At 47.3% G+C, this 280,479-nt stretch overlaps 11 protein-coding genes and 1 long non-coding RNA gene across 27 annotated transcripts in view; 6 read left to right on the top strand and 6 right to left on the bottom strand.

Moving 5' to 3' along the window:
• Positions 1-2,092, bottom strand: part of LOC133275417 (uncharacterized) — a 4,028-nt gene extending 1,936 nt beyond the window's left edge. For 2 of the 3 annotated variants that reach the window (XR_009745511.1, XR_009745509.1), the window contains exons 1-2: positions 1,783-2,092; positions 1-46 (exon numbers count right to left, since the gene is read on the bottom strand). The exon at positions 1-46 is cut by the window's left edge and continues 80 nt beyond it. This is a non-coding gene — a long non-coding RNA (uncharacterized LOC133275417). Of the gene's footprint in view, positions 47-1,431; positions 1,584-1,782 lie in introns of those variants that run through there. The other variant, XR_009745510.1, reaches the window with a different exon arrangement.
• A 30,087-nt stretch (positions 2,093-32,179) lies between these two features.
• CRYGS (crystallin gamma S) lies at positions 32,180-35,041 on the bottom strand. Its single transcript, XM_061465229.1, has 2 exons — positions 34,349-35,041; positions 32,180-32,471 (listed from the first exon to the last, which is right to left on the bottom strand). The coding sequence occupies exons 1-2, from the start codon at positions 34,655-34,657 to the stop codon at positions 32,199-32,201; spliced, it is 582 nt and encodes a 193-aa protein (XP_061321213.1). The 5' UTR covers positions 34,658-35,041; the 3' UTR covers positions 32,180-32,198.
• A 3,885-nt stretch (positions 35,042-38,926) lies between these two features.
• On the bottom strand, positions 38,927-47,586 carry TBCCD1 (TBCC domain containing 1). Of its 5 annotated transcripts, none has more exons than XM_061465227.1 (7): positions 47,175-47,586; positions 46,943-47,092; positions 44,975-45,341; positions 43,816-44,002; positions 43,168-43,665; positions 40,816-40,979; positions 38,927-39,475 (listed from the first exon to the last, which is right to left on the bottom strand). In XM_061465227.1, exons 1-6 carry the CDS (start codon positions 47,511-47,513, stop codon positions 40,850-40,852), a joined length of 1,671 nt encoding a protein of 556 aa, XP_061321211.1. In that variant the 5' UTR covers positions 47,514-47,586; the 3' UTR covers positions 38,927-39,475; positions 40,816-40,849. The 5 variants fall into 5 exon arrangements, 4 of the variants coding, with proteins under 4 accessions (XP_061321211.1, XP_061321210.1, XP_061321209.1 ...); XM_061465226.1 differs by lacking the exon at positions 38,927-39,475 and adding an exon at positions 39,486-40,369; XM_061465225.1 differs by lacking the exon at positions 38,927-39,475 and adding an exon at positions 39,486-40,366.
• A 394-nt stretch (positions 47,587-47,980) lies between these two features.
• On the top strand, positions 47,981-61,300 carry DNAJB11 (DnaJ heat shock protein family (Hsp40) member B11). The gene is made up of 10 exons (XM_061465224.1): positions 47,981-48,184; positions 48,313-48,469; positions 51,493-51,590; positions 53,125-53,257; positions 54,203-54,345; positions 54,850-54,932; positions 55,530-55,587; positions 56,156-56,267; positions 56,662-56,821; positions 60,906-61,300. Exons 1-10 carry the CDS (start codon positions 48,117-48,119, stop codon positions 60,968-60,970), a joined length of 1,077 nt encoding a protein of 358 aa, XP_061321208.1. The 5' UTR covers positions 47,981-48,116; the 3' UTR covers positions 60,971-61,300.
• A 6,479-nt stretch (positions 61,301-67,779) lies between these two features.
• PROCR (protein C receptor) lies at positions 67,780-69,794 on the bottom strand. The gene is given in 5 exon segments (XM_061465223.1): positions 67,780-67,936; positions 68,013-68,279; positions 69,104-69,340; positions 69,459-69,572; positions 69,575-69,794. Coding segments are annotated over 5 exon segments (828 nt in total). The 5' UTR covers positions 69,672-69,794; the 3' UTR covers positions 67,780-67,823.
• A 626-nt stretch (positions 69,795-70,420) lies between these two features.
• On the top strand, positions 70,421-76,995 carry PFKL (phosphofructokinase, liver type). Its single transcript, XM_061465218.1, has 22 exons — positions 70,421-70,557; positions 71,063-71,136; positions 71,231-71,308; positions 71,393-71,582; positions 71,889-72,054; positions 72,136-72,180; positions 72,256-72,364; positions 72,685-72,780; positions 72,860-72,952; positions 73,295-73,420; positions 73,529-73,593; positions 73,771-73,834; positions 73,922-74,068; positions 74,178-74,248; positions 74,326-74,413; positions 74,560-74,712; positions 74,865-75,029; positions 75,230-75,291; positions 75,567-75,678; positions 75,753-75,852; positions 75,962-76,067; positions 76,174-76,995. Exons 1-22 carry the CDS (start codon positions 70,473-70,475, stop codon positions 76,319-76,321), a joined length of 2,343 nt encoding a protein of 780 aa, XP_061321202.1. The 5' UTR covers positions 70,421-70,472; the 3' UTR covers positions 76,322-76,995.
• A 2,738-nt stretch (positions 76,996-79,733) lies between these two features.
• CFAP410 (cilia and flagella associated protein 410) lies at positions 79,734-200,494 on the bottom strand. 2 transcript variants are annotated; one of them, XM_061465221.1, is made up of 8 exons: positions 200,421-200,494; positions 85,182-85,262; positions 84,928-84,946; positions 84,184-84,230; positions 83,175-83,404; positions 82,382-82,553; positions 81,917-82,010; positions 79,734-80,808 (listed from the first exon to the last, which is right to left on the bottom strand). In XM_061465221.1, the coding sequence occupies exons 1-8, from the start codon at positions 200,492-200,494 to the stop codon at positions 80,683-80,685; spliced, it is 843 nt and encodes a 280-aa protein (XP_061321205.1). In that variant the 3' UTR covers positions 79,734-80,682. The 2 variants fall into 2 exon arrangements, with proteins under 2 accessions (XP_061321205.1, XP_061321206.1); XM_061465222.1 differs by lacking the exon at positions 200,421-200,494 and having other exon boundaries at positions 85,182-85,323.
• TRA2B (transformer 2 beta homolog) lies at positions 89,379-109,144 on the top strand. 3 transcript variants are annotated; one of them, XM_061465215.1, is made up of 10 exons: positions 89,456-89,592; positions 95,162-95,439; positions 95,708-95,841; positions 99,822-99,984; positions 100,775-100,963; positions 102,206-102,321; positions 103,201-103,284; positions 107,004-107,063; positions 107,795-107,868; positions 108,736-109,144. In XM_061465215.1, the coding sequence occupies exons 4-10, from the start codon at positions 99,952-99,954 to the stop codon at positions 108,744-108,746; spliced, it is 567 nt and encodes a 188-aa protein (XP_061321199.1). In that variant the 5' UTR covers positions 89,456-89,592; positions 95,162-95,439; positions 95,708-95,841; positions 99,822-99,951; the 3' UTR covers positions 108,747-109,144. The 3 variants fall into 3 exon arrangements, with proteins under 3 accessions (XP_061321201.1, XP_061321199.1, XP_061321200.1); XM_061465216.1 differs by lacking the exon at positions 89,456-89,592 and adding an exon at positions 90,956-92,699; XM_061465217.1 differs by lacking the exon at positions 95,162-95,439 and having other exon boundaries at positions 89,379-89,592.
• On the top strand, positions 116,971-140,174 carry IGF2BP2 (insulin like growth factor 2 mRNA binding protein 2). Of its 4 annotated transcripts, XM_061465214.1 has the most exons (18): positions 116,971-117,307; positions 117,860-117,920; positions 126,229-126,277; positions 126,626-126,677; positions 127,203-127,266; positions 129,574-129,646; positions 129,779-129,846; positions 133,726-133,860; positions 134,302-134,424; positions 134,620-134,755; positions 134,950-135,078; positions 135,938-135,961; positions 136,967-137,035; positions 137,173-137,289; positions 137,503-137,577; positions 137,801-137,932; positions 138,199-138,312; positions 138,945-140,174. In XM_061465214.1, the coding sequence occupies exons 1-18, from the start codon at positions 117,118-117,120 to the stop codon at positions 139,044-139,046; spliced, it is 1,713 nt and encodes a 570-aa protein (XP_061321198.1). In that variant the 5' UTR covers positions 116,971-117,117; the 3' UTR covers positions 139,047-140,174. The 4 variants fall into 4 exon arrangements, with proteins under 4 accessions (XP_061321198.1, XP_061321196.1, XP_061321195.1 ...); XM_061465212.1 differs by having other exon boundaries at positions 129,574-129,846; positions 135,941-135,961; XM_061465211.1 differs by having other exon boundaries at positions 129,574-129,846.
• Positions 143,008-158,901, bottom strand: SENP2 (SUMO specific peptidase 2). The gene is made up of 17 exons (XM_061465209.1): positions 158,731-158,901; positions 156,426-156,481; positions 155,737-155,870; positions 154,788-154,860; positions 153,601-153,679; positions 152,925-153,069; positions 151,900-152,003; positions 151,018-151,115; positions 149,756-149,813; positions 149,215-149,278; positions 148,222-148,368; positions 147,206-147,337; positions 146,836-147,039; positions 146,649-146,728; positions 145,087-145,171; positions 144,311-144,406; positions 143,008-143,736 (listed from the first exon to the last, which is right to left on the bottom strand). Exons 1-17 carry the CDS (start codon positions 158,835-158,837, stop codon positions 143,674-143,676), a joined length of 1,725 nt encoding a protein of 574 aa, XP_061321193.1. The 5' UTR covers positions 158,838-158,901; the 3' UTR covers positions 143,008-143,673.
• AMOTL2 (angiomotin like 2) lies at positions 160,668-178,528 on the top strand. 3 transcript variants are annotated; one of them, XM_061465208.1, is made up of 10 exons: positions 160,668-161,024; positions 171,843-172,666; positions 174,092-174,326; positions 174,850-174,994; positions 175,140-175,232; positions 176,403-176,698; positions 176,797-177,089; positions 177,213-177,424; positions 177,581-177,733; positions 178,439-178,528. In XM_061465208.1, exons 2-10 carry the CDS (start codon positions 171,933-171,935, stop codon positions 178,495-178,497), a joined length of 2,220 nt encoding a protein of 739 aa, XP_061321192.1. In that variant the 5' UTR covers positions 160,668-161,024; positions 171,843-171,932; the 3' UTR covers positions 178,498-178,528. The 3 variants fall into 3 exon arrangements, with proteins under 3 accessions (XP_061321192.1, XP_061321190.1, XP_061321191.1); XM_061465206.1 differs by having other exon boundaries at positions 160,669-161,024; positions 177,578-177,733; XM_061465207.1 differs by lacking the exon at positions 160,668-161,024 and adding an exon at positions 171,256-171,361 and having other exon boundaries at positions 177,578-177,733.
• On the top strand, positions 200,493-258,988 carry RYK (receptor like tyrosine kinase). 2 transcript variants are annotated; one of them, XM_061465220.1, is made up of 15 exons: positions 200,493-200,793; positions 215,445-215,566; positions 216,294-216,393; positions 217,564-217,698; positions 219,474-219,530; positions 220,122-220,266; positions 223,463-223,563; positions 225,810-225,935; positions 228,829-228,915; positions 250,640-250,709; positions 253,041-253,173; positions 254,618-254,727; positions 256,238-256,397; positions 257,022-257,158; positions 257,964-258,988. In XM_061465220.1, the coding sequence occupies exons 1-15, from the start codon at positions 200,493-200,495 to the stop codon at positions 258,073-258,075; spliced, it is 1,896 nt and encodes a 631-aa protein (XP_061321204.1). In that variant the 3' UTR covers positions 258,076-258,988. The 2 variants fall into 2 exon arrangements, with proteins under 2 accessions (XP_061321204.1, XP_061321203.1); XM_061465219.1 differs by having other exon boundaries at positions 223,463-223,564; positions 225,802-225,935.
• Positions 258,989-280,479: the final 21,491 nt, after the last annotated feature.

The raw sequence follows: 280,479 nt of genomic DNA, 5'->3' as shown, positions 1-280,479 counted from the left end.
ACTGTAATCCAGGTTTCTTGCCATCCTATTCCCAGTTTGCATGATGCTGTGGTATGCAAATCAAACAAAAATGGCCCTGATTTCCAGGCACACTTTAAATTCAGTATCTCAGAAGCACTGCAATTAGGCTTAATGAAAGTTATGTTACTTTGATTAAATACAAGCTGAGGGCTGAAAGAGTGCTTCCTGAGCTTTATAGGGCTGCAAGCAATGAATTGTGTTGCCACCTAATTATTCTGTCTTACTGGAATCTCCAAAACAGAATGCAAGGCGTATCTTTCACAGTGCTGGGGGAGGAGGACCCTAGCCTTTATAAGCTCTATCACAGCTCTGTGATTGCAAGGAAGATAGAGGGACCCAGGTCCAATCCCACTTCTGCCCATGCCGTCAAGCACATGCATACCTCTGCCTGGTCTGCCAGGCCCTCAGCATATACACCGTAAAGCCACCAAGTCCTGCATCTAACTTCCCTGGGAAATGTACAGACTGCATAAATTGAGCCAAAAAGCTCCCCCAACAGGACAAATTTGTCTCCATGTGTGATGGAGTCCAGTGAGATGTCTGTACCATGCCACCAGCTTCCTGAAAGGGAACAATAAACATCTACTGCTAGACCAAGGAGGTTTAGCAGCATATTCTCTCTTCTCTAATCTATATAGATTATTATATTACTTCTTACAGGGTTTTAGCCTTCTCCTTCAGCTCAAAGCAAGAGTAAGTTTGCTTGAACTTGGAAGGCTTGAGGAGTCCATCACTTGCTCTCGCTCTTGGTGGGCTCAAAGCAGCTCCCAGCTCCTGCCCAGGGGCCAGCAGCTCTTTTATGGGTTAATTACATCTGTGAATAGTGTCTCACTCTGGAAAGGACAGTGGAATAAACCTCTCTCAAAGCCCTAACTCAAAGATGGGGAAGGGTGAGCATCCCCACACACTGATATTACACCTTCAGCTCAAGTAGGAGCTCTCTTGCGAAAGAGGAATCATACAATCCCAGACTGGTTTGTGTTGAAAGGGACCTTAAAGCTCATCCAGTTCCAACCCCCTGTCACGGGCAGGGACAACTTTCACTAGACCAGATTGCTCCAAGCCCTGTCCAACCTGGCCTTGAACACTGCCAGGGATGGGGCAGCCACAGCTTCTCTGGGCAATCTGTTCCAAAACCTCAAAAGAAATGCCACTTCCTCCTACTGAGCTTCTCTTCTCAGGAAGCTGCATAGGAGGAAAAGCCACACCGTTATTACTCCCATAACCAGTTATGGTTACCAACATAGTTTTCTGTACCCACTCACAGTCCAAACCCATCTGCTTCAGATCCTGGGGAGAACATTTCATTGTGGGAAGGACCATGTTCAGCATGGCAAGAAAAGCCTCCTAAGGAAACTGCTTGGAATAAAAGACACTGGAGAACAGGTTCCAGGCACAACCCAGGCTCACTCTGTGACTTTGTGCAAGTCATTCAATTCTTCTGTGTCCACACCAAAGAACCTGGTGCTATCTGTAAATACAGTCCTGGGGTACATAAGAGCTGGAGTCTTTTCTGCATGCTTACAGCCCTTAGAACAATGCAGACTGACTCTGTTGTTCCTGTCATCTGAAAAACAACTTATCCTGGTCATGGAAGATGATAGAAACAGTTCTTCAAAAGGGGATTCAAAGGCTGAATCATCCTGAATTAACCAGTCATTTATTTTAACGCAGATGCAGTTACTTATTTTTCCATGCAAGAAATCTACTGCATGTTGCCGAGTTCCAACCTTAGCTTTTAAGGTACATCAGAGTTTTTACCTGTCCATGGGGAATGTGTCTCCAGGCACGAGTATCCAGCTTAAAGCTTGCCTAAAGCCCAGCAAGAGAGGTTTCTCAGCATCCTGCTTAGGAAGGTTTCAGCCCTTCAGTAAAGATGAGTACTCTTCCCATCTTATTTATTCAGACTCGGGAGCAAGGAGAGGGAAGAAGGGGATTGGTTTGGGGTTTTAACAGCCTGTAATACCTTACACATGTCCTTTCCAGATTCAAGTATGTGGGAGTCTTTATTAATCTACTGCCAATCGTTCAATCCTCAGAATGCCAAATCAAAACAATGACACAAAATGCCACCCTAAAATAACACTATACTATTCTGAATTGCCAAGTGCAAGGGTGAAAAGTGTGAAGTGATCCAGAGCTAGGTGTCAAGCTCTGCCACAATAGAATTCAAAATAATTGTGCTGTTGTTTGACAGGTAGTAAAATTCATGGTGGTCCATTAAATCAATGGCAATATCATGTGGGACACTGCAGATAAAAAAAAAAAAAAAAAGCTGGAGAGTTCACAAAGGGAAGCCATTGGCAAGAAACCCTTTGGAGCTCCTAATAGGTTTGATTTGTTGCAGGAAAGGCGGGTACCTGCAAGACAGAATAGAGGGGAATATAAGAAGAGAGAAACAGAAGAAGGAAAGCAAAATAAATGTGAAAGAGGAGACAAGTGAGGGGAAAATGTGAATGAAAGAATTGTAAAGAACATACTAACAGGTTGCTATTGTATACATATGCCTCGGTCTTACCACCTTTCACACCTCATTGCACTGGTGCTCATTTTGTCACACAGCCAAGAATTCCTTACTTATAGATGTGGTCTTGTGGATGTAGTCTTCCCTGGCTGTCAGGAAAAGACCTATTGATAAAGTTCAGAAAGTGAAATCTGTGTTCGCTCTCTTAAGCAGGATTTATCCCAAAAGCAGGAAACCCCTTTAATTTTATAAAAAGAACTTGCCTCAAAGCAAGTCAGGCTGAGGCACAATGAGTATACAAGCGGCACTGGAAGAGTATGACTTCCCACAGTTGGGTGTATTATCTTTTCCTGTCTGGAAATCAAGTTTTAAATCCAGATAAGGAGCCCAGGGTGCTTGGTGTTCATACTCTCAGGACCAGTCAAGGATTTCAGCCCACTTGCATCATACATATTTTAAAATGCAATGGGTGCATCTTTCACCTAGGAATTCCAGTGGGCCTAGAATCTGGTAAATAATTTTGCATTAAATCACAGTGTCTTCATGAAATTATCCTTAGAGGTTTCAGGGAAACAGGTATGCCAAAAGTGTTTGTGAAGATGAGCACAGGCTTGTGTCTGAATACGTTACAACAAAATGAGTGGGAGACGAGCCAGGAGATGCCTGTGCTGTCAATAAGAGTCACAGAGGTTCACCTCCCATGTATAGCAATAGGAGCTCCGCCTTCTTAAGACACCCTGAGCCTGTGCCATAGCAGCGGTTGAACTGGAGAGAACCTTTCAGAAAGCCAAAGCCATTTAGTTGTGAATTAAAAGGCAAGCAGTCATGATGGATTCACTGCTCTTCATGAGAGACTGTTCCAGTAGTTAATTGCTCTCACTGTCAGCATCTTATTTTCCTTTGGAATTTATCACACTTATGTCCAATCAAATGCTCATGTCTATCAACATTCTGCTATAAGAGTTTGGTGAGAAGTGATGAGTCTATTAGAGGAAAGATCCCTTCAGTACCAGATGCAGGTGTTGACATTGAGATACCTACAGTCAAATCACCCTCTAAAGCTTTCTTTGGGTAGCCTGAATAATGCACATCTGTGTGTAGATATTTGCTGAACCCCAGCTTTTTTGGTGCATTTGTGCTCCCCACTCAGTGTGTGAAGACCAGAACTGAATATTGCCTTTCATAACAATCTTCCGAGCTCCATTAGCAGAGTTAATCTCTTACTTGCTTCAAATGACTATGCCAGTTTGTGCCCCAGTACAACAAAAGGAAAGACAGACGCTTGTTTACACCACCATAAAAATCTCTTCAAATTCACTGCTTCCCAGGATATATCTAAATGATTAGCTCAGTGCTTCCCAAGTCTTTTGTTCAAATATTTGCCATGCAGGAACAAGTTTATCTTTGTCTTGTCAAATAAAACTTACAGCTTTTTAGCCTTCGCTCAAGCTCTCCCCAAAGCTGAAACACTTGTTTCAGTAAAGTTTTCAACATTTCAAAATTCCAATTCTGCCTCAGAACAAGCTCCATCCTTGTTGGGTTAAATCCTTAATGTAAAATGCTTTCTCAGTGGTTTTTAGCTAATATATTAAGAACAGTTGGTATTTTATTTTGTCCTTAAACCCTGAAATTCTGCTGGGTTTTTTTGCAGCTTAACTGAAAAACCCTAATACAGTTACAGAAAGCTGCTTGGTTTTCCTTCTCAATTTAACACATACCTGCAGAACAGAAACCCACGCAATCATACCTGCTTATTAAAGCCTCTTCATTCCAAGGGTAACCACACGTTTTAGTCTTAGAGTTCATCCACTTAACACAAATTGGGCCAGCTGTTGGGGCAGCCATAACTTCTCTGGGCAACCTGTTCCAATGTCTCACTACACTCATAGTGAAGAATTCCCTACAGATGAACCTTAAACCCTTTTAAAGTTATAACTAGCTCACCTCCAAGAAGATCTCAACCCAGCAGATACTTTGTCCTTCCACACACCTCCCACCTATATGCTTGAAACATCAGAAATCCTATCAAATCCCCACTCCGCTTCTGCCCAAGGGCTGTCAAGATTGGATGGCTCACATAAATCTGAGTTAAATTTTTCATCTCTCCTGTCTCATTTTGAAGTACCTATCTCAAATTCCTTCAGCTGAGGTTCCTTGTTTTCCTCACTTTACAGGCCTGCAAAGCTCACTATAAGAAAAGTTATTTAACACTTAACATTACTCCCAAATTGAGATATTTCTAATAAATACACTTGGAATACATTACCCAGCTTCTTCAAAAATACCTGTCTGCTCCAATTTCTTTTAGTCATTAATGGAAACAAAAATTTAGAGTTTCTAACTTGTCAAAAAGTAAGTTCAGAAGCATTTTCAGAAAAGAGTTTTTCTCCTACAGTTGTTCAATCAGGACAAACAAGAAAAGACAGATGAATAGAAAAAGGATGTTAAGTATTTTAGGATTGATAAGCAGATGTAGAATGCATAGCTTTTTATACTCTTAAAATCAGTGGAATAACCCACCTGGCAAAGTAGAAGGCATACAGAAACATGTATGGATCAAGGCATTAAAGACAACAAAACATGAACCAAACAGCTGTAGAAGTTGAGTATGTGAAGAGCCACTTGGCAGTTACATACTGGGAGTATGCTGTGCCACCCCTGAACTAAAGCAGAAATGTAACTGTTCAAAGAATTTTGAAGAGACTTAACACTCTGGATTATAAAGTACATCCACTTTTGCCTTTAAAGACAACATTTTCAGGCATGCTTAATTATATCATGTTTAAAAGTCAGCAACACTTGAAGTTACATTCTACAACAAAGAAATTAGGAATTTAGCAAATGAATGTGTGTGCTGTCCTTTGGATCCCACTGCAGAGAATTACTTTGGCTTTAAACACTGCTGTTGTCAGCTGAGAATCTGTCATTTCCTAGTGGTGTCCTTTAGCCACCTATAAAATACAATTCATACAATAAACCCAGGTATTGCAGTGGTAATTAAAATCCAAAAGCAATTAGCCTTTTGTTTATTTCACTTGGGAATCTGACCAAAACCTAAATGAGAACACAAAAAAGGGGGGGGGAGTGTGGTGGAAAGAAAGCTCTCCAGCTTAGGCATGGTCCCAGATGTCTGAACGATGTCCTAATTAAGCTGTACTACAACATCAGGCAGTCCACATATATATGTATATATGTATGCTTGTGTGTGTGCAGTCTTTATTATGGACTGTACAGTCCTGTGTCCTGGGTTCAGCAGTAGCAGTCATGTTTCTCCTTCATGGTAGCTGCTGCAGTGCTGTGTTTTGAGTTCCAGCCTGGGAACAGTGTTGGTGATACCGATGTTTTCAGTTGTTGCTAAATGATGTTTACCCGGGGGGGGGGGGGGCCTCGATTGCTCTCAGCCCGGCACCACTCACTGGGAGTGAGTGAACAAGCTCTCTGGCTAGGGTTTAAACCACGACAGTTCTTTTTGGTGGCCAATGTGGGGCACGAGGGGTTGAGATAAGAACAGATCTGACCGGATTAATAGTCACTCGTCACAATGCTGATTTATTGGCTCTCAAGGTTGTTCCTCTTGATCTCACAGTTTCAGTATATCGTACTTTACTTCCATCCGGTATTTGCTGTATTAGTGTTTTTCAAGTGTGGGGCTTGGGCTAAGGTTTTTGTCTCATTGTACTTTATGGTAATGACTTGTAATACAATAGAATCCTTGATCATGAAACTGATCTGGCTTATGTTCCCAGTGTGGTCACCACCTTTATACTTTGGGAGGTATATAATAGAAGTGCTTAGCAATTACACATCTTTTTTCTCTTTCTCAGGTGGTCAACCTGTGAAGGAGACATCCTTTTACCCTCCCAGTCCTCCCCCCAGACCATTTACATTTGAGAGTTTTGAAGTTTTTGAATGGCCTTTTAATGCTGTTGAGACTTGTTTGCTGATGGTGATGGGAATCACCATGCTAGCACGCATACAGTGTGTGTTTTGCCCACGACTGATTTCAAGAGTTAAGCAGAGTCAGGTTTGGGTCTTGTCTGGGGTCAAACGACAATGTAGGAGGACCAAGAGATGAAATGGTTCATAAACTTCAAGAGTTCAAAGACAATCTCACCCCTTCCACCATCTCAGCTGTGGAAAAACTATCCCAGGACCTCATACAATTGAGGGACGATCTATCTGATTTATCCAGCTCCTCACGTGTACCAACACACGTCTCAGCTATTAACAAAAGGCATCCTATTTTTTGAGAGAGGAGATACAGGAGGTATACGCCACGGGGTACTCTATGGTTTTACCTGTGGGATCACAGAGAAGACATGACAAAGTGGGATGGAAAACTACTTCAGCTTTGGAGGAACGGGTGAGTGAATTGAAGAGGGGAGCAAGGGCCAAGACTGATCATCCCATGAGAGCTACGGCTTCAGTCTCTGGTGAGCAGTTTCCCAGATGGAGTGCAAGAGCTGATTTTACTCCAGCTTCTGTGATAACGAAGAAGAGCCCCTTTCACCACGACTTAAGTGTCCAATGCTGTGATGACCATTAGAGGGGCCCTGCCTCCAGCCAGGTGGAGGTAGGGGACAATCGGATTTACTGGACTGTGTGGATCAGATGGCCTGGCACATCAGTCCCACAGAAGTATAAGGCTCTAGTAGATACCGGTGCACAGTGTACCCTGATGCCATCAAGCTGTCAAGGGGTGGAACCCATCTATATTTCTGGAGTGACAGGAGAATCCCAAGAGTTGACTGTGCTGGAGGCTGAAATCAGCCTGACTGGGAGGGAATGGCAAAAGCACCCTATTGTGACTGGTCCAGAGGCTCCATGCATCCTCGGCATAGACTACCTCAAGAGAGGGTACTTCAAAGACCCAAAAGGGTACCGGTGGGCTTTTGGTATTGCTGCTTTGGAGACTGAGGAAATTGAGCAGCTGTCCACCTTGCCTGATCTCTCAGAAGATCCCTCTGCTGTGGAGTTGCTGAAGGTCGAAGAACAACAAGTGCCAATCGCGACCACAACAGTGCACCGGCGGCAATATCGCACCAACCGAGACTCCCTGATTCCCATCCATCAGCTGATCCGTAGACTGGAGAGTCAGGGAGTGATCAGCAGGACCCGCTCACCCTTTAATAGCCCCATATGGCCAGTGCGAAAGTCTAATGGAGAATGGAGACTAACAGTAGACTATCGTGGCCTGAATGAAGTCACACCACCATTGAGTGCTGCCGTACCGGACATGCTAGAACTTCAGGATGAGCTAGAGTCATAGGCAGCCAAGTGGTATGCCACGATTGATATTGCCAATGCATTTTTCTCAATTCCTTTGGCAGCAGAGTGCAGGCCACAGTTTGCTTTTACTTGGAGGGGCGTCCAGTTCACTTGGAACCGACTGCCCCAGGGGTGGAAACACAGCCCTACCATTTGCCATAGACTGATCCAGACTGCATTGGAACAGGGGCAAGCTCCAGAACACCTGCAATACATTGATGACATTATTGTGTGGGGCGATACAGCGGAAGGAGTCTTTGAGAAAGGGAGGAAAATAATCCAAATCCTGCTGAAAGCCAGTTTTGCCATAAAACGGAGTAAGGTCAAGCCTGCACAGGAGATTCAATTTTGGGGAATAAAATGGCAAGATGGACGTAGACAGATCCCCACAGATGTGATCAACAAGATAACAGCAATGTCTCCACCAACTAATAAGAATGCAAGCTTTCTTGGGTGCTGTGGGGTTCTGGAGAATGCACATCCCAAATTATAGTTCGATTGTAAGCCCTCTCTATCATGTGACCCAGAAGAAGAATGATTTTAAATGGGGCCCTGAGCAGCAACAAGCCTTTGAGCAAATTAAACGCGAGATAGTTCATGCAGTAGCCCTTGGACCTGTCCGGACCGGGCCAGATGTAAAAAATGTGCTGTACACTGCAGCTGGGGAGAACGGTCCTACCTGGAGCCTCTGGCAGAAAGCTCCAGGGGAGACTCAAGGTTGACCCCTGGGCTTTTGGAGTCGGGGATACAAAGGATGTGAGGCCAGCTATACCCCAACTGAGAAAGAGATACTGACAGCCTATGAAGGGGTCCCAGCTGCTTCGGAAGTGATTGGCACTGAAGCACAGCTCCTCCTGGCACCCCGGTTGCCCGTGCTGGGCTGGATGTTCAAAGGCAGGGTCTCCTCTACACATCATGCAACTGATGCTACATGGAGTAAATGGGCTGCACTAATTACACAATGAACTCGAATAGGAAATCTCAGTCGTCCAGGCATTCTAGAAGTCATCATGGACCGGCCAGAGGGCAAAGATTTCAGAATGTCACCAGAGGAGGAGGCGGTGCGTGCTGAAGAGGCCCCACCATATAATGAACTGTTAGAAAGTGAAAAGCAGTATGCCTTGTTTACTGATGGGTCCTGCCGTATTGTGGGAAAGCATCGGAGATGGAAGGCAGCTGTATGGAGTCCTGGACGACAAGTTGCAGAAACTGCTGACGGAGAGGGTGGATCGAGTCAGTTTGCCGAGGTGAAAGCCATCCAGCTGGCCCTGGACATTGCTGAACGAGAAAAGTGGCCAGTACTTTACCTCTATACTGACTCATGGATGGTGGCAAATGCCCTGTGGGGGTGGTTGAAGCAATGGAAGCAGAGCAACTGGCAAAGCAGAGGTAAACCCATCTGGGCTGCTGCACTGTGGAAAGATATTGCTGCCAGGGTGCAGAACCTGGTGGTGAAGGTACGTCATGTTGATGCCCATGTACCCAAGAGTCGGGCCACTGAGGAACAGCAGAACAGCCAACAAGTGGATAAAGCAGCTAAGATTGAAGTGGCTCAGATGGACTTAGATTGGCAACGTAAAGGTGAATTATTTTTGGCCCGGTGGGCCCATGACACTTCAGGCCATCAGGGCAGAGATGCAACATACAGATGGGCCCGTGATTGAGGGGTGGACTTAACAATGGACACTATTGCCCAGGTTATTCATGAGTGTGAAATTGAGTGTGCTGCAATTAAACAAGCCAAGCGGTTAAAGCCTCCTTGGTATGGAGGACGATGGTTGAAGTATAAATATGGGGAGGCCTGGCAGATTGACTATATCACACTGCTACCAACCCGCCAAGGCAAGCGCCATGTGCTTACCATGGTGGAAGCAACCACCGGGTGGCTGGAAACATACGCTGTGCCCCATGCCACTGCCCGGAACACTATCCTGGGCCTTGAGAAACAGATTTTGTGGCAACCCGGCACCCCAAAGAGAATTGAGTCAGACAATGGGACTCATTTCCGGAATAACCTTATAGATATTTGGGCCAAAGAGCATGGCATTGAGTGGGTATATCACATCCCCTACCATGCACCAGCCTCTGCGAAAATCGAACGGTACAATGGGCTGTTAAAAACTACACTGAGAGCAATGGGTGGGGGAATTTTCAAGCATTGGGATACACACTTACCAAAGGCCACCTGGTTGGTCAACACCAGAGGATCTGCCAACAGGGCTGGCCCAGCCCAGTCAGAACTTTTACATATTGTAGAGGGGGACAAAGTTCCCGTGGTGCATATGAAGAATTTGCTGGGGAAGACAGTCTGGGTTGTTCCTGCTTCAGGTAAAGGCAAACCCACTCGTGGGATTGCTTTTGCTCAGGGACCTGGATATACTTGGTGGGTAATGCGGGAAGATGGGGAAGTCCGATGTATACCTCAAGGGGATTTGATTTTAGGGGAAAACAGCCAGTGAACTCAATTGTATGCTGTTGCCTGCTGTGTAATACTTTGATAGCCCATCAACTAGATGTCTCCAGGTCACCAGCGACTAGCCCTGACTTCCCTCCAACCATCATCCCAACAGAGAATGAACTTTGATAGAACCGGATGAGTTCTGCAGTAAAGGAACGACCAGCATCAGCAGGCAACGATCCAATACTGCACACAGCCTTTCCTGCCCTGAAAGATTGTTACAAGAGGTGGAACCTGACATCATGGACCAAATGGACTCAGCAGCATTATAGGGATTGGTCCATGCACTAAGAAAATGACCTTTTTCTCTTGGTCTGTGTGTATATGGATGTATGTATGTGGGAGATCTGAGCATGACGTGAATGGTATGGAATGTGGGGTGGATAATGTCCTGGGTTCAGCAGTAGCAGTCATGTTTCTCCTTCTTGGTAGCTGATGCAGTGCTGTGTTTTGACTTCCAGCCTGGGAACAGTGCTGGTGATACCGATGTTTTCGGTTGTTGCCGAGTGATGTTTACCCTGACCAAGGACTTTGTGAGCCTCATGCTCTGCCAGGGAGAGGGGAAGCCAGGAGGAAGCAGAGACGGGGCGCCTGACCCAGGCTAGCCAAGGAGGTATTCCATACCACAGCACGTCATGCCCAGGGTGGGGGGTAACTGGGAGTTACCCGGAAGGACGCCGGCTTCTGGGTGGGACTCGTTTCTTGGCCGGTGGTATTGTATTCTCTCCCCTTGTTATTTTCTCTTATCATTGTTGTTGTTGGTGGTAGCGGTGGTGATTTGTGTTGTACATTGGTTGCTGGACTGTTCTTGTCTCAGCCCGTGGGAGTTCCACTCTTTCGATCCTCCTCCCCGTTCCTGCAGGAGCGGGGAAGGGGAGAGCCCCGGTGATGGGGGGGGGGGGCCTCAATTGCTGTCAGCCCAGCACGACTCACTGGGAGTGAGTGAACAAGTTGCCTGACTGGGCTTAAACCACGACAGGGTTTAAAGCCTCAGCAGTTCATTTCCAAGACCTGAGCACTTGAGGGGGTGTGGGATAAAAAACACCCACGCAACCCACCTAAAACTTTACTAGAAGTGACCTGCAAATGAGTGGCTTCTTCTGTGAGGATGCAAAACATCCAGAAGCCACCTTAAAGGGGGATCCTTGTAAGATCTCTGCATAGGGGTGTTTAGGCTAGAGGCAGGCAATCAGGCTCAGCAGAATGAGGTGAAGATGTGTCTGAGGTTGAGTGGTGAATTGTACACAACCTCCAACACTTGTGGGCCAAACATGAATCTGCTGAAAAGCTTCTTGTTTGCCAAGATTTGTCCCTCCTCACCCACACAGGGAGAGGCTGCAAATCAATTCTCCAGGCTCTCAGAGGTGACCCCATCAATGAAGTTTCCATTTACTCCAGTGTTTTAGAGTCTACAAGCACAGACTTTTGGTTTCACCCTTCTGGAGCCTTTTAAAGGTGGGACTGACTAGGTTCTCGGCACAAGTTAGAAACACCCAGGACTAGGTTCTGGACCTGGGTGCAGTACCCAAATGGGAATGCAACATAAGAAGGGCTGTTTTCTAAGAGCAGAACTGCAGCTTTGGAGAAGTACAGGTCTGGGAGCAGAAAAAGGGGAAATTAATTATTTCTGAAGGACACCAGGCCCAGAAAACCCCTCTGGAAATGCTGCACTCAGACACCAGCTAAATAATACCTTGATGATATCAGCTGCTTGACTACAGTCTAGTGTTCAGTAAAGTCACATGCAGGAATATTCTTATGCATAAAAATAACTCCCAACCTCTTCCTTGTGCATTATTAATATCAACCCCCCAGATTTGCATAACTGCATAGTCTACATGTGTGTATCTAGAAATTGACCTGCAAATGTCTCTAGGAAAATGGAAGGATCACTCTTTGCTGTCAGTTGTGCTGCAAATCTGAGCTACAAGCATGGAGAGAGAAGTAGAATCTAATTGTAGCAGTGCAAAAGGTGAAGGAAACTGGATTCTTAGACCTAATAGAAGTGTTCAGAGTTTATATTTGTTTTTAGATATATTTGTTTAGAGATAAATTGCACTTAATAAATTACATTCCTCAGTAGAAGGAACACATTCAGCTTTACACCAGTATTTCAGGACTTAGGCAGATGTTAAGGAAAGAAAGCACCAGCAATAAACCAGTTCTCCCACAGGAAGGGTGGAAAGTGCTCTCTTGTTCCTGTTATAGTCAAAATGCAAAGGAAGAGAGATGTTAGGAACTGTTAGATGTGGTTAGCACACCCCTGTCCTAAGTTATCACCGACAGCCCTTCTTAAAGGGGGTACCTCCCCAGGCAGCAGATTGGATATGTGTTACTTGGGTGCTTGGATCTGCCTGAAAAACATGACAGCATATATCAAAGCCCAGTGCCGTGTGCTATACCTGAGATACTGTCAAATATTCTGTTTGGGTGCTGCTTTGCAGAGCAGACACTGCTGACAAAACCACAATGTGTTGCCAGCTCCAGCAGGTATCCAAACCAACTACTGTGTTTCAGAGGGAAAAAATTAGTGTGGCTTTTCTAGGAGAGTTTGGTCTTTTCAGATGCTTTCCAAGAAGTCTTTTGCAGACCAAATAAGCTCATTTGCCTGATATTTTTAGATTTCCTTCAGCTACAATTCCCACTTCCAGCCATTCTCCCCTCTCTGAGAGTACTAAAGGAGCCTTCCAGATGCTCATAACTTGTGTTGAAACCAATCAGTTCTTTGTCCTGTTTGATATTATTCTTGACATGACTGCTTTCACAAACCTTTGTTTCACTGTCTTCTTCCATAGTTGCCCTTGTACAGAGAGGGTTTGAGCTCTGAGCAGGACATCCATGTAGACACCTGAAGTCCCTTCCAACCTGAATTGTTTTATGACTGGTATAAAATGTGTCTCTGTCATCATGTTTCATCATCCAATAAGAAAAAAAATAAAGGCAGCCCCCTCTGCAAGGTTGGATGCTCTGTTTTCCCTGCCTCTTCTAGATTATGAGCCCACTTTTCTAATGCTGAGAGTATTTCAAGGCATGGGGGAATCAACCAGCAACAGTAAAAACATACATGGTGAAGATCCCCACTGCCCAGCTAGCTGTGAGCCTCTACAAAGGCTAAGCCCTATCCAGGGGTTTATGCAGAGCCTTTGTGCTGCATTATAGGTTGCACTGAACCTCCAGAAGGATGTCTTCAGAGGGTAAATGCACTGCAAGGTTCATGCTTCAGAGATCTCACAGCACTACCTGCAGGCTTTCCATCCAGTTCTTCACTTTCTCGCCCTGTAACACGGCAACAAATAAGCATCACCTTTCACTGCCCGCTAAAGAGTTAATCAAGATCACCAGAATATAACATGTGAGCAAAGAAAACAGCCAAACAGGGAAGATCCTGGACCATTAATGCAGTTTTTCCTTCCACCTCCAAAACATCCATTTTACTCTTCTCTTTGATGGAAGAACTGGCTCAAGCAGAGAAAGGGATAAAATAAACCCAAATAAGGAAAAAGAAAAAAAAAAAAAAAAGAGAAAATAAAAATAAATCCATAACAAACTCCTTTCAAATACTCACCCTTCAAAAGGATAAAATGATTTCAATTTTGGTCTGTCTCGTTCACTTCCCTCCCTCCCCCCTCCCTCCCTAGGTGCATATACATGCCTGTATATTTAGAGAGCTGTTTCTTTTAGCATTATTATTTAGTTAATATGAATTACAGGCCTCAAGCTGCCTCCCCTCTAAACCCAAAATGAAGCTCTTATTTTTTTTCCTCCCTCTCTCCTTTTTTTTCCCCTCTCCCCTCTTCTTTCCCCCTTACCAACACGATTTACATTCTCAATGTAATGTATTAAAAAGTTGACAGGGCCGAAAGGATTCACATGATGTCGGCTAAGAAACCCAATTTCCATGATGAATTGCCCGGAGCCCCTGAATCACAAACCATTTTTTCCGCTGCTCAGAAGTTGATTTTTTTTTTTTTTTTTTTTTAAATCTTCTTAAAGCTTCTCTCCTAATCTTCGGCTGGAAGAGATGGGTGAAAGGATTTTTTTTTCTAAACTAAGGAAAGTATTAGCATCTTGGTTGTTGTGCATCAAATTTGAAAATGCAAGGTTAGTAATATTTCAAATCGGCTACGGTCCAAGCCACTTGATAAGTGTGCTTGCTGGCTCTCCCCCCAGCCTTGCTAAGTTTCCGTTGGCAGGAGTACAGCACCACTGCAGTGATTGCGTGTGCAAGCGTGCGCACCCGTGTGTGCTCTGTGTGTGCAGGTAGGGCGGTGGGAAAGGAGTTTCAGCCCCTCCACCACCTTTAGCTCTTTGTCTGGTCTTTCTTTCCATAGTGGATGATTTCCAGCAGAGGAGACCCATCCATCCCCATTCAGTGCTTACATGATATGAGACAAGGCAAATGAAGAAACAGTCAAATGTAAAGATTAATACCTACAAGTACATTTCCCCTCCATAAATCACAGAATGGTTTGGGTTGAAGGGGACTTTAGAGATCATACACTTCTAACCCCTTGCCCTGGGCAGGGACACCTTCCACTAAACCAGGTTGCTCAAAGCCCTGTCCAACCTGGCCTTGAACACTGCCATCGGGAGTTGGAACTAGACCCCCAAACAACCACTGAGCAATTCCTTGGGTACTGGGATAGCATCCCCATGCTGAAATAGTGTATCCTGAAGGCACACTGTCACGTATATTTGTTTTTATATGAACTCCTTGCCTCCACAGAGTTCCTGGAAACAAAACCAACCAAACCTGCAGAGAGGAAATAAGTCATTTTGCCCACCCTGAGAGATGTAGCCATTCCTAATATCAAGGCATTTAATGCGATATCCCTCCCTGCTCCTTTTCCATCCTGCAGATGAAAAACAGGCGATCGGACGGGCTGCTCTGTGAAAGGAAGAACAGCTTCTTCCCCCTGTGCTGTTGCTTCCAAACCATAGCATTCCTATCTCCACTTGTAGAGTACCCCTACAGCTTATCCATGAAGGAGGAAAACACTGGCACTCAGTGGATAGAGAAGTGCTATAACCAACTGCCCAAATACTTGAGCCTCTCTGGAAATGGCTCACACCATAAGTGATGCAAACCCCAAGAACATGAAGTAGCACAAACATTGAGGACTCCCAGCAGCCTGTTCTGCATACAAAGAGTGGAGTCAGAGACAGGGTTAGCATAGCAAGGCATTTCCTGGGAATGTATTACATTTTTCCACTTCATGTTCCAAGACAAAAGGTATTTGCAGCTCTGGAAGACTTGGGTACTACTGGCCCCTAGTAGAAACCATCCACTCATGCTGTACTTGCTTAGCATTTGGCTCAAACAGGGCAGTAGCTTAAGAAAGGCAGCCCAGGAATTCATCCCAGAAGACCAGCACACCCATAGGATGATCATCCAGCATTAACAGAGAAAGCAGCTTAAATATACACTGTGCAAAGAAACACATCTTTCTGTCTGTTGTGAATCTGTTTCCTTGCTAGAGTCAGCTGATGTCTCTTGGATTGGAGGAGTCCCCAGCCTCCTCTACCTCTGGGAATACAAAGCTGTTGTAAATCTGCTCCTGCAGTGGCATGTCTCACCTTAGCCGACCACAGCTCTTCATGCTTGCCACCTTCTGTGTTCTCCATCTCTTTTAGCTATTACCCTAGCTGCCTAAAGGCAGGTAATCAATTGTATCCATCATTTTGCATATGAATTTATCGCACCAGGAGAAAAAATAAAACAACAAAAGCCCCTCTGCTCTGCCAAAAAATAATCTGCCTCAAATGCCAGGTTTTTCTTGCTGGAAGTGGTTCTGTTATGGTATATTACCGCAGAGATGCTGGAGGGAGTGAGTCTCTCATGACCTTGGCAGAGCAACTGCAAGAGCCTCCATTACCTCTCTGTCATGATGAGTCTTTCTCAGCACAGATTGCAGCAACCTGTTCTACTTTTATTCATAAAACCCCTCCCTGGTCACATCCAAGGACCAGCTCTGGGACAAAACTTGAAGTTCAGGAGGTCACCGTCAATGCACAGAAACCTGAGGCTACCATTTATTTGCTACAGGTATTGGAAACAGATTTGTATCTAGGGGACACGAGAGAGGCCATGGTGAACTAAACACCTCTGGGATTCATCTGCAGTTGGGGGGAAAGGACTGGAATCAATGACCTTGGAGACCTCTGCTCATTGAGTGGGACTTACTAGTTGAGTAGCTAAAGAGGAAATACCCAGCCATTCCTAGCTGAAACCTGTGCTGATAGCATCACCTTAGAAACCTCAGGTTCCTTACTAGTTGTTCTCCCAATTGCCCTGTGGATTTACACTCAAAAGCATTCTTCTCTCTTCAAATACTCTTAATTAGAAAAAAAACATCTTTCTCCCAAATTCAGCCTCTACACTGCAGGATTGCAGCACTTATTTCTACCCTTCAGTACCCAAAAGCCTGCTCTGATTCCTAAAGCATGTTGACAAAACTCTGGACTGAGGCATCCTTATACATTAAGCAAAACCCAGTTTTCCTTGCTAGAATGTTTGTTAGTCTCATCTCATGCAGAGATGTAGGATCTGTGCCTAACAGTTGACTCAACCTCTTTCCCTAGTGCTAACATTACTTCCATCAGGGGAGGTGATCCTGAGGATTACAGCCCAAATATAAGTCTGATGATACTTTCTTCCAGGTACAGCAGCTGCTTTTAATGCACAGCTCTCCAGGTGTTAGGTGCTAAACTCGCAAGCATCTTGAGCAATTCCAGAGCTTACAGGTTTAGGGAAAAGCACAGGACTTCAGCAAGTGGGCTTAGGAGCTGATCAAGCTGAGCTCTGTTCCTGCAATCACATCACCAGATTTTGCTTCCCTGGATTTAGCACCAGGAACATCTACATGAAGCAGCAGCAGGAGGGGGCCAACCACAAAGGGGCTGCTAGGAACTAATCCAGTCTACTCAGAGGGCTGAAGCCCCACTCCTGTGCCCTGAGCTCTCAATCCATGCACATTTCTGCCTTTCAGGCTGAGAGAGACCCCAAATCCCACTGCTCCCCCCTGCTACAGATCATATACCCAGCAACTATACACCCACCACACCAGGTACAGACAAGGCTGAGGCACACCTGAAGGAGCTGGGTACAAATCAGACCAAGATGATGCAGAAAGGCTGAGATTGAGAGGACCCACAGGAGAGAAGATGAGAAACATCACCTGTAATTGCTGAAAGCCTGACATGACAGACTCCATACACTGAAGGCATTTTGTTGTGGGACATGAGATATGTATAATTTAAGTTTTCCCATGTACTCCAAGGGCTTGATCAAACTATAATATTTAACAGGCAGAAAAGCCCTGGTTCAAAAGAAAACACCAAACCCCATTTTACAGCAGTTAGAGAGTTACAGAAGTGTTTTCCTTAGACTCACCATGCACTGATAGCTTTCAGTGAGGTTGTTCTTTCCAGCCCACAGCTGAAAATATCACCCCAACAATCAGGTAGATAAATGCAAGCTACAAGCACCCTTACAAGCTGTAAACTTTTCAGGACTTCTTGTCCTCCATATCTGAAACAATTATTAGGTGATTTTCATGATTTGCCTGCTCTGTACTCACCACATACATGGAAACTCCCCCAAACCAGCACATCATTCCCTTCGTATTCTCAGACAACAGCTGAGAACTCAGATGATCCATGCTCCCCATTGGCATCATGTTTTTCTGATTACAATGGAATGACTATTACCCACAACATTGAACAAGTCTTAGCACATCTTTGGTCACTGCCGAATTTTTGGGAAAGCACCTTAGAACATGCTTTGACCTCTCAATACAGAGCAGGTTTAATGAGGGGGGTAAGGAAATGTCACCAGAAGCATTAGCTTTTGTGTGATGGAACATGGAAGCACAAGTGCAGCTATGTCCACAAGAGAAGCCATGTCTCTCCCTGTTAGATGTCCAACTTGGAGGTTGCTTCTCACCCAAGCTTCCCATCTAGTAGCTTTCAGAGTGTGAATCATTACCTTCATCATGCATAAACTTCAAAATAGTATGCCCTTCTTCACTGAATTAAACCCAGGTTCCTCAGCAGCAAGCTGTACACGTCAGGGTAGCCACAATCAGGTTGTATCTAGTACTACACGGCAGGCAGAAGAAATGCTGTGCAAGGTGGGATGAGCTGGGAGCCAAGGGTGACCCCAGCACAGGCAGTGCCCTCACTCACCAAGGCAGAGTCCCTCAGCACAACCAAGCCAGGCAACAGGGTCTGTCAACAACTGAAGGATGCACCAGGACCTAGGACCACCCCAAGCAATCCCCTCAGAAGATGAGGCAGAAACAACATAAATACAACATACATTCAAAACCTACCAGGAGAGAGGCAAAACTGGAGACAAGCACACCTAACAGCATGGTCCAAACCACGAGCAACTGCCCAAGCCTGGGCTTAAATATTGCGCCTGAGCTTTGGGCAGCAGGTTGTGTACAGCATGGTCCTAGGTGAGCCTGCTTAGGGAAATCAAGGTGTATTAGTACCCCCAGGACGCAGCTCTTTGTAATACCAGGGCTGTGACCCCTTCTTAACAGCTTCTAAATCTAACAAAATATACAGAGAGCATCGAAAACACTGTATTTTCCATAAAAACATGCCTGGGCACTGATAAATTAGAAGACCACTCGACTCCTTCAAAGTGTGACACAGAGATCCCTTTCCCATCCTACGATCCCTTCTCAGCCTGTTGCCTTCCTTCCCATTGCAGGAAGGAAAGTCCATGGAGGATGCTTTCTGGGCTGCTGGAGGAGTTCCAGGTGGCATTCACTGTACCTCACGTCCACGCTGGTTCTTGCTGGGCATTGCTCCGGATGGGTGCTCAAGGATCGCAGGCAGCTGCTGGTGACTGCAAAGACAGCAGCAGCCTCCAGCGGTGAGCTGGCAAACAGCACCAGTATGGCTGTGCCCTTGGAGTGCCACCACAAGCACCAGTGTCCCAAAGCAAACAGCAACGTGGCCCTATGTCTGGCGTCACTTGGCAAACACCATTGTGGTTTCATGTTCCATGTCTCACAGTGAACTCCCATGGCAAGCATCAATGCGGCCTCACTTCCCGTGTCCCACGGTGAACACCGGTGTTGTTTCAAGCCTGACATCCCACGGCAAAAGCCACTGTGGCTTCACATCCAAAATCCCATGGCAAACATATGCAGGGCTTGGCATGCAGTGTCCTCATGTGGTTTGTCAGTGCTATCCCCCTCATCAGATCTAGGCCCATCAGATCTCAGCCCACAGGGATTCACAGCTGGTCCAAAACCAGAAGGACATAAATGACACCCTTTTCACCAAAAAGGCAGTTTTTTGACACAACAGCATGATCACGCTTGCCTTTTTGTGAGCAGAAACAAGCCTTTTCCCTTTTTGTTCAGAAATGGTACAGACACATGGGGCAGGCCCTTGTCCTTGTTGCATGGACATGTGATGTTGTGACAATGTCATCCCAGCAGCCAGGCCATGTGAAAGGGTGCATCTCTTTCACTGCTCTTCGCCCTGGTGCAGTTGTACAATGGCACCATCCTTGGCCAAGTGTGGCTAAACATATGGATGCAGGATCCTCAGTTCTCCTTGGTGGCTAATCCTCATTCTCCCCCAGAAGGATGGCCTTCAGTCTTCATTGTCACCATGCCAACTGAGACCCTAAGTGATCTTCATGACAGAGCTTTGCCCTGGATCCCCATGCCCTCGCCCTTTCCCAGCATCTCACCCCATTGCATTGCCTGGTTGTCTTTTCTGAGCTGCTGCACAGGGAACATCTTGCAGAGGAGGAGCCCACCCAGGTGCCTGGAGAAGCTGCAGAATAGGAGTGGATGAGCTTGTTTTCTTGTTGTCTGCTTTTCCTTAGTCCTTTGAAATAATCACAAACACAGCAATTATTGCAAAGATAAAATAGCAAGGATTAGGAAATCCTCACAGGCAAAGCTCTCCATCAATTAACTAAATCAATCCTTGCTTTAAAATATAATCCACAACAAGAAGACAGAGCAAGAGAGAATAAAAAAAAAACAAAACAGAGGCACAAGGAATAAATATGTTTTGTGGGAGAAAAGGGTGGCAAGGAGAGAGGGGAGATTAATTTTGGGTGGTTGTACGTAATGTACAAGCGCTGAAAATATCTCAGCAAGAAGCAAGCTAAGACATACTGCTGAGGTTTTAAAATGAAGCTCAGGGACTTAAGGGGTGTCATGAGTTTGGAGGTACGCACACACAAAAAAAATGCCTGGATCAAGATTTTTGGAAGTAGTGCATAAAATTGGGTTCCTCAGTTCACATTGAGGGACATATAACTGGAGAACCATGAAGTCCATTCCCCCACAGCATGGACAATGCTGGTGTTTAATCCTCTTCATCACTCATGGATCTCAGCATAAAATGAGCTCCTCTGCAGGAAGGGGTCAGTCTGGGGGATGCTGTACTCAGTGTGCTGGTAGGGAGACTCCTCCACAGCCTCCTCACTTTGCCATCAGAAACTGCTTACTGGCAGTCAGCCTCAGTTTCTCCCAGTTCAAACCCATTTCTTCCAGTATCAGTATCACACTGCAACTGAGCTAACTGCCAAGCACTTCAGTGCCATCTATTTCAGGAGTAAAGTAAGCAGCCTGCTTCCCAGCAGCCTAAGTTTCCTGCAGCAACCACAAATGAGGCTGAGAACTAGATTGATCTATTAATTACTATTTCAGTTATAGTCATGCTTAGTGAATCTAGCCAGGGATCAAACCTCAACATCAGGGGGAGATGCCAGTGAGAAGACAACAACCAGACTCATGTCCTTGTGGGGCAACCCAAAACCAACATATACATGAAGGACACAGGAGTGGGAGGCACTGATGAGCATCACACAAACAAGGCTTTGGAGGGATGTCCATGAAAAGCTCTATACTCCTGTGACGACTGGGTTTGCCCCCATAAAGTGGGAGCCAATATGTTGATGTGCCACGCATCCTTAGCACTGGGCTGGTGCCTTAAATAAGGATAACTAGCCTATGTTTGATGAGGCAGATTTGGGTTTAGGACTCAGATGAGCTCTCTCATTTCTCTTCTTCATTCTCTATCGGGCACTACACTGCACAAGGCAAGTGGGCTTTCTCCCTGTGATCGCGTACAGCACCAAGCACAAAAACCAGCCATGCTGGAAGAGTCGAGAGAGCCCTGGGCTTGCTAGGCAGATAGAGCTGCATCTCAAACCTCTTTCTCTTGGGTGCTTTGTCTTCCTTTTGAAACTCAGAGCTTTTCAGCTGCGGCAGAGAGAAACCATAGGAGACAATCAGAAAGGTTAATCAAAAGTTGAAAATGTTCTTAAATGACAGCCCTGGCTTGAAATGCGAGCCTTGTGTTTGTTTCTCTTTGTAGCTTGACTTAAATATCCCTGCTAATTTTTTGGATATTGCTGTAGTGTACAGAAGAATTGCTGATGACACATTTTCCTAACACACGCATTACACAAAAGGAGATTATATTTTAGCCTCTTTCAGAGACTATAAAATCAGATTCATCCTAATGAAACAGCAAATAAAAAGGGGTTTCCCTTTTCTTTCTCAATCTCTTGGCATTTTTCCTCCTGTGGTTTTATTCTTCTCCTCCCCCCTCCTCTTTTCTTACGTTATCTGTGTTTCTTGCTCATTTCAACTTGATGACATGTTGCTGGGACAACTAAGTCTCGTAACCTTCTTAACTTTGCCATTGTTACAGCCTGGAGTGTATTTAAGAGGAGTATTTTAATTTCTTTTCGAATGCACAGCGCCTGCCCCATAGAAAGATATTAGAAATGGAAACGGGGGGGGAGGGAGGCTTTTCTTCTATAAATGTATGCTATTCAAATCACCTCTTTTTTTATTTCCTTTAAACCCATCATTTGTATGCTGTAGGTCGCTACTTTAAAACCCAGCTCGCTGTTGCTGAAAGGATCACCCGTATAATGATGTCATCCATATTCAGCTGAAATCTCAGCTCCGCTGAAGCCCAGCGCTTTTCTCCTCTCCCCCTGGAAGCCCAGCTGCAAGCTCCCGGCTGGTCCACATGCACCCAAAATTTCCCTGTGGGAATGAGCAGGCATAGCTAGGGATCACAGAAGAAGGGATTGTGCATCAGGTGCATGGAAAGACACCGTGGCACATAGTTCATAGTGGAGCAAGCAATAAAAACCCCTGGTTTGGAGGCACTTCTTCTCTGACTGTGATGGAAGGTCCTTCCTTGGGGTCACCACACAGAGGGGAAATGCTTTCTCTCTCCAAGACCAAAGGACTGGGTCTGACCTGGCTTTCCCAGCCCTTACAGCCAAGGAGAGCCAGGTTTTACAGCACAGTGTGATATCCCACTGTTGCAAGCTAGGTGCCTCCATGCCCACTCCAGTATGACTCTGTTAAAAACCTAATTACAATTACATGTTGTGCACCCAGTCTCTTCGATGTCAGCTTGATGTCTCCCTGACACACTTATTGTACCTGTATCAATGCTCTTTTAACAACTAATTGATCTTTTATTAACATATAATAACTTACTTATTAAATATAAATTAAAGACTTAATTGAGACACTTAATCTAGAGTGACTCAGTATATCACCCTCATAAGCATAATGTATAATTTAATTAACTGACAGAGCTGATAATAGCATGTCATCTGTCACCATTTCTCCTGACCTGGGAGCTGGTTGCAACCCAAGGGTTTAGCCATGGGTCCAAACCCCGGACTGGTACTCTGGGGTTTGGGTTTTGCTGTTCAATACGCGAGGCACAGACATCTGCAGCCTGATCCTCACTCCTACCAAAATGCACCTAGGATCACAAATATTAACATTTTATCTCCTTAGAAGGAGAAGGCTGAATGTGCACCAGGTGCCAATGGGGAAGGACAGCTCAGCCCCTATTGGGGTTGTTGGTGTAGGACAGCCACCACATCCTTGAGCTGCTTTTCCCCTCCCTCTAAGCAGATACTTCGGGGGGGGGGGCAGCTCCTCCAAAAGTGAGGTGCAGACAGCATCCTTCAAGTGGAGAGATGGCCAGTGCCCTGCATTCCTGGGCACATAAGGGGACAACAGGGTTTTATTTCCCCACCGGGCAATATTCCTTCTGCTCCAGCTAAAATTTGGGCCCATGCACCGTTTTTCACAGGCAGGCACACATATTCCGCACCCCTCCACCCCCACCGCCGTCTCCCAGCAATAGAGAATTTCATTTTAAAAACTGAAAGATTTAATTTAAAAATACAAAATGGCAAAGGGAGGGTTTTTAAATAAAAAAATAAAGGTAAAGAGATGATGGTTGGAACAAAATGTTCTAGAAGAAAGCTGTTCCCTTGGGGTTTCTTTTCTTTAAGCTTTGCATATTACAATTTGAAATTTTTGTAAAGAGATCCCCATTTTATATTCACACTGGTAGCCTGAATTTAAATATCTCTCTCACCTGAGATTAATACAGGCTTCACCCTGAATTACTTCCCAGCTCTGAAGTACAGCTCTGGAGAGCTCAACTCTCCACAAATTCACTTCTCTTTTAGAGGCATAAAAGCTTATGAAATATATGAAATATTAAAATAGCATGTGTGCTGGGGCAGGGAAGGGGGAAGGGAAGGCTGGGTCAGTGAGGTGGGGCTCCTTTGATATGAAAACACACTTTTCCTCAAATGAAACCAAGGATTTGTTAGCACAGGACAAGAGAACCACTTAAACATTAAAAGCAAGGATTTTAGCCCAAAAGATGTTGCTATTTATTTATTTATTTGTAATTGTTAAGTCCTGCAAAGGGAGCAGGATGCAATCCATGTCTTGTGCAACAGAAAACATTTCCATAAAGCACTAGAAGAGATAAGTTTCTCTGGAACAAAACAAAGTATTCCCTGCAAATGAGATTATAAACAAAGTTGTAAACACCAGCTCTTTATTATTCTACTTGATGGGGAAAACCACTTTGTTTTAGATGCTGAGGACCCATTAGCTAATTGCCATAGAAATCCAGCATTTGAAATAATTATTTAACCCTTATGGAGCTGCCAGGCTGGTGCAAGAGGGCAGCAGGTGCAGGAGAGATGCTGGTGCAACAGCAGGGTGGGCAGCAGGGAACCCGGGGTGCTTGCATGGACCACCGTAGCCCAGGGTTACTGCATCCCACTCCTTAGCAGAGGGGATCCTTCAAATGTATGGCTTCATTAAAAACATTCCTTAAGGGATCATCAGCACATAAAACCACACCAATTTCCTCCTTCTTAGCTTCTGTAGTCTCTATGTCTTGCAGGACAGTCGCTGCAGCTGTAGCCCAAAAAACACCTGAGTTCACAAGCACTTCTGGGTCAAACCCAGAAGGGACGCAGTGGTGCACACAGTGGGTAGCAGACAGGCAGCCCACTGCTGCACATCTGCAGTGACCATCAAGCCCAGGAAACAGGTGGCCCATCTCCATCCTGGGACATGCCACATGCTCCTGGATGTTCCCAAGTGTCGTAGTTTAAACCCAGTCAGGCAACTCGTTCACTCACTCCCCCCCTTCTTTCCCTCCCCCTACTCCCAGAGGGACAGAGAGGAGAATCGAAAAGAATGCAACTCCCACGGGTTGAGATAAGAACAGTTTAGTAACTAAGGTATAACACAAATCGCTGCTGCTATCACCAATAATAATAATGATAAAGGAAATAACAAGGGAAGAGAATACAACACCTCAGCACTAGCCGACCGATAACTCACCCCCCCAAGCCCGACCAAGCTCCGACTCATACCTCCTCCAACCCTGCAGTCTCCCAGCCCTTCCGGCTAACTCCCAGTTACATCCTGGGCATGACGTGCTGTGGTACGGAATACCCCTTTGGTCAGTTTGGGTCAGGTGTCCTGTCTCTGCTTCCTCCCGGCTTCCCCTCCTCCCTGGCAGAGCATGAGGCTCACAAAGTCCTTGCCCAAACCAAAACATCATTGTTATCAGCTCTGTTCCCAAGCCGAAAGTCAAAACACTGCACTGCACCAGCTACCTAGGAGGAGAAAAATGACTGCTACTGCTGAACCCAGGACACCAAGGCATGTGTCGCAGCTACTGGAGTCAACTGGACAGGCATATGTTGGGATGTGTTGTGATACCAACATAAGGCTCAATCATGGTGTTTTCTCTTTGCAGCAGCCTTTTTCTGTTTGTAGACTATGGAATGTATGCTGTTCGCTTGGAAAGGTGCTCACTGCTGCAACACAGGGACTTGTGTGCAGCCGCTCCATTCTGCTGCCTGCAATAAATGTCTTCGCTAGCGCTGCTCGTCTGAATTGAATATAGTTTATTTCATTTTAAAAGTCTTCTTTTTTCTTTTTTTTTTTTTCATTTCAGGAAAATGAATGTTAGAGCCAGATAAGAAACTATAGTCTGCTTTCAAGAAGGTTACAAGAAAACTGCATCTTGCATTACTAATCCTTTATCTTTCATGTTAACAAAAAGATTAGTGACATATTTTTGAATGAAAGAAAATAAAATAGCACACGCATCTAAAGAACTGTGTAACTTTCATGCAACACACAAATCGGTTGTTAAACGTGAAAAAAAAAAAGGAGAATGAAGGGAAAATTCATAATACATTTTCCTTTGTAAAGTGAGCAAACCAACTTTCTATAATAACAGAAACTAGTAAAGGACTAGAAGATGCTTCTTTCATAAATGGAGAACGACGTTACTTTTACCAGAGGCAGAATTCCTATGGCAGAGGAGGAAATCTCCCTGCCTGGGTTTTCCATGGGGGGGCTCAGGAGGTGCTAGCCCCAGGGTAGCCATCCTGCTCCCATAGGGGCTGCAGAGCTACATCCCCCCACCCTTCCAGCTTCAATAAAGCTGGTGGTCTGCCAAAAATCAGATGCAGAGTGAACATGGCCCATCTCTGGGATACAGAGTTGTCATGTAGGACCTGGACAGTGCCTCCCTAACCATTGTGCATTGTTCTGTCCCCCCTGCACCACATCATAGAATTAGCTAGGCTGGAAAAGACCTGTAAGATCATCAAGTCCAACCTTTACCCCAGAAATCCACGGGGGATGAGCTTTTCTAGTGCTTCTCTCCCCAGACCTCCCTGGAAATGCTAGTCCTGATCAGCCCTGCTTTTCCAGGAGAAAATATCCCCCTGCCTTGGCACACAGTGGTTCATTAGGAAACCCATAATTGAATTCCCTGACCATTCAGTTCTAAAACCCCTTTGATCGAGAATTAGTTAATTACATTGGGCCCAGTATATTCCTTGTCACAAATTTTGCCCATGTCCCCCAGATATGTGATTGCAGGCTCCGCTCACATTGTGTCCTTTGAAATGCATTTATGAGCCTTTGAAGCTCTCCCCCCTTAATGACGCATTGTTCGTTAATAAGTTGCCTGTAACATTTCCCCATTAGGAAATAGCTGCCTGCGACTCACTTTGGCTTCAATGAGTAATAATAATCCAAATGTAATTGATAATGTTGGAGAACAAATGGGGAGAGGCACTACCTGGAGAATTGGCTCGAGCAGGGTGGATGGAGAGAGCGGTCCCTGCCTCCCTCCCACTGCCGACCTTCCCATGCTCGCCCTGCCAGAAATCCATTTGACTTTGAGACAGGGGCTGGATCAAAACTCCCGGCAGCAGATAAGAGCCAGGGAGATCACAGGTAGGGAGCCCTGGCGCAGGCAGCCGTCTCTGCCTCCAGCCAGGGGAGCGGGAGGAGCGCACCGGGCTTCTGGGGAAAGGTGAGAGGAGATAAGGAACATCCGGAAGAGAAGGCAGATGGAGAGATAACGCACATGATGGGGAGATTGTGCCTTGCTTGACTCAGCAAGGAGGGGTTTAATGAGGCAGATCATGGGGGCTCTGCAGAGCAAAGGTGGTGGACCCCCTTCATCCTTCTGCTTTGGGGCTGGAGCCTGTTGTGCCTTCTCCAAGTAGCAGCATCAAAACAAAAGGACTCCCCAAAAAACTTCTTTTTCCCCAAGGCTTTGCCCCAGCCCCACATTTCAGCAGTAGCACCGTGATGTAGGGCTTTGTCCAAATAACGTCTCCAGCTACTTGCTGGGGTGTCTTGCCCCCTGAACACCCTGCATCCAGGCAAGGCAATGCTCCCCAGCACACACAGCTCTCTGTGTGTCCACATGGATCTTGCCCTTCCTTTTCTAATAATTGCTTTATTTTTTCCGAAAATGAAAAAGACCAGGTCTCATCCTTGCACCTAGGTGGGAATACTGCCAGAAAAGATTTCGTTCTGGTGTTTGTGCAGATGTCTTGTCCTGGCTGGGAGGACATCTGTGGGATCACACTCCTGACATAAAAGCCTTTCCTTGCTTGCCTTTGTAATTCCAAGCAGTTTGGGACAAACAAAAAATGGGCAGAAAGGGACACTGCAGGCAGAGGTCAGTGCCCAAAATCTCCAGACACATATAGCTATGGTAGAATCTGATGTCTACGTCAAGAGACCAGAGCATCCAGAAAGAGACTCAGAAACTGAGCTCAGCTCAGTCACACAAATTGACCATGTGGAATATAATCAGTGCTGGGAAAGAAGCTGTGGCTGCCCCATCCCTGGCAGTGTTCAGGCTCAGGCTGGACAGGGCTTGGAGCAACCTGGTCTAGTGGAAGGTGTCCCTGCCCATGGCAGGGGGTTGGAACTGGATGAGCTTTAAGGTCCGCTCCAGCCGGAAACAGTCTGTGATTCTATCATCTCTCATAGCTTTTCCTTCCAGCACCGTTCACTGGAGATGCTCCACCATGCCTGTCCTGGCAGCACTTTTCACATAAAAACTGACCTAAAATTAAAAAAAAGTTTAAACAAAAAGGTTAAATACCTTTCTTCTCCATCCAAACACAAAGCAATTCCTTAAGGACTTAAGGAAAGAATTGTTTTGCTTTAACTCCTGCCAAAATATCTTTGAATTGCTCTGTTTTGCTGTGACCTCATTCTCAAGCACCCCTCAAATGCAGCTCCCACTGCACATCACTGTCTGCACATCACTCTGCCTGTACATCGCTCTCCTCGCGAAAACTGCTCCTCTTGCATATCACTTGGAAGGTCTCGTCTCTTCCATTTGCTTCTATTGCCCTCTGCTGGGCACTGTCAAAGGGAAGGCTGATGCCCTGGACAGTGCCTCCTCCTCGCCTCCCTTTGCAGTTTTGGGAGAGCTGCAGAGCCCCAGGTTGGTGTGACAGAGCTTCCCCGCGATCCCTTGTCACTACTCGCGTGTCCCAGAGAGGCCCACAGATGTGGGACATGGCCAACCCAGTGAACGGCCAGCACATCTGGCCAAGAGGTCACCCGTGACAGTGGGCAGAAACCAGAGGGGTCTGGAGGACATGCATATGTCATGTGTGACACGTGTGAGATAGAGTAGTTTGGCTCTGCTATTGCACCTGGCTGTGCACAGCTTGAAAGCTCTGCGCATCCAAAGCTGGGCCAGGCTTTACCCCAAATCTCAAAGCAGAATGGACAGAGAGAGGCAGTCTTGAGTATCACTTCCTGAAACCTTTTGCTCTGTGCAACCTTTGCATTTCAGCTGCTGTGAGCAGGGGATGTCTATGGTGGTTTACACATTAAACAGAGGCAAAGAGGTTGTCTGGAAGGGCCACACTTGCAAAACTACTGTATGTGCTAGTGAAGTAGTGAAGACCTTCGAACACCACCCAGGTATTGGCAGCTCAGAAAAGGAACAAATTGGTGATATTCAGAGGAATATTCTTCATTTCCAAGCATACCATTTCTGCCCTTTGGCAAAAAGCTCCCCCCTCCCCCCCCAGCGTTTTAGAAGCTTTTGCATTTCATCAGGCTGAATTCAAGGTGGAGAAAAGGAGGGAAGAAAGTGGGGACAATTTTCCTTCAAGAACTGCAGCAGAGAGGTGCTGCCGGGACAGATTGAGGCTCTCCCTTGTGGTGCAGGGAACAGCATGGGGCTGTACCCAGAGCTGGAGGGAAGGGATAGGTCTGGGAGACGGAGAGAGACTTCATACAGGGCAGCCTGGGGTCTAGCTTCAAGGGGGGCTGCCTTTCCTCCTTCTAAGAGGTACCACCTCCCACCATTCCCCAATCTTTCCATCTTCCCCTTCCCAGCAGCTGGAGAAAAAGTCTCAAAGAGTGGCACAGGGAGGAAAACAGATAAAATTAGCAGTGGGTCTTTGGGCACCAAGGGGCTGGAAATTATAGAATAGGTGAGGTTGGAAGGGCCTTCAAAGCTCACCTAGGCCAGCCCCCCTGCTATAAGCAGGGACATCTTCATCTAAATCAGGTTGCTCAGAACCACATCCAGCCTGGCCTTGAGTGTCTCCAGGGATGTGCATCCACCCCTTCTCTGACAACCTGTGCCAGTGTTTTACCACCCTCATTGCAATGAAGGTGTCTTTAAGATTTCACAGCCAGCACCTATCAGGCTGAGGATGGGAGTTCTCCACTTCCAGAAGTCCTCACACAGCCACCAGATTACGGATGACAGAGGAGAGGAACGCCTCGTACCAATTAATTCCCAAATTGTAATTAACATCTGGGGCAGCTCGGTGTGATCCCTAGCTGCTAATGAAGCATAGCACTGCTTTAATTCCTGCTATGCCGCACCATCTTCTTATTAAATCCAGGAGCAGTTTCCATCACATTTCCCTTAAAGGGAAAAAGGGGAAGAGAGAGAAATGGAGCAGGATTTGTCTCAATGAAATATGATAGATTAGCGTTTGTTGGATAAAGAAAGTAGGAATGGGGGGAGGGCACAAGATGTGAAATTTTGTAGGTGCATACGGTATATTCTCTCTTGCAATGACCTCCTTACACCCCATCCATCAGCCTGGGGTTGGCTTATTCTAACTAGCAGAGTCTTTTCTCGTGTCTAACAGGCCCATCAGACACAATCTGCATGCCAATTACTGGAGCAGACCCCCTGATACTGAGGAATGGAAATTAGCTGTCAAGCAAGAAACGGCATCAGCAGGCTGGGTTTGGATTGCCTGTGCTCCCCGCTCACATCCATATGCAGTCTGCTCTGTGTGCAGCCGTGACGAGGGAGCCCCCGAAGGAAAAAGTAATCTAGAATAATAATAAAATAAGAAAAAATAATAATAATGAAAACCCCACCACCAAACTATCATATTTTATTGTTATTCGTGTTGGTTGCCATCGTCCAGGGCACAATGCAAAATTCACCAGAGGGCAAGAGCCCGACGGAGGAGGAAGGCGGGGGGAAAGAGTTGGGATAATTGTGTTTTTACAGTGGGCAGATCAAGTGAGGTAAGGGAAGGATGCAGGGAGGAAATGTTGGCGTAAAGGGCTCTGGGGTGGATGTACACCAGCAGCCACAGGGCTGCAGCACCTCAAACCTGTCCACTGCAGCCCCAGCACCTGTTGCAGGGGGGGACAAATCCCACCACAGGATGGGGAAGCACAGCATTCAGACAGACATACCCCAAAATCAGGTTGGAAATGCACTGGCCAGAGCATGCCTACCTGCGGAAGATTTTCCTTCCCAAACAGGGGTGGCAACAGGCTCCCCATAGAAATTGGTGGCCAAGGCCATGCTCAAGCTGGTGCTTTGCATGGGCAGGAGCCAGCAGCTCTTGGAGAGCTGTGCCAGGAGCCAGGGGAAAAAGGGGAGCTGGAGCTGATGCTGGCAGGGCTGTTTGGTCCTGGAGAAATAATGCACCAAAGGCACAACTGTAATGTCAAATCGCCTGCATCCTGCTGACCCATGATGGAGAGGTGATAGAGGAGAAAGGCAAGGTGGGACAGAAGCTGGTCACAAGGATGCATCACCCCTTGCAGCAAAGGGCTGAAACAGGGCAGGGAGCTAAAGCCGGAGCATGAACTGCAGGGTCACAGCAGGAGGAGGAAGGCAACTTTCTGCAGCCCACCTTTGTGCTGGTGGAAGCCCCTCTCAGCAGCCTCTTCCCATTCCCTGCCTGCAGCTGCGTTCTCAGGGGTCACGGCACCACAACTTGACAAGCATCACTTAACCTGCTTCCCTGCTCCATAATAACCTCATACATCAACCGCAAAGAAACCACGGAGTATGGCTAGAAGGGCTCTACTTCTATGTCCAGCGTCATTATCCCAAGGTCCCTTGGTTTGATATGCAAACAGGCTGCAGGTCCCCAGGGTACCCAGGAGGAGAGTACCCTACACAGCAGATATCGGTTATTCCTGCCCATAGCATGGACCCAGCCTGACATCTAACAGCACTGGGCAAATTCATGCTCCAGCTGGCAGCAAACTGGGCTGACTGTGAGCTCTCTGCATGTCTCAAGTGCCCAGGGACCAATTCCCACCCTTCCAGATGATTCAGCAGCAACACCCCATCCCAGGGCAGCTTTCAGCAGCACTCACTTTATCTGTCCCCTCACAACCTCTTCTTCCTCTTCCAGCTGCCCATCTTGATGCAGTGCTTTACCCCCTTTTAAGCAGCTGGATCCCTTGTCTCACACCTATGACACTCTGGCTTGCTTCCTGAGGATCTGGATGCTGCATCCGGCCCAGCATCCCCCATCGAGACTGCAGCCATCTCCCTTCTTCCTGCTCTGGGATCCCTGTCTCTCACACCTCCACTTTCCTCAGAGTCCCATTGCCCCATGCTTCTCCAGCAACAGGAAATCTGCTGCCTGCTCAGCTTCCCTGGGGAGGTCTCATTGCATCTGGCATGGATGTAAACCTCATCCCTTCTCCCCAGTCATCAGCAGCCCCTTCTCCCAAGCCACCACAGAGCAGCAGAGCAGCAAGCAGGGATTCCACAGGATCATGACAGCCTGAAACTGCCACAGCCAGCACCAAAACCTGAAGTGGTCCAGCTGCTTCACTGGCCTGGCCAAATGCTGGAGCCCAAGCTCCAACTTTGAGATTGTTTTTCCTTAGGGAGGAGCAGTGGGATGGAGGGGATGGGGCCAGACTGGAGGAAAGAGATGACAGCATAGACAGTTGTGCTTTGCTTAGAGAAGGCTCAGGCCCATGCCACCTCCCCTGAGGCAGGATAACTCACACACAGACCAGGCCAGGCTGAGCTGAGCAACTTAGTTGGTTTATTGAGTGAATGGGGTCCTCACTGGGCAATGCTGCGGAAGGACTGGACAGTGGGGCCGGCCGCTCCCCACTCCACAGGCTTGCGGTACTCCCCCTTGGGCAGCAGGTACTGCCTGCCCCGGTAGTTGGGGTGCTCATAGAAAACCCAGACGCCCTCCAGCACTCTGCAGGCATGGACCTCACGCATGTGCCACTCCTCCAAGACTGAAGGGCAGTCTTCGGTGGTTTCAAACATCTGCCCACCAAAATCTCCCTTCTCAAATACCTGGATGTGGCCCCGGCCTCCACTTGGCTAGAGGAAAAGGAGAGAAAATGGCAGAGAGCTGGAGAGGGGCACCCGTACATCTCTGACAGATGACAGAACCTCGCTCCAGCAGATGAGAGCAGAGCTGAGGCACGATTAGACTCAGACCAGGTACAAACCACTCCCCCAGCACACCAGGACAGGGTTAAACAGCCCCCCAGAAGCACAGTGGGGAGTCAGTCGGGATAACTCTTGCGTGGGCATCACATGCAAAGACACAAAAGCACCGAGCAGAGCAGTTTCAGCTCAAACCCCCACCACAGCCCCACTTTGGCAGGGAGGAAGGCGGCAGGGAAGGATAAGGCCAAGTCAGCAAGCGCTAGGCTCTCCACCCCAGGCAGCCTGCCTATCCTGCTGCTGGTCTGACCCTTCAGCCACTCCACGTGAGCATCAGGAGAGCCGGACCCCCTGCAGTCCCCGCTCCTCCAGGCAACGAGGAGTTTAATGAGCTGGTGACCCCGGCTGAGTTGTATTACAGGCGAACACAGCGTGGGTATTTTCCACTGTGATTTGAAGCGCTGCGTTGCCTGAAGGCACTGCAGGTTTAATCTTCAGCTGCCTGGACACCGCCTATCCTCCACTTCCCCCCATCCACTCAAGTCTGCTCTCATTGCCAGCCCCAGCCGAGCTCTGCAGGGTCTCCTCACTGCCACTGGGATGCTCTGACTCAACACCTGCAATGAGCAGGTCCCCATGCACCATCCCCAGGCTCAGGAGGGGAAGCCTGGCACCAGGTGGACATGCAGGATAAGGCCTCTGCATTCCATCCTGATGGGTGTTTTGGTTCCATCTTTTATTGCCAGACCTGTGTTCTGAACTGGCTGGAAACTCTTCCTGCCCTGTGCAAAGGGATTTAGACCTAGCTCAAACCCAGAAAAGACTTCAGGCATAAAAGCAAAACCCCTTCTCAGCTGCGAGACCTGCTCCATGCTGACTTGCTACTCAAGACACCAATGCACAGATCACCAATGTCTGCCCTGCTGCTGGCAAAACCACAGCGGCAGCACTCAACAGTCTCAACCCCAATTCACGCTCCATCTACGCTCCCATCCCTGCCAGTTTTAAAGTGTGCTTCTCTCTATAGGCTTCCCAAAGGGATCATTCCCTCTGTTCCTTTCTCCCCGCCAGTGCTTCCACAGAGTGTAAACACTGTGGGATGGATAAACCCATATTTATCCCGTCTCCTGCTGGTGGAAGGACATGTGCTGACAGAGGCTGCAGAAGCATCTTCTCATCCCCAGTTAGGAGGGGATGGGCACAGTTACTGCAGCAGGGAGATATGCATTGCCCTGTGCTCTCCTAATACCAGGTGACACAGGGCTGCTCCAAGCATGCCTATGGAGGACTTCAGGCACTCCCAATTCCAGTCACTCCAGGTCTGCTACTGGGCCCATTATCCCCATGCCCAGAGGGGCTTCCTGGTACTGAGAGTTGGTTCCCTGTATTAGAAGGGAGCCCTGGCTTGCTGCAGGGGCAAATAAACTGCCCCTCATTCCAAGTGCTCCTGCAAAATCTGCATCCCACTGTTACAAGCCTTGTATCCACCATCTTTCTTCAGGGAGAAAACAAGAGGCAAACCTTGGAGTGACCTGCCTGGACACTGAAGTCCCTAGAGGAACACACAGATAAAACTATGCTGCTGTTCCTATGGAAACTCACCTACAAAGCACTCCAAGGCATCTGTTTTTTCCCCACTGTAGCCAAGAGTTCTTCACTCCACCAAACACCTTGCTATTCCCAGAGAAGGACTGCAGGAAAAAGCCCCCTATAGCCATCCTCCCCAAGGGAGCACCCACAAACATACTGAAACCTTTTAATTATAGGTGTGCAAATTAAGATGTCCCTTGAGAAGAAGTCACACTTACTATCTGAATGGCTTTGCAGGAGCCAAGGCGGTCGTTCAGGCCCATCCAGTGCTGGTAATGAGGATACTCCCCTTGTGTCAGAACATACATGTTCCCAGAAAAGTTGGGCCTCTCATAGGCCACCCAGGCACCTCCATCCACACGGATGGAGTTGCAGCGGCTCAGGTAGGTGTGAAAATCAGGGCAGTCACCGTCACACTCATAGCTACGGCCTAGGAAATTCTTGTCTTCATAGAAGGTGACCTGAAACACAAGCAGAGGAAGGAAGGCAGGGAGGTTCCTTGTCCCCCAGCACATGCTTGCAGCCATATTCTAGCCACATCATGACATGAAATGTCTGAAAACAAAGCCCTCAAGATGTTAAAAGGTCATGGAGCCCAAGCATTGAGCAGGATGAACTCCATCCCATCTAACCCTGGCAGCAGATTCACCAGTGTGGTCCCAATGACTTCAGTCTGCCACCAATGTCTTACCCTTCCCTGCATCTAATTCTGTTCCAGTCCAACCCAAAACTCCCTTGGTGAAGCCCCAGACAGCAGCAAAACACTATTAATACATTTCTATCCCACCTTGTCTAGTTCAGTAGTTACTAAATTATGGCCAAGGGAGCCAACTAGCAGATGGACTGTGTAACCTGTCCCCATGTCTCTCCCTCCTGAGTAAGCTCTTCCCATCTTCAGTGTGATAGAGAGTTGGGAGATCACTGTCTTTCCATGAAATGAATAAAAGTTGTAAAAGGTGTGCACTAAAATGTCCAACCCCTCTGTGCCCACACTAACTATGTTGCTTGGCCCTTGCCAGCCACAGCCCTGCTGCTGCTTTACAAATCCTGCTTCTGGATCTTTGTCCCTAGAGGTGTCCCCTGAAAGATCTACCAGCATGAGCCCAGAAGCAACACTGAAAGCCCTGCCCATGGAAGCTTGGCAGCCACTCATCGTCAGTAATCCTCTTCTTGAAGCCAGTGGTCGAGGAAGCTACAGCATCTTCCCCTGTTCAGCCTCACTCCCCAAGCTCTGCAGTCCCACCGCTGTTCATGCAGTGAGGCTCCAGCAGGGTTAATGATGAACTCTGCCCAACATCTGTAAGACCACAGGTCTGGTCTCCATGCAGGCAGTACTCTGCCTGGGCAGAGGGATGCCTCCTCCAGTAGTTGGCAGTGGGAAAGGAATGGGTCTCCATCACCTCTGGTCCTGGTTCTGCATAAGCTGCCTTGATTTTGTGGCTGACATCCAGCAGAACTAGCTCCTATCACAGCAGCTGTGCATGAAGTTGGTTAAGTTGGCCTTTAGTTTTGTAACAGAAAAGCTCATTTGATGTTTCTTCTCCACCTAGCCTGACACAGTACTGAACTTCATTGTTTCCCTGTACTTATAAAGCCACAAAGTGAAAAAAATCCAAGAGAACATTAAGAGTATGGCCATTCCCACAGCACAGTGACCAAACAAGTGGTGTTTGTTTTATTCCTAGATCATTTATAGGAAGAGTTAAGGACAGGGCTCCTGCCCACCCAATTCTCCACCACAGCCCTTTGCACACACACCTCAGTTCATTCAAGACCCTCACACCTGGCGCTCCTCAGTTTTCCCCCAGCAGCTCAGTCTCAAGCAGACCCGACTGACGTTTCTCACCCGCAGCATAATGACAGGTGAATTAGAGATTTCAATTCCAGATTCGTCAGCTCATTTCAGTCGCATCTTCCTCCAACACAAATCACCTTCCTATAGGAAAGCCATCAAGTTTCTCTGCTTACAGTGCTAACCTGTTAACCACTCACTGCCCAAACTTGCTTTTTGGGGCTTACCTGGCAGATAACAGATTTGCCATAACACATCTTCCTTACAGGGCTGTAAAACTCTTACTCCTTTGGCCTCCTCATAGCAGTTACCATATTTCTTCCCAATAGTGGCTCTGTTAGAAGAAAGCTCATAAACAGTAACTACCAGTGCCCTCTAAGTAAGCAGCATGGAGGCAGCAACTCCCTTTCTAGGGCACACTGCTTGCTCAGGTTGTGAGAAACGGTGTTTAATTATTTCCTTTGCCCTCTTCTTCTTCCTGGGACGTGCTAGATAAGAGCATGGCATAGAGAAAAGAGGAGGTTCACACTCTTTCACTGACTTAAGTCTCCTTGGACATTTTGTTGCACCACATAATTAATTCCCTGTAGCACACTCAACAGGGACATGGCTTTTAGCAGGGGTAAAGGCAGGATGTGTTTGGGTCTCTTCAAGCAGACAGGAGACTCCAGCATGAATCAGTTCCAGTTCCCCAATACCTTCTTTATGCACAGGTACATAAAGACTGTACCACTGCAATCTGACAACCAGCAGATTAGAAGCAAGCAGCACATCCATCTTCAGTTTCTAAAGACTGCTCATAAATGGCCAAATCACTTTGAGCCAAGATCATAGATGAAAGGAGCAGGGAAGCAGAGACTGATCCCAGATCTTCCGTAGACATCAGACAATGCCTACACACCACTCCGCTTCTGAGCCTTCTGCTACCTTAGGTCTTACAGTCCCAGCACTGTGGAGGAATTTACCGAAGGAATGTCATGCGACAGCAACTCATAAAATGGAAAGATGTACATCTGACCACAGCCTCTTAACTGATGTTTAATATTTGACAGGAGGAACTGGCCACTAGCTAAAGTTCTTGCCCTCCTTTCCCAGCTGTTTATTCCTGCCTAGTCCCAACCTTGCAACAAGGTCTGTGTGACCAAACAGCTTAGCTCGGCTAACATCAAGGCTGAAGAACACAGCATTAGAGCTGGATCGCCATCTGATGCACACCCTTGAAGCTGAACTTTCTGATGCATCTCCTTCTCCACTTTAAAGTCACCTCTGATTCTACCAAAACAAGGCCAGTTGCATCTCTCTGGGAATGTTACTGGTTTCAGTGCTGTGGTCATCATACAGGCATCTTTCTGTCACAGCACACCTTTTGCTCCACCACGGGAGGGGAAAATGGAGGGTACCCGACACGGACTCAGGTCATCCCAAGGAAGCCTTCCACAAGACTCTGCTCTGCAAACGCAGCTCATCAGGTTTGCTGCTGGCAGAGCAGCCTCCACCACTAATGTGCAAGGCATTAGGCCTTGGTGCATCTTTAAGTATGCTCTCACCAGTCACCATGTTCAACTCCATCCTCTCACAGAGCCACACCTAGAGGAGACAGCCAAGATCTGGGAAAAGACTAGCAAGGGCCCTTAGCCATGATAACAAATAGGCTGCAAATAAACTTACCTTGGTTTCAGCTCCGGACATTTTCTGTTCCAGGCAAGCTCCCTAGTGCTAGAGGAATGTCAGAAGCTGTTACAAACAGCCAGGATCCGAGGCACCCTTTTTATAACGGGTTTGTTTTAAACGAGACAGCTGCTTTGTCATGAGAATAGGATCCAAAAATTGAGTCAGTAATTCTGAGGCTATAGCCGATTTCCAGAAAGGCAAGCAGGATTATGGAATAAAGGAAGGCTTTGCCATCCTCCCTTTGTTACCATTTGCTGAATCAGAACACCAAAACTCTGCCAAACACACTCAAAAACATGCAGCCCCCCGCCAAGTCCTGGAGGATGGGGTGCAATTTGGCTGCTCTCTCCCTTTTAAGCATGTTAAGCAAGAAGGCATTCTGTCAGTTCCAAAAGGCCCACCTCTGCCTGTGAGGAGGAAACCCAATATTCAGAGAACATCTAGCCACACCCCACCAAAGGGTCAAATAGTAAGGAACTTGCCCAAATTTCTGACCATATCTGCTGATGTCACAAATTCAACTCAGAGCTCCTACACCACTACCTGAGGCTTGAGCAGAAGAGTTTTCCTTTCAGCCCACTGAGCAGAGGGGTCAGAGATTGCTGGCTTACATACACCCGCCAGCACGATATGAAAAAACACCTCTGCAGCTATTCACAGCACTAGCCCAAAGGCTTAGTGAAACAAAGGGAAATGAATTCGGCACAGCAGCGCCTGCAGCACACAGACCCCATTTCAAATCTGTCAGGACAAACAGTCTGGCAGCAGCAGCTCTGCATGCCATCCCATGTACATCGCTGCAGCAGCCTAACAGACAGCCTGAAACAGATGTGCTCAGCAGTATCTCACCCTCTCCCTCTTTAGGGGTCTTGAATCGCCCAGTGCTGTTGCTTACAGCTCTTACTGCTCAAACGCTGTGAGAACACTTCACATATCAATTAAAAAGAAAGTAAAATCTGCCTTATGAAGATCAGTGTTCAACCACAATCCAGGTCCTATCGAATGACAACTCAACAGCTGCCTTTGGTCATCCAATGCCTCTGCCTATTTTGCCTTCCTTATTTAGGTGCTCAGCTACAAGCACATCTTCCCAGGACTGGTTCCACCGGCCCCTGAGAACAGTACTCATTCAAGCTGATACTCTCTAGAAGAAATACTAAAGGTAGGAAACAGTATTTGTATCAAAATGTTGTGCTAGGGCAGCCTTCAAAACATTCAATTCCATGGCTGTTAATAAATTGGCACTTTTCTCCCTACTGACCGGTTCACATTTCACAAGGGAGTAAAGATGCTGTGTCTGACACTCATTGTACAGGTAAAAGTAGGACATATATCAAGCTTATTTAAGAACTCTGTTTTATTGACATTTATCAAAAACATGCAAACATACAAAGAAGTGAATTCCATAAAATCACACTGCTTAAGTGCCATCTCTGTATTTAAAAAAATCCATCTAAATTTAAATCAATTTGATTAAAAAAATCAGTTGAATTTCATTCACAACAAAATCAAACATTTCTTTTTCACATTCACAAAAAAAGTGCAGCTGGCTTGTACCATAAAAAGATGCAGGTGACGCCAAGGGCCCTGCATCCAGTTTTGCACCAGGGAGGGCTGCTTTGCTGAATACTTGCACACCATGGACACTAGCCACAATGACAGCCTCCTCACTCAAGGAGGCATACTTCTTCATCCTCTAGCAACATACTTTTTCAGTTACCAACAGAATAGCTGCAGCACATTCCTGGGAAAGTGGCAGCAATCAGAAATCCTAAACCAGACAGACAGTCCAATCCACACCAATGGTGGGTGTCAGATCCACGTCAAGTGAGTTCAAGCAAGACGGCCACAAAGCCTTAACGAGAACTGTTTTTCTAGAGCTCTGTAACAAAATAAGAGGAGAAAATTTTACTACAGCACCAACAGTGAATAAGCAACTTAGAGAATAAAGAAAAGGGGAAAAAAAACAAACCAAAGTTTCTAATGGCTTTGTTGCCGATTTGGGACTTTCTAAACAAAGACACGGAGTCTAGTTCAGAAAGGAGACATTGTTTACTCTCTGCACAGTGCTCAGAAGTCTCCACAAATCAAGCACCCCCAGGATCGTAACTTTAAGCTATTTATATATTTTGACAATGTAATCAGTGTCCTTTGTTTGAGAGTTACACAATCAATTAGTATTCCACCCTTTACTTATTGGTTAAAAGTCCCTCTTGCCTCTCATGCTAAACAGGCACTATGTTCAGTTAAGCTAACAGTGTCTTGTAATCAGTGGTGGCCCCTCAGCATAGGAAAAACTGAGCATGGTGCCAGATAAAAAGTGAGAGAGAACTTCTTCCAAGTTAAAAGATCTCCCCTATATTTGCCCTGATGGGCCAATATGCATCCCAAACCAATTCTTAGGAATATAACAATAATCCAAACTCCACATGCTCCAGTCACCACCGTAATCATGCACGGGAATACCTTCAGGTGCCTTTTACTCCTCTGATACGTATCTTTTCTGATACAAGTTGCTCAGGGGGTGAAATCAAAACAGAAATAATAGTAACAATATCTTGTATAGGACATCGCTCAAGAACTCACCACAACCAGGGGTTCGCCAGGAAAGTCCCCGGATAATCACACCGGTGTGTGCTGGAGTTCATCTGGCGAATCCCTCTGGCTGCGATGATTCCCCAAGCAAGGTCCAGTCCAAATAGTGTCCCATCTGGGCCACCAAAAACTTGTGGAAAAGCATGATAAAGGCTTGTCTCTGGCTCCTAAACCACTTCTGCTTGCGAAGAAAAAGACACTACAATGTAAGAATTATTTGAGTCTCACTCGGCTCTCTTAAGCAAAAGGTGAGACAGGTAAGTACAGATATTAATGCACAGAGCCTCTTTGAAAGAGCAGGTTCAAATCAGGTTGGTTTTTGGTTTTTTCTTTTACATCAGATTACGTACAATATGCCTGTCTGCCTTTACAGATGCACACAGCATCTTTTTCTCCAACAAAGCAAACAGAACACCTGCACAGAACAATGGATGTGCTGAGTACACAATGAACAGATTCAAACTGAAAAGAGGTTTTGACTGCAAAATAAGAACTAAAACCAAACACAAGGCTATTGGGAGAATAGTCTACTGAACAGCCTCCTCTTTCTTCTACCTCTGCCTAACCTGTATACACAACCATGGGACAACTCTTGAGAAGAATCAAGAGAAACAGGCTTCTACTCACCCTTCCATTCCTTTTGCTGCACAGGAATGGGATGCTATCCTGCTGCCTGCTTGGAGCCTACTGCAGGAGGGACAAGGCTATCCAGCTGCTGACGGTTCCCTGTCTGAACCAGCCATTCATAAAACTTGGTTTCTACCAGTATCTGGAACTGTTTCCTCTGATCCCTGAAACCAAAAGATCAGCAGGGAAGTATGTAAAGCTGTCACTTATTTATAGCATTATACTTTTAACTGCACCTTCACTACCAAAACAAGCCTCCCTATGTATCAGCTAAGAGCTGGACTTGGTTCCTGAACTGTCTTTATCGGAAGAAAAGGTTTTTACCAAGTGAGCACGACTGCAATGAACCCCAAAGGCAGAACTTGGTGGCGGCAGAAACCACGCAAATCTCCCCATCCCACTAGCACAGTAAACTTGCTCCACAGGGCTGCTGAGGAGGAGCCCATTCCTAATTTGATGTGCTGATCCCATCCTCTAGTGTGAAAAGCAGCACATAAGCCCTATTCATTTTTGTGCCACTCAGCTTCAGAGAGGCTCAGTGTGCCCAGACCCTTTTTTCAAGTTATAGGCTCTTCTTTATACTATCACTTCCATTTGAGATGGTCCCCAGAAAGCAGGGTTCTACGACAGCAACTAACCTAAATTCCTCCCCAGTGAATGTGAACACAAAGGCAGTCACTGCTTTCTTCCCTTATGGCTTTATTTTCTCCAAGTGCTTTTTATATACCTTGATCTGCTACTGACCCTGAAAGACTTTCTGCCCGATATGCTCAGGAAATGAATAAACAGGATTTTATGCTTTTGCAAGTTGTTCCTCAAGCTGTCTTATTGGTCCTGTCTTACGGGGGGTTTACTTTCAGCCTGGCAGGATTTACATTCTTTTTCTGCCCCACTTTCCTCATTCAGACAACTTCAACTTCTTGAAAGAAGTCTTCTTATTTCTAACATTCTCTTTCACCTCCCCGCTCAAGCATGGCAGCTTTTTTCTTTCTACAAGTTTGATACCCTGCTTGCTCTAAGCCTCCTAGTTGTCTCCCAAGTTGTTTCCCTGCCTGTAGGAGACAGACATTTTACACCATCAGCTGCCCAGTTTCTCTTCTTAGGAAGCTTCTAAACTTGCCACAGTTCTCCCCCCTTTTATGAAATAAGCCACTCCAACTAGAGAGTGGCTTGTTTCCTGTGACTGCTGTAGAAGAGGTTAAATCTAACCATAAAGTCTAAAGTTGTAACTTTTCTCTCTGCTGACCTTGAAGACTCAGGGCTGAAAGTCCAGAGTCACTTCTGTCATCACTATTGGGTCACCACTGCTCAGCCACCCTGAACCTGCAGCAAAATCCTGACCCAGAATCCTTTCTCTCTCCATCTAGAGCTCTTTCAAACTGCATGCTCCTCCACACTCAGCATGGAGGCACCTGGATTGCAGAGAGGATCAAGAGAAGCACGGGGAGCTCCTCCAAAACGATGAACCATCAATTGGGCTAGAACTCCTCAGCCTGGTATGATGGGAAGTATTGACAGTTTGACCCAAGAGGAGGTTTTCACATTCCGAGTTCCCTACAGGATAAACCCCTCCAAAATCACTGCTTATCAGCACCCAGTCACATACCTGTTACAAGTCATTGACTGAGCACAGAACAGAAAGAAAATCTATACAGCTTAAGTCCAGCTTAGGGAACTAAACTTGTTCTCATCTTTTCAAGTCTTTACAATTGAATATCTGGGTTTCTAACCCCATTCTGTATTTGCAATGGAAGACAGGTACTTCAGGTTTGCAGTTCACAAAAAAACATAAAAGCAGCTAAACTGAAGTCAGCAGAGATTCTGCAGCCTTGTCCAATCTGGCTGGCTGCAGAAGAAAGCATGCTGACAAAGAAGCAAGAACTTTGTCAGAACTCCACAACAGGTACTGAGAAAGCAAAAGCACATGAGGTGGGCTAGGCCAGGTCTAGCTAGTACAGTAAAAGCTGGGCAGAGGATGTGATGCGATCTGATAGAGGACTTTAAAAGCTACTGTCCATGAGGTGATCTACTGTAATGATTCACATGCACATTCTCAGCTCACCTCAGCAACAGATGGGACAGTAATTTAAAGCTTCAGCCTTCTTGTAATGGTTGGACTAAGATCCAATCAGCTGCAGGCCAATAATTAGTCAAGCTGTTGTTCAGGGTATGCACCTAGATGTCACCCACAGCAGCATGCAACACTGGAAGCAGAACAGAGACAGTGCCCAGCATGAGATCATTTGTAAACTCTTACTACTGCCAGGATGGCTCCCTCATGTCAGCCCTCAACAGTATCTGGGCATGCTTTTCATTGAATCTCACATACTCCCATTTGGATGCAGCACTCACTTGGTCAGGCCTGCCTCCTTCACAGTTTTCTGCCATATCTGCACGTTCTGCTCCCGCTGACTCAGCGCCTTCTGATACGCATGGGGAAGCCCACCTGGCGTCTCCGTGGTGTCTCCTTCCATCTCAAAAGGAATCACGAAGGTGTAGAAGTCCGAAGGTGGCAGGAGGCGGAAAACACTCTTGTCACTGCTCTCTTTGCACACCAGCATGGGACTGTCCCAGTAGTTTGGCAGAGTGGCCAAGCCCACCTGAGCCATGTGGTCTTCAAGCATCGGATAGTGGGTGTGGAAAGGGGCAAAGCTGACTGCTCGGTTCCCCGAGAGGATGAGAGGCTGGGTAGGTGTGAGAGCGTAAAAAGTACAGCCAGCAGTGGAAGAAAGGGACAAACGATGGCAAACCACGATGACCTTGATGCTGTCACAGCTGTGGACGTGCACAGATGCCTGCACAGGGCCGAGGACAAAAGTGCTATTCCGGCACTTCTCAATGGTCACAGACCTGCAAAAGAACAAGACGGAGAGGACACAGTGAGCAGGAAAGAGCAAACCCAGGACTTTTTCACTGCTTAGTCCATCTAACAAGAATGTAGCACTTGAACAAACTTGCTGAAAAGACATCTAACTGTGTCTCAGGAGAACAAAAACTCACCGGAGGGGAGAGAGGAGGTAAATGAAGGACTCATTGCAGCGATGAATTCTTACATGAGCCCCTACCAGGGTGTCCGAGCTCTTGGCCAGCGTCTGCTTGTACACTTGACTCATTATCACCATGGGAAACACCTCAGGCACCACACAAGTATTGCAGGCAATCTTTGCTCTTCTGGTTGTTCCTTCAACTGCAAAATAAAGTTCTCCAGTGCATTTAATTGTGGCTTTTTTTTTTTTTTTTAAGCCCAAAAAGGCTACACGAGATTCCTACAGAGAGACAGACATGATGGCTCACTGTCCACATTACCCAGCAATCGCTCAAGAAAATAATCAGCCCAAAACTTGCAGGATAGTACCATCAGACTCCACACTTCATGCACCAGTCACACCATCCACCGACGCCTACCAGGCAGCTCAGCAGCACAAAGCAGTCTGAAGCTCCAGAAGTCAGGGCACATTGAAAAATCAAAACCATTTCAAGATTATCGAGGGGTGGCCAATGCCTCCCACAAGCTACAGGAAGCCCTGACCTGGGCATCTCCAACTCCAGAAGTCTTTTCCCAAACACGAGACTTTGCTTGGCAGGAAGATCCTTATGGCAAGTTTTATGTTGAAAGCAGGAACTGTATGTTTTAAGACAGTGAAATGCTCCCTCTACAGTCCTTGAGCAATCTCACTGCCCCACCTAACACATGTCACTCTTACAATTGTGGAGTCAGAGAAACAAAACATTCATTTGAATTTTTTTCTTCCCAAGGTAGAAGGTGCCTTGGCTCCACTGCCATGTCCTTGCAGGCAAGGGGCTGCTATTCAAGCCAAGGAAACCCAGACCAGTTCTCAGCTTTGCCACAAACACATCACATTATCTCTGTGCCCAGCTGTACTTAAATAATAAGCATACTAATCCTGATCTCACTCAGAGGGGCCTTTGACAATAAGATCATTAATGTTTGCTCACAAAAGTGATTCAAAGATGAGAAAAACATACACAGATGTCATGCAGCACTCTCTCATCTCCCAGACTTGCCCCTAAGCTGCCACCTTCCCCACGTCCACAGGAAAAGGAGGCAAGCCCTCACAAAACTGCCAGATCCCCAGTCAGCAAGAGGAGCTGAGACTTAAAAGCTATGTCTAAAGATAAAGACAAGGCCTGTAGGTACCTTGCTGTGCCCATGCGAGTTTCTTCCCAGACTTGAGGCAGGCAGTCATTCCAAAAGGGTTTGTTGTCAGGCAAGACCGCAGCCAGCTCTCTAGCTTGGGGAAAGAGAAGGCTCTAGAGATCTTTGAGTAGCCATTCTGCCCAGGACAGGACTGCCAGACGGCAAGCTCGTGCAGTGGATGGACCGTCCTGGATTTGTTCACAGTTCCTTCAATAAGGAAGCTGAGGGCACAGACAGCTTCATAGGACACCAGGCTGCTCTGGGTTGAATGGGAGGAGGCACTGAGCTGCTCAGGCTCCAACAGCAGTTCAAGCATCTCCAAGAGGTGGCTCTGCACAAAGGCACGGTGGTCCTGATCGTTCCAGATCTCAGTGAGCAGAAAGAGACATAAGGAGAAGGTGAGTTCTCACAAAGCTGACATTACATACCCTTCCTTACACTTGTTCTAAAAGAGAAAGTGAAGTCAAACATGGTGGTCTCTCCTGCTCACTGTTTCTGCTGCCTTGCTCTTCTAAACTCAGAAAGCAACCTCCCCCAGAAAGGGAAAAATAATATTCTACTCCAGGTAGCAAATATTTAATTCTAGAAAGCAGAAAAACTCTCCCACAATCCTTCCTGCACAAATTCAGCCAGCTCATGGCTGGTAATTGAAGGTAGGAAATAAATCAACAACTGACAGTCAAGGTCTTGAAAATGTTCTACTGGAAAATCACTGCATCTGTCCCAGACCTTCAGCTATGATTCACTGCCACCTTCTGAGGCGCTGTGGGGAAAAAAGCAGAGGGTCATCTCTTTACAGCAAGAGGACCAATAAACCAAACTACCTCTGAAAGGATCATCAGTTTAAATTCTAAAGGGCTCCAAACAAAAAAAAACAAGGCAGAATTATGGCAGATCTTACTAAAGACAACTGTGGCTTGCCTGCAAACTGCAGAACAAGCAACACATGCTGCAATCACACACTGTCCTCACCATCACATCTTATCCAGGAGTTTCGATCCTTGCTCTGGGACAGAGACCCTCTGGCACCAGACAAGCCCCACTACACCACTGAAAAAGGCTGAAGCTGGGAAATCTCTCTCAGTCACACAAAGTAACACCAGTGGAGCCAACCCCAGTCCTGTTGGGACCAAAACCTCTGTGTAGGTTACAGTGTCAGCCAAGTCTCTCCTCCTTCCTGTCCCAAGTTCTATGAAATGGCAACAGCTAAAGGAAAACATCAGCTTTCAAATAACACTGGATGCTCCACAGCAACCCAACTCACAGCCCTGTGTCAGGTCCCCTCATTTCTTTTCCCATTTGTTAAATCTTTCAGTATAAAGTCACCCAATTCCTGCTTTTAATTCCTGCAGTTTCCCCCAAGCTGTACTTCACTAGCTCATATAGCTCCCAGCATTGCAGTCATGACAGAAATCCACCACAATTTGCAACTACACTTTATGACACTGCCCACCTACAATTCACTCTAAAATCAGAGCTACACCAAACACATCCAACTTGATTCTCTTCTTTCAACACCTGATAGTATTTTAAAAGGAGACATTAGCAATTCTGTGCATTTGATCAACAGCTGATCAACCAGCTCCCGTCTGAAATACACTGTGAGGGACCACCTTGGGATCCTAATACTTCACAGTGGATCACAGGACCTCCAACCCAAGAAAAGCTTCCCATTTCACCAAAGGGGCAGTTGCTTCTTAAAAGGAGAATTCCCATGATTTTGGGAGTACTTTCACAGCTCAGATTCAATTTACCAGCAATTCTGCAGGTAAAGCTGCAGAGAATACACCAGCTCCTTTCCATTTAAGATTGTGTGAAGCATGTCCAACCTGACCCTAGCTCAGACTTCACCACAGGCAGAGTCGCACCCTCCCAAACATAAACCATCCACTTTCAACTCACCTCAAGGCAGGACCGTGCAGCTCCTCACACGGCCACACAAGGAGACTGTCCTACAGCTACAATTACCTTGCTCTCGCTGGCTGATTTTCCAGTCAGGCTGGGAGACTTGGTCCGGGGGCTGGGCCACTCCTCCCCGATCAGAGACCTCCGCAGAGACATCTTGCTTACCTGCTGGATGTACAGGAAGAGCAGGAACTGCAGCGTGTCCACCGACAGCTAGACAAGAGAGGAGAAAAAAGAGGCGTTAGGATGGGCTGGGCTCTCCCCACGCCTGCCCTGCTCGGGTTGGGACTCCTGCCTTGCTCCGCTCCTGTTCCAGCTCCTCGGCGCTGGCACAGGTTGCCTCGGCCTCTGCCCACTCAAGGCTGCGCGGCGGGTCGGGCCGGAGAACGCTGTGGAAGAGCTCGAAGTAGAGCCAGGCTAGGCCGCGGTCCAGCTGCAGCTTCCCGCAGGCGATGTGCCGCCAGCGGGGCCACGACAGCCGCGGGAAGCAGCCCTCGGCCGCCCGCGCTCGGGCGTAGGCCGCCATCTTCCGGAGATAGTGCGGGCCGAGGCGGGCGGGCGGCGGAGTGGGCAGGACCCCCACCACGAATGGCTCCGTCTTCACCCACAGCCGCACGGCCGCTGCCGCCTCCATGATGACCGGTACCGCTCGCTTCCGGTGCCCGCGCAGAGCGGCGGCGGCCCGGACCAACGAGACAGAGCTTTCTTCACCCCCTGGTAGACTCCGCTCGGGCCGCGCCGAGCAGCCCAGCCCAGCCCAGCCCAGCCCAGCCCAGCCCAGCCCAGCCCAGCCCCGCCCCGCCCCGCCCCGCCCCGTCCTGTCGGAACCAGCTCCAATTGGCTTTCCAAGCCTTCGCGGCGGCAGAGACTTAACACTGCTTCCTCTGATTGGCTGCCGCACCGCGAAACCCTACTTCCGTGCGGCTTGGTGCGGCGATAGGGCAGGGTGAGGAGTGACGACATGGGCCACGATTGGACCGAGGGGCTCAGAGCTAACGTCCTGGTAGACGATAGGTCAGCGGCGTCGAGCCGGTGGTGAAGTGTGCGCAGCCGATTGGCCACCGGCACGCAGCGCGCGGGGCCACGCCGTGATCTTATTGGCCAGTGGATGTAGCTGGGCCCCGCTTCGCGTCTGCTGGTGTCTGTGCCGGGGCGGGCGGCCGCGGACCCGCCTGTGAAGCGCCGCGCTCTCTCCCCGCCTTTCCCCCGGGCAAGGCGGGCCCGGCCGCGCCGCGCCATGGCCCTGGGCTGGCTCGGCCGTCTCTGCCTGCTGCTGCTCTGCCTCTGCGGAGAGGCCGCCGCAGGGTGAGTGTGCCGGGCCTGTGTCCCCTCCGCCGCGTCTTTGTGCTGGGCCGGCCCCCTTCTCCCTCCCTCCGGCTCAGCGGCCGCTTCGCTGACGGGACCTCAGTCTCTTCCTTTCCTTCTCCCCGCAGGAGGGACTTCTACAAGATCCTAGGGGTGTCCCGCGGCGCCTCCATCAAGGACATCAAGAAGGCGTACCGGAAACTAGCGCTGCAGCTCCATCCCGACAGGAACCCCGATGACCCCCGGGCGCAGGAGAAGTTCCAGGACCTGGGGGCTGCCTATGAGGTGAGGCCGGGACCTGCGGGTTACCCCTGCCCTGCGCCTGTCAGTGGGCATTACTACCTGCAGTGTAGGGCAGGTGTAGTGAGGGTTGGTGTAGCTGCAGGGGCAGATGAGGGGTGAAGCTGTGCACCCTGTTATAAGTAGGTCAGGGAATCTGAAGTCCTCCCATGCTGTGAAGGGTAGATGGGGGTTTGTGTTGGATGGGCTTTAAACAACCTCATCTAGTGGAAGGTGTCCCTGCCTGTGGCAGGGGGCTGTAACTGGATGAGCTTTAAGGTCTCTTCCAACCCATTCTATGATTCTGTGAGCACGAAGCTGAGATTGGCCAACAAGTAGTTTTGTGAAGCTTTATCGTATAGCTTTCAGAGGAACAGTAAAGGAGCCCTTCTAATAAGGTGCAGGTGCAATCCATTGTTCCACTGTTACTATATTAAATTTCAGGCATTGTACCAAATACAAAACAGAGATGGAGAGGCTGCCAGGTTGATTACAGAGTTCCTTCTGTCAAAGGACAGCAGAAGACCTTAGCTTACTTAGCCAGAGGAAAGTGAGGGCAGCAACCTAAATTCTCTGGTATTTATTAATAGCTCTTTGAGGAGGGAATATAGCTGATGCAACCCTGAGTATTGGCACAGGAGCAAATATGTGCATGTTTGTGAGTAAGGCTGAGCTGATAGGAGATAAAAGAGCAGAAAGAAAACACATCTAACTTTACTTTTGTATCAGACCTGAACCTCTTTTTAGTTCAGAGTTACGTATTTAAACAAATTGGCTGAACTATCACAAGGAAGCCAGCGAACATAAGGAATTTTTCTGTGGACAGAAGTGTTTATTACCTGTCACTTGCAGCATCTGGAGATTGATGAATGTGTTTTACTTCAAAGCTGTGAGCTCAGTGTCACTGCTGAGTTGGGATCTTGTCACATTGACAGTATGCATAGGAAGCATTTCCCTACCTCTTCCCTGAGTCCCAGGTTATTTCTTTGCCATAGTAACAGTTGAGAGTACTCCTTCTATTAAAAGCAAATGATTGTAAAATCAAATCAGCAGGGGATGTGGTGGCAGAAGGAGCTGAATATTGATTATGAGCAGTGACTGAGCCTGTTTTCCCCTAACCATGGTGTTATTGAAGCACAACAGCGTCCTTGTTCAACATCAAGTGTGGAGCATAGACATATAGAATGCAACATGCTCTCACTGGATGCTGGTAAAATTAAACTAGGAAACCTCCCTTCAAAGTCTTCAGCTGGAGGCTGATGCATAAGAATGTTGAAATCCAGTATTGACATAAGTGTGCTTTTAAAATAGGTTTGGAAGGAGTAACGTTTTGATGTCCTGCAAGGTCTTTGTTTCTTTGTTTAGCAAGTACAGCTTGCACATCCTTTTGCTAAAGTGGCTGCTAAATTCAGGGTGTTGATTTGATTGTTTCGGGCAAAAGGGAGGTAGAATTATGTGTATGTTGTAACCTAAATGAAGGTGCTTTGTGCCATAACGCAGCAGCCTCTGTAGTAGTACTGCTCTTCAGGGTTTGGCTGGCTGCCTATCTATAGCAAAGTCTTCAAAGAAAATGTGGAGAAAGTAGGTTAATTCAACTGCTTGGTCTCTCATTTTAATAATAGCTTAGGTGATTTCCACCCTGCAGCTGTGTGGTGTGTGCACAGTTGTTTCAGTAAGAAAGAAGAGGGAACTGAGACTACCCTACTTCAGCAGGCATATAAGGAAGCTGGAGAGGGACTTTTCACAAGGGTATGTGGTGACTGGACAAGGGGGAATGGCTTTAACCTGACAGAGGGGAAATGCTCTTCACTATGAGGGTGGTGAGGCCCTGCCACAGGCTGCCCGGAGAAGCTGTATCTGCCCTATCAAGGCCAGGTTGGATTGGGCTTGAAGCAACCTGCTGTACTGGAAGGTGTCACTGCCTGTGGCAGGGGGCTGGAACTTCAAGGACCCTTCCAACCCAAGCCAGTCTGTGATTAGTCTCAGGATGGCTTGAGGGTGGTTGGTTTTTTTTTTCCCCTTAAAGCTTGTCCACTATAATTGCTTTGCTGTCAAGGCAACCAAATGTAACAACCAAGGAGTCTTGAAAATGTGTTCTTAGACTTGTGTTCTCCAACAACTTTGGAAATGTGTGGTTTAATACAAAATAGGACAAAGGGAGAATTTAACTCATCTACTAGATGATGCTAGTAAAGTAATTTGGGTTTTTTTCTGTGTTGTTAGCATTTGCCATCAGTTACAATTTCAGGCTGGTTTTCATCATTTAGCCAGCTTCTCCACCTGTTCAGTTGCTTCTCAATTTGTTTTCACTCCTCCTAGCCTTTTGACCTTCCTAACTGTAGTCAACAGGTGAAGAAGGCAAAGGAAAACTAAATCTGACTGGAAACTTCTGGATCTCTGCAGGAGAAAAGAGCAAAGATCAGTGTTCAGGAATTAAAATTGTAGTCCTGAAAGTTGTATGTGTTGGGATGTGTTATTTTGCCTCAGTACTGAAGTTACTTCTAACTTCTGTGGCCCTTCTGAATGAGGGCCAGCATTCAAGCTGGTGCAGTTACTGTATTTGGCAGGTTCAGCTTGGTGGACAAACTTGCCATCACTGCCGTGAAATAGTGGCTGGAGAAATACATATTCTGCATGCTTGAAGAACAAACTGAGAAACAGGGGTGGCATGCTTTATGGGTTTGGGTTTTGGTTTTTTTTTTTCAGTTTGCTGCTTTGCAGGAACTTATTTGAGTTATTCCTTCTGATTCTTTCTTTAATTTGTAAGAAAACTCAGTGTTACTTTAATTTTCTGTGTTACTTCTTCTGATTGAATAAAAAAACTTATTTTTTATGGGTTTAACTGATAAATGTTTAGCTTTTCTAGTCCAGTGCAGCAAGCAAGTTCTAGCCAGTACTTCTGTAATGTAAAGCATTGCTGCTTGTCCCCCAGTGAAGAGCACGGCTGAGGTGCTTCCTCTCAGAGCCTTATTCAAGTAACTCAGCTCAGCTGTGGGTGAATGTCTTGTCTGCTTTCATGTCGTTGCCAGGTGCTGTCAGATGAGGAGAAGAGGAAGCAGTATGATGCATATGGTGAGGAGGGATTGAAGGATGGGCACCAGAGCTCTCATGGAGACATATTCTCACAGTAAGGAGATTTTGCCACTTCAGGCTGTTTTACTGTTGGGGCTTTAATTTTGTGATGCTTGTGCGCACATCTGACGTGGGCAAATTCTGCGTTAAGGTCTTTCACCCAGTCTGGTGGCACTGATCTGAATCAACAGTTGAGAATTTGAGGAAATATATTTACAGTGGATATCCCATGTGCAGTTTTCAGTTATCTGTCATGCATCAGTCCTCGCTTCAGAATCAGTGAGTGGGAACCAATAGTGTCTTGATGTTTAACCTGTTGTCACAGATCACATATGCACTTTGGGTCACTTTTTTCTTCTGCAAAGTAATGCTGTATTGAGTTAGAGTAAGTTTTAGAGCAACTGTAGAATTTGGATCAGTAAAATCTGAAGGCACTTGCATGTTACTGAGGCAGAACCTGATTTTCTGTTTAAGGCCCTGTCATGGTTTAAAACCAGTCAGACAGCTCGTTCACTCACTCCCCCCCTTCTTGCCCTCCCCATACTCCCAGAGGGACGGAGAGGAGAATCAAAAAGAATGCAACTCCCATGGGTTGAGATAAGAACAGGTATAACACAAGTCACTACTGCTGCCATCAATAATAATAATGATAAAGGAAATAAGGGAAGAGAATACAACACCTCACCATCCGCTGACTGATAACTCACCTAACCAAGCACTGACCGATACCTCGTCCAACCCAGCAGTCCTAGCCCTTCCGGGTAACCCTCAGTTACATCCTGGGCATGACGTGCTGTGGTATGGAATACCTCTTTGTTCAGTTTGGCTCAGGTGTCCTGTCTCTGCTTCCTCCCAGCTTCCCCTCCTCCCTGGCAGAGCATGAGGCTCAGAAAGTCCTTGGTCAGGCTAATACATCATTGTTACCAGCTCTGTTCCCAGACTGAAAGTCAAAACACAGCGCTGCACCAGCTACTAAGAAGGAGAAAAAATGACTGCTACTGCTGAACCCAGGACTGGCCTCTTTGGTTCTGCTAGACACACAGTTACTAGAACAACTCTTGAAGTTGCTCATCTCGGGTAATCCCTCTGGGTGAGATCTCACACCATCTTCTGGTCTGTTTTGAGGAAAAATACAGAGACTTGCTAGGAAGTTTTTTCTCATCCCTGCCCCTTGTCCTTAAACTACTGAAAAACAACCTGCTAGCATTGACCTGAAATGCCAGAGGTGACATAATACTCGGAGGTTGTGCCTTATGGTGATGGTTTCAGTGTAATGTGGAGAGAACTTCCCTTAGGCAGTGGTCAGATTTTGAAGTGTTGTTCAATTCCTGCTCCAAAGTTGATTTTCTTTAGTACAGAAATATCTTCCAACATGACAACTTTGTTTGAAGGCATTAGTTTGTGTTCTGTAGGAGCAAAGAAAGGTATCTGGATTTACTGTGGTGCTTTGCACTGTGAGAAGGCTGTTCACTAGTGGACTAGAAGCATTTGCCAAGCACCATGTTGCTGCTGCCTTGGATGGCTCTCTCTTTCAGAGCCTTGTTTGATGAGAATTTCTTCCTGAACTAATTGATGTGCTTTTACTGCAGCTTCTTTGGGGACTTTGGATTCATGTTTGGAGGTAACCCTCGCCAACAAGACAGGAATATTCCCCGAGGAAGTGACATAATCGTGGACCTGGAGGTTACACTTGAGGAGGTGTATTCGGGAAACTTCGTAGAAGTAAGTTTGGTTGCCTGTTGGTCTGTCCAGTGTGTTCTCAGGTTTGAGATGTCTGGCCTGGCCACCACTCAGAATGATATCACATCCCAAAGAACAGAACTTAAATAGGTGCTCAGTTTCTCAGTATTTTGCAGTGACAGTGAAGGATGTTATGATGCTGTTTGCTAGTAGTTAACTGAAGAAACAACACACTCATCTTTGCCATCTGCCATTCTCTATAAAATAATGCTCCTTAAGATAACAGCTTATTTATTTGCTGCTAGTGACCATCTGTAGCTTGTTTGTATTTCAGTAGCCCAGTTGGAAAAAGTGTAAGTGGTTTTTCTGTAGAATTTATTGATATTTGAGGGTCCATTCATAAGCCTTAAATTCATGTCATAATTCTTGCAGAACGATGTTGAGGATTTTTCATAGTCTCTCTATGTGGCCAAACATGTCACTGCAAATTGCTGGGTTATGTGCTAGGTGAATATATGGTGGCCCTTTAATTTTTTGGTATTTGTTTTAAGCAAGCTACGTTTTTGGTGCTGACAATCCCTGCTGCTTTGCATGTTAGAATATGTGATGCTTAAGTTTGAGTTTCTGGGTAAATGGGGAACTCCGAATAATTTTGCCCATTGGTTACAATCACCACCTTGTCCTGCACAAAGTGTGAGGTTTTTCATTCTAGCTTTACCTTTTCTATTTAGAAAGGTGTGCAGGAAAAAGAAATGGGAATAGTGGTGTCCTAGAGAGGTTTTTCTGGTATTTAATGTGTGATCAGCAAGAAGCACAAGATGAAAGCTGTTGTCAGAATGTTTTACTGAGGCCACTTGGCAAGTGGATTGTAGAGGCAGCACACGAAACCAAATTATTTTCAGGGTATTTGAGAAATCCAGATGCTTGTGGAGACCTAGGGGTGTTGCTGGCCTGTGTGCTGTATTGACCTCTTCCTCTTTCTTGCAGGTTGTCAGGAACAAGCCAGTGGCAAGACAGGCACCTGGCAAACGGAAATGCAATTGCCGGCAGGAGATGAGGACCACCCAGTTGGGTCCTGGACGTTTCCAAATGACTCAAGAAGTCGTTTGTGATGAATGTCCAAATGTCAAGTGAGTTGTATGCTCTTTAATGATATATGGGTGTTTATTCAAAACCTACCACTAGAGGGAGGAAGGCGCCTGTACTACCAGTAAGATCCGGGGTGAAAAACTTAACACAGGTTTCTCATTTCCAAGGAGCCAATCCTTACTCTTAGAGTCGAGCTGGCAATCTCTATTAGAAGTAAAACTCCCCAGTTTGCTCCTTCAGCCTCTTTTTCCTTGAACAATCAGTAATACTACAGTGGGAGTTCCACAACTAAATATTAATAAACAAAGTGAGAGAAGCCCAGAGTTTCCAGCTGGGAACAGCTGGACATAGAATACTGGCATAATTGCACATCCAGTTGCTGTCCTGTGCATTTAGTGGCTTAACCTTGCCTTCTCTGGTAGGTGTCAGCACACAAGAAAGGCAACACTCACCCTCCAGTTCTAGATGTGTTACCCCAGTAACATAAGTAGGTGCTGCTACCTAGTGTTGGAAACTTAGTGCCTGGCTGCTCTTCCCCTTTGCAGGCTTGTGAATGAGGAGCGAACGCTGGAAGTGGAGATAGAGCCAGGTGTGAGGGATGGTATGGAGTATCCCTTCATTGGTGAAGGTATGTATTTGGGTACTGCCCTGCTGCTCAGCTTTGTCTTGCTCCTTTCCTGTCATGCAAAGCTGGTCTGTGTGGCAGTCAAAGTGTCCAAGCCCTGCTTTTCATAAATGATCAGTACATGTGGTTTTAAGTGCTGCGTCTTCTGTGTGCTGCTGAAATCCAGGAGCATATTCTCTGATAAGTATGGAGAACACTCCAAGTTCTACTCCCTTTGCTGGTACTGAAGGTGTGCACAAAAAGAAAATAAAGCAATATCTACATTTGATGTTTTGGATAACTTCTGAGTAGAAGCATCTGTGCTGGGCTTGAGTATGTGAGGGAATGTCTCTGCCCAAGGAGGCAAGTCCTTCAACAAGTGAAGGACATCGTTAGCATGCAGGCAAGTCTTGCAGAGCAGTATGAGCTCATTGCGGCAATACTCAAAAGTCCTCAGCTGTTTAATAGCACATCTGTCTAAGCAGGGTTTTAGTCATGTAAAGATCAACTACTTGTTTTTTCTCCTAACATGTGAGCTGAAAATCTCTTGTGTTTAATATACTACTTGTTTCTTCAGTTGTTACTAACTAGCTCCTTTAAACAGAGCTTTTCCCTTCACAGGTGAGCCCCATGTGGATGGGGAGCCAGGTGATTTACGCTTCCGAATAAAAGTCCTTAAGTAAGTAACTGGCCTAGCTAGTCTGCTTTTTCTGGTTACTATAAAAGGAAGCTTGCAAGCAATTTTCTGGCCAGCATTGCCTGCTTGGCTAGTATGTATCTTGCCCTTCAGCAGAGTTGGTGCAGCCAGGGGTTTGTTACTCAGGGCTGTGCAGGATGTTCAACCCTGCTGATGCTGAAGTAGCTGGATTCACCATTGGTAAGATGCTGTTATAATTCCACTTTTATTTGGCTTGAATGCTGGCGTGCATTAGTGGCTCCTGTGTGAATCACATGAAAAATCTCATTTTTCCATAAACATACTATCTCCCTATTGTAAGGAAATGCACTTCTAAGATTGTTGTGTGAGTCACAGCTTCTTGACACGCCTTGCCACTCATTGCCCTAGAAATAGAAAAGTTATTTGGTAGTACATAGCACACACAGGAAAATGAAGCTAAATTTAATTCCTTTTTCACTTCCTCTCTGATTTGTGAGTTCTCCAAACTCATAAACAGAGGGGAAGAAGCTAGAGGACCTGTTTTCCCTATTTGGAAGAAGAAAAGTTCCAATGTTTTTTATTTCCACAGGCACCCAGTCTTTGAAAGAAGAGGAGATGACCTGTATACAAATGTGACAATCTCGCTGGTCGAGGCACTTACAGGCTTTGAAATGGATATCGCCCACTTGGATGGACACAAGGTGAGGCAACAGTTTGTGTTCTTGCTTTGTATTAAAAAAGTTTAACTGCAGGTCTTCTGTGCTGGGGGTTATCTTGCTCAGGGGGTGTGAACTGCTGGTTGTGTACAGAATCCCCTTGGCTAATGCCTTCCAGACAAATTTCCGTGGAGTCATAACAGGCTCTGCAAGGGCTGCACAGTGTGGTGCTCTGGTCCTGGCTGTCACAGCAGTTACTTCATCTGCTGTCTTCAGTGGTGTTAGTTCTGACACTAACACCACCTGGACCCATTGCGTATCACTGACTTTGGCAAAGAATCAGTATCATTGGAAGCTTTCCAGTGGGATGGAAAGGGCATTGATGTATTGGAATGCACACAGAACAGTAGTAATGTCCTGAAATTTCTTTTGTCTCTAGGTTCACATTGCTCGGGATAAAATTACGAAATCTGGGGCCAAACTGTGGAAGAAAGGAGAAGGTCTTCCAAATTTTGATAACAATAATATCAAAGGCTCACTAATAATAACGTTTGATGTGGAGTTCCCCAAAGAGCAGCTGACAAATGAGCAGCGGGAAGGTGCGTGTTTTCAAGCCTTGCCATGGCAGCAGGCTGCACAGACCTCTAGCCAAAGCTGATAAGACATTGGCACAACAGAATCAGGGCCTGCAGTGGTCAGGAGGGGCTCTCCTTTCCCTGTGCCCCTTGTACAACATAACACAGTTGGCCAGTGCCCTGTGATTAACTTCTCTTTCCCTTTGAAGCCAAGTGAACTTGGCTGCTGCAGTTGTAGGGAGCCAGATTAAGTTGGGATGTGCTACTGCTGGTATGTAGCACTTGGCAAATTTGCAGGTTCTTTGTTTTGTAGCTGGCCATCTGTCTGAACTGAAAGACTTACTGGGCTTAGCTTCTGCCTGCTTTGCTTCTGCTGGAATGGGATCACAGGCAGTTTTCAAGGCCCTGCTTCTGCTTTCTTAGGGGCAAGACTTGTGAAAATCCCTCTGCTGTCAAGGGTAAAGAGTCATACAGCATCAGAAGGATTGTTCCTCTCTACATTTCCTTCTACCCTAAGTGCTTTGTGGCTGTCTAGGAAAGACGGATGCAATAGAGATCTGCTTCTCAGCTTTAGTACTCAAATGAAAACTTGATGACCCATGTAGAAATCCCAAGATTGTCAAGGGATAAATATTGTACTCCTAGCTGGAAATTCCTGTTTGTTTCAGCAGCTTCTGTGGTAGGTTCACAAGGTTTCAGAGTAGGCATCAAGGGCCTTGTCTTCTGCTATAGAACAAAGAAGTTCCTGGAATATACCAGTACAGCTCTTTAGAAAACCTTAACCTCAAAACTTCTTCCTGCTGGCCAGGGCTATCATACTTTCTCCATTTTAAGTTACCTTTTTAGTGGATTCTGGCAGCTGTCCTGGTGGAGTGAGGTGTATGGGCAGCTTTCCTGTACACTTCAAGTGTGTAGAGGGAAGCCAGTCCCGGTGGGGGGGGGGGGGTTCAGCCCTGTGACATTTACTGTTGCATTGGCCATACTGTGCTAGCTACCACTTGGAGCCCAGTTGGTAGCTCCAGGGCTGACTGATGTTCTGTGACTCTGCAGCTGTTTGTCGCAGACTTCTGCAGTGAGGACCTTGCCTGTGGGCTGTGTTTTGAGTTCACTTGTTTTGTGTTTTGACCCCTGTGCTTTCCCGCTTTTGCTTCAAGCGTGTTGTGCCCAGTGAGGACTGCAGAGCACAGTGACCACATCAGTGTGGTCTCATTCCAGGATCTGCTGCCCTTCTGGAAGCTTTGTAAGGCAATGACACCTCTCAAACAGACCTGAGGTTATTCCAGCTGTTGCTCTTGGCAGTTTAGAAGAGGCAAGGAGCAGTCACAGAAGCCTCTGTCTTTGTCAAAATTGCTCACAGACCTTTACTGGTATCCTGGCATCAGAGACATGATGGTACTGGCATGAGGGTGTTCAGGCATGGGCCCTTTGCACATTTCACTCCCTCCTAAAGCAGTTCTATGCTCCCCAGGGGAAGGTGACTGGGTAGGCAGTCAGATGCATTTCTGAGTGCTAGAATATCTCCAAACATCCAGTGATTTAAAGAGTTTTGTGAGGGCGTACATCTATTCATGTTGTATGGCAGCAGTTCAGTGTACACATTCAAAGGAAGACTGTAAGCTTCAGGATTCAAAACATCCCTTTTTTTCTTATTGTTGGCAGTGGTCCTAATTTCTTATCTCATAACCATATGCACAGCTCCTGGGGCAGTCAGAAGATAACTCTTGACTTGGAGAGCACCACTCTGGTTAGCCTAAGCTTTAGAGTCAGAGAAATAATATGCTTTCTTTCCTGCCAGTGTGACATCAGGGAATTTATTGCCTATTGCTCAGAGGTCACTTTCTCTCTTTGACATTTCTCATTCATCTTTACTGATGCTTGTTTATAGTCTGTTTTGGAGCTTTGGATTCCATGCTTTAACTCTGGAGTGCCCAGAGAGCACCAGCAGGCTCAGCAAGTGTCCAGGTTGTGTTGTAACCTGTAACCTGTTGGTGTCAGAATAATCTCAAGGTTGTCTCTAGTAAAAAAATGCCTGAGGTGCTGTAGCTCCTGGCTGAACATCAGGTACACGTTGACATATCCTGTGCAATAAGGGGGGTATCCTTCAGGCCAGCAGGCAGCTGCCTAGAGCTAGCTAGCAGGAAATGAGGTATGGGAATGGTCCTTCAGGGTTACTGGAGCACACCTTTCCCCAGCTATGGCTTTCCTTCCAAAGAGCTACATATCCAGTTGGCACTTCCTCTTGCCCATTAGCCAGGAAGTGACTTGGAGCCTCCTTTAGCTGTGGAGGGGAAGTGAACTTGTGTTGCACTCCCCTGGAGAATGACCTACCCTTAATGATTAGGGGCTCCTGTATAGGGGCTTGCTTTGCCCCACTGTTAGGGATATTTCTGAGCGTAGAAGAGTGTTCAGGATTCTCTGGCTGTCAAGCAAGAAGCATGAATAACTCTTGCCTGGCAGAGAGCCATCTCTTTTCCAGTTACTACTTCCAGAATAGTTTTCCAGTATTTTAACAGCTACTGTGACCTTTCTGCATGAAATCACTGGTCTTAAAGAACAGTAGTATCTATAGCCAGAATGATTGAAGGGTAGACAAGCAGGACAAGGTTTGCAGGGAAACGTAATATCTTTTAGCTGGATATGTTGATGGACTGGACCAAAAAACCCCTAACCTTTCAGGAATGTCACAAATTGATTCGTTTAATTGCCGATATTCCCTCCCCATGCCTGAGGACCTCACTTCAAGTTAACAACTATAACAGTATTTTCTAGGCAGCCTGATCTGACCTGTTGTACAAACCTGTACATTGTGATGCCAAGACTGGCTTCACTGCAGCAGCAGATTTAGGTCATTTGAGGCAGGACTGCAGTCCCATCTACTGTCATGTTGAGGTACAGGCCAGCTGCTTGTGTGGTTTGTTCTGGGAACATCCAGCAGCAGAATTATAGCAGTTTAACTTAATTTTTTTATTATTATTTGGAAGTTACCCATGGTGCGGGGAGTTTTCTCCTTTGTTTTGAGTCCTGACAGCACTTCCTCAGGCTCAGTGGTTTCTGGTGCTGGTCAGAGCAGAGATGCTGCCATGCCCTGAGGGATGCTGTGGCCAGGGCAGTGGGAGTCCTGGCAGTGTGTGTCGGGGCTGACTTTAATCAGAGGGGTCTCCCTCTTTATCTCTGGAAAAAACAGTGTAATACATCTGCTTCCTCTGTTTTGTGTGGACTTGTCCTTTCAGTAGCACTGCCAGTCTTTCCCTGAATATGCTGACCCCAGTAGATGAGCTAGTATCGTTTTAACGGCTGAGTCACTTATCCTGTTCTGCTGAAAATTTAATACTAACAGGACCTCAGAGCAGTCAGCTCCTTGAAGTGTTTTATGAATGTGGAAGGTGGTATTTGAAAAGTCATCTAAAATCCTTTTGAAACAGTGGGTTTCAAAAACCCTTAAGATTTTCAGGCCTTCAATAGGATCCTTAATCCCATAGATAAGTTTGCTTCTCTTTGTTGCCTTTAAGGATTGCTTCTAGTGGACAGTAGTGTCCCCAGGCACCACATACCAGTGTGAAAACCTGTTTTCTAGTTACTCCTGTGGATTTCTATAGCTGGCAAGTCCAGGACTCAAACATAGCCCTCCTGAGCTTGCTGCTAGCAGGTTTCTCTTGGGTGGCAGAGGGAGCCTTGGGAGGTAAGCTACATTAATTAGACATTGGAAGTACTTAGCAGGTTGTTTTTTGTTGCAGTTGTACTTTAAGATGACAGAATTGTTGTCAACTTCAACAGCAAAGCAGCACTGCAAGTAAGGTTTATCCCTTACAGAGCTGTGAGGAGCTTGAGTTTGTAGGAAAGGAGGTTTTGTCCCTGGAACCACTGGTCTTGTGTGGTCCTGAGAGTGCATGAAAGCCCTGTTACAACATCGCTAACCTTGGTCCTGTTTCTTCTGGTGGGGATGCTGAAGGAGTGGGAGTAAAGCTGTCACACTGCTGGGTTTGGGAGGATTTTTCTTATTTTTTTGGGTTGTTTTGTGATTCTCTGAGCCAGATGTGTAAATGCAGCGGGAACAGGAAATGCAGAGTCCTGTTTGTGCTGTGCAGTAATGCCTTCCTTTCTTTTGCAGGTCTCAAACAGTTGCTGAAACAAGGATCGGTGCAGAAGGTGTACAATGGATTGCAGGGATATTGATGTGTGAAAAAATGGGACTTACCTGACAACAGAAAGTCAAATTTGTTTGCAGTCTTTTCTCCTGCCCACTGTAGAATGGAAAAGAGGGAGGGTGGGACAATTGTTGAGGTATATATAATTCTTTTTCTTTGTCAATGGTGGAAGTGCTCAGATGAGTTGGGAGAAATGCTACCCTTTTCAGGATATAACTGGTGCTGCCTATCATGTTCCATGTCCTGGAACAGCAGAGACTCCTTGAGCAGAGGATTAAAAAAAAAGGTGGAGAAAGGAGTTTTAAATTCCACACAGATTGGAATTTCTGGTTTTTAAATATATTTTGATGTGACTTTTCTTGACCATCTCAACATATTTTCATAGCTTCTCCTGCTTTTTATGTCCTTTGTGTCAGTCTTTTTGGAGTTTGTTTTTTTTAATCCCAGCCCTTCATCCCCTTCCCCTCTGAGCCCAGAGTACGGAGTTTGTTCAGAGTCTGTGTTTCTGGGGCAGGAGTACAGGTGCTGGTGGGAGTGGACTGGCAAGAGAGGCTTCAGGGGCTATGTTAAGCCGCCCATACAGCTGGGAAAGCAGGGGAAGAGTCTCTTGCTCCTGTGGACTCTTAACTACCGAGTAGTCCTCTTGTCCCAGAAGCTAATGCTTGATTTTTGAATCTGAAGTCACAACAGCTAAGCAAAGACTCCTCAAGACTTCCACAGAAAATAATGAGAATGGCTCCTCATGGCCTTGGCTCTTCCTTGTTGCTCCCAAGTGTAACCATCAGCTTGTCTGGAAAAGTTCACTTACCTCCTGCAGTCTGTCCTCTGTGAGGACAGATGAAGCCAACAGCACAGAAATAAAGATGTTTTGAGTTGGAATGGCAAAATCTACCTGGTTTTATGTATTTCAGCCCTGGAACAGCTAACAGGGAATGGTCTTTTCAATGATCTAAGCTGTGAGCTGCTGTAAAGGGTGAAACTACAGCTGGTAATACCAGCAAAAGCTTTGTAGCTGCTTTATTTGAACTAGTTGAGAGTCTGGTAACCCAGTGGGAAGGTTCCTGTGCTGCTCTGGTTTCTGTCATGAAGACTCTGCTTATGTATCCTGATCAGAAGATGCTCATCTCTGCAAGTTCTTCAGGGTTGGTAGATAAACAATTTCTCAGAGATGCCTGTGTCAGGCAGACTTCTGCTTTACTGACAGGGATGTAGGCAGCAAGAGAAATGAGTTGGTGTAACACAGCATTCTGCTGCTTCCCTCTGAGCTCTTAGTAACTATAAAGTGAGATCCTTACAGCCTTGTACCTTGTGCCGTGCCTGGGATTTGGATGAGATCTGGGGTTTTTCTATATGGAGGTGTTTGCTGGGAGCAGCAGCAGCAGGACACTTGAGGTAGGTTGTTTTGTGGTGTTTGGTTTTCTTCATTGTGGACTTTAAGTAGCTCCTACATGAGCTTGGGAAGGGGGAGAGCAGCTCTGGCCCAGCCCTTGTGTGTGCCCTTGGTCTAGCAATGTCCCACCCAACCCTTCAGCGGGAGCTGACGCAAAGGAAGCAGCAACACCAGGAAGGTTTCCTGTTGGATGCTCTGTACATCTGCCTTGGCAGAGCAAAGTGGGGGCTTCGGGGTCAGCTGAGAGGGGGACAAGACAAACCTGGGATGCCAAGCCTTTGTTCTCAATGCTTGTCTTCCTCCAAATCTGTAAGTGTGAGCTTTAATCCCAGCTGAGGCTGAGTATCAGCCCACTTGATGACAGCCTCTTTGCCGGTGTGTGTAGGCAGCTCTGTCTGCACTTCCCTCCTTAGATTTGATTTCTAAGAAACCTCAGAGTTCAAAGAAAATCTCCATCAATATCCCTTTGCATGGGGCTGTTCCGTGTTGTTTCGGCCCCTCAAGGGTCTGTTTGATTGCCTTGCTGTTCCACTGGTGCACAGTCATGCTGCCAGTGCCCACCTGTAGCAGTAAAGCCAAAAGCTGGGATTTAACACCAAAGCCTCAACTTTCCAGGAGAAGGTGGTGTAACCTTTCCTACCTGCACCCCTAGCAGCAGGCAGTGCATTTATTTCAGGCATGAGTACTTGTTCCTGCTGCTGTTTTTCCTGCTAATTCTTTTCCTTCCTTTGGTTGTTTTAGTTTTCATTGTGGGTCTGCACTCCTGTGAGAGCTAGTGCTGTGCAGAACAAAAACAGTAACTGCAAAGCCCCGGCTTTTACAAGGGTGAGAATCAGAACAGGAAAGAAAGCCTCAAATCACAGCAAGCAACTCTGCTTCCTTCCTTTTCCCCCCTGGCTTTGTGCAGAGCTGGGGTCCTCCACCTTTCCCACCTTCAGACAGAACTTCCAGGATTTCCATGCTTTCTCTGCAGGCACCAGCATACACTAGTGCTTGCCAGGGTCTGGTTCAAATGCTTCCATCTGGTTTTGTCCACTTGCCTGAGAAGTCTTGTGCTGCTTGTGCATCATGGGGGGAAGTATTTGTCCTCCAAAGGGCCCCAAGATGTCTGGCTGGTGAGGGTGTGGGAGCTGTTCAGTGTCTGTGACATCCTGCGTCCTATATTTCAGTAACATTTAGCTGGTGTGAGTAAGTCCTAGCATGCGTGTACTCCATCGCATATAAATGCTTCCTAGGAGGCTTAGATGTTTACAGAATCAAACCAGTTGAGGCTGAAAGGGACCACTAGGGGTTTACCTGCTCAGGCATGGTCTCCTGGAGCACATTGCTCAGGATTGTGTCCAGGCAACTCTTGACTATCTCCAGGGCAGAAGACTCTACAACTGCTCTGGGCAACCTATTCCAGTGCTCAATTGCCCTTATGGTACAGAAGTTTTTCTTTGTGTTCAGGTGGGGCTTCCTGTGTTTTAGTTTATGCCCATTGCCTCTTGTTCTATACCCTGGCACCACTGAGAAGAGCCCAGCCTCATCCTCTTGACCCTCTCCCTCTGGATACATACACACATTGATCAGATCCCCAGAGTCTTCTCTAGGCTGAACAAGCCTGGCTCCCTCAGCCTTTCCTCACATGAAAGATGCTCCAGACCCTTACTTGTCGTAGTAGCTTTTTGCTGGACTTGCTGTAGGAGCTCTGTGTCTCCCTTGTACTAGGGAGCCCAGAGCTGGATGCAGTATTCCAGGTGAGGCTCCATCAGGGCAGAGCAGAGGGGGAGGACCACCTCCCTTGACCTGCTAGCCACACTCTTCTTAATGCATCCCAGGATGCACAAGAGCTTCAGCATTAGGTATGTGTGTCCTGAGGAGCCCAAAGGTGCAGTTTGTTTCTGAGGGTTTTAGCTATGCAGAAGGCCACTGCTGTCTTACTTCTCACTACAGCAAGTGGCACTGCTTGCATAGAGCATTCCTTTATCCCCAAGTCTGGTCAGGGAGTGGAAAAGTGTTTCTTGTCCATGGAAACTTCTCTGCAAGTACAGTGTTTGGTTTTCCTGTTGTTTTTACTTAAGAGCTTGTTATTTTAAAGTACTTATCTATGTTTGTCTAAACTTTTCTGCTTATGAGAGACAGGCAGTGCAGGGAGAGAGGAAAGAGGGCAGAAGTGACTGATGCTAGGATAAGATTGCTCTGAAGGCACATGTATTCAGGAGCACTGCAAATCTATCAGCTCAAACTGCTGAGGACGAGGGGGGGTCCCTGGCTGGGAAGGGAAGGTGGAAGTGATGATTCCTTCCTGGATAATGTGCTTTCTAGACAACAGCTTTGCTTTCTGCTCCTGTGGCAATAGCAGCGGATGTCTTGCTCAGCCCAAAGCCCAGGGAGGGGACAGCCCGGTTGGGGCAGGGCAGGAGGTGTGGCAGCACTGGTGGTATCCCACTGCCCAGAAGCTTCCGTTCATCCCTAGTGCCACGTAGCCTTGCTTGGTGTTGACTGTGGCCAGCAGCCAGCTTTCTCCTCCTGTTTCCTCTGGTGTGGTCAGGCACTCTGGGCTGGGAGGTGAGAGGAAAGGGAAGAGGGCAGTGATGGGTCCTGGGCATCCATACACCCTGTTCCCTTTTCCCTGCTGTTAAGTGTTTCCAGGGACCTGCCCACTCACTCTGAATTAGGATGCTGCTAGAGAGCAGATACCAAACAGCTTTCACCCCCAAAACTGTTTCCCCCAAAAAGCATCCCTAGCTCAGGAGGGCTGGCTGGAAGTGTTGTAAAGCCCCTCATCCCATGGAACATGGGTGAAAGGGAAAGCCAGTTCTCGGCACATCAGCATCATCTTACTCATTGGAACAATGTTCAAGGCTGGGCGTCTTATCTCAACTCTTATCCAAGCTAGCGATAGCAGAGCCGAGTGATGGAAACCATGTGGTGCATGGAAGGCCAAGCCTCATGCAGTGATCAGTGCAGATGACGAGGATAGTTTTCCCTGGGGAAGATGCTGCTTTGGTGTTAAAGCCTCTGAAGGGCTGTGTGTGGGCTTGTTGGCCCTCACGCAGGAAGCAAAACAAGTAGCAAACTAAAAACAACCCTCAGTTGACAGGATACACCGTTAAGTGTTAGTGTCTGTCCCAGGCTGTGGTAAAGGGCAGAATAGCTAAATCTGGGAGAGGATCAGCCATGCATGTGGCTACCAACAGCCATGGTGCACCTCAGAACAGTGAGGGATAGCCTGGCCATGTGTCCCCAGCATGGTGCTTGGGGCTAGGTATTGGTGACCCTGTGATGAGGCAGTTTGGGATAAGGAAGAGCAGTTTTGGGGCTGTGATGTGCTGGAGCAGATGCTATCACCATAACCCCTCTGCTCTTGGCCACTGTGTCTGTGTTGAGTGCAGGTGCGGGTCACCACTAGGGAGGTGGCACTGGGCTCGGGTGCATTGCCCATGGGCACAGCTTGAGATGAGGCTGTTCCTTAGGATCCAGCAGTTCCAGGGGAATCCCCTCTGCTGGCTGCTGCCTCATATCCTCATGAGCATTGACAGAGACTTAGATCAGCAGCCAAGTCTGCTCCTTTCTGGAGCTCTCTCCTGCTGCAACCAACATGCATAGGGAACTGGGGTCAGGAAAAAGGCTTTTACAGAGCTTTAAAGCAGAGACATCCTCATCTCTCCAAAATATTACAAGTTTCATAAGCAAAACAAGCCTGTTGTTCCAGACCTACCCAGTTTCTCCAGCCTGGGTCTATCCCCAGTGCCATCATCCCTGATGCCAGTCTGTACCCAATGACACACTTGGCATAAGAATCACTCTGTGTATTGGGACCACAGTGCAACATCTGCCTTCACATGCAGGTAACGGTGATGCCTCAAGTCCAAAAACCAAGGCAGAGCTGGGAATGAAGCAGTTTCTCCCTGCTGGAAGCTGGCTACAAGCATTCTTATCCCTTTGTGGGGAGCAAACCTATGTTGTTTAACCTTCAGCATCAGACCCTTGTCCCCTGATGCCCACAGCAAGGACTTGTAGTGCTCAGTCCACAGCAAAGCTGCTGGCCAAGGACACTTCTTCTGAGGCCAAGCAGTGACATCCGTGTGCCTCAGCCTTGTTTTGGAGTCTGTGACCTCTTGGCTGCCATTCCTCTTGTGCAAAGTTGCTGGCTGGAGGGTGGGGAGTGCCTCGGCCCCTGCCTGCCTGGCAGGGCTGCTTGTGCTGTGGCTGGGGGCCAGGGTGATGAGATGTGGTCTTTAGAGACCTTCTCCTCCATCCCTCCTTAAGGACAAGCACTATGTCATCTTCCCATCCCCTTTCTGCCCTGCACCTCTCCCCATCTTCCCCACTGCCCCTCCTTTCTTTGAGCTGCAGGGAAGGGTATTTAGAAAGGAATGAGCTGGAAGTTACTCCAGGAAAGCTCCTAGCTCCTATGCTGTCCCATGTTTCAGTGGCCCAAGCCAGCTCCTGCCTAATCCCCAGCCTTTCTTGCCTTTGGGGCAGCAGTGATGAGCATAAGAAGGCTGATGTGCTCAAAATCTCACTATGGGTGAAAGGGAAATGCAGCCAAGATTAATACTTAATGTAACCAAAGTCTAAACAGTCAGAGAGCTTTTATTTCTGATCTAGACTGCAGAAAGGGAAAATAAAACAATGAATGTTGTTGTATTAATACCACAGTAGCACTAGTAACAGAGCTCTGCATGTCTTTAGCTGGTCCCCGGGAAGCGGTTTCTCATCTTGGGGTCTCCAGTGCATCTCCCCTCTCCTGGCATCCCCCTGCTCCTGTATCCCTCTGGCAGCATCCTTACAGGCCATCAGAGCGCTGAATGCATTAATCTGCTAGGACAGACTGTCCTGTTATGGCTGTCTGTGCTCAACTTCAATGCCTCATAGAAAGATGAGGGAATGTAAAACTAAATGAAGCGTTGCCACTTGGCCATGGGAGAGGTGACTTAATTGAGTTGATCCAAAGCAACCACAGCCCTCTCCATGTCTGCCTCCCCTGTGATGGAACTGCAGCCCCATGTCAGTGCTGGGGGGAGGGAAAATGAGAGCAACCAAACACACCATGAGAGCTGATGGGTGATTTTATTCACAACATCTCCAAGCAGTGCCACGGGGTCTGACATCCGCCCTCCCGTGCATTTATCCCCATTAAACAAGGATAAATGAGAATATGATGCCATCCTTTTAAACCCTTCCTTGGTTGTTTCTCCTGCTGATTTCAGACCCCCGTTCTGCTTCCCTTTTTCCATCTGTGCCAAGTGTATTTCAGTGTTAAGACTCAGTGCATCATACCAGCCTGGTGTGGGGACCGTCCCCAGGGCAAGGCACTGCTGCTGCCTGGGGGGCTCAACCCATCTGGGACCAGGCAGGGAACCCACCAGTGTCTTTTGAGAGCAAAGCCTGTGGTGCTAGGGAGATAAATCCCTCATGGGGCACAGGCTTGGTCCCTGATGGGTCCGGTCCCTGATGGGTCCGTTCCCTGCCTCCGCAGGGTGATGTGGTACCATTGGCTCCGCTAGCAGCTCCCTCCTGTGCACAGGAAGATCCCTATGGCCATGCCTAGCAAGGAGAAGGTCCCCAGGATCAGGCCCAGCACCAGCGGGGCGTGTGACCGGCTGTTCTGTTTACCTGCAAGAAGAGGGATGGAGGTGAGACAGGGCTCACACCCACCGAGCCACCTTCTCCCCTCCTGGACCTGACAGACCTGTCCCAGCGCTCTGAGCTTGTAAGAGGCCCACACAGGTGGTGTTGAGGAAATGCTGGAGGTCCTGCGTGGTTTTGGGGTACTTCATCAGCTCCCTCTCAGCAAAGGTGGCCACCGCGTCTCTGCCGGGCCAGCGCCGCTCCCAAGTGGCGTTGGGGACGTGAAAGCTCAGGAAAGCTGTCCCGTTGAGCGTCACCTCGTAGAAGCTTTGGGCTGTGCCATTGGGGAAGAGACTGCAGCCGAGGCGGCAGCACAGGCTCTGGGTGTCTGTGGGGACAGAGGGAGCAGGTCAGGGTCAGCACGCTCCTAACCCTCGACAGCCCATGGCTGTCACCAGCATCAAGCTGTGCACTGAGTTTACGAGGCCTCAGCCTTGCACCACACAACCCAGCCACTGATCTGTTTTCACTCGGTTTAGCTGCAATGGCAACTTTTCCCAACAGATAGGCACTGCACTTTATCTTCCCCTTCCTTATCTGAGTACAGCACAGCTTCAGTGTTAGAGAGACGGTAGGTTTCAGGTGCTATTCCTCACCCTCACGGAAGGATGCAGTAGAGGGAGCATGGGACCCTGGGCAAGGGGAAACCCCAAGGTGAGAAAGTGCTTCCTAAAGGCCAGGTAAGGAAATGCAGAGCTGCAGCAAAACTGGTTTGGGGGTAAAAAAGGAAATGATGGGGTGACACAGCCTGGGCAGGAATATGAGAGGAGCAATGCAGGCAGGGACATGAAGCCATTGCCATCAGCATTCCGTACCTCTCACAGCAGCTGCAGGATGCAGATGGGATGCAGGCAGGGTGCAGAAGGGGAGTGAAGGCAACATAAAGGCAGGGTGCAGGCAGAATTCCTACACCTCCCCATCCCCTCAGGCTGCAGCCCCCAGCCCTTTTCCCAAGGCTGAGCATCACCCTGTCCCCTGGGTGGGCTCTGGGTAAGAAATTCCCAGCTCAGAAGGGCTCCTTTTGCCTAGAGAGACAATTTGCACATGGCCATGTCCATCCCTTTGCCAAGCTGTTCCAGTGACCAGGCAGTGAATGGGGGCTCCTCTTTCCCATTGGGACCTGTCCCTGTGCCCTCCCAGGGTACCACTCACAGTTGATAGGCCTCTCCTTGCTGAAGAGCTTCACCAGCTGGCTGAAGTAGTTCAGGTAGGTGGTCACATCCTGCTGCCGCCTGGCCCAGGCGTCCGGGGGCTCCAGAGGCAGCACCTGGGTGACATTGAGCCCTTCCAGGAGATGGCTGAGCTGCCCGTCCAGGCTGGCGTTCCCCCAGAATTCAGAGTTGCCTTTGGAGACCAGGGTCTGCTGCAGCATGGTGAAGGTGAGTGGGGCTGCAGGAGACAGCAGGCATCACCCAATGCCTCATCCCCTCACCTAAAAGCCATGGGTGTCCCCGCATGCGAACACTGAGTTCCTCCAACCCCAGCCACCACCGTGCCCTTGCCTTACCTGCCTGGTCTGCCCCACAGCCCAGGGCCCCGCAGAGCAGCAGTAACCGGAGCATCGTGGGGATGGGGACTGGATTGGTGGCCCCACGGCTGGCCTGGCAGGGAGTTAAGCAGGACGGGGAGGTGGGGCTGCAGGAGGAGGAGAGTGGGAGTCCAGCCAGGTCTCTCCCATTTCCTTAGTCCGAGCCACCCACACCCCTTCACTGCCGGACATGCCCTAAAGCTCTGAGCTCACGGGGGAGTGAGCAGCCAGGGCCTGCCTCAGTTTCCCCATTCCTTGAGGATGAGCTCCAGGGATCCCTTTGGCAGGAGCTCCATGAATCATAGAGTCACAGAATGGTTTGAGTTGGAAGGGATTTTAATATCTCATTCCAAACACCTACCACAGGCAGGGACACCTTCCACTAGACCAGGTTGCTCCAAGCCCCGACCAACCTGGCCTTGAACACTGCCAGGGATGGGGCAGCCACAGTTTCTCTGGGCACTCTGTGCCAGCGCCTCAGCACCCTCACAGTGAAGAACTTCTTCCTTATAACTAACCTGAATCTCCCCTGTTTTAGTTTAAACCCATTGCCCCTTGAATGTGCGATGGCGGCAGGGAAACACAGCGGCAGGGGACCACTGCAGGAGGAGACGGGAAGGATGGAGGGGAGCAGCCTCACAGCCCCACGCTGCACCCATGGGGGGCCTGGTGCGTACATCCGGTACCGGTGCTCTCGGCACGCGCTGATGTGACATGACCCACAATTATCCCTGGAAGGACGCGGTTCTAAGGATGCAGCATCCCTGCATACCTCTCACGGGGGGGAGGGGGGGGGTCGGGACCGAGAAGCGCCCGGCAGGGCTGGCTCCGCGTGCGCGCTGCCTGTAGGATCCATGGTTTATCGTTCAATCGGTACGAGATGCGCGTTAACGTTTTAACGATGCGGCGTCGCGCGGGGGGCGTGGCCTCACCGCCGGGGGCGTGGCCGTTATCGGGGGCGTGTCCGGCGGCGCCGGTGCCGGGAGCGCAGCGATGGCGGCGGCGGAGCTGGAGCGGCTGCGGATGGCCGGGGCCGGCATGGCCATCGCCGTGCTCACCAGCGGCGGCGACGCGCAAGGTGGGGCCCGGCCGCGGGGGAGCGGGGACATCGGCCCCCGTGGGCTCGCCCCGTCGGGGTTGCGTGTCCGTGGCCGTGTCCGCCCTGGCTCCCGCAGGCTCGGCGGGGCCGGAGTCCTCGGGGCCTCGGGGAGCGCAGCTCCTCCCCGGACGCCTGGGGCGGGCGCAGCAGGGACACGGACACACACGCACGCACATTCCTCCCGTGTTTCCCGCGCGGTGCATCCCACCCGCGGCTCTTCCCTGTCTCCATCACCCCGGCGGGGGGCATTTTTCCGGGGCAAGCCCGACGGTGGGGTCCGTCCCCCCACGGCAGGTGTTTGTAATGCGCCTCGCCCGCAGGCAGTTGCTTATCTGTAGCTCTCACCCGTGCACTGAGTTTCCCCGGTCTCTGCCCGCATGGCCCCCACTCCTCAAGGGGACACCTCAGGGTCATGGCTGTGATTGGTCCCCTCTGGAGCACAGGCTCCCTCAAGGCCAGCCTGGTTCATATCTTGCCTTTCCAGGGATGAACGCTGCCGTCCGCGCCGTCACCCGCATGGGGATATATGTGGGAGCCAAGGTCTTCCTCATCTATGAGGTTGGGGTACCCACCCAATCCCCATCACAAGTCAGGGGGGAGCTTCCCCCATGTGCCGGGGTACCCCTCACCTCCACCCCCTGCTTCTCCACAGGGCTACGAGGGGCTGGTAGAGGGGGGAGACAACATCAAGCAAGCCAACTGGCTCAGCGTCTCCAACATCATCCAGCTGGTGAGGATCAGCGGTAGGGTATGGGATCCCCTGATCCCACCCCAAACCTGTACGATGAGCTGTGTTCCCCCTTTCTCTCTGCAGGGTGGGACGGTGATTGGCAGTGCCCGCTGCAAAGCCTTCACCACGCGTGCGGGCCGGCTGCGGGCTGCCCGTAACTTAGTGGAGCATGGCATCACCAACCTCTGCGTCATCGGTGGGGATGGCAGCCTCACGGGTGCTGACATCTTCCGCTCCGAGTGGGGTGGGCTGCTGGAGGAGTTGGTCCAAGACGGTGGGTGAACCCCCTCCCAAAAACCCTGGGTGGGTAGAGTGAAAGCATTCAAGGGGCGTTGAGGTCTGGAGGCTCCACCCTCTCACCATGATACAGCACCACTATAGGGTTTAGTGATGCTCTTGGCAGTCCTGGGGTAAGGGTTGGACTTGATGTTCTTAAAGGTCTTTCCTAATTTAGTCCATTCTATGAGCCTCAGGGAGGGCTGGGCTCTTCCACTGCTCTGCAGAATCCAGCCCAACACTGGGGCAGGGAATGGGAGTGCCCTAAAATATCTGGTGGCACGGCCATCCCCCCCCCCCGCAGGGCAGATCAGCGAGGAGGTGGCACGGGAGAACTGCCGCCTGAACATCGTGGGGCTGGTGGGCTCCATCGACAACGATTTCTGCGGCACTGACATGACCATTGGCACCGACTCGGCGCTGCACCGCATCATGGAGGTGATCGACGCCATCACCACCACGGCACAGAGGTGAGCGGGCTGGGGGCTGGACTCTGGACCACCCTGGGCATCAGATCCACTTTCCATCTCCTCCTACCTGTATTCTTGCAGCCACCAGCGGACGTTTGTGCTGGAGGTGATGGGCCGCCACTGCGGGTAAGATGGGGAAGGGATTGATGGGATGGGATGCTATGTGTTGGGGCTGGTGCTGCCACCACCATGTCCCCGCAGGTACCTGGCGCTGGTGTCCGGCTTGGCCTCAGGCGCAGACTGGCTCTTCATCCCTGAATCCCCTCCAGAGGATGGCTGGGAGGACCTCATGTGTGAGAGGCTTGGAGAGGTGAGAAGGGGGGTTCCTATGGTCACATCCCCCTTTTCTCTCTGGAGAGTCCCCGCAGGGATCTGGGCTGCGCCCTGTGGCCAGTGGCCAAACCCTGCGAAGCTTCGGGAGCTCCCATCATTGTCCCTGTGAAACAGGGCACTCAGCTGAGTGCAAATCCAGCCCTAATGTACCAGGGGCAGTGCTGCCTTGGGGCTTGGGCACCCAGACCATGAGCCACCCCCTGGCAGCAGCAGATATGGGGAGGGTGGAAGGATGCTGGGACTTGGTTGCCAGTGATTTTTTGCTAACCTCAGTGGCTGATATCCTCCCTACACCAGACACGCAGCAGGGGCTCACGGCTCAACATCATCATCATTGCTGAGGGTGCCATCGACCGCAGTGGCAAACCAATCTCCTCCAACTACGTGAAGGATGTAAGTGACTGCTCCAGCATCCGCTTCAGCACCTGCAGTGACCAGTGGGTTCCTGTGTGACCTCCTCTCTTCTCTGCAGCTGGTGGTGCAGCGCTTGGGTTTCGACACACGGGTCACCGTCCTTGGCCACGTGCAGCGTGGCGGGACTCCATCAGCCTTTGACCGTGTGCTGGTAGGTCCTGGGTGAGGGTGATATGGGGAGGGTCATCCTGCAGAAAGGAGCAGGCAGCTGAGGGAACCCTGTTCCTGCTTTCCCTCTACCCATTGCAAAGGACTTGCCAGCTTGGGATGAGACTCAGATGGTCCCCCGAGGCTCAGCACTGCAGAACAATGTGCTTTTTTTCCCTCATTTGCTTCGAATTCCATGGGTTTTTAAATAAAACCAGCAGCTCCCTGGCTGTAAGTCAGCTGTGCAAGCAGCCATGCAGTTTCCAAGCCTGTGGAAGCATCCCAGCTAGCTGGCATAGGGCAGCCCTGATGTCACAGGGCACCGGGTGCCCCTTTCCCATTGCAGAGCAGCAAGATGGGGATGGAGGCAGTGATGGCGCTGCTGGAGGCCACGCCAGACACGCCGGCCTGCGTGGTGAGCCTCTCGGGGAACCAGTCTGTGCGGCTGCCGCTCATGGAGTGCGTCCAGGTGGTGAGTACCAGGAGGATGAGGCATGCCAGCCTGCTGGGTGCGGGTCCTGCTCCCCTTCTCTGCAAGCAAGGGTCTCATAGTGCTATTCTCTTACCCCCCCAAACAAAGACTAAGGATGTGCAGAAGGCCATGGATGAGAAGAGGTTTGATGAGGCCATCCAGCTGCGTGGGAGGTGAGGAGTGGGGATTGGGATGGTGTGAGACCTCCCTATGGGATGGCCAAAAGGATGTGCTGGGATGGGGGATTCTCTCCTGGGGGGAAACCATTGGCTCCTGCTGCTGGGAGGGCATTCCCCCTCCCTTCTCTGGGTCTAGATGCCCATCAGGGGCATGCTGCCTTGTTCTTGCAGGAGCTTTGAGAACAACTGGAACATCTACAAGCTGCTGGCGCACCAGAAGCCAGCGCAGGAGAAGGTGAGGAAGGACAGAGAGCGGCAGTGGTCACTGTCCCCACCTTGGGGGACACGCACCAATGTGCCATCCCCATCGCTGTCCCCACAGAGCCCCTTCAGCCTGGCCATCCTGAATGTGGGTGCTCCTGCTGCCGGCATGAACGCTGCCGTCAGGTCGGCTGTGCGCATCGGCATCTGCCAGGGACATACCGTCTACGTGGTGAGCGACGGCTTTGAGGGCTTGTCCAAGGGGCAGGTGAGTGGGATGGTGAGCCTGGGTGCCACAGATTGCCCAGAGGAATGGGTTTGTGCTTGGAGGGGGTTACAGGGTGTTTTACCCCAAAACTGAACTCTGCTGCTTTCAGATCCGTGAGGTGGGCTGGCACGACGTGGCAGGCTGGCTGGGACGTGGTGGGTCCATGCTGGGCACCAAGCGGTAAGTGCAGCCCCAGAGGGCTATATGGGAGGGGATCCCCTGTCCTCACCTCACGATCTCTCCTCCGTTTCCCCCAGGACACTGCCTAAGACCTGCATGGAAAAGATCGTGGAGAACGTGCGGAAATTCAACATCCAGGGGCTGCTGGTCATTGGGGGGTTCGAGGTGCGGGGGGAATCCTCAACTCTGTTTCAGAGGGGGCTGGGATGGGCTGTCAGCATCCCATGTGGTGCAGGCAGCCCAGGGCATCCCTTTTGGGATGTGCATCCAGCCCCAGGGCCAGCACTTCCCCAGCTCTGGGCTGTTTGCAGGCCTATGAGGGGGTGCTGCAGCTGGTGGAGGCCCGCGGGCAGTACGAGGAGCTCTGCATCGTCATGTGTGTCATCCCTGCCACCATCAGCAACAACGTGCCCGGCACTGACTTCAGCCTGGGCTCAGACACGGCTGTCAATGCAGCCATGGAGGTGAGGGACAGGGCAGGGGGCAGCTCCCGGAGCTGTCCTGCTCCAGCAGGTCCCATCGTGTTTTGGGATGGCACATTGGGAATGAACCGGACTCACATCCCAGGCAGCAAAGGTGAGTTTTCCTTGTGTGATCCCTCCTTCTCCTGGCATAGAGCTGTGACCGCATCAAGCAGTCGGCCTCAGGCACCAAGCGCCGTGTCTTCATCGTGGAGACGATGGGGGGCTACTGCGGGTACCTGTCCACTGTCACCGGCATCGCAGTGGGTGCTGATGCTGCCTATGTCTATGAAGATCCCTTCACCATCCACGACCTCAAGGTGAGCAGGGCAGGACCTGCTTTCTGGCAGTATCATTTGGGTAAAATAAGAAGGTAAACTTGGAAAGGGAGGGCTCTGGGTCAGGACAGGATTTAGGGGAACAAGGCCAAGATCTGTGAAGCTGCTGGGTCGATGTTAGTGACACAGGTCCAAACAAGAGAACCAGAGGGACCCAGGATGGCTGTGTGTTCATCTTGCAGGCCAACGTGGAGCACTTGACTGACAAAATGAAGACAGATATACAGAGAGGGCTGGTGCTGCGGTGAGTTGGGAACCCCTGGTGATGCTCACTGAAAAACCCAGCCCTGTGGAATGGATAGAGGCTGGAGCTGAGCCCTTCCTGTGGCCAGAGAGGGTCCTTGTGTGCAGTGAGATTCGGCAGGGTGGGCACTCAGCTGGGGAACAGTCTTGCAGTGGGATGCCTCTGCTGCTGTCACCACCCCTGCCCCAGGGTGGGGAGATGAGCTGGAGCAGCAAAAAAGATGTTCAGGGAAGCATGGAGGGACCCCCTCCAATCCTTTCCCTCTGTTTCCCCAGCAATGAGAAGTGCCACGAACACTACACCACCGAGTTCCTCTACAACCTCTACTCCTCTGAGGGCAAAGGCATCTTCGATTGCAGGATTAACGTCCTGGGTCACCTCCAGCAGGTACAGGGGATGGGGCAACACACAGTGTCCCCAAGAGCTGGGTGGGTTTGTCATTGCCATTTGTTTGTCCCCAGGGGGGAGCACCAACCCCCTTTGACCGGAACTATGGGACCAAGCTGGGAGTGAAGGCGGTGCTGTGGATGTCGGAGAAGCTGCAGGAGGCCTACAGCAAGGGTGAGCTGAGGGCTGGGGGTCCTGTGGTGGGGTGGGTGGATGCTGGTGGCACTGGGCAGCTGGGCCCTGGTGAGGTGGCCATGGTTGGCAGCATCCATCCCCCGCCCAGGGCGCACGTTTGCCAACTCAGCAGAGTCTGCCTGCGTGATCGGGCTCAGGAAGAAGGTGGTGGCCTTCAGCCCTGTGACTGAGCTCAAGAAAGTCACTGACTTTGAGTAAGTCCCCATCCCTGTGCCCCAGTGGTTCAGCAGGCCCCAGGGAGAGACCCTCTCCTGGGTCGACCCTGGGACCATACTAGAGCCGTGTCTCCCCCCTTTGCAGGCACAGGCTGCCCCAGGAGCAGTGGTGGCTGAACCTGCGGCTGATGCTGAAGATGCTCGCCAACTACCAGATCAGTCTGACCGAGTACATCTCGGGAACAATGGAGCACGTCACCCGCCGCACACTCAGCATCGAGAAGGGCTTCTAATCCCACCAGCCCAAGCCATAGCCCCCCACCCTGTGTCATCTCCATCCCCACATGCTGCTCGGGGAGCACCAGGTCCCCTGTTCTCAGTAGCCCTATAGCTTTGCCATCAACCCCTTAAAGCAGGCAGAGCCTGGTCGCAGCTCCCAAACCAGCACAATCCTGCCCCAAAATGCTGGTCCAGCGGTCTGGGTCCTCTGCAGGTGCAGAGAAGAGGTGTTGCTAGAGGCCTGCTACAGAGCTCAGACCCTTTGTCTTCCCTTAGTAGTTTATTCCTGTTATTTAACAATGGGGTATCTTGATTCCTTACTTAGCGGCTTGACCGCCTGAGCCAACTGCTGCTGTTAGTCACCTGCTCTGTGTGCAGGAGAAGAGCCAAGGAGGATGCGGTGAGATCCCGGAGCGGGTAGGGGCTGTTCCTGGGGGCTCTCAACTACCCCAAGGGCCCTGGTAAAGCTCAATCCTCCAGTGGTGTTTGGCCTGTGGGGTCTCTTGAGGGCTCAGCACAGAGCACTGGTCCTGGCAAGCCCCTTTTTCCCGGCCACCTTGCATGATGCTTGGCTGCGACCATCACCATGCGGCCCTGGGTGCTGTGCCCGTCATCTCACTCCCCAGATCTTGTACCATTCGTGGCGCTGCTCTCTTCCTCTTAAGAGATAAAACCTGCTGGAGCCAAACCTGCCTTGCTGGAGAGTGATCATTGCGTGCTGTGGGGGAGACCTGTGGTTAGGATGGGGTGAATGAAGCCAGATGGTTTGCTGTGGAATAACCCTGGGCCGTGAGGCTTCCCTGCTTCATGCATCCTCAAAGCCTGGGAGAGCTGGACATCAGCATCCCTCTGCTGGCAGACTTCACAATCCTGGAGGAAAATTGCTTGTCCTTTGTTTTGGTTCCCACCTTCACAGAAAGCGCAGAAGTGATTTATGGGGGCACTATGTTTGTTTGTTAAGGCAGTTTCCCAGGGTGGCTGCCAAGCGTGCCGGCTCCCGCATGCAGTGCTTGGCTCAGCCGATGCCAGATGGACGCATGTAGCCCCATTCCCAGGCCACTTTCCTCCCAGGGCTTTTGGCTATGGCTCCAGCCCCTGAGACATGGCCAGCACCAGGACACTTCCCAGTCTTTTGGGTCGAACATGCAGTTATGTTTTCCTCCCCATGGAGTTGTTCCCAAGCGATGACTTCTCCGCGCAATTTCATTGCTTTTCCCCAAGCTGGCCCCATTACTTGTTTTAGGCTCTGGAGGAAGATTGTAATTACTGTATCTTCCCTGCCAGAGCTGGGTACACAGGGAATTAGCAGGCCTTGGTGATGGAGGCAGCATTGCTGCTGTTCCTGGGTGAGCATCTGCTCTGGGGACCCCAGGTAGAGACCTGGCTGCTCCTGCCAGCACCGGCGAGTGGGAAATAGAATCATAGAATGGTTTAGGTTAGAAAGGACCTTAAGATCATGCAATTCTGCCCCCCCTGCCTTGGGCAGGGACACCTCACACTAGATCATGCCACCCAGGGCTCTGTCCAACCTGGCCTTGAATGAACACTGCCAGGGATGGAGCATTTATCACTTCTTTGGACAACTCATTTCAGTGCCTCACCACCCTCACAGTGAAGAACTTCTTCCTTATATCTAACCGGAACTTCCCATTTTAGTTTAAACCTGTTACCCCTTGTCCTATCACACCATCCTGTGTGTACTTCTGAGAAGCCTCAGTGGTCCCACTCACCTGCCCTAATGTCCAAGAGTCCCCAAGGGCAGTTTCAGCACAAGTTCAGGCTGTACCCACAGCCGCTGGTGTTTTCCACCATAGGGAAACATCTGCCCTCACCCCTAGATCTCCCTGCTGAGACAAAAGGTATGGGAGAAAGCAAGTCATGCCAAAAAGCTCTTGGCAGGGCAGCGGATGGGCTGGCATGGCACCACAGCCAGGTTTAGAGTGTGAATGGGGAAGGGGTGACCCCACATGGACAAGGGTCACCACAGCCTTAACACCTCATTTCCACTCCAAAACATAAAAGTCTGCGCTACCAGACTCCTGGGGGAAGACAGGCAAGCACAGCCCTCCCATCTTGTGGGGAGCAACCACCCCGTGCCCTACCAAGACAAGCAGGAGAGGACATAGTGACTGTGCACCCAAGCTCCCCATCACATCCAGCTCAGGCCGAGGTTCCCACCCTCCCCATAGAGAAGGCACAACAAAAAGGCACAAGCATCTTTCAGCGAAGGGCAGGCTGCCAGGTCCCTGGGGTGAAAAGGCATGAGCCGAAGGGGCCAGGCTCCCCCTGGGCTGTGCCAAGAGCGAGCCGGATGCTGCGGGGTCATCCTGCAAGGAGTGTTTGGGAGCATCAAGGGCAGCTCTCCTGGCAGCGGGAGCATCCACAGTCGCCAAGTGTGAACAGCGCAGCACGTAAATGGCGAGAGCCTGGGGACAGTCATGCTGTCAGGGATTAACAGCCCAGCTTCTCCAGTGGAGCAGGAAGGAACTGTGCCAGAGCAGCTGCAGGCCATGGCGATTGCTCTGTTTGCCACCCTCACAGCAAGGAGCCCCCGTGATAGATGACACTTTGATCACTCTCCTTCCAGCAAAGCTGAGATATGGGGGGGTTCTGGCATGCCCAAAGAGCAGCTCTCCCGTTTCCCCCAACTTGGAGAGGCACAACTACTGCCACCAAGACAGCCTGGGAGAGGGCTTGCCCTCGGCACAAGGGCAAGATGCAAGCAAGATGACGGGTAAGTCTCCTGGGCCCTGGCTGTCAAGGGAAGTCTGCTATAGCATAAATCACACTGGCCATTTAAATGCAGCTGGTTTTGATGCAGAAGGCAAGAACTAGGTCATCTGAGGAGTTAAATGCCTCAGCAATCCTCACCCAAGTGATAAGGGTCAAACTGTACCCCCTCCCACCAATGTCAACAGTATTGTAGAAACAGGGCTGTCATCATCCCCCAGGATGAGCATTCCTTCCTTTCTGGCAGCATGACAAACAGGGAGAGTGGGGACATGGAAAACGCCACGTCCCCCTGCACAGCACCATGGTCTACAGCTGAGCAGCACACAGGGTTCACATACTATGTCTCAGGAGCCATTACCATCCCCTTGCACCTCTGCACAAGCAAGTCAGCTTTACTCACCATCTCCTTTGCTTCCTGTGCTCCATGTGGACTCGTGGCTGCAAGAAGGTTCCCAAATACCACAGTGCCTTTGAAAAGCAGCCCCTGCAGCAGCCTGGTGTGCTACCCACCCACACCAGAGGCTGGTGAGCCATTTCCCAGGTCCAGTGAAGCGGGAAGGCACAGGGGCCCACAGCCCTCCTCCTGCTCTGCAAAGATAACAATGCAAGCCATGAACCAGACATAATGGAGCAATGCCCAGAGTCAGTTGTTCTCACTATGTTTGCTGAACCCCAGCCACAAGTGACGCGTCCTAGAGGGATAATTGGTTTTATTTGGTATGTCACAACATTTCAGTTTGTATTTAGGAGCTCTATAAAATCTTAGTAAATGCAGCTTTTTCATTTAAGGAAGCAACACCAACTCCTGATGTCTGTGCAAGCCCGACAGTAATGCCTGGCTTGTTTCCTTCTAACTGCAAAATGCCCAGGGCCTTTTTACTCTGATGTTCCCTTAAGCTGCTCTAATGCCTGCAGAGGCATGAGGGGGTGAGAGTAGAGCTGAGCATTCAGGATCTGGAAGAGTATAACTGCTGTTTCACTGAGGCTGCATCAGCTTTTCTTTGGGCTGCCTGACCGCCAAGTCAGATGCTGCACATTGCTAATGATGACCAGAAGTCAGGAGTTGAAGATAAATAAAGAATTCGACATTGACCTTCACCATCTGCACCAGACAGTTCTTGGTGATCACTTCAGACAGCATCTCCCCAACAGACTTCACAAAAGCAGATCGCTGTGGTAGAACTGCCTTCAGAGTGTGCTACACACAGAGGCTGGCCAAGAATCAGTCTGACAGGGAGCCACGAATAAGCAGTGAGTGACCTTTCTGGCTGACAGCAGGCTTTGCTATCCCCCTTCGATCACACAGCACAGTGGCACCACTCACTGCAGACCTGCTCACTTCTGCTTTGCCTGCAGCTCCATCAGACAGTCCCAGCAACATGAGATACAAATGTTAACAGAGCCTGCTATGCAAGCAGGAAAGCTCCCGAGAGCCAGGTCAGGCACTGCCAGCCCCAGCACGATGTGCACAGCCAGGGGCGATGTCAGGAGCTACAGGGGCAGCCAGCAGCATCCCAGTCCAGTCCCTCCATAGGGAAAGCACAGAGGGAAACACCGAGGCTTTGGCTGCAGCCAGGCATGTGTGAGCAGAATGGTGCTGCAGGTCTGGCTGGTTCTCCAGGGAGGTTTGTAATGGGCACCATCACTGCTCCTGCAGCTCCTTCTTCCGAACGGCCTGGAGCCTCCTCCCCACTGTCTGATGGATGATCTCCAGACCCTCTGCATCCAGTTCCTTTGTGAGTAGTAGGATGGCATTCAGGACATTGTTCTGTTGGAATGAGAGAGACACTACTTTATACAAGCATATTAACACCAAGCCCAGAAAAGCACACTTGATTTTTAAAACACTGCTTTCTAGGAACTCCACCACTGCCAGTTTGCAACAGCCACCTGCAGCTACAAGGACAGAACAACCAAGCCCTCAGGGCAAACAGGGACAGAGACTGCATGTGAGGAGGCTAACTGGAATGCAGGACAAACCCATCCACCCAGTCCTGCAGACTGCCCACATGCCTCTGGCTTCTGGCCACCCTCCCAACTGCCTTCTGTAAGGAAAGGCACATTCATGAGCAGCCACCCTCTCTCTCTCTCTCCAGTGTGATTGAATGTAGGATGGGAAAGGAGAGTAACTGTCTGATCTGAGGAATAAAGAGCTGTTAGAATCATAAAAGCACGAGCTGGAAGAAACCCTTGAAGGTCTCCAGCCCAACCCTCACACATCACTCAGCAGCACCGTACACGTGCAGCAAGACTTGTAGCAAACTCTTGGTAATGCTGTTGAGCTTTGCGGTGGGTGAGCCGTGAGCAGTTTATCTCCTACAGACCTTTGAGTAAGGAGAGAGCTTCAGTGGAAGTAAATGAGCATACACTTAGAGAAGCCAGTGAAACAACATTTAGACTAATTTGATTTTTCTTATTTCTTCTTATTTCTTATGCCCCATCCCTGGTAGTGCTCAAGGCCAGGCTGGACAGGGCTTGGAGAAACCTGGTCTAGTGGAAGGTGCCCCTGCCCATGGCAGGGGGTTGGAACTGGATGAGCTTTAAGGTCCCTTCCAACCCAAACCATTCTATGATTCTGTGATGATTCCCACATGTCCTATCACTGGATACCCAGGAGAAGAGGTCAGCACTTCCCTCTCGACTTCACCTCCTCAGGAAGCTGTAGAGAGCAATGGAGTTGCCCCTCAGCCTGTTTTTAATCCAAACTAGATAAAACCCAAATCCTCAGCCACTCCCTACAGGACACTCCTTCCAGCCCTGCCACCAGTTTCATTGCCCTCCTCTAGAAGCATTCAAGTACCTTAACATCATTCTTAAATGGTGTGGCCCAGAACTGCAGGAAACAAAAAGCAATCTGGTCTTTAGAAGATACTCACTCTCTTCTTCCGGTTACAGTCTGTTTCTTGAGGTGAAAAGGAGGAAAATTTATCCTTGGGAACAGGCTTCATACCAAGCTCTTCTCGGATTTTGCTAAAGAAGGGGAGGAAGAGCAAATGTTATGACCAATTGGGAGAACCTTACTCTGCCAGGCCAATCTTTTCTAATCATGGCAACCATGAATGAACCATGTAGCTGAAGGACTGGAGGTGCATCTATTCTCACACCACCACTGCCTACAAACCAACATCCCAAGTAAAACTCCCACATGAAGTAACATCCACCCAGCTATAAAAACCACAAGTGCTATTAAACCAGCACAGCTCCAGCACCATAACTGGAACAGTGGTAATCCGCACCAGCTGCAGGCCTGGCCCATGGAGTATCAGGTCTGGCTGCTAGTGTCCTTTCACACTACACGAGTTCAGCCCAGATATCCTAACAGCTCACAAGCAAGCCCTCACTTTGTCTCTTCCAGACTGAAGTTCAGCAGTTCACTCTCGGTCTCTGTGGTGGATTCAGCAGCACTGGATTCAGTGGACTCACGGCAGCCATTCCCCACATTCCTCCTTGCTGGTGGGGCCGTGATCTCCTCGCCATCAACCAGGGCCTGGGACAGTTCTTCCTCTGTCACAGCTACAAAAGCCAAAACAAAAGCCTGCTGCAATGAACTCCAACAGCCCAGGAAGGAAGCATCTCTAACAGGGGAGGTACTACTGCTGCAGAGATACACTGCAGTGGTTTGGCCCCAAAATCATCCTTTGTACTGGCCTTCTGCTTTTATCCTCCTCCTACAGTAAAACCCAACAGGAGAATGATGGCAGCCATCACCAGTCTATCAAAGTGAGAAAGGTATCAAGGAGGGCTGCAAACATGCTTTGCTACTTCTTGTCTCTGGAGAAGGCTCCAAAAGCCACAGCGCTACAGATACCAGATGGAAAAGCTTGTTTTTTATGCCAGCATAAGTTGCAGAATCTTTGTTTTGCCACAGCTAAGGAGAGAGCTCTTTAAACCAGTAATTAGTGGCACTAAGTTATAATGAGGAGCTCTCAGTCCCACTAGTGTTAACTCTAGCATTGCAGGGAAGGCAGAAACCAGCTTAGAAGCAGTGGATCTCACAGAGCGGACACTCAACCTTCAATGCATCCTGACTCACGGAAGAGTCAAAGGACACCTTAAAGAGAGGAACCAGCACATCACTGGTTGGTTTCCCATTCACCCTGCCCATGGCTTGGAGCTGTTCACCTATTTACCCACCTTGGTTATCAAGCTTCTGCAGGCTGGGTAGGTTACGAAGCACCGTCATTCGGTAGCGGTGGGGGTCTGTCCCACAGCAGGGATTTTCAGACAGCCACAGGACCCTCAGCCGGGGTAGGTTTTTGAGGTAGAAGAGCTCATTTAGGCTTGCAATGTTGTTCTTCCTCAGATAGAGTTCACTCAGATTCTGGCACTGATTCAGTGGCTCGAGATCTGAGATGCCATTCACACTGAAGAGACAGCACAGGATCAGAGACCAGTAAGCCCATCCCTCCCTCACTGTACTGTTCAGATGAGAGCACAGCCCCTGTAGCACAGCAGCTTTCCAACCCCCCCTTCCCACAACTCCACACTGTGGCACATCATGGCAAGGGACGTCAAGCAACCCACGGCTTATAGCATTTAATCTTTTCAACAGAAGGAATAATAAGCAGCCACTCCTCTCTACTGCAGTGACAGACAGCCTCTGCTTTCCCCAAATGCATGCCTGTCACATTTGCGTCCTTTCCTGTAGCAGCTCCTCAGACTCACTGAAGGAGAACCTACGTAAGATTCCCCAAGCTAAACAGCTCAGATTTACAGACAGCATTGGCCGTTGTGGGATCCCCAGAACAGGGGGAAGATGGATGTTTTGTTAGGGGGAGTCTTACAGAAATTACAGGCTCTGTGAGGTCCATGAAACATTTCAATATGCATTCTGCAAACTGGCCCCATACAGAGGCCCAGAAGATCCCCACCCAAACTATAGAATGGGACTCAGGAAGCAACGATCCTAACAGGTTTCAACACTTCTCAAAACAGGGACTATTTTCTTGAGTAGCAAAGGGAAGAGTGCAGAGGAGCCAGCAGAATAATCATTTCTGCATCTCTGCCACTTGAGAAATGGGGCATGAAGAGCCAAGCAGCTCATACAGCCACAGAAAGGTGGTAAGAAACCACTAGACACGTCACAACCCCATGTTAAAGCGATTTCCTCTGCCCTCTCCAAAACTGGCAGTCTAACAGTCACCTGAACGTGATCACCTCGATGTTGGGCAAATCCCGGCATATTGATATCTGGGGCAGGAAGAGACAGAAACAGCAAGTTGGCACTCCAGAAAAGAGAAAAAAGGCAATTTAAATCACAGACAAGATAAAAGCAAGCACAGGAATTTAGGTTTGCTTCAACCTAACTCAAGTTTAATACCACCAGAGAGATCTGCTGCGACAATCAGTGCAGAGTCAGCAGCCCCTCCACCCTCACTGCCCAAGAGTGGAAGCACAGACACCAGCCAGCAGCATGTTGCTTTTCTGCTCCAGCAACTCTGCACAGGCTTCCAGCCAGCACATACAGGGCAGGATCCCTCTTACCCCAGACAGCCCTCTAACAAGAGTACATCATCCAAAGTCCCAAACAGACAAGGTATGGCTCAGGGTCTCCAAGGGTCCATGCAGGGCCTTGGTGAGGAATTGGTTCCAAGTGCTCTCTGGAAACAACAGCATCCCTGCATGGGCTTTTTGATTTTGATTTGTTTAGTTTGAGATGCCGATCAATCCCGAAAATCACTGCAGCCCACTGGCAGCAAGCCAGCCCAAACCCAGGCTGGTGCCTTCCTCAGCGCCCTGTTAACCCCACCCCCTCTGCGGCTGCCGGCCTAGGCTATGGCCAGCCTGATGGGCACGGGCTGGGGCTCCACGACAGCAGCGCAGAGCCGCGGTGCCTCCTCCTCGTTGGCTCTTCCCGGCAGGATGGGAGCGGGCACGCAGTACTTACATCCGTCAAGTGGCTGCCCCTGTGGGAAGAGAGCAGCGGGTCACCGGGAGCACGGCAGGGCCCAGCTGCCCGCCTGCTGTCCCCACGCCCGCTCTGCACCCGCCAAAGCTCCTCTGACACAGCCCTCCATGTGTTCCCCGCTCCCAGCCCTGCCTGTACCCCCTCCCCAGGCCCAGCGCCAGGCCCAGGCCCAGCTGCCCGCCCCGCCTCCCGCCGGGCCCGCACGGCCCCGGGCCGTTCCCGTCGGCGCCCACCAGCAGTTAAGGCGGCGGACACCATCAAGCGCAACAGCCTTGGCCCGAGCCAGCACCGCCGCCCGCGTCAGCCTCATGGCCCGGCCGGGCCGCCCCGGGCCCCGGCGCCGCCGTCGCCAGAGGCGGAGCCCGGCACTCGCGCAGGCTCCTCCCGGCCGGGGCGGAACGGGGCTGGGCTGGGCGCTGGAGTTTCAGCGCGCATTGCATTGCATTGTCTACTTTTCCCGTGCGTTGTACGGCCTATCGCCGGGCTGGCCATCGCTGGCAGCCCTCCGACCCTTTGGGTCTCCTGCTCGAGTCCTGCCAGCTCTGGATTGGGCTGTGTTGCCTGCAGCAGGCTGGGTGTCCTGAAGATCCCTGATGTGCAGTTGTGTTTAATTGCCTCATACTTGCGTGTAGATTTGATTATTAATTTGATTACATCTCATTAGAGAATGTTTCATACAGACATTCACACCTTTATGGATATGTATTTATATGTAACACAGATATGACCTATATCTTATATATGACTTATAAGTGGCACGTAGGGATATATATACATGTGTATATAGATCTACTCATGTATATATCTACTCATGTATATATACCCCTACATCTGTATATATATAAACTATACAAAAATAAGCCTTGGAGGCAGTTGAAGCAACTTTTGGAGTTCCTGTTCTGTGTGCAGCTGTGCACAGGCCCGCTGATGGGAGGTGGTGCTGAGACACAGGATTCGGGCCATGTGTCGGTGAAGGCAGCTGCAGGATCCAAATCCTCAGCATGGCAGGAAGAACAGCAGCATATACAGACAGCTTTGTGGTACTTTCCTTCTCCAAATCCTCGTCTGCTTTCACTTCCAGTGGAATACAGAAACACCAGAGCATGCTTTCACCTGCCTGCCTGTACAGTCCCAGCCCCAGCCATGCATTGCTTCACTGTTGTCCCTGAAACAGGTTAAGTAGATTAAAGAATCTTCTGTAGGTGCTACAGTGAGACTCTTATACTTACCTTGCTTACACAGGTACAGGTCAGTCTATTTAAACTTCTCTGCCTGTTCTGACACCTCTCCTGAAATTGAACCATGTGCGAAAGATTGTTTCATTCAGGTTAATTAAATTGATTTTAATCCCCAGTTTCATACAGCAAGTAGTATCACTAATAATCTCAGTGAGATCTCCTCCCCGGTCTTTTAGAACGGAGAGAGCTTAAACAATAGCAGCCTGGAGAGAAAAACCAAAAGGGCTGCAAGTCTGGAACAACATGGTCTCATAGGGCTGTGTGGGATCACCTACAACCCATGGCATGTCCACATCCCACTTGCAGCCCTGCAGTGTCACCTATCAGATCATTCACGGCTCCACTGCAGAGGTGGAATCTTCCCACCACGAGCTCCCCAGGCTCCACTCCCATGAGTAATGCAAGATGAGGAGAAATTATTATTTTGACAAATAGCAATGCTTACTCAGGGGGTGCTAATTCTTTGGCATTTGCTTACTGAATTGCAGGCTATATAAAAAAGACACCCCACACTTCTGAAATTAATGAAAAGATTTATTTTGTTTTCAGTGGCGCACTCTGATTCCAATATGTCTGCAGCTGCAGAGCCAACCTGACAGCTCCCTGTTCCCCCTCTGCCTCTCCTTGCCCCCACAGCACTCCAACACGCTTGCTGGAGCACACAGAAACCACATTAGGGAGCGAGCCAGCTCAAAAATAATCAGTGAACCAGCATTAGACACTTGCTGAAAGAGCAAATGCAGATGAGCACAGAGAGGACAGTCACTGCTTGAGTGCAAGTCATGTCTAAGCATGCTCTGAAATTAAGAGTGCATGACCTAAGCTGTCTGTAGATTTTGAGGGATCTCTTCTGAGGAATGAGTTGCCTCTGAAGATGATGTAGCATGTGTGAGACTGTTATTTTAACTGCACAAATGGCTTTTATAACCTCTGCCAGGAATATGGCTGTGGAGAACACAGCCAGGAGTTCCACAAATGCATATTCACGCTGTAAAAACACAAGCTGGGATTGCCCCAAGCAAACCAGAAAGCATGTCTTGAATCCAATTGCGTAATCCAAATGAAGAGAAAGGAAGAGCTGCATCTCTGAGTGCCTCCCGCAGCAATGAGATAATCTCCTTGGGATCATCTCATACATCTGCGTCACTGTTGCAGAGGTGAAGAACAGTGGGGTCAGATGTTTGCTGAAAGGTAGGATTGCTTCAGTAGCTCTTCGTTGACCCAGTTTAACTATGAATAGAAAGGATCAGAGCACTCTCTGATCGGCTGTTTTCCTTTGTGCCCTGTTCTCCTGCTCAGAGCATCTTCATGAGCTGTGGGGACAGCGGAGCTGCAAGAGGCCCTTGCTCCTAGCAGACTTCAGCCAGTTTATCCCCAGTGGTGTCTCCTCAGTCCTGCTGTTGAAGGGGAACAGCTTGAGGACGGGTGGTCAGACCAATGCCTGGCTCTGTGGTGAGTGTTGTCAGCAGAGGTTTTGCTTTCACAGTCACAGGACCCTCTCTGAGGGTTGTGGATTACTTAGCTTTATATAGACCAAGGGGATGGAAAATAAATGCCATTAAACTTTCTGCACCAAAAGCGAACCAAAGGAGAACCCTGTAGAGTTCAGGTACCAATCACTCAGAACTCTTTGCTGCATGTTTTGGAGGAGCGATATGATTTCTAAAGACAACCCATAACTTCAATGTCATGCTCCTGAATGTTAGCCAGCTTTGGCAGCTCATTTCAGATATCTCTCCCTGACCTGTCAGCACAGGAAGCTCCTTTTCTCCCTTCTGTTATAAGCAGCATACAGGAAAAACTGATTTTCCTGAGCTCCAGTCCTCAATGATTCAATAAACACATGGTGCTTTCTGTGTCTCCATCCTGCCACTCTTGCTTGTGACTTTGTACAGCACAGTGTATCACTAACTGTGCTGTAACAGCAGCAAAGCATGGAGATGAAGCCATTGAAAAGTGGCATTAAAAAAAACTTGCAGTATCTCTATATCAGCAAAAGCTGCAAAAGCCTTCCTCTTTGGTTGATAAATTTATCTTTGTGTTCTGGGGCTGGGAGGCAGAAGAGCGGCCAAGCAGCCTCCAGCTTGTCTCTTCTTGTGAGTGTCAAAGTTAATGGAAACGGAGCTGGAATCCCCCTGGGCGTTTCAGAAGTCATCACCTGGAAATGTGCAGCACCGGAGCTGCTTGCCACACAGCACAGCTCACCAGTGTTTAAAGCTATCAGTCAAATTGCTGTCTCCACAGCTTGCCACCAAGCTGCTGTCTGGTGTTTTCAGCTTTACTGTTCCAGCACGTTGCTGCTACCTCTTAAATGTGTGGCAAATAGCGCTGGGAATGAAAAAAAAAAAAGCCACTGTTTGAACAGGTACCGAGGTGTTCAACTCTCTACCTCGCTGCTCATTTAACAGCACAAATACAGGTGTGTGCAGAGCCTTATCCCAACTCTCACTCTAGAGGGAATGTGTTCAAGTGAAGGGAAATAACTGCTGCTGGTGTGTCAGATGGTTATGGGAGCTGCCACGGAGTGGGAGTGCATCCTTTAGCAGCAGTGCATGGGGTAACCGATGCACTGGGATGTGCTGACTGGGTGTGATGACTCCTGTCTCCACACTTCCACCCTTGTGCAGTGCCGTGGCATCAAGAGCACTAGGTCAGCGTTTTGCTTAAACTGAAAGGGTGTATTTTAAGTTGGTGTATTTTAGGTCACAGCAATCCACTCCATTTGGGCGTCCTCGTTTAATACCTGCACAATCAGAAGCCACGCTGACTTTTTGTGGACGATGGTGCTTTACTCGTGCTGCCTGTCTTGCCAAGGTGAAATAAACCAAACGCGGCAGCCGGAGCGACGAAGGAAAAGGCGTTTGATGTCGCTCCTTGCAGGGGAAGGCACAATCCCAGCACCTAGCAGCGATGACTGTTCAGTGATGCTATGCTGCCCTCGCCTGGGCACTGTAGAAACATCCCGATCTTCACTCCCGACCTGCACTAAGCTAATGCTTTAACACTCTTGGCCATCTCCCCCTCTTGCAATCACAGCGAGGTTTTTAAACCGGCACGACCTGTGTAAGGAGACCCTGGCCTTGGCCGCAGCCTTCCCTGGCCGGGCGGGCAGGCAGGGCCTCTCCACTCGGCTGTGAAGGGGTCCGCCCGTGTCCCAGCTCCCGGCACCGAGCAGCTACCGATCCCCTAGGGGCTGCCACCGGCAACCGCAGCAGCCTCCGTCGCCTGGGGAGGGCGGAACTTTCCCTCATGGGCGGAGGGGGCGGGCCCCGGAGCCCGCGCTCGGGGTTCGTCACTTCCTTTGCGGAGCGTGCAGGCGGCGGGGACGGTTGTGTCGGCGGTAGCGGCGGGGAGCGGCGGCGGTGAGACGATGAGCGACAGCGGGGAGCAGAACTACGGCGAGCGGGTAATACATGGAGCCTGAGCGCGCTGCCCGGCCGCGTCCCGTCTTCCCCCCCCACTACGCTCCTCCGTCTCTCCGGGCAGTGCTTTCCCTCCTCACCCCCTGCATCCGCCGTGTCCCCGTCCTGAGGCCTGGGCGGAGCAGGTGGCGGATGAGGAGGCCTCCGGCAGGGAGGTCGGGCGGCAGGAACGCTGTAGCTGCTCGCCCGTCGGCGCGTTCCGTGGTGTCTGCCCGGCGCCATCTTGGGCTGGTGACCGGGCGCGCCGGAGACTGGGACAAAATGGCCGAGGTCCGCCCGCGCGTCTCTCTGCGGCCCGGCTGCTGCGGCCCTGCTGCGAGAGTGGCGGGACACGGGCTGTGGCGGGGCCGGCTGCCTGCCGCCGTGAGTACACGGGCCTTCAGGCCCCTCCGAGTGTGCAGCCGGGCTGCGGCTGGATCAGCTGGTGCCGTGGTGCCTTCTCTATTCCACCAGCCCGGTTAGGGTAGGCAACATCCTGGGCCGGTAGTAGTCTGAGCCTTTGTTGTACGCTCACTGCATTTCGCTTTGGGTGAGATACCTTGTAAATAGAGCGCCGATTTGCTCCTTCTCGCGCTCGCTTTGTGAAACATTAACCCTGCTTCTTGATGCAGTTGCAGCCTTTCATCTAGGTGGCTTGGTCTCTAATTTAGGTGTGATGGCAGTAGTCGAAGGGTTAAACCTCAAACTGAACGTGTTCAGAGCTAGGGCAGTCTCTTTGCTTTGTGAAACCTGCATAGTTACTGCAAGATCTTACTACCTGGATGGAATTTTACTAATACTGCAGTAGATGACTTGCTAAGCTTCACATTTGTGATGTACGTCTGCAGTACAGATTATCTGTAGTTGTTTTTGCTTTAGTGAATCAGTCTTGTTTTCCTTTGGGATCTTTAAGTTTTACTACAACACATGAGTACAGCAGTAGTTTAAATTTTAAACTTTCACTCGAAGTGGCAAAAAAAAATAAATAATACTTCTGAGCACAAAATTGCAATGGCTGTCTTTGAATATGGCGCTTTCTCTTTCAGATTCACTGTAGTAAGTTTTATTAGTATGACTGCTTCTACTTCAAGGGAGGTTAGGCTAGAAAAATACAGTTTCAAGGAAGCTAAAAATGCCAGATGAAAATGAGTGCTGAAAGGCAGGGTTTAAAGACTCCTGGACTAAAACTCTTACCACCCCCGGTATTTTGTTTTCATTAATGTCATCATGTCACTCGTACAACTAGTGTAATTTTAGTGAGGGAGTATTACTTCTGACTTGCTCAAGGTGGATTTCTTTGTGTTAGCTTTTTTTAAATTGATTTAATTTCAGTTAGATTACCACTTTAAGATGGTAGCCTAACTAGGAGATTGGTTTAGCTTTCAATCAGAATGAGTGGAAATGTTAAGAGCAAAATGTCTTTGAAACATGATTGTGAAGGGTATGATAGGACAGCAATTGCTGTCCCACCTGCTTTTCTATTTTGTCTTTTCTATACTTTTATTTTAAGAAAAGCCCCATCATGTGCAGGCAGTCTTCACCAAGGCTTAAAATGAGTTATGCCTGAACTTAATGAATCATAAGCAGATTCTATTGACAGTGTTACTGATGGTGATTTTTGCTTATTGAAGGCTTATATTTTACTGAGTCAATGGCTTTCTACTTTTTCAAGCTGGAAACACTAAGGTCTCTACAAAGTAGAAACAGTGTTTGGATAAATAATCTAGGATATGACTTTACAACTATCTGTTAAGCTGTTCCAAGTCTGTGCTGCCAAGAAGAATTGTGCTCCTGAAAACATGTTCCTGCTCTTTCCCTTGTGCTAGTGTTTGTATAGTCAGTCAGATCTGGTAAGTTTCCAGCTGCATTGCTTTGCAGGCTTGACTTGATTGTGTAGCCAGGAGTTCTGATCACCGTTGGGGATGAAGAAGAAATACCAGGTGCTTTCACAAGTAATGGGATTGCTATTTTGACAGCAGCCCAAACTCAAATGGGCTTATGTAACAGTTTAAAGAGGAAAAAAAGGGGGGAGGAGAGAAGAATATCCTTGGTCAAATTCTCTTTTACAGTTTATACTCCATACTGGGATTAAACTCTAGAAGCTGCTTTTTTTTTTTTTTTAACTGAAAATACTATAAATTGTTGAATGCTGCCAATACTTCAGATACAAAAGCATGCTTAAAATACTGTCAGAATGCTGTGACAATTGCCACGTTTTCCTAAGTCACTTTTATTTTGATTTCATTCATTGAAATTGCGCTCATTGAAGGGCATGTGATCTAGGCATGGAAGGGTTGGAAAGACTAGTTAAAGGAAGAATAGTGAGTCTCATCCTATCTGTTGGTTAATAGTGATGGTGATTACTTGGTTTGTGTCTGATCAGAAACTATTTAATATGGTAGTCAGGTGGTCAAAATACATAGTTTTGGGTTTTGATCAAAGTAACTTGAATGGTATAAATGCTTAATTTGTAAATCTGCTTACAATGTACTTAACACATACATTTCCAGAAATTCTGTTTTTATTACTAACCTGTGGAGGAAGGTCTGAAGAAACAGTTTGAGAAGGTTAGAAGTAATCTGATAGCTTGATGCCACTAAAAGATTAGGGCATCCTCTGTGTTCCTCCTTCATCAAGTGGCACTTGATCTGACTTCTTGGTGGCTGATTCAGTGCCCTAAGCTGTAAGAAGGCAGTTTGGCTGCTTTTTGCTGATGGGTTCGTTTCCTGCCAGTTTGATGCACTGAATGAGCCCTCAGGGTCAATGCGGAGGCAGCTGGGCTTCCTTGCTCCTGGCCTGTTAGCTTGATTCTGGGCTTTTTCAAAATACATTCTTGTTTCTTTTTGGCAGAGGTTGGAAACTGTTGCAGAAAGGGGCTGTTCTGCTTACCCTCCTGAGTGGATTCCCACCTGCCCCCAGCAGTGATCTGATCTGGTGATCATGTGCTCCAGGGGTAGAGAGGCAAAAGCTCTGTTGGATGGATTGCTGAATTAAGTAGTAGAGAGGTTGAAGGAATGTGAAATTTTCGCAATTATACCTTGAATAAATTGTCTCCAGACTTGATAATGTGTAATGTGTCTGCACCTTACTTTGGGAAAACAAGTGGATATATGTAAGTTCATAGGGATTTAGGATTTTTTAAAGATACTGTTAATTTTATTTGCTTGTATCTTACATTATTAATTGAAATCTGTAGCTTGTATTCCCATGGGAAAAAATGGATCTCAGAAGTGTGAACGCATGGTCCTTGCGTACCTTACAGCTGCTTCTGTCCATGGAAGTCTTTTCTATCTACTACCCCCAAAATAATCCTCCTGCTGTGACATTCTCTGCTCATAGAGTAGATGAATGTGCTTAGGGGTGTTAAAATTACCATCCCTATAGTATTATACTTTGGTTTTAATATGCTTTAACTATGGAAAGAATACTTTGGAAACCACAGACCTGGACTTCAGAGCTTCCACCTGAATTCCGCTAATGCCTGATGAAGGGGGAGAACTGTTGGTAAAGATCAAGGGATCTGGTAGTTTTTAAAATCCACGCTTCACAGTCTCAAGGTTATTAAAAACCAGTTATTTAATACTGAAAAACCAGTCCTTGTCTGCGTACCAGTAGTGTTTCAATACAGACAGGATAAAAACGTTGTTTCTTCTGTTGTCTTCGGTGTGTCATGATGAGACCCTACTTCGGCATTTAAGAAAAAACAAACCTTAAAACACACAAAGCGAAAGAGCAAAAAGTAGAAAAACAAAAGTTGTTAGGAGCAACAGATGATTTTACAGGTGGTAAAAAAAAACAAATAAACTCTCCAATTGAAGTGAGCTGTCAGAATAGCTTAAGAGAGCCTTCAATGGGTGCAGTATAATGGGGTGTAAAGGAAATTTGGAGCGCTGCAAGCTCACAGTGCTTGAAATTTTGGGTGGGAAGGATTTCCTTGGGTGGGGATAGTAACAACTTTGAAATTTTAGGGCTTGTTACTATTTTTAGTAATATCTGGAGCAGATAAGGTGACCTGAATTCCTTTAAGCCAGGAAGTAATAAAGAAGTGGCATAATCCTATAAAATAGATTGAAGATAAAGATGTCAAGAGACTTCTAAAACTCTGAAAAGGGTATGGGTATGTTTACAGGCAAGATCCCATCCTGCATTACTTCTTGCATCCTTTTCAGTATTAGACCACCAGTATTTGGACGTGGCTTCTTCAGTCTGGCCTGAGTGTGTCAAGAGAGTTAGGTTTTGTGTTTTTCCTCAAATGAAGAACAGGTGTTGTTTTTTAGCCCTTCTTCAATCTTGCTTTAACTCTCTTTAAAGAGTTGAAGATTTATTATGGTTAAATTAATACATTAAATACTGGGTTTAGGTTAAATTTGTTATTTATAACTTAGTTCTATTGCACTGCCCTTTGCAGATTAGTATATGAGAGTGCTACAGTTTAGAACACCTCCGTAGGCATTGTGACAGAGAGGAACGTCCTTGACTTTGCTCTTTTAATTGAAAATCAGCTTTATCCTGCAAGTTGTGTCCCCCCAGTATGGTAGGCAATTGTAAATGGTTAAACTGTTTTGAGTTGTGTGGAAGTGGTTTAAGCATGATTGAATTTGGGGTCAGCAGATGAGTTTCTGAATGCTTAGTAGAGAATGTCTTTTGAGTCGAATGTTCAGGTTTAAGAGATGTTACAAAGATTTAAGAAGTCATTTTTATTTTCTGGTACCCTAGTGGTGGTAGTGAGCATTCTTGATCAGAATTGACACAAAATTTAGAATTGTGTGGTTTTTAGTGGGGGGAGGGGAATAAAATTCTGGTGCTGATTTTACGTTTTTTCTTAATATCTGGAAATAATACCTTCTAGCATGCTCAAACTTGAGTGTTTTGGCCATGTGACTGAAGTTAATATACTGATTAAAAAAAGAGAAGCTGAAAATGCTAATTAGGGTATGTCATTACCAGAGATGATTTCAAATAAATAGTAGAGGAGATGGGATATTATTGTATAACAGTGTTTGTGCATATTGCACAGAATTGAATTTTCACTCAGTGGAAAATGATGATTTACTTCGAAGCATGAAGCCTGCATGTGTAATCACGCTTGTGCAGGCAGAGTAGGCGTGAGTGTGATCATAAACCTTCAAATTAAGCCTAAACTGCAAGAATGTCCCAAAAAGTAAGGACCAAATGCATTGTGCTTTCTGCATTCCAAAAGCACTTCAGTCACCTGTGGCCGCGCTAGGGATCTTACTTAAGTCACTTCTTGTTGATTTTGTCTTAAGTATGTGGCTGACAGTGAAGTATTTTGACTTTCCTAATGCTAGAATTCATTAGTTGATAATTCAGTTGATCCACTGTGCATTTGCTATTAAATGCAGGAATAAATAGCTAATTCAGTTACTTAGTACTAAGTTAAACTGAATTGACTGAATCTGTTTATAAAATAGTAGGGCATTTGGTAGATTCAATTCTTGAACTGCATATAATAGTAAAAGTCCACAAAACTTTTTTTTTTCTAGTTTCAGTTTTGGCACTAGATTTTATCCTGGAGTTTTTAAATATTCTTCATCCTGTTCTTTTTCTATTAAGGTTAATGTTGAAGAAGGAAAATGCGGAAGTCGCCATTTGACAAGTTTTATAAATGAGAATTATTTGAAGCTCAGGAATAAGTGAAGCTGAAATTTGAAAAAAAAGAAAGTGAATGCATGCTAATTATCAGACCAGAAGTCCCACTTGTAGAATATTGAGCAATTTGTGTGAAGTGGGGAAGATGAAAGAAGTCAGAATTTGAAACGGAAGAATGAAGAAAAGGAATAAAAATGAAGTTAAGATAAGAAGTAATCTGGAATCTGAAAGCACTACGCTAAGTAATTACTAGTCTGTTTATGTGTCCCTGTATATTTTGCTAAACATGCATGCATTATCTGTTTAATAGCAAAAGTATATGCAGGGTAAAGAAGTGTCTACCAGGAAAGACAAAAAAAAAAATCTTAAAAAAAAATCTAGGCAGTTCTAATGCCAACTGCCCGGACACATAGATGTGAATTTTTACCTTTTATTTCACTGGAGCTTGTTTACAGACCTCAGGTAAACAAGAAATTGTGTACAAATTAGGCTTTCAATATCTGCGTGCAGGAATCCCGTTCTGCTTCCAGAAGCGGAAGTGCTCATGGGTCTGGCAAGTCGGGGAGGCACACCCCTGCAAGATCTCGATCTAAGGAGGATTCCAGGCGTTCCAGGTCAAAATCTAGATCCAGGTCTGAATCCAGGTGAGTTTACTTCTTTTACCTCTTCCTCCTCTTCGCAGTCAGATCGTTATGTCAGAGGTGAACTGAAGTCAGATTTAGCCCAATTTTGTTTCCAGAGATAACTGGTGATCTGTGGACATTGGGCATGTTTGGTTTCAGGATTTGAAAAGTGGAACTATCAGGTTAGATCTTCCTGCAGCTTTTCCTGTACAAGTTACATAGACGTGTATCTTTGCTGCTACAATTTGGAGGTGGCATGCTTTTTAAGTCTTACAGTAATGGCTGGTTTCTGAGCATGAAGCACTACTAATTCTAGATCTTGTTTTTTTCTCAAGATCTTAGTTAGGTCACATTAATGTGTTATGTTTTCTTACTGGAAACAATGGTATTTCTGGAGTACTTAATGGTTGTCCTGGGTTCAGCAGGACATGAAAAAGAAGCAGTAGAGAAGTGTGAATCTCAACAGACATTTGTCTGACCTTTTAAATAATAATAATTTAACAGGCTGGAAAGCTTTAAAGATTAGACGACTTTCCTTGCTCTCAACAAGGTTGTGGAGAAAGTAGCTTGCTTATTTTACTTGTTACATGGTGATGCAAATGCACACTCTGAAAATGCCTTCACTACTGTATTACCTATCGTTACCTGCTGAACTAGCTGTGTGCAGTGGCAGAGTTCTCTTAAAACTGCTAAGGCACATAACTGAGACATTTCTAGACTATCGGCGTATTTTATAAGACTGTAAACATCACTGCTGGCCACTTTACCTTGGCTTTAGCAGGTGTGTCATGTAAGATGTGCCTATTAAATAAAGAATTGAAAGGTAACAAAGCCTGTAAATGGGTGAATGATGTTATTTTTTTTTAAATAGTCTGTATAATTGAGTGCTGGCTATAGAAATGACTGTGTTCATTGCTTTACTCATTCGTAAGCATTCAGGTTAGAAAATGTGGGTTTCAGCAGTGGGGTTTCCAGATGAGCTGTTCACAGTATACTACTTATGTGTGTAAGCAAAGGATTAGGCGTGCCAAAGCCTGGGGGTCAGGCTGGGGAATGACAACACTGGAACATACTATTAGCAGTCACGCATGATGGAAAATGCTATCAAATACCATGTTTAGATCTCCTTGCAAGATCAAAGTGATCCATTTGAAAGCCTTTTGTGAGAAGGAAAATACCTGGGAAATTTTGATAGCAAAGGAACGGGCTTTGGGGTTTCTTTTTGGTGCATTTCAGGCACAGTCACAATTTTTAAATTATGCACTTGGCAATCCCTGTAGTACAAGAACAAATATGTTAAATTATTAAATACTTGGTAGAGTAATACCAGTTTACAGAGTGTGAAATTGGAGTGACCTCTGGAATTGCCAATAGCAAGAGATTCATTGGACAGTTCAGGAAGAGCCCAGTCAAATGCTGCTCAAGGCAGAGTCAACTCTGGGCTCAGACTGTGTTCTCGGGGCTTGCTTTATCCAGTTAGGTTTTGAAAACCTCAGAGGATGGAGACTGCAAAACATTTCCAAATTTTAAAGTAATAAGCCAGTCAGGACCCAGCCCAGCATGTCCTTCTGCACCTTAATCCACAACCATAGGGATGCGTATTCTTTAAAGCACCATGTTTCTTACTTGCAGAATAGTACTGTATGAGAATGCAGTCATAAATTGTCTAAAATGCTGGAAGAAGCAAATACAAGATAGAGAGTTTGCAAGAGACCTAGCAAATCATTTATGATCAATGGACCTTTAACTAGTACCCTGGCAACTGACTTGTTAGTTTTTGATGAACAGAAGTAGGTGCTATGTCTGCCACAGCTTCCTGAGCATTTAACAGCTGTCTTGAAAATGTAGTATATATACTTCCAGTATTTCCAGCCTTTGGCAGAGCTGGAGTGTGTTCTTTAGCAGATTTGGGCAGAATTGTGTCAACACACATACTTAGAACCAATATATTTATCTCTCTTCAGTGCTGTCACATGTTTGAATATGATCACAAACAAGTCATTTAACTCTGGCTCTCACCAGAGAAACAACTTTGTGAGAACTTTTATATTTCTTGGTGGTTTCTGTTGCAAATGTACTTCTGAGTGATCAGCTTTATGAATTAAACTTTGATTTGGGAACAAATCTGTGTCCTGGCATATTTATCATTTGGGGCGTGGATATGCTTGATTAAAAAACCTGCTTTTTTGATGTTTTCATTAGCAGCATAGCAAGCTTGTTATTTTTGGTTGACTGTGAAGTCTGAACAGTTCTTAATGAAGGAATAGGAGCTGTCAGCTGTGGTGACTTGACAATAAAGCAGAATAACAGCAGTATGACATTTAAGGCAGCAATATAAACAGTGCCTATATAAAATGAGCCTTGTTATCTTGCATAATGATAACCTGGTTTAGAAGTGTCTAGATTTTGTTCAGTGTAATTAGTGTATTCTGTTACCTGGAACCATCAGTTCTGTGTTTGCCTTTTTTCTTCTATGTTAGCAGTTGAAATGTGACTGTATCTGTTGAACTGTTATTATTATTGCTGTCTTTCCTGCCTCAGGGAAGTTCTCTCTTTTTTTTTTACTTTCTGTGAAAAAAAAAAAAAAACCTTGATCTTTCTAAATCTGTAGTTAGTAGTGTTGTAATGGGGCATGCTGAAGTCATTTCTCCTGGTTATATATATATATGTATATATATATATATTTCAAATTAAAGACAAAACTTAGCTGGCTTACTTCAGACAGGGCTGAAGGCATTTTATTTTTTTAAGGAGGCCAGTAACGTACAGAGTATATATGTGCAGTTTGGCTGTCTGATGCCACTTAGCTAGTGAGAAATCCTGACTGTGGAAGAAGCTGGTAAATGCTCAGGAGTAAAAAAGGGTGCAGGTTGAGAGCTTCATTCATGCCAAGTGTAGTGGTGGTGGAGGTACTGTGAAACGTGGTTGATCAATGATGGTAGCTTATGATTTTGGTCAGTACTTAACTATCTTGGCTTCCACAAATTAGAGGAAGGACATTTAAGACGTAAACAGAAGTCTGAAGATTAACAATTTATGATTAGGAGCCCTTGAATGTGAAAGTGTTTATGGCACTTCTAGCCTTGCAGCGATTTCCTTTGTATTTGTGTAGAATGCAGATTATTCAGTGACTGCCGTCAGCAGGCCAAAGTCGGGCATTACATTCCAATTTAAGTGCCTGTCCAACTTTTCAACTAAGATTGTTTTGGGAGGGCTAAAGGTTTAGGAGAAGGAATCAGAGTGTTTCAGAACCTCATGTCCACAGACCTAGTGCTGTCAGAAGATGTTTCTGGAACTGTTTTGAGGCCTAGGCTGAAATTGGTGAGCACCTTTGCCTAAATACACTTGAAGTGTGAACATGTTAACATTCATGAACACCTAATGTGAAATAAGTTTTGAAATACCAGAAGGTAAATAAGGCTACTACAGCTTTTCTTCAATTGTATTAAGCTCTGTGTTTTGGGGGCATTTGCCAGACTTCTATGTTTGTAGTTATGCACTGTGTAAAAAGTATATTTGCTTTTCAGTGACACTAAAAGCAGTGCTAGTCTGGGTGCTAGAATAAACAAAGTGTGCATCTTTGCAATCCTGCATGCTTTATGTTAAGTCATATTTACTCCTGTTCTCTTTTTGTGTGAAGTCTTTGAAAGAAAGCCACCCCAGCTATTTTTACTTAAATGCTAGTGTAAATGCTGTGAAGATACTGTGTGAAACCAAGATAGTCTCGCTGGAGAAAGTTACAAATTATAGGGGAATTAAAAGCTAATTAAAATGGAAGTTGAGATTCCTGTTCTGCAATAGGAATGCTCTAAGCATCTACAGTAATCTAATTGTAAAGATTTAGCGCACAGTCCTTGAGAGTAGTGACTAAATTGATTGCAGCTAAATCATGTGGTACTGCAGGTTTGTGGGAAAATGGCTTTTTTTGTATGTGAACATCTGGTTTAATTTTTGAAGGGTTAAAAAAAACCAACACTGTACCTTTCTTTTTTTTCCCTCAGATCTAGATCAAGGAGGAGTTCCCGTAGACACTACACAAGATCGCGCTCTCGCTCCCGCTCTCACAGGAGATCCAGAAGTAGGTCTTACAGTCGGGATTATCGGCGGCGGCATAGTCACAGCCATTCACCCATGTCTACTCGCAGACGTCATATTGGAAACAGGGTATGTCTGTTACCAGAGATGGCTCTTGCATAGTCCTAAATACCTCCTGTAATCACTCAGTTGGGGTTTCCCAGAAAAACATTCTGCTTCAGGTCTGTTTAAAAGATATTGTGGAGTTTAATGGTCATTTAGCTTTCGATAAGCCATGGATCTCTGGAAGATCATTGGGGATTGTGGGGTGGGGGTGTCTTGTTTGTCTGCTTTTTAACAGATGCCTTTAGAAGTGATTCCAGTGTCAACAGCTGTCACTATACCCACAGTAATAAATGAGTGAATACATGCAGCAAAGGACAGGGGTAGAACTAGGCGGGGAGAAACATTTGTGATTTTTCTTGATTAGAAAACCTGGGAAACTAAAATTTCATTTCATTAAAAGCTATTTGGATTGCATCTTTGTGAAATGAGCATGCAAACCAGTTTGCGTTTAGCTGCTTTATAGACTTGGGCAGCTTGAGCGTGGTGTGGTTTGTACTGAAGTGGGGGAGGAAGTGGTAACTAACACAGATGAAGATGTGATCCAAGTCTGTGTGTGTATATATAAATCTCCACAGTCAATAGTCATAAGTTAGCCTTTGGAGGGTAATTTCTTTTAAATGTAGTACTTATGTGCTGGAACTGTAGTTCACACAGCACATGAGAAATGCAAAGGATTTTTGTGAAAGGAGGCTTGTGAGTCTGTAAGCTTAACTATAATAGTGTCTATTAGCAGATTAACCCAGCCTGAATTGCAGCAGTATCTTTGTTTTGTGTTGAAGATCTTATTCTAATATCTGTCTGCCCCTTCCTTTAGGCAAATCCTGACCCAAATTGTTGTCTTGGCGTGTTTGGATTGAGCCTGTACACCACAGAAAGAGATCTGAGAGAAGTTTTCTCCAAGTATGGTCCCATTGCTGATGTTTCCATTGTGTATGATCAGCAGTCTCGGCGTTCAAGGGGATTTGCATTTGTGTACTTCGAAAACGTTGAAGATGCTAAGGAAGTAGGTTGGGGTACAGTATTATATGGAATGATTGCTGTGTTCTCAGATGCTAGGATGTATATTCTATAGCCTGGAGAAACTTGGGGCCTAAGAAATATTAGATACCTCGTAATAAATGTAGGAGTCCTAGTTCAAAAGATCTACTGGGTATCAGAGGAGAGAGTGGGGAGGCACGAATATTGGTCCCTGTGCAGGCTGAGCTGTTTTGTAATTCACAAAAGCAAACTTCAGGCTAGCCATAGTGCAAACTATGCCAATAAGGAAAAGAAAATAGAAACACAGGCTCTGTTTTAATTACAATAGTTCTTTCCTAACTTCACGTGATTTTACAGGCATGTTCAGAGTAGACCAGGCAGCCTTTTAGGAGCTCTCTGGGAGTGCTGCTGTGCCTTCTGCTGACCTCTATTGCTTCAGTCTGAAGGAGCAGCAGGGGGGAATCTTTTTCAGAAAAATAAAAGGCCAGGCTATATGTGTCAGCCTCAGTATAAGAAATTATGGGATTTGTGCTTATAAATGAATGAATAGGGAATTGTGCTACAGAGTGAACAGGGAATCCTGTACTTAATGGGTATAGAATTCTATGCTCAGGCCAGCTGTTGGAGAGTAGCATGCTTATGGGCTGTAACTAGGCTTGTATTCTGCATAAGTTCCATTATTTTAAGTCTTTACTGTAGTCTTTTTCCAAATTTGGCTTGAAGGCTTCCATGTTAGGTTGGAGTTTTGGATGTAGATGCTGCTAATTGACATAAAATCCAACAGGTTTTGTTTGGTTTTTTGTTTGGTGTTTGTGGGTTGTTGTGGTTTTTTTTTTATATCAGATTTACTTACGACTTGGATACTACTATATTTGAGATTATGGTAGGTTTTGAGGATGTATTGGAGGAAAAAGTCTTAACAGTGCTCCTTTGTGAACTTCTAAAGGCTTCATGTTGTGTCTTGGAGCATTTGCATCTCCATAAGCATGTTTGAAAGTTCCTCATAACCATATTAGAAGCAGATATATTGAAAGAGTTATGCAGTATTAGTCACATTTTGGGTGGTTACCAAACGTCTACATCCAGCTGGCCTAGAATGTCTTGCAGTTTATCTTCAGTGTTTTTTTATTGAGGCATAAGTGAAACTCAAGATGTACATCCTGAGCCACTTTAGGACTTAATACTTGAAGCAGTGGTTGTGTGAAGTGAAACTTGTATTGGTAATAAAGTTCATACCTAAAGCCAATTGTATTTTATCACTGTTTAGGCAAAGGAACGTGCCAATGGAATGGAGCTGGATGGAAGAAGGATCCGGGTAGACTTCTCCATAACAAAAAGACCTCATACACCAACCCCTGGAATCTATATGGGAAGACCCACTTAGTAAGTTACTTGTGTGGATTTATTTCCAAATTGGTGTGGGATAGGATTAATAGTCTTGTGACAGCCATCGGTAGTAATGTGTATCTTTCCACCTCTTCAGGTACAAGGGGTTCATTTATATAGCACTTATCATGACTGGTCAAGGGCCAGCCTGGATTACAGTGAGCAGAAACTTGGATTCCTTAGTTACATGGCCCAGACATAAGTTATCTAAACATTTAAATAAGTCTGTGGTAAGATTTTTGACAACTTCTAAATTATTTTTAATTGTTGCCACATGTGATTCAAATATTAATGTCTTCTGCAAGCTCAAGTTTTCAAGAATGAATGGACAAATACTAATTGAGCAGCTGTGTGGCACAGTTTGCCTGTCCACAGAGTGCACTTTAAGTCAACAGTTGCAAAGAATTTAAATTTCCCCAAGTAATTTCCCAGTTGTTTTCCCACAGCATTCAGCTTATGATACTGGTGGTTATGTAGTTAATATTTTGTTGAGACTGCAGGTTATTTTTTAATTGAAAAGTTCTTCCAAAAGGAGCCTTCTGAGAGTTAAAAGTGAATGAAGAGTTGTCACAGAATGGAATTCTTTGTGTGCCTGTGATACCAAAAGGTTAAGAGGTTTCAAACCAAGGAGAAAAGTAGCTGTCTTAAAGTTCAAGCATTTTTAAAAAGCCATTATTTAAGGAGTTCTGTTCCCATCTGTACTGATGTGAGCAGTCCTGCTTTCCCACACATTTCAGCTGTGAGAATGCAAGGTAGTAATATAACCCAGTTAAAATGTTGTGTACTTAATTGTGACTGTATGTCTACTGAAAAGCACTGCAAACAATATTAATGCTTTATATTTTATTAAATGTAATTCTCATTCACTGCTTGTAGTGGCAGCTCACGACGACGAGATTACTATGACAGAGGGTATGACAGAGGGTATGATGATCGTGACTATTACAGCAGATCATACAGGTGAGGCAATATTTGTAATATTCGACTGCTATTTAAACTGTGCTTTCTCATCTACCTTTCTACATACGTAAGTGTAAAGCATGCATATGTATGCCAAAATAATTTTGGTCTCACTGTCCGTCTGGAATCTTACCAAAATGACTGCTTGGTACAAATCAGATTGGTCAGATTGAGAAGCCTTTGTGGTATTTAACCTGTGGCATGAGTTAGGTCACAATGTTTGTTTAATCTACATTATGTCTGTACTCTGATTTTAAAATAATCTTCTGTTCATCTGTTAGTGCTGAAATGGTGAGAACACAGGTGCAGATCTAATACTTGAATTAGTATTATAGTGTGAACTTAACATTTTGAGTGTCAGATAGTAGATAAAATGTGGGAAATTCATTGGTCACTAGTATTCCCTACTAAAAAATATGGCACCTCAAACATTGCCAAAGATAAGGGATCAGGCATTGGAACATTGTGTTCTATATCGGACATTTGCATTAAAAAAAAAAGCTGTTTTTTTAACATACTCTGTCAGGTTGGATGTGTGTGTTTTACTTGAAGGACTCCTCCTGTTTATGTCTGTCTTCAGCTTAAACTTCTGTGTTTGATAGCATAGTAGTAAAGTTGATAGAAAATCTCTTTTTTAATGCTGATAGAAAACGTGATTGTTGTGTAATTTGTTTAGTGATAGAGCAAGTTTGTCCTCTGCATTTTCCATTAAGAGTGCCAACGAGACTTGTTCCCTGTGAAATCCTCACAATTTCTGGTACACTTCAGTTAGGAGTTAGTAACTCCCAACTTAACACAAAGGTAGGAGTTCACTGTTAGTGTCTGCAATTACTAAATGTTCCTTTAGTTGCAGAATTCTATAGTAGTACTTCCTAAGTGGTTTACAAAGCTTAAATCAGCAATAGGTGGATTTACGATTGTTCCCTCATAGCAACTGTATATTCATGGAAATACATGAATTCAAATTGCATTGTCATCTTATCGTTTAGGGGCAAAGGAAATAAAAGTGCTAAGCTTCCAGTATTTCTCCTGGTGCTTTTGTAGGCTAAGACTTAAATATCATCTTTATGCTGATATTGGTAGCTGTATGGTCTTGGTACTTGACCAAGGGAAGCTGTCTCTTCCTTCCCCTACTACTACTTTCAGCTACTTCTCCTTCCTGGGATGTTGGCGTTGCTTCTGATCTGTTTCTCCTCTCGCTGCCTTTCTGTTGTCACTTAAATCGGGTGCCTTGCTTCTGCAGTGCTTCAGTGCTGCTGGAGACAGGGAAGGGGATCAAGGTGCTCTACATCATCACAATGAACACAGGAGACACACATGTTCTGCCCATGTATGAGATGCAGTGATTAGGCTACTTCTCTGCCTCTAGCAATCCAGTTTTTGGGAATACCAGAGGTTTAAATGTTTTGGAGAACTGTAATAGCTAAAAATCTGAAGTTGACAGTGGGCATAGCACAACCCAGACGTGTTGTATGTAGGCTTTAAGATGGCTCTTCAGTCAAACTTCCAGTTTGTTTCGAAGCACAAGGTGCAAAAGCTTGCTTGGAATAGTTAACATAGCCTCATCTCACTTACTGTACCGAAAGGAATTCACTGAAATCCAGTGGGTAAATTAACTGAAGCAGCTCGCCAGAGTGTTGGGGAACAGAAGACTTGCAACATAGTCTGCTAAGCTCTTTGTTAAGTGGTGCTTCTCCCACTTCCCATGCTTTCTGTGGGGTTCTGATGTAAACCTCTTGGAAGGGCAAAGGCACCGAAGGACCAGCAAAAGATGTGGTGCTCTGCAGTGTTTGGTAGGAGTTTTACGCCACTAATCTTCATAGTACAGGTTTCTTTATTCTTTCCTAAAGGATCTGTCAGGGTGTACTGGTTATCCTTGAAATCTGTTGTTTGTTGCTTGCATGTCCTTAAAGTGTAATTTATTCCTTGTTACGTTATGGCGTGACCCCAAGTCTTTAAGTGCTTAAGTGTTACCTTTTTGATTTCTGATGGTGAACAGTGGTTCAAATGTTCATAAAACATTATCAGAAGTTGTAATTACATCGGTTCTGGGTGCATGCTAGTGAAAATAATTGCAGACTGTGATAGTGGGTGAACATAAAAGACTACATTGCATGAGATGAGGAAGAGCAGACTACTAAGTAGTGATGCTCCATCCCAAGGCTGGGTTGGACAGAGCCTCCTTGGGTGACATGGTTTAGTGTGAGGTGTCTCTGCCCATAGCAGGGGGTTGGAACTTGATAATCTTAAGGTCCTTTCCATCCCTAACTATTCTATGATAGAAGATGGGCTACTGCAATTAGGGTACTAGTCTGAATGCAGCTTGCCAGAATTCCCAGCCATGCTCTGATCTAGCTCAGTGAGGCAGTCATGCGCTGGGCAATGTTCTGACCTTCCTTCATGTTCTCCCATCCTGTGTGTGTTGTGAACTAGGGCTTTGGCGTGGAAATACCCAAATGTTGACAATTCCAGCAGAGGTACTTTCCATTTCCTATGTTCAGGGGAAAAAAACCTCAAGACAACCAAACACCCCCACCCCCCCAAATGTGTTATAGCTCACTGCAGAACCTTTGTAATGTTTATTGATAGCAGATATTGAAACAGTAAATGTAAGCCACAAATGGTTTGTGTGTGGCTACATTTTTTCATCCTGCAGATAATGGTGGTTTGAGGGAGAGAGGATAGTGTTTGGTATGTTGCAAGTGCTTCCTTAAGGAAGTTAGAATTGTTAAAGATGCAGTAGAGCATTGCATACTAGTACTCAATCCTAGAAAATCAATTGGTAACACTTTGCCTTCCTTCCCCCCTGTGCAGTGAAGCCTTTAGTGAAATACAATTTCAGATGGGAATTGTCATGTTGAAACTTCAGCTTCTTCTTGTTGCTGTGGGATGCTTAATCTTGTCTGGAAAAGTGTCTGTGAAGTAAAGAATAACATTAAAAAAACCCAGCTGGCACATTGGCTCACTACCAAATAGAGAAGACATTAAACAAATAATAATAATAATTAAAAAAGGAGACCTGCTGATTGTGGTGTTTGGGGGCTCTTTGTCCTTCATCTGATTTGCAGCCTTTTTGAGGTGCTGTGAATCATCTCTGGCAGTGACTATTCCATAATCCAAACTTGATTTAGTCTCTTGGTAATGCTCTACTGTATCTCAGTCTGTGGTGGTACCAGCCCAAAGGCTGTTAAATACTATAACATATTATTTCAGTTCTAGGCTGCTCTTAAATCAGAAGTTGTATCTTAAATGCCCTTGTTTAAACATGATTGTGAAATGTTAAAATGTAAGGATGTGGAACTTTTCCCCCTACCTTCCCCTTGGAATCAACTTTTTCCTCAGGACAGTGAATTGATCTTGCTACTTAAAAAAAAAAAAGTAGACTTGCTTGCCTCAAGCAGGTAAGCATCTCGGAATAGAAGTGGCCTTAGAAGCGAAGGGTACGTACCAATCTTGAATGCTGCTCGTTGGAGAATATGACATTGTGAAATAGAATATTGGTGAGGTGGAACATGAGTCCTCTTTGACTGCTCCTTGCCACCAAGTTTAGCCAGCTCCTTCCAGGAATACAAAATGAAGTCATTCAGCATTATCCAGTGTAGGAACCAATGTTTTCTTCTCTTTGTTATTTTCTCATGCTTGATGATGCTTCTTCCTTGTACAATGAACTTTTTGTTTGTTTCTAAAATTCAAAAGCCATTCTTCTTTTGTATTCACAGAGGAGGTGGCGGTGGCGGTGGAGGATGGAGAGCTGTTCAAGACAGGGATCAGTTTTACAGGTATAATAGGAAAGCTTTTAGTGTCTGGTCATCCGTGGGAAATGCGCATGGCATTTACTGAGTGTTCTATGACTCAACCCTCAGATAGGCTTGATTCTTTAAACACATGAACAGAAACTGGGCGGATGCTGAGCACTTGCAGCTCTTCAGTGAGCAGTGTGATTCATTGCAGAGGTTCCTTTGTCGCTGTGTAGAGGGGTCCGGTTAGTACAGGCACAGGTTAGCAAAGGAAAAGCTTTGTGATTTATGCCAAGAAGTCAGTGTGCTGAATTAAGCAGAACTAGGCAAGAAAACACAAAGCTTGAGAGAGTGCCTGGATTTGAGGGATTTGGGGTGAGGTTGGTTGTAGCAGTGACTGCTAGTCAAACTGTTCTGTCTTGGGGCAATTAATTTAGATTTAAAGCTGAAGTGTGACTTGGCTTGTTTTGAGATGCTCCTGGCTTGAAGCACTAAAACGGCATTTAGTCAAATTGTGAATGCGAGAAAGCTTGTATTTCTTCTGTTAGTCCAAAGTAATAGTACTCTGAAATGGTAATAAAAAGAGTATTAAGAAAATTCAAATGCTTGCTTTGTTATCCAGTAGAAATATTGATCAGTTATTTATGTGCTCAGTAGCTTTCCCAGGTATACTGTTGATACCAGGATGGGGTTAGAGGTATCAGCACAAAGCTGCTGCAACTCATCTGCCACAGGCTTTAACAAAGGGATTTTTCTGTCACTCTCTTTGACAGGAGGAGGTCACCATCCCCATATTACAGCCGAGGGGGCTACAGATCTCGATCCAGATCTCGATCCTATTCACCTCGTAAGTACTTGCAGAGTTTTCATATCAAAAGCAGATTCCCTGCACTTTGCCTGAACAACTTCTTTGGAGCTTTAGTGTCCATACAGACTATTTGACTTCAGTGTGGTTATTTTTTCTTTTGAACCACAGTTCCCTTTAATGTTCCATTGAGCAACTGGCAACCTTGAGGACAGAGCAAATATTTAGTTTGCAAATAAACCAAACTAGATAATACTACTTGTTAAAAAGTCTGAGGTACCATTTCTTTCTCAGAAACAGGAAAACAGGAGTTTGTAGTATGTTGACAGTTTGGGTGCTGCTATGGGAGCAAGGTTGAATCCCCAAGCCTCACGTATTCTAACATGAAATTTCCCAACCTAACTTGTTAAAGAGGAGGTTAACTTCATCTGAGCTCCAAACAGGGCTTTTTTTTCCCCCTGAATTGCTTATTTGCATGGAAGATAAAGCTGCATTTTGATGGCAGAAATGTAATAAACCACAGTAGCATTCCTAGCATAGTCCCTTTGTAATGGATACAGAGTGAATGAATAGGTCGTGTTCTCATGTTTACCCTTTGTGTCCAAATGAAAACAAGTGTAACTGCTTTTACTGATCCATAGGGAAACTGGCCACCACAGAGCAGTTAGAGTATGAATTCTCATTGTGCTCCAGAACATTGGCCCTGGGCACATGACAGGAACTGGGAGTTTCCTACACAAAGGAACGTAATGGTAGAACTGTCCTGACTGCTTGAATTGATCATCGACACATCACAAGATGTTTAAATTTGATGCAGATCTGAGGGGAGGCAATGAGTTTAGGAGGAATCTTAAACATCTGACAACCCGTGGAAGTCTAACAGTGTATGTATTTTGTCTTTTCTTCCAGGTCGCTATTAAAGCATGACATGTAGAGGAATTTCTAGCTCCAGCCTTTGAGTTGAAATTGCAAGTTTGTGGACAATATTTTTATTGTCTCTTCCATTTAAACAAGTGAACAGTGCCTAGTGAATAGGTGACTTTTACACCTTTTGTGAGGACTACTTCTGTGGTGTTAAATGCTGTTTCATTCTGCATATTTGTGTAGCTTGGTGCTTTGTTTCAAGTTGTGTTTTGAAAGGAGTATGTTTTGCATGTATTTTTTTAGGCTCCATTTTGACTCCTGAAAGGTTTCTATTGTAAAAACAAACTGTTCAGTTAGTTTTTTCTACTGATTCCGAAGTATTCTGAAGATCAAAACCTGTGTAAAATGCTTTCAAAAGTGAAAAATAAAATTAAGTTTGTTTTTTCTTTTCCTACTTACTTTTGCCAAATGTGAGTTATGGGTTGAAAACACACAAGAACACTTAAGCTATGTATGCTACAATAATGTTTAAAACCCAGAAGTAAAATTCACCCTGTGTTGCTGGCTTGTTGCTCTCTAAATGTAAGAGCTTCAGGTATGTAAACGCAGTGCGTACAGAAGTCTGTGCAGGAGCAAGAAGCATCATTCAGCAGCCCTGTACACATGGAGCAAGGCTTGTAACAAACTCTTGGTGATGCTGTTGAGCCTTGAGGTGGGTGAGCTGTGAGCACTTTATCTCCTATAGACTTTTAAAAAGAAGAGAGCTTCAGTGGCAGTAAATGAGCATACACTTAGAGAATCCAGTGAAATAACATTTAGACTACTTTGTTTTTTCTTATTTCTTATGCCCCATCCCTGGCAGTTTTCAAGGCTGGTCTGGATGGGGCTTTGAGCAACCTGGTGTAGTGGAAGTTGTCCCTGCCCATGGCAGGAGGTCAGAACTGGATGAGCTTTAAGGTCCTTTCCAACTCAAACCATTCTATCTATGATTCTTGATTCACTGACGGTCTTCCTTCTAAAGAGTACATCTTTAACTGCATATGCAGCTAAAATGCTATGTAATTCTCAAATGATGCTCTCCTACCAGTGTTAGTGGTTTCATGAACTTAAACACTTAAAAGAAAAATCTATGCAAGATTTGAAAGTACCGTCAGACAACAACTTGCGTTAGCCTTGTATCATAGCTCAATGGTCACCATGCATGGAGGACCTAGAAAAAAGGAGCAGTGAGATTCTAGGCTACATCCACCACTGTTCTCAACTTTTCCTGTATGGTAACTTCCATACATTTTTTTTCATGGACTAAGAGCGGTTTCAGGACCCTGTGGACCTGCAGCCTCCTGACCTTTTCTTGATGATTTCCTCTGTTCCTGTGTGGAAATGAAGCAGACAGTTGCTCTCCATGTATCTCTGCACCATTTCTAATAAGGGGTCCCCCTCATCTCATCTTGCTGTGGTTTTCAGCTCAAGGTAGATCTTTGTATGGAAGTTTTCAGTAACTTTGATCTTTTGGAGGGTGGTGGAAGGACCGGTATGGCACACGTTATTCCACAGGCTTAGGAACTGGGGGTTTGCGTCTTAATGAAATACTGACATCTGTCAGAGTACTACCTCACAAGTGTCCTGGTTTAGTTCTGTTATGTAACACTGAGCTGAAGGTTTTCATATGACTTACAAGATCTTGCACTGGAGGGTGAATGATCAGGAGCCCGTCCCTGCAGTCATCCTTTCATCAGAGAATTTAAAACATGGCTGCATGAGCTGCTGTGGTGGCACCTGGTTATAAAGTGCCACCAAAGCCAGCACAGGTTGGGATTTAAGTGGTAAGCCTGTTTTACCCCCAAATTCTTTTGAAGTGGGAGCTACTGTAATAGTCCTGTCAGCCTAACAAAAACCCTCAGAGGTAGATCCCCAGAGCGAGTGTCTGTGTGCTGTCTGAGCTACATCTCACTTATAGGAACAGCCAGTCATTTGCTGTTCCATGAAGGTTGGATTGCATTGATGGGTCTTCATGAAGTGTTTCTAATAGTCCATTTCTCATTTCCAAGGCCAGCAGTGAATCGCTCCGTTTGCTGTTCAGGAAGGTTAACTCTCAAGTTACCTATTGGCTTTAAAAACTCCTGGGCAAACACTACATAGTACATCTGTCATATTGTGTGGTAAATCGATGCAGTTAGATTTGTGATCGGATTGGTTTTTAACCTTGTGTTGTAGGATGTGCATTGAGCTTCCCACATTGGTTTGGGGTGTTGTGTGTGTGCAGAAATAGCCGTGTATTCATTTCTGTACTCAATTATGGTCGGTACAGATGTAGGGAAGCAAAATGCTTTTCTGTTTTGCTCTCAGAAGCAGTTTGACAACTTCTGTGCAATCACATGGAGCAATACACAGAAGAAATGAGCCCTACCTGCTGCACCTGCCTGCGGGGGAAGGCAGCTAAGAGCAGTACACCAGGCAGCTTAGGAAGGCTTTTACAAATACCTGGGTTTATTTCTAAATCCATATGTTTTCACTGTCCAGGACAGAGCAGCACTGCAGCAGTAATTATTTTAACCCAATGACCAGTAACATCCCATCTAGGGCTGAGTTGCTATTCCCATTTACATGTCCCCTGGAGCACGTAGTGCTGCTCCTGCACTCGGAGCATCCCAAATCCCTGGGCCAGGTCTCCGCTCGGTGAGAGCATTACGGATGGTTGCAGTTGTACTGCTGGGAAGGGGGAGTCCCCCCCCGCTGGAGCTGACCTTTCTCCTGCGCAGAGTGGCAGTCTGTTCCATCTTTTGACCACGTTTTCTTAGTCACGGTCTTACGCTTCCTTTGAATCACCCGGCAGGGGCTGACGAACGTGGAGCGAGCTGCTTTATGTTTTAGTAAAACGGGGTTTCACAATGCGTGGTGCAGTTCCAGGCAGATGAGTTCAGCTGAGGGCTCGCTGCTGCCAGCAGAGCATCCTCCCACCCCTTCCCTGCACAGTGATACCTGGTACTTCTGGTACAGCTTGGACCTGCCGTGGAGCAGTGTATGGATAAAAGCTTTTCCTCCACCAAGGGTACCAAAGGGAATGGGGGTGTTGTGTTGGTGGGTGCCAGTACACCCTCAGATCCGTGCTAAAGCTGTTTCTAGGGCTGGGGAAATCGTAAGCCTTGCAGTAGGGAGAGCCTTTTGTCTGGGTGTTTCCTGCTGCTGAATCACTCCCATTGCTTGTCAGTCCGAAGAGAGCCCCTGGTCAGATGCTCCCTGTCGTGTGTAATGTTGCCCTGTTACGCGGGAATGACAGATTGCTGTGGTATGTGATGCGCTTTGAAACCACGTCTGAATCACTGCTGGATGTCCCGATGCTCTGCCAGCATGCAGCACACATTCAGCACAGGGGAAGGGGGGAGAAGCGTCCCTTGAACTTCAGCAGGAATCCCACCAGCAGCAGGGAAGTGCTTTCTGCCGAAGTGGCTGCTCAAGCAACATCTGCTGGGGTGGATGTGACATGCTGTGCCCTGTGCTGACCCGCTTTCCCGTCAAGAGGAGGATAAATAAAAAGCTTTAAAAGCACACGTGGGGGGAGAAAGGAAATTGGGCACTGTTTGTGTCGCTGGTCTCCCCCCACTGCGTGCAGGTGGAGTTTCCTCTGGGTCAGCTTGTGCCTCCTCCTCCCTTGGCATGAGAGAGATGCACCAGTCCCTGCACAACCCCACAACATCTTCCCTGTGGGGGGTGGTGTTGCGCAAGGGAGCTGCTGAGCATTAGCACAGCAGAATTGGTAGCATCAGGAGTAGTCATGGGTTTAGTGCATTCAGGAAAACATTAAAATCAATGTGTAAGGTGGCTCACAAATACACATGAACTGGAAACGGGGTCATGAGAGCATCTGGGACCAGTGTGGCACTGAGCGTGAGGGATGGAGAGCATGGGGCTGTGACTCTCCTGCACTCCTTGCACAAGCTATGCGGCAGCTTTCTCCTCTCTGCTGAAGTTGGTGAGTTCCTAAAAGTCCTCCCTAGCAACACCTTAATTCAGGTTCAAGCAATTTATAGGGTGGTTCACGTTTCAGCTCCAGCAAATCCACTGCAGGAAAGGCAGGTACTCCTGACCCAAAAGAGCTGCTTTCAGAGATGAGAGAAGCTGACCCTTTCTTTTGCCTGCTCCGACACGATGAGTAGGGCTTTTTTGGTGTCCATCTGCAGCACCTGGCCTTTGCTCAGTCACCTCGGTCCTAGACATCCGTACCTTCAAGATCACCTTACGAGGGTCAGACCCTGTTGCGAAGGACCTATTTGTACACCCCTACTGACAGTCTCTGTCCACTGTTCCCATAGGTAAAACTTTGGAGTTATGTCTCAGCCACACTCAGCCTCTGTACAGGTGTAATTAACAAAGGCCCAGTTACTAATTCAATTACCCAGCCATTCTAGCTGCCTTGCACCCCAGCACCCCTGAGCATTCGGGGTTGATGACCTGAAAGCCTCTGGAATTCTGTGGAGATTTTCACTTGTGTCCTAGCAAATGGTTAGCAAAACAATTCATAGAATCCCAGGCTGGTTTGGGTTGGAAGGGACCTTAAAGCTCACCCAGTTCCAACCCCCTGCCACAGGCAGGGACACCTTCCACTAGACCAGGTTGCTCCAAGCCCCATCCAACCTGGCCTTGAATACTGACAGGGATGGGGCAGCCACAGCTTCTCTGGGTACCTGTGCTAGCGCCTCAGCACCCTCACAGGGAAGAATTTGTGCCTAAGATCCCATCTCAATCCCCCCTCTGTCAGGTTAAAGCCATTCCACACTGTCCTTTCCCTACAGGCCATTGTCCAAAGCCTCTGTCCAGGTTTCTTGTAGCCCCTTTATGCACTGGCAGCTGCTCTAAGGTCTCTGTGGAGCCTTCTCTTCTCCAGGCTGAACCAGCCCAGCTCTCTCAGCCTGTCTCAGAGCAGAGCTGTTCCAGCGCTTGCAGCATCTCTGTGGCCTCCTCTGGAGGGCCTGTGGCTTGAAAAGCACAGAAATGTTTTTCAAACAAATTCTGAACTATTTTCTCAAATACACTGTCCATAACGGGTGGCTTTAGTGCACCATCAACTGCAGCCAAGTCTGTGCTGCTTTTCCCTCACCTCTGCAGCAGCTGCTCAGTTCTCTTATAGGAGGTTTCCAGAAGCCAAAAGCCACTTTTGAGAAAGTTCATTAATGCTGTATTAGAGTTTAAATTCTCAGGTTTGCTCCAACCTCCTCATGTCTCATTCCTTGGCACACGGTGGTCTAGGGCAGGTGAGAGCCACTTCCACCAGCACACGCTGATCCTTTTCTGCAGTGCATCATGGCACATGAAGTCACCTCTGCAACTCAGAATCAAATAATAAGTATTTCTGTACAGGAATTCAGTCATTTTGTAGGGCAGAATTTATATGTTTGAGGGGTATTTTTGGCACTGCTTCTCCTGGGAAAGTGAGGAGACAGAGGTGCATCCCTGCACAGAGCGATGAGAAACTGCATCCCACCTTGCCCCCAAAACCAAAGGTGAGATTCATCCTGTGTGATGAATGAGTGAAAAATACCCTTAAGGATTCAGGGGAAACAGGCAGGACAAAGAGACGAGGCAGGTTCCTCCTCAGCCAAGTAGCCAGACTTTTTCCATGGGATTAATGCATCCCCTGGGGAGCATGATGAGGGCTTGGTCCAGCCAATTTTCCTCTCCCCACACAGCCCATTTATCCACCCCCTGGGGCACACATGTACAGCTATAACCCTGTTGTATTCAGCTGCAAAGAGCAGTCAGGATCCAAGGATGCCCCAATGCCAGGCACCCCAAAAGCATCCTTTAACAAGAGCCCAAACAAATGCCCTCACTGCAGGTCGCAGTTAAACCAGCCCATCAGAAAAAGGAGATGAAACCTCACTGATCTTAACCTGCCTGCTTCAAAACAGGATCACCAAAGGCTGGGTAAAAACCCTCCCAAAACCTCTAGCCAAGGAAGAGCTCCACCTCCTTCTTTTGCTGTGTCTGATCATCCAAACACAGGGTAAGGGTATTTTTCCCGATATCTCCTGTCTTTTCAAGGCAGCCCTTCACACACACTGCCTCTTATCTTGTCCTCCTCCAGACTAAACAAACCCTCCTTTAACCTTCCCTTAATATCACAGTTTTTGCTCTTTTTATCAGTCTCGCTGCCTCCTCCTGGACTTGTTCCATGGCAGCATCTCTTCAGAGAGGAACGATCTCGCTGCGCATCCCACCTGCAGGGCTGCCCTTAGAAAAAGACTTGCCTTTCTTGATGGGTTCTGCACCACACTTAGGACCATTGACCTCCAGCTTTGCCTGTGTGATTGCTGCCTCACCAGCTATTTTGTGCCAGCGCTCTTATATCTTCCTCACCAAAGCACACATACTTCCCTTGGACACTCCCTCCAGACCAAGACCAGTCCACCAAAACTCTTGGAAAGCGAGTACCAGCTCCACAGAGTTGGGAGAACACCTGAAGGCTGTGGAGCTGCTTCTGCAAGGCCAAAAACAAGGGGCAGGAGGGATGAGATCAGGCAGGTGATTGCGGGAGACCTCCTACGTTACATCCTGCTCCTGCAGAAGGCTGGAGCAAGGAGCCATGAATGAATATTCCAACCCGCGGGAACCAATTACTCCAGAAACATCAGGTTTCTCCTGCTGCTTCCCAGTGGCAATGACCTCACATGATGAAATGGCAGCTCCCTGCCCCGTTACTGTTGATAGCTCATCACTTGGGATGAGTTCATGACCTGGATGAGGGTAAGCTTTGTTTTTAAAAGGACATTACCAACACATCTCAGTCTAAAAGCACCCAAAAGAGGTGTTGGAGATGGCAGAGCCCCATCCAGCCCTGCTGCTGAATGACAGCCCGGCAAGAGCTGCGCTGAAAGCGAAGACGAAGAAATTGGAGGAGAAAGGATTCTTCTTGCTTTGCATCATCGCAGTCCAACCACATCTATTTTTGCTGTACACATGGCATCAAGCACCCGTCACTGCTATTCCTACTCCATCCAACACCTCCGCATGACAGGGGAAGAGTGACAGCGGGATGGAGCGCAGCCGGAGGGAGCGTCGTGTTCAATTGTCCCACCACCCAACCTAAAATCTGAGGAATTAGATTACCTCCCTTCACGCACACTTCAGTAAAGGATGACTGGCCCTAGGGCACAACATTCAACAACCAGGATACTTGTCCCCACGTCAGCCAGTATTACTTCTGCACCTTATTTTAGTGTCCAATCACATCCCAGACACACTTCCGTAAAGACTGGGCTTTGTATTCCCAAGAACAGAGAGAAGAAAACACTTGATGGGCAGTGTCCAGCCCTCAGCAGACAAGGCAGGTCATGACTCTAACTCTTGGTCGTTTGAGGACGTCCTTCAGCAGAGCCCCTTAGAGAGCCCTATGGCTCAGAAGCTACAGCAGGCATCCAGCACCGAGCTGAGAACATGCAAAACTCAGTGCTGAGGTGTCACAGCACTGGCTTGCTGTCTCATGCAGCCTTTTGGATGATGGGCTCGCACACAGCGATGGCAACTCAGACCTCGGCTGCGGCAGGTTTGCGCACTCGCACTTTCCAAACACGTGCATGTAACCCAGGCTGTTCTTTATTGACTGATTGTTTTAACTTGGCTCCCGAACAGTTTCGCTCTCCCTGAAGGTACTCAAGTGGTTTCAAACAAGGACAGAGCCAGATCTGTGAGCAGGACACCAGAACCAACCTGCCAGAGATGGGGTGTGATGAGTTGAAGGACAGAGATGTTGGGGTGTGCAGGCAGGGAGCACGCTGTAGGCAGAGCAGCTGCAGGCAGAGCTGCACCTCCTGACCCATCATCAATAAATGACCTGACATAGTTCTTCCCTGTGAGGGTGCTGAGGCACTGGCACAGGATGCCCAGAGAAGCTGTGGCTGCCCCATCCCTGGCAGTGTTCAAGGCCAGGTTGGTCGGGGCTTGGAGCAACCTGGGCTGGTGGAAGGTGTCCCTGCCCGTGGCAGGGGGTTGGAACCGGATGAGCTTTTAAGATCCCCTCCAACCCAAACCAGTCTGGGATTGTATGAAATAGCTGAGAACCTGCTCCGGGGCTCTGCAGACCCCCACTGGAAGCCACTTCTCCCCGCGCTGGGAACCCCCTCCCTGCTGCGGGTCAGGTTCCACAGGTCCCCCCCTCTCCTTCCCCCGTTCGCGGCCCCACGGCGGGGGTCCGGCCGCTCCAACGTGCTCTCGAGCCCCGACCCGACGGGGCGGCCCCGGGGCCGGGCGCCCCGTTGGTGCGGCGGGCGGGGGCGGCGGCGGGCTGGGCTCGGCTCGGCTCGGCTCCGCCCGCTGCTCCTGCAGGCTCCTGCGGGGCTGGGGCTGGGGCTGGGGCAGGGCGGGTGGCGCAGAGCCGGAACCCTCCCGTCCCCGAGTCTCGACCGGCCGCCGAGGAGCCGGGGAGGGCTCCCCATGAAGCGACGGAGGATGAACAAGCTGTACATCGGCAACCTCAGCCCCGCCGCCACCGCCGACGACCTCAAGCAGCTTTTCGGGGAGAGGAAGCTGCCCCTGGCCGGTCAGGTCCTCATCAAGTCCGGCTACGCCTTCGTGGATTACCCGGACCAAAACTGGGCCATCCGCGCTATCGAGACCCTCTCGGGTGAGCCAAGCGCTGCGTCCCCTTTTATCTCCCCCCCACCCCCGGCATCCCGCCGGCTCCCCTCCCGCTGCACCCCCGGGGCTCCCCGCCGTCTTCCACCGGAGCTCCCCCATCCCGATGACCCCCCTTCCACGGGCATCCCCGCCGGTTCCCACCCCCCGCTCCCAGCCCTTCCCGCGGCCGCCCCGGCTCTTCCCAACCTCGGGGTATTTTTCGCTGATTTTTTTCTTCGATTTTATTAAGAGGCGGCCGCGCGCGGACCCCCCCGACCCGCCCCCCCCCCGGCACCCGCTGCCTCTCGGGGACCATTTTACGAGGTGCCCTGCTCCAACTCACCGGGGGCGAGGAGCAAAGGGCGGCCGAAGGGGCGGCTGGGGGCCGGCGGCGGCGGCCGGGGAGGCGCAGGCAGAGCCCCGGCAGGGCGGGGGCAGGCGGGCCGGGGCGGCGAAGGGGCCGAGGGCAGCGATGAGGGATGGAGGGCTGGATGGGGGGGGGGGCTGGTACGGCTTGTTCTGCCCCGGGGTGATGCTGAGCGCCCCGCTGTCTCCGCAGGGAAAGTGGAGCTGCACGGCAAAGTGATGGAAGTGGATTATTCCGTGCCCAAAAAGCTCAGGTAAACCCCCCGCCATCACCCCTCCATCCTACCGGGGAGCGGAAAGGGGGGTGGGGGGGGTGTCTGTGGAAGCTCCAGGAGTTGAGGGGAAAAAGGAGGGGGGAAGAAGAGGCGGGTTTTACTTTCAGTCCGGAAAACGAAGGCGGGGGAAGGGATCGCTCGGCCGGGGTCGGAAGAAGCCCTTTCTCCTTGGGGGGCCGGCGGGGTGTGCTGGAGTTGGCACCGTTGAAGCCGTGCCCAGCAGCGGGGCTGCCAGCGCTGCCGGAGGGTGTTGTTTTGAACAAGCCATTCAGCAGCTCGCTCTTCCCAAAACCCCTCTTTCCCTGTTGATAACCACCGGGCGATCCCAAAACTCGACGCGTCCATCTGTTGCGTCGAAGCGCGCCCTCTGATTCTAATCAGGTGTAGGGGAGCACCGACATGCTCGTTTGAGAGAGGAAATAAACCCTGGGACCGTGTTGCGTAGCGGCCTCGTCGCAAGGGTTTATTTTCTCCCCGACATGTCTCGGGATAAAAGGTCCATGCGCTGGGAAAAAGCCACTCCATCGGATGGTCCCACTGGATAATTTGCTGCTGTTTGGCGTGGAGGTTTGGCCTGTGATCGATGTTGGAATATTAATTTTGGAATAACGGGGCGGGGAGGGGGGAGAAATGCTGTTGTGTAATTGAGGCTTCGGGGGGGGAACAACTCGTGCCCGGCATCACGTGTGCCGGAGTGGGATTTCTTCTCCGGTAGCGATCACACACACTCCCTTACCTTAAAACATCCTCAGAAACAAGCAAAAGGAATAAAGAAAGCCCGGCTATAGTATTTCTAAGCTAAATCTCTGCAGCAGCCTAAGGCTGGTCTGCTAGTGACTTTTTAAGACTGATGAAGCCAGAAATTGGGAGTTCGGGAAGATAGTATGGACCCGGGAGTTGACCTTTACCATGTACGAAGGGGAGGTAAACAAGGAATTCTTATTTACCTAAATACTCCCATCAGGCTGGGGTGCTGCTACTTTTTCTTCTGAGTTTTAAAAGCAAAAAAGGACACTTAAGCAGCCTAGAAATAAATGCTGGTTTATTTTGCATCAGTCTGTTTTCAGCTGGGTCTGAGCTTTGTATACCAGCTTGGCTCCCAAGTTTCCTAGGGTTATTGAGATCTAATTTAAGCTGATATATTTTATTGTTTCTTTTTTTTTCCCCCAGCTAAATAGAATACATTCTGCTTTATATATATATCCAGTTTATATTAATATACCCAGGTAGGTGGGCTGTGACTGTGCCTGACTAGGTTATAGATTTTGGTTTTATAACGTGATTTCTGGCAGGGAGCAGAGCCTCACGTGGTCATGTTTTAGTCCTGTGACCCCCCTCCCCACCCCCTTTAAATCTGTGGGAAATCCAGGTTTTGTAGGTGAAATCGAGTCCCAAAGAGGCGCTGGGATTTCAGGGAGCAAGGCTTGGGAATCAGATGGTAAATTCCCCCAGTTACTTAGGTGAGATTGTGTTTTAATTGGGTTTGGGGAATGCAAGCCCCTCTTGGCTCTTGTGCCCCAGTATTTCTGCATCAGAGGGATGGGAGCCAGAAGGTGCTGATGCCCGGTGTTTCCCTGCATTCACCTGGAGTGCTTTATTTGTATGAGCAAACCTAACATAGGTCTATTTCACCAACGTATTTATGTGCTTATAAATAGGGTTCGATGAGAAATGGGCTCCGGCATCGTGCCACTGTAGGTAGGGGATGTGATTTCCTCGAGGTGCTGCCAGGAGTTGCTGGCAGTGGGGTTTGTTTCTGTTTCTCTGAAGGCACGGCAGTGGGAAGGAGCAGGAATCCTGCCCGCTCTGCCTCTCACGAGTTAAAACTCAGCCCTGCTGCTGCCATGCAAATGGTTTGGGCTCCTATAGGAAGGATCCAACAGTGTCTCAATTGTTGTGCTTTCTTTTTTCCCTGTATATGCTGTGTTGTGCCTTGGAGAATTAAAGAAAAAAAAATCACCCTTTTTTTATTTTTATCAAGGTTTTAAAATTTTAAATTAATTTTCCAAGTGATTTTTAAATTCAGCAGGAGCAGAGAATACTTTTATTTGCTTAAAGCAGGGCGATGCAATTCCGCTTCAGGAGGTTTTTTTTATCTGGAGCATGGCAGTGAGGGAAGCATCAATATCTTTCCATTTAAAGATAGGTTGGACATCTCTGAGATCTTTGAAACTCCTGTTAGTTGGAAAGAAAAGTTGTTAAAATAATGATTGGTTGTGAAATATGAAAAGTTAAATACAGCCACCCCAAAGCTGACTTGTATACAAGAATTAGATGAATCTGAAAATGCCTGCCCAAGCAGCTTTGATTTTATTGTGATTTTTTTTTTTTATTTACATGATTTTATGGGATCTACAGGATTTTCTCCTTTTTCAAAAGGAATTATCCTTAAATAATTTTCCTCTCTTGAGCATCAATTCAGTTGTCGTTTCCCGTGTGTTTTGGCTTCATTTATTTATTTATATACTTATTTTTTCTTCACCCCCTTGTTTTTAAACCCATAACGCTGGTGACATTAAGGCACGGAATCAGTGTGCAAGCCCTTTGTCTCCCCATGGGCAACCCGTTGCTTCTTTCCTTACTATTAATTGCTTGTCATCAATGAGATGCTTAATCAGGGGAGAGGAAATCCTTGTTCAAATCAGTTGCTTTGCCAGGAAAAGCCACCAGCACCTATTCGAATGTCTATAAACACCACTCGAGGAGCAGTGAAAATACTCCCTTGGCTCTCCAGTTGTGATCTCTTTCATTTAAAAAATATTACTGATTTTAAGTAAATGAATTTAGAGAAACCTAAAGAGCAGGAAGAGGGTTTTCCCTGCAGTCACAGTATGGGGAGGGTTTGCTTTGCTTTGCCAAGAGAATTAAACTTGCTGGGGGGTTTTGTGTGTAATGGTGTATGTTGGGTTGCGCCTGGTTGAAAATGGAATTCAGAGCGCTAAAAGTAGCGCTGCTCTTAGTCCTAGTCTGGCTTTTAAGTAGATATATATATTTAATGTCTTTTAGTGTCTTTTACACTTCTATAAATTAATAACGTGTGTTAGTATTTAAAGTATTTAGTACCTTTATTTAGTACCTAATACTTATTAATTTATATAAATGTAAAATACTTTAAATGTTAGTATTTACTTAGTACCTTTTAATGTATAAATAAATATGTATAAAATATATAAATATACTTTATGCATAAAGTATTTAGTACCTTTAATGTACAAAAAAAATATACTATAAATAAATACTATATAGCAGACACTATATACATAAGAGTTACTTTTTCATATGTATTTCTGTATATTTAAAAAATAAATTATATCTTTATGTATTATGTATATTTAAAAATATACTTTCAGTATATATACATTTATATATATAATACACAAATATGACGTTGTCAGGGAGATGCTGGTTGCATAGGGAACGTGGAAACTCCCTCCTGCTGCCTGCTGCGTGCACGGCAGGTTTCCCATAGGTCTTGAATGCTGTTCCCTATGGATCTGGCCAAGCGAAACCCTTTGTAGGTGATCCTTTCCTAGTTGGACTGCAGTGCTTGTTATAGCCAGGTGTGATGCTGTCCCTTGTTTTATTTTATCTATTTTCAGGTCTGGGTAAACTGGGAGCTGATGGCATCTGAGTTGTTTTGTCTTCCTTTAACTGCCTTTTTGCTTGGTGTTGTGCTGCCCACTGGGATGTGGGGATGGGAGTGGGGTGGCATCAGGATGCAGGATGGTGTATGGCTGTGGAGGATGCAAGGGGTGATTGGGGCTGAGCTGTAGCTTGCCAGGATGCTACTTGGTACCACTGTGAAGCCTACCTGGATTAGAAAGCATCACGGAGAGACCAAAGATGAAAGGAAAATAAGACATGAATATTTATCTTTAATTAACCATTATTTTTTGTCATTTTATAGTTCCTCCAGTGGTGTGAACTTGCCCTTTTGCCCCACTGGGCATCCTCCCAGTGCTGAATGGCGATGCAGGGGGTTGGCTTCCCTCCCCCACCCCCTCTTCATATTTTCTTTTCCTTGTCTTTTCTTCCCCCTCTCCTCTTCCCCCCTGCCCCTTAATCTTGACAGGCTGTGACAGATGGGACCTTATTTCCTATTCATCCCTATTGTTACTACATCCCCAGCTATGGGGATGTATCAATCACGTGCTGTCCTTGCTGTCCCCCCTCCGGCTCCATCCCTCGGCAGGTTGTTCGTCCTGCGGACGAGGACAGGGCTTTAACATGCACGGGTTTTAATTCCTTAAGAGCGTCAAGGCAAAGCCCCCGGCCTGGGAGGGGAACTGGAGCAGACACATCCGTGATGCTCTTGGCAACTGGTTGAAACTGGGGCAGCTCTTTAATGCTTATCCCGCCCGGCGCTGACGGAGCCGTTGCTCATTAAGATCCGCTGCTGGATTGGGTTGGACAAGAGCAAAACTTGTTGAGAATGACCCCGATAGACACAAAAAATACATATAATTATCAATAGACGCAGACCCAACAGGCGCCGTCTTCCCTGCCTGGTTATGGGAATGTCCCTGCCTCAGGCTCTGGGTCTGAAAAATGCACGTGGGACTGGGTTTAGTCCCTGCCTGATGATGAGCATCGTATATTTTGTAGATGTTTTCGTGCTTGTAACAAGTATTTCGTAAAGCACTCGGGGCTGCAGGGGACACGGTTGATTTCCAGCGTGTTTCTTCCCCCTCTGTGCTTTTTTACCCCCAGTTCTCTTGAAAACTGATTTTTATTGGAAGCAGGAGCTGGCAGATGGTGTTTTCTCTGCCCTCGGTACTGATCTGAGGTGGAAGGTGATAAAATCCCTTTATGCCTTTATTATATTAAGATATTGCAAAGCTCGACTAGAAAAAAGTCCTCATTTTTTAGGGCAAAGAATGGTGAATCCATCCCTTACATACTATTGCAAGGGCTTACGTTTAAGCCAGCTCAGTGAAATTGAGTTTGTGGTTCCCAAATGCTCACGGGAGGTGAACCCCCCCCCGCCCCGGAGCAGGAGACCAGGGGATGTTGGTGACATTGGGTGGTCCCTGTACTTGCAGCCCAGTGAGCAGGGGCAGGATGGATAGACACAGGAGGTTCATGGAGGCTGGGCAGGGTCTGGTGGCTTGTTTTCATTTCACAGCTTTGTCTCAGCTTTCTTCTCCTTCTTCTGTGTCCCTGTTCGTGGCTGTTACCTGTTATTTCTCTGGGAGCTATGGGAAGGGTTGTCATGAAGCTGTGAGAGTGCTGCTGCTTACCTAGGCTGCTGGAAAAGGGAGAGGTGTGCCCAGCGAGCCCCAGTCCTCCTGATCCTGGGAGTAAACTGTGAGCTTTAAGGCATCTTCTGTTGTATTACTTGATTTCAGCAAGTACAGATACCCGGCACATGGTGTGATGGACATTGGCTGGTGACTACTGACATGGTAGCCATGGGTTTTTCATACCCCTTCCCTGCAGGGTTGCAGTGTTGGCGTCCTGACTGTGTTCTAATGGATGCGTGAAACCTAGGACAGCTCTGATGTGCGTTATTTCATGAACCCAGTTTACAGCCTCACTTGCTCTGAGAACGGGGTGCTTCACTCTGTGTGTGGTGCCAGCTGACATGTGGTGGCAGAACCCCAGCTCTGGGATGGAGGAGATGTTTCCTCCTCAAGCCAGAATAGCTGCTAGCCAGCAGGACTACTTTTTGTTGAATTTAAAAGGGCAGAAAAGCAGGTGATGCTGTGTAAATCTGGTTTACTGAGCACTTGAAGCTGGTGCTCTGTTGCCTCTGGGCCTTTTGTCCTGGGCTGGCAGGGAAGAGCGGGAGGGTGGTACAGAAGGATACAGCTCTTGTGGTTATCTGTGGGTAGCTCAGTACAACAGAGGTAGTTACACCACACAATGAGGAATGTTTCTACAAACCATGTGCCTGTAGTTACTGGTTATTCTGATTTATTACTTTATTTTAATGCCTACTTGCCTGCTGCAAAACAGGTTGGGTGGAACATGGCTGCTGCCTTTGTCACAAGGTCCTGCGCTGGGCATTGTGTGTGTTCTGCTGAAATCAATCCCCGGTCTCCCAGGTTTCGGGAGGAGCAAGGAAAGTTAAAGGGAGTTTCTGTCCCAGAGTCCTTCTGGAAGTGGTGTTGAAGGAGGATGCTGTGCCTGTTGAGGCCCGCATGTGGTCCATGCCACAGCCCTGGGAATCATGGCCCCAGGTACACATCCATCGCTCTATCAGTGATGACCATATGTGGTCCAGCACCGCTTCAGCCAGGTGGAGAATTACTAGAGCTATAAAAAATATGCCTACTAGGAGCAATAGCCTTATTTTAAAAGCTGAGTGGTGATAATGAGCTGCTGGGAGACCTACCGGATGGTAAGGGTGAAGCCTGGAGCACCATTTGGACATCTTTAAGATGCTCTGCATCAGCTCAGATGGACATTGGAAATGAGAATATGCTGTAGTGTCATACTGAGAAGTTGGGTTACATGGCACCTTGCTGTGGTCCTTCTCTCTGGGTGTCTCGGAGGTGGGCAAGTGGCATGGAGCCCACTTGGGCTGGGATTTGCTCAGGCAAACTGGTCTCACAGCATGCTGGTGGTTGGCTTGAGAGCTGGATGCGTCTCTTGGAGCCCACAGGAGTGGTATCCCTGGGAACTGAACAGCTCCAGGACTGGACCTGGGCATCCTGACATAGCCCCTCTTGGAAATGTTGGTGGACTTTAAAAATGAAATGTGTCCCATTTTCTGGAGTGGGCCCTGCAAAGCATTGGTGCTGGGAGCGGCGGTGTGGCATCACGAACAGGCAGGAGAAAGGCTTAGGCTGTTGGTGAATAGCGCAGGATCAGCAGTGCCATGGTCCCCCCTTGGGTGAAGTCCTCCTTACTGCCTCCTTGCTGGTGTGGAATGGTTTGGAGATGGGATGGTGTTGGATAGGATGGGATGAATCTTGCTCATTGCCTTGCAAGGATCTTACAGCTGCATGCCTAACCTTGAAATCCCTGGTGGCAGCTGAAGACGCAAGTAGTCTATGGCAGAGGTTTGGTAACACTGCAGGAGATCACCATCTTCTCTGGCTCTGGCTTCCCCACTGTTTCGCAGTGATTGGAGGTGCAGAGCCACCCCTGCAGAGATGTGTGGTGTGGTGGCAGGTCGTGAGCCAGGCAGGATTTATAGCTGTGGTGGGGAGGTGACTGCTCAACAAGGATGGCCATGCTCAGGATCCCTGGAGGAGGATCTAGCCTGAGGAAACTGTCTGTGAAACCCATGCAGGGGTCTGCTGAGTGAGCACACCTCCTCGGTTGAATGAGAGCGTAGGGTTTGTAGTCCAGTGCTGATTGCACTGCTGACCGTACCTGTTTAAGCAGCACCATGAGATACAAGGCTCCGTGGTAGTTTCAGCTGCTCTGCTTGGACATGGTCATCCTGGTGGGACAAACTGTGGATTTTGTCTTGCCCTCGCAGCCCACATCTCAGGAGTTGTCTTTTCCCTGCTGTCCCTTTCTTGCTTGAGGTCTGGATGAGGTGAGAACACAGGACCCTACTTTGGTTGGAGCTGACTGATGACAAGCAGGATTATGAATGCTGACCTGGGTGGGCAGAGAATGAGTTCACGGCTTGGCTGGATCCTCCATGGACTTGGGTGTCTCAGAACTCCTCACTGCCCAAGCACATGTTCTTGCAGCTAGGCTGGGGTGGCATTTGGTGGCTGTTAATGTCTTGGGAAGCCTTTGCAATGCATCCTGTGCATCCATGCCGCAGGTAGGGAGCGCAGTCATGTGAGTGGAAATGTGCAGCTAGGCAAGGTTGGGTGCCTTGGCCATCTACAAGGGGATATGTATTTAGGCTTCTCCCCATAGAGAGCAGGCCCCCGTTGCTGGGAAGTGCTGAACATCAGCAGGATGCATTGTGGAGAGCCCCCCTCAAGGGACAGCAGTGCTGGCCTTGGTGGGTCTTGGGTCCTGTCACCTCCTAGCCAACAAGCCCAGCGCAGCGTGGTCAGAGTATGCACACATCCCAGCCGTGCCTGTGCGGCTGTGGCTCTGCAGAGGCTCATTTCAGGAGGTTTCCTTGGAAACCTGACAGCCAGCATGAGGAGGGAGCATTCCCAAGACAGCTTCAGCCCTAATGGGTGGTGACCAGGCCAAGGCTGGGAGAAGTGACTTTCCCCAGGCACAAGCAGCTCCAGCTCAGTGTGGGGAAGCAGGATGCTTTGGTGAGTTCTCCCCAGCTGCTGTCTGATTTCCAGGAATCCTTTGCTTTCCTGCTGCAGCATCCCTGCAGACCACATACCCCTAACCCAGGGCTTTGTCTTTGCAGGAGCAGGAAGATCCAGATCCGAAACATCCCGCCCCACCTGCAGTGGGAGGTAAGAAACGGATGATCCTAAAAGCATACTGTTTCCATCAGTTGTGCCAAGCAGCGCAAGTTGTGCTGCAGGAGCATGTGCTCTGCACATGGGCCACCCTTTACCTTCCCTTTACCTTCCCAGTAACCCCAGGAGGGAGGTGGAGTTGAACTGGGCTCTATCTCCCACGGGATTGTGGGGCATCTTTGAGCAGTAGGGCATCATGGCGATAATGGGATGCAGGTCCGTGACGTTGGCTCTTTGGAGGGTGTCTGTGGGTGAAGCAGGCTCTTGCCCTTCCTGCTCCCTGCCTGTTTGGCAGCCTCTCCTGCGTGTCTCACCTGCCTTGTTTGCTGCTCTCTCCTCTAGGTGCTGGATGGCCTGTTAGCTCAGTATGGGACAGTGGAGAATGTAGAGCAAGGTAAGATGGTCCAGAGTGGTCCTCATCTGCGCAAAACTCCCAGCACTGCTCCCCAGCTCTTCCCAGGCCAGAGAAAACCCAGTGGGGTGAAACCTAGTCATTGGCTAAAATGGTTTTCCCCGTGGACACAAGTCCTGCTGATGGAGGTGGGGCCGCCCGTCCAGTGGTGGGGTATGGCAAAGGCCATCATACCTCATCTCCAGCTCTTTTCTTGGTCACTGATTAGAAACCCAGTTTCCTCTGCAAGCAAAACCAAGCTGAGTGTTGTTTGGGGTCTGCTGGTGGATCAGTGACATCCACCCATGCATCCTCCTCAGCGAGGGTGGTGGGATCAGGCCTTGGCACCTTCTGGTCCTTCACCAGCCCAGCCCAGTCCTTGTGCTGAGGGAATGTCCTGGTGTATAAGTGCACGCTCTGTGTGGTGGCCAGGGCCATCCTCACAGGACAGGCATTGCCCTCCCACCATCCCCACTGGTGTCCCACCTCCAGGGCGTGTCTAACATTCCTTCTCTTGCTTTTCCACAGTCAACACAGACACAGAAACAGCCGTTGTCAACGTAACATATGCAAGTAAAGAAGAAGCAAAAGTGTAAGTGGGGTTTTACCCATCTTTTCACACCACCTGAACTTCCCCTGACAAATCCCAGGTGTCTTCCAGGCTGCTTCTTGTCTTCTCTCTAAGCCTCCTTCGGTTGTTTCTAAGCTTTTCCAGTGTAAGTTTCAAGTGCCTTAAGGGCTGTCAGTGTATATTCTTGAGATACAGCAGCCAGATGTTGGGTTTACCTTAAGCTGTGTCATCTTACGTGCCTTTTGAAAGCAGTCTTCTCTTTGTCCCACTGCTGTGCAGTCTTCTGCCTTCTCCCCTAACTTGGGAGATGGGGTACCTCATGGTGCCCCATCGTACGTCACAGGCACCAGCGTGGCGCCATCAGCCCTCGGGTTGTCCCCTCTTCCTCTGTTCCTTCTCTTGTTCTTTTTAAGGGGCTCCCAGATGTGCCACCTTACAGTTACCTTTGGACACTTTCCTTCCTAAAAGGACTTCTGCAGGGTCACAGTGTCCTTATCTTTAGGGAGCAAAGCGCTCTAGAAAGCAGAGGGTCAGGTCAGAGAGGCAATTTGTCAAGGAGCCGTCTTCCCAGGCTGGAAGTTCAGACCTGAACTGGGAATGCACTGGATTAATCACCAGTCTGACCACCCAGCCTGAGCTGCTGAAGAGGTGGAATATGTTGAAGGAGGTGGGAGAGATGGTGGAGAAACACTGCTGTGATGGGAAATGTAAGTACCATCACCAGTGGGGGGAAAAGTCAAGTTGGAGACCAAATATACAGAGACTGTCACCTTCCTGGAGTCAAGAGAAACTGGCTGTCAGAAAGTTCTGCCTGGACAAAAGAGGGTCTTTGGGTGAATGAATGACTGGTTAGAGGAGGTGAGATGGAGCCAAGGGGTCCTTGGCCAGTTTCTGCAGGGGAGGGAGAGCAGCAGAGGGTAAATCACCTGGATGTTGTGCAGAGGAGTTGTAAAGAAAAGCCGCACATCAAGAAAAGCTTTAAAAGGATGAAAGAACCTAACAGAGCTGTGCAGCAGGGCTGGGTGAAGACATGCTTAAAGGTTTATTATAGCCAGAGAGGAAATAGAACACGAATTGGGGGGGGGGGGGGGGGGGTGTGGGTGAGAAGCACAAGGGCTGTTTCAAGCAAAACACTTATTAAAGGCTTCTAGAGACTTTAACCCTGTGCTACAGACAAGCCCTAAGTTACCTACGAGTAAGTAGTGAACGTATCTCAGACTTAGTGCCCAGCGTAGTTTTTTGTATGACCAAGACCAGGCAAACCCCATTCAAGGAAGAGCCTTTGCCAGAGTCCATTTGCTGATGGATGTTCCAGAAACTTCCCATCTGAGTTGACCCATCACGAGGTTGGACTTGTGAGGACAGAGATGGGGAGAATGATCTGCTGGTCCAGAAGGCTGGAGGAGAGTCCTCCTTGTGCCTCTTGGGGTGGCCATACTCACCAGCACAGCAGGGCTCAGTGCTTTGGAGTAAGAGACTTCAGGGTTAGAGAAGATGCTGTTATCTGTTGCATCCTGATACCTGTCTTAGGTGGTGCTCAGCAGCTTGATGCAGAAACAAGTGACAGGAGGAAAGGCCAGAGTGGTTCATGGGGACGTGTTTTGGTTTAGAGCATGTGTGATAGGAACAGGCAAAAGGAAGAGCTCAGCAGAGTAACCAGACGGGGGCACTGTGCTGATCTTGGGAAGGGGCGGTGAAGCTGCAGAAGTCCTCGCTGGATGTGAAGTTCAGGCCTGGTAAAGGAGCTGCTTGCAGTGGTGCATTCACACGCCTGCCTCTGAATAGCTGAAGCAGGATGCAGTAGGAAGAAGGATGGCTGAAGCTATCACTGCTCACAGAAATCACTGCAGACTTCCAGTGTGGCTGAGCATTGCACTGCCAAGGAGGGGATGAGGAGTCCAGCCTCACTGAGCTAAGGAGCTACAACCAGACAGGGGCACCATGTGCCACATCCTTCTTGGAGCAGCTCTTGCTCAGAGCCCCTCTGTCACGTTTTCCATGTCCGAAAAGCCCATGAGACCATTTCCATGTTCTGTGATAGCTCCTAGCCAGTGCTTTCCTCAGATGAAGTGGCCGATCCCGAGGCTGGCATCCTGCCTCTGCCAGGGTGACAGACTGCATGCCAGCCCTGGCATCACCCACATGAGAGGGGACATTGTGCCACCATGCTGTGGGAAAGTAGGGTGCTCTGGCTTCCCATGGCCAACTTCTGTATACTGGGGAGGGAGGAAGATGCAGGGCTGGGGAGGGATCACAGCCCACAAGTTGTGGTGGTACTGGAGGGGTACCATCCCCACAGAGCCTCTCACCACCCTCCCTGCATTGCAGGGCAATTGAGAACCTGAGCGATCACCAGTTTGAGAACTATTCCTTCAAGATTTCCTACATCCCGGATGAAGAGGTGAGCTCCCCTCCGCCCCCACAGCGATCCCGCCGCGGGGGCCACTCTTCCAGGGAGCAGGGCTCCTCCCCGGGGGGCTCCTCGCAGCCCAAACAGCTCGATTTCCCACTGCGGATGCTGGTGCCCACGCAGTTTGTTGGTGCGATCATAGGAAAGGAGGGCTTGACCATAAAGAACCTTACTAAGCAAACCCAGTCCAAGTAAGTACCTCGAATGGTTTTGTTTCCTTCCAAAGGGTGCTGTAGGTCCCCAGCATGGATCCTCCATGCGCTTGGGGCTGTTGAGTGCTGGCCAGTGGCGTTTTCTTGGGATGCAGCCTTCATGGGATGGTAGAAAAGCCCATGTTCTAAACCGTTGCTGCTGCCCAGGTGGTTTGGGTGCGGCAGGAGGGAGATGCACATTCAAAAAGGCCAGGAACGTGTTTCTAAAGCCCAATCACAAGAACTACTGGGGATGAGGCTTTAAGAAGAAATGGCAAGGTTGGGGATGAAGTGCTGAAGGGGAGTGCTAGGTGCAGCAGTCAGTGCCTCCATGGTCTTTGCCCTCAGGATTTGCTCATCCTGCCTTGTTTTATAGGGTTTATGGGTTGTAGCTGTTGTAGGGGGGAAAGGGGCACCATGAGAGCTCTGCCTTGAGAAGGATGGGCTTTTTGTAACTGAAGCCTGTTTTTGCAATCTTAACATTTTTATTGTTGAAGAACAAAAGAAAAGCGGGGGGGGGGGGGGTGTGTGAGGGGATGGGGATGGGACTTTCTTGCCACGGTTTTCCATGTTTCTCTTGTCAATTTTCACATTGATTTCACCTCTGATTTTCTGCATGGTTTTCCTGCATGGTTTGTTCCTGCCCAGATTTGTTTGTGTTTAACCCAAAGCTGTCTTCTCCCCTGCTCATCATCCTGCACCTGGTGATCCCACAGGACATAGGACTCCTGTACCAGAGCATCCTCCAGGGCATCCTAGTTCTCAGAGAAGCTTTTAGAGGCAAATTGTTTGGTAATAGTGCATCTGCTTGAGCAAGCAATAGGAGGATGTGCTGCTCTGCAGCCAAGCGGGCCGAACCCCGGTGTTGGGTGTGCAGGAAGAGGTTTGTATGGAAAGGGGACGTATGCATAGGGAGAGAAACTCTTCGAGCCTGACTAGCCCTAGAACATGGCAACCCAGTAGCTGTGAGCTGGTCCTGGTTGGCCGCAAGCTCTCCTTCTCCAGGTGAGTCCCCTGGTGTGATGAGCAGTGGGTAGCGACGAGTCTGTGCCACTCAGGACTGGAAGGTTGACCTTTGCAAGCCCTGAACCTGGCGAGCAAGGTGGAGGCACCGGCTGCTGGTTTCTCCCAACCAAATGCTACTGAGCTTCTGCTGCTGAGCTGTCCCTCCTTGTGGTTTGGGTTCCCTGTGCCTGCCCTGAAGATCTGGTGCTGTGGAGGAAGGCTGTGCTCCGTGCTCTCAGGCTGCCTGACTTGCCCAAGGAGGCCGTGTGCCTTGAGCAAGAGGGACCTCATGCCCCTGGCCTGAGCAGTTGCAGGAGATGATCCTGGAGGTGATGGTGCTGGTGACATCCTGTTGCCCATCCCCTGCTCCTAATCAGTGATGCTGGGTCCTGGATTCCTCTGGTCACACAGGACTTCGACCCCGTCTCCACACACAGTGATGGCCAGAGATGCTTCTGAGCTCCAGGGGACAAAAGTGTTCCCAGGTTGAACCATCTTGTTTCTAGGCTGAGGAGGAGCCCAGACCAAGAGCCTGCCCAGCCAGTGACCTTCCACAGTGATTGCAGCCCTTGTAACTTGATGAGGAGAGGACTATTGCTACCAAACAGCTATGGAGCCAGGATAACTCTATTTCCACACAGCATTGTCCACCTTGAGAGGGCTGTCCCTCATAACTACCTCTCTCTGAAGAGTTCCTAGCCTCCCACTTAGGGATTCTTGGAGGTTTTTTGTGCTGCACCTTGGGCAATCTGCCCTGTCCCTGTCACACCATCTCTGTTATCAGCCTCTGCAGTCTCCTGTCCCTGCAGCACCCTTGGGTCCCAGGTGGCTGCTGATGTGGTGAGGGGTTGAGGGTCCCTTTCTCCATCCTCCCCTTGGAATGGGGCTGTGTAGCAGCAGCTCTGGGATGTGCTGAGAATTCCAGAGCCTTCCTCCACTGTCCAGCTCTTTGGGGTGGAACATGACTGAATACACTGGCCCCTTCTCTCTGCGAATTGAGCTTGTGCCTGCACATTCAGGTTTGGGATAGGTTGGAGGTCAGCCAGAAACCTGGCCCTTTCCTGGGCTTCTCTGGTGTACCTGTCACTTCATTCATTCAGCCCATCTGTGGCTCTTTGCCTTTCTTCGCTCAGTTCAAGCCCCATCTCCACCAACCTCAACTGCTCATGGCCTCAAGAAGCTGCCTGACTCCTGTGTGTGGGGTTTGTTGGGGTAGCCATGGATTCCTCATTGGTTCCCCCTTGCTTCAAGCACCAACCCGACATGATGCTGTGGCACCACTTTGGAGCATGGGACCATCATCGCCTCTTGAGGCACGTTGTGATGTGTTTGCATTCTCCCTGGGTGAATCCTCCAGGTCAGCCTGATGGAGGTCCACGGCCAGGAGTGCCTTAGAAGGTGCCACACAGCATGCGCAGGGTCATTGTGCCGTGTACATAACCAAAGGGCAGGGAGGGCTCGGCAGTGCCGGTGTGTCTAGCACCCCTTTGCACGGTCCAAGCAGGACCAGTCTTCTGCCTGCGCAGCTCTCACTGAAGCTGTAGGAGATCTGGAGAGATGTAGCCTTCAAAGGGGATCCAACTCTTGTCTTCATTCCCTCTTCAGTGTTCAGAAGAAACCACCCTGGGGTCCATTTTGAAGCTGATGGGGTGGGCTCTTCCATTATCTCAGGAAAGCTTCATCTTGCCATGTCTCCTCTACCTACGTGCTGGTTCATGAGCTCCTGGAAGAGCTGACCTGTGCAATCCCACTGAGACCCTCCATCCTCCAAACGTGGCACTCGTTAGGGGCGACTCTCCACCACAGCCACTGACCTTGCATGCACAGCAGCACCCATGAATGAGTCCGGTCAGGATGGGGACCTCTTATGGAAACAGAGACATGGCCAGAGGGCAACAAGTTGGAGCTGAGTGCAGGTGGCATTCACTGAGCAGCCACTACTGCCCCTTCACAGAAGATGTGGGCCAGCCCAGCCCTGGCTGCAGCAGTGACAGGGATGCCAAGGTGGTGGCCGATGGCAGGATGGCTGCATGGCATCATCCTCTAGTGGGAAGAGTGCACGGACTCATGGAGAAGATGGGAAGATCTCTTACCTCTGCTCTTCAGGACGCATGGTTGGCGTGCAGGAGTCTCCTACTCTGCTTTCCTCTCTCCCTCTCTCTCAGGGCCTTTGCCAGGTATGGTTGAGCGGTGAGGAGCGAGCTGGAGGTGCGTGCCTCCTCCCCGCCATGAGCTGAGGGGAGGACCAGAGGCGCTAGAGCACGGTCCCTGCCGGTGTGCAAGGGAGAGCTTTCAGGTCCCCTGTGGAAGGGCGTGAGTACAAGAGCTGTTGTTGCCGTGGGCCTCCGTGTCGTGACACACGCTGCCTCTGGGTAAGTTGTCTCTCTGTCCTGAATGACACACAACAGTCGTGGCAGCCGCTGGACAGCCCCGGGTGTTGTGCAGAGAGAGGTTGAGGTTGGAAGGGAGACCTCTGGTCCGGTCTCCTGCTCCAAGCGGGACTGGCGTCAAAGGTGATGAACCAGGTTGTGCAGGGCTTTGTCCAGTTGTGGATTTGTTCTTGCCCCCCTCTTGATGCATCTTTTGATGTTGGCTGACATCCCTCAGCTCCCAGTCAGACCTCGGGTCATGAAGGTGAAGGTAGCTCAAAACCAATCTAAACCAGCTAATGCAAAACGCTACCTGGGCTTGCATGGGACCAGGTGATGGTAGATGTATGTCAGCGAGACCCAGGTTCACCCCAGAGCTTGTGCAGGTGTTGAAATGAGCTTTTCTGTGAGTAGCGAGCTCAGCTCCTGAGCTCTCAAAAGCCTTTATGTGGCTTTTGACAGACACACCTCAGGGGGCTCCTCTCTGCTGGTTGTTTCGCTGTAGGGTTGACATCCATCGGAAGGAGAACGCTGGCGCTGCTGAAAAGCCCATCACCATCCATGCCACTCCGGAGGGGTGCTCGGAAGCATGTCGCATGATCCTTGACATCATGCAGAAGGAAGCTGATGAAACTAAATCGTAAGTGCCCCTGGCTCAAAAAATGTGCAGATTGAAGGGGGAAGGAAGGTAAATTCAGCCATGAAAGGAGCAGTAATCATCTTCTGTCACCCCCCATCCCCTGAGGGAACTGCTGGCATTTGGAGTGTCAGAATACAGTCATGGGTCAGTTAATAACTTAAACCTCAGTAACTTCAACTGTGGTTGACAGTGCTGTAGAGACCAGAAGCTCAGATGGGTCCAAAGAGCATGGGTCAAGCTTGGAGAACAAACCCCCATGAAATACAGATGTGCCATTGGGAAGTCCTTAAGTTCCTGTTCTGCAGAAGCTGAGGAGATGCAGTGGTGGGAAACAGTGGTGGTTTTTCTGCTCCTTTCACTATATCATTAGTACCTGTTGCTGGGATTTGGTTTCCTGGGCAGATGGACCTTTAGATTTTACTGTGTTTTGATCCATTTTAGAGCAGAAGAGATTCCCTTGAAAATCCTAGCACACAACAGTCTGGTGGGGCGGCTCATTGGCAAGGAGGGCCGCAACCTCAAGAAGATTGAGCAGGACACGGGCACAAAGATCACCATCTCCCCGTAAGTCCTGGTGAACACCAAGCCATTCCCCTCCATGCAACACAGCGCAGGCAGTGCTGGAGCCAGAAAAGAGAGCACGTTTCCCATCCCGGTCTGGCGTTCCTCATCCCAGGTGGATGGTGGCATTGGGCAGGGAGAGGGCCCTGTGGTCCCATGCTGTCTCACACTTCTTCTCCACATGTACCTGTGGGGTAGCTTGCAGGATCTGACCATTTACAACCCCGAGCGGACCATCACGGTGAAGGGCAGCACCGAGGCGTGCTCCAAGGCTGAAGTGGAGATCATGAAGAAGTTGCGAGAGGCCTATGAGAACGATGTGGTGGCCGTCAATGTAAGCTCCCAGCCTTTCTGCCTGGAATGCCCTGACTTCAGAGCCGCTGCTGAAGTGGCCAGAGGAAAACTGGGGGGGTATTCAGACTGTTATAGCAAGGGTTGGCCTCATCCATCATGTCCACGCTATGTGGTGAGAATCCCCAAAACCCCACTCTGCTGTTTACACATTTCTCCGTGTCTTTGCTTTCCCAGCAACAAGCCAACCTGATCCCAGGACTGAACCTTAATGCTTTGGGCATCTTCTCGACTGGGCTGTCAATGCTCCCATCTAATCCAGGGGCGCGAGGGGCTGCAGCAGCTGCCCCATACCCCCCATTTGCAGTAAGTGTGACAGGGTTTGGGGTGCAGGGGATGTGTTCTTGGGGACAGAGTGGTCTCTAGACTCTCCTGGTGTACCTCTTAGGTTTGGGTGGATGCTGTAGCTATAGGAGCCACCTTGAACAAGAGCTCTGACTTCCAGTCATTTGGGGAAGATACTTGTCACAGCAGCAAAGTGAAGGAGGCAGTGAATGAGCATAGCTGAATTCCTCCTTGGATTTAGCTCCCCGGGAAGATCAGCTGCATCCCCATGTTGTGCTGAGCTCGGTTTCATCCATGTTTAAGGACTGGCCATGTCCCAAGGGAGCTGCTCTCTGAAGGTGGCTGGCAGCAATCTGTGCTGATGCCAGCATGGAAAAGCCATGTAGGTTGTCATGAGTCCTGGCCCCAGACCCAGACATGGGTGGTGATGGTGTGGGCTCGGTTGCCACCAGAACCTGCCGACTTCACCCCAGGGCATGCGGAGCACAGCATGAATGGGGACAGGAACCACCACCGTCAGTTTTGATCCCAGCCCTAGCACCTGAAGGATTGTACTTGCTGGGAACTGATCTTCCCCTGACTTCAGAGGCAGAGGTTTTCCTCTTTCTTGGAGTGCTGTGGCTGCCAAGACCTGTGGCAAAGCATGTGTTTGGGAAACACTGAGGTTGCGTGCAGGCAGGGACAGTCCAGTGTAAGGAAAACATTCTGACCATAATGCTGATGGAGAAGGTCCATCCTCAGCCCATAAGCATCTGCAGAGCACCCTGAGGGTGACCAGACTCTGGTCTGTCTCCATCAGTCTCTAAATCCTTGTGCCGAGATGCTTTGGCTGCATGTGGGTTAATTTACTTGTGCTGTTTTCTTTTCCTGGCGACGCCAGCAGCAGAGTGGTCGGAGGAGAATGGTGAGTGCCAGGCTGGAGGGAAGGACGAGTGTGATGTGTGTGTGATGGGCCTGGAGGGTGCGGTGTGTTTCACACCTCAAGAGTGGTCACTTCTGACCATGTCCTCAGCAGGACCTGGGGCCAGTGGCAGTAGCTTCAACTGTGAGGCTCTAGAGACCTGGTGAGAATGAGGAAGGATGGGAAGGAGGCTCACAGTGAACAGGGGGAGCTGGGGAGGTGCGGTGCCTATCCTGGCTGGGTAGGAGAGGATGTGTTGGTATAGCAGATATGGAGCAGCCCATGGCCAGAAGCAGAGGGTGGACCCAGGGAGCTTGGTGCAAGGAAGAGCACAAAACCGCAGCACTGTGGGTTTGAGTAAGGGCTGGGAGCATGAGCATCGTCTGCTGTGGGCAGGGAAGCTGCATCTCCTCCACCTGAGTAATAGTGGTTTGCAGGTAGCATCTGATTGTACTTGCCCAAATCCAGAGTAGGAGAGAGTGGTGTATGCTGGCGGGAGAAATGTCTGATGTGCTTGAGACACAGACGAGTGGAAGAGGAGTTGGCTTGGGTTGCGTTGGGGTGCTGGTATGCACCCCTTTTTGCCATGGAGACCCACTGCTTTACCCCTGACCCAGCCCACGTCTTGGGAGAGCATCTTCTTCAGCAGTTGCTTTTTCTTCCCTTTGAAATGGAGAAGGGAAATGGCGATGGCAATCAAAGCCAAACTAGACCTTTTGCTCAGTTCTCACCAAACCCCCACCTTCTCCATAGGGGACCGATGGTGGCTACAGATGGTTTTGGCTCCCATCTGTCTCTCAGCCTTTTTGCACTGTGCTGCAGGCACAGGACCCAGGCTGCAGCTCACATGAGAGATCCCCAGGAGGGATTTCGGGGGCTGAAGGGTTGTCCCCATGTCTCTGCCAGGCTCACGGTGATGGCGTGCTGTTCTGCATCAGGCTGGGAGGGGACAGGAAGGGGCTGGCACATTGGGAGTGTCGGTGACCCTCAGTTTTTCTCCCACCATAGAGCTCCTCAGCATACCTGTCGGGTCTGTACAGAACGCCCCCAGGCAGCGCCTTTCCCCATCAGCACCTTGTAAGTGCTCCATCACCTCCTTCTGTGTGATCTTTGCATGGGGGCACCTTGGTAGGGTGGGCATATGGCCATGGCAGGCAGCTTGTCCCCTGGTGCGTTGGTTTCCTGACTGTGTTGCTCTTCCATGCCCTCATTAGCTGCCGGAGCAGGAGGTTGTGAACTTGTTCATCCCAACACAGGCGGTGGGGGCCATCATTGGGAAGAAGGGGCAGCACATCAAGCAGCTGGCACGGTTTGCCGGTGCCTCCATCAAGGTGAGCAGGGTGCCGTGGGGCTGGTCCTAGGCTTCCTGCTTCAGTTTCCCCTTCTGAGGGCAGTGAATGGGAGCCTTGGGTGAGGGTTTTGCTCCCTAAGTTAGCAGAAACCCATTCCTGCGACACCCTGGTTATCACCCGTTATTGGATGGGAGAGAATGCCCCTGCATGCCAAAGTGGGACCATGCTCACACTTCTTCCCCATCTCTACAGATTGCCCCAGCAGAAGGTCCTGATGCCAGCGAGCGGATGGTCATCATCACAGGGCCACCCGAGGCTCAGTTCAAGGTGCGTTGACTACGGGGTGAGGGTTGTAGCTGGGGACACATTGAGAGCATCCCTTTGGTTGCTCCCATGCTGCCAGCCAGGGTTTTTACTCCACTGAATGCTCTTTGCTCAGTACCATGGTTTTGATGCTGCCAGACATGGGCCCATCATCACCCTCAGGGCACAGCAGGCACTGCCAGGATTGCTCCTCCAACATTTTACTTTCCTTATGTCTCTTCTCCAGGCCCAGGGGCGGATATTTGGGAAGCTGAAAGAGGAAAACTTCTTTAACCCAAAAGAAGAGGTGAAGCTTGAAGCCCACATCAAGGTGCCTTCCTTTGCTGCTGGCCGTGTGATAGGCAAAGGTGGCAAGACGGTAGGTGTGGGGTGCAGGGATTCTCCCCCTGGGTCCTGAGATTGCAGAGCTGGGCATCACGCACTGCCGCCGCCTGCCCCAGGGGCACAGAGCAGCATCCTGACCACTGCCCAGCGTCCTGGTGGTGGCTCTCCTTAGGATGCGGGGGTAAAGTGAGATCAACCTCAGCCTGGTGCTGTGTGCTGGCTCAGAACTGGGGGGGTGATGCTGGCAGTGAAGGATTTAGGCTCTTCCGCAACAAAACCTGCGGCTCTTGTTTGTTCCAGGTGAATGAACTGCAGAACTTAACTAGTGCAGAAGTCATTGTGCCACGAGATCAAACCCCAGATGAGAATGAGGAGGTTATTGTTAAAATCATTGGGCATTTCTTTGCCAGTCAGGTAAGCTTTGTTGCAGCTTTTCTGAGCTTCCCAGCCTGTTTAATCCATCAAGCAAGCCACTGAGCATCCCGCTGCTCTGTTTCAGCTGGGTCCTGTGCATCCAGGATGCATAAAGGTGTTTTGGCAGCTCTCGCCAGTTTTGCTAGCACTAAAGGTTGGCTCAATTTAGCTTAGACACCAAGCATATGAATCAGCTCCTCCTTGACATCAGTGCCACCTGGGAGCTCCCACACACACCCTCATCCCCCCTGGGTGCACATACTTTGAGTGGGACAGCAGCACCCTAAAACTCAGGCTCTAGAGGAAGCAGAATTTAAATCCCTGCAGCTGTGTGGTGGGAGCACGGTGGCCCCTTCTTTAGCGCATCTTAAAGTGACATGGTCTAGTGTGAGGCATCCTTGCCCATGGCAGGGGATTGAAACTCGATGATCTTAAGGTCCTTTCCAACCCTAACCATTCTGTGATTCTATGACCCTTCATTACAGCTGTGTAATGAAGGATTACACGTGCTTGTCCTGTAATTAAAGGTGAGAGGGTGCTGAGCAGCGAGGTGCTGTTGTGCTGGGGGGGTGTGTGGGGACACAACCACTCGTGGTGCCCACCCTGACCCTCATTCTTCCCCCCCCCGGCAGACTGCACAGCGCAAGATCAGGGAGATCGTCCAGCAGGTGAAGCAGCAGGAGCACAAACACGTTGCTCAGGGAGCTCCGGCCTCACAGCAGCAGAGCAAGTGAGGCCTGCATTGCGCCGGCCAGCACCGCCTGATGAATGTAACCCCACCGCCAGCGGAGCCCCAGCAGGTCAGGGGAGCAAACCAAAGAACCCCCCCAAACCTCCCCTGTCTGCAGCTGGGGTGCTGTGAGGGTACAGGGAGGGGTATTGAGAGGGCTCTTCCCATCCCACAGCCTCCCCCCCTGAGTCCATTGCCTCCTGACGCTATCCCTTTAGTTGGACTAACATAGGCAGAGAGAGAGAGAGATCTGTAATGTCCTAAAAGCCACCTGTTCCATCCAGGCCTGGGGGGCTGCAGTGCTCATCGAGTGTAGAATTAATATATCAATAACAAAACTAACACTGATTTTATTTTATTGGGGCTTTTAATTTTTGTAAGATAATTTGGGGGATTTTTTAATTGTTTTGTTTTTTTTTTTTTTTAATTTCACAGTGGGGTGAGGGGGGAGGTGTTTGGTTTTTTGCAAGAGCAGGCTTTTTTAGAGTTGTAAGGAAAGGAGCTAGTCCATTGGTTCTCTGATGCACAGTAGAGACATAGGATTGCCAGCAGCAGGGGGAAAAATGAGTGTTAAGAAGCAGTTTCTTAAGGGCTTTGAGACAAGCAGTGCCTGTATGAGCCAACAGAAGGGATACCGTCTCCTAAAAGAGGAATCTCCTTCACACACCCAATCCTCTTTGCTTCACAGAGTCCAAGATGGGGGCTTGCATCCCTTCTATCCCCTTCCCATCTGTCTGTCCATCACTGCCCAACCCAGCCGTGCTCATTACATCCCCTGACATGGACGGGCAGCACTAGCCCTGCCTGCTTGGGGCAGAGATCTCTGGGGAAAGATCACTGGTGCAGGGAGACGAGGGGCAAAGTGGAGGAAGGGGGAAAACAGCTTTACCAGAGGTTGTTGTCCAGGGCTGGAAAAAACAATGATACAACTAGCAAATTCATTTGAAACAAAACCAGCCCCAGCCCCCCCAGGACCCATGCATCACACACACACACACAAGAAACTACCTCAGGTTTTTGTACCTCAGCACCCTGCGCTTGTGTTTCCCTGTTAGAGATTTTGTATGCCTTGTAAAACTGATAGCTGGAGCATCTTTTTTATTTTTTTAATAAAAACCAAGTTGGAAAATGATCTTGACCAAGTCAGCTGCGAGGCGGGAGAAGGAAATCCATCCCATGCTCTTCCATAGTCTCCTGCTGCTAGCTGAGAGCCAGTGGCCATTCCTTCACAGAAAGCTTGAGAAACGTTTGAAAAGACAAAAAAAAAAAAAAAAAAGTATAGAATAATGAAAAACCCTAATGCGTGAAACCCAGGGTGAGAGGAGGGATTGGGTGGGATGGGAGCAGCGTGTTGAGGTGAGCGTGTGGGCACCGGCCCCATAGGCTGCCCCACCACATTCCCTCTACTGCAAAGTGTTCTGTGGAAAACCCAACCCAACCACAACCAAACAAAACCAACAAAGAAATATATCCAGCTAACAAGAGCCTGAGCTTGCTATCTGTTGCTTTCTTTCAAGTGTTTTGCATTGGTCACAGTTAAGCCAAGGGGTGAATGGGGAGGTGGGCAGATACTCAGCGTTCCAGTACTAACAAGAAACCTGGAGAGGGGTTTTTTACAAGGACAAGAGACAAGTTTTAAAGAGGGTAACTTTGTATTAGATAAGGAAGAAATTATTTACAATGAGGGTACTTAGGCACTGGCACAGGCTGCCCAGAGAAGCTGTGGCTGCCCCATCCCTGGCAGTGTTCAAGGCCAGGTTGGATGAGGCTTGGAGCAACCTGGTCTAGTGGAAGATGTCCCTGCCCATGGCAGGTGGTTGGGACTGGATGAGCTTTAAGGTCCCTTCCAACCCAAACCAGTCTGGGATTCTGTGATTTGGTGGGAGGGATGTTTGCAGGCACTGCCAGGCAAAGCTTTATCCAGTTGCTGGGGAGGTGTTGCCATCATGAAGTCACCTCTCCCTGCACTAAACCAAGGGCCGAATCTCTCTCTGTGGTTAGTTAGCAAAGCCAAAACACTGCATCACCCAGTGGGGAAAGGACCAAAGTAGTGTTTGGTTGTCCTTCATATGAAACGATGGCAGGGGAAAGGTTTGCATCTGGGCATCACATGGGGTGGTGATGGATGCCACGAGGGAACATCGCATGGCCCCCATAGCTGAGCTTCTCTGCTCTCACCCATCAGGCACTGAGGATGCAGTACCATGGAGGTGGTGGTACCTGTGGAGAACAGAGTGTAACATCTCAAAGTACCAAACAACATCACATCATGCCCATGTTTTGGAAAGGTACAGGGAGCAAAATCAAAAGTCCCTTCGCCACCTGCAACACAAATGATTTCAGAGAAGAGCATCAGTTTTCTTGCTGTCACCCCTCATCCCCAGCCAGCAATAAACTGACTGCAGGACCGGTGAAGTCCAGTGGTCCAGCCCTGAGACCAATGCTTACCATTACTGTAAGGCTCAGCCTGATCTAATCAGTGTCTGAGCCCTGTCACATCCTTCCTGTGAGCAAGGACCACGTCATAGGGCAGACAGCATCAGAAATGCGTAAAGCTGGATGACGAGCACCCCTGCCTCCAGGGCAACAGCTGGGGGATGCAGCATTACTCACTCAGTACATGTTTTCCCATCAGCATGGGAAGGCACAAGCTTATCACCTCCATAAGGTCATTTACTATGAAAACCAAGGTCCAGATGCTGCATCCAACCGTTCATCCAAAGCACGGAAGCTAATAGGCTGTTTCCTTCCACAGGGTGTCTCAGAACATAGTGTAGGGGCATAAGGACCGAAGCCACAGCTGAAGGGCCAGAGCCCACAAGATGACCTTGTAGACAGAGGGGATACTGACTGGTACATGTACAATTTTCTCAATTATCTCATACACAGAGGCATTTGGATAGTCCTAGTGTTAATAGTGTTAAAATCTTCCTGAGTCCTCAGGGATCCAGGGAAGACTAAACACCTTGTGTAAGGACAAAACATGACAGATTGCCCTTGTAACAGTTCTCTCTCTAGAGAATCTCTGAAGCTGATCTGTTTGAAGGCAAAGGCTGATGCAGCTGCTGACCTGCAACACAGATAAACCACCTTATCAGCTTTCCCAGGAGAGCAGATCTTCAGGCAAGGAGCAGCACTGTGAAGGCTGATCACACCCACAGTGACAGAGGGGATGCCCCCAGAATCACCCTCTGAGAGCTGAGGACAGGAGATAGCTCATCACCAGTCAGGAATCACCTTACATTATTGTAACTATGCCATTACAGAAACAACCTGACACAGTTATTTATACAATCATTCCAACATGTGGCTTCCAAACCAGGTATGGGGCAATCTTTCCTCTGTGATGGTAAAACAAAAGACCCGAAATCCTCCTCCAGTTCTGAAATACAACCTAAAGAGAAGCCCCATGTTTAAACACATCTAGCTTGGTTTGACTGTAATACAGAGTTCAAACAAGCTCTTCTTTTGGCAGACACATGCAAGCAGTACCTGTGGCAGAGGAGCAATAAGACAGTAACCTGTCCCAACAACACCACTGAACCAAGCAGGACACATGTCCATAGCCCAGAACATCAGGGCTAGCATATTTTATTCCACTTCCACAGCAGGATGCTGCAATAGTGCATGGAGACACCCCTGTACTAGATTTAAACACATTCCAGCACTGGACAGCCCACGTCCACTAAGGCTTTGGTAGTCTTGCTGGGAAGTCTTATGAATTACCACAAACAGAATCTCCGACTTTGGTATTACCAGATGTGCTTGCTCATCTTGCTGCTGAACAACATCCTGATTGTCCCATCAGGATTTTGTGACAATCACTTAGAGGCTTTTGTGCTGCGATACTCATCCTTGCTAGTCTTCTCACAGACTGTACATGCGCTAAACCCCACATTGATACATCAAAATCTTCTTCAGTTAAAAAAAAAATAAAGATCACTCTATTTCATTTCCAGGTAGAGTTTCATTCCAATAAATATGTAACTTATATAAGAGCCTTATTTTAATAAAAAGAAATAAATACTTCCCTTTTCACATTAGAGAACTCCCTGGAGACAGGGAAAAAAACCCAAAGCACAACCAAACCCCCCCCCAAAACAAAATAACCCCAACTACAGGGGCTTCACTATGGATTTGTTACAAATCAAAAAATGGTAAATTCTTTCTATGGTCATCACAAATCCAGTTTTAGGAATCAAGTAGATCATAGATATTCCAGAAACAGAAGAAACTCTCTTTGAAGAAACAGCAGCACATTGTCCTTGGGAAGATAAAGTTCAGCTAACACAACTGTTACCACCACCACAGAGAGTCCCATATGTCCATAATGTGGCCACGTGTGCTCTGAGGTACAAGCATCCATCTCAGTGACAGAAGTTCCCAGCATTTGTTCCCAACCGTTCCCTTGGCAAGGTCACAGCAATCTTTCTGGCTTGCACTTCCAAAGAGAGTTACTGTCTCCAAAATCGAGTGGGGGGGGTGGGGGGGTGGGTTTAACCGCTACTTCATAGCTTAAAGAGGAAAAACTGTGTGCCTGCTGTCTTTATCAAATTAGAATTTAATAAAGTAACTAAGATGAGAGCTAGTCACCCCAAGGTGATCACAGTGTTATTGTAACAGTGCATGTCTCACAGCAGCTGCTGGTGGATTATTTCCCACACCATCTTCTTGCGGAAGTAAGGCATGTCATTCTGAAAAGAAAAAAAAAAAAACCAACAAAATCCATTAAATACGAAGTCACAGTAGAAACAGGCAGAAAATATGCATAAACACCCACTTAATTCTTTAATGTGAAGTTCTTTTTAAGAATTGTCAACATTTGCCATTTGGGTACAATATGGGTTTCACCCACACAGCTCCTAAGAGGGTGACATGACAGCACAATAAAACCAGATCTACTTGACCATACAACAGCTTATAAGCACTTCAGTAAAAGACCACCAGGTTGGAAAATAACCAGAGTCTTAACTGCTCAAAGGGTGAAGCCCATTTCTCCAAAAGATACAAAGGCCAGATACCACAAACCCACTGCCTACAGTAGCTTGCTTAACGGGATCTCACTGATCCAACTAGGAAGCAGATAGCAGATGTTAAGCACGGAGAATACAGCTCTGCCCTCCTGAGGCCACTTTTAAGTTCCAAGCCCAGCAACTACACACCAAAATCAGAGGAAGGTACAAAACCTCAGCTCTTGCCCCAGACACAATTAAGAGCTGCTGCATAACTTCCCTGACCCCTGTATCTGTGTGAAAGTCTGGAGCTCACCTGGGTAAAGGTGATGGGTTTGTCTCTGGAGATATAATCCGCATATTTGCACATAAAAACCCCACAGTCACTTCCATTCAGTTGCTGAGGGATTTCCTAAATGAATGCAAAGAAGATGGAGAATATTTCTCTATCTTAAGAAAAAAGCCATTTGGAAGTAGCACACATTATTCATACCAACAATACACTAACCAGAACCTACTCACATAATCCGTTTACTGCTGCTGAACACAAGGAATAGACCCAATTAACTGCACATCATCCCTCCCCTCTGCTTCCTTTACATGGATGTTACTCTAAATTCTTGGCAGGCTAATAAGAGATAGCAGCCTTCCTCTCTGCCAGGTTTTTGAGGTTTGCATAGTGTCTTGTTTCTTAAGTCGTTAGATACTGCTTTTTGGAGAGGGGCTTTTACAAGGACATGTAGTGACAGTACAAGGAGGAATGGCTTTATGCTCAAAGAGGGGAGGTGTAGGTTAGATCTTATGAAGAAGTGAGGGTGCTGAGACACTGGCACAGGTTGCCCAGAGAACTTGTGGCTGCCCCATCCCTGTCAGTGTTCAAGGACAGGTTGGACAAGGCTTGAAGCAACCTAACACTGCTTAAAGATTTCATCCCAGCATGGTTTTCTGGCCCACTAGCAGCCTGATGTGTTACCACAAGAACATGAGATGCTTATGGACATTCTCTAGAGGCCTGGACTTACTAGAAGATACCAAAACCTTTGTGACAAGGAGTTACAGTTCACATTTCAAACCCAAGTAGTGCTCACATACATGCGACTCCATGCTGTGAAGTGTCCACTCTGAGAACATCAGCTCCAGATTTCTTTTTTCCTGGCTTTCTTCTTGCAGGTATCGGCTGTTTAAAACAAAACAAAAATCACTCTTCACATCTGTAATTCAGGACAACAACAACAAAAAACCAGAGCTGCTGATGGATCACAGGAAGATGAACAACAGGACAGTAAAATATCAGAGGATCCTCACAGCAGCTGATTTAAGGCACTTGGAGGAAAAATCCAGCTCTTATATTTAGATACACACAGTGAGGGGCTGCAAGCTAATGATCAGGAATTAGACCAACTGGTCAGGAATGAAGCCACAGAGACTTCCACAAAAGTGTAAACTCATTGCTAAGATCTGGCACCAGAAGACCCCAAATCACATGTTATCAGAGGAGAAGGGAAAACAAACAAGGAACCATAATGCCTAATTCCACTGCATGCCTTAATCAAACACACTGGCTGCACCTCTGCAAGAACAAACACAAAAGCTTTTGGGCTAATACCTTTGGATGAGGAATTTCCCAGGCCACCAGCTGCTGGAAGAATACTCTTGAGGAAAAAAATTGTTCTATGAAGACCTGTTCTTACACCCTTCCCCAGGCATCTGCTGTTAAATATTCAAGAGAGCACTGGACTAACACAACACTTGGTTTCTCTGTAGGGCTGCTCTCCTGCTCTTGTGCTCTACAAAACTGTTGGATTAAGGATTTTTTACTACTTCTGCATCAGTGGCAAAGATACCTAAGGGCGCTGGCTTGCACAGCATGAAAAACTGTACCTATTAGAGATCTATGCCATGCCAGCTGATACATCTGGAAAAGCTTGTTTCAGGACATTTGTCTTGAATGAAAATGTCAGAAATATGACTAAAACATTGTAAGGACATGAGGGTAGACTGCTTGTGTAAGCTGGAGGGAAATATGGTGGCTTTGTTTAGAACCCTGAACAGAATAGAAGAGGTATAGACAAATTGAGGAGGAGCATGTTGCATAGCTCACTAGACTGAACAAGGGTGAACATTACGAGTGGCAAGAAAAAAGATCTCAGTGTAAGAAATGGATAAAAGAACTAAGCAATAAAGAGTTAAAGTATGTGTAGCTGATGACAAATAGTATGTACTTTAGGACACCAACATTACTGACCCTCAATCTGAAAGTTCTTAAAAGGGTAAGTTAAAAAGCTCTTGGAAGACTGTAATCCTTTCACAGTCAGTTTGATATTTCAAAACTCTCTCCTGAAATTCTTCCCTCTTATCAATGGCCCAGATTTATTGATTAATAACAAAGTCAGTACATGTTTGCCATGGGGCTATCACTTATTTGACAGTGATGCTCTGTCTGTGCATGTAGTGAGAAGGCGGCAGAATCCAGGCACCCAATACCCTGCGGTGGAGGGGACAATGTGAGACTAGCTAAGTAGCCAGTGTCACACAACTCCCAGGAAGTGAATCCAAGGTTTCTGTTTCATGTTTACAAGAAATGTGACAATGTGGACAAAACCCAAACACTTCATAATTCACAACATAAAAACACTGACTGAGCAGTTACTTACAACAAAGTTTCACAAATCTTGTCCCCTCTTTGTGCCGTTGAGTCAAAGTATTTGATGGCCTTCTTTCTGACATCTATGACCTGTTATTATAAGGTGATTGTTAGACAAAGCACACACAACAAAACCTAAGTGACTTTTCAGTTGTTTTTTTCTCCCCAACTCTAAATAAAAAGCTAGTTTGACTCACCGCTAGTGCCCAGTGCACCCTCAAGTGAATGGGCACTAAGATAAGGTCCTGTTTGAAGAGATCCACACCTCTGGTCCATCTTCTTACTGCTCTGTAGCCCCCAGAAATTAGTTTGGGATAAAAGAAAGTGCTAAAAGCATGGACTGCTGGATATCCTTCCTTCTTACTTCTTTCCACCAGAAGAGTCATGTAGAAATTAATGACCTGCACCACAAAGATGAGATGTAAAGTAAGACACTACTGACAGATATTTCTAGGCTCTGCAGTGAGGGGGATCACCAAGGAACCCTTGATGACATCTATACACAATGATGGGGTATTTTAAAATCAATACTGAATTACAATATGACTATGCTGCAGCTAGTTTTACCTCATCATTTAGCCAGCGAAGGTTACTTAGCGTGTGGATGTCCTCACGAGTTACCCTTAGTTTGAAGGCACTGCTTATGATTTCATCTGGTTCTCCTTTGTCAAGTGCTGCAGCAATCTCTCTCTCCATAGCCTGAAATGAATAATTAATTGAGGAGAGACTTGTAAGTCAGAGTATTGAGCATGCTGACCTATGTGCAGCTTTCAGCTGAAACAAGGCCTATAAATTAAGCCCAGGTGACAGAAAACTGCCTTTGCCAGGTTTTTTTTTGCTACGTTAGCAACAAGACTTTTGTTTGTTTGTTTCAGCATCCTAACTTTGAACTTCAGAACATAGGTTTGCTTCAATTTGCTTTCACAGAGTAAGCTGATATAAACACATAGATGAGCAAACACACTAAAGCAGCTGAAAAATGAACAGAAATACAGCAAACACCTGTAGGACAGCATGACTGCAACTCCAAAGAATAAAAGCAGTCAAAATTTATACAAGCAGGGGAACCTCAACTCCCATTCTCTGACAAACAGCTCAACTGTGTTAACTCGCATGATCACTGTTACATGCATTGCAACAATGCCCAGGGTGCAACATGACTCTGCAAGACCCCAAAGACATACACAAGATGCTCAGGTCCCCCACAAGCAATGCAACACCGTGGGTCAGCAAAAGCTTGTTTTTCAGGTTTTATCACCATGGTAGGACAGGTTAAGGGGCAGAAACAATGTAACTGTATGAATCTGGTTATCACTGCTCTGAAAGACTGCTGGTTAAACTGGTAGCAGAAGCCCCACAAACCCGTAGGTTAGCACAACTGAAGTGTGGGGAGCATATGAAATGCTTAAAACCAGCTTTATTGTTTAACCTTGTACTGTGAACTCACAGCTGCAGAGACTCAGTAGCAGGTTAAATGCAAGTTCTTAGGGATTTCAAGAAGCCTTAAAAACCACCTACAATAAATGGAGCTCCTTGCTGCTGTTTCACAGCCGTTTTATCTAACACACTGTCAGCTACAGTACCTCTGTGAGGGGAGAAAAGCATTCTGTTTTTTCTGAGCTTGGGAGTTTGTCTTCTCTCACGTGAAGGGCAGATGACTTCCTGGGCAGAACAGGTGCCAGATGTAATTGGAGTAACACCTCTTCCGAGTATTCAGCTTCATACCATCTCTGTTAGACAAAAAGAAAATAGGGTAGCAAGCAAACACAGATTTGTTTGCTAGGGACAGCACAGAATATCTTGCTCATATATAAAGCTGGAATGTTTTTTGTACACACATGCAACCAGCCAACTTCAAAGTAACTTTTTATTGACGACTGCATTCCAACTGTGCATCTAGGTAGTCCTGCATTCAAAACTTAAATGAAGGCAAGAGAGGCAGAAAGGTGGCTTGGCTTGAACTTGCATTAAGAACCCCAGCAAAGCCTTCACACATAGGTATTAATTTGAGATTGAGATTGTTAGTTCTGAATCCTAAGATGAAAATTTTACTTTTGATCTCTATCCTGATCAGAGATGAAAGTCAAAGAAGAGATGTACTTCATATCTCACAAAAGAAGACAAGACTAAGGCCAGGTTGGGTGGGGCTTGGAGCAACCTGGTCTCATGGAAGGTATCCCTGCCCATAACACGGGGTTGGAACTGGATGAGCTTTAAGGTCCCTTCTAACCCAAACTAGCCTGTGGTTCTATAATTCTAAGACTAAAGAGACCGCAGTACAGCTTTGCAGGTCAACTAAGTCTGTGCACTAAAGATTTTGAAGGGGAAGATTAAAGGGAAAGAATAAAAATAGCACAGTGTAGTATGTTTTTAATAATCCACAAACAAAATCAACAGCAGTGGGAAACCCTTTGTGATAGCACTACTCATCAAATAATGCCCCCGCTTTCCATGGGAAAAACAACAGGGACAAATACACAACTTACTCAACAAGATATGTAAATGAAGAGTGAAAACATTTCTCACTACAAATAGCTATATTTTCCTAATAAAAATAATTAATAACACAAGCTTACCCTTCCAATGTTTTTTTTCACTGGTCTTCCCTGCTCACGAGAGTTTTCTGCTGGTGTGTAGTACCTGTAAGAACAGGGAGAAAGAGAGAGAAATGAGCTATATACCTGTAGTATCCCATGTAATTCTCAAGAATTCACCTTCTGGACCAGAAATGCTTTTACAAGGCTGATTATGACTAGAGCCCCCATAGCACACATAAATATGTGACATTGTCTCAGCTTCCAAAACCATTCCTTTGTAGCAGTAAGACTGGGACAACATGAAGAACTGTGAGCTTTGCAAACTTTCTTCCACCTACATGTGCAAGATCCTTTTGTTTCTATCATTTTCACTATTTGGAAAACTAAGGGAAGCAATCAGCACTTCCTTTACCAAGTGCTTTGTGATCTACCAGTGATAAATACTGCATAGTAGGTGTTATTCTGCAACTACACTTGCATCCAAATATAGCAATAAATATGGTTTGTCATCTTCTGCAGGCTGAAAGAGAAATGCACAAAAGCCAAAAGAAACAAAAGCCATGATTAAAAAATACTCTACCTGATCATATCATTTCTCTGAGACCACTGTGAGCTGCAAACATCTGCACGTTTGATACCTGCACAGAAAAGCAGCAATATGAAAACAAGAAGTCAACATTCAATTACCATCAGACATACATAGCTCTTGGTTTCTGGGGGATAATACAAAAAAAAAACCCCAAACAAATCTTTTAATGATGGCTGTATGGTTAGGAAGTTCAAACTCTGACAAACAGTTTGAATTTTTACTATCATGTGCAGGTGTAGGCAGCTGAAGCGGGGCAGGTTTAAATCCTAGATTGCACACTTGACTAAAGGAGTGATTTTTTGCAAACCCAGATGCTCCTCATGGCTCAAAAGAATAGCTTGTCACTCTCCACAGCAAAACAAGCTTTCCCCAGATTTTAGCACCTGCTCAGAAATAGCTGCAAAATGCACATGACTGCATAATAAAGTCGCAGATATGTAAAAGAAGTATTGATAAAAATTATTGAAGTAATGAAGGGAGGGAAATGACTGGGGCAATAGTAAATGTATACACATGAACACAAGCTAGAACACATTGCTGGTACACAAGAAACTAGCTTGTCAGCAAACCAGTTTAACTAGCTCACTCTGCAGAAGACAACCAAAGTCACCTTTAGTAGTTATGTATCTTCAACTCACTAAGGATGATCTACAAAGAAAGATAACTTGATACGAACAGTGGTACTGTGCGGTTAGCTTACTTGGTTCCAAAGCTCAGCCAGCACAGAAATAGTCATGTATAAGCATTAAAAAGGAATTAAAGAGTAACATGTAACTGCAACTCTAAGTTAAGTAAGTCATGTAAGGGTGCACAGTAACATATCACCCTCCCCTAGTACAAACAGCCAGGTACTATGATGTTCTCTGTAGAGCGCAGTTATGTCAGCAGCTACAAACATCACTGGTACAGCAATGTCTCTCAAATACAATTTTAACCAAACTTTTTCACCTCAACAAAAATTTACAAATCCATTTGAGCCAATAACTAGCTATGGTTTGGGAGGGAAATTACCTCCCTCTTTCCCTCCCTCTCCTCTTTCTTCTTTGAAACAGCTCATTTCATTCTAAGAGCTGACATAAGCTATACTATGCTAAACACACTGGCCAATTTATATTTTCTTATGAATAGGCACAGATTAATGACACACAAATCTTTTTAACAAAACCTATACCTTTGAGACTTAAGGAAATGCCCCATTTTGATGTGAAGTCTACCTACAAACTCTAACAGACATGAAACACGGGGATACTCACTGGTCATTAGTGTCCTACATGGATAGCCATCTCCTCTGTATTTCTGTTCTTCCAGACGACTGTCAGTCATCACTGGTTCCTTGGAGTAGGCTTGAATACTTTGATGGAGCAGAGAAAACACCAGAGGAAAGTCATAACTTTTATACAGATGGTATTTTTTTATCAGTGCATCTCAATTCACTAGAAAGAACCCAGTTTATTTGTACATAACTGTCTACATTAGAGTTAAAGCAGTAGAAGTATGTAAAGTAAAATTAGGCTGCTTAGTCCCTTTATATAAACACCTCTTCTCCTGCACTGGTTACATGATAAAACGCAAAAGGCATTTCCATGAGAAGGCAGTTTACGTTCACAAGTTTAGTGTACTGCAAAGAGAAAACTTAGGATAATTTGTGTGAGAAGGACTGGGGGAGGTGGAAAGGAACAGAGAGAATTCTGGCATGCCCTGTGTTTACCTTCACTTTCACATTCTCAGATAAATTAGGATTCCTGACCAAGGGGAAAAAAAAATCATCTATCACAAACAAAAGGAAGATATAGAATAACCAGTACTACGGAGTAAGCAGTGCTGTGGATTTTTATACTACAAGTTACACTGCCATCCCTAGAACTAGAAAGTACCTTTCTGAATGCAGAGAGAAGAGAATGAAACACATTCACACAAACACATGAATCTTCACCTTTAGAATATACACTCAGAGAATAGTCATGCTTCACTGCAGGGACCTGAAGCAGGGGGGACTGTTCTAAAAATTAGTTTGGCCCAGCACCTGTCCTAGGACACTGTCCAGAACCCTTAGAATGAATAATTCCCTTCTGCTTCCATGTACAACAGGTACAAAGTTACCACCAAAACCCTAATAGTTATTTCTTGATAATTACTTGCAGAAGCTTGTTGCCTGTGGATCCGGGAAGCTTCCACGATATTTTTCCTTAACCAGTTCCAAGAGCTGTTTGTATTTCTCCTTTTCTCCTCGCTGAACATCCTAGCAGAATGGAGTGGAAAAACAAGCAGATTAGAACCCCTGCATATGAAGCAAATGTTTGTAATCTGGAGATAGTGCAGACTGCACAAGCTGTTCCCAAAATACTGGTATATTATTCAAGTTTACTTTATGAGGAATTTCCACATCTTTGCTTTGTGTTAGCCCTGATCTAGGAACTTGTGTCCCACTATAAACCTCAAAATTCCTTCCGCAACTGTTTCCTCAAATGGGGGCCTCTTCAGCTGTGGTCTGCACCTCTTGCATAATAATTCAGGCTAATATGCATTCCTGTCAATATACACAATGATTGGATGCTATGAGTCCCCAGGGTATCTTAACCACACTCCACAGCTTGCCATGGCCTGATCCTTCAGTACTCCACTGGAAAATCTTCTCCGTGTAAGCAAGGTTTATCAGGAACTTTTAATTTGCTTCAGATATTGAAAGGAAATGACAGGGAAAGACCTCTCAGATAATACAAATAATCCTTCCTTTCAGCAGCTGAGTGTTTTTTTGCCTACCTTATCCTTTTAAAGCTGCTACATAAAGATCACAGTTTGGCTAGGTTAAGGACAAAATAGTGACACAACTCTGCAACACACATACACTTAGTGACAAGGTGGTACAGCTCCACTTACAAGCCAAACTGCCTGGAGCCCCCCTCCCCACCCCCATACACTATTTCCATGAAAATGGTTTAAAAAAAAAAATCAGTCTTTTGGCAACAAAGCACTGCTTTGTTCCAAGTCTTGATGCACATGAAGGCAAATAAAATGCTATATGCTGATTTTCCAGAAGCAGTCTTTCAGCTTCATTAACCACCCCCACCACACTGTTACAAAGTGCCACTCCACAGCTTTGAAGTTTTGAAGAACTGCTAAGTTGTTTCATTTCAAGAGACACCTTCCTCACCCCACATACCTCTTCAGCAGTACAAAGCAATCTCCCCATTTTGCTGACTTCTGATGTCCTGGATTCTGGCACAGTGCACTCCTTAATGGGTGGTCTCAGTGTTAAGATGCCCTCTGGAGCAGGTTTGATGCGACCGTTGCCATTCCTGCCTGTGCTAAAAAAGTCAATGGGAAAAGAAACAGTATCAAATGAGTATCCAATTATGTCGAGTGAGTAAATATGTGAGTATCCAAATACCTCTTCATTCAATCTCCACCACCAATTATTTTGTAAAGCATGTACACTGATGATGATGGAGACAGACATGAAAATGTTTACAGCTGTCAGATGAAGACCTGATGTCCTCAACTGGCTAATAGGAAAGTACACAGAAAACTGAAAATCAGAACAACTGCTTTCAATATACACTGTTGTTTGATTTGCCCATCATAACTGCACTCAGAGGTACATGTTATGTCCACAGCAGTCCAAGCGATGAGTCAATACAGAAGACTGAAGAACCATGCAGGCATGTTATTCATACCATCCAACCCACAGCTCTTCTAAAAGCTATTGCACTGGCACCAAAAGTGTAGCTTTGTGGACATCAATACAAATGCCAGGCAACAGAGAGGAGCTCAAGAATGAAAGTGAAAGAGGGCAAACTGTTCAGAGAAGCAGTCAAAGAAAATGGAAGGATTTATACCTGAGATGTGGAACTGTCTTGTAAGAAAAGGATAGTGTTTTCTTATTCAAGCAAGAACTGGTTTCACAAGGCATTTTATCTATGAGAGAAGAGCATAAGCCATCAGTAATTATAAAAGGAAGCTGAAGCATTTAATGAGTTTACTGTAAAGAGCTTTACCAAATATAAATTATCTTAATTTTCTCCCTTGCATTGTAATATTGTGTTATGTTACTGTCGTGGTTTAAGCCCAGCAGGTAACTCAGAACCATGCAGCCGTTTGCTCACTCCCTTCTTCTGCCCCCTCCCCTTGCTCCCGGTGGGATGAGGAAGAGAACGTAAACCCCATGGGTTGAGATAAGAACAGTCCAATAACTAAAGTATAATACAAAACTACTGCTACCACTAATAATAAAAAATAAGGGAAATAACAAGGGGAGAGAATATAAAACTGAAAATGAAAGGGAAAACAAGCAATAAACACAAGTGACGCACAATACAATTGCTCACCACCTGCTGACTGATACCCAGCCCAACCCGGCCAGAAATCCGGGCCTTCTGGGAGAATCACCCCGGTTTATACACTGGGCATGACGTGCTGTGGTATGGAATACCCCTTTGGCTAGTTCAGGTCAGGTGTCCTGTCTCTGCTTCCTCCCAGCTTCTTGTGCCCCTCCTTACTAGCAGAGGATGAGAGACTGAAAAGTCCTTGATCGGGGTAAGCATTTCTTAGCAACAACTAAAACACCAGCATGTTATCGGTATTGTGCTCAGACTAAAGCCGAAAACACAGCACTGCACCAGCTACTAAGGAGAAAAATAACTCTGACAACTGAACCCAGGACAATTAATTTAGGATATTTTCAGATTTCCATATTGGCAACTACAGGAAGTATCAGCCTAAACCTGAAATAAACCAGGGTTATCAGGATCTACTACTTAAAATAAGCGTTTAAAACTATTTACTTCTGGCAAGGTAACAGTGGACATCGGAACTGAAGGACTGCATCCAAGGCAGCTCTTGTACTGAGATGACAAGATAAACACCTGACCCCAGTCCAGAAGCAATGCCAGGATGCAGAGAAGAAACAGAGTTCACACTCAAGTATTCTTAGATGCTACATAGATATTGTACCTTCAGTAATCTATATGTAAGCCTAAGGGGTAGGGAAAAAAGCAGCAAGTTAATAACTTGAGGTCAGTCTTACCAATCTGTAGCATTTCTATTTCTGGTGTAGAACCTGTTTGTCCTTCAGCTGGAATGTCAGAAGCAGACCAAGTCTTAAATAAAACCAAAAAGTACCGATGTGAATATAACCTGAATGTGAACCCAAACAAATATAAACTTCCTGAAATACAGTCAGCTCTATTATGACTTGGGGACCATGACTTGCTGGTTCAAACTGCAGCAAAATGCAAATCTCTATAGGATCTATGAGAAGCACATTTCAATTTCCAACTGAACAGGCTCTCATACGAGCAAGTGATTAAGACAATATGAGCTTATCACTCACTGAGTTTTCCTCAGTCAGCTCCTAAATTTTCTGAAGTGTGACAGTTTAGCCATTGAAAAATGTATTTTCTATAAACAGGAGTTAATGACTGTCTCAGGAACATGACAGTTTCTTATTCTTCTTATCTGTGTGGAGCAATAAGAAAAATAAGACTATACCTCTGAATCAAAACTAGGGAGTCAAGCAGTTCATGACTCAATTTTCACAGAGCCAAAGCACTACAGGAATCCTCTCCTGAACTGGTGGATAGCAGAAAAAGGTTTATGCAGAGGAAGTATGCAGTTTTTCTTGTACCATAATGTATTTTGATGCTTTAACTACAAGCTTGAGAAAGAGACTAACAGTTCACAAACACATAAACCCAATATGTTTATTATTTTACTAAAACAATAAACTTGAACAGTTGTAAAGAAACTGAAAGACACCAAACATCTAGCTCCTTCCTCAGCTATTAGTGCTAGAGCAGAGTAATCCAACTTGAGTAAGGCAAACGCAGCATATAAGAGCTGCCTGGTCTAAATGGCAATGAACTACCTACTGCTGTAGAGGCTCAGAGCAGGCCTCACTTCAAGATGCACTAGGGAGGGATGCTTCCTCTTTCATCCTGAACAGATTCTACCTACTTTCCAAAATCCTTGCTCACCTCCTCTGCAGACTTTTTAATTGGAACAGCATTTCTGACTGAAACTTTCTGGCATCCACTTGTTTCCTTGGCTGGCAATTTCACCTCAGTAGGAACGTCTTCAACCTTCTCTGTACGCTCAGAGATGGCGTAATCTGAAAAACAAAGACAGGCCACATAACAACATGATTTAAAAGGGAATTAGGATTTCTATTTGCATTAAAGCCCACTTCCTTAATCCCACCTAAAGCAGTGCAACTCCTTTGAAGTTACCGACCCTTCAGCCAACAGCAGCTGGTGATTTTTGTCTTAGTGGGCTGACTGAGCAGTCCTTTAGAGCTGAAGCTCAAAAACTAATCCATCCAGCTGGATCTGCAAAAAAAACCCTGCTTTTGGGAACATTCCTTGTTTCTGGAGAAGCAGTAGAGTGTGCAATTTATCCTCCTCATCCCCTCCGCATGTGCATGTACTCTTGCAGTTTATTACCTGTCACTCTTGTCTAGTTGAGAGAAGCTAGTCGCTGAGGTCTAGAAACCCAGGCCCTGTGATACAGGCTCAATCCGCTGGCTACACAGATGGCCCCAAGGAATGAATGGCTTGAAAAGCCACAGTTTCAGTAACAATGCAGAAGTACAAAAGCCAGAGTTTCCCAAGATACATAAAACTTGCAAAAAATTAGGCATATTAAATACTTCCGTAATGTGCAATACCTGAATTTGGTTTTTTTTCTGGAATCTCATCAAAATCTTCCACAGATGGCCAAATGCTGAGGAAAGAACACACAGAACAAGTGTTTTAAAACCACAGCTCCTAAAGGGCTGACTTCCCTTCCCAGAGTCCAAACTTCCAACATTAGTGCTCATATCCCAAAGGTTTCCTCTTCCAAGTGCCCCAGCATCATCTCAGACATACCCAACTATCACTGCTGAGCAGCTCTCAACAATGCTTCTCCACCTCTCCCAGTCAATGGACCACTCAAATAGAGCTAATTATTCCACTAAAGCATATTAAGCCTCTTTTCCTCATTCTGTTAACGCTTCCTAATGTTTTACACCTGTTCTTATCACAAAAAAATACCTTAATACGTAAAGTTTTACTCTTTCATCAAGGAAAGAAGCATACCAGAGATTACTAAGGCATCTGAGTTTGTAAGTCACTACACTAAGTTACAAGGAAGTGTACAAGCAGGACAAGAAATAAAAGGTGGGAAAGCAACTCATGCATACACCCACTTAAATAACTTACTGTTAACTCAGTGCTCATGAATTAGTTCTTGGAATAACTCTTAGCTGCACCCTTTCTTATAAAGGGTAAGCCCAAGTATTAGGTCAGTTGATACAAAGAGAAAGCATTTTTACTTCGGAAACAGAACACAAAGGTTGTTTCCTTTTTATGAAATACCACGACAGAGAGCAAGGATTCTCTGAAGAATTCTTTGCTCTTTCTTTTAAACTGTTATGCCCCCCCAACCCTGCTGGTATCATGGCTTCTGGACTACTTTCCATCGGTATTAGGAGTACAAAGTAGCCAATACCCTTAACTGCACCTTTTACACAATATAAGAATATCTGCTATTACCATGCTATTAAAGTCAGGCAGAAAATAATGTGGTGTAGCAGTTAAATGCAAATCTATTCTATAAAAATGCATTCTTACTCAGCATATTGGATATTTCCAACACAGTAATATACATATATATTTATTTCCAATAAGGCAAAACTGAAGAAAGCAAAGTACTTGTATCATCCTGCTCAATTTCTAGCAAGAATTAAAAGGTAAAACCTCAAGTGGGCAGAGATTACCCCCCTGTGGTTTAGATTTCCTTGAAGAGACTCACAACATGGGACCTAGGAATATCTTTGCCATTTCACAGCACACCTCATTGAGCACAGTTTGAAGACTTATTTTCAGCAGGTCCGTTTCTGAAGCAAACTAATACAGTTTCACTCAAATTTCATCCTGACTGCTGTGCTCATCATTTCCAGCGATCTCTTAGCAAAACTGGGTCTCCTACTCAGACTATAACACGACAGCCTGTGGTGCCTACAAAGGCACATTCTTCAGCTCGAGATTATGTTCTGCACAGTAGCTGCAAACAAACTACTTGTGCAACAAGTGGTTCTTTCCAGAAGACATTCACAATTCCCATTCACTCTTGAATGTGACACTAAGCAGAGCCTCCTCAATCAAGTTTTTCCCAGAAGGAGCAACCATACTCCCCAAAACATGGCATGTAAATCATACACTCTCTCTCCTTGGACAGGAGTGACAGGCATGGAGGTGGCTGAGCCATCCATCGCTGGAAGCTCTGGAGCACTAGCAATGTCTGATGCCTGGGAAGGCACCCCCCTTTCTCCCACTGCACATACATACCACATCCCCATGCCACGACTTTCCTCCATCCAGTATATCCCTATATGTATGTACACTGCTCTCTGCTCATCCAACACACCTCCAAACCTCCACCCCTTGCCTTCTCTTCAAACCCCCACTGTATAGATGGGAAGCAAAGGGGCGGGGGAGAGGAACGGGGGCAAGGAGGGCGTTGCCAACGGACTTATTGGGAATATCTGAATCATCTCAGCATCCAACCGTGACCGTGGGCGCAGGGCTATCCGACAGAAGCGTGAGACTGGGCCCAAAGCCGGGCCAGCCTCAGGCTCAGCGACTCCGCTTCACCCGCTCTTCTGACACAGACGGAAAGGACGGTGGATGGCGAGGACCTCACGGGAGCCCATCCCGAGCCCCACCGCCCAGAAGGGGGAATCTGGGCGGGCAGAGGGGCCTAGCCCAGCCCAGGGGCGGGCAGCCGGAGCGAGGGGAACCCCAGAGCGAGATACCGCACTGCACCCGAGATGCAACACAGCGACCAACGCCGCTTCCGCCCCCCGGTTCTAACGCCTCAACCGGCAGACAGGCGGCAGGGGATTCTCGCAGGCCCCATCCGGGAGGCAGGCCGCGGTGGGGTGAATGGGGGCTGTGTGACGGGGCGAGGCCCACGGGAGGCTCGCTGACCTGGGGGGCGGCCTCTTGCGCAGCGGCGGCGGGGCGGGGGACGGCTCGGGGCGGCGGGCGGCGGCGGCGAAGAGGGTACCGAGGACCCCCAGCAGCCATTGGTACATAGGCCGCGGCCAGCCCGCCCGCGGCGGAAGTGCACCGGGGCCCTCGGCGCTCGGCTCGGCCTGCCCCCCCCTCCCCGCGAGGTGCGGCGGTGCGCCCTCCCATTAGCTTCCGGCGCCGTCAGTCCGTGAACCACCCACCGCACCCTGAAAGGAGGGGGGAGCGGGGAGCCGGTGCAGTCGCGCATGCGCGTTGCCCGCCTCCCCGTGCCTGACGCTCTCCCTGGCCGGGGTTTCTCTCCGCCTCCTCCAAAGCCGGCCCGCCTCTACCCGCCCTCAGGGTCCAGCCCTTCGGGCCCTCCTGTTCCGGGGCGAGGGCATTTAAGCCCCAGTACGGGAAGCTGTCGTGGAGCTAGCTGCTGAGGGAGGTCGGGTCGCAGGGGCCCTGCCTGGATGCGGGGAGCTGCGGGGCCCTCCTGGCGCTGCGGGCGGGGACAGGCCCATCTGCCCTTGGGGACAAGCCGCTCTGGTCCCACACGGGACGAAGAAGCCTTTCCGCGTCCTGAGGGACAACGGCAGGCAACACAGACCGGTGGTAGCGGGCCTCTGCCCCCCCCTTCCTGCTTCCTGTTCCCGCTGGTGTCGAGTAGATAACCAATCCCAGTTTACCAGGCTCCGACTTGATGCAGTAGCCGCGGGGCCCGCTTCTCGGCCCCTCGCTTCGAACCGCCCTCCTGGGCCATGGGTGAAGCACTGACTGAGGGGGAGCGGTTGCGTTCGGCGTTCTATCGCTGTGATTCCAGCTGTGACCTGAGACTGCCCACCCCGGGAAGTCTACCTGTTGGCCCCGCTACACCGTTTGCTATGGAACTGTCTCCTGGCAACCGCGCGCGACTCTTAAGGCAACATCTCATCCTGCCCCACTGTGAACAGGGCTTTTTAACACTGAGCTTCCCAGTCATTATCAGCTGTTTCCTCTGGGATAGCCAGTCAGCAGGGGAAGCTGCAGCAGTGCCCTGGAGAGACTTTTCCACATGAGGAGTGAAAAATGATCTTTCACCTACAGGGGACAATAAGATAACTGGAGAGGGGCTTTTTACAGTGACAGGGCAAGACAGTGGCTTTAAGCTGACAGAGGGGAGATTTAGATGAGGTATTAGGAAAAAATCCTTCACTATGAAGGTGATGAGACACTGGCGTAGGTTTCCCAGAGAACTCTAAAGGTGGCAAAGGAGGAAGCTGCGGAACAAAGCACTTGGGGTAGCAATGACATTTTGGGGCAGCCTTTGTTGCAGGAGATCCACTAGTTTTTCATGCCTGCGGGGCGTTTAAGTGATGGTGGTGTCTGGATTAATTAAAACGACCTTTCTCGTTAGTTTAGGAACTTAATTAGCGCCCCACTTAACGCTTCACGGGTTTGGCAAGCGAAGGTGCCTGACTCCCGGCAGCAGAAGTGCTATGTGACAGCTGCCCTGCAGAGGGCACGGCAGCCGCGCGCTGGACCCGCTGCTAGGACGTACTGCTTCAATTGGCTTTCCATTTGTTTCTTCCTTCCGATCCCCCCGTTTTAGTTGAAAGTGCATCCGGGAGCTGGATGGGGAGTGGGGCATTTGTTTGAATTCGTGGATAAGGAAAGGTGTGAGGTTTTTCTCGGTTTAGCTCTACGAAGCCAAGACTCTTCTGCAGCACTCCTGCTGTTTCTGTCCGTGGCTAAATCTGCGGAATTAAAGTCAGAGCGCTGAATTTACCGGCCAATATCCTGCAGACTAGGAAAGGAGGAAGGATGGTCTTCCCTGACCACAAGGCAGACGTGGCACACATGAGGCTGTACCGCTGCCCGGCACCGCCCGCTCCCCTGTCAGCAGGCACTGTGCTGAGAGTTGAGGCTTCCCTTCTGCTCCAGCACCCTAACACCAAGTGCAGCTGTTGCCTCAGCCCCGGGGCTGTGGGATTCCTCTGACAGGCATGTTCCCCTACCTGCGGTTTCCTCCAGCATGCCATATAATCTCCACAGAAATCCTAGAGTTCAATAAAAATAGGAAGTATCTTCTCAGGAATTGCATTTGCTATCTCAAACGAGCTCCTCTGAGCCTCTGGGTAGATAACACCACTTCCTTATCCTCACCCGGACAGCGTAAGGACGGTGACTTTAATGCTGATTTTAAACCGTCTGTGTTTTTGTGTGTGCTGGAAAGGTCAACATGACTGTGGTGGTCATCTGCCATCTGTATAACCCGTGCAACCTGACAGGTTTGTCTCAGACATAGGAGGGCATTTACATGGAGTTACATGTTCTGATTCCTTTTACATGGTGTTTGGTATGAAGGCTACTGATATCTCTACAATGTCAGTAACTACATACATGCGTACATAAGTTACAATTTCAATGCCTCCAGACTGAGACATGTTTCTTGTTGTAGTTGCTTTTTTTTTTTTTTTTCCCTCTTTGTCCTTTTACATACATGGCAAAAAAAAAGTAATGTTTTTATTCTAAAAGCAAACAGAACAATAGCTGGATGTGTGAGAGACTGTATGTCCTAACTCCTGGCATGGCTTTACAGTGCAGTTTTACACTAGTTACATTTCTCAATCCCTGTAATTTTTGCAGCTGATGGTTAACTTCATGACTTAATTCTTTACTATGCCTTTGAGCTTCTTGCTCAGTACATTGATGTGTAATGACTCAAAATGATGACATTTGGTGCATGTAAACCAGAATCCTGTTACCGGGCATTTAAACACACATGGATCCATATGTCCCTTCCCCAAGCAATAGGGAATGCAGCTAATTTCAGAATCTGGGCTGATTAATTGCACACCACCCAAGCCTCCGCCTTTAGCATAGCTTCAGTGTGAAAGCAATGTAGTTCACGTACCTGGGTGCTGAAACAGCATATTTCGAATTAGTGGGATAACAAAGTAATTCCACTGAATAATTAATTTAGGGGCTAGAGGAATGGTTGGTAATTTTAGGTATACATCTACTTTTAGGTATATAAAGCATAAGATCCTTGATCTGTCATTTAAATGCGCCCTATGAATCCTTCACTGCCCATGCTTTCACTTGCTGCCTCCAAGGAGGGGCTTGATGTGTGGATTTAGAGCCCAAACCCCTGCTCCAAGTCTCAGCAGAGTGCCTTTGCTGATGCTGTCACAGCCCTTGCTCACTAATCTTGGCAATTTTTTGCCTTGGGTATCATCCCACTAAGTATGATTCAATTTGTCAACATAGCTGCCTTATGACTCGTGCGTATTCAGCTGTTCAGCCCATTTTTTACAGTCACTCTATCAAAGTGGGATCACATGTGACAGCAGAAGCGCTTGGAACAAAGAGCTGATATTTCACCCCAGTTAGATCTGAGGCTGAAACCTGCTTTTTTCCACTGCCCCAGTTCAGCAAGCTTACGCGTTCTAATGCAGTGCCTGTAGTTAATGTGCATTTATAATACTGGTTCACCTTGGTTGCATTTTTCGTTCCCTGTAATTTGCATAGCTGAAGGTTAAGTTCACAGCTTCACTGTGTATTAACCCTGCTCAGGACGGGAATAGCTCTAAGCACATCTCTATCCAGCAACCCGTTGAGCCTGTGTTTAGGGTGCATTGTAGCCAGTGGGGTGTGTATCACGCAAGTGCCTGTTTCCAATTCCTGGTGTGTGCAGTGGCCATTTCCCTCAGGATGGCTCCTTGGCTGCACAGTATGACTTAATTTACCTCTTCCTAGTGGTACTAGTGGGCCAAGTGCCACTGTCATGCAGCAATCTGAAATACCTCATTCTGCTGTGGTGAAGGGCAAATGAAACAACCGTGGCACAGAATGAAGCACTGGTGGTGATGACTCACATCCCTACCATGCCACGTTAAGCTTCCTAAACACAGCCAGCTTTTTCTTTTTAAGCAGATACCGAACTTTTTAGATGTCAATTGCCAAGCTAGAAGCTGTGGAGGTTTCGCAGAAGCCCCAGAAAGGGAAGATGCTGGCAGGCTCCTGAGAGGAGGAGGGTGCTGAGAAAGCTGACATAGAATCAGGGTTAAATTCAAGTGCTAGATGGAAGGTTGCAGGCAGTGATGCATGTGATCACAGAAGAAATACAGAGCATTAAAGCCAGTCCTATTCACTGGGACAAAACCAGTTTCTGAAGGGTGTTTTCATGTCCCAGCTTTGAGCTAGCTGTCAAAAGGTCTCCTGGGCATCTGCTGGTGATGAACAGGGGCAGGAAAGGGAGGAGGACCATAAGGAAACTGCTTGCAGTAATGATATGAAGTATGGCAATGCAAACTCTCAAAGTTCAAGCCATGCTCTCACATCTGAATCCCATGGAGCATCCTCACAGCTACAAGACCTCTGTGAAAGCTTGGGCTGCAGGAGGGGAGCTGGCGCAAGGTTTTGGGGCAGCCCCACTCATGCCTGAGCATGGGCTGCAATTTGGGATAAATGCTCAGGGCAATCTGCACCTTCTTAGGGCATGGCTGGTGACTTCTTGAGTGTGTAAATGAGGATTTTATTCTAGGATAATTACTGCATTCAGCTCTGGGGCCCCCAGCACAAGAAAGACATGGACCTGTTAGTGCAGGTCTAGAGGAGGGCATGAAAATGGTCCAAGGGCTGGAACCACCTCTTCTGTGAAGAAAGGCTGGGAGAGTTGATGTTTTTCAGCCTGGAGAAGAGAAGGCTCAGGAGACCTTATTGTGGCCTTTCAATATATAAAGGGGGTTTAGAAGAAATCTGGAGAGGGACTTTTTACAAGGGCCTGTAGTGACAGGGCAAGGACAACAGTTTTAAAAAGGGTAAATATATGTTAGATAAAAGGAAGAAATTATTTACAATGAGGGTGGTGAGGAGCTGGCGCAGGTTGCTCAGAGAAACTGTGGCTGCCCCATCCCTGGCAGTGTTCAAGGTCACTTTGGATGGGGTTTGGAGCAACCTGGTTTAGTGGAAGGTGTCCCTGCCCATTTTGAGGAGGAGTGGACTAAATGGTTTTTAAAGGTCCCTTCTGACCCAAACCATCCTGTGATTCAATGATCTCAAGCAAGTGCTTCCCTTAACTCTCGCTTTCAGCAGGTGACTTATTTCCTTATCAGTTCCCTCCACCACTCTTCCAGAAACCATCCATCTGTGAGTGGGAGCTGGGGCTTCCTGCTACTGGCTTGGAGCAGAAATGGAGAAGCCATGTGTAACTAGGAGAGGTCAAATTCCACTTTCTGTGGGGTGGTTTGCAGTAAAGGTGAAAAAGGAACCTTTGTGTGGCAACCAATCCTTTCAGAGGGGAGAGTATTTCTGGGCCTTCTTGTCTTCTTGCCCTGCAGGGCTCCTTCCTCTTCTTCACCTAGAGATTCAGAGCCTGATGTAGACTCCAGATTATCCCACAGACTAACCAGATGGGTGTGAATTGATCGCACAGATGACTTGACAAACTGGGAAATACAGCCAGAGAGTGGATTCCCTTGAAAAAATTGTTTCAAATTGGGAAAAAAAAAAAGAAGTTCAAAAGAACACCAGAGAAAGGGGAAGCACATCATTTGGAAGGACAAAATTCCCCTCCTGCCTTTCTCATGGTCCCTTGAAAACCCATAAATGAAAAATATTGCTGTGTCTGTTAAACAGTGACAGCCAAGGAGTAAGCTGGTCCTGCAGCCCAGGACACAGATTATTCTGTAGAAGCAGCTGGACCCACTGGTGGGACTGGACCAGCTCTAGCCTGCATGTTTGTCTTCCCATTCAACCCTGATGATCCTTGAAGAGTACCTCAGGCAAACAGTTGCAGAGGCATTGCTGCATCTCCTGGGCTAGCATTTAGGACTAGAGAGGATGAGAGCATTTCTACTCACTTCAGAGGGCTTTAGGGTAGGATGGGAGGTAATGGGCATCGACCCAGCATAAAGACTGCTGCTCTCAGGCCAGGGGTCTTGGCAGTCGGAGCCAGAACAGAGGTTCTCTCTGCTCCGATGGGCTTGAATTCAGTGTTGCATTGATGCAGAGTGACCCCTGCCTGCCTTGCTAAGGAGCAGGGTTGAGCATTTGCAAGGGAGAGCTCACATTAAACTCTGCCAAGAAGGCTCTGGCAACCATATGGAGATGGGAGAGGGGTGGGGGCCAGCCCTGACCCATATTGTATGGAGGGCACCGTCGCTGACCCTCTCCCTGCCCTCCTGGGGTGGCTGTTCCCATGCAGCTCAGGTTGTTCCACGCAGCACTCAGAGCTCAATAAGACAATTAAATCCTTGAGTTCAGGTTTTAGTGTTTCCATGTGCCGCCAAGTATCTTAATCTGTGCTGTTTGGGGAATTTTTATCCCGTGGATCCCTTGGTATGCCTGGAATGTTTGCTTTTCCTACTGTGTGCGTGTGTTTGAGGCACTCCTGTAAAAACAAGAGCTTCCTGCCTGCCTTGTAAATCTTTCCTTGATTGGCAGAGTTGCCTTTGGTGATTAATCAAGGGGCGAGCCAAAGCTGACACCCGCAGGGAGCATGCTCCTTGCAAATGCCCGGCACATCGGTGAGAGACCTGGGAGGGGGACCAAGGGAGCTGGCCAGTCTCCAGAGCCTGCTGAGGAGACACATATGGTGACACCAGTTTTCGGTAAGAGCCTGGGAGAGGAAGAACTAAACGGAAATTCCAGCAAGCTAAGGAAATGCTCCAGAGGGCTGGGACTTCAGAGGCATTTTCTATTGTATCATCAAGCACACAGCTAAACCATGCAGCTCTGGCCTTTGCTCAGTGGCCAACCTCACCTTCCCACCTTGGGCTGGGCTGGGGAAGGGTGAAGTTTACCCTGTGCACAGATGGTTTCACCAGGAGACGGGTCCAGGACATCATAAAAGGGGAGACTGCTGATAAGACCAGGACTGCCTTGTTGGTGCACTTGGGTTTCATGTCCATCTTTCCCCTGGATGCTTCCAGGTATCACAGGCTCTACATCCCTGTACGTGATACTGGGGTGCCAAGTTAGCTCTGAAGAACAGGTCACCTCCAGAACAACAAAAACAGCTCCAGCATCCTGGATGAAGGGGCTCTAATTTGCCCCAGCTACTGCTCTTCCAACAGCTGAACTTGTATGCCAGCATTGACATAGCCGGGAGCTGTCTGTGGGATTGCTGAAGGCTGTGATTTGCAGGGCAGAACTGTGGACCTCTCCCCATGTCCCCATGTTCTCACCTTGGCAAAAAAAGCTACCTCATAGAGCAGAGGTGCAGCTGCCATTAAGGTGTCACGTTCACGTCTGGTACAGTGTTTGCTTGCGTTTTCACCACAACACAACTCTCAGGCATGGCTCAGGTGTTCAGATGCAGCTGGCACTGAATCCAGCAGTGACACAGAGCTAGTTTGTCACATGCTGTGTGGCTTCTGGCCACATCTGATTGTCTAGTTTATTAACACAGTAGCTGGGAAGTTGTTTGCACAAGAATAAGTGGGCAGCAGCGAGTGTTGCGTCAGGGTCCTTACTCGGGGAAGTACTGGAGGCTGGAGGAGACCTCTGCCTCCTCCTCAGACTGTCAAAGTGGTGTCATTTCTTATTGAGCCTTTTCCTACTATCGTCCTGATATCCTGATGGATTTCAGTACCCACAGTCTTCTCCTGAACAAGCTGTTAAGACACAGACTGGATGGCAGCCTGTCACAAGTGGGGTCCCCCAGGAATCAGTACTGGACCCCAGACTGCTCAACATCTTCGTATCTTCTTACCACCCTTTTTACCATGGTCTGCAGGAAATGTGTATTTTTCAGAGCTCCATGTCTGTGAGTGCATGGGTTCTCCCTCCCCCCAGGGATGCTTGGAGGCCTCTTCCCAAGGGACAGCCACTATCCTGGAGGACCACAAGGTGACAGAAATGCCACTGACCTCCTTCTTCCCCTTCTTGGTGTGATGCATGCCAAGAACTGACCTCTGGGCCATCCTTCACCCTCTCTGTCCTGCTATGTACCTCATCCCAGTGCCTCTCCTCCCTTGACATTTCTTTCTGTTGGAAAGCACTGTCTCCTCCCTTCAATACCCAAGCAGCCCCTGAAGCAATGGGGAGCAGGGCGCCTGGTGTCCCTCTGCCCCTCTGGGTGCCACCCCTCTCATTTTGCAAGTGGTGGCTCCAAATTAGGGTGCTGACCTCCTGCTCAGCTATGGGTAGGGGATAAGGACAAGGAGGTCAGGTCGACCTGGCAGTGTTTAGAGCAGAGACAAGTGTGTAAGCATGGGCAGTGAGGGGATGCTGCCCATGGCACTTTCCCAGCTGGCACTGTGTCACCCAGTGCTGGGGCAGAGGATGGAGCTGCCCCTCTGCATGTGATGCTGGAGCCATAGAGGGGGGGTTCTCTGACTGCGTTCCTGTGGGCAGGAAATTACACCCAAGGATTCACATTCCTCAAGAAAGTGAAAATGCCTCAAACGTGAGAACAAGGTGGTCAAACTACAGTGAAAGGCTTTGCTATGGAAATGCAGATCCGTGTTCCCTGGGCTGGTGACTCCTGGTTGGCTCCGGCAGCCAGTGCTCAACCTTTGTTCTCACTGGCATCTCCTTTTGGCGGATGTCAGCAACTGAAACCAAAGCCCCTCCACCGGCAGGTCAGGAACAAGCCCCTTTCAGGAAACAGGGAAATAAAGGACAATTTAACATCCAGGAATGGAAATGACTCAGGGGGGTTAAAATGCACAGAAGAGGAGAACAAGAAGGGTCCTGGCCCCTTTCTGATGGCGGCAAGGCTTTGTTACAAGTATGCACATTGTTCCTCACATTTCCTATCTTCCCCTTACAATAGGGTTTGTCCATGCTGCCTGTTCAGCACACAGAGGCATCCAGCCTTACTGCCTCCATGCACAGCTCCATGGTGACAGCTTCCTGAAGGTTGGGCAAGTCTCAGGGTTGTCTCTGCCACCAGGAATTGGGTTTGGTGCTGCTGAGTGGCTGCTGGAGCTGGAGCCAGCAGTGGGGACAGCCAGGAGGGCAAAGCTGCGGCACTTCAGAAGATACCAGTGCGCACACTGATGGTGTCACGTTCATGAATCCATGATATCCCATGTACGAGCAGCAGCCTGGGGGTTCCCCTCCTCAAATTCCTGAGAAGGAGCTTTGTGAATGCACCCATGGCATCACCTCCTTGTGTGTCTGATTTATGGAGAACTGCAGCAAAAATTTGCTGGAGAGTGGGGATGTCCCCTGGGTTACCAAGGTGCCAGTTCTGGGACATCTCAGCTAGGACAGGCAGTCCTGCCCTGCCCCAGGAGAACAGGAGAGTACCCAGGACAGGGAAGATCAGGTCTGGCATCTTGTGGGGTGTCTCCAGAACTGGAGTGCATGGCTGGAATGCTGGGTGGAGAGGAAGTGCCCAGGAACTGTTTTTGCTCCCTGCTCACAGGGATGCAGCATCCTCCCGCTGAGCACCTTGCTCCTTGAAGCAGTACAGGAAAGGCACTTGTGTGATTCGTTGATCTCCAGCTCTCCTTTCCATCTAGTTGCACTTGAAATTGGGAGCCTGGGAGAGAAATGGATATCTGGAGGGAGCTTTAGAGGGCAAATTGCTGTGGAATGGCTGGAGAATTCAGCAGTGGTGCACCTTCACCACCGTAACCATCATCCCAGGAGATGCGCTGCAACCTCTTGTCCATTACAGGCACCTCCAGCTGCCTCCAGCTCCCTAGTTATCCTGTCTCAGCACAGACCAGGCATCTTGCGAGCTGCTGAGGACGACAGCCGAGGTGATCTCATGCTGTGAATATTCTCTTGGCTCCTTCCTCACACTCCAACGCCTCACTGATAAGGCTCCGTGGTGAGGTCAGTGGGAGGGATTTGCATTGCGGAGCTGTGTGTCACCCGGGGAGCCTGGGGTACTGGCACCTGCGCTCCCCGCTACTCCCAAGGATCCAGCCCAAGCCAAGTCGCTGTCCCACCTCACAGCCTTGGCTGGGCTTTTCCCCCATACACTCCCACCTGAGCAAAGGGTCACCACTGCTGCCTGTGGGTCCAGCCTAGCATGGGGATGCCAGCTGCTATTTCACTTCTTCTGGGAGGAAAATGAAAAGGTCCAGGCTTTTATTACCTTCAGCATTAGAAAGAAAAAGAGAAAACTCTTCAGATCACTTTCCAAAGGGGTTCTGTCAGCCCAGGAGGGGTTTCCTGATGCCAAAAATAGAGCAGTATAAAGAAGGGAAGCAGGATGACGCAGGAACAGATAGGCCGGTGGATGAGCTGGGGGAGCTAGGCTGGCTCCCCTGGGAAAAATCAGGGCAGAGCCACAGCCAGGGGCTGTGCTGCTGCTGGGATTGGTATCTTGGGGTGGTGCCTCTGTCCATCTCTCCATCCATCCATCCATCTGCATCCACCCACTGCTAGGCATGGGCTGGTGTTTCCAGACTCAGTGTGTGCTTGGGGAAACAGGGACAAGAGCTGTGCCCTCCTCTCTTCCCTGCAAAGGGGTAGATCCTCCCTGGGGTTTTGAGGTCTCCCCCACACCCACAGGGCCAGTGCAGATTTCAGAGTGCAGACTCCGAAACTCCAGCCAGGTGGATTTGCCTTGTCACTGGTGAAACTGGGCTGAAAAACTTGTTTCTTTTTTGTTGTTTGATGAGCTCCCTCGCACTAAGAACAGGCTCAGGACCTGCCTGGGTGGGGATGCTCTTAGGCCTTGTTAAGCTCGAATCCAGACTGACCATGCCAGGGCCGCGTCCTTCATCTCTGGGTCTGTAACGTGGTGCACCTTTTCCTACAAGCTCTGATCCTTCTCCATCCGCCTCTGAGTGTGTTACCTGATACACATTGGGGAGTTTTATTTTCTTTTTTTCCAATCTTTTGGAAGAAAACACAGAGGGAGAGAGCTGCACCTTGTCTGCTACCGCATCTCATGGCTTTTGGGGATCTTGGGGTGGCCTGGGGGTGATCCCACAGTGGGATGAAGCTGTATTCAGCAGCAGAAGCAGCAAAGCAAGGAGGCTAGGGTAAAGATCAACACCCCCCCCCCCCCCAGACCTGCCTTCTGGGTCTGTGCTGATAAGAAGCTGTGAGTTTCCTCGCAAAAGAATGGGAGCTTAATGTCCCAGAGCTAATTAGCGATTTTCCCTGCACCTGCCTCTTGGCCACCACTGCCTCCCCTCCAGCCATCTGCTGCCTCGGGGCCTCGCAGGCAGCCACAGCGCTGGGCTCTGCACCAGCAGCCTTGGGCACTGGGGGTCGACATGGGGCTTGTGTTTCTCTGCTTCGGGGTTGGGGGTTCTCAGTGTCTCCCCAAAGATGAGCTCATTGGTGTTGAAAGGGGGAAAAAGGATTTGATCCCTGATGGCTTCCTCGTTGTCCCCCAGCACAGTGGATGGACAAGCCCTGCTGTGGTCCTGTGGCCATGCTGCAAATGGCATCTGCCGGAATAGGGAAACTGAGGCTGGCAGAGGGACAGGGGATGCCCAAAGGCACTGAATCCAGTACTAGACAGGCTGGGATGGCTGCACTTGCAGCAAGCTGACATCCCCCTCTGCGGTGGATGTGAGGAGGGGGGACATGAGGAGACAAGGCATGAGGGCAGAGCAGATGGGGCCAGCAGATTTTTGAGAGGCCAGGTTGGTCCTGCAGACAATGCTGTGTCTCTTTGAGCTGCGATTAAATGGAAAGATTTATGCTCCAGGACAGCTGGCAGGCAGAGCTGCTGAACCCCCCATCCCAGCAGCTGCAAGCCTCCTGTGTGCATGTAGCATGCACCAGACCCCAGCCCACTTCTGCACTGTGTATGCTTGCAGCCCAGAAACCACCCACGTGCTGGGCTGCACCCCCAGGAGCATGAGCAGCAGGTAGAGGGAGGGGATTCTCCCCCCCTACTGTGCTCTACTGAGACCCCCCTGCAGTCCTGCATCCAGCTCTGGGGGCAAAAACACAAGAGGGATGTGGAGCTGTTGGAGAGAGTCCAGAGGAGACCACAGAGATACTGCGAGGGCTGGAGCAGCTCTGCCCTGAAGACAGGCTGAGAGAGCTGGGCTGGTTCAGCCTGTAAAAGAGACCTTAGAGCAGGTTCCAGTGCCTAAAGGGGCCACAAGAAACCTGGAGAGGGGCTTTGGACAAAGGCAGGTAGTGACAGAACAAGGGGAATGGCTTTAAGCCGACAAAGGGATTGAGATGAGACATTAGGAAGAAGTTCCTTACTGTGAGGGTGCTGAGATGCTGGCACAGGGTGCCCGGAGAAGCTGTGGCTGCCCCATCTCTGGCAGTGTTCAAGGCCAGGTTGGACGGGGCTTGGAGCAACCTGGTCTAGTGGAAGGTGTCCCTGCCCATGGCAGGGGGTTGGAACTGGATGAGCTTTAAGGTCCCTTTCAACCCAAACCAGTCTGGGAGTCTATGATCTGCCCCAGGCTCCCTCCACGACTGCAAGCGCCCGTGGCACCCCCATGGGCTCTTGCCCACCTCGGGCACGACCTCCGTGTCCGCGCTCCTGCCAGTGTCCGTGCCCCCCCTGCCGGCAGCAGCCCCGGCGGAACGGGGAGGGGCGGTGCGGAGCGGGGCGGGTCCGGCCCTGCATTCCGGGCATAGCAGCGTTCGGGCCGGCCCCCGCTGCCGGCGGGACGCTCAGTCCCGTCGCCGCGCTCCCCGGGAAGCACCGCCACCGCCCCCGCTCCGCCATGCCCCGGTAAGCGCCGTCCCGGAGGGGCTCCCAGTGTCGCTGGGGACCGAGACCTCCGTGAGGGTCGACTCGGCTCTCCCTGGCCGCCGGGCGGGGGGTTTGCGGTCGGTGGGTCGTGCGAGCCGCCCGATGGCTACGTGCCCACTCCCGCGGGGCCGCCTTATCCCCCATTCCCCCGGACCTGGAGGCAGCCCCGGTCCCTGCGAGAGGTACCGGGTCCGTGGGGAGCCACTACCGACCCCCAGCCCCTACCCCAGCCCCGACCCCTGGCGCCAGCCCTGGTCATGGGTGCGATGAGAGTGCCAGTGTTCAGCCACGGCAGTGGGTTGAGCTCCCTCCACCACCACAGCCTCCTGCCCGTCCGGCAAGTCCCAGCCAGGCTCCCAGTGTGCTGAGCGGGATTCCTGGAAAACAAAACCCTGTTGACCAGCAGTGCGTCCTGCCCAGGCCGGTTCTTCATCCATTATCCCCTCTTTTCTCCATGCAGGTGTCTCGGCGTGGCTGGTGGCTGCTAAAGGACCTCCGGGGACGCCCTTGTCGGGTTGGAAACGTGGCTTTGCCGACGGCGCTGGCGGAGATGAGGACGGCGGAGGACTCGAACGGGACGGTCCTGCACCGCCTGATCCAGGAGCAGCTGCGCTATGGGAACCTCACGGAGAACCGCACTCTGCTGGCCATCCAGCAGCAGGCCCTGCGCGGCGGTGGCGCCGGCAGCCCCCGCTCCTCCCTGGAGAGCCTCAGTGCCGAGGAGAGCCAAATGGTGCAGCAGTCCACACGGCAGGAACCCCAGGGCCAGGAGCATCACTCTGACCACATCTACTTGGAGAACAGTGTCTATCGGCTCTGCCAGCCCCAGCACAAGGGCGAGGAGCTTCCAACCTATGAGGAGGCCAAGGCGCATTCCCAGTACTATGCCTCTCAGCGGGGTGGGCAGCAGCATGGAGGGGCCAGCACAGGGATTCGGGGTGAAAACAGCCCACGTGGGGCTGAGAGCAACAGCACCCGACGCCCCGATGAGGGGCTGAAGGACCTGAAGCATGGCCACGTGCGGTCACTGAGTGAGCGGCTGATGCGGCTGTCGCTGGAGAGGAGTGGGGCCAACACACAGAGCCCCATCAGTGCCTCCCACAGCTACCCCCAGCTCTCCCGTCACCACCAGCTGGCTGCCCTGCAAGGGCAGCACCCTGAGGGGCCAGAGCCAAGGGGACCCCCTCCAGAGTATCCCTACGTCATCCCTTCCCAGGACACTTACCTGTCTGAACCCCGACCCTGCTCTCAGGAAGGTCCTGGATTTCAGCATCCCGAAATCAGGTAACCTGCAACTCCCAGGCCCTGCTTTTGGAGTCCCCACTGGGTGCCTCTCAGCTGTGTGTACCAGGAGCCGGGATGGATGCTTGGGAGATATGGAATGCAGAGAGCAGTGGGGGGCCTGGGGCAGCCATTGCCAAACCTCTTGTCCTTGTGGGATCAGATCTGGCTCAGCCTCTGGGGTCTGCGGGGACCATTCCCCTCCCCAGTTTCCCCCAGCACAGTTGGGTTTTTCTAACTGGTGATGAAAATCCCACTGCCTCTGCAGACCCAGCCCTCTCCCCATGCACTGGGAGGAATTTGGGGTTAATTTAGGAGCTGGAACCAGCTCAGGAAATGGCTAAATGTGGAACAGGCATAGGGCGGGGTGGAAGGCAAACGCGCTCCCTATTCCATGGAAACCTATCGTGTGGCCCTGAGACGGGGATGTCCGCATAACACTGGTTTGCTGCCGGTGCCATGGGATTGCTGCTGAGCTAAGCCTGGGCTAGTGCCGGGTGGTTTATGGAGGTTATAAAGCAGTGCTAGGCAGCTCCCCCCTTCACTTGGGCAGCTTGTCACCTCCAGAAAAGCCCCAGGTTGTCTGCAAGAGGGTCATGGAGAGGTCTGGGGGGTGGGAGGGGAGGGGGAGAAGTCCAGGAGGGCTGGAAACAACTTTATTTCAGTGTGAAAAACTATGGGAAGAAAGGAATTGGAGGCTTGATGGGAGGACGCACACTGCTGCCAGCCTATCCAGGCGGAGAGCAACAGCATCTCCAGCAGGAAAACCTTCTCCTTCCAGGGAACAAAGAGGGGAAGGGGAGCTGTGAGGAAGACGTATTTATTCTTCCTTGCTCCTATATCATCCCGCAGGAATGCAGGCCCTTGGCGGATAGCCTGAGCAGAGCGGGGCTGCGCCATGCTCAGCCGCCTTGCTTGGGGTATTCAAAGCAGCCATGGGATGTCGAGGAGCTCAGAGCGGTCGTGCAAGGGGCGGCCAGGCTCACCCTGCTCCTCCGAATATAGACAGAATGTGTTCATGGTTTGGTGCTGAGGAGCCATGCCAGGAGCCCTTGCTTTGCCCAGAAAACAAAGGAAAGGGGCAGTGCTGCTGGATTCCAAGGTGCATCTTTTGTTGAGTTCTTGTTCATCCACAGCATCTCCAGCAATAGGGTAGGCCTGGGGGGCTGGGAGCCCATCCTGACCCACCAGCCAGGAGCTGTCAGGTCAAGGCATCCCTGAAAGATAGGGTTTATTTCCTATGCTTGAGTTAGAAAGCAAATGCTTCCCACAACTGAAAAGCAGGATACAGAGCCTCCCTCCTCTTTTGGGGTGAGCTGGAGTCACCAGCACCCGTTTAGGTTTGGAGCAGTCAATGGGACTCTAGGAATGTGGTCAGCCCTCCCACTCTTGCCAAACCCCACTGAGCATCCTTCTCCCCCTCTGCAGGGTGCTGTCCACCCATGTCCCCACTGCTTTCCTGCCGCTGCCAGGCGCTCTGTGCCCAGGCACACTGGGTCCTGCTGGTGTGGAGGCACTAGTGAATGCCCAGGCGGTCTCAACCAGCAACCGCCTGGCCCGGGTGGACGCCGTTCTGCGGGACAACGAGAGGCTCCAGCGGGACAACGAGAAGCTGCGGCGGGAGCTGGAGAGCTGCTCTGAGAAGGCGAGCCGCATCCAGAAGGTGAGCAGCCACGGCATCATTCCCTTCCCCTCCCTGGCTCCCTGCCTTAGATGGGGGGATGCTCAACCAGCTGCTGTGAAAATTCACCCCTTTAGTGTTTTAATCCCTTCTTCTCCTCCCTTCTGGTGGCTCATTTCTCCCTGAGCAGCTGTGTTTCAGCAGCACGGCAGGCGGGACTGGGGAGAAGGAGCCCATTCTCTAGTGACCCACTCCCTCTGTGTGTCCCCCCCATCCCTGGCCACCACAGAAAGCTCTTTGTGTGGCTGCGCACAAGGGGCGGCTGTTCCCTGCCGGCTGCGCTACAGCAGAGCCAAAACCTGTGGAAGGGACTCCTTTGCAAGGAGAAAAGGCAGAAAATACCAGTTTTCCCCCCAAAATATGCGCTGGGGGCCAGGCCAGGTGGGGGTCCCATGGGTGCGCTTGGGTTGGGCTGAGTGATCCAGGTGAGTTTTGGCCAGCATCTTCCTTTCTTTTCCTCATTCCATGCATATCTAACCCTGGCCTGTCCATTCCTCCACCCCAGCTGGAGAGCGAGATCCAGCGCATCTCAGAGGATTACGAAAACCTCGTCAAGGCCTCTTCCAAGCGGGAAGCTTTGGAGAAAGCCATGAGGAACAAGAGAGATGGTGAGATGCGGCGGCTCCAGGACTTTAACCGGGACCTGAAAGGTGAGGGACCCTCCATGTCCCCATCCCTGTGAGTGATCTCTGTCCCCCAGCTTTCCCCACCCAGGGTGTTTCCAGGCTTCTCCCACTTCCTCTGTCCAAACTCTTGTATTTAAATCTTAATTGGGTTTAATTTCCTTTGGACTAGAGCGGTTGGAGTCGGCAAACAAGCAGCTGGCCAGCAAGACCCAAGAAAGCCATGACAGCAACCAGGGCAGCATGGCAAAGCTCCTGGCGCAAAGTAAGTCCCATGGGATGCCTGTCCTTGCCTGGCTTCCCGTGGCATCCGTGAGCAGGACAGAGGGGCTCCTTTTTGGCTGGAGGAGGAGACGGGTGTTGGGCAGCAGCTCTCGCCCTTCCCTGGGGAGGATGGAGCAGCTCTTGGCCTGGACTGAGCCATTAATCCCAGTCGGCCGGCTGGTGGCGTGACCCACATTCCCCGCATTCCTGCCGCTGTGATGGCTCTTCCAGCACCAGGCCAGCACTCCCATCCTGCAGCCTGGCCCTTCTCTCCCTCCTCCCTCCTCTATGCCGCAGCTGTGCAAGCCTGAGCTTATTTTTGGGAAAATACACCTAAATCCATTAGTTTAGCACAGAAACGTGGTGTTGGTGTTATGGGGCAGGAATTGCATTCCCTTCTTTACGGTGGCTGCATTCACGCCAGGCAGCTTTTTTCCTTCATGAGGCAAAATTTGAGCTGCGGGTGTTGGGAGACGAGAAGCTCCCCATGACCCAGCTTCAGTGTTCGCTTGCAGTCCAGAAACCAACCATGTCCTGGGCTGCATCCCCAGAAGCGTGAGCAGTAGGTTGAGGGAGGGGATTCTCCCCTCTGCTCTGGTGAGACCCCTCCTGCAGTCCTGCATCCAGCTCTGGGGCTTCTTCAGCCTGTAAAAGAGAAAGTTTGGGAAGACCTTAGAGCAGCTCCCAGTGCCTGAAGGAGCTACAAGAAACCTGGAGAGGGGCTTTGAACAAGGGCCTGTAGGGACAGGGGGGAATGGTTTTAATCTGACAGAGGGGAGACTGAGATGAGACATTAGGAAGAAATTCTTCCCTGTGAGGGTGCTGAGGCACTGGCACAGGGTGCCCAGAGAAGCTGTGGCTGCCCCATCCCTGGCAGTGTTCAAGGCCAGGTTGGACAGGGCTTGGAGCAACCTGGTGTAGTGGAAGGTACCCCTGCGTGTGGCAGGGGGTTGGAACTGGGTGAGCTTTAATCCCTTCTAACCCAAACCAGTCTCTGATTCTATGATTTCTATGAAATGGAGACTGTCTACCCCTGTGGCTTGGGTCCCTCTGACCCCCATATATGTTGTGTGCTGTGGGAGGGATGGCACAGCCAGGTTTTATGGAACAAAAAGCTCCAGCTTGGGGGCAGTGAATCCTCCTTGCCTGACACTTGGGTGTTCTCTTACAGGCTATGAGCACCAGCAGGAGAAGGAGAAGCTGGAGCGGGAGGTATCCCTGCTGCGCAGCGCCAACGAGGACCAGCGTCGGCGGGCAGAGCTGCTGGAGCAGGCGCTGGGCAGCGCCCAGGCGCGGGCAGCCAAGGCAGAAGCTGAGCTGCGGAAGAAGCGTGCCTACGTGGAGAAGGTGGAGCGGCTGCAGGCAGCCCTGGGACAGCTCCAGGCCGCCTGTGAGAAGCGGGAGCAACTGGAGCTGCGGCTCCGCACCCGCCTAGAGCAGGAGCTGAAGATGCTGCGGGCTCAGCAGGTAGGTGCCGGTGCTGCCGGCAACCTGCAGTGTGTGCCGCATCCCCCCAGCACCTCCCCATCCTCTGCTGGGTTTTCACTGTCTTTTCTCTGCTGCAGAGGCAGGCAGGCACTGTGGGTGCAGGGACACCGGAGCTGAGTGCCCACACACTCTCAGAGCAGCTGAGGGAGAAGGAGGAGAAGATCCTGGCCCTGGAAGCTGACATGACCAAGTGGGAGCAGAAGTACCTGGAGGAATGCACCATGCGGCAGTTTGCCATGGATGCCGCGGCCACTGCAGCCGCCCAGCGGGACACCACTCTCATCAGCCAGTCCCCGCGGCATTCCCCCAACAGCAGCTTCAATGAGGACCTCCTCCTGGCCAGCCACAAGCACCAGGAGATGGAGAACAGGTAGTCCCACCTTCCTGGAGGCATTTTCTTCCAACAAGCTTGTGCTGTGGTCTGGTTGGGCAGCACCTGCATTCTCTTTTCCCTCCACCTCCTCACCCACATTGTGCCTCTTTTCCTCTCCAGGTTAAAAGCCCTTCATGCCCAAATCCTAGAGAAGGATGCTGTCATCAAGGTCCTGCAGCAGCGCTCGCGGAGGGACCCCAGCAAAGCTCTCCAGGGCTCCTTGCGACCAGCCAAGTCTGTGCCCTCCATCTTTGCTGCCTCAGCAGCCCTGAGCTGGCCAGGGGCTGGCCAGAGTGACCGGTTGACTGAGAGCAGCTCTCACAGCAGCACAGGTAAATGGAGGCACATCCCTGCTCCCTGCCTTCACTCAGCAGCATGGAATTGCCTGCAATTTCCCCTGCACGCTTGGAAGTAGAGAGCTCGGGGAGTGGGGACTTTTTCATTGAGCTGTAGGAGCTCTCAATCCTTACTGGTGTCTCCTGCAGCAGGAAAAGCCACCAGCGAAGGAGCAGGAGCGCCCACTGCCCTGCCGCTGCCGTCCCACTCGAAGCACAGCAGCAAGGATGGCAGCACTCAGACGGATGGAGTGGCTGAGAGCAGCGGCCAGGGTGAGGGCACCGAGCGCCCGGCTGGTCTGATGGGTGAGTGCCCCAGGGATGGTGTGGAGGAGAACCAAGGGTGCTCCAGCATGTGGGCTTAGCATCAGGAGATGGGCTCTGCATGAGCATCAGAGATTATTTTTTTTTTAAGCATTTTAAAGGACCCAGTTTAGTCTGGTGTGTTTGAATCCATGCAGTCGCTTGTAGAATCCCAGACTGGTTTGGGTTGTAAGGTACCTTAAAGATCATCCAGTTCCAACCCCCTGCCACAGGCAGAGACACCTTCCACTAGACCAGGGTGCTCCAAGTCCCATCCAACCTGGCCTGGAACATTGCCGGGGATGGGACAGGCACAGTTTCTCTGGGCACCCTGTGCCAGTGCCTCATCACCCTCACAGGGAAGAACTTCTTCCTTATATCTCATCTCAATCTCCCCTCTGTCAGTTTAAAGCCATTTCCCCTTCTTCTGTCACTACCTGCCCTTGTCAAAAGCCCCTCTCCAGATTTTTTTGTAGCCCCTTTATGCACTGGAAGCTGCTCTAAGATCTCTTTGGAGCCTTCTCTTCTCCAGGCTGAACCAGCCCTGCTCTCTCAACCTGTTGCTATTTTATTTTCATGATGCAGTAGTTTTCCCTTGAACCCCTTGCGGGGAGGCTGGACCTGCAGTACACTTGTTGCCAGCCCTTTGGTGGGGTGGGCACTGATGCTCTTCACCTCTCCTCCAGTTCTTATCTTATTTCTTTGCAGAGAGCTTGGCTGATGTCAGAGCCCCTGACCTGTCTGACATGGTGGAGATCCTGATTTAAGGCCTCCCATGGAATGCACACTGGCCCCTCTTCCCCTGCCTGCACTGGATCAGGGTGGCAGAGCCTGCAGGAGGGAGGACCGAGCCTGGAGCTCAGTGGTGTCCCTGTGGCTGGTCTCAGCACATGGGCCGTGGTCCCCACTCAGCACCCACAGGGGCCTCCAGCTGCGCAGGGCGTGCTGGAGCCCAAGGACCCTGCAGTGACTGAGGGGGCTCGTGTCCCCGCTGTGAACACACTGGGGTTTTGGACAACAGGAGCAACCTATTTATTGTTCCAGCCTGAAGCAGGGGGCTTCTTCCCATACCCTCCCTCATCGGCTCTGTTCCCATCCCGCCTCTGGGTCTTGGCAATTCACATCCACCCAAGTTCTTGGCCTCTGACTGGAAAATCCCTCTCTGTTCACCCAAACTGTCTCCACAAGCTCATGTCTTTGCTCAAGCCCAGAGCCAGGAGGGATCCTCTGGGGTCCCATCAACTGCCCAGATCGTGGGCAAGCCAAATGCCAGGAGCCCCAACCTCCATCATCTGCAGCCATCACCTTGCGTCCTGCCTCTGGGTTGTTATCATAGGCCAGCGAGGGGTTTGGGATTGGGTGATGCTGGAGCAAAAGAGAAAATGATGGAGAGAATAAAAGGTGGAGGAGAAATCCCCTGGAAACTGGAGGTGGAATGCTCAGAGGGAGCCAAGGATGGCTGATGGCATCTCGCCTATTACAGCATCATCCCCTGGCTACTGGCAGCTGGCTTCTGCCTGTAGCCATCGCTGATGCTTCCTTCTCTCCTCTGAGCTCAGACACCTCCCATCTTGCCCTTCATCTATATATATATGTTCTTTCTCTCTATCTTTCTTTCTTTCACTATGTGTGTGCATTTGCTGGACAACTGCATTTTTTATTCTTCTCTCCCAGACACGTACCAAACACATTCGGTTCTCATGCATTGTTTACAAAGTGGAAAACAAATGAACAAAAGTTATGAAAGAGGAAAAAAAACTCCCCACAAGTTAATATATTTTATATTAATATTGGTGTTTCTTTGTAAGTGTTGTATTTTCGTGCTGTGAACTTTTGTTTTTCCTGCCAAAGACAATGAGTTCTTGTTTGTGCATTTTAAGTTATCTTGAGTATTTAAATGTAAACTTGGCTGTTTCGATGTGCCGCCCTATACCGAGATTGCTGTAGCATTCCACTTGGTATAACAGTATTTTAATAAAAAAACCCAAATATTGACCCATGGGTGCTCTTATTTTCCCCCCATGTAATGGGGCAAGACAGAGTGAGGGGAAGGGGACTAGGGTTGATAAGCTGGCTGAAACTTTGGTGCTCCTAAGCTTCCTCCATGCGCACTCCTTGATGGCCACATCTTCAGGCACAGCTGGACCTGGCCTCCAAGCTCTCCCCTGGCTTTTGTCAGCCACCTCCAAATCCTTCCCACTCTGCTTAGCTCTTTGGTCTTGTGGAAGACCAGAAGTTCTCCTAGAGTTTGGGCCTTACAACTTCCACATCATGCTGCTGCCCAGCCTTTCCCCTCTGAGCTTTTTGTTTGCTGCTGTCTTTTTACTTTTCTTTTTAATAGCTGTTGCATTGATACTTCCCAGGGAACATCCCTGAGGACTCTGCTCCAGCTGCTTGGGTGTTGGCAGCCCAGCTGGAGCCATCACCAGCCAGGCTGGGGCTTTCCCTTTTGGACATCACTTGGCATTTACTAACAGATCATTTCTTTTTTTTAACCTGCTGTCCTGTGGCCCAGGAGATCTTGTGTAAGTCTCTGTAATGGGCTTTAGCTTGGATTAATGCAGAACAGCAGTGTAAGGAACCAGCTTTGCTGCCAACTCCTTCCTGGAAGGTGGCTAAGGACTGCTGAGGATCACCGGTCTTGGTGGGACCATGATGGTGAACACCAGCTTGGCTCTACAATTCCAGGAACCTGGAAGAGCTGTGCCTGAAAACTTGGGGTTTCCTCTGGCTGTGGGGCAGGTCTCCATCATTAGGGAGACTCAGAGCAATGGGAAGTGTGGAGCCCGGTTCCTCCTTCTACCCATGGTTTCCTCTGGATTTTCCTAGCGGGGAAACAAGCTCCTCCCAACTCCATGCACAACCTATGTCTGAAGTGGACCCTTCTGCACTCCCCAGTGATGGGGAAGACTGTGTGTGAAGCTCACAGGGAGCCGCTGCTCCTTGGGAGTGTGTTGAGGGGAGGTCCTGGTGGCCCCCATCCAGGGATCATACCTGCCCTGCCTCCCCCAGCTCCTGCTGCCCTGGAGCTGCAGGCAGCTGCCCAGGAAGGCTTGCAGCATTCCTGGCATACCTCAGCTCTCACGCCCCACATTATTTACCCAAATCCGGATGCTGAGCAGCCTTGCAGCGGGTCTGGCTGTTTGCAGGCAGTTTTCCATGTCCAGGGATCCAGGGAACAGGCTCCTGTTGAGGGTTTTGCACACCACTCCGCCATCCTCCATCCTGCACATCACTCTGTAGACCCCTACTCCCAAGGCTTTCATAGTCCCCAGGAGCCCAAAGATGAGGGAGCACAGCACTGTACAAGCAAAGCAGCAGAGAGGCATAACAAGTATATGGGAAGGGGAAGCCCCATCTGTGAATATGATAATAGGGCCATGGGGGGGGGATTCCTGATCTCCTTCTGCTATGCCCCTATGGATACGACAGCAGCTGTTTTGGTAGGGCTGCTTTTCAGCCAGAGCAGCAGCCTGATGGAGCTCTGCACCTTGGTGCAAGGAAGGCTGGTGTGGGGTGTGTTATCACCTGCTTTATCACTCTGTCATCACAGGCATTTCCCTCCACCCTTTCCACACCATCTCACTGGGTTTCACCATCAGCATCGCTTTATCCCACGTGGCTCCTGCTGACTCTAAGACATGCCCTTGTCACCACAGCACAGCTGAAATACCATATGGGAGCCAAACCTCCTGTTCCTGCTCCTGCTCCCATTCCTGTGTTTGTGATCTCTGTGTTGTTGATACTTGTGTCCCAGCACCCCTGTGTCCTTGATCTCTGCATTCAGAGAGCCCAGAGGAGGCCACAGAGGTGCTGTGAAGGCTGGGGCAGCTCTGCTCTGAGACAGGCTGCGAGAGCTGGGCTGGTTCAGCCTGGAGAAGAGGAGGCTCCACGGAAACCTTAGAGCAGCTTCCTGTGCCTAAAGGGGCTGCAAGAAACCTGGAGAGGGGCTTTGGACAAAGGAATGTTGTGACAGGACAAGGGGGAATGGCTTTAACCTGACAGAGGGGAGATTTAGGTTAGATATAAGGCAGAAGCTCTTCCCTGTGAGGGTGCTGAGGCACTGGCACAGAGTGCCCAGAGAAGCTGTGGCTGCCCCATCCCTGGCAGTGCTCAAGGCCAGGTTGGACGGGGCTTGGAGCACCCTGCTCTAGTGGAAGGTGCTCCTGCCCATGGCAGGGGGTTGGAACTGGATGATCTTTAAGGTCCCTTCAACCCAAACTAGTCTTTGATTTCTGTGATCCCCATATCCCTGCATCCCCATGTCCTCAGGTCTTGCATCCCTGTGTTCCTGTGTTCCTAAAAGGGGGTGGCTGGAGATGTCTGCCAAGCTGCTGTCTGGGCTGCTGCCTGGATGCAACCCCTTGTGTGGGTTGCACATCCACAGCCCTACAGAGATGGAAAGGGGCCAGCAGGCTCTGCTCCGAGTGCCATGACCGTCACCCTGGTGCTTTGGTGAGACGCCCTGTCCTGGGGCAGCAGCTCTCTCGCGGGTGAAAGGCAGACACTTGTCTGCCCCAGGGGCTATTTGGGGAGGTATGATCCCTCCTGTGGTCACAAGGCTGAGGAACTTGTTGGGGCCCCGTGGCCATACACCAGGCCCTGTTCTCCGCCAGGAGCACCTCGGTGGCTCAGTGCCACACCACAGCAGCATCTCTGCAGCTTTGGTTCCTGCTTTTCCTCATTTCTCCTTGGAGCCTGGAGGTTGAAGCTTGGTCCTTGGAGCATCCTTGGCAGGTCTTTTGTTGGCCCTGATTCCTCCTCACCCCCTCATCGCGCACCTCCTCTCCTTTTCCAGTTGCCAAATGCTAGAGTTGGATGGTGAAAGACAAGCTCGACATCACATCCTTATGATGGAAATGGCTCTTTGGAAAGCCAAAAATCCCCCACCAGAATTTGGGAGAAAGGGAATTTCTCTCCTCTTCCAATTAATCCCTGCTGCTGTGGGGGCAGCTTGGCAGTGCTGCAGGCCAGCCCTGCAGCCGGCTTCCCAGCAAACCAGTTGGGCAAACCATGGTGCTTTCTCTTGCCTCAAGTCCTGGCTTGCTCGTCAGGCCGGCAGGAATGAAGCTCTCCCCGCCGGGCCTGCTGAACCTTTCTCTTCCCCATCCGTCCCTCATTCCCTGCCTCCCTCTCTCACTCCACCACCTTCTCTGGGGGTCCCAAAGTCCTCTTTGTGCTCAGGCCTTGTTGGGGGCTTCCCCATGGCTTTATTCTGCTGAGGGACCAACGCTCCCCCCTCTAAGTTGGATTTTGCATCCCGTTGCATTTACAAGGATACCCCTAAGATGCCCCCTCCATGCAGAGCATCAGTGTGTAGTGCTGGAGCAGAGACAGGGCCCAGGTGGTGTTTGTTGTTATTTAGGGGAGGTGCATGGCCTGATGGTGGCCAGGTCTACCTCTGGGATGCTCCACCCCCCAGCCATGGAGCATCCTCCAGCACTGGGAGCTCCTCTGTCCTCCCCAGCCCCAAATGCTTCCCAAAGCCCTTCCACCGGGGCCCACGGCCGGCGTTGTGGCAGGGACACCCAGGTCCTGCTTGTGCAGGCAGCCAGGAATGATGCCTGGCGCTTTGCTGGGATAAGCAGAAGTGGTTGGGCCGTGGCGAGAGCACGGTGAATTCCTCACTCCTCCTCCCTGCGCTGTGCTGCCTGCCTGCCATCTTTGCATGCAAACAGTAAACAGACTGTTATTATCCCGGATGCTTTGAATATCTGTGGCTATTTTTTCTCTTCCCAGTATTCTAAAAAGGCAAAAAATTCCCTGCGGTTTCTGAGTCAACTTTTTTTTCCTTGGTCTCTTTTCTTTCCTTCCCACCACCTCTGTGACCTTGAAAACCCAGGCAGATGAGCTTGCTGGCCCTCTCTGCTTGCACCCATTCCCTGGCTGGTCTCCCTGTGCCCCACAGCTAGCAGCAGGTGAATTTGGGATTAAGCCTGGTGGCAGAGCAGCTGGGCACCTTTCCAATCACCTTCCCTGGCAGAGCCAGTGGGGGGTACTTGAAGAGGATGGGGATGCTCAAGGAGGATTGGGATGCTCTGGGGGGTGCAGCTCCTGCAAGCAGCTGGGGCAAGGGCACAAGATGCTGCCTGTGCTCTTTTCTTTGTGTCCCCAGGCACTGGAAGATGTGTGTGGGAGATGAGGGGAGCATGAGAGCAGCCTGACCACCCAGCCCCTGCATGCAGCAGGTATTCCCCAGTTCGCTTCACAGGTCCCTTGGCAGGGATAGGGCTCCTTTCTTCTCTTTCCTTCCTCCACATCCTCCTGCAGCATAGGCTTTTGCTTTTAGGTGTGATCCCCAAAAGCCTTCCCTAGACCCAGCACAGGGGCCTTTGGGTCAGCATGGGGCAGGCAGGGGCATGGCTGCAGCCAAAAGACCCTTTCCAGACCAGGGTTTAGTTATCTGCATCTCTCCAGGAGGTCAGAGCAAGTGCAACAGGCATGAGATGGGACAGGGCTCCTGTGTCCCCACCAGCTCCTCTGGTGAGATTTCTGGGATGCTTCAGGTGCTCCAGCAGACAAGGAGCAATGGGGTGCCTCAATGGATGCCTGCAGTGGGGAGAGGTAGAGGATGTCAGTGCATTGCTGATGTTGGCAGAGACCCCAGATCACCTCCCCACTGGGAGCAAAGTCATAGCAGGAGACTCAGAACCTGCTCAAGTGGCGCTGCCACTGCCTGCAGGGATGGGGGTCCTCCAGCATCCAGACAGAACCCATCAGAGTAGGAACACACAAAGGGCTCGCAGGATGCTGGCCATTATTCACGTCAGCCCCGTTGGTGTTTGAGCTGTCCATGGTCCAAGGTGACTTTTTATTTCTTCCTTTCCTTTTATTTTTTACCAAAAAATCCAGCTCTAAGTGTATCATTCCATTTGGGAATTCCTAGTGGGCAGGGGTTGTTTTCCAAAGCTTTTCACTTTCAAACATGCTACTGAAAATACTCAAGCAGACACCGGAAAGAAAAGGAAGTCAGCATCCTGCAGGGACTGATGTGGGGTTAGTTATTTGGTTTTGCTGCATCAGAGAAGTGTTAGAGGTTTGTGACAGGTCCCGGCACACTGTCTCTGTGGGACCAGCATCAGCACACGGGGCTGGGTTGACACAGAATAGACTGAAGTGCCAAGTCCCACTACAGGGCCCTGCAAAGTGCTTAGCCCAGATATGCAAAGGGAGACAGGGATTAATTAACTGGAATGGAGGAAAATTGTGGTCATTAGAAGCTCATTTAGAAGAAAAAAGGCTCACACTAGGCTCACAGCACTTCCCCAGCAGGATGGTCAAAGGATGCCCAGCCACATGGGATGGAGAAGGTTGGAGCTATTGCCTTTAGAAACACAGAGCTTCATTCATAGAATAGAATCAAAGAATCATAGAATGGTTTAGGTTGGAAGAGACCTGCAAAGCTCATTCAGTTCCAACCCCCTACAATGAGCAGGGACATCTTCAACTAGATCAGGTTGCTCAGAACCAGCCTGGCCTTGAACACTGCCAGGAATGATGCATCCACCACCTCTCAGGGCAACCTGTGCCAGTGTTTTACCACCCTCATTGTAAAGAACTTTTTCCTCACATCCAGCCTGAATCTCCCTCTTTTAGTTTAAAACCATCATTCCTCATCCTATCACAACAGGCCCTGCTAAAATGTCTCTCCCACCTTTCTTATAGGCCCCTTTTAAGTACATTTCCCAGGTCTTAAAGCAGTACTGAGTCCCTGCTCAGTAACACTGCTCAGGAAATTTCAAGTGAAACATCTTTCCATATGGAAGTAGCTTGGGGTTGGGATTTGTATCCCTCCCTTCTTTAAATATTAACCCCCCTAACTTCTTCCTTCCAGGAAAAAGCTTGGACTTTTGGCCTTCCTGCACGCTGAGGGGCAAACAGTTCATAGGAATTTGTCTTCCCTTTCTGCAGCTAAAACTCTTCTAAAACACCAAGCATGAACTTGTGTTAACTGAAGAGAAGGTGCCCATTCCTCACTGCTCTCTTGCTTAGGAAAATCACTGAAATACTTAAAGTTGAGGGAAACCATTTGCTTCAGGCCAAGGGAAAGTTTCAACTCCCAGTGCTTGGAATCTTACATGTTCAAGGTTTCCCTGAAGTTCTTCACTGGGGGAAAAGGAGGAGGGGGGTGTTCGCAAGAATCACTTCCCTTCAGAGTTTCAGGGAGAAAAACACAAACAGCGAGAGGCAGAATGTGAATTTTGGCCTCGACAGAACATGACACAGGCTGGAAAATATTCCCACCCGCATTTTTACAGCCTTAAAGCACAATCCTGGGCTGCTTTTTTTCCTTTTCCTCCTGCATAGGGTCCACCATGAAGTAACACTACACCAGCAAAGCGATCCCATGGCATTCCCCAGCAATTTGTAAGCAATGCCGTATTTGAGGAGTAAACAGGAGTCGGTCCAGAGGGTAGGTCAGGGCCAGATGTGCCCAGACCCAACAGACAGCAGTGCCCTGCCCCTTTTGGGAAGCAAGGGCAAGACTCCGCCACCACGAGTGGCCGTCCTGGAACTCCTGGCATGTCTTGGATCCACCAAAAGTTTAGGAGCATGTTTCCAGGGCAACCAAAACACACGGGGTTTTTCCAGCTGTCTCCTCCCCCCTGCCCAAAGAAAAAAGTGGAATTAAAGCAAAAAAAAAAAAACCAACAAAAACATAAGAAAAAGAAGAAGAACCAATGGAGGAAATTCTGATGAAATCAGACCGAAAACTGGCAAATGGGTCCCTCTCCCTGGCCCTCCCTGATTAACTGGACTGGACATGGGCAGGGAAAAGACGCTTGTGGTGCAGGCGAGGTTACCTCCACATGGGGAAGCACATCAGGGCTTCCCTCGCCAGTTGTGGCTATTCCTAAGCTGGTGTCCCCTGATGTGGCTCCATCTGGGAATAGAGCCACCATGGAGACATCGCCCTGCGGCCACTATTTTGGGTTGTACCCCTGCAGAGCTAAATGTGTGTCTCCAGCACCTTGGGGCCCAAATGCGTCTTGCTTCTGCCCCAATTCATGGAATTACAGCCTGGTTTGGGTTGGAAGGGACCTTAAAGCTCATCCTTTAGGCACTGGAAGCTGCTTCAAGGTCTCCACGGAACCTTCTCTTCTCCAGCAGCATCTCCTTGTCCTCCTTTGGACTCGCCCCAACAGCTCCACATCCCTCTTGTGTTGTTGCCCCAGAGCTGGGTGCAGACTACAGGGGGGTCTCACCAGAGAGGAAGGCTCAGCTCTGACCAGCACCCAGCTTCCCCACGCAGGGCTCACCGGCAGGTCGGGAAGGGCAGATTCCAAGTCCCAGGCATTTCTTCATTTTCTGTGCTGTTTTCTTGTTTATCGCTGCTTCTAGGGCATATTCCCTGCTGTCCTCCTCTTCCATGCCAGGCATTTGCTGGCAGTGCTGCTGAGTGAGCTCCAAGCTGGCAGTGAGTCCTCACCCTGCCATGGAGCTGCAGCCAGGAGGGTACAAGGGAAGCTGGGCAGCACACACAGGAGAGCCCAGTTTGGCTTTGCAAGGTTCAATGGGACTGTAAGAGAGAAGACAGCCCATGCAAGAGAGGGACAAGCGTGCCACAGATGCAGCTGAGCTCAGCTGGTGGCTTTGTGGGCACTTGTGCTGCAGAACAGGAGTGGGGACAATGAAGATTGCCCTGGGGATTGCTGCTCCATGGACAGCAGGAGGGCTTGCTCGGGGGCTGAGGCTGCGGAAAGCATCACTGTGGTAAAGCAAGTAAGACAGCACGTCACACCCCTTGGCTTCTGCTTGCTTCAAGGCAGGAGAACTAACCCCAACACTTCCATGCTTTTCATGCTCTACCAAATACCATCTCCACTCCCATGGAGATGGTCCAAACACCATCTCCATTCCATGGTCCACCTCCATTCCCATCACTCTTTGGAGGCTGATGCCCTGGCAGGATGAGTACTGAAAATTGTTCTGAATCTGGAGCATCTCCAGCTCCACAACCTGTCCTGGCTCCCGTGCTGGGGATCCTTGGTGCTAGAATTAGGGACCCTTGACATGACCACAGCACAAATACTTGAGAACAGAATCATGAATGTGGAGGCTCCTGCTGTGTTGTGGATCCTTCTTGCTGCCTCCCCACGCAGCCTTGCATTGCACAACCAGAGCACAGCTGTGCATCTCCCTGACTGCCAAATCTCACTCATGGGCCAGGGAACAAAGCCTTAGGATGACAAAGCAGCAGCGTGACAGAGTGAGCTCTATCACCATAAAACAAATATGAGGCTTAACCCTTGAGAGCCAACATGGGCAGAGCATTCCCAAGCATCTCCATTTGTGCTGGAATATTCTGCTTGTTGGTCCAAAGCAACCTCAGTCCCTTTTTTGCTGGAAGAACGGAGCAGATGGCCTTTGTGCTGTACCTGCCTTCAGGGCTTTTCTTTCCCTTGAAGATGTCATTTTGGGACAATAGGGGTCTGCAGCTCAGCTCTGCTCTCCTCTTGCCCCCAGCCAAGGACATGGGTCAGCTTCTTCAGTGTTTCAACAGCAGGCTCTGACAGCCAAAAGACATCAGTGAACACGTTAAGGGCTCAGCAACAGTCTTCCCTTCTTCAGACAAGAATGTGCCAGGTAACCCTGGATGCTCCCTGAGCTTTGCTTTAAGAGTATGACTAGAAAGTGTTGGCTGGCTCCAACGTGCCGAGGCAAGCGCTGCCTCTTCCTTCAGGTTCTGCAACAAACCACTGGTGCTTTGCTTTTGTGCAACACCTGGAGGCCTTCCAGAAGCTGGGGCAGGTAGGGGAGGGATGGGAACCTGTGTCGCTGAGCCTCCCGGGAATGCTGCCAGGTCAGTCTGCGGGCCCACATGGGGTGTTTGCTGCTGAGTTCCATCCCCAGCACGCTCCATCCCTGCACTCACCTGCTCCCCAGGAGCGGGACAAAGGTGGATTTAGTGATATCTTGCTTTATTCCATTCTGTTGTTGAACCACAGTTTCTTATTGTCTGCAGAGATCCCTCCTATCGTATTCTGCTGCTCTTAAACAATGAGAATTCTGCAAATCCTTTCAAAACTCCCCAACTTTCTCAGCTTCCCTGAAATCCTGGGGCTTCACTGCCCTTGAAAACCAGTGGAATGAGCAGCATTTCCCTGGTGTCGTAATGCTGGCATAACAGGGTGGTGAATCAGTGGGGATCTTTCTGCCTGAACCATGTTGTATCATTGTTATTGCTGAAGCTTTCCTATTTTAAGCCATAAAGCCCCATACAATCCAGTCTAAGTAAATGGCAAGTAGCTCCATCATATCCAGTTTCAAACCTATGGACTGCTGAGAACTGTATTAATGCAAAACTATTCTGGCTCCTGAGACCCTACTCCAAACAAACTGGATGCCATGCGGTAATCCAAGCGGTGTGTAACATGATGAAGTGTAGAAATAGCCCTCATCGTCCTTTGCCTGGGTGTGTCAGAGGGGCAGGGGGAATTAGAACACCCATGTTTGCCTTGGAAAGATGAGCTGAAAGTTACAATGGGTTTAGGGCTTGAATCTACATTCAGTTCTGATTTCTGCCACAATACAGACACTAAAGCAGGTCAGCTTTGCTTAAAAACCTCATGAGACCTTCAGCCTGCACTGCCTCTTTGGGGTCTTTAAGTAAGACCCACTGAGTCAAGGTGCTCAACTCCTAAAAGGTAGTCTCCACTTTGCTGCTGCTGTCCCACTGAGGACAGGTTTGTCTTCTCCAGGTTTAGAGCTGCCTGCTGCATTGAAACCAGCTCACCCTGCAGCGTGCAGTGCACCTCCTGCTCTCCCAGCTTTTCCAAGAAAAGGCTGTTGTATCTGCAGATTGAGGGATAGAGGCCGTGGAGCCACCAAAACAAGGATAAGCGATTCCCCAAATGGCCTGGCATAACATGTCCTGCATGGGGATATCTTTGGAGCACCTGGAGGTGATGGGGGAGTGCATCAGCCCCCAGGTCACAGAAGCATTGCTTGGATGTTAGTACCCCCCTCGCCTGGGGTGCAGGGTGAATGAACTCCAGTGCTGGAGTTTGGAGCGGACACTATGTCCACATTCTTCAGCCCCGGGCTGGGAATGTCAGCTCCTGTCCCGACGCCAGCGGCTTGCATTCCTCCTCGACACTGCTCCTAGAAAATGCCATCCCAGAAGGGTGTTGGGGAGAGGGGTGCCACTTGGTCCAGGGGGACAGAAGGAGACGTGCTAAGCCCATGGAAAAGCCTTTCCCGTGCCGGCGGGTGTGTGGCAGAGCGGGACAGGGGTTAGCATGTGTGCGCTCAGAGTGTGTTTACTAAACACTGCTCCAGGCGAGGGGGAATGGATAGAATTCACCCCCCTCGTTCCCCGCCAGACCCCAAGGACACCCGGCCGATCCAGGGAATTCTCTCCTCCAGCCTGTTGCCATGGCTGCGCATTTCTTAGACTCAAGCAGGGAAAAAAAAGAGAAAGAAGAAAACCAAAACATTTTATTGGGAGGGAAGAAAAATAGCAGGGGGAAAAAATGCAGCAGAGTAATGAGGAGGAATGGAGCGTCCAAGAGGCGTATTAGATCATCCTTAGAAACTGGTGTCTGAGGAGTTCTCTGTAGCTCAGGCTATTCTAGTATTTATCATGTGTTGTTTAAACCTGGCACCAGCCAGGGCTCAACAGCACTGTGTGCTGCTCAGGAGCATCATTCAAAGCAAGTCCTGGGTTCCAGGACTACTTGAGATGTGCTGGAAGAAACCCATCCATGTTAGCTGCAGCAGGCAGTCCAATCCAGATGAGCTGCTGGCAGGATGGCTGTGGGGTGTATCTAGCAAGCAGGACCTGGAGCAGAGCTGGCAAGCAGAGTAGCATGGGATATAAACTATGAGCAAGATAAAATCCTTGGAGAGGCTAAGCAAGAACAGGCCGGTGTCTGGCTCCAGTGTGAGAATGCAGCTGAGCCAGGGCAGGACTTGCTTATACACCTTTTGCATTATCGATCAAGGGAAGGCAGGCAGGTACCCCTAGTTCTCTGATCCTGAAGAGAGTAGTTTATATTAGTGCACCGGGTCTTTAAAACCACTCCATGGGCAGTTTTTTATGAGCAGGTTTCAGCATGTGCTTCGTGCCTATGACACTTCAGCAAAGCATCCCTTCCTTGTGCAGAGGCAATACAGGGCATCAGGAGCCTGGAGTTCCCACTCTGGCCACGATGATGCAAGTCTGGCTCATCTGCCTCTGTGGTACCAATTTGGGTTTTCATGGGAGTGACAGGCATGCCAAAACCCAGCTGCTTTTAAAATCCTGGAATATTACGGCATCCTTGGCTTTCATATCTCATGGGAGGAATCTGGATCTGCAGCAATTTTTATTTTTCACCTCGGCAGTTCTTCACCTCTGCTGTGAGATAGGCTGAGAGAGCTGGGCTTGTTCAGCCTGGAGAAGAGAAGGCTCCAGGGAGACCTTAGAGAAGCTTCCAGGGCCTAAAGAGGCTACAAGAAACATGAGAGAGGCTTTGGATAATGGCCTGTAGGGACAGGACAAGGGGGAATGGCTTTAACTTGACAGGGGGAGGATTTAGATGACATATTAAGAAGTCCTTCCCTGCGAGGGTGCTGACGCCCTGGCCCAGGATGCCCAAAGAATGCAAGAGGCGCTGCCAGCCCTCGGGGGTACTCCTGCGCACCGCGCTGGCGGAGCAGCGCTGCCCCGGGTCCGCACGGGCAGAGGCACGGTCAGACCGGGCGGGCAGCGACACCCACCGTCCGCTCCGTGCACCGCACCGCGCTCGGCAGCAGGCCCGGTTTCGGGGAGCGTTACAGGGTGATGGAATGGTTTGGGTTGAAGGGAGCTTAAAGCTCTTGTGCAGCCAGGGATGGGGCAGCCACAGCTTCTCCGGGCACCCTGTGCCAGCGCCTCAGCACCCTCACAGGGAAGAACTTCTTCCTAATGTCTCATCTCAATTTCCCTTCTGTCAGGTTAAAGCCATTCCCCCTTGTCCTGTCCCAGCAGGCCCTTGTCAAAAGCCGCTCTCCAGGTTTCTTGTAGCTCCTTTAAGCACTGGAGCTGCTCTAAGGTCTCCTCTGAGCCTTCTCTTCTCCAGGCTGAGCAAGCCCCATTGCTGGACACAGGACTTCAGGGGGAATGCCTCACCAGAGTGCAGTAAAGGGGGAGAATCCCCTTCCTTGACCTGCTGCTCATGCTGCTGGGGATGCAGCCCAGCACACGGTTGGTTTCTGGGCTGCAAGCACACACTGCTGGGTCATGGGGAGCTTCTTGTCAATGAACACCCCCAAGTCCTTCTCCTCAGGGCTTCAATCAATCCAGTCTCTGCCCAGCCTGTGTTTGTGCTTGGGATTGCCCTGACCAAGGTGCAGGACCTTGCATTTGGTCTTGTTGAACTTCATCCAGCCTGCCCAGGTCCCTCTGGATGGCATCCTTTCCCTCCAGCATGTTGACCACACCACACAGCAAAATCGCTGAGGGTGCACTCAAACCCACTGTCCATGTCACTGACAAAGATGTTGAACAGTGCTGGAAAGCTCATTTCCACCTGACCTAACCCTCACCCTGACCCAACCCTCACCCTGACCCTCCTGGAGATGCTTTCAGTAGAAAATGGGAGATAGAATCAATTCCTGTGATCCATCCCTGGTTGCTGTGTCCAGTCCTGACAGAAACTGGACAAAAAGGAAAATGATGAAATAAGACCTGTGGAATCCGTTCAAGGTCAGGCTTCCAATTTGCAGCGAAAGGCCAAGGAAATATAGCCTATTTTGCTTAAGCAAGAGAAATGGTTGATCACGGTGATCATGAAGCAAGAAAGTTCCCAGTAGTGGATGACTTTTAAAGGCAACAAAAGCTGGTGCCAGGGGAAACTGACACAAAATGCATCAGGGTGAGGGGCTGCTCTGCTCTGTCTGGGCTTGGGAGAGCCCTCAGCTGCCCATCCCTGCTCCCTATGGGACACAGCCCTTTTGAGGCCCCTGGTCCTTCTCCCATTTTCCATAAATCTCTGCCCAGCTATCAAGGGTAGATGCTGGACCAGGAGTGGAAATAACCTCTGAGACATGCAGCTGGGGACAGCCCACAGCTGGACTAAAATCCAGCCTGTGGGGAGAATGGAGGCATCCAGCAGAGAAACTCTCCCTATTTCTGCTTCCATTAGGACAGTGACTTGCTGCTGAAGCACCTGGTGTAGAAAATGCCTGGCTTGGGTTTTTTGTCGCAACAGTGAGAAATCAGCAGAGGAACCAGCTGGTGAAAATGTGTCGACCAGGATGGGGCGAGACCTGGCCCAAGCAAATACCTGCTTACAGGATCGCACCTCACTGACTCTGGGGCTTTAAAGTGTTTTTCTGCACTGAAATCTATGTGGGAATACTGGCATGAGCTGCTGGAGAATGAATGGTCTGGCAGAGACTATGGAAACACCCAGGAACAGCTGGATGGGAGAGGGTCAGGTTGTCTTTCCACAGCCTTTTTCCTGACCCTCATCTCATTTTCAAGATGAGGCTTTATGGAAACACAGCAGCCCTGAAAGAACAGAATGCAGGCAGAAGTACAACATGTTTTAATGAGGCAAAGCATCCCACTAAGTCTTTTGGCTTACTGGTGCTGAGTATGTTCCAAGCCCAAAGACTAGGGCTCGGAAAGAGTCTGTTAAAGTTTATGGGCTCTGCAATGTAAGCATAATCAAAATTGATCTATTTTTATCTATATGAGATTATATCAGCCATGGGAATCTATTTTTCAGACGTAAAATGTATTTGTCTTCAGTAAAAGGTGCCCACTTGAGCTTAGGGTGTAACAATATTGCCCAGTGTTGCGAAGAGAAGCAGGTACCTCCATTTGGCCACAATAACGACTCAGATTGCATGTGCGGCTGAGGAAATCAATACCAGTACTCTTCTTCCTCCCCATGGGCAGGTTCTGGTGGGTTTGATCATCATCTGCTCTGCTCTAAAGTCCACCACAAGCCACGGGGAGATTCCTGTTGCCCACAGTGAGTCCATTAGTATCACCTAGCATTCACCATAGTCTATATTCGGTTACACCAATAACTTAACCACTGCCAAATGTGCAAGATCTAACCATAGGTGCCCAGCCTGAGGTTTGGAACTGGAGCCCTGGTTTCTCTCTGGTGTGTATGCAGAGGCAAAAATCTCCCAAGTGTTCCTCCTGCTGAGTAGGAGTCATCCAGGAGCTGCTTATTTGGAGCATGCAGGAGAACATGGACATCTGAACTGGGATCACAAGCAAGAGGTTTCATCCATGTAGGATCCAGAGACCAAAACGCTTGTTTATCCCCTGCATGCAAGGTGTGAGCAGGGTTGGCTTTTCCTCAGATGCTTTGCTGGTGACATTGCATGAATTGTAACACCACTAGCCCAGAGAATGAGAGATGAGATAGATCTCTGCAGCCTAAAGAAATTCAGGCTTGCTGCTCCCCAGAACCATCTAAACCCTGACAGGAGTGTGAGAATCATGCTCCCTCTTGCTTCCAGCTGTGATGGATCCAAGGGTTCCGCAACTTCTTCTGTAGAGGGTGTGGGATTCAGTGAACTGGGTGAGCCAGTGATTCCTGCTTTCTGGCTCTCATGTGTGGTAACTTTTATCCCAGTGAATATGGAGATTTTAATACTTGCCCAGAAAGGAAGTCAAATAAAAATTTTCCACTTCCTGGGCAAACGCTCCAGTTGTACTTTCGTGAAAGAAGGATGGGGTACAGTGACTCCTACAAGTAGTGCTCTCCATTCCTACACTGTGTGTGGGCTCCAAAAGACCCTGTTAAACCATAAAACAACCTGAACCTCCAGAGCACAGGGGAAAACTTACATAAGTGATCTGTAAACCATGTCCACACTAGTTTATAACTGCTGTTTAGTTGACTTCCCAAGGGAAAAGGGAAAGGCATGGAGAGGACAGGTCTCTGAGAACGGGTGCTTCATTTGGATTCATGTGCTGAACTACAGTGCAAGGTCTGGAGGGATCCCCCAAGGTCTGCTTGCCTCCTTCTCTGTCCAGCAGACATCTTCCTAATTTTCTCTCCATTTTGTCATCAAAATGGTTTTATTCGTGATTTTCTGTCCTATCATGATACCAGCTCTCATGTGAGCATTAAGCTGTGATTGTCTGAGTGCAAAACAAAATATAACAGCATTACAAGCCTTGTAATGACAATCTATGCCTTAAACTGGCCCCAGATCCTGGCATCTATTGGCAAGGAAAGCACTTCAGATGACACACACCCCAGCCAGCATCCCACGGGTGCCCTGGGGAGGAAAGAGGTGAGACGACCAGCCCCCCATACAGAAGCTATTTATTTTATATTTAGCAATATCATGGCATCCAACACTCCCCTTATAAGGCAAACAAAGGAATGGCATGTGCCTTAGCAACCACATGCTGAAATTGTATTCCGATGCATTGCTTTCTTCCAGCCTCTGCTTGCCTAATGCCATATAGGTCTCAGCTTAATTTTCCCAGGATGTTTTTCCCATTAAATGTTACATTTCCAGGAACTTGCATGCAGCATTTCCCTCTGCTGCTCTGTGCTGTGAGCAGCTTTTCCTCTCTTTATATATTCCAGCCCAAGAGGTCCAGCTCTTGCAGTGATGGATCAGCCAGCCCTTCCTTCTCAAGGGTGGCTTTATGGACCTGTGTCCATAATATTTTTGTGTCCATAATATGGACAATTTGAAATTAGTATAAGAAAAAGTACAAGTGTTTTGGAAAGGGAAGCAGTCTGGAAGTCTGAGGCTTTTTATCTTTGCCTCTGTGCTGTCTCTGCTATTCCAGAAACAGGGCACAAAAGGCTTCCCAGCTAGTGCCTCATGTTTATGGTTGATTTGATGGGATAAAAACAGTTTGGAGGGATGTGTGTGTGTCTGTATGTTTTCAACTTTGAAATTTCAGCTCTTTCCTACCCTGGAAGACTTCATGGGTCTGTCTGCATCTATACAGACTATTTATGTATCTATAATACATATGTATAATTTATGTATGTATACTATGCATCTGTTCATACAATTCAATATATAGTCCATTCCCTTATTCTTGGTTGTCCTTTGGCTGTGGGAAAAGGGATGGCAAATTTGGAGATGTGGAAGAAAAAATCAGAAAGTCTTCAGTCTGTTCCACCCAAGTAAGAGATGAGAACTGGAAAACTTGGGACACTTTGCTCTGTGGAAGACAGAAAGTGGGACACCCCTCAACAAATGTCAGCAGGTGAAGCAGAGCAAATGAATGGGTTTTATTGCTACTTGGAAGTGTACAAACACATCCTTGCTCATGAAAGGGGTTCTTTCTGCCATGACAGAGCCCTTTAGAAGTTGCCTGAGAAGATAAATACCGAACAGCTTAGGAAGCCCAGTGCTTACACAGCCGCAGCTGTGACATCTTCTAGGTTTCCTAAATCTGCTCCACAGCATTTCTGTGGAGAAGCCTACCTGGCAGAGGTCTTTGTGCAAGCAATGAGATGAAGGCTCCTTGGCCACACAGCCAATGTGCAGCTTTGCTGGAAGCCATCCAAATGCTGAGGTCACCTGGTACTCATAAAGAAGAGAAACTCTTTGAAGGCAAAAATGTTGGAAGACTGACTGAAGTGAAAGAGGCAGAAGGACCTCATTCCTGCGTCTACATGAAGGGGCCAGTTCTACAGGGCATGTTATACAGTCATTTACAGTCATAAAGAGGAGGTGGGAAAAGCCATCCTTTATCACAGCAGCAGCAGCGGGTGGAAGCAAGTCTGGACATGAAGCAGTCATAACCAAAATCCTTTCTCCCATCTTCCAGCACACAAGTGAATATTCCTGTATTGTATGTCTTCCATGAGGTCCTAACGTTTCAAATTCTCATCAGTGCCATGAATTGTCAGCTATTTCCACTTCCAGATTTGTTTTACATCCAGAAATTAATACCAGCTCTTCTATGCCCCTCAGGACACGGTAGTGGTAAGTGCTGATACAATCATGCTCAGAGCACAAGCAATGATGCATCCCACTGCGTAGCCAAGCAAAACTTTTCCATACGAGTGCTGTGAATTCACAGCTATTGCTAGCAGTTTTCCATGGAGAGACTTTGTGTATCCCCTTGTAATATAATCTTACCCAGAATGGTTTTGAAAGACTGTGAACTCAATCCTGCCAAAAATAGTCTGTGCAGCCAAAAAAAAATCAACAGGAGATCTTTAGCATTTGAGCTGGCCTCTGAATTGTGTTTTTCACCTTTTCCAAAGGATATGTTTCGTGACATCCATGAAACCCTCATTCAACTTCTAATACTCCCGATTATTCTTAGCGTAGCAGACTGCATTTTAGTTATAACTTCAGGGCTCAGCAAGCAATCAGCTTCACAGGCACAGCAGAACAGACACACCAGCAGGGACTTTCGCCCTAAAAGTGTCTGTGTGCAGGCTGGCAGATGCAGCCTAAGAATGTGTTTGTTTGCATTTGGTTTATGCGGTTTTGGTGACCTTTTGTTAAAATCGTCCAGTGACTTCCAGGAGGCAAGTTACACACTGAAAAGAAACGCAGTCCAATAACCCTAGCATGGGTCCTTCTGCTGAATATCACATTCCTGCTGAATTTCATATCCCTGTGTCCAAGGCAGACATAACTGAGCTTAAGGTTAAAGTAATGTTATCAGTGGACAGGATGGCTGTATGGTATTCCCCCCTTGATCCTATTGAAAATGGCAGCCCAGAAATGGACTGCAGGCAAACTGGGGCACAGTGACCTTCTGGGGCTTCCTATGGGTCCTGTCTCCATTACAGGCTGTTTTAATAGAGGAGGAGTGCCTGCATTTTCCTGTCTGTCCTGCCAAGTCTTAGACAAGCCCAAGGAAATAAAATAAAAGAGCTGTCTCCTGCCGGGTGCCTACACCACATTCTTCAACCTTGCTGCGCTCATCTTACCTCCAGAGAGCAGCACCAATGCCTTGCTGTTACCTCTTTGCACTATAAAAGACTGCGAGTGAAGCAGGGATCTCTCAAAGTGATAAATCCATGCCTATGCTCAGGCGGCTTTGGCAGCATCTCATCATGTAAGCTGTCTGCTACCTTCACCAGAGAAGCCTGACAGAAGTTTGCTTGATCTGTAGGCAAGCCTTTCAGGAAGCACAATTGATGAAACCGAAGCAAGAGTGGCTCAGCCTGAGGAAATAGGACCCTAAGTGCCAGAGGTAACACTGCACCAGTTACCTTTGAGTGATACACTATTAGGATATTAACAGCCTTACGTTCTCAGAACTTGAAGCATGGCTTGTTATTGCTACCATAAATAGGCTTTAGTTTAAGAGACTAAACAGGCTAAAACAGTTGCTGAAACAGGCTGATTTGCTACATTCTGATCCTCTACATTTCTCAAGCAGAGCTTGGTGCAAATTCATGTTCATTTAGCACATCAGTTTTGTGAATGCTTTTGAGATGATTTTTGTCAGGCAGTTCAGGATTCCTAAGCCAAAGATGAGCCTCAGTTTTGGTTCTGGTCATGTCAGACACCACAAGTTGCCTGTCTGTCCATGAATCCCTAATTGAGATACATTGGAAAATATCCAGAGCCTGAAATTTAGAGTATGTCTGAATGGCAAATAAACACACATGCCCAGGGTTTAGAGGCTGACAAATGGTCTGTGGAGAACCTGTAGTATGGAGGGCTATCTTCCAGCAGCGAGTGCTGTTTGGGCTGGTCCACATCCACCCACCTAAAGACCTGCATGCAATTTGCAACTCCATTTTCAGTTTGCCATTTTATCTTTTTATGCCTCAAGCTGCTAAGTAAGCGATGTTTGCTGTGGGAAGGTGTGTGAGTGATTTCCCTTTCACCACAGTGATTACAAAAGCAGGACTTACTATATTCTTTCCACTCTCGTGGTTATGAAAGACCCGCTGATTAAAACTCCTCCGTGGCCAATTAGCCTGCATTATTCTTCTGTCAGGGTGTCCCATGTAGGTATGAAATTCTCCTGGCAGGCCAGAAGGGAGCGTAGAATTCAAAGCTATTAATTGATTTAATGGTCATAAAAGAATATTGTGACACATCTGCTGAAAATCTCAATCAAGCAGGCAGCTACCAGTGATAAATTTCCTAAGGCTGTTACTGTTCTTTGGGGAGTCCAGAGGAGCTGGAAAGCAGCCAGGTCTGAAAGCAGGTAGGAAGGTGATGATGGAGACGGCTCTTCCATCATCAGCCCCGGGAGGGGGAGGGAACAGGCGCATTTGGTCTGACGTCAGTTCCCAAAAAATAGATCCACTTGCAGAGCCAGTGGTGACAAGAGATTTTGCATTTCAGGGGAAAAGTGGACATCTTGAAATGGAGTTTTGTGCCAAAACTGCAACAGAAATACTTACTTCTGAAATTCTGTGCAGAAGAGGATTTTGGGAAGAGGTCGGGAATTTTTGTATAGAAGATTGAAAGTCTCATACGGGAATTTAGCATTGTTTTTGTCATTTGACTTACTGCATTCTTTCAAAGTACATCAGCTGTCACGCAGCACTGCTGCTGGCATTTCATACTACAACAAAACAGCAGACGTGTTTACAGTTTAGATTTTACTTCAGGATCATTATAGGCAGCAGTGGCTTGGCTGGGACTGAAATAAGCATCCTTTCAAGATCAGAGGCCCCCTTTGTTATAGTGAAATGAAATGCTGCTGCTCTGCACTCTGAAAGGAGTGTTAAATGCAAGATAAGAGAGCAAATTAACACATTAAATATTACACCAGTATGTGAAGTTTTTTAAAAAATTACCAAAAAAGGAAATAGTCTTAAACCAAAATGCTGGTATTCCAGAAGTATTTCTAGTCAGGTAAATTTCTGTGCAGTGTCAGTTACTCAGGATATCTTTTGCTTAGTTTTTTTTGCCAAGTGGAAGAGCCCACACACGCTGGGTCTGCCTCTAGTTTTTAAGCTAAAAGAGGGGAGATTCAGGCTGGATGTGAGGGTGATAAAACACTGGCACAGGTTGCCCAGAGAGGTGGTGGATGTGGCATCCCTGGAGACACTGGAATATCCCTGGTGAGGTGCTGGCACAAGCTGCCCAGAGAGCTGTGAATGCTGCTTCCCTGCCAATGTACAAGGCCAGGCTGGATAAGTCTTGGAGCAACCTGGTCTAGTGGAAGGTGTCCCTGCCTGTGGCAGTGGGACTTGAAATAGATGAGCTTTAAGGTTCCTTCCAACCCAAGCCATTGCTGTGATTTAAGGTTAGGCTGGATGTGACTCTGGGCGGGCTGATCTAGTTGAAGATGCCCCTGCTCATTGCAGGGGTTGGACCAGACGACCTTCGAAGGTCCCTTCCAAACCAAACTAACTCTACGATAAGCTGCTGTAGGTGACCAGGACAGACCGTGGGACTGGAACGGTGCGAGATGGAGGAAATGACAGCAGAGGGCGGCGGTGAGGTCACCCCCTTCCTGCCTTCCCTTAGGACGGGCACAGGGCCCCCCTCGAGAGACACGCATTAAGACTGTGGAGCACCGGCAAGAGGCAGGGGCTAGGCAGGGCCTCACTGTTCTTGCCCATCACCCTGCGAGAGGCAGGATGGGAAACCCGCTCCCCTTATCCGGGTGTGACTGAAGCGGCGCTGAGGGGCGACGGAAAGGCACGGCTAGACGGAAAGACGGGCGGGTCCGCGCGTGCGCGGGGCGGGGCGTGCGGTGCGCGCGCGGCGCTCGGTGGCGTCGGTCTCGCGCAGCCATGAGGGGCGGGGCGGCGAGCGGTGGCCGCGGCGGCGTGTGAGGGGGTTCGGCGGGCCGGGCCGGGCCGGGGGGGTCCCTCCCTGCCTTACACCCCCCGGCCCTGCCGGCCTGCTCCGCGGAGCCATGGTGCCGGGAGGCCGTGAGCCGGGGCGGTGGCGGAGAGCCCGGCCCCTTTCGGCGCCGGGGGAGGCGGGTGCGGGGCGGCGGCTGCCGTGGCCGTCGTGGTGCCGGGTGCGGGGCCCGCGCCGCCATCTCCTCCGCCTTCTGCCACTGCTGCTGCTCCTGCCCGCCGGCGCTGAGGGCCAGGCCGGCCCCAGCTCCGGCCCACACAGCGCAGGGGCAGGGCCCCCGGACTGGCCCCCTGCCGGCCCCGGGCCCAGCCTCAGTCTCTACCTGAGCGAGGAGGAGGTGCGCCGGCTGATCGGTGAGTGCGGGCCGGGGCTGCGCCGGGCCCGCCGGAGGGGCACACGGCGGTCTGTGGGGCTGGGGGAGTGGTGTCTGTGTGACTGAGAAGCTGTTGGGGATCTGGGCGCTCTAAAGGAGGTGAATGAGGGGGTATCTCTGGGTTTGGAGCGGCAGTGGAGGGTTCAGGAAATGTGTGTGGGGTTGTCTGTTGGACTCGGGTGGGAATCAGCGGGAGCAGAGGACTGGGCTGTGGGGGTCCAGGAAGCGATGGGCATGTCTGTGGGACTGCTGTGAGGTCTGTGGGACTGCTGTGAGGTCTGGGGGTGCAGGGGAGGATGGAGGAGGGCTGAGAGCAGGGATGAAGGAGCTGGATCTCAGGAGAGGATGGAAGCGTGATGGGACTGGTGTGGGGTTGGGTGAATCTGGGGATCAGTGTGCTGTTCTATAGGACTGTGGGAGCAGGGGCCATGGGGAGAATGGAGCGATCTGAGGAACTCGGGGACAGGGTCTCTGCTGCCTCGTGTCTGTGTGGCTGGAGGAAGAAAAGAATACTGGGCTTTACCCTAATGGTGAGGGGTTTCTGGGGTTCAGGGGACTGAGGCTGGTACCCCATGGGAGTAGGGTAAGCTCTGGAAGAGGAGGTTAGTTCAGGCCTGTGATTTAGCGAGGCAAGTGACATTCAGAGGGCAGAGAGGAGACCTGGCAATAATTGTGTGTGTGTGTGAAAGGAATCTGAATTTCTAGGCAGGCTGACAATTGTGTGAGTACTTGGAGACAGTTCCTGAAGTCCCCCATCTGGCCTGCTGTGGAGGGCTTTTGCAGTAGTTTTGTGCTTGGAAAGTCTCTGATTTAAGCAAAGATTTGTTTTCTGTAGGTTTTAGCTTGCTTAAGCTCTTGTTTAGAGTTGGTGGCTGGGGTCTCAGAACAAATATGTTGGTATCCCTAGTGACTTGTGTTTCAGCAAGTGTCCTGTATCTCTGTAAGCCGAAAAAAAGAGCAGTGGAAGAACTTATTTACATAAAATGGACAAAATAAGACCATGGTTGGTTAATTTGAACTCTCTAAGCATGGAGCTGACTGAAGTCAGGGGACCCAGGGACTGCATAACAGTGTAAATATTTCTCCCTTATGGTTTGCTCTGGTGATTAGCTTTCTGTTGCTATCATTTTTACATTGTATGTGCTTGCTGCCAGATGCTCTGTTGCAGATAGAGGATAAAAATGTCAGAATTGCTGTTTAGCTGAGTTTCTAAACAAGTAGTTAATCTTGGAAATACTCAGTGGTGAGGTTTGAGCTCCCCTGAGTCTAGTGCCAGAACTCTTATTAGCTGGATTTGCCCAGGCTTCCATGGACAACTAGCACAAGTATTCATCTTTAAGCATCAACTGGGGAGAGAAAAGCTGCTGTTACTGTTTTTTAGGTTAAATTGCATCCCAAAAGCTCTCTTATAGGTGTCTATTGCTTATGAGTCCAAAACCACTTGTTACTCAAGCTGTCTGTAGCTGATTTATACCAGTCACATCAAGAAACTGACACGTAATGATCTGTTCTGCTTCTGCAACCCAAAGGCTTTGGTAAACTGGAGTCTAATGGGGAGATAAACTGTCACTTTTTTCAGTTAGTGGGATTCAGATTGCTAGAAATCTGTTGCAGTGTAAACTATCAGGATCTACCTTGTGTTGTTGGCACCAGCAGATTTAATTTTAGGGATATCCTTTACACCTGCTAACTGTTGTAGGTAGGGTGAGGTTTGAGGCATCTAGAGGCATAGGCAATCAAATCTCTGGTGACTTTATGCATTCCTCTGGCAGAAGGAAGTCCAAAAGGATAGACAGGTTTGTTCCAGTTCTTCACACTTCTGAAAACAAGCCAAGCTATTTCAGAACATTCAGTTTTGCAGCATGTGTATTGTGTTTACATACAATCAAGTTTATGGTTTGAGTGCTCATATGGGTGTGCATGAACTTTCAAAGAGCAGGGAGGTGTTTCAGCTTCTGTAACTTTGAGAAAAGCCATGGTTTAGTGGATGCTAGAACAGTCCTTCATAGCTCATAGGAAAATGATGTTGCTTGTGAAGTGAACTTCAGGGAAGATGCTAATACAAGCCTAGAATCTAGTTTTGTCACCTTTTGTTTCTAAACAAACTCTGTCTTTGCTACTGTCTTGCTGTGGTTGAACAGAAAATTCTGAAGACTTTCTGAAGTGCTCATAACCCCAAATGTTCTGTGGAAATACTACAGCCTGTGGTGTGTTTTCATGCTTAATATCATCTGTGATCTTTAGATCACAAATTTGATTTGGAACAAATGTAAGCACACAACCGTGTGTCTTTTGAATCAGCCACAGAGAGTGATGCAGTGCATCCTCCATGCAAAGCTGGAGCATCTGCAGGGTCTGGTGTAAAGTCTGTGGGGCCATACCCATGCATGGTCTTACCACCAGCGAGGCTGAACCAGCTCAGTGGAGCATTGCCACGCTTCTGCTCTCCTCAAAACCAGAGTTCGGTGTCGTACGGAACCATGGTCTATGTTTTTAATTAGGATGTGGCTCTTGTAAATGAAATATTGACTTGCTTAAGATTATTTGTGGGTGCTGTTCTTTCTGTGGTATGGAGACAGGACAGATACTATGATTTATAGTGCAAACTGCCCGCTACTTTCATGCATGCTGTGCCAGGTTTCCACCGTTAGGCTATGTGATTCTGACCATGTGTCTGCCTTAAGAGGAATTGTTTTGAAATCTTCAGAACTTCACAGAGAAGAAAACTAGAGAAAACTGGCTTGTCTTGTGCGAGACTGATTTTTTTATTTTGAAAAGCTGCAGTGTTCCCATGGTATGAAAGCAGGGCTTGCTATATGGCAGGCAGATGGTGTCTCTGTCAGAAACATCTCTTCCCGTTCCCATGGAAAACATTCGCAGCCATCCAAACTATAAGCCTTTGTGAGGGAAAAAAAAAAAGAAACTGGTTTTCACATGTTTGAATGTGTCAGATTCAACTTGCACCAGCCAGGATTCAACAATAGATGGGATAAAGGTACAAAGAGGAGTTAGTCCAGAAGACTTGGTTGAGGCGACTTTAGTGATGGCAGTGGGGGCTAGAGGTGTGTGAGAGCAGCATTGAGGTAAGGGGTGATGGAGAGTCAGGAACGAGGAAGAGAAGTGCTGCTTGCTGTCAAGAGACATCCAGAGCACCACAGCCCTTTTTAGGGGTCTCTGTGAACTCTCTTGGCACTGTGAGCTGCAGCTTTTTGTAGATGGTTCATGGAGAATCTTTTTTGGGCTTTTGCATAAACCTAACGAAAGTAATATTAGTTTTATGGAGTATCTAACTGTATAGGTATGGTAACACCATTTGATCGGGTTACTTCTTCCCCTGTGATGCTAAATACAGAGGGCAGTTGGTGTGAAACTAGTGATGAGTTGCTCAGTAGCAGGTCTGTACTTGATTTAGTGACTTTCATTCAGATTATCTTGTGAAATCCGAATGTGGTGTCTGTCTACTATTGAAATGCTCGATTGATCTGGCTTTCACAGGATCCTGTGATATAAAGGCACATGTATCCCTGCTTTGCAGATAATGAACTGAGGTTTAGAGAATAAGGTAAAAAATATCCATTAATATTAGGTAGGTAGCTTTAATAATTAAGGATTTGATCTGGTCTGTTTAAAGTACATAGCATTATTTAGCACTTAATGCATTCATAGTCTATCTCTTAGACCTTCGGCTTTGAGTTCCTGGTGGTTCTGCAGCTCAGCCTCACAGACCTTGCATTATACCCTCTGAGTACAAGGACCAGAATCAGTAGCTGCCTGTGAAAACTTGGCTGAAGCCATTTTTCTTGCATTGCAGGCAGTTCTTTTGCAGCATTCATTAGGTGGTACCTCATGGTGCACAGCAGCAATGAGATGTTTAAGCAGCAAGGACAGTCCTTTTTGTTCTTGCGGATTTTGGGGGTTCCTAATGGTTCACAGCAGCAATGAGATGCTTAAGCAGCAAGGACAGTCCTTTTTGTTCTTGCAGATTTTGGGTTTTTTTGGTGGACCTCATACCTTTCAATTGTGAAATTGGTCTTGTGGATAGCCCTCCTCAGCACATGGCTCCAGTTCTTTTTAGAGACAGGTATAGCTTAAACACTGAATAAGACTTTAGTCCCATGGGGTAAAAAACAGTATGTTACCATGTAACTGAGGGCTATCAGAATACATTAGTGGGGAGGAGGGGCCTAAATTAGAGTTGCAGGAGAATTGTGAAGTCCAGAAGTCCTACAATGCTTGCTTTGAGTTTGCAAACCTAGTAATTTTTGGTCTAGTTTCTTCTGAGTAATCATACTGAATGCCATCTTCTGTTGGTTTTATATTTGCACTTACTTAATTACAGGGTTAAATTAATTTAACACTTATGTGACTTCCTTCCATGTTCTAGAATTTCATTGAAGCCAGCGTGCAGCTTACTAAAATGAGTTGTCTGGTTGAAAGATGCAAAGTTAATGAGGATCTATTATAGTAGAGGGTGGTTGTTTGTGTTTTAAATTGCACTGCTGACTCACAGAGTGGTTGAGGTTGGTAGGGACCTCTGGAGCTCATCTGGTCCAACGCCCTGCTCAGGCAGGGACACCTAGGGCTGCTTGTCCAGCACTGTGTCCAGAAGCCTTTTGAACATCACCAGGGATGGAGACTCCACTACCCACCTCTGTGGGCAGCCTGTGTCAGTGCTTGGTCATCCTCACAGTCTGTGAGTTTTTCCTGATGTTCAGACAGACTCTCCTATGTTTCAGTTTGTGCCCATTGCCTCTGATCTTGTCATTGAGTACCACTGAGAAGAGCATGGCTCAATCCTCTGTGAATACACCTTCAGGTGTTTTACATACATTAATGAGATCTCCCTGAGCCTTCTCCTGGCTGAACAGCTCCAGCTCTTTCGGCCTCTTTGTAGGAGAGATGCTCCAATCCCTTTAGTCATCTGTGTGGTCCTTTGCTGGCTTCTCTTCAGTAGTTCCATGTCTCTTGTATTTGGGATCCCAGCACTGAACCCCACATGGCTTCACCAGAACTGAACAGAGCCTTATTACAGGCCAAATGCAGTTTTGTATGTATTAGATGGAGACTAAACATCTACTTACTGCAGCAGTTGATCTTAAATAACACGTCTTAATTTTATATTGTGAAACGGCTTTCTCAGTATCACTATTTTGGGGTTCACAGCAAAAGTGCCTAATTGTGCTTGCACTGAGTTTATAGTGACTGGACATTCTCTTGCTCCTTTATCTGTTGCCTGGTTAGTTGTCCCTGTTATGAAAGGGAGCTGAAAATCAGTGTGCTGGGATGAGCTGGATGTCCAAAATGTTGAAGTATTTTTTTTTCTTCTGATTCTTGAAATGTGTCAGGGCCTTGTTAAAAACCTACTCATGCCTGCCTGTGAAAGCATTACAGCCTAGAGCACCAACAGGGAGCTAGTGCTGTGCTCTGAGTTTTGTTAATAGCATCCAAGATAAATTTCCATGTGAGATGGGTAGATTATGGCTGCTTGTACAGGTGCCTCTTTAAGATGGAAAAAATACAGTTCAGAGCCTCTGTGTAGTTGCAGGAGTATGAGTAAGACATTGGCTGAAGGTGAGATGTTTGAGTACTCGAAGGTCTTGAAGCAAGTGTCTGTGGTACATGACCGACAGTTCAGAATCTGATTCTGCTGTCTACATGTTTGTAAGTCTTAATTTTCTAGCTTTTAAGTGCTTCTCCCTGAAGAATGGTAACTTCTTGCATGGTGTATGCAAAAATAAGTAATATAGGCTGTGGTCCACTTGCCTGTCTTTGCAGCAGTGCAGAAACCTGCTTCATTTACCATTTGAAAGGGACTTAAAAATAAAGACTACTGTAAGTGCACACTGCTGGATGGGAAGAAAGCTTCTGATGTTGACAGATGCTGTGCACTATAACTAATCTGTATCGCTGCTGATGTATTTTGCTATACTCCACTTAATTGTGTTATTTTTAGGGTAAATATTTTAGTACCTTGCCCTGTAAAGCTTTTTAACCTAATGATAGTCTGTGAGTGGTGCTTACTAGATGGGCTTTTCAGTGTTGCAGGTAAATGGCACTTATGTCTGTTTTGGAGAAATGGAGGGATTAAGTCTGGTAGGGTATTTAGAGGGTGCATGCAGCAACATCTGGCTGCTTGCAAGCTGCAGCAGGTTGTGACAAGTTACTTGTATCCTGGAGTAAGCAAATCTCTTTGTTTTGGAGCCTTTCAGTGCACGGGGATACTTGTCTCTCTTATTTACTGAGTACCACTGTTCATGTCAGTATTTTGAGGTTCATGTGAGACCAAGCTGCATTTAGGGTTCCTGTGCCCTTTTCATTCTGTTACCTCACTTGAAATTTGAGAAGTTCAAATAGCAAAGTGCATATAGGTGTTGCTTTGGAGATGCATATATACAGTCATGTAAACCCACTGCAATATTTGTAATGCTTGCAAACTGGCAGGAGAGTATGATTCTAGGAGTTGGAAATGGCCTGTGAAGGCTGTCAGAAGTGACGCTAGTGGGGGCAGCTTCTAGCCTGGGTTAGGATTGCTTTGAAATAATTTATTCTGTGTGACTGCTACTGAAAGGGAAATCCGGGAAATACCAAAGTCCTCGTGCATGTTGAGATGAGTGGTTGATTTCTGCACCCTGCTTTATCACATCAGCTGATGTGTTGGGATTTCAAAATACCAGGGGCTCCATCTGAATTCTTCTTGGAGAAAGCAGTTTGTTTCTGCAGATTGGCTATTGAGGAGGGACTGCACAGGCAGCAGACAGCTTGGAGAGGAAGCAGTCATTTCAGCTTCCAATAGGCCAAGGTCTGTCTAGTGATAAATGTGTGTGGCTCTTGTAACATTTCTGTATCAGGGACTTCGAAGAAATCTGACCTCTGAGACTGAAGGCTGGTCTGATGTGGGGCAAGGAGGGAGGGGATATGCCAAAGCTTCATTCTTCACTGCTGTGATTTTACACCTGTGTTCTGTTTGGCAGCATCTTCTTTATCACTGTTGATTGTTTGGTATCTTTGAATACATTCTCTCCTTCTCCCTCCAGTGCATGGATGGAATGGGAACAAGAGAGAGGAAATGGAGGCAAAGAACTCTGCATGCATGAGAAAAGCCAGCAAGAAGGGCTTGCAGTACTGGGAGGAAGACAGGGACTGAAACTGCTTCTTAACACCACTTGGGCAGCAGGAAATGCAAGAGATCAGACTCATGCTCGCAGAATGAAAAATCCCAGGGTAGCATTTTCCTGAGAGCGGGAAATGTTTTTTCTCCTCCCCTTCTGCTGTTCAGAGTTGTGTTTGGATACTGGAAAAGCTAAATAACTGAGACTAATTCCAAATATATCTTGGTTCACAGTTGTTCTGGTGGAATGGGATTGCTTGATGAGTATTTCTTTCCTGGGGTTATCCAGACTGAGATATAACTGAGGCTTGTATTTTACTTGCAGTGGGTCTTTACTTAGAGACTATTCCTGTGGTGACTCAGTGTGCAGTGTTAAAATGGTACTGTGAAAACTGGGTGTGTGTAAAGGGTGAAGCGCATTTAATGAGTTGTGCCTGATGAATTGATTCCCCCCCCTGTTTTTCACCCACCTCTGAATGGCAGCAGCACCAGCAGCTTCCATGCAAGAATGAATACTAACACTCTCTGAAAACGCCTTGTGGTGGTACAAAGGGTGCAGTGGTAGAGGCTTCAAATCCATTATTTCGCTTCCATCTCTGCCTTTGTCCTTCTTTCAAGTGGATAACTTGCATATTTGCACTGACTGCTTTGGAGAGCTGGGAGTAGAAGCAACAGCATGAAACTAATGTGATGCTTTAGAATTCTGCTGCTAGTTATGGAGTGTTGAATAGCCATAATTAAATTAACCAGTGTATTGATTTCACCATGCTGTTTGGGAAAGATCAGAGCAGTAACATGAGCGTTGGAGCTGCTGCTTAGCAGGCCTGAAAAGCTGCAGCCACTCAGAATACGTAATGCCAATGATACCAGCGAGGCTGATGTGGTTGGTTATTCTCTCAAAACTCCTTTGGCCTTTATGAAGTTAGCTGATGGCCTTGCAGAGTAATTCCTAATAAAACCAGTACAAAGCGCCATGGCTTTCCTGAGTGTAGAGCTTGCCACAGAAACAAACAGATATGGTTTAGTTCATGTGGAACTTGCGTTTATCGTTAATTAATGTCACTGTGATGGAAAGCTTTCAAAGTGTCTCAATGGTATGTTATCCGTTCAGCAGTCACAGAATCGTAGAACACCAGGTTGGAAGGGGACCTCGATCATCATGGCAAAAGCATGGTCTACGCAAGCTGGGCTGGCACCCTGTCCAGCTGAACGTTTAGTGTCCAGTGCTGTGGAATTCACTGCTTCCTTAGAGGCATTTTTACCAATGGCTCATTGTTCTCACTGAAAATTCTTCCTTTTGTGTCCAACTTGGAATCTTTCCAGGATTAACTTCTGCCCATTACCCCACATCTTTTCCATGTGACTTCTTGTAGAAAGGGAGTCTTCATCTTCTTTGTAGCTACCCTTTAAATACTGGAGCATGGTGATAAGGTCTTCCGTGAGCCTTATTTTCTCAAGGCTAAACAAAACCAGTTCTCTCAGCATGACTTGCCCAGCCTTTGCTCATCTCTGTGGCCCTTCTCTGGACCCTCTCCAGCCTGTCCACATCTTTTTTGCATAGTGGGGACCAAAACTGAACGCAGTATTCCAGGTGTGGCCTGACAAGCACTGAATGGGAAAATGACTCCATTATCTCTACTGGGATGCCCTTGTTGATGTTTCCCAGCATCCTGTTGGCTTTCTTTGCCACAGCTGCACAGTGTTCACTCATACTGATCTTGATGTCCACCAGGCCCCCCAGATCCCGTTCTGCAGAGCTGCTCCCCAGCCAGGCAGATCCCAGCCTGCTTTGTAAGGTTCTTGTTAGCCTGCTCTTCCTGTCTATCCAGGTCTTCCTGTAGAGTGTCTGTCCCTTCCAAAGTGCCTGTTTCCCCACTCAGTTTGCTCTTATCATCAAACTTCATCAGAGTACACTTGATCCCATCATCAGAATCACTTAGGAAGACATTGAACAGTGTTGTGCCCAATATTGATCCCTGGAGGACCTCTTAAGTTCACATACCAGCTCTTCCTTCACTGGTGGTGGGTCTGTGTTTGCATCAACCTGGCTTTTTGTTCCTAAGGCCTGGGGCTCAACAGTGCTGGTAAAGAGAGAGGAGAAGAAAGTGTCGAGAACCTCTGCCTTTTCAGTGTTTTTGGTGGCCAGTATTTTCCTTCTATTTCTGCTTGTTGTTCATGTACCTGAAGAACTCTTTCTTGTAACTTTTGACATCTCTGGTCAATTTCAATTTGAGCTGAGATTGTGCTTTTTTAACTGCATCTTGGCACACCCTGACACTGCTGTTGTAGTTCTCAATGGTTATTTGTCTGCTTTTCCATCTCTGGTATGCTTTCCTTTTTGATTCTGAGCAGACTCAAACACTTGCAGTTAAGCCAGGGGGGTCTCCTGCTTCACCCATTTACCTTACTTTTAAAGAATGAACAGTGTTTCTCCTTCCAAGAGAATGTGCTTGAAACATCTCCCACCACTTGCTAACTCCTTTATCCTCCATGGAATATCTTTCAGCTGAGCTCTGAGTGAGCTGAAGTTTGCTCTTCTAAAATCAAAACCCTTTTTACTAACCTTCAGCACACTCAGCTGGATCCCAGACTCCACAGGGTTGTGATCACTGCAGCTGAGGCTATCACTAACTGAGGCACTAGAGAGCAGGTTTTCTTGGTTTATGAGTAGCAAGTCCAGCAGTCCCTCAATTCCTGGTTTGCCCATCTAACGTTTGTCTGAGGAAACAGTCCTCCATGCATTCCAAGATCTTGATAGATGACGCCTGAGACACGTGAGCTGCTGTATTGTTCTTCCAACAAATGTCTGGGCAGTTGAAGTCACTCAGAAGAACCACATTCTGTTGACTTGAAGCTTACTTAACTGACGCAAATACTGCTTCGTTGGCCTTCTTGTCTTGGTTTGGAGGTCAGTAGCAGATGCCTACTATAAGGTCCTCTTGGAGATGACCCCTCTGATCTTGAGCCAGAGGCATTTGATAGGGCTTCTAAAAGCCCCTGTAGGTTGACTTGCATACGTTCAAGTTTCTCCATAACATAAAGTGCAGGTAACTGATGCTGTTGTACCTTATGCTGTTGCCTACAGGGCTGACTGAATGAACATGTGGGTGCAGTGCTGTAACTTAAAAAAAACCAAAACAAACATAAAGTGGCACAACTTCTGTGGGTAGATGACATTAAAATATTGCGAATGCATGTTATTCACAAGTCCAGATGATGTCTGATGTATCTTTGTTAGATGATTAGGTTTTGGCTGGGAAAATAACAGCAGTTCAGTTCAAGAGCATGTGATCTGAAGTGATTTAATTTCAGGGTGTGTACTCTTGGGCATCTGCAGTTGACATGAATGGGACCATTCTTTTTATTTTCTAGTCTCAGTGTTTACTTTCATTCTAATTCAAAAGGAGCATCAAACTTCATGTTACAATAATTGAGACGTTTGCCATTACTGAGAAGTTAAGTTTTTATTTCATAAATATGCCTATTGTGTGAGCTAAGAATAAAGTTGCTTAATTGCTCAAAGCTCATTTTATTTTTTTATATTATAGACTTCCCTTTCAGTCACCTCCAACCCTGTATCTGTACCATTCCTATTCCCATCTATCCCATTTCTCCATGCCTGTTGTGTAGGTCACCGACATTAGGAAGAAATTCTTCCCTGTGAGGGTGCTGAGGTGCTGTGGCTGCCCCATCCCTGGCAGTGCTCAGGGCCAGGCTGGATGGGGCTTGGAGCAGCCTGGTCTAGTGGAAGGTGTCCCAGCCCATGGCAGGGGATTGGAACTGGATGAGCTTTAAAGTCTCTTCCAACCCAAACCAGTCTGTGATTCTGTAGTCAGTCATCTTTTCCAGAGAGTCTGGGATGTAAGACTTTTAAAAGCAAGTATTTCAGCCTGAATTCCTGACTAACACCTATAACTGGCAGACTGTAGCATTGTGGAAAACTTAAGTAGAAAAGCAAGTAGAAAACTATATAACCTGTTACTTACTCTATTAAAGGAAAGTTCACTTTTTTCATTGTATATGCTAAATATATATATACAAGGATATTGGAAGTGTGTGTATGTATATTCAGATCTTAGTATTATATTTCCAATAGTTTGCTTTTTCTAAATGAAATTGATCCATGTGGGTCAGTTTGTATTTGATTTCCTCTTTTATTTTTTTTTTTTTAAGTTGTAGTTTCAGTCCTGTGTAGCTGATTGTTGAAGTGAACTGATTAAATACATTCAAACTAAGAAGGCTTGCTTTGGAAAAATTTTTACTCTGAAAAAAAGAAAAATTTCAGTAGTTCAGAGCTGATTTTTTTAATTCTTCTGCCCCATTTTCTTGTACTCAGGCTAATGGTATGAAAATAGTAGAATTTTTCCAGTAAACCTGTTGCTAAAAAAAAGGAAAGCTGAGGATTTAGTCAGTGTTTTGCACTTAGGGTGAGCTTTCAATGAAAGGAAAATGGAAGGAGAAGAAAAATTGTATCCTTCTTCAACAAGGTGAATTGTCCATTGCTAGGAGAATCCTGTGTGTTTATGGGCTGGGACACACAGACTTGGGGAGTGGATGGTGGTGAAGGGATGTTGAAGCTTGAGGTTCATGCTCCTTCATGTGGATGTTCACCAGGGAGTGGAAATTTCTGGTCTGGCCAGAGAGCTAACCTGGATGAGCTGCTCAGGAGTGGGGACATGGTTATCTAGAGCATGTAAGCCTCTGAACAACTAGAATATTTATATAAAAGATAGTAACTTGTTTAACTGTATAACTCAGTTGATTTCATTGTGAGTCAGGAGCAGGAGCGGCTTCTGCATGAGAACTGTAGGGGTTTGATGTCACACTGCAAGAGATTTTTCAGCTGCTTCAGAAGAAACTCTTTCAAATTAGACTAGCATACTAAGAAGACAGGCACTAATTTCATTCACTTCTGTATGCTGGCAGGAATCTACCACAGGGTTTGATAAGCAGCTGGGAGAGCTGATTATGCCAACTAGTGTTACCAGTCTGTTCTTCATGAAATACTACTTTTTGCCTTAAGAACATTAGCTCTAGTCTAACAGCAATCTCATTTAACTCTTACATTGCATGTTTGTTTTCTGTCTCTTGATTATAGGCAAAGTCTGCCAGAATAATGTTATGATAGCTTGAAACAAGTAAGTAATGAAGTAGAACCCCAGGTAACAGACTCCTGAACACTGTTGTTGTCCTTAATAAGGATGTGTTATTACTAGTGCATGTTGTAGGATAGATTTGCTTTGTAAGAATAAAATCTAGTTCTTCACATGCTGATAGAGGAAAGTTTCTTTTGTATAGTGTGCTTAAAATGAGAGGAAAAAAATAGTTGAAGCTAGGCTGCATTTGCCCAAGGACATTTGCAAAGAGGTGTTTTGTTAGGCAGCTAGACTGAAATGATTCAATTTTGTCATGAACACAAGGGCTGCCCAGCATCCTTTGCATTTGGGAATGAAAATTGGCCTCTCCCCTTCCTTTCTGAGCTTCTTCAGATGTTTTGTTATGTTAAACAGTGCAAAGAATGACAGACTTTCTCTGTGGTGCTGCTTAAATTTACCTTTTTGTTTGTGTTCAAGTTTAATTTATTCTTTCAGGTTTGCGCTCAAGACTGGGAGGTACAAAGATGTGAAAGCTAATGAGATTTAGGGGTTGCCTGGGTAAAAGGGTGGTGGTTTTGCCTGGAAATCGGAGCAGCGCATTGGTTTTGCTGTTTTCACATGGGTTGGTGTAGGTTAGTCAATTCCAAGTAATGAGAAACCAGATCCTTTAGCATTGTGCCTTGTCTGCACATAGTGCATAGATTGTTTAAGGAGGCTTGCCAAAGCAGAACTACAGCTGATGTTTTAAAACTGTTTCTTTAATGTGTTTTCCAAGCTTTATTTTGTTTCAAGGTTTGTTTGTGCTTTCCTCTCCTCCCTATCTTGCTGGTGGATGTATTTTTGCATTTGCCATTTATTATTGAGTAGAAAAATGTACAAATCGGACAAGAAAAGTTTAACCTTTTTTTTTTTTAGATACTGTCTCAGGCTGATTATATTCAGCACATAAGGCTTCACCTGCATCTTTTTCTATTCAAGATCTTGAGTAGTTGTCCCTGGGATTACTCTGGTCTGTTGATTCACGCATCCAGTCTCTAGGGTTCTCCCTCTTAGCCACGTCCCAGTATCTGTGGTTACATACTCTTGGGTTTTGATTAAGTTTCAGGACACTAATGAGCCAGCAGTGGTTAACAGCAACCAGAGTGAAGAGGAATATCTTGGCTGCATTTCTGTATCTTGTGGAAAACAAGGTGGATTAAATAAAGTTCTGGAATAAGAGAAAGCTTATCACTTTGCAGTGCTCTATGCTCAGTTTTTGCACTAAACAGGAGGAACTGTTTCTCTCAAGCTAAGCTTTGTTTAAATGCAGCTTGTCTACACAGTTCAGTTGTTACCTTTTTTTTTTACTTAAAAGCCCACAACCCTTTCATGATTCTCTGTATTCTTGGAATAACTTCAGGATACCTTAATTGAACTCTATTTCCTCTGCATGGATTATGCTTGGAGCATGCACCTGTGTCTGGTTTGCCTAATTGTTCTCTTAGCATGTCACTATATTGCTGAGCCAGAATAGCATTTCAGTGGCAGCAAAGGAGGAAGAGCAGTATGACACAAGACAAAATAGTACTGATTACAAATACATTATGGTTTTGTCCTGAGGATATAGATCTGGGATTAATTTTACAGCTGCGGGGAAGTGAGTTAACTTGTAGTGCTTATTTTATCACTAATTGCTAATAGTACCCAGGGCAAGCTTTAGAGTTGTACCCTGTGTTCTTACATTCTTTGTGACCTTGGAATATGTGCCGCAAAAGGTAACAGCAGCTTTGGTATTTTTAATATCAGATTATGTGTCTTAATTAGAAAAATGCACCTTAGTGCTCTGTAATAAATAGTTTTGTGGGTCTTTCAATTCTGTAGGTTTATTAAAATGTCCAGAAAGGGAAAGGTACTTGGTGTACAAATGGACATTCCTTCTCTCACTATGTTTTGTGTTATGATCTAATTACCTTGAAGTTAATTCCATAGTACTTATGTGTCTCAAGAAATGTGCTATTCCAGGAAGAATTACCTGCAGTTAACAAGCTGATGATCCAAAGCAGTTTGTTTTGAGTGTAGGCGGTTGTAGATAAGACCAAAATTGGGCCTGTGATTCCCAGAAGCAGACAGGGCTACATTCAGGAGAGTCTGTAATGACTCTTTTGGAAGATTGTATGAAAAGTTATGTTTCTTTCCTTCCCATTCCAACTTTTACCTGTTCATTAGGCTGCAGCATCTCTGAAATTGTTGAATTGTAAGAATTCGAAGCACTTTTGTTAATGCTGACCTGCATGAGCATTCATCTCCAAACTTGCAATTGAATTTATAAACTTGAGGAAGTAGTTGCTTAAACATTCAAATATAAGTGGAGTTGGTGGTACTGAGAGTTGCTTCTACCAGTGTGTTACTTCTGGTTCTTCCCTGTCTTACTCTTCTTTCTCATTACAGGTCTTGATGCAGAGTTGTCTTATGTGAGGAATGATGTGGTTAATCATTATGCATTGTCATTCAATCTCTTAATACCCAGCGAGACCAACAATCTTCACTTCAGCTGGCATGCGAAATCTAAGGTAAGCAGACATAACATCTGTGTTGGAGTGCTTGATACATGATCTGTGTTGCTTAGGGAATACCCACTGTTGTAATGTAATGGCTTTTTTCTTTGCAAAAATTATACTAGGGGAAAAAGAATTATTTCTATGGTTGCAGGCAGTAAGTTAGAGAATATGTATCCGAACTGTTCCTTTCTTGGTTTATAAATGTTAACCACTTCTTTTGAAGTATTTTCTACTTCTTGCTTCTGGCAGACCATATATGTATATATCCAAGCTACTGGCTGTGGAATCTCTTCCAGGGGCTCATTGAACACACAGAAGGAGCATCCATGAACTGAAGCCTCTGGAAATCAAATGCAGAGCAATTGCATTTTAGAGATTTCTAGAAACCTATGTTTGGAGTCAAGAATCTATAAAACTAGCATCTAGTATGTTATCACCAGGCCTTGATTAAATGGAAAGGGATTTTTATTTCACTTAATCACTATGGCTAGAGTGTGCAGCAATAACTGTGATAAAGATTATGTATGCTCTTACATTTTGAAGGATTTCCAGTTACTTAACGATTTTTTTTCTTTTTCTGAAATGATTTGTTTAGTCTCTGCCGGATGGTGGGTTTTTTTTGTTTTGTTTGTTTTAAAGATAGTTTTTTAATTTCAAGAATAATTATGACTATGTAGCGTTTCTTTTTACTACTATAGATATTTCTTACATGTTTTCTGTTTCCCAATTGTTGCTACAGGTTGAGTATAAACTGGGATTTCAGGTAGATAATCCCATGGCGATGGCCATGCCCCAGGCCAACATTTCTCTCCAAGGAGAAGTTCCTCGCACCCTTTCAGGTAAACCCGTAACACCCCAGAAGTGCACAGCTAGTGCTGATACTAATGATGCTTTCAGGTGGTACTTAATTTCTTTCCAAATGTGTGTAGTCTTGTGTAAGAGTAATTTTCCTCTGTTAAACATATGTTTACATGCTTCTGCAACAATTCTGATATTGCTAAAAGGGTATTGCTAAATAGATTGAAACTATTAATCTGGGAGTAATATTTTTTCACCCTTGTTCAGTGGAGGATAGATATTTTCCTATGTATACATACACACACAAGGCAAGGTTCCTGTTCTCTTTCAATAATAATTAACATGTGCATGAATTTTAAAATCCACACCTTTTAATTTCTCTAGCCTATAGAGATGGCATTTCAAGGTGTGTGGGAGTTGTTAATATATTGAAGTGTTTTTGGTAAGTTTAAAACTGAGAAAACTATTTTGAATATATGCTAGCTCTTCCGTAGATTTTATACTATAGACACTAGCATTGGTTTCGGGAAATGTGCAAATTATCATTACTGAAGCTTGTTCAGGTATGGTTTCTCACTGTCTTGTGCTCTGTTAGATACTCAAGGGGCAATAAAATATATATATATATGTAGATGCTTTGGTTGCGTACCACTACTTTATGAAAGCAGACACTGGGGAATTAGGCTTATTGTGTTTGCTCTGTTGGCATAAATAATACTGGCCTATAAACTAGAAAATAAAAAGTGCCATATTAGTTTAAGCTTTGATTCCAGTCAGATTTGCAGAGACCAGAATATTTAAGCTTACTGGTGGTGGAAAAAACGCTAACCTTCATAGCACTTGAAAAAGCAACAGGGAAAATTAAATCTTCTGGTTTTCTGTAGTAATGGAGGTTTCTTGTGACAGCACTTGAACTCCAGAGCTAATGGATGGCTAATGGTCATTTATCCACAAATACAATTTTAGTAATCAGTAAATGTTTAATGCAATTTGCATAAATTAATTACAAATCTGTGCCCTTTCCTGCTTTAATAGTTGTCTGAAATTACAAAGCATGAAGACTAAAACAGCATTTCTTAGTAGCACGTTCTTTAAAAATGTGTATTATAAACATAATTTTAAAAGACCCTTATCATTTAAACGTTCTTTCACTAGGATGTCTGAAAAGTGCTCAGACTGAATTGTAATGCAGTTGTGTTGTCTGTTTGCAGTGTTTCGTGTTGAACTCTCCTGCACTGGCAGACTTGACTCTGAGGTCACAATACTAATGCAGCTCAACTTGACAATAAATTCATCAAAAAACATCACAGTATTAAATTTCAAGCGAAGGAAAATGTGCTACAAAAGTAAGGCATCAAGTTTCAAATACCAAAAAGCTTTTAGTGTTTAAAGTATGATAGGAAAAAGGAGTGGGAAGGTATATGAACCAGGACACAAGTGACAGTTCCTGAAAATGAATGTTGAAGAGGATAGGAAGAAACCAGGTAAAATTCTGCTTTTCAGGGATGAATGGAGACTTTTCTTAAAAGGAGAATCTGATGGATGAAAAAATTCCACCAGTGTTCTGCTGTGCTGACAGACCTTTTTACATATATAACAAAAAGCATTTTCTCTGTTGTGCTTAGAAGGAAGAAACAAATTCTTCAAAACTGCAGCACTCTGAGTATTTGGATTGTTCTAAGAATTACCAACAAAATCTACTTAATCTATAAATTGTGATAAACTTAAAATTGGCTGTTTAGTGATTATAAGCAGGTGTTAGTCTTTAAGACTTGGAGTACAAAATGATATTGGTAGATAATGCAGACTTCAGAAATCCCGGATCGACTCTTGGGTTTTGACTTGGGAATCTGCAGGCACAATTTGTTCTTGGATTGTTTCTGTCTCCTGTTGCAACTTCCTATATGTAGCTTCATAGGCATCAGAAGGAAATTATCTTGTAAAGACTCAAGAACTGTCCTCTCCTTAAAAATGGCTATGGTGGCCTGTTCTCAGGCAACTTTGGACGATGACCACTTTTCTATCTATGTGCTCACTGTGGCTCTGTTCGGTTTACTTGAAGCCTTTGAGGACAGTAGTTGGCTTTTCAGAGGTGTGTTTGTCACTTCTGTTCAGTATGAATGCCTAAGGATGAACTTCTGGAAGGCGTGGGTGAAAGGGCTAGCATGGCATTTTAGCACATAATAGTGTGACACTCATGCTGTGCTGATGCTATAGGAAGATCATTCATAATTTAAAGTGTATCTCTAGCGAAAATGGAGGTCTGGCTGATAATTTGCAATTTTTTTTAACCTAGGTATTTTTTCAAAGATTCTAGGTGGGGGAAGTCAGCACTGCTTATGCATTCATAGCTTGTTGAGCCACTGAATGTGCAGAGGAGGTTTCCGTAGGTACTTCACAGTTACCTGGGTGTGTGAGATAGAACCACTTCCTAAATTAAGCAGAGAATTCTTGCAAAGATTATGTTTCTGTGGGTTCGTAAGAATTTCAATGACAGTGATCGTCCTGGTTACTTTTTTTCCATATTTATGAGCATTAAAATAGGCATAACCTTTTTCATTCTTCAGTTTTAAAATACTCATGACTGTAGCATCAGCTGAGAAGGCACAGTGCCCATGGCTGCATCTCTTACTTTTTCCTAGGATGAGTAGCCTTAGACTCAAGCCAGAATTTCTTCCCAAAAGGTCAGGGTAGTATTGATTAAACATTTCAGATATTATTTTCTATCCAGTAGTAACTGATTCTGTGAGGTCTTTGTTATTTAGTGTCTTAGCATACACTCATATACTCTGCACCTCCTCTTTCTACTGTTGCTGCTTTGGACTTTGGTGGACAAGCCGGAAGGTTTTTTGAGGTAGGTAGATTCAGTGGGTTCAAGCATGGCCTTAATGGACATGTGTATCAGTGGTGAAATACCTGACCCATGCATCTTAAGTGTGATTTTTATTGTACAGTGGTTAGGTTTTTAAAATGGAAATCGGGAGATAATTGTAGTCCTGAAGTCGGCTCACCTGTTTGGAAAAGCAGGTTTGTTTTTCCATAAATAAGGCAGTTGACTTCCTGTGAAGGGCTGCAATAATAAATGTATACCGAACTTAATGGTTTTCTCTCATCTGTTTAGAGCTTGAACCAGAAGTAAAATCTCCAGCATCTGATAAAAACAGCAGCAAGGCTATCTGTGAGTACTTCTGAGTGCACAACTTATTTTGGTGTACTTAGGTATTAATCTGATTTTATTTAATGTATTGGTGTGTGTGCTGGTGTGCAGGTGACTCCTGTTCTTCCAGGCTTAATTAGCATATGCATGCCACATGCTCTGTTCGGGCTCATCTGAGCTGCAGACTTGGTTTGTCCATGCTTCTACTGTGTTTGCAGCATGGGAGCCATGGAGGAAGGTCAAGGGATTGTGTGAGATAGAACCAGCAGGGCCAACAAGACTATTTTAGGAGGTTCTTGGGTAGCTTTTATCCTTCAGTAGGAACCCTCCTTTTGACCCAAAAAATAAATACAGGTGTTGAGTGCCTTGCTGTGCCCTGCCCTGCTTTGCTGCATCAGCAACCGTGGTGGCCAGTCTTTTGGGGGTATATCACTGTCTTCCTCTGCAGACTGGCTCCTAGCGGACCTGGGTGGCAGGGCACTGGGGGTGAGTCTAGGGACAGCAACACTGCCCTCCTGAAGTGTCAGCTTGCTGGAACTAACAAAATGTTTGTTTTCTTTTTGTTTCCTTGTTTTTGAGAAAGGTTCAGTAACTTTCACCTTTCTCTTTCAGTTGATCCTGTAAATGCAGCTCCCACCACTTCTACCCGTGTATTTTATATCAGTGTTGGCGTGTGCTGTGCTGTTATATTCCTGGTGGCAATAATATTGGCTGTCTTGCATCTTCACAGCATGAAAAGGATAGAGTTGGATGACAGGTATGTATTCGGACTTTTCAGATACTTTCCTGGGGCACGTTTACTCAGGTTTGTGGGAGTTCTGGTCTCAGAATGAGCACTCTGTAGTAGCTTGCATTTTCCACTCTTGATGTCGAGCGGTAGCAGTTACGACTTGTGTAGAGCTGTGGTAAGTGCCATACAGCAGAATGGCAGCAGTTGCGTGTTCTTTGCTGCTTATGGGGTGGGAGGTTTGTGGCTGCTGGGTTTTCTCCAGAGTAGTTGTGTGTATGGCACACAGTGGGGAAGTTTGGATGGAAGCAGATCTGCAGGGACTGTCAGGATTGAAGGAAAATTCGACAGATAACTGGGCACACTGAAAATAGTTGATTTTTACTGACTTTTACAGGAGATTGAGTTTCAGTTTTCTGAGTTTCAGTTTTCTCTATTCTGATTGATTTACCAATATTCACTTTGGACTTGGGGTAAAGTGTGGGGATTACAATTGGTTGGTTATAAAGCTGAAAATGTGGTGTTCTCCCAAATGTATTTTCAACTCTGAAAAGCCGAATTGGCACATGCATCTGAAGAGGACTTGTAGCACGAGCCCAAGTACAAGGATGTGCAGCTTGCTTTAATTCAGAAAGGAAAAGTATTACATTTGTAGAGTGTGAATAGTGTCATTTATGAGGTTTTGAGAGACTTGTCTCAGCCTAGTGTAATCAAATGTCCTTTCATCCACTCCATTGTACTTGATTTCTGTGGAGATACAAGCTAAAAATTCATCTATTGTTAATGCTGTGTGGTTTGCAGGTATTAGAGAATTTGCTCTAAATTGGTGTATGGCTTTCTGATAATTTCTGTGAGGTTTGTGCAGATAGTGGGATTTAGTTCTTCAGAGAGCAATGTGATGACTTGGGGTTTTTTGAGCCCAAAATTTCCTGACCTGACAAAACCTTGGATGGGCTTCTGGGTAAGAGCTGTGGTCAGCTAGTGTCATAGCAGAGGTGCAGCACAGGCAAAATGTGCCTGAAAATCAGGATCTGGAGTTTTGTTTTTCAGAGCAGGCAGCACTCACAGGAACCAGGAAAGAAACCGAGGGGATGGTTCAGTGCTTGCTTGAGAAGCTGGTTCGGTGTTAAAATTTAGCCTTAGTGTTAATGCCCTAGCATTTCGTATCATCAGTGACTGCTTGTTGTAGTATTTAGTCAAGGAACTTGTGATAGAAGAAACAACTTTTGATCTGGTTTTGAATTGCAAGCTCAGAACATTGCTGTGAAGGGGTTCTGACTCAAAGATGATACCATCATTAGGGTTAACGACCTTCCAGGAGCAACAGAGGCTGAAAACCCCACTCCTGATACTCTTAATTTTGAAAACTACAGCTAAATTAAAATGAGGAAGGTTGTTAAGTAGAAACTGAAGCCAGGCCGCTGAGTTTACAGGCTGCACATGGACTATGTAAGAACCTTGTATTGAAAGTTCAGAATAAATGCTTGCATGCCTATCACAGGCACTTGACAAAGTGCCAGAGAAAGCTGGCATGGCTTAACAGCAGGATAGTGGAGGTTATTAAAAGCTAGAAGGCATCCTTCAAAAAGCTGATGTAGTGTGCAAGTGAGAAAACTGAGAGTGTATGAACATGAGCAAGTAAAACCTGAAAACCAGATTGAAGCCAAGCAAAAAGGTAGTTTTTCAAACCTGCAACAGGCATAAAAAGAGTAATTCCTTTTTCAGGGTTGCCTGCAGCAGGAAGCCAGCCAAAGAAATCTATAGGGTTCTTGGATGATCAAGTTACAAAAGCAGTTTTCAGCCATAAATGCAAGTTCCACATCAGTGTTTAGTGCAGTGACCGTGCCAGGGCGCATCTTTCTGAGCAGCTCTCTGAGAGTGGATCATATTGAGACATCTTGTAGTCGCAGCAGTGCGAACAGTTAAATAAACAGTAGTAAGTTGCCAGCACCAGAGAATATTCATTCAGAAACTTTAAAGGAAGTTGAAGTGGGGGCCACCAACAGTGGCTTTTAACCTTGTGCTGAAAACTATGCTGGACCCCTACACCTGGAAGGCAGTGAGTGTGGGAATGACTTTAAAAAGGGTTTTCTAGGGAGAGCTTGAGGCCAGCTATTAATCAGTAAGCCTGATGTTTGTATTGAGAATTAGTTCTAAAGAAAAAATTCAGCAGGTTCATCTGTGATTATGGTATAGTGGAGAACAGTTGACTGGCTTTCTTATTTTTTTTTAAAGGAAGTCTTGCTTCAAAGCTAACCGTGGTCCTTTAGGGCATCACTAAGTATGTCTAAAAAATCCTGTGAGGATGGCTAGCACTGCTTGGTCAGTGCTCAGTAGCAGCCCAAGAAGCAAATGGAATCTTGATTATTTGGTAAGGCAGAGGGTTTTTCCTCAAACCAGTCTCTTTGTTCTCCTGATACAGTCAGCAGAAGTGGAGAAGCTTTTAAGTTTCAAAAAAAAGGGGGGATGTTTGTGTTTGGGAGGGACATCAAAAAAGTTTATTCCAGCCCCGCCATCTGAGCTAGTAACAGGTACTGCCTTTGCCTGCCAGGACTTGCTCACCTGTTCTTAGGCCATTACAGCTGCAACAGCTCTTTCTTTAGGGTTTTTGTCTGTGAGGATAAGACAGAAAACAGCCTTCTGTATAAGGCAAACAACTGTTTACAGCAGTGAACTGTAGGGAATATGTTTTTGATCTTTGCTCCAGCACAGGAGCTAAAGAGCAACTAACATGCCCAAAGTGAGCAAGAGGAGATCACTCTGGCTGCAAAAAGCTGGTTAAGGTTTGCAGGGTGTTATGGGTGCTTCATGTTTTTTTGCTCAGGCTATTCCTTCCAAACAAGTGTATTCATTGAGTCTCAGTGGGGTATCTGTACAATGAAATTAATGCATACAAGTCTTTGGAATGTAGTATTGTTGTTGTTTCTGGGATGATGGGAGGTTCTTGCAGTAAATGTTTTGTCAGCTTGATTTTCCAAAAGTGGGGGAAAAGTACTGGAAAACAGCAAATTCTACAAAACAGTAAGAAGTTGTTCACACTCAAAGGACAGAAGTGTTAAGACTTTTGAGTTTCCCAAAATGCATTTTAATGTATGAGAGACTTTAAAAATGCCATTCTTTAAAAATCAAGCCTAGAAAATTTTCTGGATTTAACGTTGGTAAATAAAGTTTTTATTTATTCCAGTGTCAAGCAGTCATGTTCATGTCCATTTTTGTTTTAAAACAGCATTAGTGACAGCAGTAGCTCACAAGGTTTATCCCAGCCTTCCACACAGACAACACAGTACTTGCGAGCTGACACACCGAACAATGCAACGCCAGTAACCAGTAAGTGTTAATCTAATTACAGACCCTGTTGTGCACAGCTGGAATATTTGGTGGTAGGAGTCACACTGGTTTAGTATCAAGTAGAAGAGAATCTTCTGGCTGTCAGTTTGCCTCTCAAGTTCACGTGGTGTGTGGTTTTACCCACCCATGCCATGGTAATTGAGGCGTCCTTAAGTAGTGGAGCCCAGGAGTCATCACATGATCATGATCCCGTGTTTTGTCCAACATGATATTCTCCCTGCACATACATCAGTCAGCCAGAAAGACTTCACCGGTATCTGTGAAGTTTGTTTTCTTAACACTGGAAAGAAGCTGCCTTATGCAGCTCTCGCAGAGGGTGGTGTAGAGCTGGAAGAGAGAATAGAAAGTGGAAGTATCCACCTAGCTCTAGGATGAGTTCATGCATGGAGACCAAAGCAGCTGATGTCATCAGCATGTATTACTGATGATTATGTTGTTCTCATCTTGTTTCTGCAACCTGCAGTGGAAATGCATAGGAAGAAAGCTTTACAAAGGTGATATATTCATGATCTCTTTTAGTTTACAGCTTTGCTTGAAAACATGAAATAGAGCAGTAAATTAAAAGGAAGGTTGGCAATGATTTGTATGGTCCTTGACAGACTGATTGGGTGACTGATACTAGCCATGTTCTGTGTTAATTCTGCAATTCCTGAAGGTATTTATTATCTGTGAGGTGTTTACTCTTCCAGTTGTTTTCTGTCCCCTCTAGTGGAGGGATGTTCCACGTTGCATCACTGCAAGGACTGTTCAGACTGTAGGGAAGCTGGATGGCGTGGGGCCACATTTGTTGTGCTGTTCCTTGGCCGTTCAGTCTCATTTGACTGGCTGTGGGCCTTTCCCTTGTGCTGGCACTTATGCTGCTAGGTTGCAAGAGAATGTGGGGAGCTGAGCCAGCCCAACCTTGACTTCTTCTGTAGAGTGATGGGGTTTTTGTTTGACTTGGGTCTCTGAACTGGCTTATAGCATAGTTGTAAGAGCACTAAGATGGGTTTTCAGAGGGTATGGCCTTCTAAGTGAATATGATCCCTAAAAACTTATAACTGACCCTCTGGCAAAAGGTGGGAGGACCAAGACCATAGTGATGATGAAACCCTCTTCACCTTGATGAGCATGGTAGCCACTGTGCCTAAATGGCACTTGTTTGCTGTGTTTAGTCCTTATTTCAGAACGTGTCTTACTTGTTTTGAGACATCCCCAGTAGCATAGGAAACAGTAAAAACAAGTATAAGAAGAAAAAAGATTCACAGAATCACAGACTGATTTGAGTTGGAAAGGGCCTTAAGGCTCATCTAGTTCCAGCCGGCTGCCATGGTCAGGGATACCTTCCACTAGACCAGGTTGCTTCAAGCCCCATCCAACCTGGCTTTGAGCACTGCCAGGGATGGGGCAGCCACAGCTTCTCTGGGCATCCAGGGCCAGAGCCTTACCACCCTCATAGTGAAGAGCTTCTTCCTAGCATCTAATCTAACTCTGTCCTCTGTCAGTTTAAAGCCATTCCCCCTTGTCCAGTTACTACGTGCTCATATAAAAAATTCTTCTCCAGATTTCCTGTAGTCTTTTTGGATGCTGGAAGCTGCTCTAAGGTCTCCCCAGGGCCTTGTCCATGCTGAGCAAGCCAGATTAGATTGAGCAAAACCAGACTACATGCATGAGATCAACAGGAAGAACAGTTCTTCCACACTTGAGTTAACTTTTTTTCAGTAACAAGTAAATAAAGTAATTTTCAAGATTTCCATGATAATTCATAAATGTGTACAGAAATATGAAGGCCTGTCTGTATTGTATCTAGATGTCTAGAAGTGCCAGAAGAGGGCACTGATAGTTCTCGTTATATTCTGCTGGTGAAAGGCATCTTCCTCGCCAAGTCTCTTGACTGTGGTCTTTGCGCTTCCCTGACAACAAGGAAACAGTGTCATGTTAATCGACTTCAGTATATAAGGAGTTTACTTGCTGTTAATAATGAGTTGATTGCATGACTGTACATAAAATTCCTGGGTGGTATCTTTTTCCCTGCAGATGATTACATTCACATGGCTTGGTTTTTTTTTTGTTGTTGTTTAATACTATTAAACATTACTAGTCTTTTAAAGACTAACAAACTATTTTTAAATACATGCTGCTTCCATGTCTTTTTACCTGTAGGTGGTGCTGAGGTGAAGCAATGTGATTGTGTTCTTACTATAAGGGTATTTATATTGGTTTGTTTGGCTCTGCTGGCTCCTCAGGTTATCCTACATTACGGATAGAGAAGAATGATCTTAAAAGTGTCACTCTAATGGAAGCAAAAGCTAAAGTGAAGGACATAGCCATCTCCAGGGAGAGGATCACTCTAAAAGATGTGCTTCAAGAAGGTATTAATAGGACACTTGTAGGCTACAATGTGTGTGTGTGTATATATATGTCTGTATATTTTTTAATAGCTGGATTTTTCAGAAATTAATCATGGATGACATTGCTGATCTTTATAACTGTGGTGAAGGAGAAGAATTTTTGCAGGAAGACCTGTCTTTGCGTTTGGGGGGGTTGGGTGGGGAAAGCAGTTTCCAGAATTCATTAGAATGGGAAGCGACGAATCATTCTCAGTAAATCATTCAGCTTGTCTGTTGTAATAATAATCTGGTCCTTTATGTAAAGGTCCTTTATTTAAAGGAAAGGGTTAGATGGTTAGGGAATGAGGAAATCAGTTGTCAGCGGCAAAGTAACTCACTTTTGTAAGTTACTACAGGAGAGATTCTCCAACAACGAAAAATGGAAAACAAAAAAAACCCTGACGCCCACAGAAACCTCAGCTGACAAATCTCACTGTCTCAATTTGATAGCTTCCTATTGGAAATCTGGTCAGCAGATGCAACATTTACAGCTCCGATATGAAGAATACAGAGATTACCTGATTTAGTTTAATGTTTACTTTGGAAGTGTTCATGCACAACATTAATTGGTTCTTGTTGAGACTGAATTTGGGAAATAGGCTTAAATATTTAAATAATAGTCATTATTCTTTACTGCTGAACCTTCGAGTCTGTGTTCCCTGAGCCTCATGAGAAATCAAACTTCTGAAGCTGGAGATCTGAGACGCTCATCCTTTGGAGGCAGAACTGCTAAATGTGTTGCATTGCTGCCTTGAAAACAATGGGAGGATGTTATGCTCCCTGTTTAATGTATGCCTCTAAATCTCTATGGAGGTATCTTTGTGCTCCACTCCAATGGTGGTTCTGCAAAAAGCTTCCTTTGCATGCAGGTTGTGCTTTGTTTTCCTTTGTACTGTCTGCTGCTTGTAGCTGTAATGTTCAAGAGTCATCCTATGACCAGAAGTGACTCAGTGCTGCAGCTATGCTTCAGATGCTTAGCACCAAGTAGTAAAGCTGCCCTAGTCCACCAGATATAGCTTAAATGGCTGTTGAATGTGATATGGACCCAGTTAACACTGGGATCTTGTTTCTTGGCTTCCAGCTCTTATTTTAGCCTGTCAAACCCATCAAAAGTTAGAGAACTTAAAGACAGGTCCTAATGAACAATTATCAATTTTAATTCAGGACTGTAACGGAATTGAGTCTCTGTCATCTAAGAACAAAACAGATTCAGAGGCGAAGAAGTGAATAATAGAAATGTCTGCATAAAATTTTTAAGAATTCCTAAGTGCTGCCAGTGGAACTTGAACATGTTTTGCAGATCTTAGTTAGAGATTCAGTATAAACATCAAAGTAGCTTCCATAATATAACCTACCTTAACATGCAGATAATTTAGAGTGTTATGGTTCTGCTGTGGTGTAAAGCACCAGGTCTTGAGAGAGCGCAAAGGAAGATGGGTCTGTACAGGCCTTTTGTATTGCTGGGCTTGCACAGCATCTGATTCTGAACCTGCCTCAAGCTCATATTATACTAGATGTAAGACAAAAATGTAGGTGTCTTAAGAAAAAACAACAAAAGCTTCTTATGAAATAGGTGTGCTTTAGCAAATGGATGTTCACAGTACATGGACCTTTTACTGTTTTCTGGTGAAGAAGAGAAATGGCTTTGATGTCAGTCTGGAATACAAACAGCATAACCTGGGAAAAGCCTTGGGGAGAGCAAGACAGAAGTAGCATGTTCACAGTGCTGTCTCTAAATGTTACAGCACACCAGTGACATCTGATTCCTGCTAACATACCACCAGTCTTTCAGGTTACTGTTTTTTTGCTTAAAAGAAGCAAACAACCAAAACAACAAAACCCTGTTACAGTCTTACTGTGTCTAGATATTAGATTGCATGAAAACTACTTTCTAGTCATACCTGCTCTTACATACTTCCTCATCCTCTTTAATTTCAGCATTTACAGATAGCTTCATACCAGCACACATTTCAGTACAAGATGCTCTCTTCCCTTTGACTTACACCTGTGTATTGGAAATACATACTTAAGGCACTTGATGTCTTCAAGAGCTGAGATAGGAAGGTTTTAGTTTACTGTTCAATAATTCATCCTGTATATTTGTGGTTAGACTGCATGGCACATTGGTGCCATGGTGATAGAGTGACAGAAAAGTGTTGCCAACCTGAGTTGTATAAAAACTCAGTTCAAAGTGTTACCACGCTGTAGTTGTTCTTTTCCCAGCTGTAGCTCCTCTTCCTGCAATAGCATCATTAAAATTTTGTGAATGCAAAAATGTTGGAGAGACTGAAAAAATAACCCAAATGAACCCAAAACCTTCCAGCTGAGGTGAAACATTTGAATAGTGGGCTACTGTTTGTTTCAAACTGTTCCATGGGTACAGATTGGCTGAAACCAGTATTGCCCTGTGAAGATTTAAAGAAAAAAACCAAAACCAAACCAAAATTCGTGTTTTTGAGAAATGCTGGAGAATTCCAGACTGGCTGTGTGAGAAAAGGTTGGAGCTGGTGTTTAGTGCAGTTGTCAAAGACTGAACTACCAAAAATAACCCCATCATTGGTATTGATACTTAATTTAACTCTGTTCTGCTGGTGTTATGGGTCCACTTTCACAGTTGTCCCCTTAAGTTCTAGTTACCTAAAATTTTCAGCAATTACTGGATATAGTTCTGAATCCACCTCTTGCTGGAGAAGTGGTTGGGTTATATATTGCTGACTTAATATAGGGCACTTGGGACTTAGGCTTCAGCTGCAACTGTTTCTAAGGTTTTGCTTTGGCTGATATGTTTCAAGGTAGAGTTTTCTTAATCTGAAGTTCTGTTAATGTTATCAGTGTATGTTAATCACATCATACTTACTGTATGTTCTCTTCACAGGAACATTTGGGCGCATTTTTCACGGGATTCTAATAGAGGAAAAAGACCCCAGTAAAGAGAAACAAGTTTTTGTCAAAACTGTTAAAGGTACATTTGCATTAAGGAGTGTTTTTGTGTCCAGTTGTGTGGATTGTGGTGCGTGCTGAGTGCATCAAATCTGTCTTTAAAACCAACCCCCTCCTCCCTAAAATATGCAAATTACTACTGCTTAAAAAGCAAAAGCAATTTGGATGCTGCCTTCAGCCAGAGAGAATAGAAATCTTATATGGAAGAAGAATGTGTGTTTTTCTTTTCCTCTAGCATGTCACTGTTCTATCCATCCACAATCTTTTTCCCTGCAAACTGCTGAAAAAGGCACCTGCAGTGCATTTTTAAAACCTTTTATGAAGATATGTGGTTGTACAGAAGATAGGGCATAGTTTCTGCTATCCCTAAATTTTGCTACTGAAGCATAAAAATTAATATTTAGAACATAATTTATAAAAATATACCATCCTTGTTCAAGAAATATGTTGTTGGAGTGGTTTAAGTCATGATGGACAGATGTAAGAAACAACAAGGTAAGTATAGGTGAAAACTGTATTACAGATAGCCTACATATATATTACATAGAGTCCACATACATCCTTTCCTTTACACACATTATCAGAGTTTTCTAGTACTTCAAAACAGCTTTGCTGAATTCCTCATGCAGTAAGTTGCTTCACCAGTTACTTTTGTCATTTCAGTTGGGTGCGTTGCCTTTTGGTTTTCATTTTACAAGTTCTTTAACTCTTTAAAACAACCTCCAAACAATCCCCAAACCAAACAATTAGGCTTCTATAAGTTTTTCAACTTTTTTTTTTTTTTTTTTGGCCTGGCTAGGAGTTTTTAAAGAGACTCATTTTGAAGAGGAAGGTGGGAATTGGTGAAGCTGCTGAATTTTTTGTTGGTGTTGAATCTTTCTTCTACCCATTCTGTGCCATTTTTAAGAAAAATACATTCTTTAAAAGAAGCAACCTCCTATAGTTGGTGTGTTTCTCACACAGTCAGATGCTTGTGATAATAATAAAAGAAAGCTTATTTGGAGAGCCACTTAGAAAAATATTTGTGTTCACTTTAAGGGGAGGAGTTTCTTGAAGTCAACCTCATTTGGAATAAAAGTAGCTAAAGAAGAGGTTCTTAGTTCTTGAAACAATGTGAAGTGGCAGTTTTTGTGATGGATGCTGTTGCAGTGACAGGACAAGGGGGAATGGCTTTAAACTGACAGAGGATAGAGTTAGATCAGATACTGGGAAGAAGTTATTCCCTGTGAGGGTGGTGAGGCACTGGCACAGGTTGCCCAGAGAAGCTGTGGCTGCCCCATCCCTGGCAGTGTTCAAGGCCAGGTTGGATGGGCCTTGGAGCAGCCTGGTGTCGTGGTTTAAACCCAGTCAGGTAACTTGTTCACTCACTCCCAGTGAGTGGTGCCAAGCTGACAACAATCAAGGTCCGTGTTCGTCTCCCCCCCCCTCCCTGCACCGGGGCTCTCCCCTTCCCCGCTCCCGGAGGAACGGGGAGGAGGATCGAGAGAGTGCAACTCCTACGGGTTGAGACAAGAACAGTCCAGCAACAAATCACCACCGCTACTATCAGCTAAAACAATGATAAGGGAAAATAACAAGGGAAGAGAATACGATACCACCGGCCAAGAAAACGAGTTCCACCCGGAAGCCCGTGTCCTTCCGGGCAACTCCCAGTTACCCGCCACCCCGGGCATGACGTGCTGTGGTATGGAATACCTCCCCGGCTAGCCCGGGTCAGGCGCCCCGTCTCTGCTTCCTCACAGCCTCCCCTCCTCCCTGGCAGAGCATGAGCCTCACAAAGTCCTTGGTCAGGGTAAACATCACTTAGCAACAACCGAAAACATCGGCTTCACCAACGCTGTTCTCAAAACTAGAAGTCAAAACACAGCACTGCACCAGTTAACACAAAGGAAAAAAACATGACTGCTACTGCTGAACCCAGGACATTATCCACCCCTTATTCCATACCATTCACGTCGTGCTCAGATCCCACATTTTCAATACACCATCGCTCTCCCACATATATACATCCATATACATACAGACCAAGAGGAAAAAAATCATTTTCTTAGTGCATGGACCAATCCCTATAATGCTGCCGAGTCCATTCGGTCCATGATGTTCCAAGTTCATTCTCTGTTGGGATGATGGCTGGAGGGAAGTCAGGGCCAGTCGCTGGTGACCTGGAGACATCTAGTTGATGGGCTATAAAAGCATTACACAGCAGGCAACAGCATACAATTGAGTTCACTGGCTGTTTTCCCCTAATATCAAATCCCCTTGAGGTATACATCGGACTTCCCCATCTTCCCGCATTACCCACCAAGTATATCCAGGTCCCTGAGCAAAAGCAATCCCACGAGTGGGTTTGCCTTTACCTGAAGCAGGAATAACCCAGACTGTCTTCCCCAGCAAATTCTTCATATGCACCACGGGAACTCTGTCCCCCTCTACAATATGTAAAAGTTCTGACTGGGCTGGGCCAGCCCTGTTGGCAGATCCTCTGGTGTTGACCAACCAGGTGGCCTTTGGTAAATGTGTATCCCAATGCTTGAAAGTTCCCCCACCCATCGCTCTCAGTGTAGTTTTTAACAGCCCATTGTACCGTTCGATTTTCCCAGAGGCTGGTGCATGGTAGGGGATGTGATATACCCACTCAATGCCATGCTCTTTGGCCCAAATATCTATAAGGTTATTCCGGAAATGAGTCCCATTGTCTGACTCAATTCTCTCTGGGGTGCCGTGTCGCCACAAAATCTGTTTCTCAAGGCCCAGGATGGTGTTCCGGGCAGTGGCATGGGGCACAGCGTATGTTTCCAGCCACCCGGTGGTTGCTTCCACCATGGTAAGCACATGGCGCTTGCCTTGGCGGGTTGGTGGCAGTGTGATATAGTCAATCTGCCAGGCCTCCCCATATTTATACTTCAACCATCGTCCTCCATACCAAAGAGGCTTTAACCGCTTGGCTTGTTTAATTGCAGCACATGTTTCACACTCATGAATAACCTGGGCAATAGTGTCCATTGTTAAGTCCACCCCTCGGTCACGGGCCCATCTATATGTTGCATCTCTGCCCTGATGGCCTGAAGTGTCATGGGCCCACCGGGCCAAAAATAATTCACCTTTATGTTGCCAATCTAAGTCCATCTGAGCCACTTCAATCTTAGCCGCTTTATCCACTTGTTGGTTGTTCTGGTGTTCCTCAGTGGCCCGACTCTTGGGTACATGGGCATCTACATGACGTACCTTCACCACCAGGTTCTGCACCCGGGCAGCAATATCTTTCCACAGTGCAGCAGCCCAGATGGGTTTACCTCTGCGTTGCCAGTTGCTCTGCTTCCATTGCTTCAACCACCCCCACAGGGCATTTGCCACCATCCATGAGTCAGTATAGAGATAAAGTACTGGCCACTTTTCTCGTTCAGCAATGTCCAGGGCCAGCTGGATGGCTTTCACCTCAGCAAATTGACTCGATTCACCCTCTCCTTCAGCAGTTTCTGCAACTTGTCGTCCAGGACTCCATACAGCTGCCTTCCATCTCCGATGCTTTCCCACAATACGGCAAGAGCCATCAGTAAACAAGGCATACTGCTTTTCACTTTCTGACAGTTTATTATATGGTGGGGCCTCTTCAGCACGCACCACCTCCTCCTCTGGTGACATTCCGAAATCTTTGCCCTCTGGCCAGTCCATGATGACTTCTAGAATGCCTGGACGACTGGGATTTCCTATTCGAGTTCGTTGTGTAATTAGTGCAGCCCATTTACTCCATGTAGCATCAGTTGCATGATGTGTAGAGGAGACCCTGCCTTTGAACATCCAGCCCAGCACGGGCAGCCGGGGTGCCAGGAGGAGCTGTGCTTCAGTGCCAATCACTTCCGAAGCAGCTCGAACCCCTTCATAGGCTGCCAGTATCTCTTTCTCAGTTGGGGTATAGCTGGCCTCAGATCCTTTGTATCCCCGACTCCAAAAGCCGAGGGGTCGACCTCGAGTCTCCCCTGGAGCTTTCTGCCAGAGGCTCCAGGTAGGACCGTTCTCCCCAGCTGCAGTGTACAGCACATTTTTTACATCTGGTCCGGTTCGGACTGGTCCAAGGGCTACTGCATGAACTATCTCGCGTTTAATTTGCTCAAAGGCTTGTTGCTGCTCAGGGCCCCATTTAAAATCATTCTTCTTCCGGGTCACATGATAGAGAGGGCTTACAATCGAACTGTAATTTGGGATGTGCATTCTCCAGAACCCCACTGCACCCAAGAAAGCTTGCGTTTCTTTCTTATTAGTTGGTGGAGACATTGCTGTTATCTTGTTGATCACATCTGTGGGGATCTGTCTACGTCCATCTTGCCATTTTATTCCCAAAAATTGAATCTCCTGTGCAGGTCCCTTGACCTTACTCCGTTTTATGGCAAAACCGGCTTTCAGCAGGATTTGGATTATTTTCCTCCCTTTCTCAAAGACTTCTTCCGCTGTATCGCCCCACACAATAATGTCATCAATGTATTGCAGGTGTTCTGGAGCTTGCCCCTGTTCCAGTGCAGTCTGGATCAGTCCATGGCAAATGGTAGGGCTGTGTTTCCACCCCTGGGGCAGTCGGTTCCAAGTGAACTGGACACCCCTCCAAGTAAAAGCAAACTGGGGCCTGCACTCTGCTGCCAAAGGAATGGAGAAAAATGCATTGGCAATATCAATCGTGGCATACCACTTGGCTGCTTTTGACTCTAGTTCATACTGAAGTTCTAGCATGTCCGGTACGGCAGCACTCAATGGTGGTGTGACTTCATTCAGGCCACGATAGTCTACTGTTAGTCTCCATTCTCCATTAGACTTTCGCACTGGCCATATGGGGCTATTGAAGGGTGAGCGGGTCCTGCTGATCACCCCCTGACTCTCCAGTCTACGGATCAGCTGATGGATGGGAATCAGGGAGTCTCGGTTGGTGCGATATTGGTGCCGGTGCACTGTTGTGGTCGCAATTGGCACTTGTTGTTCTTCAACTTTCAGCAACCCCACAGCAGAGGGATCTTCTGAGAGACCAGGCAAGGTGGACAGCTGCTCAATTTCCTCAGTCTCCAAAGCAGCAATACCAAAAGCCCACCGGTACCCTTTTGGGTCTTTGAAGTACCCTCTCTTGAGGTAGTCTATGCCGAGGATGCATGGAGCCTCTGGACCAGTCACAATAGGGTGCTTTTGCCACTCCCTCCCAGTCAGGCTGATTTCAGCCTCCAGCACAGTCAACTCTTGGGATCCTCCTGTTACTCCAGAAATATAGATGGGTTCCACCCCTTGACAGCTTGATGGCATCAGGGTACACTGTGCACCGGTATCTACTAGAGCCTTATACTTCTGTGGGACTGATGTGCCAGGCCATCTGATCCACACAGTCCAGTAAATCCGATTGTCCCCTACCTCCACCTGGCTGGAGGCAGGGCCCCTCTAATGGTCGTCACAGCATTGGACACTTAAGTCGTGTTGAAAGGGATTATTCTTCGTTATCACAGGAGCTGGAGTAAAATCAGCTCTTCCACTCCATCTGGGAAACTGCTCACCAGAGACTGAAGCCGTAGCTCTCATGGGACGATCAGTCTTGGCCCTTGCTCCCCTCTTCAGTTCACTCACCCGTTCCTCCAAAGCTGAAGTAGGTTTTCCATCCCACTTTGTCATGTCTTCTCCGTGATCCAGCAGGTAAAACCATAGGGTACCCCGTGGCGTATACCTTCTGTATCTCCTCTCTTGAACAATAGGACGTCTTTTGTTAATAGCTGAGACGCGTGTTGGTACACGTGAGGAGCTGGATAAATCAGATACATCGTCCCTCAATTTGTCGAGGTCCTGGGACAGTTTTTTCACAGCTGAGATGATGGAAGGAGTGAGATTGTCTTCGAACTCTCGGAGTTTATGAACCATTTCATCCACTGTTAGTGGTACTATGTCATTCCAGGTCACTGTTGCCAATGAATGGGCATATGATGACGGTGCATTCCGTGTAAGTTTTCGCCACATGGGTCGTGTACATTCAACTTCATCTGGATCTATAGGTGTATCCCCGTTATTCGGCTTGATGTGATAGATCATCTCTACGATGGCCGATTCCCTCAGAGACTGGATGCCTTTGTCTATAGTAGTCCACTTGGCCGAACGACTCGTAACATCGTCCTTGTACGGAAACCTTTCTTTCACAGCTGCCAAGAGCCTCCTCCAAAGGCTGAGGGACTTTTTCTCTCTTGCAATTGCTTTGTCAATTCCCCCTTCTCTAGCAAGTGATCCCAGCTGCTTGGCTTCTGTACCTTCTAGTTCGTGACCATCGGCCCCATTGTCCCAGCATCGGAGTAACCAGGTGATGATGTGCTCCCCTGGTTGACGGGTAAAATCTTTTCGCATATTCCGCAGCTCGGTTGAGGTCCGAGGTCGAGAAGTTACTTCTTCTTCTTCTTCGTCATGTGAGGATGACTCCTGATCAGATTCTGGACCGGGTGGTGAATTCATTGGTTCTTCATCTCGCTTCACCCTTTTTGCCTCCTTTTTGCTTGTTCTCTTGCGTACAGGGGCAACTGATATTGGTACGAATTGGTCCTCTGGTTTGGCTGCAGTGATTATCACTGTGGTTTGAGTAGCGACTGTACTTGTTGCTGGGGGTGGTGTAGCTACCGTGCTTGGAGCTGGGGTAACCGCGCTGTCTGTTGCAGTTGAAGTTTGAGCAGCTGCTGTACTTGCCACTGGGGTAGCTGCGCAGTTCATTGCAGCCAAAGTTTGAGTAGCGACTGTCACTTTGCCCTCAAATCCGCCGACATTCTTTTCCTTTTGAAGGTGCTGAATAGTGTTGAACAAGGCCCTGTAAGCATAGGCCAAGCCCCAGCACGTTGCCGTGATTTGTCCATCTCTGGTATGGCCAGAATGACCACACACCTCATTTAAGTGTTTTACTAATTCTTCTGGATTTTGCAGTTGTTCGGTAGTGAAATTCCAAAATACTGGAGGGGCCCACTGACCTAGATACTTGCCCATACTATCCCACACACCCTGCCACTCATGGCTGTCCAGCCTCTGGGAAAATCTCTCGGTCCTCCTACATCGTCGTTTGACCCCAGACAAGACCCAAACCTGAATCTGCTTAACTCTTGAAATCAGTAGTGGGCAAAACACACTCTGTATGCGTGTTAGCATGGTGATTCCCATCACCATCAGCAAACAAGTCTCAAGAGCATTAAAAGGCCATTTAAAAAATTCAAAACTCTCAAATGTAAATGGTCTGGGGGGACGACTAGGAGGGTAAAAGGATGTCTCCTTCACAGGTTGAGCACCTGAGAAGGAGAAAAAAGATGTGTAATTGCTAAGCACCTCCATCATATACCTCCCAAAGTATAAAGGTGGTGACCACACTGGGAACATAAACCAGATCAGTTTCATGATCAATGATTCTATTGTATTACAAGTCATTACCATAAAGTACAATGGGATAAAAACCTTAGCCCAAGCCCCACACTTGAAAAACACTAATACAGCCAATACCGGATGGACGTAAGATATGGTATACTGAAACTGTGAGATCAAGAGGAAAAACCTTGAGAGCCAATAAATCAGCATTGTGACGAGTGACTATCAATCCAGTCAGATCTGTTCTTATCTCAACCCCTCGAGCCCCACGTTGGGCGCCAAAAAGAACTGTCGTGGTTTAAACCCAGTCAGGTAACTTGTTCACTCACTCCCAGTGAGTGGTGCCAAGCTGACAACAATCAAGGTCCGTGTTCGTCTCCCCCCCCCTCCCTGCACCGGGGCTCTCCCCTTCCCCGCTCCCGGAGGAACGGGGAGGAGGATCGAGAGAGTGCAACTCCTACGGGTTGAGACAAGAACAGTCCAGCAACAAATCACCACCGCTACTATCAGCTAAAACAATGATAAGGGAAAATAACAAGGGAAGAGAATACGATACCACCGGCCAAGAAAACGAGTTCCACCCGGAAGCCCGTGTCCTTCCGGGCAACTCCCAGTTACCCGCCACCCCGGGCATGACGTGCTGTGGTATGGAATACCTCCCCGGCTAGCCCGGGTCAGGCGCCCCGTCTCTGCTTCCTCACAGCCTCCCCTCCTCCCTGGCAGAGCATGAGCCTCACAAAGTCCTTGGTCAGGGTAAACATCACTTAGCAACAACCGAAAACATCGGCTTCACCAACGCTGTTCTCAAAACTAGAAGTCAAAACACAGCACTGCACCAGTTAACACAAAGGAAAAAAACATGACTGCTACTGCTGAACCCAGGACACCTGGTCTAGTGGAAGGTGTCACTGTCCTTGATGAACTTTAAGATCCCTTCCAACCCAGACCTTTCTGTGATTCTATGAACACAAGCAGTGTGAAATCGGCTTCCTTTCCTGCCTAACAAATCCTTACCTCTGAATCAGTCTGGTATGGCTGAACTGTAAGGTGGGATGGGTACCAGCAGGGAAGTATTGCTTAATGGGCAGCAGGAGGGTAAACTGTGAGTAAATCTGTCTCAGCATTGAGTCAGACAGCAGAACTTGCTCTGTCCTCTGCAGCAACTGTTTGTATTTCTCCTGATGCGACTCATGGAAGGCTGGATAGTGGGGATTTGCCAATGTCACATTTTCTGTTCTTGTCTCTTGCATGTCCTCATGGGCATTCCTATAATCAGAGTGTCAGTTACTCTTGTAGTCACAAGATGCTTCCATTATTTCTTCAGGAGTGCCTCTAAGGTGGTATACTTTCACTCTGTAGCACTTTTCCTCCCTGTAAAGTCCAGAGAGGATTTCTGAAGAGTAGATATGCTGCCCCTTTGGAAGATGTTGGTAAGATGCCATTTAGGATGTTGGTGGTAGTTAGAACTGTGTCTACTGAAGTTGTCATATCTTTAACAAAAGTAATAGTCCTCTTATATAAAGGCAAGTATTTTCCTGTAGTGACTTCCAGCAAGAAGCAAAGGAGTGTCCCCTATTTAAAGAAATAAAAAAAGTATGGATCTTTTCAGTGTTTTGGGAACTTTTCCTGAATTCTGCCCTCTTCTATTGTCCCTTCCTGCCAAACATTTCTGACTATTATTTTTCTGTAATATAGTTTCCAAAAAAGTTAGCCCCTAATTCTTAGACTGAGCATGGTGCTTCTCTGTGTTTGATGAGGCAGTCTGATGTGGAGCATCATTCACGAGCATCACCTTAATCTGTGATCCCCTTCACTGTGTTATTTGGTTGTTCTCTGTCCTTATTCAGAGTCAACAAATACTACAGCTCTTGTGAGCCCCAAACCTGTTTTGAGCTAGGGCAGTTTAACATCTCTACAGCACCACTCAAGTCTGATTACTTTTTATAGCATTGGATTAAATGACAAGATTTGTGAGAGCATCTTAATTTAGCTGCCTCTCATCGCTATTTATCTTATTACTTTACCAAAATGGGACTTCCAATTCACACTTAACACCATATTTTTCCCTTACAGTGACTTGTATCTTTGACACAGCACATGTCCTGATTTCAATAGCCCTTCCTTTTGCAGTGAAAGATTTTCTGGCTGCGGTGAACTGGAGCATGGTCTTCAGGGAGTAATGGTATTCACATAATTGTTGTCTGTAGGGAATTTGTCAGTTCTAAAAACGATCTATATGGGCAAAGTTTATAATAGATTTTGCTGATACTTGTCTGTGAAACAATACTGTTTTGGGCAGCACAACGTTGCTAGGAAAATAACTATAAACATCCCCACTTTCCTTATAGCAGCTCATTTGTGATGCTAATATTAAGCAGCTTTGTCTTCATACCCTGGCTGTGATAGTTGTGTGTGCAGCTGTGTCATGTAATAACTTGGGAATCTGATCTGCTTATGGAAAAAAAAAAAAGTAAAAATGCTCTCTTAACCAGACTTTTTCCTTGATCTCATTCATTCTGTGACCACACACACACTGCTGTTTTGGCACAAACACAGGAGTAGGGCAGGACCACAAAAGTGAGAAGATGGGTATGAGAACTATTAAACTGACTTAAGTATCTCTGTTGCTGAAGGCAAGAAAGGAGCCTGAGGGTCATGGAAAAGAAACAAGGAAAAAAGCCTTTGTGTAGCCAAGTGCTCCAAAACTGTCTTGTTTTACCGAGTGGTGCACTGTGGATTAAGTCCAGTGCTACCCCAAATAACCCGAATTAATGGGGAAGGGGCTGGATCTTCTGGAAGATGTGAACTGAAAGTCTGTCAGCCTTTCTCTGTGCCAGAGGAGTTCCACCTGTGGATAATTTCCATGGCCCTCTTCTGGATGTGCTCCAGCAGCTCAGTGTTTTACTTATGCTGGGGGCCCCAGAGCTCGATGCAGAACTTCAGGTGAGGTCCCACAAGGGCAGAGTAGAGGTGGAGAATCGCCTTCCTCAACCTTGGAATTTGGTGTAGGCATGACCTTTGGTGCAGTTGTCTACTGTGTCACTGGATATAAGTGACACCTTCACCCCTGCAGAATAACTCCAGTGTACTGGCATGCAAGAGGCTTTGTGTTAGGTGTTACCGTTTGAAGCTATATTGATCCCAGTAAATTGTGTAGAGTGGTAAAGGTAATGGAGTAAGTCCGCTTTAACCACTGGTCATGCCCAGGGAAGCTCAACAATTAGTGTAGATGGGACTGGAAGGCTTTCTTGTGCTATGGGCAGCCCATGTATGTTGGCTTTTAGGAGAAGACTTCTGATGTACTAGGAAAGGTGTCAAAGAAGGATATTGTACCGTTAAAGTGATGGTTTCTGAATAATGCTCATTAGGAGAACCTGTGAAAAAAGGTCATGCCATAGATAGAGCAGCAGGTTCCTGTCATAATGGATCTCTTTTTCTGTTCCTCCTTCATTTGTTAGTGTGTTACAGGATCCATAATCTTTCAAGATGGGTTATTTCCAGTATTGTGGACAAAGAAGAATGCACTGTCAGTTTTCTCATTTCGTATCCAAGGAAAGAAGAATGATGTGGCTGACATGCTCATCAGACAATAGTTAGATCTGTATTTCCCACTCTTAAGATGAGTCCTCAGTTGGCTTCTTTCCTATCTCCTTTTCCCCAAGTGTATCAAAAAGCAAGAACAATTGACTAGTTGTGGCAGTAGCTGCAGCAGCCTTTCCCGCTTTTCTTCACTTATGTTTTCTAGCACCATGGTAAGGTGTTGAGCATTACTGTAAACCAGAAGAGTGCAAACTGAAATCAAGTAGCCTTGATTTTTCTGAACTTGGTACGTATTCTCCCATTAGAAGTGATCTGCTTTTAAAGGAATCAGTAATACATAAAAACTGAGAAAGCCTGGATCTGCCTCCCTTTGTCCTGGGAAACTTTTAAGTCGAAGAGGCCACTTGGAGAGTGAGACAGCTGCTTTTGAAATCTGTCACATCTTTTATTATAAAAATACAGTATGAAGGCAGAATTCATCCCTGAGTGCCAGAAGTTCACTCCAGATCCCTTAGAGTTTTTCTTCCACCTAACTGTAGTGTGCTCTAGAGAAGAGTTGCAACACGCACGCCCTGGGTAGTGACAAAGCTTCTACGTGTGTTTTCATGACATACATTAATTTATAATAGGGTTTTTTTAATGCTATATCATCTAACACTTTAGAGTGTGTCTGGATGCCTGAGTCTTCCATTATGTGCAGCGTTCTGTGCCAAGGAGGAGAGCTCAAAAGAAAAAAATGGGTATCAGTTGGCAAAATTAGAGGTAGCTTTCTGGAAGGTCTAATAACTTTGGGAGTACAAAGATCACAAGCTGTAAGCAAAAGGTATGACTTGTTCATACTTTCACTGGAGCCTTCATGTTGTCTGTCCCGTTGTTCTTTCCTATTTGCAGTTTACAGTTTCACTGTGCATTAATTTGCTAGTTGTCATCATAGAAGTTTTAGCTTCTTTTACATTTAGACTTTTCTATGGATAATTTGCTTTTGTTCTTTCTTTAAATGGACATTTGTGAAGATGGAGGTTGTATGTCTTATTACCAGTAAGAAAAAGAATCTGTTAACCTCTACTGTATTTGAGTATTGAAATTTGTGGATCAACACAACCTGAATAAGTTCTTTGTTAGAAAGATGAAAAACTTCGCTGGCATTTGCTGTCTTCATTGTGTTTCTTGCTCTACAGTAGAATTGTTTTATGAGGTTGTAATGCTTGACTTTGTAATAGGAGGTTTCCAATTACTCTTAATTTTTGGAAGTGTCTTAGTTGGCATGTTTCTCAAAAGCTGGCATTGCATCTCTTGCCAGTGATTAACAGATCTCTTCTGCCTTTATATGGCATGAAACAGACTTTCTTGTGAATCTTATAGTTCATCTTATGTCAGAAGAGGAAGACAACACAGTTTTCACCATTGATTTAAAGAACACATTGTTAAATGGTGTTTTTCCTGTGAATGAGAAAATTCTTTGTAGAACAAATGGAATTGTATTATTCCAGGAACATATGAAGTGAGTTTGAGTGGTGCAGAACCCTGACTCATTTAATACATTCTAGCCAAGGTACACTTTTGTTAAAAACAACTGCTTGTGCTCTTCCAGATAACTCAACTGCTTCCACTTCATTTTCTAGCCACTTAAAGCTATTCTTATATACAAGAAAAGAGTGTTTGAAAACAAACTACCCATGATAAGCCCTGGAAACAAAGTCATAGTATGAGTGTGCCTAACTCTTTAAGACTTTATTGTTTTACTGCCTTAACAAAGATTTGTTCATGCCGTCATAGGTCACTGAAGGACTCTTTCAGCATTCTTGGCTACCTGCAACATTATACTTTTAAAAAACTTTCATTGTTAATCTAGTTCAGAGGAGATGCTCAAAGTGCCCCCATAGAGTCAGTACAGATCATGATGCTGTAATGGAAGTTTTGGGGAAGGACCTTACCCATGAATTCATCTGGTACAGCTAAGGACTGCAACTGCCTTTGGAGTATTTGTAGTACACAAGAGTTTTCTATTATGACACAAAACCTGCACTTTGCAGTTCAAGTTGGTTGTTGAATTATAAATGTGAGGAAACCTGTTAGATGTTAAATGTTGTATGTTAGAACAAGTGGAACTTAACTGACCATAGTGTTTAAGTCTGTTACTGCTCAGTGATGTCCATTTTGGCCTGCTTATGACCTAGCTGAAGGCAAGTTGGTGACCCTTTATGACTTCTCCAGTAAGTTAGGAGGTGTAGAAATAGAGATCCTGAGAACTTTGTCTATGCAAAGCAAGGGGAAAGCAATCCTTAAGTGACATGAGTTAGTATAACCTTTGTGTTAAACTAAGTTGAAGGGTTTCTTGTTCATAATAGACATAATCAATAGTATACCACAACCTCAAGCATACACAGTTGTACCCAAGGTACCATTCTTGAATTGCATTGCATTTTCTGTTCTGAGTGGTACATTCTTAAAATCCCTGCCTTGTGAAAACATATTATTTTAAGTTCCTGCCTTAAATATACAGTATTTGTTAATTGTTAAAAGTATTTAACCTTCCAAAATCAGAGTATGGGATCCTGTTTCTATAGAAGAAAGTTTCTAACAACAAAAAAAAAATAAATTGAGAAAAGAGTTGCTTCTAGTCTGAACTAAATTCTCAAGAGTCTTTGTAAAGGAAGATACTTGAATTTAAAGAATTAGGGAAAAGTAGCAAATTCCTGAATATAATCTTAAAAATGCCCTGTATTTGTCGTGTAATCCCAATTCACTACAAAAAAACCCAGAGACCTAAAATAGTACAAAATACACCAAAAAAAAAAAATTGAGTGGCAGCTCTGAGGTTGGTGTCCAAAGTACTGTACTTCTTAACTTAAAGATTTGCTATTCCATATGCTTCTGCAGGGTGAAAAAAATCATAATCTCTAGTACAATTTAATATACATCCAGTTAAAATCACTACTTGTATGTCAGTGTTATCTGCTGCCCTTTAGCATTTGATAGACTTCGAAACATCAAATCAGTTATGTCTCTGTTCCCCAGTTTCACTTAACGTTGGCTTAAGCTTTCAGCTTCATTTGAAGTTAAATGGATTACTGAACAAAGAGCCTTTTACTTGTTGCTATTTTCTGCAGCTGCTTGGGCTCTGGTATTATTGTTATGAAGGGGAATAGTAAATCATTCTTCTCTCTGCACTTCTCTGTGGTTTAAAATAGTGTGTGTATTTGTAATATAGGAAAACCAAAACAGCATTCCCTGTTTTAGCAGTGTCATGGTGAATCACTTCCAGAACTTACTAAAATTAGGCTTGGAAAACTGTGAACTGCATTGCTTTGGAAAGTAAGCTTGTATGGTTGTGGTGTGGAAACAAACATTTCAAGATAAATACCCTTGATACCAAGATGAGAGGAGAAATCTTGCTCTATTGAAATTTGAACAAGAGGAGGCATCGTGTCCCATGATGTAACCTCCTTATGTTGTTATTTGTGTCTGTATGTCTTTACGTACTAGAGATTTGGGTTCTGTAGGATGCATGGCAGTCTTGTAGACCAGATGGATGTTGATGTGTGAGAGTATAGCTGTTACCTGAATGCCTCTGTAAGCATCTGGACTTGCATGTGCAGTAGATATGCCAAATAGCAGCAAGGTGTTTTTCCTTCACTTCTATGGCAGGCAGAAAGCCATCAGATTAACACTGGCTTCCATGGTAACTTGTCACTGTCAGACTGTTAGGGCCTCTTGAATTTATAAAGCATAAATATTTGTGTTTGCTTTTTTTTCTACCTATGAAAAAGCAGATTGGATCATGACTACTTGCATTCCTTAAGCAGTTCATCTTTCTGTTGAAGGAACGTTCTGAAAACGACTGCTAGCAGCATTAAAAAAACAGAAGCAAACTCAGGATAGTCTGAGTGTTGAAGTTTGTCCAGAAGCCAGACTTACGTAGAAGGATTAAAGCAGGATTCAGGCGTGCATTCCCTTTGAACTGGGATTGAATTCTGCCTTGGGAGAAATTTTACATAATTAATTGCTGTGCAGAAGGAGCAGTAATTAAAAAGGATGTGTTGATACTAGGAACCTTTCTTAACTGAAGCTGAACATTTAGGGCAGTTCCAGTACTGATTCTCAACTCCTGTGGACACAGTCTGTGACCATTGTGCCTGCCTACATGCTTTTCACCCTTCAGTGACCTGAGCTTGTGAACTTTGTCACTGTATATTTGGAAAAGCCTGCAGGTCTGAAAGATAGTAAGGGTAATAAAAGCTTTGTGAAAACAGGTGGCTGTATAGAACACGGATGGTATAAGTGTTCTGATGTTGAGGAGTATTAGCTTTCAGTTTGAGACAGAAGGAAGCATGCACATGAACAAGACTTTACAAATGGTCCAAAGGTGAGAGAAGCTTCAGGTAAAATATCTTTTTAAATATTGTGGTCAGAAAATGCGCTTATCAGAAGTCTTGGGCTTCCTGGCTGTAGTGTTTGCAGAGCTGCTTCTGACGGGAGTGCTGAAAGAAATTGTTCTGTGTTACTGCCCACATAACCCTTGGTTATATTGCTTTTAAGATTGTCTTCTCCCTGAAGAAAGAGATTTCAGTGACCATGCGATGGTCTGAAGTCTTTAAGCTGTAATGCTGTGCTTTGCTATTTTGAGATTCTAGGAGGTCTGATGTTAAATGGTATTCTTGAAAGCCATCCAGTTCATCAGGTAACCCACTGCATAGCCAGGTAATTGCTGCTTTTCATCTCTGGTAGGTAATTTGAGGTGTGGAGTGAGTCTTTTCTGATACACTACCACCTAGTGAATGCAGAGCTGGATGCTCTGCAGTTGTTATCAGTGCCCAGTCTTGGAGGAAGCAAATTGCTGTAATGTCAATGTCATTGCAAAACTTCAGAGAGATGTTTTTCCACATGGGTGTTACAATGATTCATGTGACTGACTGATGATGAACAAAGATTTTAAAATGCAGTTTTGCAGATGGGCTTGGAGAAGTTGGTAAAATTCGACTGGGTGCTCTTTCTCCCCATGAACCAGGAAGGGCCTCAGCACGTAGAACACTTGCCAGAATTGTGTGGAGAGATTAACCTCTTAAAGTAGTGCCAAGAGCCCTGTTGTGCCTGGCTCTATACATATAACAGAATATCATGAGATAAACTTGCAGCTATATTAAAGCGTCTTGAAATGCTTTATCTTGCTCTGCGCCTTCGGGTATGCTTTCTCAGCCAGGCTCTTGGCACAGGAAGGGTAAAATCAAGCGCTTTAAAGCATCTTCCTAGTTCCAGAATGCATTTACGTCTATATCAGATAGTCTTGTTTTTAGGCACCTTCCAAAAGTTGGATCTTTTTGGTCCAAGTTGAACATCTAGGATTCATACTGGGTATTAAATCCTTCTTTTAACTCGTGTGACCTGAAGCGTCTGCTATTGAGTTGCTGAGGTGTTTGTATGTGATATCCTTGTGAAAATAAAATAGATGATGCTCTTTCAGGGCTAAGAAGCACTGACCTGGCTACATCTTATGATCAGCAGGCTTCAATTGCATGAATTGTTAAGCACTGACATACTCTTAATCACGAATAGTGTTTCTATCTCAGAGGGAAGTTTAACTTTTTTTTAAGGCTTTGAAGAAGTTGTGTAGCAAGCCCTTGTTGCCTTGCCCTGGAGTGTTTGACTTAAACTCAGGGCTGTTTCCTGATGCACAGATTTAATATATGGAGACTGTGGCCTACTCAGTCATGGTTTTAAGTTGTTACTCTAATTTAAGAGATTTCTGGCCCTCTGGCAGACTTTTCCCCTCCTCTTTAGCTGTATGTGCCGCTGTGTTCATATCAAATGACTTCATGGGTACAGAAAAAAGGAGCCACAGAAGCCTGTGGGCAATCTCATGTTTGATAGGATCAGTCCCCAGGTTTTGGTTTGTGTGGCTACACAAACAACTCTGTGAATAAAAGGTCCACGTGTGTGTGCTTACATGTAATGCTTAGAGATTTGATACGCATTTTTGGTACAGAATTGCACTTTGGCCCAGGCAAATCTCTAGGATTCACCTTAGTGTGTCCTTGTAAAACTGCCTTGAGAAATCATGGTAGTCAGGTGAAGTTCCCGATGACTGGAAAAAGGGAAATATAACCCCCATTTTCAAGAAGGGGAAAATGGATGACCCGGGGAATTACAGACCAGTCAGTCTCACCTCTGTGCCTGGCAAAATCTTGGAGCAGATTCTCCTGGAAGGCATGCTAAGGCACATGAAAAACAACAAGGTGCTTGGTGACAGCCAGCATGGCTTCACTAAGGGGAAATCCTGCCTGACCAATTTGGTGGCCTTCTACAATGGGGCTACGGAACTGATGGACAGGGGTAGAGCAGTTGATGTCATCTACCTGGACTTCTGCAAAGCATTCGACACTGTTCCACATGACATCCTTGTCTCTAAATTGGAGAGACATCAATTTGATGGATGGACCACTCGGTGGATAAAGAACTGGCTGGATGGCCGCACACAAAGAGTTGTGGTCAATGGCTCAATGCCCAGCTGGAGACCAGTAATGAGTGATGTCCCTCAGAGATCGGTGTTGGGACCGCTCTTTTCAACATCTTTGTCGTTGACATGGACAGTGGGATTGAGTGCACCCTCAGCGAGTTTGCCGATGACACCAAGCTGTGTGGTTCGGTTCATACGCTGGAGGGAAGGAATGCCATCCAGAGGGACCTTGACACAATTGTGAGGTGGGCTGATGCCAACCTCATGAAGTTTAACCATGCCAACTGCAAGGTCCTGCACCTGGGTCGGGGCAATCCCAGGCACAACTACAGGTTGGGCAAAGAAGAGATTCAGAGCAGCCCTGTGGAGAAGGACTTGGGAGTGTTGGTTGATGAGAAAATGAACATGAGCCGGCAGTGTGCGCTTGCAGCCCAGAAAGCCAACCGTATCCTGGGCTGCATCAAAAGGAGGGTAACCAGCAGGTCGAAGGAGGTGATCCTGCCCCTCTACTCTGCTCTTGTGAGACCTCACCTGGAGTATTGTGTGCAGTTCTGGTGTCCTCAACGTAAAAAGGACATGGAACTGTTGGAACAAGTCCAGAGAAGGGCCATGAGGATGATCAGGGGACTGGAGCACCTCCCGTATGAAGACAGGCTGAGGAAGTTGGGGCTGTTCAGCCTGGAGAAGAGAAGGCTGCGTGGAGACCTCATAGCAGCTCTCCAGTCTCTGGAGGGGGCCTATAGGGATGCTGGGGAGGGACTCTTCATTAGAGACTGTAGTGACAGGACAAGGGGTAACGGATTAAAACTTAAACAGGGGAAGTTTAGATTGGGTATAAGAAGGAAATTCTTTCCTGTTAGGGTGATGAGGCACTGGAATAGGTTGTCCAGGGAGGTTGTGAATGCTCCGTCCCTGGCCGTGTTCAAGACCAGGTTGGACGAGGCCTTGGATGATATGGTTTAGCGTAAGGTGTCCCTGCCCACGCCAGGGGGGCTGGAACTAGATGATCTTAAGGTCCTTTCCAACCCTAACGATTCTGTGATTCTATGAAACAAGCTGGAGTTGTCCATGGCTGAGCTCTGTATGAAAAGCCAGAAGTGCTTCAGATTTTCTGGATCGCTTTTAAGGGTTTTCAGTGCAAGATGGTCAGATGCACAAGGTCTTCCACAACAAAATGTGTCATTACCAAAATCGTCTTCTTCCTTATCCATGAAGACTCATCTGTTGAATGCTCAAAGTGCTTACAATGTATTAAATGTGGCAGAGTTTAAATGTTTTTCTTGTATAACTAAAGAAAATGTCCTTAAAAAGCTTAATTGCAATTGGGACTATTGCAGTAGCATTATTTGGGTGGGATTTTACACCCTTTTGACTAGAATCACTCAGAGTAGTGATTTATAGTCTGTTTCAAATTGTATCTAGTACAAAACCACAATAATCAAATTGCGTGGCGGTTCTAAATTGGCACTGGTCTAAGCTGGAGGAGTATTAAACTTGTACTGCTATTGTTTGTTCTGAGTGTGTTGAATTTGTTGGTGTTCTGTAAGTTTTTTCTATACAGAAAACAAGGAAATAATATTGATAAGAGAGCACAATACGGATGCTGGGACTGTTTCAGTAGATAAGATTTAGATTTCCGTATATACTTGAATGGGAGTTAGTTGTCGTTTTGGGTGCTCAACAGCTACAGTGTAGTGTCAGCAAGCTGAAAGAACATGAAATGTAACAGTGTCCTGCTGAAAAACACCCTGTGTGGTGGAAAGGGAAAGGCGTCAGTGAGTTTTGTCTCTTAGTGTTAGCATGAGGAGATGATAGGTGCATTGTCTGAACCGGATGAACTTGTTCTGTAGATTTTAAAGCCAGTCTTAAATAATCTCTAATTTAGAGCTTCAAATTAGTGCATGGTGGCTCTTATAATTAAAAGCAAACCAGTTAAGCAAGCAGAGAGTCAAAAAGTGTATAAGTTAACTGGCTTAAACTCACGCCCAGTAATCTCTTTCTTCCCTTTGTCATATGCTGGGTTGAAGAGATTTGTGGCCTTTGAGTTCCAGTAATTAATGCACTTCAACCTGAAGCTGTGTACTAGTAGCCTTCTGGCAGTTCCTCTAACTTCTTATAGTATGCTGCTACACCTCTATTTGTTAATGCTTTTTGCCCTGTATCATATTTGGATGATTCAGCCATTTATAGAGTCACAGACTGGTTAGAGTTGGAAGGGACTTTAAAGGTCATCCAGTTCCAACCCCTTGCCTCAGGCAGGGACACCTTCCACTAGATCAGGTTCTTCCAAGCTCTGTCCAGGCTGGCCTTGAACACTGCCAGGAATGGGGCAGCCACAGCTTCTCTCAGCACCCTGTACCAGTGTCTCACCCCTCTCACGGCGAAGAATTTTTTCCCAATACCTAACCTAAATCTCATGCCTCTATAACCTAATTTTAATATAGTATCTTGGGTTTTTTTGTTTGTTTACAAGCCTTTTGAAGTCTCTCTCCTACATGTCAAATTCATCACATAGAAAACACTTCAGTACTCTTGCTGCACGGTAGGTAGGACCTGACCTTTCTCATGCTTCTGTGTGTTTGAGTGCAAACTAGAGGCTTCAACTGACCATTACTTACATGTCTCCAGCAGTGCAAGAACCTGTTCATACTGTCCCCCCATATGTAACTTGTTATCAAATACAAAGAAATGCACTGTCTTGATGTGTCCCATAATACACCACAGCTGTAATTGTTACTGATCTAATGGTACCTTTGTGTCTGGACTTCTCTAGAGTGCTGTGGTTTGGCTTTTGGTGGTCTCAGTGCTTCCAGCCTGCACAGGGTCCAGGCAGTGATACTCTTTAGGGCTTTCCAAGCACTTTCAGGCTTCAGTGCCTCTGGCCTGGGACTTGTATCTGCATTTATAACCTCATCATCTTCTTCCTTAGTGCCTGTATGCTTTTGGGAAGGCATGCCTCCTTCTTAATCTCTCCTGAGCCAAGATGGTAAAGCAGCCTTTGAAGTAGCTTGCCTTGGGATACCATTCCTTTCCCTGACTTAGGGGAACTTTCTCAATCCAGCTGATATTATGTGGCTTGCTGGTTCTTGAGTTGCACGATTTCTGATGAACCCTTCTTAGACAGGAGCTGTGTTGTGTCTGGAGCTGTCTCCATTTCCAGCAGGTCTGGAAAGCTAAATGCCAATTTGTGTGCCAGTTACGGTTACAGCCTAACTACAGCCTATCCATTTAGCTTGCTATTGCCATGAGGGGGAAGCCGTGCTTCTCTCTGGGCTTCGTGCTTACTTTATGCTCATCTGCACTGACCACATTCGCCACTCAACTCAGCCAAAAGCCATCCTTTTTTTTTTTTTTTCAGGGTTAAAGTGCAGTTAGGAAAGGGTATCAGGGCTGGTGCTGGTAGGAGGGTACGACTATGAGGAAGGGAAAAGAGCAGATGAGTTCTCTCTTCTTCTTCCTCCCAGGTCAATAAAATGTTCGTTTGACTCATCTGTAATATGTAAATTCATCCTAATTCAGCAAGGAAAACTGATTGGCCCTAGATGGGCTCTCTCCTGTGCCAGCTTGCTGCCTATGCACACTGATGCTAGTTCTAGCATGAAGGAGGGACAGAAAATGCAGCCAGGTATGAGGAGGGTGGGATTGCCAGAGCTCTGATTTACATCCCATTAAGATTCCCTGAGGGGAGAAAAAGACAACCAAAACAAACCACAAAAATATTTGTGGGGAAGGGGCTACAGGCAATACTTCTGCTTCTGTCCAGTAGATGTTCTGATTGCTGAGGGCTACTGAGGTTACAACATGCTTGAATTCTAGTTGGCAGCAGTGGTTTTTATGTTTTTTGAAAGGTGGGGAAGAGAACAGCAAGGTTAGCAAGAGTCAGGTGCTTAAAGTAGAGAGCAAATAAATAAGTATATCTAGAAATAAATGGTCTCCATCAATGTGGCACTAAACTGCAGAAGCCTATGCTGGTAATTCAACAGCACAGTGAAGCGGTGTCTTCTGAGTACATCTGTGGCTTAGGGAAACGTCTGGCATGCTCCCCTTCTTCCAGCAGCACCAGCCCCGTGTGCAGGATATGACCATGCTGCCTAGAGGAGGCAGTTCATGCCTGCCCAGAAGCTGTCAGGAAGTGGCAAAAATACCATCTGTCAGCACCTGGAGTGTTTGATTTCCTTTTTCAGCTCTACCCCATTTGTTTAAGCAGAAATATGCCCTAGAACTTGGCTTGCTAGTTTGTTTTTTTTTTTTTTTTAAATTCCATTTTACAAAAGTAGGCAAACAAGTTCTGTTTGTGCTCAAATGACCTCAACTGACTTGTAAATCTGGACTAAATATCAGTATGTTGTTTTGTTCCCAAAGTTATATCTATGGTTCCTTTATTTTTATTTCTTTTTATTAGATCAGGCTTCAGAGGTACAGGTGACAATGATGCTGACCGAAAGCTGTAAACTCAGAGGACTTCATCACAGGTAAGCTATTAGTGTTTCTAAACAAAACTGTATCTATGTGAGCTGAAAATACTTTTGCTTAATGTACCCTAGGGGAGAGGAAACTACTCTTTTTTTTTTTTTTTTTCCTTCCAGAATTAGGCAATGTTTTGTATGTTTCAGATTTTTAAGCCAAAAAGAGCTAAAACTGTATTTGCGTCACTTTAAAATACTGAATTCTTGAAGCACTTCTTATTGCAGAAAGTGCTTATAAGCTTTTTTCTTAGCTGCATGGTCTGTAGCAGTGTATGGGGAAATGGGAAAAGTCTTTAGTGTTTCAAACCTCTCAGTAAAATATGGGTAGTTACTCCTTTTATATATCCTTAGTTTTTACAGAAAAACATGTTGCAGGCACATGTTGGTTTCTGCTGTTTCTTGCACAAGCCTAGTTGTTAAAAGTGGTGGATCTTCATGATGATACCTTCCAATACCTAAGGGGCCGGCTTGATCTGAAGAGGGACTCTTGACAAGGGCCTGTGGTGACAGGACAAGGGGGAATGGCTTTAAACTGACAGAGGATAGAATCAGATTAATACTAGGAAGAAGCTCTTCACTATGAGGGTGGTGAGACACTGGTCCAGGATGCCCAGAGAAGCTGTGGCTGCCCCATCCCTGGCAGTGTTCAAGGCCAGGTTGAACGGGGCTTGCAGCAACCTGGTCTAGTGGAAGGTGTCCCTTCCTGTGCCAGGGGATTGGAACTGGATGAGCTTTAAGGCTCTTTCCAACCCAAACCAGTCTATGATAAGAGTAAGTAAATGTGCAGGTTGATTGTCAGTTTAGCTAATTTACTACTCTGGTTTGTATTGTTCATAATTTTCTGCATGACACAGAAAATTACTGTGTTTAGATACTGTCCCACCTGGACACAAGGAAATGCTTTTTTTGGACTCTTGCATGTGTGTTGTCCTAGTATGGCATTGTAGCATCACTGATGGGATGTGTTCTGGAAGAATTAATGACATGTTTTTTGGGGGGTGATGGCTTAAGTTTTTTAAATTGATTCCTCAAACAGCTTGAATTAGGGGCAGTTTTGCAGCTTGGATTAAAGGCTGAGATTGACTTTAAGGATCTTCATTACTGGCAAGGGTGCAGATAAGAAGAAACCCACACTCACTGTCAATTTTCTTAGACCTTTAATTTATCTTTTTTTTTTTTTTACTGGTACTGTGAAGGAAATTAGAATATTTCATGCACAATGATTAATTCTATAGTACATGTAGAAGTTCCTTTTTTAAGAGTTGTTCTCCTTAAGGCCTTACCTAAAATGAAGGTTATGTTAAGAGGAGTAGCAGGCTCTTGGGGAAACATACATTAAATTGAAACAAAATTAAACACCCCCCTCTCATAGCTCAAAATCAGCTGCTATCCTCCCTTTTACAAGTCCAGCTCTTTAAAAAGTCCAAAAAGCTTTTCTTCTGTACACTGCCTATAGAGCTGGGACCTTTATCTTGATCAAAGGTAGATGGTATGTAGAGTGCATGGGTGTGACACCTGCCTATCAGACATCTTCAAGTAAGAACAGGAGATTTCCCAATTCCCTTTGAAAAATAACTTTTGGAGACTTACTGTTTTCAGGAGAAGATACAACTTTTTTTAAAAACCTTTTGTGGAAAATTGGAACTATATATGGTTTGCTTCAGGTGTCTACCAATTGATATGTTGAAACTATAATAAGATATTTAGAAACAATGCAGCATAGGGGTTATCTGAGCCAGAAGGAGTGCTTTAAAGTGAGTCAGTGGGGGATGTGTCAGTGCTAGGCTTATGGTTGTACTGGATGATCTTAAAGGTCTTTTCCAACCTGAATGATTCTATGATTCTGAAACACCCATGTTAAAACTCCTGAGGTACTTCTGCATTTAGAGTGCAGTTTAATGCTTAGTTAATTGAAAACTACATTTATCTGTTCTGGCATTTTGAGGTGGATCAAACATGGTGGTTTTGACTTCGTTTTTTTTTTAAACCACTGTATTGGAGCTATATGTTCTTGTATCTGTGGCTGCATTTAGACTTCAAAGCTGAGGATATATCGCTTCTTAATATAAACTATAACCTGTATTAACAGAAACTTATTTCAGCCCTTTTGGACCAAGACTTTTGGGGAGTTCTTCCTGATGGGAAAATACTCATATAATCTTATTAAATAAATTATCAAGGGCTTCAGTTATTTGGAGATCTTGTCCTCTGCAATTCATAATGCAAGATTAAATGCTTTTCTTCAGTGTTGAGTTGTTTTCACTGTGTTTAGGGATCACGAGATTTTTCTCAAATTTCAGTTTCATGAACTTGGGAATTTCTCTGCCTGCCTTCCAGGAATCTGCTGCCCATCACTCATGTCTGTATAGAAGAGGGAGAGAAACCAATGGTGCTGCTGCCATACATGAACTGGGGGAACCTTAAACTATTTTTGAGACAGTGCAAGCTGGTAGAGGCCAACAATCCTCAGGTACAATCTGAAATCTGTGACTTCTTGCCTGTTACACTTGGACTTATATTGTCATCAGTGTATGACAAAAAATAGTTGTAGTATTCACTTATTAGCTGGTGACAATGAGAGAATTGACAAGTGGGTTCCCCAGCAAGTGTTTGTCTTGATTTATACAAGGAAAACATTCTTGGCTGTGTTTATCACGGATGTTCAGAGAGCATGAAGCTGAGGTAAACTCTGGTTTGGGAAGTGCCTGGTGTATCAACCCATCTTAAAAAAATAAATTAAAAGATGTATATGGTTGTGGGTTTAAGTTAGAATGCCCGGGGGAAATACGAGATTTACTGATTTTATTTTTGATGTAATTAATAGATTATCCCTTTAATTACTGTAGTTCTTGATTTCATAGTAAGCGTAAAGCACTTCTGTGCTGCTGTAGATTTGTTAATAAGTAAAGTAATTGGATTTAGTTAACTACATGGTAAAGGAAGCAATCTGCTGGTTTTACTGCTGTGTGTGCTCTTCAGCATTCGTAATTTTACTGTGTTTCAGTGGAACCTGTTGAATACATTTCATGAGAAGTGAGAAAATATTCTTGGATGAGAACATATTTTGCTTATCTTTAATAGTCTGAATAAGTGATGTATGTGTAATCCCTCTTGTTAGAATTATCTTGTCTTCAACTTCAGCTTGGTTTGGCTTGTCTTTAGACTGAATCAAGCACAAAATGAAATCTTGTTTCCTGAGGTCAGCATTTGTCCCTGTTATGTACCAGATTTCAAAGTAGCAAGGGCCACCTACCTCTGTTAATCTGCAAAGTGTGATAAGGTGCTAGATTCTTTCAACTTGGATTTTACTTGTTTTGCTGCTTAATCCAAGTTATAAATCCATATGCAATGCACTGCTATCCCTTTCCAAGAATTTCAGCAGAAATTGTATTTAAAATCTATATTCTGTCAAACAGGAGTTGTCTTTTAGCAAGTAGGTAAGACTGTACTTAACTATAAAATAATGTGACATTTGGTGTCTTATTTTAAGAAGAAACTTTTTGACAAATACCTAAAGCAAACTCCTTGAGTTTTCAGCAGTGATGCATAGCTTCTGTTCTTATAAAACTGTTCATGCAGAAGCCAGCTTATTATTGTTTTAATTTAGCATTTGGTTTATTTTGATCCCAGTCTTGCAACCTCAGTGTGTACATCTGCGTACTGAAGTTCTGAAACACTGTAGAAATGGAAAAAGAAGTCCAGGGTGTAAATATGTGCAAAGGTTTAATTTATATAGGACTGTGAAGTTGTAAAAGTAGATGGAGCAACAGCCTTTGATACTTGTTTTCAGCAGTAGATATTGACTGTTGCTTGTGCTGTTAAAGGTGTGGGGAAGAGTCAGGGGCACTAGAATACAACAAAAAACACTTAGGGGGCACTGGCCTAACAGTGATGGTTGTTCTCTGCTTTTGCAGGCAATATCCCAGCAGGATCTTGTACATATGGCTATTCAGATTGCCTGTGGAATGAGTTATTTGGCCAGACGGGAGGTCATTCACAGGGACCTGGCTGCTAGAAACTGTGTGTAAGTACTCAGTGAGTTAGAGTCATTTTGCAGACAATGTTATGTCAGTAGCTAGAGCCCACGGAAGTAAAGTTAGAACTAAGGTCCCTTCCAATCCAAACCATTCTGTGATGGCTTTCTTCAATTGACCTGATTCTCTGCTTCACAATATGCAACTGTTCAGGTTTTCCAACTTTTGGGCAAATAGTTCTGTTAGTGAAATTGTTTTCCTCCAACCATGAGGTGAACCAGAAATTGTGATTTTCAAGGAAGCAGAGCAACCTCATCTTAAATACTTTTGCTAGTTTTTGTCTATCACTTTTTCAAAGGCTTGAAAAATATTAAAGCTTCCCTTAAGCTTTAATAAAAACTTGGAATATCTTTGGCAGTTTATCAATGGATAGATTTTTGTATGAAGTTGCTTTTCTTCTTTTTTTTTTCTTTTTTCCTTAAAGAATGGCTTAATGGCTTTGATAATTTGCAGATTTCTTAGTTGTCAGATGATGAACAGATAGGGATGTGCTTCATAATGGTAGGAATGACATGCCAGGAGTTTTGAGATAATCTTCTGACTGGACTATGCTCAAAATGTAGAGACTGAGGTGTTTGGTGGCTTTCAGCTAAACCAATCACTTGGAGACTGCCAGTTGTGCTCATTCTTCATCTGCTTTAATACCTAATAAAGAGAAACAGAAAATTAGCATTCTGCCTAAAGTTCACTGAACTGAAAATATCACAGAGGGCAGTTAGTCCCTGAGCATAATTTCACGATACCTGCAAATAAGGTAATAATTCAAATCATAATACAGTTACTTTTCAGAATTAAAGATACCCCCTCTTCCTCCTGGCTACACACTGATCAGTTAATGAGGTAGTAATGAAAGAAAAGGACAAAGAAGCAACCTCAGGTTTATACCTCAGGGTTGTGTACAAATTGTCAGTGATGCACCTTCTAATGAGGTAACTGAACTACTGATGAATATAGTCTTTAACCTGGAATTGCCTATTAGAGGTGATTTTGAGATTTGATGAGCTCTGCTTTACCATAAACAAGCTTTCAGGCCACAAATCATCTCAGTTGCTTTACCAAGATATTACTAGATCTTATTTTTCTTAAATCTGTGGCTCTTTATTGGTACAGAGGTACTATAGCTGAAATTTAATTGATTTGAAAGAGGATCTCCAAGTGAGCAGGAATAATTTTAGGGAGTTGTTTGTTTGCTTTAACTGTGGGTGTTGTTTTGTTTTTCTTTTCACTTGTAAATGTTTGATTTTTATGTCATCTAAGACTGCTAATTTTTTTTTTTAGTGCTTATCTGTTAATGCAGGATAAATATGTTCTTTGATAATGTTTGATTACCATAGAATAAGTGTGTCTTGCTCTAGAAGAATGCTAGTCCTTTGAAGTGTTGATAGTATGATTAGTGTTCCCCAATTAAATCCCAAGTCTGAAACTGAAGACTGAGCATAAATATTTTCTGTAAAACTCTAATGCCAAGTTTGCTAACTATTTCTTTTTTTTTTAAATTAGCATTGATGACGCACTTCAGGTTAAGATTACAGACAATGCTCTCTCTCGAGATCTATTTCCTATGGACTACCATTGCCTGGGAGATAATGAAAACAGGCCAGTTCGATGGATGGCTCTTGAAAGCCTGGTTAACAATGAATTTTCCAGTGCTAGTGATGTGGTAAGTGTTTGGGAGTTTATTTTTGCTTGGTTGTTTATTTTTTTGCTCCCTCTTACACTTTGTAAATACATTTTCTTGACATTCTTCCCCTTTTTCAGCTGTACTGAATCGACAACAGTGATTTGCCCAGAACAGCATCTATACACCTGCTTCCTACATTTGCTGTTCGTAGCAGATAGTTCAAAGGTCAAGCAGGCCCTTCTTGCATGGCAGAATATTCCCTTTTACCCTGTTTTCCTTGGTAGTATTAGCAGGAAAGGCAGTTAAATTCAGGAAGTAGTCTGTTTTGGGACTTGTCTGCTATTTGAATTAACGTGGTCTAGAGTCCACAACAGAGTATTTCAGTTGCAGTCTCACAGATAGAGAAATGAGAGGAAGAATTGCTTCCCTTGACCTAGTAGCTATACTCATGCTAACAAGGTGTCCCTGTCTGTGGGAAGGGGTTGGAAATAGATGAGCTTTTAAGGTCCCTTCCAACCCAAACCGTTCTGTGATTCAACAGTCCTTGGTAATGAAATCTTTATGTAAAGCTGTCTTGATTTGTATAGTCTTATTTATGACTGATTCTGGTGGAACACCAAAACTTGGCATGTTATGTTAATGCTCCATGCTATTTCTTCTTAGTGGGCCTTTGGAGTAACGCTGTGGGAGCTGATGACTTTAGGACAGACTCCATATGTTGATATCGACCCATTTGAGATGGCTGCGTATTTAAAGGATGGCTATCGAATAGCTCAGCCCATCAACTGCCCTGATGAACTGTAAGTCATCATGTTTTTGGAGGGAAGATAAAAAGTCTGTTTTGTAACTGTCATATTAAGCTAACCTTATCAATGACAGAGACGAGTTTGCCTTCCCCTGCCTTTTAGACAAACCCTTGTGCAAGTATTTGCATGGCATACATCAAGGAACTTGGGCTAAAATTAAATGCTTTTTGTTGGTGGTGTTGAGTTTCATTTAATCCTGACCCAACTCTTTTACTTACTGTGACACATGGGAGAAATGGGGTTGATCAGCAGGGTGGGCGGAGGGAGGCAAAGGGGCAGGGGTTTTTAGGGCTGCAGTGTAGGAAGCCACTAGGTAGAGGGAATCTCTGTTCTGTCAGCAGGACTGTGGAGAAGTACTGTGTTTATTGGTGTTAAATGGCAGTGCTTGAGGTGTTTTTTCATAATCCTAATGGTATAGGAGAATGCAGATGCACAGGTACTACCTTCGGCCTTGCATGTTCTTCCAAATCCCCTTCCTGTAAACCTACCACAGAAACACTTTAAACTTTGCTTTTACAATAGTTGAGCAATTTTCCATGAATTACGTATTTCTTCCTCATGGACTGCCTCTGATTTGTATCCTGTCCATGTACTTCCAGTCACAGCATGTTTATTGATCATTCCAGGTGTCTTTTTTTTCTGAAGCAGTTGTTCAGCATGGTGTATCAGAAGATACAGGTTCCTTTTCTGTCTCCATTCAGCAGGGTTTTCAGTGGCAAATGCTGTTTTTCACATTCAGGTCGGGACAGTAGTCACCTGCCTTACATTCTCATATCTTCTGTTTGTCTTTGCCATGCAGGTTTGCTGTGATGGCCTGCTGTTGGGCCCTAGATCCTGAAGAAAGACCCAAGTTTCAGCAGCTGGTGCAATGTCTAACTGAATTTCATGCAGCATTGGGAGCCTACGTCTGAAACTGCAGAAGAAGATTCAATTCACTGACTGGGAGAAGGCATGGCATACATCTGCAGCTCCATGCATCACTCGGACTCACACACGTGATGTGTATAAAGCAACACTAAAGGGAGAAAGCACTTCTTCCAAAACACTGTGCCTTAGAATGCCTTAGTAGTCTGAAGTTTTTTTATAAGACCTCTTGATGTTGAATATTTTATAGGTATCACTTTTGCTAAGTTAAATCGACACAGTTTTGTTTGCCATCAGGATTTTTAAAATGTAGTGATAGTGAATTTAAACACAAGATCGGGATGGACTTTGCACTCTTACAACAGACGTGATTATTTTTTGAAGGGTATATTGAACAGGTAGAAAAGTGAAGCATGGGAAATCAATGCAAAAAACACACTGCAGAAAACGTTCCCTGCTTCTTAAAAATGTTGAAACTGAATTTTTCTGACCAGCTCTAGTGTTTGTACTTGTATGTATCTGGAATAGCTTTTTAGTATCAACTTCTATTTTGAGACAACAGCACATTGTGGTTGGATCCACAAGCGGCATCTTACTTTATTAACCCATTCACAAATACTTTTTGGAAAAGCTGGTCTTCAGGATACAGTATCTCCTTTTTAAAGCAGTAAGTGATCATGTAAAAGTGATTCCAGTTTACCTCATACAAAGAGCAGTAAAGGAGGTGTAAAAATGTTGTCCCTCCTTTCAGATAAAAGGCTGATGTGATTTCTTTTTAGGATGATTTTATGTGCTAAATAGTGGCCTTCAGAGAAGCGCCAAAGCAGCCCTTGTGTGGTAGTCTTTCACCTCAGACTTCTGAATCGGAGTTTCTCTTGTTCAAAAAGGTACTGATTGTTTTTTATGGGCTTTTATGGCCTGAAATGGGCTTAAATATATAAATATATATTTGTAAAGACACTTGCAGAGTAAAGAATGTTTTTCTATTACATCTAATGTGAAAGATTGGTCCCTCACATTGCCCCGTGTGTTTGACTGTGTGGGGTGGTGTAGTGGTGGTGGTTGCACTGGAGTTGGCATGAAGTCAGGGTGGATTGCCTGCCTCCCTCCTTGCAGAACCTAGTCCCTGAGATTTAGTAGATTGTCCTGCAGCCTTCTTCAAGTATCCGTTCCACTCCAGGTTATTTCGAGTTGAATGTTACTTAGTAGGACTGAACAGGGAAAGTATGTGGTGGCCCATTGACTGGGCCTCAGGAATTTTAATATTCTATATATGTAACAAAGATATTTGTAGAATAACTTAGTGTTCCAAGTGAACTGTAGGTTGCATCCTCTGCATGGTGGCATGAGGCAGGTTGAGCTTTAGCACAATGTGAAACAGGGAAAATTGCCTTTTGTCTCACTCCACCTTCAGAGTAACGCGCCCGTAGCCTCAAGTGTTTGTGCAGCTGCATGGTTGGGAGCATTGCCCTGACAGGCTCTGTAGCAGTTGTAGCATTTTAGGCCACTTTGGTCTGCAAGTACAAGCAGCTGGATCTGGCCATGTTGGTCAGCTGGATTTGGCTGTGTCATGCAGGTGCACAGATGCACAGAGGTTTTTTCCTTTCCAGAGTCCTGAACCTTGCTGAAATACTACTTTCTAATTGGCGTCTTGTGAGGCAGAACTTTGCATGGGCTCTTCTCTGTCTTACAGGCTGCCCCTTTGCATTGCTAAGCTAAACAGGAGTGTCCTACACAATGCAGGAGAATTTTGTACTTCTGTACTTTGGTGTTAGTTACCTGTGGCTAGTGAACCAAGGCTTGCTGTATCCTAGAAGGAACTTTTCCTGCTGGCTCAAGTTTGGGCATGTTATGATGGGCTGTGTTTGCTTGAAAGAATTCAAACTGGTTTCATTTGACTGGCTTTGGAGACACTGAGTTTGTTGGGGATAGCAGTAAGGCTTCGACTGTGTGGACTTTCATGGTCTTTTTCCATTCTGACTCAAGGAAACTACCTAATGGCAGTACCTGTTTACGATGACTTGGTTGTTAAAACTCTCGGTGTCAGTGTTATTCGTACCCAGACCTGTGTTATGATGGAATCTACAGGGGTCATAGCAGTAAGATTTAGCTGAGATTGGAAAACAGCCCAGGTTGAAAATGGTATGCATATTATATGTGCTTCATAGCGTAGAGTCACCTGCACACATATATTGCAAGATCTGTTCACATCTGATAGGTATCTGCAGTGACATCTAACTGCTGGGGTCTTCTGATGGGTTGGGGAAGCTGCTCCACTTCATCAGCACAAGCTGTGGGAATAGTAACTATGTCAGCTTTCCCTTTGCCAGACTATTTCTTATCTATTCCCAGATGAGTGTGCACATCATTAGAGACTGAGAAGTGGTTTAGTGTGGCAGTAAGGTAGAGATGCACCTATCCATTTTGGAAAATCTACTTGTCAATTAAACATGCTTCACCTACAGGGTTTAAAGCTAAAATATGCATTTTGCTGATAGCAGAACTACCTTGAGTAGATGCCTTGTATGAGTTCATTGTACCTAAAGTACTGGAGGGAAGAAGGGCCCAGGGAAGCTGGTTAATATTCAAGGATCATCTCCTCCAAGCTCGGGAGTGATGCATCCTGACAAAGAGGAAGTCAGGCAAGAATGCCAGGAGGCCTGCCTGGGTGAACAAGGAGCTCCTGGACAAATTCCAGCACAAAAAGGAGGCCTGCTGAAGGTGGAAACAAGGACAGGTAGCCCAGGGGGAATACAGAGAAATTTTCTAAGCAGTCAGGGATCAGGTTAGGAAAGCTAAAGCCGTGATAATTAAATCTGGCCAGGGACATTAAAAGGCATCAAGAAAAGGTTCTGTAGATACATTGGGGATAAAAGGAAGGCAAGGGAAAATTTAGGCCTTCTCCAGAAGGAAAGGGGAGGCTTGGTTAGCTAGGACTCAAAGAAGGCCAAGCTACTCAGTGACTTTCTTGTCTTGGTATTCACTTGCAAGAGCTCCAACCACACCACACAGTTTGCACAAGGCAAAGGCAGAGACCAGGAGAAAGAAGAACTGCCTGCTGTAGGAGCTCAGGTTTGAAGTCATCCAGGAGACCTGAAGGTACACGAGGCCATGGGGCCTGAGGAGATGTATCTGTGGGTCTTGAGGGAACTGTCAGATGAGGTTGCCAAGCCATTATGCATCATATTTGAGAAGTCATGGCAGTCCAATGAAGTTCCTGCTGACTGGAAAAAGGGATATGCAATCCTCATTTTTAAAAAGGTAAAAAGACCTGGGGAACTACAGACCAGTCTTCAGTGCCCAGCAAGATCTTTTTCCAGGAACAGATCCTCCTGGAAACTATGCTAAGGCACATGGACAATAAGAAGGTGGTTGGTGACAGCCAACGTGGCTTCACTAAGTGCAAATTGTGCCTGACAAAGTTGGTGGCCTCCTGTGAGGCAGCCACAACATTGGTGAATAGAGGTAGAGCAACTGATGTCATCTACCTGGACTTGTGCAAAGCATTTGACAGTGTCCCTCATGACATCCTTGTCTCTGAACTGGAAAGGCATGGATTTGATGGATGGACCAGCCTGTGATAAGGAGGGGGCTGGAGCATCTCTGCTATGGAGACGGGTGGAGAGAGCTGGACTTGTTCAGCCTGGAGAAGAGAAGGCTTGGGGGGAGACCTTAGAGCAGGCTGGACAAGGCTTGGAGCAACCTGGTCTAGTGAAAGGTGTCCCTGCATGTGGCAGGGGGTTGGATCTAGATGAGCTTTAAGATCCCTTCCAACCCAAACCAGTCTGGGATTTTATTGTTATCACAGGATTCAATGTGAGTCCAGCCATAGCCTTTGATCTCAAAACAGGAGTTTTAATGAGAAGGCATTAGGAGAAATAAATCTAATTAAAATAAGAAAAAGGGCAGGCAGCCTCCTGAGGCTGGCAGCTTGCTTGAGGACTGATGTGAGTGAGGTTTGATCCAGATAGCTTCCTGGAGCCTTCAGATAAGGAGCCAGTCCTGTGGTGCTGTTGCTGGGAAGGGAGGCTTTTACACCCTCACACATACAGGTTCTTGCAACCAGATAAGGACATTCCTGCAGCCATTCATGTGCTTCACCAGTGATGCGCTTGCTAATTGCTGCTTCCTCCCTGGTAAGGATGTGGAGAACATACCTTCTCTCTGGGGTGCTGCCTTGCAAATATCTGTTTGAAATGGCATTGCAGGGAGGGCATTTTTGGGGGGTAAAGGGAACATGTGTATTTCTGATGGCTCATCTCATTCCTGTAAGGAGTGAACCTTGCCTATCCTGACCTCTTAACTGTATCTTGCCCTGGAGCAGCATCTCTTGTATAGTCCTGCTAAGTAAGCACTTGATAAGGCTTGTGTGTTTGATTAAAAAGAGGAGGCTTGTATTACCATGCAGTAGCTCTGTAGCAGAAGGCAAGGTCTGAATGTAAAATTCACCGTTTTTCAAGGTCAGTTATTAGCCTGATTTGGGTTGATTATACTGGGCTTAAAACTCAGGGAAAGCCTGGTGTGTGTTCTCATGTGCTGGCTTATATTGGAGTCCTACAGCTCCACCAGAACTGCAATGGCTGAATGCACCTTTGATAGTGCTGCCTGTGTTTGAGCCATCTGCTGTCACGCTTCCCTTGGCTGGAAAAGGCAATAATAATGTTGGGTCTGTCTCCTTCCTTTCATGGCACAGAAACTGTTCTCAGTCACATAAACAAGTGTGGCTCACTGTAACTAGGCCCAGCTCTCATTCCAAGGCTGATGTTCCAGAGAGCAAATCCCCTTTTCATGGCTGCATGGCAGCTGAAGCAGCCAAACATAGCAGCTTTATAAAAGCTTCAACTTGGAACCTTTTTCCACTAATAAACCCAGGAATTATGCAAAGTTAAACAAAATAACTGCCCCAAGTGCATTTCTGATTCAGCTGTCAGCTTCTGTGCATTCCTAGGGTGGGAGTGGCTGAATGCATCAAATAACCCCATCTCCTCCTCTCCCTCCCTCCTGCCCCCCAGCCTCTTCTCCAGCTCTGTAGTTTCAGCTTCTACCTTGTTTTTTCCTGCTCAGACAAGATGCACTTCATTTTAGTTTATTGAAGCCACAACACTTCGCAAGTAAGCAGAAACCTGAGCACTTGGGCTCATTAGTGAGACAAGATTCATCTTTCTGAAACTAGTTTGTAACAGAAGGACCTATGTGGTGTAGTTCATTTCATCCTGTAAATGACAATGAAAATGGCTTGGACCTGTGTCCAGAGGCACTTGGATTTATATCCAGAGACATACACTAAATGTGGTGGGGATATATACAATGGCTCCCTGTTGGAAGTCACTTGGTCTGCAGCCATGTGTCCTGTATCCCATCCTGTCCTCCAGCAGGAGTGCCTGCTTGTAATGGAATCATTGCTTGAAGACATAAGAATGGCTCCTCTTCCCATGCATTTCATAGCTCTCTGGCACCTAAGTCAGGGGCTGCCTCTGATCCAGCAGGCTGGGAACTACTGTGTTGTGCAGCTTGTGTGGGAAGGACCTGCAGCCAAGTGTGGCCACTTGGGGACCATCTTCTGGAGCTGTCCAACACCTTCAAAACCAGCATTTTCAGTATGTGTTTTTTTTAAACCCAAGTTTTGTGCAGGCCCCAGGCTTGCTTGCCCATCAAAAGCTGATGACTCTCTAAGGGGGCGGGTTACGGACGAAGGTTAGGGGAGGTGGCTCCATTATGTTTGTGATGTTCCAGACTGGATTAGTTTCAGGGAAGGCTGGAAGCTGAAGTTAAGTGTGTTTCTGCTGAGAAACTTGGGTGAAAGCAAGTAGGAGTCTTCTGGATGTGCTTGAGATGTTATAGCCTGTGCAGAATGTAAATCAAGTACTGTAGCTAATACGTGAAATCTGTCTTCAAGCTTACCCAGGTCCTTAAGGTCCTGCTTATGGGTGCTCAGACACATGCCCAGACCCTCTGTGTCTCACATCTCACATAGACCAGGCAGCCTTGGTCTAAAGCTGCTGTGAGCATTTCTTGTGTCTTCAAGCCCCCTTGCCTGCAGAGGAGCTGGCTGTTTCTCAGTTAAAATGGAGCTGAGCTGGTGAGGTTTTACAGCTGTCCTCCAAGCTTTGTTTTTGAGCTAAGAGAAACCCACAGACAGGGAAAGCTGGGGATGACCCATGCTCTAGGAGGAAAAAGAAATTGTCTTTAGTGATGCAAACGGGACAGACACTGGCAACATCTCCATAGGAAATGCTGAGGAACAGACTGAATAATGGTTTGCGATTGCAGCGGGGCTTGAAGGAATATGGAAGTGGACTGACTAAACTTGTCTTTCAGAAATGTCAGAAGTCTTCAGGAGTGAGCCTGGAGGTGGGAAGACGGCAAGCTGGCTTTGGAAGGGAATATTGATAGGATGAGCATGAGAGAAGGATGACACAAGCAGTGATGTAGTCGAATACCACATGAGAGCAGGTACATTGGCCTGATGGGCGACTTCAGTCTTTCATGCTGGGTAAATGTTTGGAGTTTCTTTGATGCAGAAGCAGCTGGACAGGACACCTCTCAGAAAGAAATCGATTCTGCTTGGTCTTGGGTGATGCATGGGACCAGCTGTAAAATTACCTGAGAGCAGCTCTGTACCAATGACCAAACTTGCTTAGATATGCAAAGTAAAAGCAAAGTAGAAAACGGCAGAAGAAACAACCCATAAGAAAATCCCACAACAACAAAAAAAACCCAGCTAAACTGGCATTTAATTTGAATAGGGGAACTGTGTCAAAATAAAAGCAGTTCAAGGAAAGAAAGAGCAGGCTGTCAAAAGGGTCATGTTCTCTGAGGCTGTGCCTGCAGGACTTAGCTCCTGGTTTAAATGCTTGCCAGAGAGCTAAAATCCAAGCTTTAAATGCCCCCTTTTAGCTGGCAGTTTTTACCTGTCAACAGATAAAAGCACAGAGGAAATACTCCTGAAGTTTAGGGGCCGTTCATGCTACTGTGTGGATGATACCCCTGCTGGAGTGCCATGAGATTCAGGCAGCTGGGAAATGCAAGCAGGAGGGTAAGGCAGTGCTTCGGCTGCCTGGGAGGGGAGCACAGCAAAGTTGTGGTGAGCAGCACCCCTTGTTTCCACTTTTCTTGTAAAAAGCTTGTCTTGTTTGTGTGCTTCATCATGCTCAGACTGGTGATGTCTGCTTTGGAAGGCTGAGGGGAGGGTTTCAGACAGATGAAATAGTTTTACTTTCATTTGCTTTAAAACTTGTGTTTTCTTTGAAGAGGGGGATTTCAAGAAGGAACAAAGTGGCTGATGATGGACAAGCTGTACCCTGTGTTGCAATATTCAGGCTCCCAAGAAGGAGTAATCACTAAGGGCAAGGTTGTGTAAAACTGATTGTTTTTAAAAAATATTTTACATAATAAGAGAGAAAGATGTGGCTGAGGCCTCACTGAAGTATTTATAGGAGAGGAGCAGGAAGGAATGGTGCAGTAGCAAGGCAATCTGGACCATACAGCCAAAGTCTAAGGGAAGAGCTGACACAGCGAAGTGCATCAGCTACTCGGGGAGGTGTAACAGTGGAAATGTTTGTGTCTGCTACAGGCAAAAGGGCAGAGGGGGTTAAAACTAGCTTAACTTTTGATTTAGAGATATAGATTCATTTAGCTGCTCTGCTCGAAGCTTCTCCTGCCACATTAAATAGCTCACTCAAACTCCTGAGACCTTGGTTTGCCCTTCAGAAGGTGTTGCAGGGGAGTTGTGCAAAGGAGAAATGGGAGAAAACTGGTAGTTGCTCCCAGCTTCTGATCAGGAGGAGTATTCAGTTACTTAGTGCTAGCACAGGGTAAATAAAAAACATGAAGAGGAATTGCTGATGGCTTCTTTGGGATCAGTGGGAGGAGGGAAAACTGCACTGCATCTCTGGGCGGCCCTTCTGTAAGGTGCCATTATAAATGAACTGCCAAATTTTGTCTCCAAAGTAAAGCAGGAGGTGATTAAAGGGACCGAGGAGACAGTGACCAATGGCCTTGAGCTCTTACAACACACTGAGATGATGAAAACCCAATGAGAAACTTGCTAGTTTCTCTTTTCATCCAAGTTTGTCCTGTCTTCAAGCAGGGTGATGTTGAGTTATGGGTCCAGGTTGTCTCAGAAAACACCATATCTGGTCTGCATGGTGGCGGAAATGTGGGTGGGAATCAAGGCCATCTCCATCAGAAAAGGCTTTCTCAGTGTCAGTACGTCCAGCAGAAATCCCAGCTGCTTGTAGCTGTTTTTCTTGGGGGACAAGTTAAACTTCAGGTCAGTCACTCTTCCTTCCCCAATGTTATTTTAAATGAGGATATCTTGGTCCTATCTGCAAAGACTGTTCCTGGCTTTGTTTTGGCAGTCTTGGGATACAACAAAGAATGTGAGTTCTGAGAAAAGCTGTGAGCTCCAGCTCCGCTTGGCATTTGGGGAAAACTGTGATTGTACGTCAGAGCCAGTTGTGTGTTTCTGCAGGGAGTTCTTGTGCCTCGGGGAATCCATACTGATGTGTACTCTACTCCTCCGTACTGATGCAGCTTGAGATGATGTTGGCTGCTAGCCAGCCTCTCTCCCTCTCTGTGGTGCCAATTTTGCAGAGCATGTGACTGCACATGCAACTTGAGTCTTGCCTTTTTGGTTGTCATCTCTGAAGACTCTTGGCCAGAAGAATGTACTTGGGAGCAGTGTGGATGTGGCTTCCTAGAACCAGCAGGACTTCCCTGGGCCAGAACAAACTGCCCTCGTGTTAGCATCACACATCTTAAAATGTGTGCTCACTTAGTCTAGGACCATCTCTATAGATGACTTTTTGTGACAGTGGCGCCTCAGTATGATTCATAGACCTGCAGAAGAGATGCTCAGTGCTGTATCTTCTGCATGAATTTGGATTTGAATTCAATGGTGGGGCTGCATGTTTTCCACCCCAAGTGGGGGTTATGCCAGCTCAACTTTTTAGGTGCTTTGATGCCTTCCCTGGAATATCTTCTTTTTATTGTTTGGCTTTAGTGAGCAAACTGTATCAACCCTACAAGGATACGCAAGGAGTCCTGGCAAAAGAGTAAGCTAATTCTTTTGTGAGAACTCAGTGATAAGAATTCGCCTTTCCCCTCTTGACCTGTTACAGTTTAGATATTTGTCTTGGGTGAATGTTGAAGTTCAGGTTGTTGTTCTGCTCCTTGTATTAACTTAACCAAATACAGTCCCATTCCCTAGTATGTTAAGAATTACTGCCCACATTAAAGATTTCAGAACAGCCATCCTGGGGCAGATCGAGGGGCCTGGTCTTTTCCCCACCCAGCCCTGGTCAAAGCAGATGCATGGAGAGGAGAAAGAGCAGGGCAGGCTTGTTCAGCACATCCTTTTGAGTCCTCTTGCAGCCTTCAGCCCTTTCCAGCTTGGATGATTTTTCCAAGCCAAATGATTCTTTCATTTACTAAGGCATGAATGTCCCTTGTCCAGTCTTCCCTTGAAACCCTGTGTGTGTATAACATCCCCAGCACCCTGTAGTGAGGAACTCTGCCATTCAGCTGTTGAGCAAAGATCCATCTTATCATTGTCGTTGTGGCTGTGGACACAGTCCCCTTGCGTGTGAAGAGCTGTGGATATCCTATGTAAGTCACCCATTTCACAAGGCCCAGGGGGCCATAAGTATGCACACAATTCCTGGTGTGGGTCAACTGTGGATTTGCCTAGCAGTGTAATGAAATTTGTCATTGTCTTTTCCCCCCTCTAATCCCTTTCTGCACAACACTTCATACTCTGGTGCCCGCTAAGGGGTGAGCTATTGTTTTCAGGGAGTATTGAAAGTACACTAAGTCTTCAGGGATAAATTAAAATGCTGTTTTCTAACACCTGGTCGCAGCGCTGCAATAGGGTTGCCGTTTTTCCTTGTGTAACACTCATGTAATGAGGAGTGCACCTCATCAGGAACAATTATCTACACTGGAAAGCTTAAGTATGACTCCCAAACAAGTTTTTAAAAAAATAAAGCCAAAACCATTTAATAATAATAATAAAAAGCTTAATGACCTTGGTTGTACATGCAGAGCTCAGAGTTTTGCTACAAGAAGGGACTTGTGGATATTGTCTATGAGTCTATAGAAACACACACCTCTTTCCAACTTCTTTGTTCCTTTGGATACCAAGAACCATTCTGGGTGTGCTTCTCTAATCTTGAAATCTCTGAGCTTTAAGGAAAAAAATTAAGTTAATTAAAACATTTTTTACATGTATTCTTACGTGGTGCTTCTGAGTGTGGTACCAGACTACATGGCTGGCTACAGGAGCCCTGATTTCTGTCCTGTAGTGATCACTGGAAAAGCATAAGTCTTTTTACTATTATCCCCTCCCTAAGTCTCTGCTTGCTTTGGACCAGAGCAGTCTGAAACTCTGGTGTTTAGCTTTTAGTGGATTAATATCCTATTTTTTTTAACGTCTGCTCAATAGATGCTGAATCCCAGCGGGGAAATCTGGAGCCATAGGAAGGAGAGGTGGGTGGGAGAACACATTTAAGCAGCTGTCCCTCCCATGAATATATTTCCTCTTTGCAAGTCATTGATGAGGTGCTGCACAGTTACAGGAAGCTTGAGGGCTGCTGCTTCTTCCTTTATCTTGTTCCTGTGTCCTGGCAAAGTTCATCTGACATGAATGGGTGACAGGCTTGTGTTTTCCTCCAGCTCCCTGAAGCAGAAACTGTTCCTTCCCTTGCGGTGAAGACGTGTCTCCAGCTGGTCTGGGTACAACAGGAACCTTGCTGGTTGCACCCCCACGGTTTAGCAATGGTGTGGAGCAGCTGTACAGCTCACCCTGTGCCTGGTGCAGACCCCGTGCTCCCTGTATGTGGCAGCCAAGAGTTCATGGCTGGACCATGCCCAAAGCTGAAATCTGGCTGGTACGTATATACCACCTCCTCTTATGTTCATCCTGGCTGTGCGCTCGTGGGCGGAAACCTTGTTCCTCAGCCAGGAGCAGCTTCTCCCTTACCGCTTTGAAAGTTAATTTGAGACATTGATGCCTGGGAGGTTTCTATGGATAAGAAAGGTTTTCTGGCTCTCTGGTCGCTGTGTGATCAGGTCACTGCAGGGACAGAGCCCCACTTTGGTGACCTGGTGTTACTGCTATGACAGTCCACCACAGTGTTGATGTGAGCTCTGCAAACAGCAAAATGGAAGCTACGAAGCATAAAACTGCAAAATGATTTTAGCATCTTTTCAAATCTGCTTTCTTACAAATCCCTAGGTCTGGAGTCCTGTCCTTATGTGAACATCAAAGAGCTGCAGCAAGTTTCTAGCTCTGAAGAACCTAAAACTGGGAAGCAAATGGGCTCTAATGAGGGAGAACCTTAATTCCACCCTGACATAAAAACGCTTCAATTTATGGGAGGTTTTTCCATGTTGGAGGAAGCATGTTCCATGTTCTCAGTGACTTGTGGAGCAGCTACTGGTAACACGTAAATCCTTCAGGATCACCCTGGTTGCTTGTACAGCGCTTGCACAGGAAATCAGGAAATTGTTCCTGCTCAGTGTTTGACAGCAAGAATTCTGTAACTTTTTGATACCATGTAGTGGAGGAAGTGGTTTTCAGTGTTGATTTATTGCTCAGCCTTGGTGTTGTGTTTGTGTTATTTTGGTCTTGAACATTTTAATTTCACAATCTCAGGTTTTCATTCTTTGCCCATAGAAGATGCTTGCTCAGGTCACCCACTTTGCTCAGGTGATGTGTCTGTCAGTTGTTGGGAAATCCCACAGGAGCTGCAGGGTACAACTCACAAGTCACAGGAGAAGTATCTGTGTCTCCTTGCGTGCAGCAGGCAATGCTTGAGGGCTGCATGTCCTGGGATGGGGGGAGCTTCTGCTGGGGCTCTTTGCTCAGAGGGTTTCTGCTGTCAGGAAAGGTTCAGAGCTACTTTGAGTTCCTCCTTTGGGGAATCCACCCCTAGGATGCTTCAGGCTTCCTGTACCACTACCAGCAGTGAGGGCCAAGCTGAGCCCATCCCATGGGAAAGGGAAGCCCTGCAGCAGCTCACCATCACTATGCCTTGTAGAGCAAAGCCCATGTTCCCCCGCTGTGCCTGGAACTGTGAGTGGGTGATGATCCAAGTGATCCCTTAAGTTAAATGAGAAGGAGGAGAAAAAGGCTGGAAAAGGGTTTCCCTTTCTCCCCTGTGAAAGCACATTACCCAGTACAGTGAGGAGCTGGCATGTGCAGTGCCCACATGTGAGTCCTGCTGGGCTGATGGGAGGTGATACAAAGCAGTGTCTCCCTGACCTGTAAATCCTCTGTGGGAATCCTACCACCCACCCTGGGATTTGCTTCACCAAGGATCTTTAGGGCAAATAACTTTGTAATTGAGCCATGCAAAGCTGTCAAATTAGTTGTAAATGCTTTTTGCTTGTGTGGGCCCTTGATTCACCCTCCTGTCCCAGACAGATCCAAACTTTTTGAAGCCCTTTGGAGAGGGCAGGAGCAGGGGATGTGGAGCAGGGGATGTCCTCATGTACCTTGAGGCCACACCATGCAGGGCACTGTTACCCCGCTGGCTGCATCCTGGTCCTGCTGCAGAGGGATTAGTGCCACCAAAGGCACTTGAACTTGCTTGACATCTTCTCAGTTTGCATTCCCTTTGCAGTCTGTGCCAAGCAGCTGTCCCTCTGTACCCAGAGTCTGTCAGGCTCCAGCCCTGCAAAGCCGCCTTGCTTACTTAAACAAAGGCAGGTGGCTGATGTGGTCAGTGAAGGAAATTCTAGCAGTGCTTAGCAGTCAGCTGGAAGAAATACAGGAGTGGGAGCTGTCACCTGTATGGTGAGGGCCTCCCGAAACACACCAGCTTGCTCACCAGGATGGAGCTTGGGCAGGTTCTAGGGAGGGGCTGGAGCAGTGACCCACAAAGCAGTCCCACACACCCCGAGGATGATGCTGTGTGCCCTGGCCAAACAGAGCACCGTCACTGTGGCAGCATCTGAGATAACAGCCCACTGGAGGGTGACGTGGGGACAAGAGGGCTTGCAGGCTGACGGCACCTCATTCCTATGCTCCCAGGATTGCCATGACCAGGAACAAAGTCTTGCATCATTCCATGTTTGCCCCCAGCAGGTGTGGGAGTCACCAGAGATCATCTTGCTTTGCTTCCTTAATGTCCCAGCACAGCACTGGGGAACCTGACCCTGCTGCTGCATCCAGGGCTCATCTGCTGCTCTAGGACCATCATAAACTGGTTTGGGTTGAAGCCACAGCCTCTCTGGGCACCCTGTGTGAGTGCCTCACCACCCTCACAGGGAAGAACTTCTTCCTCATCTCTAATCTAAATCTGCTCTCAGGATCAGAGCAGTAAGGATGCAGCAGCACTTTCTTTATGTCAGTTCCTGGACCATCCTGTAGCTCTCCTCATGTCAGGCTAAGAGCTGGGTGCAGTCGCCTGTGCTGTGAATGCAACCTGAGAAACCTCTGTGGGAGAAGAGGGGTCAGTGGGGCAGTTTGCGAAGCTGTGCCCTCCCAGCACCTCCCTAAGCTGCCCCATGCTCTCCCACCATGCAGAGAGGTCGTCAGTGTTCCCCCTGTCAGAGGGATGTTCCCGCCTGGCAGCTTTATGGGAAGCCCTATCTGGACTCAGAAGAGCTGGCAGATGTCAACTGCATCAGCGGTCCAGGCCCAGGGACCTCCCTGATGCGTCACAGCAGCCTGATCCTGCACAAGTTAGGTAGTGCATGAGATGCGGTACTCTCCTGACGTCACCGTGGGAGGGAGATGGGGCCCACGTCAGCAGGATGGTTTCACTCTCTGCTGGAGGGAGAGCTGCAGAACACCCTGCCCATTAAATTGTTTGGTGACTGCTTCATTTATTTGTTGACTAAGATAAGCCCGGAGTGAGCTCACCAGAGTGGAGACATTGCTGTGCACATGGGGTTTTTACAACTGTGCAGAGGACATCAGGCTGTTGCTCAACTCCCAGGTGAATGAAAGCAAACTGTGTTCCTTCCTCTTCCCTTCATCCCTGCCTGCACAGTTTAGTGGAAACACTGGTGTTTTTATATTATTTTTATTAATTTCTGGGGGGCCAAAATCAGTTTTGACCACAGACTTCTGGTTAAGCTTTTTCCTGGAAAGCTGCACCCTTGGAAGAGGAGGGCAGCCCAGTGAAACAGGGTAGAATAGAACTGTAGATAGTTAGGGTTGGAAGAGACCTTCAAAGCTCATCTAGTCCAAGCCCCTGCAATGAGCAGGGATATCTTCATCTAGATCAGGTTGCCCAGAACCACATCCAGCCTGGCCTTGAACACTGCCAGGAATGGTGCATCCACCACCTCTCTGGGCAACCTGTGTGCCAGCGTTTTACCACCCTCATTGTAAAGAGTTTTTCCCTCACATCCAGCCTGAATCTCCCTCTTTTAGTTTAAAACCATCATTCCTCATCACAACAGGCCCTGCTAAAATGTCTCTCCCATCTTTCTTATGAGCCCCTTTTAAGTACTGAAAGGCACAAAGGCATCAGCTCTGCGCGTGTGCTTCAGTGGAGGTAGCAGTGGCATGTACTGATCAGGGCTGAAATAGGTCCACCTCCTGGGGCCATCAGGAAAACTTCAGCCTTCAGATGGAGGACAGCTTGAATGAGCACAAACCACCTGTATTTCTTGAAAAGACAGCAAACCCAGTGGGAAACACAAGGAGTTGGACCCAGAAGAAACTCAGAACACACTGAGGCCATGCAGGGTAGGCTGGGGAGCAGCAGATGTCCAGCTGCAGTGACATGGCACTACGGCTGTGGTGGCTCTTTGCCATCTGTCCTCACTGGGTTGGGACGGAACCTGGTGTTTACTGAGCTGCTGTGTTAGGATGAGTTCTCTAGTCCCTCCCTGTACTGCCTCTATACAGGGAGGGGTCTCCAGCCAGGGAGGCCTGTGGGAACCAGAAGTCCTCTCCCAGCACTGGTAGTGGTGGAAGTTGGTCTCCTGGGGTGCTGAGGTCCTTGCAATGACCCAAAGCCCAGCCAGGAGGGCAGAGTTAGGCTTTACGTGGTGGCTCTGTGGGCACAGTGTGTCTTACTGGCTGTTGCGTCAGCGTTGTCCATCCCTGTTGCCATCCCAGTTCCAGGGGGAAGCGTGATGGGATGGAGTAGCACAGTGCCAAGTGGTTAAAAAAGCTGTGGTTGGATATTGGCACTTCAGGTTGATTGTGCCAGCAAAACCCTCAGGATATTTCTGGCTTAGGTTGGAAACTTCTTGACTGAGAAGCACGGGGCAAAAAAAACATGGTGCCATCTCAATTATAGTATCCCAGACTGGTTTGGGTTGGAGGGGACCTTAAAGCTCATCTGGTTCCAACCCCCTGCCATGGGCAGGGACACCTTCCACTAGAGCAGGGTGCTCAAGCCCTGTCCAACCTGGCCTTGAACACTGCCAGGGATGGGGCAGCCACAGCTTCTCTGGGCACCCTGTGCCAGCGCCTCAGCACCCTCACAGGGAAGAGCTTCTGCCTAAAATCTCATGTCAATTTCCCCTCTGTCCTGTCACTAATGATATGCAGAACAGTCTTGTCCGAGCCCTTTCTTCAGGGAGGGTGGTGAAAAGCCGCTGTGAGTGGAGCTGGCAGAGGCTTGGCCATCTCCTGCCTGTGCACACTGATGCCAGGGGTCACTGTGTGTGTGAGATGCCAAAGCCAGCCTGACTTACTGGTGCGCACCAAGCCTGATGTGCCTGGGGCACAGCAGAGCTCTTTGCAAGGCCATCCGTATGTGAGTCACCCCAGCACCACCCGCACTGAACACTGACACTTGCAAAGCATGATGAGTGGTCTGCTGGGGTGGGTCACAAAGGATAATACAGGGTTTTGCAGTTGCTTGGTGCTTGTTTCTCTCTTCTTGGTGGGGGTGATGTGAAGCATTTAAGGTGTCCCATCAGCCGTAGGCAAGATGTGGTTGTTATGGTCTGGACTTCGGGTTGCTTGTTCTGTATGAGCCTTTCTGGTCAGAGCTTTCTCCTTGAGTAGTTGCCTTCAGCACAGGCCCTCCTAACACTGATGTGATGGATGCCCTTGCTTGATGAAAATAGAACAGTGACCTCAAGGGTTTTCCTTTGAGAGTGTCTTGAGGGAGGACAAATGGGAAGGACTAACAGGCCATCTGTTCCCCTCCCATCCGGCCATGCTGGGCCAGGCCCTGTGATAAGGTTGGGTGAAAGGCAGTGTGTGCCAGGAGGTTTGGCTTGAAGGGCATGAGAAGGTGCAAGATGCAGGGTTGAATCTCCCGAGAGCAGGGACTGATCCTGGGGACCAGAAGTTCTGCATGCCTTGTTCAGCCCTGAGGGCACTATGGTGTTCAGAGCTGCTTCTTGAACACTGTGCCTTCCTTCCTTCTAAGCTTAGGGTCTCTGGGGCAGGGTGCTCTGGGTTTAGTCCAGCTGAGCTGCTTTGGGCTCTGCCCTGCCCTTCTCCTCCTCAGGGCAGCGTGGGCCAACCTGCGTCACTGTGCACTGTCACCGTCATTAGTGGCAGGACCTCATCAAAGGGTGTTCCCATGGGAAGCGTGAGTTATGGGAGCCCTGGCCAGTGGGAACAAGGAGAGAAACACTGCAGCCTGGCTCTCCTGCTGCTCTCCCAAGGGTCTGGGGTTCCACCCTGGTGCAGAGGGAGGGGGCAGGACATGGGCACTGCCTATCCATGTTGATGGACATGCTGTGCCTGGGTGAGCCAAGTGCTCTGCTTGTGAATCCAGTGAGAATCTGTAGGCACACCGAGGTGGGAGATCTTCCCAGTAAGCAGGGCAGGAGCCCAACAGGATTTACAGTTCATGCTGGAACTATCAAATCCTGGTTTATTCATATTTCTGGGCGCTGTAGATTGTATCTCTTTAACCTCAGGTGTCCTCCTGGGTTTGCTTGTTTGGAGTTGAGATCAGGAGGAAGGCTGCTGCTCTGCTCTTTGGTTTGGGTTCAGCTTTGGTTACAAGGATGTTTCTGCCTGTCCACTCTCTCAGCCACTGAGGGCTCCCAGCTACAGTCAAGCCCAGCCTGGGAGGGGTGAGGAAAAGAGTTATGATAGGCAGTGCTGGGTGACCTCTGTGTTTGCAGTTCTCCCATCTTTGTTTTGGTAAAAGACAGGTCCCGCTACCCCTGCTGTCAGGAATGGGAGTGTTATTGTGCAAAGCCAGCACCGCAGGACTAGGAGCAGCTCTCTCCAAAGCTGGTGCCAGCCCCACCACGTCCCATGCTTTCCCTGATGCCTAGGCTCTCGCCACAGGTGAGGACTGTGCATCCTGCAGCTGTCCATCTGCCCTGGTCCAGACCCTGTGGGCTGAGCACCTTGAGGCCTTGGCTTGAGCGCACACGCACCTCTGCAAGAGGCAGCATGTCATCGTCTCTGTCCCTGCGCTGGGCAGAACAGGGAGGGATGGTGCCGCGGGCCTGTTCCCGGCACCGCGCATCTCTTGGCATGCAGGATAACCTCTTATGTGGGCTGGAGCCGTGAGCAGCCAACACCAGGGCTCTGCCTCTTCCCAACCCTGCATAAGGGCAGGGCTGCCCTAGCCCCAGGGGGGGGACTGCTGGGCATGCACAGTGGGGGCTGCCGAGCCCCGCTGGCTGCCTGGGCATGACTTGGCCCCTGCCATGGGATCAGGTTAGGTCTTGTGTCCAGGTGCAGGCGGCCGGGTTGATGCAATGTGCCTGTTCCTGCTCGGTGGGGAATGTTGCTCACCTGCCCGGGGAGGCACACACGCTCCCATGGCTTGGCACAGCCTGCCAAGCCTTAATCTCCATTGTTTGACAGCTGGTGCTCTGCTGACGTCAATCCCATGGCTCAGGGGGCTTTTGGAGGAGGAATGGGCAAGTCTCCGCATACGCGTGCTTGCAGGCTTAGCGCGAAAACATTATGCTGAAACCACAGAGAGAGAGAGAGGGGAGAGGAGAAGAAAGGAAGAGCAGGGTGCAGCTCCCAGGGATGCAGATCCTCTGCTGCATGGCCCAGCCTTGGCAGCTGCTGGTTGACTCATGCCCAGCTCTGCCTGGTTGGGCAGCATCCCTTGATGAAAAGAAAAATGCCACCTTACGCAGCCAGCTTGCTGGGAAGTGCTGCTCGGTTCCCTTCCCCTGTTAATGCTGAGGGTCTGTGTGTGCTCAATGAGCATCTCATCTGGTTTTCCAGTTCCTGTCCTGATCCCCTCCAGCCAGCTGAGACCGCTGACATGGGCGGCTGTACTCCCTACCTGCTGGATGACTGCTGCTCTCTCCCCTCGTTCTCCGGTCATAGTCTCAAGGCCTAGGGTAGTGTCACAGAAAGGTTTAGGTTGGAAGGGACCTCAAAGCTCAACCAGTCCCAACCCCCTGCCATGGGCAGGGACACGTTCCACCAGACCAGGTTACTCCAAGCCCTGTCCAGCCTGGCCTTGAACACTGCCAGGGAGCTTCTCTGGGCATCCTGTGCCAAGGCCTCATCTGGCTTGCTAAAGAACTTCTTCCTTATGTTTAATCTAAATAATGCCCCCTCTGTCAGGTTAAAGCCATTCCCCTTGTCCTGTCCCTACAGGCCGTTTTCCAAAGCCCCTCTCCAGGTTTCTTGTAACCCCTTTACGCACTGGGAGTTGCTCTAAGGTCACCCAGCAGCCTTCTCTTCTCCAGGCTGAACCATCCTAGCTCTGTCAGCTTGTCTCACAGCAGAGGTGCGATTTTGTCCCTTCCTGTATTATACATCATTAAAGAAGCTGTTCAGTCCTGTCTGGATTGCACCAGCTCTGGGCAGCACTGTTCTGCCTCAAGGGACCATTTCAGGGTGCTCCCTGGAAGCTGTGCCCAGGTATCACATAGCATTGGCCAACTTGTGCTCAGCTTTGCTGCTTTTCTCCCAGAGAATAAGTTTTGGGAGCAACACCCTTGGACTCCTGTGGGCCGATCCTTCCTCCATGCATCAGCAGATATAAAGGGTGCGCTTGCTGCTCTGGGGAAGGCTGAGCATCCGTTGTTGCTGCTTGCAGGAAGGGTCTGGCTCCAGGTCCTATGTGTCTCTTTCAAAGCCTTACTTAGCTTTGGAGCCTGGAAAAGGCTCTCTGGGGAATCTTGGCATGGAGACCACGGCTTCCAGGCGAAGTCGCCGGCACTTCTGCTTCCACCTGTGACCTTAACAACACATCCTGATGGCAATTGTTCTCTGTGCTGGAAATCCTGTCTGCCCGGCTGCAGGACTTGTGCTCCCAAGCAGCTTGAGGTCTGTGGTCAATGTAGTCAAGCCTTCCCGCAAGGGAAGTCACTCTTGCCCTACTTCTCAGTGGCAGCCACCTCTCTGGCTCCACTCCCTGGGCTTGGCTGCTTGGCAGCAGTAGCTTTAATGTCCTTAAATATTCCTCATTAAAAAAAATAAAGCCAACTGGGGTGTGAGGAGACAAAAGAGGAGGAAGCCAGGAATTGCCATAAGTAGCTTTGAAGCGGGGGTTGTTTTAAATTCATTTATTTCCTGGCTTAGAAAGCAACTTGGTGGAAACTGTCTTGAAGCTCAATCTGGGTCATGCCTGGGAAGTGGAAACCCTTCAAGCCGTTTTGGGTCTGTGCATATTGCTGAAAGCCCATGGCCAGGAGGGTCAAAGGACTCTATCAATCTGCTGATTTGGCTTGGCTCTCGAGCTACGTTGTTTTCTTTCCTTTTGCCCCACAGCCCTATAGGATAGTGAGAAATCATGTAAGTAACCGTTGGGGCACATTACTTAACACCTTGACTTAGGTTGCCTTTTTGCTATGTTTGCACCACTGGCATTGGTCTGTGTTCCTTCCTGACTAACAGTTTTGAGGCCTTGGAAACTGAACTTGGATGATATCCACCAGGCAAGAGTTTCAACAAAGCATTTGAGTTTTGACATCTCTGGGGAAATAGATTGACTATTTCTTGATCCAGAGAAGGGGAAACATCAGAGGTTGTGCCATGGTGAGTTTTTCTGGAGAAAGCTGAATTCGTCAGTGTGATGAGTCAAATGCCGTGATTCAGCCCTCCCGCAACAAATGAAGCATCCGGAAGCATGTGGAAGTTTCTCTTGCTTGAAATTCTGGTCCAGAGGGTACATTTGGGCTGTATAACTTATTTTGAGATTCTTTTTAGATGCAAACCTGCACTTGATCACTGAAACAACTCATCTGATCACTTTTCTTAAAACAGGGAGATATTAAGGCAAATAGTTTGCAAGTGCCTAGCCCTGATAAAGATAGCAGGAGCCCATGGCATCCTCTTGTTCATCATGTTGTCTTCTCGTCCAACCCCTGTGAATTATCTGGCACCCCAAGGATTAGTGGAAAACCCAGTAGCTAATGTTTTAGCAATCTCTTCTAGTTAGTATTCCAGCTGAGGCTTCACGTGTGCACGTTTCTGTAGCCAGGGAATGAATGCTGGGTGTAGGACATGCTCCAGCTGCCCAGCCTGGGCTTTGGAGACATATGACCGGTTCTAATCATTCAGAAAGCAGTTTGATGAGTATCTCTGCATAATTAACAGAAGCTTTGCTAGAAACTAAACTGGGAAAATTTACAGGATGTTACGTGCAAACCTGTAGCAAGACAATGCTTACGAGGTGATGTTTCGCTTAGGAATATTAATAGAAGGTGTTGCTCTCTTCTGCAGACCTGACTTCACTGCTCTAATGATACCGGTGTTGGTAAGTGCTGTTGTTTTATCTATTACTTATTAAATTTGCACTCACCTGAAGCTTCAGGGAAGCTGGTATAAGGAACTGAGCAATCACATTGAAAAGATGCAGCCAGTTTCATGGCATAAGACTGAAGGGTGAGAATGGGACCAGAGAGGTGTTTTCAAAACCACACCAGTAGGAGATCAGCTGGTTTGGCTTTCTTTTGAATCCTTTTTCTTGGATTTTAGGGGCAAGGTTGTGGTATATGCATGCTTGGCCTTGGCACGGCAGTGACAGCTTGCTCCTGTTTTCCTGACTGCAACCTCATGAGACCCTGATGTTACCCATGGGGGAAACTGTTGAAGGTCAGTCCAGGTCGTCCTGCCTGTTTCAGTCCTTTCCAAGATGCTTTTCTTCACAAACAACCAGGGGCTATGGTTCTCTTCCTACTGCAATTGCCTCTTCTGCTGTAAACTTGTATGGTCTTCACTGGAATCCTTGTGAGCCCATTCAGAAGTGGGATCTATCTGTGCTTCAGGTTTTGGGTCTTTTTGGCTCACATTTTGAAATCCTCTTGAACATTGTAGGGGTTAAGCTGCTGTTGCAGTCAGGTTTGCAGAAGCTAAGGTGATCCTGGACTGTTCCCTCTCCAAAACACCCCCAAGCCTGGGTTTGGGCTGAACCTACACCTTCCCCAGGAGGGCTGCCAGTCTTGGCTTGATCACCACAAGGGATCATTTAATCACTTCCACTGCTGAATAGTGGGGTCTTATGATTTGGCTTTATCTCCAAGTCACAGGGGAAGATGTTATTTCCCTGGAAGCTGGGGACTGGGGGTCCAAACCCCTCTTTGAAACACTGGCTGCCCAAACCTCTCTGAGATGCCCTCAGATTCACTCCCAGAGGAACTCCCCTCTCTTCACTGGACCCAGGAGAGAGGGAATGTCTGGCTGAGAGTGGGTTGAGTAGCTGGGATTCAGAACACTGGCATGGAGGGTTTTTGCTAGAGCAGGCAAGCCACTGAGCCCTGCAACACGTGGTGTCCAGCCAAGCCCCTCTTGCCTTGGGAGAGGCTTCCTCAGTCAGTGTGCAGCTGATGGAGGACCTGGTTTGTGCCTTTCAAGGACATGGTGGCTGGCCCAGATAAGGGACTGAAGGTTTTTGACTGCCAGATGGAAGTTGTTGTCTTCTGTAATAGCGCTAGAAACCTGATGATTTTTTGCTATTTTCACCCAGATTTAACAGGGCTTTGATCAGAAGCAAGTCAGCATAAAGTCTTGCATAAGTTCATCCAGCAGTTGGTAAGCAAGTCAGGCGGTAGAAGGATCTTGGAGCAGTAATCAGGGAGGGAAACCAGAAGAGAGAAGAATGGATGTGCTGAGCTGGAGCACTGGCTCCTTCCCTCTGCAGGCATGCTTTGCTTTTTTGCTACAAGCAACTGTTGGGGAAGATAATGCTTCACATGCACATGGCTGCTGTGAAGCCTCCAGGAATAGACAAGGAGGAAACCACAAGGCATCAGCCACAGTTTGCATGGTTTCTATTTCCTAGATTGGGGTTTTGTGGCTTGGGTGAGATCAGATCTTCCCTGTGAGGGTGCTGAGGCCCTGGCACAGGGTGCCCAGAGGAGCTGTGGCTGCCCCATCCCTGGCAGTGTTCAAGGCCAGCTTGGACACAGGGGCTTGGAGCAACCTGGTCTAGTGGAAGGTGTCCCTGCCCATGGCAGGGGCTTGGAACTGGATGAGCTTTAAGGTCCCTTCAACCCAAACCATTCTGTGGTTCTATGAGGAAGCAGTGGCTGTAAGGACAGTGGGATGGGGTATAGGTGGCCTTGTGGGGAAGGAGGAATGGTGCAGCTGG

Source organism: Pezoporus flaviventris, unplaced genomic scaffold (genome assembly GCF_033815535.1).
Source record: "Pezoporus flaviventris isolate CSIRO_AGI_PZ_B2104156 unplaced genomic scaffold, CSIRO_AGI_Pfla_v1 ptg000040l, whole genome shotgun sequence".
Taxonomy (NCBI): Eukaryota; Metazoa; Chordata; class Aves; order Psittaciformes; family Psittacidae; genus Pezoporus; species Pezoporus flaviventris.
Note: the sequence above shows the minus strand (reverse complement) of the source record. Positions and strands in the feature narration are given on the sequence as shown.

Excerpts from the sequence above, each read along its gene's own strand:
- TBCCD1 (XM_061465227.1), bottom strand. The coding sequence starts at position 47,513 with ATGGAGGCGGCAGCGGCCGTGCGGCTGTGGGTGAAGACGGAGCCATTC. Across the intron at positions 47,093-47,174 it reads TGGAACAGGAGCGGAGCAAG|CTGTCGGTGGACACGCTGCA; the intron begins GCAGGAGTCCCA and ends TCTCTTGTCTAG. Across the intron at positions 45,342-46,942 it reads AATCAGCCAGCGAGAGCAAG|ATCTGGAACGATCAGGACCA; the intron begins GTAATTGTAGCT and ends CTGCTCACTGAG.
- PFKL (XM_061465218.1), top strand. The coding sequence starts at position 70,473 with ATGGCGGCGGCGGAGCTGGAGCGGCTGCGGATGGCCGGGGCCGGCATG. Across the intron at positions 72,781-72,859 it reads CCTCCAACTACGTGAAGGAT|CTGGTGGTGCAGCGCTTGGG; the intron begins GTAAGTGACTGC and ends TCTTCTCTGCAG. Across the intron at positions 74,414-74,559 it reads TGGTCATTGGGGGGTTCGAG|GCCTATGAGGGGGTGCTGCA; the intron begins GTGCGGGGGGAA and ends GGCTGTTTGCAG.
- SENP2 (XM_061465209.1), bottom strand. The coding sequence starts at position 158,837 with ATGTACCAATGGCTGCTGGGGGTCCTCGGTACCCTCTTCGCCGCCGCC. Across the intron at positions 147,040-147,205 it reads TTCGCTGGCTAAATGATGAG|GTCATTAATTTCTACATGAC; the intron begins GTAAAACTAGCT and ends TTTGTGGTGCAG. Across the intron at positions 143,737-144,310 it reads AACCCATCACCTTTACCCAG|AATGACATGCCTTACTTCCG; the intron begins GTGAGCTCCAGA and ends TTTTCTTTTCAG.
- CFAP410 (XM_061465221.1), bottom strand. The coding sequence starts at position 200,494 with ATGGCTCCGCGGAGCAGGCCGGCAGGGCCGGGGGGTGTAAGGCAGGGA. Across the intron at positions 85,263-200,420 it reads CCCCCGGCCCGGCCCGGCCC|GGCCATGAGGCTGACGCGGG; the intron begins GCCGAACCCCCT and ends GCGGCCCGGCCG. Across the intron at positions 80,809-81,916 it reads ACTGTAACCGGAAGAAGAGA|AACAATGTCCTGAATGCCAT; the intron begins GTGAGTATCTTC and ends TCATTCCAACAG.
- DNAJB11 (XM_061465224.1), top strand. The coding sequence starts at position 48,117 with ATGGCCCTGGGCTGGCTCGGCCGTCTCTGCCTGCTGCTGCTCTGCCTC. Across the intron at positions 53,258-54,202 it reads ATTCGGGAAACTTCGTAGAA|GTTGTCAGGAACAAGCCAGT; the intron begins GTAAGTTTGGTT and ends TCTTTCTTGCAG. Across the intron at positions 56,822-60,905 it reads GACAAATGAGCAGCGGGAAG|GTCTCAAACAGTTGCTGAAA; the intron begins GTGCGTGTTTTC and ends TTTCTTTTGCAG.
- TRA2B (XM_061465217.1), top strand. The coding sequence starts at position 89,557 with ATGAGCGACAGCGGGGAGCAGAACTACGGCGAGCGG. Across the intron at positions 95,842-99,821 it reads AGATCCAGGTCTGAATCCAG|ATCTAGATCAAGGAGGAGTT; the intron begins GTGAGTTTACTT and ends TTTTTCCCTCAG. Across the intron at positions 99,985-100,774 it reads GACGTCATATTGGAAACAGG|GCAAATCCTGACCCAAATTG; the intron begins GTATGTCTGTTA and ends CCCTTCCTTTAG.
- RYK (XM_061465219.1), top strand. The coding sequence starts at position 200,493 with ATGGTGCCGGGAGGCCGTGAGCCGGGGCGGTGGCGGAGAGCCCGGCCC. Across the intron at positions 215,567-216,293 it reads GCTGGCATGCGAAATCTAAG|GTTGAGTATAAACTGGGATT; the intron begins GTAAGCAGACAT and ends TTGTTGCTACAG. Across the intron at positions 223,565-225,801 it reads AATGCAACGCCAGTAACCAG|CTCCTCAGGTTATCCTACAT; the intron begins TAAGTGTTAATC and ends TGGCTCTGCTGG.
- CRYGS (XM_061465229.1), bottom strand. The coding sequence starts at position 34,657 with ATGGCTGCAAGCATGTGCTGGGGGACAAGGAACCTCCCTGCCTTCCTT. Across the intron at positions 32,472-34,348 it reads CCTGCAAAGCCATTCAGATA|CCAAGTGGAGGCCGGGGCCA; the intron begins GTAAGTGTGACT and ends CTTTTCCTCTAG.
- AMOTL2 (XM_061465206.1), top strand. The coding sequence starts at position 171,933 with ATGAGGACGGCGGAGGACTCGAACGGGACGGTCCTGCACCGCCTGATC. Across the intron at positions 172,667-174,091 it reads TTTCAGCATCCCGAAATCAG|GGTGCTGTCCACCCATGTCC; the intron begins GTAACCTGCAAC and ends CCCCCTCTGCAG. Across the intron at positions 174,327-174,849 it reads AGGCGAGCCGCATCCAGAAG|CTGGAGAGCGAGATCCAGCG; the intron begins GTGAGCAGCCAC and ends CCTCCACCCCAG.
- IGF2BP2 (XM_061465211.1), top strand. The coding sequence starts at position 117,118 with ATGAAGCGACGGAGGATGAACAAGCTGTACATCGGCAACCTCAGCCCC. Across the intron at positions 129,847-133,725 it reads ACTAAGCAAACCCAGTCCAA|GGTTGACATCCATCGGAAGG; the intron begins GTAAGTACCTCG and ends GTTTCGCTGTAG. Across the intron at positions 138,313-138,944 it reads GGCATTTCTTTGCCAGTCAG|ACTGCACAGCGCAAGATCAG; the intron begins GTAAGCTTTGTT and ends CCCCCCCGGCAG.